General features: G+C 43.3%; 3 protein-coding genes, 1 long non-coding RNA gene and 1 pseudogene across 15 annotated transcripts; 3 read left to right on the forward strand and 2 right to left on the reverse strand.

Annotated features, from left to right (window-relative positions):
• Nucleotides 1–12,445: 12,445 nt before the first annotated feature.
• On the reverse strand, nt 12,446–12,958 carry LOC100341630 (small ribosomal subunit protein uS8 pseudogene; annotated as a pseudogene). The gene has a single exon (XR_016232118.1). The product of XR_016232118.1 is annotated as a small ribosomal subunit protein uS8 pseudogene (transcript).
• A 12,763-nt stretch (nt 12,959–25,721) lies between these two features.
• TM4SF18 (transmembrane 4 L six family member 18) lies at nt 25,722–41,912 on the forward strand. The gene is made up of 6 exons (XM_008266314.5): nt 25,722–26,080; nt 26,164–26,358; nt 29,449–29,538; nt 35,704–35,846; nt 40,563–40,743; nt 41,606–41,912. The coding sequence occupies exons 2-6, from the start codon at nt 26,182–26,184 to the stop codon at nt 41,618–41,620; spliced, it is 606 nt and encodes a 201-aa protein (XP_008264536.2). The 5' UTR covers nt 25,722–26,080; nt 26,164–26,181; the 3' UTR covers nt 41,621–41,912.
• Nucleotides 41,913–70,826: 28,914 nt separating this feature from the next.
• Nucleotides 70,827–80,481, forward strand: LOC138849374 (uncharacterized). Its single transcript, XR_011388151.2, has 2 exons — nt 70,827–70,962; nt 80,327–80,481. It is a non-coding gene; the product is annotated as an uncharacterized LOC138849374 (long non-coding RNA).
• Nucleotides 80,482–92,889: 12,408 nt separating this feature from the next.
• Nucleotides 92,890–167,239, forward strand: CP (ceruloplasmin). Of its 8 annotated transcripts, none has more exons than XM_089332184.1 (20): nt 92,890–93,072; nt 103,427–103,674; nt 106,322–106,534; nt 107,269–107,448; nt 110,434–110,688; nt 118,921–119,092; nt 125,560–125,699; nt 127,164–127,313; nt 128,429–128,643; nt 137,371–137,521; nt 139,078–139,290; nt 142,039–142,246; nt 143,549–143,688; nt 144,812–144,940; nt 147,983–148,089; nt 149,575–149,791; nt 150,209–150,348; nt 151,861–152,035; nt 161,489–161,593; nt 166,333–167,239. In XM_089332184.1, the coding sequence occupies exons 1-19, from the start codon at nt 92,927–92,929 to the stop codon at nt 161,590–161,592; spliced, it is 3,303 nt and encodes a 1,100-aa protein (XP_089188310.1). In that variant the 5' UTR covers nt 92,890–92,926; the 3' UTR covers nt 161,593; nt 166,333–167,239. The 8 variants fall into 8 exon arrangements, with proteins under 8 accessions (XP_089188310.1, XP_017202318.4, XP_069928779.2 ...); XM_017346829.4 differs by having other exon boundaries at nt 166,832–167,239; XM_070072678.2 differs by having other exon boundaries at nt 151,861–152,023.
• On the reverse strand, nt 155,089–203,791 carry HPS3 (HPS3 biogenesis of lysosomal organelles complex 2 subunit 1). Of its 4 annotated transcripts, none has more exons than XR_011388152.2 (17): nt 203,425–203,791; nt 193,474–193,968; nt 192,762–192,933; nt 192,583–192,668; nt 186,555–186,747; nt 179,754–179,835; nt 177,224–177,378; nt 175,671–175,779; nt 171,886–172,067; nt 169,679–169,859; nt 168,177–168,410; nt 166,775–166,960; nt 165,615–165,803; nt 164,624–164,731; nt 160,019–160,225; nt 159,296–159,390; nt 155,089–155,884 (listed from the first exon to the last, which is right to left on the reverse strand). XR_011388152.2 is itself a non-coding variant. In XM_002716594.6 (17 exons), the coding sequence occupies exons 1-17, from the start codon at nt 203,753–203,755 to the stop codon at nt 155,757–155,759; spliced, it is 3,129 nt and encodes a 1,042-aa protein (XP_002716640.4). In that variant the 5' UTR covers nt 203,756–203,790; the 3' UTR covers nt 155,089–155,756. The 4 variants fall into 4 exon arrangements, 2 of the variants coding, with proteins under 2 accessions (XP_002716640.4, XP_089188312.1); XM_002716594.6 differs by having other exon boundaries at nt 159,296–159,386; nt 203,425–203,790; XR_011388153.2 differs by lacking the exon at nt 160,019–160,225.
• Nucleotides 203,792–212,171: the final 8,380 nt, after the last annotated feature.

Below are 212,171 nucleotides of genomic sequence, written 5' to 3' on the forward strand. Positions count from 1 at the left end.
GGCACTAAAAAAATACTAGAGCAGGTTGGGAGTGGGGAACACCATGTAGCCGCAGAAACCCTCTGTAATGGACCACTGGAACACCAGGGCCTCATCCCAAATCTGCAACTCCATGATGACCTTGGGCAAGTCCAAGTTCATCCATCACAGCTTTCCATCCCAGATACTCTGCTGTCATGACACCACAGTGAGTAAAAGTGCGCACAGAGCCCATGTTTCACAAATAACACACACAAATAGGAACAGTCACACACCTCATAGCAATATTTCAGCCAACAACCTCTCACATTAATGATGGTGGGCCCATATCGGCGCCGCGGCTCACTAGGCTCACTAGGCTAATCCTCCGCCTAGCGGCGCCGGCACACCGGGTTCTAGTCCCGGTCGGGGCGCCGGATTCTGTCCTGGTTGCCTCTCTTCCAGGCCAGCTCTCTGCTGTGGCCAGGGAGTGCAGTGGAGGATGGCCCAGGTGCTTGGGCCCTGCACCCCATGGGAGACCTGGAGAAGCACCTGGCTCTGGGCTTTGGATCAGCGCGATGCGCCAGCCGCAGCGCGCTGGCCGCGGTGGCCATTGGAGGGTGAACCAACGGCAAAGGAAGACCTTTCTCTCTGTCTCTCTCTCTCTCTCACTGTCCACTCTGCCTGTCAAAAAAAAAAAAATGATGGTGGGCCCATAAAATGGTAACAAAGTTGAAGAATTTCCATTCCTTGTCACAGCACAGCACAAGGAATTACCCAGGAGTTTGTGTGGATGCTGGTGTAAACAGAGCTACTGTGTTGCCAGTCCCATAGAAGTATAGCACATGCAATTATGTGCAGGACTGGAGACTAACCGACTATGTTACTGGATTTACTGTATTTTTATTACTACTTCGGAGTGGGCTCCTACTTAGATATAAGGAAGTTCTCTGTAGACCTGTATGTTAGGTTACTACAGACATGGCCTCATCTATCTCATGTTTACCTTGTCTCTTGACTGTAGCAGTGGTCACGTGGAGGTGACCAGCCTGTGTCACCAGGTGTGTGTAAGTCACTCTGAGCTGCTCACACAGTGATGAAATCGCCTCCTCCTGCGTTTCTCAGAAGGTGTCCCCATCCTGAAGTGGCACATGACTATAATCACACACTGGATAAAGAGAAACATCCCAGGTGTGCTGCGAGCCGATGGTGGGAGACCTGGGGCAAGGTGGGGGCAGGTGCAGAGAAGGCCCCCTGGGGCTGTAAGGTGGTGGGTTAGGAGAAGGGAGAGGAGGTGGTGGCTGCATTCCCATACTTCTTTCTCTCTGCAGAATGGGTTCTAATGATGAGAACATCCAAGCCCAAAGAGAAGCAGCTTGTTCATTATTTCATGGAGCTCCAGTTACGAGAGCTGGGGAATTTAATGGGATGCAACCGTCACTAACAACACTCTGTGGGTTAGGCTTTGGCACAAGGCATTACAGGGATGCGGGTCTCTGCTCAGAGTGCTGTGACCTCAGTGCAAGACTTCAAGGCTGGGGCAGGGATGGTTGAAGACTCAGGCATTCGTGGGCTGGGACTTCTCTGCTGACTGTTGGCTGGGGGCCTCCACTCCTCTCTGTCTGCACCTCTCCCTGTGGCCCCTCTACCGAGGCTGGTTTGGGGTTCCTTGTGGCATGGTGGTCACTGGGAACCAGGGGTGAGCTTCACACAAGCTAGCTGGGGGGCCTTTCTTGTTGAGTCCTCCTGTAGCAGCAAGGAGCACTTCAGAACTCTACAAAGATGGCAGAGACACAGTCTCTACACTCAAGGAGTCTACATTGTCATCAAGAGATACTGGAGCAGGAACTGTGGCCCAGCAGATTAAGCCTGGCATCAGGTCCTGCCTCAGTTTCCAGTCCAGTTTCCTGCTAATGTGCCTGGGAGGCAGCAGGGGATGGCTCAAATACTTGGATTCCTGCCACCATGCAGGAGATCTGGATGGAGCTCCTAGCTCCTGGCTTTGGATTGGGCAAGCCCCAGCTGTTACAGATATTTGGGAGGTGAACCAGCTAATGGAAGATCCATCTCTCTTTCTCTCTCTCTCTCTCTCTCTCTCTCTGCCTTTCAAATAAAATGAAAATAAATAAATACTTTTTTTTAATTAAAAAAGAGGGGTAGGAAATTGCCATGGTGGTTGAACCGTCTCTTGGGGTCTCTGTATCCCATGTAGAAATGACAGGGTTTGAATGCCAGTTCTGTTTCTGATCCCAGTTTCTGGCTGGTGTGCTCCCTGGGAGGTAGCAGATGATGATTCAAGCATGCAGGTCCCTTCCACTGATGTGGGAGACCCAGCTCCCGCCTTCAGCCTGGCTCAGCCCTATCTGTTGCAGGCATCTGGGGAGTGATCCAGCAAATGGAAGATTTCTGTCTGTCTCTCTTTTTCAATTATTTTTTAAAAAATTAATTAATTTTTAATGCATTTTTTTTACAAATTTTATTTAAGGGATACAAGTTTCATGTATTTCACATACACAGATTTAGGAACATAGTGATACTTCCCACCCCACCCTACCCCGCTCATACTCCAACCCTTCTTCCTCCTCCCTCTCCCATTCCCACTCTTAATTTTTACAAAGATCTACTTTCAGTTTACTTAATGATCCTACAGTTAACCCTATGCTAAGTAAAGAGTTCAACAAATAGTATGAAGGGAAAAAACATCGTTCCTCAAGGGAAGAGACAAGGGCTGTAAACAATCAAGTGCCCCACCGTGTGAAAAAGCATAAAACTCTACTGAAACCCATAACAATAGACTTGAACAATCGGAGAGCATGTTCTTAACTAGGAAGATCCACATCATAAAGTACTTGGGCCCCTGCTCCCCACATGGCTCCTGGCTTCAGCTTGGCCCAGCTCTGGCTTTGGCAGGCATCTGGGGAGTGAACCAGCAGATGGAAGATTCCATTCTCTCTCTCTCTCTCTCTCTCCTCTCTTTCTGCTCCCCACCAGCTTTCAAATAAACAAAATTAATATTTTTTGAAAGAGATGCTAGAATGTTTTCTTTAATTTCACCCCCCGGGCTGCCTTCCCGAGAGGCTGCAGCACCTCCTGCCCCTGCCAGCAGCACACGGCAGTGCTGGGTTTGGAGGAGCCTGAGGAGTCAGTGCAGGAGGCTCCCTGCCAGGACGGCTGCGTGCTCCCTGCTGGGCGACCACGTTCACCGCACACGGGGTCAGTCCTTGCCAGATCGGGTCTCAGATGCAAAGAGCAGGTGTGTTTTATGCTTACAGGGGCAGAGCCTCAGGGGCCCCAGCCTCCCCACTGTCCAGGGCTACTTGCAAGTTGAGGGAGGGAGGGAGGTGGTGAAGGGAGAAGTCAAGGACCCCTGGGCTGGAAGAGCAGAATGCCCAGGAGTGGTTTCCAGGACAAGGTGCCTTATCCAGTGTAACCACAGGGAATGGGTGTCATCGCTACTGTAGTCACAGGGGGGCTGGTTGTGTCTCCCATCCACTCTAAAGCCATCCCAGGGGCCAATTCTTGGCTTGCTCTTGGCGACTTCCTGGGCATCCCTCATGACTCCTCTTGTCACCCTTAGGTGATAAAAAGTACTCCGGTTCTCTTGGTCACACAAGACAGTCCCAGGTCAGGCATAAGCGTGTTCAGTGCAGTGTAATAAACACACTCTGTGTCTACAGGCCTGGTTTCTCCATCCCCTGCCTCACTTCCTGCCTCTGAGGGCAGGGGAAGCTTTTCCTCTCTTCTTCCAGGAGCGCCTCAGCCCCTTCCCATAGCTTATCATCTCTCCCTTCCTCCCTCCCTCCCTCCCTCCTTCCTTCCTTCTTTCACCCCGGTAAAGTTCCTGCTTCATGGCTTCAGCTTGGCCCAGCCCTGGCCATCATGACCATTTGGAGAGTGAACCAGCTGAAGGAATATCTCCTCTCTCTCTCCCTCTCCCCATTTCTCTGCAACTCTGCCTTTCAAATAAATAAAGTAAATCTTTTTAAAAAGATGAAAAAAATCTTAAAAGAATATGCAGTTTGGAAGGTTTTAGCCAGGGTAGTTTGGACCACATGAAATTGTCATTTTATACATCAAAAGCAGCTGGCTATCAGCAGCTCCATATGTTCCATTTCTGATCCAGCTCCCTGCTAAGGGCTTGAAAATGCAGTTGAAGATGGCCCAAGTGTTCGGACCTCTGCCACCTATGGGGCAGGCCTTGAAGAAGCTCCTGGCTCCTGGCTTTAGCCTGGCCCAGCCCCAGCCTTGCAGCCATCTAGGAAGTAAACCAGCAAATGAAAAATCCCTCTCTTTGTTTCTCTTTGTAATTCTGTCTTACAAATAATAGAATAAAAAGTCTTTAAAAATAAATTGATTAAATAAAAATAAAGTCTTCATTAAAAAAAATCACCCAGTAGCTTTCAGAATTCCCAATGTCCAGGCCATACCCAAGATGAGTTAAATCAGGAAAAATAAGGTGTGACCTAGATACCAGCAAGCTTTTAGTACACCCCAGGTAATCCCAAAGAACAGTGGAAGCTAAGAACCGCGGCCTGATGAGTGCTACTCTTAACAGCCATGGATCTCAATTAGAGAAGAATCACCAATTAAATCTGCATTACAGTTAAGTTAGAATTGCCAATTATAGCCACCTGGGTACTTTAAAAACCTGCAGATGACCACTTGCTGAAATTGGCAATTGTTCTGGGGCCATTCCCAAGCACTAGTATTTTTTAAATCCCTCCCCCCCCCCCCGCCCGGCCCCGATGGGGGGCGGGGGAGGGGGGCAGGCATTTGACACAGTGGTGAAGATGCCACTTAGGATGTCTGCATTATGTACTGCAGCTCCCGGGTTTGAGTTCTGACTCCAGCTCAGTTCCCCCTGCCTGCTAATTCACACCCTGCGAGACGGCAGGTGATGGCCCAGGTGCTTAGGTCTCTCATGGGGGAGGCAGGCAGAGTTCTGGGCTCCTGGCTTCAGCCTGGCCTGACCCTGGTCATTGCAGACAGTTGAAGAGTGAATCAGTGGATGGAAGATCTGTCTTTATGCTTCTTAAATGCTTTCTCTTTATGCTTTGCAAATAAATAAAAATAAGTAAAATTTAAAACTTTCTTTAAAGAAGCTCTTCGGAGCATTCTAGTGTACAGACAGGGTTGAGAATCACTGATCTCAAGAATGGTAACCTCCTGGAGCAAGCGCTTCAAACTCTCTAAGTCCTGAACCCACAGCAAACATCACGGATCACCCCCAGAGCTCCTTCCCAGTGAGGCCAGACATGACCTGGGGATGCTTCTCTACTCAGCTGTCAGGCAAACATCAACAACTGATCAGAGTTGCCAGATCCCCCTTGGTACAAGAAGTTAACCCAGGTCTCTCACTGGGTGGGAGAGACGTGAGCACTTGGCCCATCACCTGCTGCCTCGCAGCGTGTGGATCAGCAGGCAGGTGGAATCAAGAGGGGAGCCAGGACTCAAACCCAGGTACTCCAGTGTGGAATGCAGGCAGCCCAGGAGGCATCTCAACCACTGCACAACAGGTCTCCGCACAGGCAGCTTTGTTGTACCTGACTCCCCCGCTCCTGCCTCCATCCCCAGACTTGGAAGGTCTGACATTGTCACTGGAGAGACAGCTGTCGGGCTTTCAGACAATGCTGTGTGCCTTGCCTATAACCTTCAAATCTCAAGTGTTTTCTGCAAACATTAACTCATTTGTTTGAAAAGGTCTGGTGTTATGAGGACTAATGGGGTAATATTTACAGAACGCTCTCTGTTCCCAAGATGCAAGCAAGCTATTCACAAGTAAGGCACATTTAGAGGCCTTTGAAAACTCTCGCTGGCATTAGTGCTCTTTCTTGCTTTGCTGTGAATCTCCTTTAAGTCCAGGGTGCAGGCCACGGCACTGCTTTTTAGAAGTGACATAGGGATGTGGGAAGGGTAGCAGTAGGGCCAGCCTGGTAGAACTCCAGCCTTCGCCACTTTCTAGTTTTGTTGTCAAAAGTGAGTTTCTCAATGCTTGCAGCTTCTCTTCCGTCGTCTCTCCAGTGGGAGCTTTTGGCTCAGGTAAGGAATGAGAGAGGGTTGACAGAGTGACATCGATGGCAGCTCTGCCAAGGGGCTGGGAGCCGATTTGGGCAGAACATCTGCTCTTAAGAAAGGGAGAGCATAGAGCACAGGGCTGCTTAGGAATCCAGAACGGACCCTTTCTTCAGCTAACATTAGGATTAGAGGACTTGTCTCCAGAAAGTTTCCCATGTGTATGTCTAGTTAAATGCAAGATTTATGGGGCCAGCATTGTGGCATAGTGGGTAAAGCTGCTGCCTGTGACATTGACATCACATATGGGTGCCGGTTCTTATCCTGGCTGCTCCACTTCCAATCCAACTCCCTGTTAATGGGCCTGGGAAAAGCAGCAGAGGACGGCCTGTGTGTTTTGGCCCCTGCCACCCATGTGGGAGACCTGGATGAAGCTCCTGGCTCCTGGCTTTGGCCTGGTCCAGCGCAGGCCATTGCGGCCATTTGGGAAGTGAACCAGTAGATGGAAGGTTGATCTCTCTTTCTCTTTCTCTCTCTCTCCTTCTCCCTCTCTGTATATCTCTTTCAAACAAATAAATAAATCTTTTTAAAAAACAAGGTTTATGAAAACAGCTCTGTGGCATTGCAGGTAAAGCCACCGCCTGCAGTGCCAGCATCCCATATGGGCTCCAGTTTGAGTTCTGGCTGCTCCATTTCCAATCCAACTCTCTGCTATGGCCCAGGAAAGCAGTAGAAATGGCCCAAGTCCTTGGGCCCCTGCACCCACGTGGGAGACCCAGAAGAAGCTCCTGGCTCCTGGCTTTGGATAGGTGTGGCTCTGGTCATTGAGGCCAGTTGGGGAGTGAACCAGCAGATGGAAGACCTCTCTCTCTCTGCCTTGCCTTCTCTCTCTGTGTAACTCTGACTTTCAAAATAAATAAAACTTTAAAAAAAAACTAGATTTATGCTGAATCTAGATTTACTCAAAAAGTCACATTCTATCTATCTGAACACTACACATCTCAATTCAAAACAAAACCTCAGTAGATACTATTGGATGGTTACTCCACACCAAGCTGAATAACAAGTACAAAAATTAAAGCTCTTATTTCCCCAGTGCATGACGGGAAATCCCTGTTACAAAACACAAATAATAGGTATCATCAATTCCTTTTTTTTAAAGTATTTTTTATTTGAAAGGTAGAATTGCACAGAGAGGGGGAGACAGAGAGATCTTCCATCTGCTGGTTCACTCCCCAAATGGCTGCAAAGGTTGGTGCTGGGCCAGGCCAAACCCTGAGCCAGGAGCTTCATCTGGTTTCCTATACTGGTGCAAGAGCCCAAGCACTTGGGCCATCTTCCACAGCTTTCCCAGGCACATTAGCAGAAAGCTGGATCGGAAGTGGAGCAGCCGGGACTTGAACTGGTGCCCATACGGGCTGACAGTGCTGCAGGCAGTGGCTTAACCTGCTGCATCGCGCCACTGGCCCCTGTTTCATCAGTTCTAAGTTGCACATTTTTGTTGCTCTTCGGATACAACATTTATGGAGTTGTCAGATAAAAGTAAAAGCAGCACATAGCAGTATTGTTTCTCTTGTTGATTGGTTCAAAGAATACAATGGGGCATCTTGTACTCAAGATTACGCTGAAACCTAAATTCATTGAAAAACAGCAATCCATACCCTCACCACTCCAAAATGTTGCAACTTAAAGAGTGAACTTCTTTTTTGTTCTGACAGTTCCTGAGGGCCAGGAATGCAGGGGCAATTTAGCCCAGGTTCTGCCTCTGGGACTCTCGAGGGGCTGAGCCAAGGTGCCAGCTGGGTCTGCTGCCACCCAAAGCTTGAGGAGTGGAGGACCCACATCCAAGGTCACTCATGGGCTGTTGGCAATGGCTTCCTTTCCTTGTGCTGCAGAGAGAGATAGGCCAAGGTGGAAGCTGCAGTCTTTCATGGCTGATCTTGGAAGTTCCCTTTCATTCCCCCACTGTGTTTTATTAGCCACATGGGTTGGCCCTGATCCAAGATGTGAGGCAGTTATATAAAAGGACTCATTGGGAATCATCTTGGAGACTGACCGCCAGAGGCCCCAACACATGATGAGAACAAGGTAAGAAACAAGTGTTCCTGCCTTCCTGCGTACAGCATTTTTCCCTTTTCATCCCATATGGATGCTACTGGGAGAAACGAAGCCCACAACTGTGCTTGTGCTACCACCGAATGTACCAGCCTCAGTCTGTGCAGCAGGATAGCTGGAGCAGCAACCGGAATGAAGGTGGGAGGATGGGGAAGGGGCTATTTTGTGTTTTACTATCGGTATGGCTGCTGCCAGATGAGAGTTGCCACCTGGCTTGTGTGCAAGTTGGAGGACTTGATGTCACTTCTGACCTCTGTTCTGGCAGACATGCTACAGGAAACTGGTGCAGGCCCTTTCGTGCCATTCCACCTCCTGCCACGTGAGGACACAGCATGGAGACTCTCCCCAGATACCTAACGCTGCCACCTTGACCTTGGACTTCCCCGGTTCCAGAACTGGGAGAAATAAACTTCTAGTTTTACAAGTTACCCAGTCTATGGTATTTGTTACAGCAGCACATATAGACTAACAGGTCCAAGGACCATCTTGCTGTGGTCATGGAGTTGATACACTTTGACTGTCCAGGCATGGACCATGTACCTACTCCAGTGCGTAGGTGAGACAGGCCATCAGGATTGGCACATTCACCTGGATCATGTGGAATCTAGAAGGTAATTCCCCAAAGGAAAGGAAAAAGGGGGTCCAGGAAGCCACAACACTAATACATGGTTGTTAAAAGCAGACTTGGTGGGAACTTCACAAGGGGGTACTTTGTGTGTAGGATGAAGATGGGAACAAGGACATAGCTCCAATTACCAGCTGCCATTTGAACTCAGAGATCAAAGGTGTGTGTGTTCTCTGATAGAATGTGGAAAACCACCCAAATGCTGGAGGAGCTGCTTTGACCATGCACCCACACTCATTTCCGGGTCCCACCCAGCCTAGCTAGGAGTCAGAGCTCTCAGTACCAGGATTAATCCTGGACTGATCAATTTTACTCCCTTCCCAATAAACATGACAATAGACCAAACAATATTTAAGTAGAGTTTGGTAAAAATATGAGTAGGACTAAGGGTAAGGAGAAATGAAAGGACAGAATACCCCAAGAAGGTGGGATATATTAGTAGTCACAAAGATATTATATAACAGGTCTAGAACATAATTAAAAATAAAAATGATGGAATCAAAACATAATTGGTAGGGCTGGTGCTGTGTCACAGTGGGTTAAAGCCCCAACCTGCAGTGCTGGCATCCCATATGGGCAACGATTCAAGTCCTGGCTGGTCCACTTCCAATCCAGCTCTCTGCTATGGCCTGGGAAAGCTGTAGAAGATGGCCCAAGTCCTTGGGCCCCTGCACCCATGTGGTAGACCTGGGAGAAGCTCCTGGCTCCTGGCTTTGGATCAACTCAGCTCTGACTGTTGTGTTCACTTGGGGAATGAACCAGTGGGTGGAAGACCTCTCTCATTCTCTAGCTCTACCGCTCTCTGTAACTCTTTCAAACAAATAAAATAAATCTAAAAAAAAGAACAAAGGTTTCAAAGCTCAAAGGAACTGCACTTTAAAAAAACATAATTGGTATTATTTTATCTTGGGCATGCAAGAGGAGATACCTTCTGTCACTTTTTAGCGAGAGAAAGGGAAGCAACTTTGTCTTATGGGCCAGGATGGAAAAATAGCTTTGTAGACCACTTGGAGTTCTTTCTCAGAAGATACCATTCAAGCCACAGAAACAGGTAGTTAAAGGGTGAGTAGCCTAGACTGTCTAGAGAAAGGCGTGTTAGAGAGGTTCTTTATGCTTGGGAGGTGGAGGCGGGCCTGGTGGTGGAAACAACGCTGCCACCTCTGCCCCCACCCCCCCACCTTGGCTGGAGTTCTATAAATCCCTGGGGACCAGCTCTGTGTGTCCATAATGGACTGAGATAGGCTTAACGGGCTGCCATATTGGGCCTCTTGGCAGAGCTGAGCGTTGAGGAAGCCCACCACCCTCCACAAAGAGCCTCTGTAGTCCCAGCAGGGACTCCCTGTTGGCTCCTCTCAGCATAGAAGAAGGTTTTTAAAGAGAACCAACTGGTCTTCAACACTGACATGGTGTGGCCAAGAGAAGTAAAGACAGCACAGAACTAGCAGTGTCACCCACTTGCATTGAGGAGGCCTGGCCAAGCCTGCACCCCAACAGAACCAATTTGAACAGGTGCACTGTGGGAGAGAGACAGTGATCTTCTAGTTACTAAGACAGGTGGGAGCTATAGCAATTTTGTTCAGTATTGATATGTTGGTTTGTTGGAGCAGTTCATACTGGTTAGCTATATCATTCTAAAATAAATGTTCTAACTAGGCTTGCCTTATATTTCTGAACGTTTGCAACTACATTATATTGACTTTTGCATGTGTGTTACAGCCCTGTGTATCACACCCTAGGCCACTACTATCCTACCCCTTAGAAATTCTCAGCAAGTTTGGAAATTTGTATCAAAATGAAAACGATATAATCTGAGTTCCCAAGGAGATCAATGACTACAGGTTAGTCTTGTTTGTGTGCTTCCTTTGTGGCCACTTCTGTGTTAAGGTCTTTATGTGCCTTATCTCACTTAAATCTCACAACTGTCTACAAAATAGTTTTTTTTTTTTTTGTTTTTTTTTTTTTTTTTTGACAGGCAGAGTGGACAGTGAGAGAGAGAGACAGAGAGAAAGGTCTTCCTTTGCCGTTGGTTCACCCTCCAATGGCCGCCGCGGCCGGCGCGCTGCGGCCGGCGCACCATGCTGATCCGATGGCAGGAGCCAGGTGCTTATCCTGGTCTCCCATGGGATGCAGGGCCCAAGGACTTGGGCCATCCTCCACTGTGCTCCCTGGCCACAGCAGAGAGCTGGCCTGGAAGAGGGGCAACCGGGACAGAATCCGGCACCCCGACCGGGACTAGAACCCGGTGTGCCGGCACCGCAAGGTGGAGGATTAGCCTAGTGAGCCACGGTGCCAGCCACAAAATAGTTTTATTATATCACTGTTTTACAGATTACTTTCAAGTAAATCTGAGCATGAAATACAACCAAAACGGATGCTCCAATAACCACTGAAAACAAAAATTGGCATGGGCATTTAGTGCAGCAGTTAAGATGCGCCTTGTGACAATTGCATCCCATATCAGAGGGCCTGGGTTCGAGTACCAGCTCTGGTTTCTAATTCCAGCTTCTTGCTGATGCACATCCTGGGAGGCAGCAATGATGGCTCCACTGATTGGGCACCTGCCACCCACATGGGAGCCCTGGCTTCAGCCTGGCCCAGCCCTACCTATTGCAGGCATTTGGGGAATAGGGGGATGAACCACCAGATGAAAGATCTCTATCTCTCTCCCTCACTTTCTCTCTCTTTCTCCCTTTGTCTTTCAGATAAATAAAAATATTTTTTAAATGCTCTTAAAAATGCTAAAATAGGTTCACTCCTCTGTCCCTAACGCATTCAGTTTTTAAGAATGCTGAGTGGTCAGGCCTCAGAATCAGCCCTTAAGGCATTTGGATCTGGCTGAAGAGTGCATGAGAATATTTTAGGCATGGAAAGCCAAGACACTCTGGGAAAAAAAAAAAAAAAAACCCTAAATGAAAGATCTCTGCGAGTGAGATCCCAGTGGAAAGAACGGGGCCATCAAAGAAGGAGGTTCCTTTCTCTGAAGGGAGGAGAGAACTTCCACTTTGACTATGACCCTGTTGGAATAAGATCGAAGTCGGTGAATTCAGCAGGCTTCCATAGCCTTGGCAACTCATGACTAGAGCCTAGGGAGATTACTGACGCCATAAACAAGAGTGTCAAATTGTTAAGTCAACAACAGGAGTCACTGTGTACTTACTTCTCATATGGGATCTGTCCTTAGTGTGTTGTCCAATGTGAAGTAATGCTATAACTAGTACTGAAACAGTATTTTACACTTTGTGTTTCTGTGTGGGTGCAAACTGATGAAATCTTTACTTAATATATACTGAATCGATCTTCTGTATATAAAGATAATTGAAAATGAATCTTGATGTGAATGGAATCGGAGAGGGAGCGGGAGATGGGAGGGGTGCAAGTGGGAGGGAAATTATGGGGGGGGGGCGAAGCCATTGTATTCCATAAACTGTACTTTGGAAATTTATATTTACTAAATAAAAGTTAAAAAAAATTAATGAGAAAAAGAAAAGAATGCTGCATGATTCTTAAAGTGCAGTCCCCAGAGCAGCAGTTTCATCGTCATCAGGCACCTCATTAGGAATGTCAGTTCTTAGCCCCCACTCCAGACTCTGATAAGGAACGTGGACATCCCAAGTGGTGTCTGAACTGTTAGGCCAAACGCCTTCCCAGCGGTGACTCAGGATGGTTTCTGTTCTCTGAGTTGGACTTTTTAATATGTGTGTGTGTGTGTCACTGGCAGTGGCCAGTTTGCCTTTTTTTTTTTTTTTTTTTTTTTTTTTTTTGTCCATTGAGCTTTTATTTGTATGCCTGTGTTACATCCCTAGAAAAAGAATCCCAGGATCTTCCCTCCTGTGTGTTTTTGTCCTGCTTCTTCATGGTCCATGATGCCAGCTGAGGTTGTCAGTACAATGAAACCAAACTGGCGGGACGGAAGCAGATTATTCTGCGATTTTTCTAGATCTTTCAACTGCACGTCAAATCTGGGGCTGATCACTCCATACTTGTTTAACCTGCCGCTGAGGTTCACCACGATCTTCCCAGCTCTGTGATCGTCAATGATTTCAAACTCGCCAATGTAACCATGCTTCATCAGCACAGTCAGAAACCTGACGATGACTTTGGAGCACGGCCTGATGAGAACCCGGCGCCTGCCTCTCTTCTCGGCATTGTTGATGCTCTTGAGAACATCGGCCAGGACGATCATGCGCACCATCGCGGCGGCACGGAAAGATGGCGGAAAGAAGACGGGAGGAGCGAGAGCAAGGAGTTATATTGCCTGACTTCTTCTTTGTCAGTGGGATAATGAACTACAGTTTGGTGAGACGGAAGTAGAGGTAATGAAGCTTAGTTTATTAAAGTACATTCCTAGAGAGGAATTGTTCAGTGGCAAGAAAACGTGGCTCCCTCTCTTCCTGGTTTGGGGCTTCTAGCCCTGAAGTAGGAAGGGCATTGACTGGTGTGTGGCCATGACTCTCATACTTAGCGTGATTGCCATCTGGGAGTTGCATACCCTTAGGCTGTCTGTGCCTGTAGCTGCAAACTAGACTTCTCTGGTTTAGCTGAGAGCCTGTTTTATCAGGACACTAACCACAAGTTAAACCACAAAGTGGACAGTCTTGGGTGCCCCCTGCCAGAGAGCAGGGGCCTAGGTTTCACCAGGGAAGAGGGTTTTGTGGCCCTTCCCCCAGCTGCTCGTGTCTAACTCTGGCAGACGTGTGTGTGCACGTCATTTTGTGTTCTTATAGAGCTGTGTGTGTTGTGTAGTGAACTGCTGGTTGTGGGTGTATAGCATGTAGATGGGACCACAGGAGAAACATGCAAGCTGTTCCCTTCAAACCCCACTGTAGAAAAAAGCAAAACTGCCACCCAACCAAAGGAGAAAGGTGCACTGGGAGGCAGCCTTGAGCACACACTCCATCCAGAGCCACACCACCCCACCTGAATCCCAGCTCGATCTGATCAGCTGTGTGACTTCGGGTAAGTGATTTAACCTCTCTGCACCTTAGTTTCCTGTTCCATCAAATGGAGGTAATAATAGTTACTATGAGAATTAAATGAGTTACAATGGTAGCATGCTTAAAACAGTAGCTAGAAGACAGTTACCACCATGTAAATGCTAAATAAAAATATAAAATATATCATCTGTAATTTCCCGCAGGATATATTAGGATACACAGACTATGAATATCTATTATCTCATATACATCTTAGTGGTACAAACCCAGGGGAAGCCTAAGCCTTCGAGGTGGATCCCGAATAGCAAAATGGACTTGAAATTCATAGTGGAGCTGAGCAGAATTTGCTAACTGGATGTTGCACTCGTGGTGTTAATGTTTTGTGCTCCTGAAAAAACACCCCGGGGCCCTTGCCCAAGTGTATTCCTATTTCAAGAGCCCTCAAAAGTCCCATTTTGCCACCAGGACCTGACCGATGAACTGTGATGTTCAGTCAGTTTTTAAAATCAGCCAGTCAGCACTGAGCACTTTCTCACCAGCTTGCGTTCCTCATTGCACAGCAGACAGGAGTGGGAATGGCGGGACTTCTCTATGTAAGGAAGTCCTTCTCTTTGTTCCCTTGCAGCACCCATTAATTTTATTTATTTTATTTTATTTTACCTTAGATTTATTTATTTTACTTGAAAATCACAGTTACACAGAGAGAGAAGGGGAGGCAGAGAGAGAGAGAGAGAGATCTTCCATCCGCTGGTTCACTCCCCAGATAGCTGCAACAGCCGGAGCTGCTCCAGTCTGAAGCCAGGAGCCAGGAGCTTCTTCCGGGTCTCCCACGTGGGTGCAGGGGCCCAAGGACTTGGGCCATCATCTTCTACTGCTTTCCCAGGCCATAGCAGAGAGCTGGTTTGGAGGTGTAGCGGCTGGGACTCGAACTGGCACCCACATGGGCGGCCAAGCACCCATTCATTTTATACCAGAAGCTCCCCAGTTTGCAAACTGCTTCCTAAAAATAAAGTCTCTCTCTTGTCAGCAATACTTTTCTAGTGATTGTTTGTCGACACTGGAGAGAGATTAACACTGAAACGCCCAAGCTGACCATTCATCCAACATTCATTAAGAATCTACCGTATGTCAAGCACCATGAGAGGAAGCGGACAAACATTTGCCCAGAGTGGATGTGACGTCTACCCTTGCGGGGCTCCAAGATGAGACCTCAAGGACAGACGGCGCCCACCCTCCAGGACAGGTGGGAGGAGAGCTCCAGGTGGTGGGGACAGCAGGTACAGGGGAAGTACATGCTCAGTAGGTTTTAGCAACTGATCCAAGCTGGCGTGGCTAGACAGTAGCGGGCAAGAGTCATTGTAAACAGCAGGTGATTCAGGTTTCACTCACCCTCTCCAAGGCACTGGGCCTGGTGACCCTTGAAAGTGGCCCCTTGGATTTCTGTGCCATTTCACCTCCCTCAGTGAATTTTCTCCCATTTTATGAGGACTTGAGAATTGTCCTTCCAAATTTGCGTCTACTTGGAGCTTCAGAATTTGACCGTATTTGGAAATGGGGTCTTTCCAGATATAATTAATTAGGCTGGTTACTGAGATGAGTTAGGGTGGGCCTTGCATCCAATGACTGGTGCTGTTATAAGAAGGCCATGAGAAGACAGAAGCAGAGATGGGAGCAATGCAGCTCAAGCCACGTCAAGGATTCCTGGCAACCACCAACCCACAAGCTAGGCACGGAACAAATGTCCTCTCAGATCTCCAGAAGGCACTAACTCTGCCAGCACCTTAATTTCATATCCCTGAACAACGAGACAATAAGTTCGTGTTGTTTAAGACACCAGCCTGTGCTAATTTGTTATGGCAGCTATAAGCAACTAACACACATCGTCCTCATTCTTCATTTGCAGTCCTCGGCCTTGGTTCCCCTCCCTGGGCATCCACTGGGTGCTGTACAAAGTTCCCATCCTCTCTGCTTCCCTCCCTCACACTCTGCCCTGGCACCTCTCAGCAAACAGCCTTACTTTCCACCCAAGGCATCTTTTCCTTCCACAGTTTCTGAGCTTACATTGATCAATAGCCCTAAAAAGAATGCTAATGTATAACAGCCCATTATGATACAAGTCAAAGCACTTCCGCCTTCAAGCTGTATGAACTGTACTGTAACTGCTGTAAGGGGAGCTTCTTAGTATTCTCAGTGGGAGGCATCCAGAAGAAGATACTGACCATAGACAGGACCATCCCCAGTGTGTGACTGCACCAGAAGACCTCCCCGTGGGACAGGGTGTGCAGCTGGAGGACACTGATATGATGGTATTGCTGATCCCGGCCCTGTGTAGGCCTAGGTTAATGTGTGTATTTGTGTCTTACTTTATAGTCCAAAAGTTTAAAAAGTAAAATAAAAATGATTTTCAATAAAAAGGTTATAGAATAAGTATATAAGCTACACAATGTGTTTCAAGTTAAATGGTATTACAAGAATCAACATTTGGGGCTGGTGTTGTGGCATACGGATTAAGCTGCATCCCATCTGGGTGCCGGTTTAAATCACATCTTTTCCACCTGCAATCCAGCCCCTTGGAAAAGCAACAGAGGATAGCCCAAGCTTCGGCCCTTGATACCCATGTGGGAGACCTGGAGGAAGCTCCAGCCTCCTGTCTTCAGCCTGGCCCAGCCCTGGCTGTTGCAGACATCTGGGGAGTGAACCAGCAGATGGAAGAGCTCTTTGTCTCTATCTCTGTCTCTGTCTCTCTCTCTCTGTAACTCTGACTTTCAAATAAATACTAAATCTTTTTTTAAAAGAATCAAAAAGTTAATAGAAATTAAAATATTTGTAAAAATGTTACTGTGGGGGCCAACACTGTGGTGCCGTGGGTTAAGCAGCAATTTGGGATACCGGCATCCATTATCTGAGTGCTGGTTTGAGTCCTGGATGTTTTGGCTTCTGACCCAGCTCCCTGGTAATGCACCTGGGAAGGCAGCAGATGGGGGCCCAAGTGCTTGGGTCCCTGCCACCCAGGTGGGAGACCCAGATGGGGTTCCAGGCTCCTGATTCTGTCCTGGCTCAGCCCTGGTTGCTGTAACTATCTGGGGAGTGAAGCAGCAGATGGAAGATCCCTGTCTCTCCTCTATCACTCTGCCTTTCAAATACCTAAATAAATACATTTTTTAAAGTTAGTTTACCAAGCTTATTATTAAAAAAAAACCTTCATTTTTCAAAAACTGCAGCATAGCCCATGTGCAGTGTTTATGAAGCCTACACCAGTGTACAGCAAGGACCTAGGCTGCCCCCTGTACTCACCGCTCTCTCACTGACTCACCCAGAGCAGCTCCAGTGCTGCTACCCATTCATGATGGGTGCACCTCACTGCTGCACCTTTTCAAAATCGTTCTCACCTTTCAGATCATGTTTTTACCATATATTTTGTACATTTAAGTGCAAAAATACTTACTGTTGTGACATTCAGTACAGTAACATGATGTACAGGTTTGCAGCCGGGGAGCAATGGGCTCTACCGCGTAGGTGTGTAGTAGGCTTCCGTAAGCACAGTCAGTGATGTTCACCCAACAATGAAGCACCCAAAGACACGTTTCTCAGAACACAGACTTGTTAAGTGGTGCACAGCTACGCATGTGGCCCTTTGCTCCTAATGAGATAAAAGTGTATTAAAACTACAGAGATAGCATTTCTCACCTATCACATTGGCAATAATTTGAATGCTTGACAACACACTCATTACAAGGGAGTGAGGGAGACAAGCACCATCATACAATGCTGACGGGAATGCAAAATGACACAACCCCTGTTGGAGAAATGAGCAAGAGCTAACAATGATGCTTATTTATTTATCTTTTGACCCAGGACATGTACTTCTGGGAAACTACCCTGAAGGTGCCTCCACCAACAGGAAAGAGAGTGTTTACAAGTGCAATGTTTTTCATTACAGTATTATTGTAATAGTAAGACGTTGAAAACAACCACAAAAGCACTACTAACTCAAACTGAGACGAGCCTACACCATGGGGCACTATGTAGCGATAACAAAAAAAAAGAAAGATTTCTATAAATTGGTAGGGCGTGATTGTGAGGATTTATTATTAAGTGAAATAAATGAAGTACCTCCAGTACACTAGAGTGTGAAAAATAAAGGAAAATAAATAAATAAAGGAATAAAAACGGAAAGGATAAATCAGAGACCAATGAAAATACCTCCTTTTGGAGGAGGGAGAGAACGGAATGAGTGGAGACTTTACCGTGTTTGTTTATTCTGAGTATCTGGAGGGCAAATGATGAATGTTCAGGTCCAGCAGCTGTGTAGATGTTCAGAAAGCATTTCAAGAATGACTGACTGACTATGGCTCATCAGTCCCTCACTGTGCAGTCTGGAGAAATAAATGGATTCCAGTAGGCTGGGAGTAGAGGGTGGGTGCACCCATGGTCCAAGAGGACACTCCAAGCACAGCACCCTGCTTGGGAAGCTATGATGGAGAACTGTCTACTCCTTTTCATTTCTCAGTAGGCAAAATGCTAGATGTTTCCCACTAGCCGGCGATAAAACTAGAGTCAGCACTGTGGACATTTTGAGCCTGGTGGTTCTAGAGAAAGAACTGTGAACACATGACTCAGGGAGACTGGATCCAAACGGTCCACTTCCGTTTGCACAGCTGTTCTGTTGCTGCTAAGCAAACATCCACTCCCTATGGGCCCCCAAATTGAACCCGGACCAAGACTTTGCACCCATGGTCGATGAAGGAAATCACAATTTGTCTCCTTTGAACGCACAGGATGAACTTATCTTTGGATATTAGCCTTTTCTGCTGTTCAGCTGTTTTCTTGGTGGCAAACTTTTCTTTTTGAAAAGCTCTTTTCATCTCCTTCCTTCTTCTCTACTTCCCATCACCTGTGAGAATAATTCCAGGATCATACGTGAACTCTGACTCAGCGACTGTGCACCAGAACTATTTTAGGTGGAGCACTTCCTCCCGAGTCCCCATGTCCCCTGGTTGCCTGCATCCTGCGGATTTCCTCGGTTCTGCTGCTGAGAACAGGAAGCCAAGGCCAGAAGCAGCCGATAGGCGCAGTACCCCGGTGACTCTTCCCGGTTCCTGGAGGACCAGTAAGAAAACCCTGATTTAGTAAAAATTCCCTGGCAAGAAAATTAGGAATTTACTGGAGGCAAGTAGCCTCAAGAATGTTATTTATAAGCACATTTTTTTTTTTTTTTTGGAGCCAGGTTAAAAAAGTTTTCTTAGGAATGACATTAAGTAAATTTTTTAGCTATCTGGAAAGACTTCACTAGATTTTTCCACTAATGAGATAACCAAAGACAAGGAAGTGGCTCAACTCCACTTTTTACAATTTTATCACATTTGCCAACCAGTCCCGTCCGCTTCAGCACATCTGTCCCTTAGTGAACAGTCTTCTGAGGGAGAAGCACTTGTGCTCCTCCCCCGAAGTCTTTGTAACCCCCGAGACAGGACATCACCGTTAGAGTGTGGTTAGGGTTTGACCAGGGATGGAGCACACTAGCCATGCACGTTGCCCTTCCATGACCCCATTCCCCAGCAGACATCACTAATCTATCTGGCTTGCATATTCTTCCCCTGAAAACCAGTGTGCCTTCAGAATTACACTACAGGCACTCATGCCATGGAATCAGAATCTCCAGGTCTAAAACCTATTTGTAGGCCAACGCTGCGGCTCAACAGGCTAATCCTCCGCCTTGTGGCGCCAGCACACCAGGTTCTAGTCCCGGTCGGGGTGCCGGATTCTGTCCCGGTTGCCCCTCTTCCAGGCCAGCTCTCTGCTGTGGCCAGGGAGTGCAGTGGAGGATGGCCCAAGTCCTTGGGCCCTGCACCTGCATGGGAGACCAGGAGAAGCACCTGGCTCCTGCCATCGGATCAGTGCGGTGCGCCGGCCGCAGCGCGCCGTCTGCGGCGGCCATTGGAGGGTGAACCAACGGCAAAGGAAGACCTTTCTCTCTCTCTCTCTCTCTCACTGTCCACTCTGCCTGTCAAAATAAATAAATAAATAAAAAATAAAATAAAACCTATTTGTAATAAAGAAGAGAGGCTTAATGCATGAAAATGCACTAGACAAGGGTGAACATGGTGAGATGGTACACAGAGTATGAATGTCTTGGGCTTAAGTTCTAGCTTCAAGCACAGTTTTAAATTGTTTTTTTAGATTTATTCTTTCTGCTCATGCAAAACAAGATGGATAATGCTTTCACTTTAGCATCATTGTGAGAATTAGTTTTTTGCTCTCTTTTGTTTTTAATGCTTCTGAAAGTTTCTATCACAGTGCCTCGCACATATAGGATACACAATAGACGTCAATTTAGCATGATTATTTGAGGGAGACTCTGGATTGCTTGGTAGCAAAAGACCCTCTCCAGAGAGTACCCTTTCCCACTCTTCATTTAGTGCCTGGTAGAACCTCCAGGGGTAGAGGATTCAAGGTGGAGAAAACTAGTACCCAAAGAAAACAATTGCATTTTCTTAAACAACTCTGCATCAAAGTCAAGGAGAGGGTGCGTGGTGACTTTAAAGTTGGTAAATTTCAATGCTGACTGGTCTTTCTGTCACTTCCCTCCTTCGAGGTTATTTCTTTTCATTCTTCAAGGAGTTTGGCATCTAGTTTTCTAAATGTAATCAGGCTGGCGCCGCGGCTCAATAGGCTAATCCTCCGCCTTGCGGTGCCGGCACACCGGGTTCTAGTCCTGGTCGGGGCGCTGGATTCTGTCCCGGTGGCCCCTCTTCCAAGCCAGCTCTCTGCTGTGGCCAGGGAGTGCAGTGGAGGATAGCCCAAGTCCTTGGGCCCTGCACCCTATGGGAGACCAGGATAAGTACCTGGCTCCTGCCATCAGATCAGCGCAGTGCGCCGGCTGCAGCGCGCCAGCCACGGCGGCCATTGGAGGGTGAACCAACGGCAAAAGGAAGGCCTTTCTCTCTGTCTCTCTCTCTCTCACTGTCCACTCTGCCTGTCAAAAATAAAAATAAAAATAAAAATAAAAATAAAAATAAATAAATGTAATCATTCTCTCCAAAACTGTGTTGTCTTAGTTGCTGATTTTAATATTAATTGGGGGGGGGGGTGGGAAATCATTTGGCACATTGCTTACGATGCAGCAGGTGATGGCGTAAATAGTTGGGTCCCTGAAATCCACATGGGAGATCCAGAAGTTGTAGCTTCCTGATTTCAGCCCCATCTGTTGTAGACATTTCAGAAATGAACCCGCAGATGGGAGATCTCTCTCTCTCTCTCTCTCTCTTTCTCTCTCTCTCTGTCTCCCTCTCACTGCTTTTTATAACAAATAAACAAAACTTGAAAAATAAAACCCAAACATTGATTATGACTGATCATTCCAGTCTCCAGCTCTCTCGATTATCTCCTGCGGTCATCTTATCCTCCCATCTGCCTCGGCCCTAGGATCACACCTTGTCTAAGTGTGCTTGTGCTGCCACACAAACTACCACACCCTGGGGGGCCTCAACCACAGCTCTGGAGACCAAAAGTCTTGGTTTGAGGGGTTGGGAGACTTGGTTGCCTTTTCCTGAGCTCTCTCATCTTGGCTTGCAAATGGTTTCTCGCACTGTGCTTGCATGGTCTTCTCTCTGCACACAAGCACCTCCGATCGCTCTCTTCTATTGATAATTATTGTTAAGTCTTTTATCTGAGAGACAGAGGGACACACATACAGACAGAAAGACAAGGAGACCGTCTATCCACTAATTCACTCCTAAGATGCCCACAGAGGCTGGGCAAGGCCAGGCCAAAGCCAGGAGCTAGGAATTCAAGCCACATCTCCCACGTGGGTGGCAGGGACCCAGCCATTTGAATCATCACCTGCTGGCTTCCAGGGTGTGCACCAACAGGAAGCTGTTTTAAGCCAGGACTCAAATCCAAGTACCCAAGAACAATGTGGGGCACAAGCATCCCCACCAGCATCTTAGCTGCTGGAGAACACGTCTGCTTCTGCTATCTCTTTTTGTGTCCAAAAAGACTGAGTTGAGAGAGCTGGAGACAAACTAATGTTTGTGTTTCATTTTTAAATTTTTATTTATTATGAAAGGCAGTGAGAGGGATACAGAGAGTTAGAGAGAGGCAGAGAATGAGAAAGAGAGAAAGATCTTCCATCTGCTGATTCATTTCTGAAATGTCCATTAGACATTAGTTTGGATCAGGGCCCGCCCCACCCACCTCATTTTAACTTAGTCACTTCTTTGACATCCCTATCCCCAAATATAGTCATGTTTGAGGTTATGGGAGTTACAGCTTTAGCATATTAATTTTGATGGAACACTTCTAGACCAATTCCTGAAACATCTCTATAATCTCAACTGCTTAGTCACTGCCTCCTATCTTTCCAGCTCAGTTGCTCTCCTTGCCCCCCAAACTAACAACCCTTCAACTTAGTGGGTTTGAATCCCACATTCCCTCCTGATAATCACCCTTTCCCATAGATATAAAATAGATATTAAGGAATAAAACCCATGGACTCCAACAAACTCCTGCAACTGTTTCCTGCGGAAGGGAGGCAGAGAGACAAACAGAGAGATACTTTTCCTTGATTTATTTAGCCACACTTCCACTACCTGATGTTATATATGCATATATAGATGTAGGTACAGAAATTGTTGTTACTGTCCCCTACACTAGAGTGGAAGCCCCAAGAGGGTTGGGACTGTCTTGTCCATTGATCCCTTCTGTGCTCTTAGAACAATGTCTGGCACACAGGGAAGTGCTCCATAAGCACTCAATCCCGAAAGCTGCCTCTGGAAAAAATATCTAACACCTCGAAGTTGTTGATGCACTTAGATTAAAAACACTAAAGAGAAAAATCACATCCACAAGGGGGTGCCAGAAAACTTCTTTGGAACCTGCCATAGTGTAAGACTAATAGTTCCTTGATTTGTTCTGTTTAAAGTAAAAAGTGTACCAAATATCTTAATTTTCCAAAAAAAGTATAATATAAATATATTAATATAGTAAAATTTTATACTCTTGAATTAAAAGTATATACAACAGGTCCTCAAAAAGTTCATGGAAAATTATGTTATGAAAAACTATGCATGGCTTTCAAAATTTTTTTACACCATAATGAACCTATCTTTTTTAAAGTAACTTTTTTTTTTTTTTTTGACAGGCAGAGTGGACAGTGAGAGAGAGAGACAGAGAGAAAGGTCTTCCTTTGCCGTTGGTTCACCCTCCAATGGCCGCCGCGGCCGGCGCGCTGCGGCCGGCGCACCGCGCTGATCCGATGGCAGGAGCCAGGAGCCAGGTGCTTTTCCTGGTCTCCCATGGGGTGCAGGGCCCAAGCACCTGGGCCATCCTCCACTGCACTCCCTGGCCACAGCAGAGGGCTGGCCTGGAAGAGGGGCAACCGGGACAGAATCCGGCGCCCCGACCGGGACTAGAACCCGGTGTGCCGGCGCCGCTAGGCGGAGGATTAGCCTAGTGAGCCGCGGCGCCGGCCTTAAAGTAACATTTTAACTGATTAACAATTCTTCTGAATATACTATAATTTGCTTAACTTCCTTTTTTAAAATATTACTCATTTTTATCTACTTGAAAGGCAGAGCTGGGGTGGGTGGGGGTAGGGGATGGGGTGTGGAGATCCTCCATCTGCTGTTTCACTCCCCAAATACCTGCAAAAACCAGGGCTGGGCCAGGAACTCCATCCAGTCTCTCGGGTGGGTGGCTGAGATCCATCACCTGCTGCCTCGCAGGTGCATAAGCAGAAAGCTGGACCAGAAGCAGAGTAGTGGGAACTTGAACTAGAGCTCCCATTTGAGATGCAGGCATCCCAAGCAGCGGTTTAACCCACTGTGCCATCACTCACACCCTCAACTTCATTTTTACTTCCACAGTCCCACAAACGTTTTAAAGTATAGAATATTAACAACTTCAAGAGGACAATCACATTAAGTGTTATTTTTTGGATCAAGATTTTAAGACTTCATGATACAGAACGCTGGGCACAGAGGAGAGGAAATGAGTGACGTTCCTTCTGATCTCTGTACCACTTGGAGCATCATCTTCCTGTAACTGCACTATTTATTAATGATGATGGCTCCATTTACTGCCGTCTATCTACTTGTAGCTGACACTGTACTGCATGCAGTTTTATTTATTTCTCACACTTTTTTTTTTCTTTTTTTTTTTTTTTTTTTTTTTTTTTGACAGGCAGAGTGGACAGTGAGAGAGGGAGATAGAGAGAAAGGTCTTCCTTTGCCGTTGGTTCACCCTCCAATGGCCGCCGCGGCCGGCGCGCTGCGGCCGGCGCACCGCGCTGATCCGATGGCAGGAGCCAGGAGCCAGGTGCTTTTCCTGGTCTCCCGTGGGGTGCAGGGCCCAAGTACTTGGGCCATCCTCCACTGCACTCCCTGGCCACAGCAGAGGGCTGGCCTGGAAGAGGGGCAACCGGGACAGAATCCGGCGCCCCGACCGGGACTAGAACCCGGTGTGCCGGCGCCGCAAGGCGGAGGATTAGCCTAGTGAGCCGCGGCGCCGGCCTTAAAGTAACATTTTAACTGATTAACAATTCTTCTGAATATACTATAATTTGCTTAACTTCCTTTTTTAAAATATTACTCATTTTTATCTACTTGAAAGGCAGAGCTGGGGTGGGTGGGGGTAGGGGATGGGGTGTGGAGATCCTCCATCTGCTGTTTCACTCCCCAAATACCTGCAAAAACCAGGGCTGGGCCAGGAACTCCATCCAGTCTCTCGGGTGGGTGGCTGAGATCCATCACCTGCTGCCTCGCAGGTGCATAAGCAGAAAGCTGGACCAGAAGCAGAGTAGTGGGAACTTGAACTAGAGCTCCCATTTGAGATGCAGGCATCCCAAGCAGCGGTTTAACCCACTGTGCCATCACTCACACCCTCAACTTCATTTTTACTTCCACAGTCCCACAAACGTTTTAAAGTATAGAATATTAACAACTTCAAGAGGACAATCACATTAAGTGTTATTTTTTGGATCAAGATTTTAAGACTTCATGATACAGAACGCTGGGCACAGAGGAGAGGAAATGAGTGACGTTCCTTCTGATCTCTGTACCACTTGGAGCATCATCTTCCTGTAACTGCACTATTTATTAATGATGATGGCTCCATTTACTGCCGTCTGTCTACTTGTAGCTGACACTGTACTGCATGCAGTTTTATTTATTTCTCACACTGTCCCTCTGGGGAAGATATGATTTTCTTATTTCCATTTCACAGCTGAGGAAGTTGAGGCTCAACAAAAGGAAACCAATGCTTGAACTCTGTGCCCAGGCGGCCTACATCATCTTGAACAAAGCAGCCCGTGGCTCCCCTCCATAATGCACTCCAAGAGATCGGAGGCTCTTTCCACTGAAGGCAACAACCTGGAAGGGAGAGTTCCTAATCCTTGGTTCACACTCATTGCTCATAAAGTCTTTCTTTTTTAAAGATTAATTTATTTATTTGAAAGTCAGAGTTACACAGAGAGAGAAGGAGAGGCAGAGAGAGAGAGAGGTCTTCCATCCGTTGGTTCACTCCCCAGTTGGCTGCAATGGTTGGAGCTGCACCAATCCAAAGCCAGGAGCCAGGAGCTTCCTCCAGGTCTCCCACAAAGGTGCAGGGGCCCAAGCACTTGGGCCATCTCCTACTGCTTTCCCTGGCCATAACAGAGAGCTGGATTGGAAGTAGAGCAGCCAGGATTCGAACCGGTGCCCATATGGGATGCCGGCACTGCAGGCAGCTGCTTTACCTGCTATGCCACTGCGCTGGCCCCAACTCATAAAGTCTTAACCAAATTATCCACGTTCCTTTACCTCCTTTTTCTTCGAAGTGCGAAAGACTTGCACCGGTGCCTGTTTCTTTTTTCAGAGTGGGAGATGGCAGGTGTGAACCCCAGGAGGGAAAGTTGTGATGCTCTGGTAACAATAAACTCATCAATGTCCCGTCTCCTTCTCCTGTCCTCACCTACCAGTCCCTTTCTTAGTGCTTCTTGTACGCTCTGCGCTCAGTGAATCACGAGTACAATAGAGAATCCTGAGTGAAAACCAGATCTACCAAAAAGCTGTAACTTCAGGATAGTTTAACAAAGCTCTCTTGCTCTGTGATAAAGCTGCTTGGGAGTTTTATCTTCAATCCTCTGACCACCGTTGGATGAAATTTGGCACGCTCACTTCCATTGCCCACCCCGACTTCCTTCTGAAAACATGCTCAGGGCTAGGTCTTTAGTGCTTTAATCCAGAGGAAAATGACTTATTTTAAAAAGCAGTGAAAACACCGCATTCCTTTGGCACAGGATGAAGCCCAGCTCAGCTCTTCAGCCCCGGCTCATTGTCTATTGTTCTCCTAACACTAGACCACTATTTCGCACCGAGACTGTCAAGGCTGCAGTTAGATCCAAGTGCCCGGCTCCTTGTGAATATGAAGTGACGGGCTCTGACCCAGAAAGTGGCAGGTAACTTCAAAACAGGGGGGCATGGGCAGCAGGTAGGGAGAAAAGCCGTCTTATGCGATTCTATGCACTTGGAATCTCTACAGGTTCTACACAGGGCGAAAATGGGCTCCCGGCAGTGTGGAGGCTGCCTAAGCTGCCTGCTGATTCCGCTTGCACTCTGGAGTATCATTGTGAATATTTTATTGTATTTCCCCAATGGGCAAACTTCCTATGCATCCAGCAATAAACTCACCAACTACGTGTGGTACTTTGAAGGCATCTGTTTCTCAGGTGTCATGGTAAGTGTGACTTTGGAAATTTAGGATCATAGAAGAGGGAGCTATTACTGAGAATTGCCTTGCACTTAGTAAGAATAACAAAGAGTGGAAAGACAATGTCAGAAATCTTGGGTTTGGGATTTGGAAGGTTTATAGGGGCGGAGGGGCAGGTAACCCATTAGGATGAGGGCAGTAGCTGTGTTTTTGATGAACTGCACAGCAGTGCAGTGGATTAGCCCTGATGAAAGTTTGTGGAACTTTGACCTGTAAAAAATAATACAGCCTCGTGAATGCCAAGCTGTTTGACCTCTGTTGCAGAAGAGACTTTCTGTCCACACTCGTGATTTCTCTAGCTTGGAGGGGCATTAGGACTGCATGGAGAAGCCAAGACTTGGAGATTTAGAAAAATTGCTTTCATATCTAAGCTCTGCAGTTTCTGTCATGAGAACTCTAGCAAGTTACTCATTATCTTTCAGCCTCAGTGGTCTCATTTGACAAATACAAGTAATGACCCTTGTCTTTCAGGGTCATTGTGGGAATCAAATAACACCAATTTAACATATAGCATGTAACTAGTGACTATTGTAATTACAACTTTTTGTTAAAAGATGGGGTATATTGTCATTAAATATTATTCCATGATATCTCTAATAATGGAGGATGTTCTAGAAAATTTAATTATCAATGGTAAGTATCCACGACTGTTTTCCTGGGGTGTGTTCATTAGGAATAAACAAAGTGATAGTAAATCATGCTGGCAACTCAGAGGAAAAGACACTTTTCCTGATCGTATCATTTCTAAAAACAGCACAGTGTGTACTGTAACCTTCCTAAACAGTCAGTAATGTAAAAGAAAACTCATAATAATCTGTCTTTACATCTCTTTGAGTGTTTTTTATAATATTTGAAAAGCTATGTGGGAAATTGCTTTCATTTAGTTATTGTTCTTGCATATTGAAGTAGTAAATTTGAAAATACTAATAACAAGGTTGTAGAAGTTGCTGTGTAACAGACACAAAACCGATGTTGCTGGTGGCACTAAAGATAAGGGCAAAGCTTTTGGAGAGGAGTTTGGTCTAATATATCAAGCTCCATGAAAACGTTTAAGCCTCTTGACTATATACCTAAATCTCAGTACTCATTCTGAGGAAATAATCCAAAATACGGAAACAGCTGTAGGTACAGATGTTTGTGGCAGCATGATTTATAATAGTAACTAGAAGAAACATCCTAGCAGAAAAGTAGTTACATAAATTCCGGGGGGCAAGCATTTGACCTAGCAGTTGAAATGCCAGTTAAGCTGTCCAGATCCCATTTCAGAGTACCTGGATTAGAGCCCTGCCTCTCCTCCAATTCCAGCTTCCTGCTAATGTGGCCCCGGGAAGCAGCAGGTGGTGACTCAAGTGATTGTGCCCCTGCCACCCACGAGGGAGACCTGGATTGGGTTCCCAGCTCCTGGCTTGGCCTGGCCCAGCCCTGGCTGTTATGAACACTGAGGGAGTGAACCAGCAGATGGGAGGCCCCGTCCTCTTCTCTTCTCTTCTCTTCTCTTCTCTTCTCTTCTCTTCTCTTCTCTTCTCCTCTCCTCTCCTCTCCTCTCCTCTCCTCTCCTCTCCTCTCCCCTCCCCTCCCCTCCCCTCCCTCCCCTTCCCCCTCCCTCCCTCCCTTCCTTCCTTTCTTTTTCTTTCCCTCTCTCTGCCTCTAAAATTAAAAATTCTCAAATTCACTTAAAATAAATAATAAATGTAGATTTCTTTCATATAGCAATGAAAATCAAAGTATGAAGATGTAACAACATGCAAAATGCATATTAATTTTGTGTTAAGTAGAAAAGGTACAACAAAATTGGATAAATTATTATTGGAGTGACATAAAACATATGTGTATGAAGAAACACTGAAATAAATACATTAAATCACATGATGGTGGTGGGATTGTGGGTAATTTTTCTCTACCATGCTCAAGTCCTCAGGATCACATTTATGTTTAAAAACAAGACAAGGAGACAGTTTCTCTTTGCACAGTTGGTGTCTGTAAACCGCTAGTCCAAGGTCCATGTCTAATGCCTTCTACAACATTATAAAGAAGTGTGCCACTGTGTTTCAACTTTATCTTGTCAGTGTCCCCTCCTTAAGTATTTATAGCAAATGGGACAGTTAAAAGGCCTACACAAAAATTTATTACAGTCTAGCATAAAGGGGTTAAGAGGAAGGGGATAGAGGGTATAAATTTAAAAGTGGAAAAAGAAGCTGCTCTCTATTTTTCATTTTCTAGAAATGATTGAGATATATCATGATAACTTCAGCAACTCCTTTTAAGAGAAAGGAGGCAAATATGGATAATAATTAAATGTACAGTTTGGAAACTGGAAATGTTGACTACCGACAGTGAAGTGACAGTGAACTCATTTTCAGAATTCAGCAAAGGACTAAAGGGGGGAGGTGGAGAATTTTCCATCAGCGATTTATGGTCCATACCTGCTCTAGCCAGAAATCATAACTAAAGAAATCCATACACTTTCCAGAGGGCAAGCCTTTTGCCTAGAGATCCCAAGAAAGGGAAATAGAATGCATTGAATTCTCCCAGTTTGTTGGCTCCATACAGGCAAAACACACTGCAAAATTCGAACCTGAGACAGTGTGAATGCATGAGAAAACTGAACTCACTTCAAAGAGATGTCATTTCAGAGAAACCATGCCTCTCCCCTCCATTCCCAGAGAGCAGTGAAAGGGGAGAGGCTGGCAAACCACAAACTGTGGAATGATTTTCCTTCATTCTCTACAGTGGAGTCAGTGGGAAATGCAGGTTTTGCTGCCCATGGTGGTATTTCCCTGTCTATATTAGTGAGTTAGCTTCTGATGATCTCTAATCATGACAATAACAGCTTGTACTTATCAGTTACTTACTATGCATCAAGCAGCTTGCTCAGCAATTTACAGGTTGCCTCCTACAACCCCGTGAGGAGAGTCCTCAATGCTGTTTTGCAAGGAAGGACTCTCTAGTTCACGTAGGTAGAAAGTGGCAGAGCAGGGATTTGAACCCCAGCCTGGTTAAGGGCGTGCATGGAAACCAGCATTCTGTTTCTGACTTCTCCTCTCTTCCCTCCTACAGATGCTTATAGTGGCAGCCATTCTTCTTGTCCTGGAGAATGAAAACAGCTGTAAACGTTGCCACAGTGAAAACTGCAGTGAAAAATACACGGTAGGAGCAGCAGGTTGTGAGGATGGTTGAGTGGGCTCCAACTGTCTTTCCTCTCTGTCAGAAAGACAAAAATATTGATACCGCCAAAGACGCATCCTATCAGTTCAGAAACCGAGAGTTTACTCCAAAAATCCTCTGCATTTGGCTTATACCTTTATTCTGCTGATATTCTTCCAGAAATTGTGGACATAAAGGCACATGAAATTAGGAAACGCCTAACTGGGTTTCCCTAATCAACTTTATCAAGGGCTAATTTACATATAACAAGTGACAACCACTGAAAGTGTACAATTCCATGAGTTTGGGCAGTCGAATATACCCATGAAACCACCATCACAATAAAGATATGGAACATCTCCATTACTCTAACATATTAACTTATTTATTTATTTGGAGAGGGAGAGAAGAAACAGAGCTCCCACCTGCTGGTTCACTCCTCAAATACCCACAAAAGCTGGGATTAGGCCAAGCCTGGGTCAGGTTGACATTGGGAGCCAGGAACTCAGTCTAGGTCTCTGACATAGGTAACAGGGGCCACGATAGTTCAGCTGTCACCCACTGCCTCACAAGGTGTGCATCGGCTGGGAGTAGATGTGAAAAGCAGAAGTGGACTCTGATGTGGGATGTTGGCAACCCAAGCAGCAGATTAACCACTAGGCCACACACCCACCATGAAAAAATTAGCTTTTGATTTTCTCTTTGTCATTACAGATTAGTTTGCATTCTATATAAAAAAGAAGCTTATAATATTTGTTTTTTATCTGCATTATAATTTTTAGGTTCAGTCATCTTGTTGGGTGTATATGAGGTACAATTTTTACAAATCGAAACTTTAAAATTACTTAATCTAAAACCATAGGACATATTAACAACTGAGTTTGCTAAGCCTGGGCTCTGCAAGCAGGCCTGGGCTCCTATATTTCTACCCTTATCCTCTTCCGCCTCCTCATTGTACATTCCTTTCACATTTACCCACTGAGTTGTCATCATTGCTCCTAGTTTATGGATGAGGCACCTGCAGTCCAAAGACAACTCTGATGTATTAACTAGTAGGCTCTTTACCACAAGGTCTGGTGGGCTAGAAGGGGTTCCGCATGTTAGCGGCCCACTGCAACCACCTGGGAGCTTGGAAAAATAGTAATGACTGAATCACTCCCTTGCATTTCCTGACTCTGTTGGTCTGAGGCCCAAACTGGGCGCAGATATTTCTTTAAGTCTCCTCAGGAGATTTTAATGTGTAGCCAATATGGTATGGCGAACTTCCTTTGAGTGATGCCTCTGTAAAATTAAATTAGTTCTTTAATTTAGTGCTGTATCCCTGGTGAATAAGGATAAGAACATTGAAATGCCCTCGTGTGTGTGTGTGTGTGTGTGTGTGTGTTTGCATACATATGCACACCTAACCAACTGACTCAGACATCCTCTGGTAGCTACTTATATTATACTTGTGAAGAGCTTTCAAAGGTACCTAGGTGAAGCAGTGGATCAAGGTGTATCTGTAACTATGGTACTCAGGGAACTTCTAGAAAACAAACATATATGCCATTAAGTTTATAGTAAAAGTCAATGTGTTCATATTGCCTTAACACACTACTAGCATCTTCAGCACAAAAGGATGCTACAAATAGTCTCAACAGGATCTTCTAATTAGCATTGGATGACATGGCTGACATCTCACTGGAAAGAGAAGAAGGAGGGGAGAAAGAAGTCCCCAGATTCCCTGTCTCGCTTTTTCAAAGTAGGTTCTAGAATGGAGTTCCCAGCTCATTTGCCAAATATGTGATGTAAGTTAAAGAATTGAATCTGATAGGCATTAGAGCAAAATTTCCACTTAAGGAGGAGAGGGAATACCACTCAAGTCCAGTGAATTGTTACCATGATAAAATTGGGCAAAGATTTCAGATTTCAGTAGAAAGTAGAAATACCTATTTTTATGTAAAGCTTCCCAATTATAAAATATCTGTGCCCAATATAAAATGTTGGCAATGAAGTCTCATTCGAACAAAATAAAATGCATCTTGGAGGTCAAATTAGAGTCTGCCCCCGTTTATTCCGTCTGCAACTCCAGAAATATAAGTGAGGTCACCCAAGATTCACTTCTTGGTTGCTGTCTGCTGTATCTAAAAGTGTCCCTCCAAAGTTTATGCTGAAACCCACTCCCCATTGTGGTAGGATCAAGAGGTGGGCCACTTGGAAAGGGGATGAGTCACGAGGGCTCTTCCCTCACAAGCAAGTTAGTGTCCTGATAGCAAGCACACTTGGCCTCTTCTACCACCTGATGACAGGTAGAAATTGCCCTGACAGGCCACCAGATCTGTAGGCACCTGACTCTTGAACTTCCAAGCTGCCTAGGCTATGAACAATAAAATTACTTTATTTATAAATTAGCCACGCTAAAGTAATTTTGTGACAGCAACAGGAACACACCAAGGCACTATATGTCCATGGGGTATAGACTTCTGCCAAAATTCTTGGGCAGTTATTCCTGGAGAGCAGATATTGGCTGGAGAAAGACACTTGAAATAATAACTAATATTTTTATTGCATGTTAATTTTTGAAACAGCCCTATTATACAGGCACTATTATCATCTGCAGTTTACAGAAAATGAAGCAATGCCTCAATGTTCCTACATTATTTTGAGGCCCAACTCAATTGCACAATGGTATCCATTCAATAGATTGTAATTTGCATGTGTATGTATGGGAGTATCTTTAAAAAGTTCATGGAAATGCATGCTATGAAAAAACTGTGCATGCATTTCAAGCGTTTTTGGTGTCAAAATGTTTGTCATTTATAAATTTCTCATTTATGAATAAATTCTATTTTTCTATGAAATTTTTCAAGTTTATATATGTATATGTATATATATATATATATATACATCATGTTTGCCAATTTCCCCAAATAAAGAAATTCTTCATTGATCTCCCCAGTGAACAGTTTAAAGATCTGTTAGGTAAACAAGGATCTCGACATTTTCAATACATCCTTATTCCTTTCTCAGAGTTGGTGTTGGAGAATAGGCAAATTTTCCTTATAAACTGTAACTAGCAATAATCTGCTGGTTATATCATCCCACGTGGCACCACCGTCCGAGCAGTCCCGCAAAGGCGCATTCTGGCCGTTTCACTGCTTTGCTCAAAAACCAGTCACAGGATGTGTTAGAAAACGCAGCTATCAGTAGGCACCGTGGCTCAATAGGCTAATCCTCCGCCTGCAGCGCTGGCACACGGGGTTCTAGTCCAGGTCAGGGCGCCGGATTCTGTCCCGGTTGTCCCTCTTCCAGGCCAGCTCTCTGCTGTGACCCCCGAGTGCAGTGGAGGATGGCCCAGGTACTTGGGCCCTGCACCCCATGGGAGACCAGGAGAAGCACCTGGCTCCTGGCTTTGGATCAGCGCAGTGTGCCGGCCGGAGCGGCCATTGGAGGGTGAACCAACGGAAAAGGAAGACCTTTCTCTCTGTCTCTCTCTCACTGTCCACTCTGCCTGTCAAAACAAACAAACAAAAAACAACACAGCTATCGAAGATCTAGAGCAGGATGAGTTGGTAGTGAGCTGGACGCTTTTTGTGCCAGAAAGCAATATATTGGAAGACTAATGGGGGTAGGTCAAAGGGCACAGGAGCTCACTTAGGGGAGTTCTTCCCACAGGCCAAATTTGGAGCATCTGAGCAAATAAAAGAATCATAGCAGTTATGGATTGTAGAACACTGAATTAGAATGTCCGTGAGTCAGAAAGAGAGAGGCAAATGAGAGCAAAATGGGAAACAGTAGTTGTTCCGTGCAGAAAAATGATGTTATAAATACAGAGAAATGACAGTGTTATAAGAGCAGCACATGCAAACCCCATGTTATCATTAGTGGTCAGTGGGTGTGAGACTCATCAGTGGATACTAAATCCATCCCTTGAAATGCTATTAGTAAGCAGAATATGACACTCCCAGAGTATTACCTCGCCAATTGTTTATTAACTGCAAAATGGAAAACATATCTCTTCATAGGAGAGGGCTGATGGGCGTCCTTAACTGAAAGATCAAATTTAGCACCACAAAAACTTGAGAGGTCCATGAGATACACCACATCCACCATGTATTCGTGCCAAAATGTTTGAATCCAGTAGTGAGGAACAACCAGAAAGGCCCAGAATGTGAGGCATTGTACAAGACAATTGGCTGAGATTCTTTTAAAAAAATTATCATGAAAAACAAAAAGAGACTGGTCTATATCAAATGCAGCTAGACAGATATAAACAAACCTTCCTTGGATCCTGCACAAAAAGCTAAAAACAGCTACAAAATCATAGAACATTTTTATCCTAGGAGGAGCAAGCTGATATATTTAGGGAGGAGACACCATAATGTCTTCAACCTACTTTCAAACAATTTACAATGAAAGAATGTGAGGAACTAAATAGTTGTGTTTGTATAGATGTTTGTATAGATATGAGGGTACTTTGAAAGGTTGATGGAAATGGAAATTAATTAAAAGACAAGTTTATTTTTGTGCAAAATATTATGCAATCATGTGTCAGTTTTTCATAATATGTATTTTACCTGAATTTGTTGAATACCCCTCATAGATATATATATATATATATATACACACACACACAGAGAGAGAGAGAGAGAGCAAGACAGAATAAACAATAAAATATGACTTTTAAATTTTTCCTTCATTTATTTGGAAAGCAGTGACAGAGAGAGGGAGAGACACACAGAGAGATCGTCCATCTGATGATTCACCTCCCAAATAGCTAGGACACTAGGGGCAGGCCCAGGCTAAAGCCAGGAGCCAGCAACTCCAATCGGGCCCAGCAGGTGGGTCAGGGGCCCAAATACTTGGGCCACCTCCTGCTGCCTTCTCAGGCACGTTAGCAGGGGCCTGGATTGGAATCAGGGCAGCCAGGACTCCAGTGTGGGATGACAGCATCACAGGTGGTGGTGACTTAACCTGCTGCACCACAACATTGGCCTCAATAATAAATTATTCACAGTAGGTGAGTCTAGAGAAGGGGTATATAAGAGTTTATGGTATGCATTTTCAGTATTTTTTTTTAGATTTGCAATTTTTTTGGTGAACGTTTGTGCAGGAAAAACCCCTTGCCGTGAAGGATAAAGTCCAGGCTCCTTGATGTGGTGTTTAAGGCTGTCTCTGGCTCAGAGATCTACGAAGCTGCAGTCACTTCATGAACTGCTCAAGGGCTGGAGGTGTCCCATCTACCCTGTTTCTCCTGCACTAGCACCACCTCTGGTCCTCAGAAGCTCCTCTGGCCCCTCTGAGCAAACCCCCTCTTGGATCAGACCATCTGCCTGCAGACTCCAGAGACCCACAGAGTGTTACCACTCTGCTCCTGCCAAGCTGCCCTTGAATGTCAATCTTCCTGTACTCACACGAGAGCACCCTCCTTCCCTCATCCCAGCCTCACTCGCCCATGGACTTCTAGCCTAACACCTGGTGTCTTCCATGTGTGAAAATACTAAAATATCATCAGCACAAGAGAAAACCAGGGGCTATGGCTTATAATTCTTAGAGAACCTACCTTACCTAGAAAATAACAAGTCTCAAGGGGCTGGAGCTGTGGCATAGTGGGTTAAACTTTGCCTCTAGTGCCAGCATCCCATATGGGCTCCGGTTCGAGACCTGGCTGCTCCACTTCTGATCTTGGAAAAGCAGTAGAAGATGGCCCAAGTGCTTGGGCCCCTACACCCACATGGGAGACCCAGAAGAAGCTCCTGACTCCTGACTTCAGACCAGCCTAGCTCTGGTCATTGCAGCCATTCTCATCTCTGTAATTCTGCCTTTCAAATAAATAAATAAATCTTAAAAAAAGAAAAAAAATCTCAAATATGGACAGGTTGGTTGGCAACAATGTCGACACCACACTTCTGTGAAAGGTAATCATTATTTTGATATCAAAATTCCAGAAAAAGGGAAAAACTTTAGTAAATGACCCAGTTCCTTTTATGTGATGCCAAACAAAGCATCAGTGCAAAACTTATTTTTAAAATCAAATAGGTTTGGATTAAATTTTCCATTTGGTTGTGGATATTGAGTAGCACACCTAGCAGGCAGGAATTGCTAGTGGACAGTACCTATCAGCCCATTTGTCCACGCTGTCTCCTTGTCTCAGTCAATGGCACTAACTTTCTTTTGTATTTCACTTAGACACTGCTGTCCATCATCTTTTCTGCCCTTGGAGTTGCTTTCTCTGGATATTGCCTGGTCATATCAGTGTTGGGTCTCGTCCAGGGCCCATACTGCCGCACCCTCGACGGCTGGGAGTACGCCTTTGAAGGCACTGGTGGACGGTAAGGAACGAGTCTCCAAACCAACGAGGCCAGAAAGGCAGAAACACCTGGCCTCACACGCATGCACGTTTTTCATGGTCACTTTGGGGCTCCATGTAGTTCCCTTAGTGCCCGATTTCCCCATTAGCTTAGTGATACCCAGATCAACTTGTTCCTGCACAGATCTTGTTCAGACATTTTTTTTCCTCCAGTTTTTTGAATATTATGTGCATTCTGTGTTTTGAGGTTGTCATGGAGATGTCCAAAAGAAAGGTGTGTTTTTTTCCATATTGTAGATTAGGGTTTTAGTTATCATGGTCTGATAACTGTTGGAGTTGGGGACCTGGGTGGTTCTAGCAATGGAGTCTTTGTATGGCCAGGTTGGATGTGTGGTCTGTTCCATGTGTGGAATTCTGGGCTTAGAAACAGGACAGTCTCAGGTGGTTCCACAGGGGGCCACAGCAGTAGAGACGACACAGTGGTAGCAGCAGTTCAGGCTAGCAGGGAATTGCAGTGTGAGGTCCAAGAATGGGGACCAGGCACAGGTGTTTGTGAAAGGAGCCAGGAGCTTTCTTAGCTTGTGTTAAAGAAGGCTCGAGAGAGCTGTCCTTGCTCAGAAAACTGGTTATTTAGTCAGGTGCTAAGCAACCAAATCCTGGCTCTCAGAATGCCTCACGCTGGGCTTTTTGGGATACCTACACCTGCAGAGCCTCCCAGAAGGTAGTGGGGCCCTGAAAGAGAAGCAGCAGAGGTTCATGGATTTGTTCCTGGATCTCATGCTGTGCTCAGAGTCCTAAGGGAATACAGTTAAGGAGTAACTGTACCATTCCCTGGGGAAGCTATGTTTTGTTCTGGATGCCTCATGACCGGAGCTATCGTTAAAGGCCCACATCTCTGAGGTCTCACATGTGCCCCTCGGCGTGCTCAGCAGAGCTGCTCCTGTGCCCATGGCTTTGGCCACGTGCTATGGTCTCTTGGTAAGCAGGGAGCTGTCTCAGGAGAACCTAGACAATGACCTCAGGCCTTCCTGAACAACTGGAAGAGACGCGCATGTGGGACAGAAGGGGCTCTGGAAACAGGACCCTAATGTAAAAATTCCCACTGGGTGAAAAGACCCCTTTTTATACCATCATCTTCTGAGCTTCTTCCCTTCCAATGTGTGAATCTCAGGCCGACCACATGCCTCTGCATTACTCTTTTAAGCTGCCTTTGAGGTCTGTTTTCACCTATATAAAAATGTTTGGAGGCCGATGTTGTGGCCTGGCCAGTTAAGCCGACAACCCGTATGGGCGCCAGTTCATGTCCCAGTGGCTTCACTTCTGATCCATCTCCCTGCTAATGCATTTGTGAAAGCAGCAGAGAATGACCCAAGTGCTTGGGAACCCTGCATCCATGTGGGAGACCAGAATGAAGCTCCTGGCTCCTGACTGGCCTGGTCCAGCCCTGGCCATTGATGCCATTTAAGGAACGAATCAGCAGATGAAGATATCTTTCTCTCTGCCTCTCTCCCCTCTGTCCCCCTCCCCACAACTCTGCCTTTCAAATAAAGAAATCTTTTTTTAAAAAAATGTTTGAAGTTAAAACCTTATTTGGAGGCCATGCAAGGAAGCTAAGAATCTAGTACCCAGGAGAAATTTCCAGGGCTGGTAAATACAGAGAGCAGCAGGTGTTAATACTGACATTGTGCATACCAGCTATTCATGTGAGCATTTATTCACCAAGAATGACTAAGCATGTACTCTGTCGAGGCCTTGGGCCAGGTGCTGAAGAATCAGAGATAAATGGCACAAGTTCCCTCTCCTCTAGGGATTCACATGGACTTGACAGAAGGTTCTACTGGGATGGGCATCTCAGGGTGAGCGCTGCTCTTGGAGCACAGGTCTTTGTGCTTACTGATCCGGATTTAAGTCCCCTGTCTCCTGCTTAGAAGCTGTGTGACCTCAGACAAATACCTGGATGTCTCTGTAAGTTGCAGATACTGATCATCTCTCCCTCACAGCACTGAGCATCACGTGGAAATAATACACGAATTAGATGGAGTAGGTTCTCATGTCATGCCAGATTTTATCACTAACCTTGTTTCCCTGCTCACTCCCTTATTTGTTTGTTTATTTATTTATTTCTTTATTGGACAGAGTTAGAGGGAGAGAGAGACAGAGACAGAGACAGAGAGAAAGGTCTTCCTTCCGTTGGCTCACCCCCCAAATGGCCGCTACGGCCAGCAGGTGCGCTGCACCGATCCAAAGCCAGGAGCCAGGTGCTTCCTCCTGGTCTCCCATGCGGGTGCAGGGCTCAAGGACCTGGGCCATCCTCCACCAGCCTCCCTGGCCACAGCAGAGAGCTGGACTGGAAGAGGAGCAACCAGGACAGAATCTGGTGCCCCAACCAGGACTAGAACCCCAGAGTACCGGCGCCACAGGCGGAGGATTAGCCTAGTGAGCCGCGGCGCCGGCCCTCTCCCTTATTTGATGTGACATTCTTCACCTGCCGGGTGACCAGCCCGTGCAGCCTGCCATCGGTCTGAGTGACCGGTGAGGCACCTGAGTCCTTGTCCTTCAACAAGTCCTTGTGGATCGTTAGAAAGTCTGAGAGCTGGCCATTCAGAGATGAACTGTCACACTCGGCGCTCTCAGAGTTCATGGTCTGATAAGGAAATAGAAACAGATGCTGGTACAGATGTCAGACACAGTGGAAAGGCAGCTGCCGGGGGAATGTGCAGGTGGTGGAGGGAGGGGTTTCAGGCGAGCTTCTCTAGTCCCTTCCCACTCTGCTAGCGAATGGAGGACTCTGTACTTTGTAAGGGCCGTAAACAGGACCAGCGCCCGGGAGGAAAAGAGAACCCCTGCTCATAGTGTTGTTTCCGAGTGGGGGATGATCTGTGCAGAGCAGGCACTGGGGAAGTCTGGATGGATTAGGGATCTGGTGGTTTTGCTTCCCTCGTGGCTGAGACTGAGTTTGGTGAATAGAGGGTGTGAGATGGAAGCTGCAACCCCAAACCACTTCTGTGCTGTGCTTTGCAGATCCCAAAGCACCGAATGTCTTAACCTAACATTCATTTGTCATGACTGCGTGGTTAGGTATTTTTGCCCCAGTGTCCAGATGAGGCTCACAGGCCAGAGCGGATAATGTGCCTTGCTTATGACCCTAGAGACCCAGGGATTCTCCTCCAGACTCAGTGATCTTTATGACCTGAGCCTAAGTCAGGCAAGTTTGTTCAGTGTGGCTTGACGACTGTCTAGCAGGTGCCTTAATTCTCACATTCCTGTGCTAAAACCACACTGCTGGAAACTTTTGTTTTGTTTTTTGTTTTGTTTTGTTTTGTTTTTTGACAGATAGAATTAGACAGTGAGAGAAAGACAGAGAGAAACGTCTTCCTTCCATTGGTTCACACCCCAAATGGCTGCTAAGGCTGGAGCTACGCCGATCAGAAGCCAGGAGCCAGGTGTTTCCTCCTGGTCTCCATGCGGGTGCAGGGCCCAAGCACTTGGGCCATCTTCCACTGCCTTCTTGGGCCACAGCAGAGAGCTGTACTGGAAGAAGAGCAACCGGGACAGAACCTGGAGCCCATATGGTCTGTTCTGTTGCCACGGCTTAATCCGCCTCTTCTCACCGACGGTGGCCCGCAGTGTTCTAAGCAGAGGTTCTCCCAGTATGCTCCGGAGCAGTGGCAGGGTGTCACCTGGGAAGCTGGAAATGCAGACTTGAGCCTCACCCACGTCTGCTGACCCAGAAGCTCTGGGGTGAAGCCCTGCAGTCTGTATTTGAACAAGCCCTCCAGATAATCCCGATGCAGACTCACATTAGGAAACAGCTGTTCAGAGGGCTTTGGGACAGAGTCAAGGAGTTTCTGGCAAAACTCTTTGTTATCTTGCCATATGAGTGTTTTCTGTCCAGCACTAGCTCAATCCATTCCTGGCAGCCCAGTTCAGCTTCAGGGATCCCGGAGAATGGGCTGTCTCTGCCTCTCTTGCTTCGGCCACATGCTGCCCTTCATTGTTATGGAACTCTTTAAGATTTATTTTTATTTCTTTGAAAGTCAGAGTCACAGAGAGAGAGAGATCTTCCATCTACTGGTTCACTCCCCAAATGGCCTCAACAGCTAGGGCTAGACCAAGCCAAAGTGAGGACACAGGCGGTCCTTCTGGATCTCCCATGTGGGTGCAGGTGCACAGGGACTTGGGCCATTCTCCAGGCTCATTAGCAGGGAGCTGGATAGGAAGTGGAGCAGCTGGGACTTAAACTGGCATATGGGATGCTGGCATCATAGGTGGTAGCTTTACTTGCTACTCCACAGTGTCTGCCCCAGTTACTATATATTTTAAACATATTTGTTAAATTCCCAAGCAAAAATATTCCTCCTTGAACCAAGACTTGGCCATGGGTCTTTTTTTTTAATGTTTCTTTTAAAAAATATTTATTATCTATTTGAAAGGCAGAGACAGAGACAGAAAGAGAGAGGATCTTCCACTTTCTGATTCACTTCTCAAATGACCCCAACAGCAAGGGCTTGGCCAAGTTGAAGCCAGGAGCCAGGACCTCAGTCTGGGTCTCCCAGGTGCATGGCAGGGACTCAAGTACTTGAGGCATCACCTGTTGCCTCTCAGGATGCTGATTAACAAGAAGCAGGAAGCAGGAGTGGAGGCAGGACTCAAACCCAGGCACTCTGATACCTTAAGCAGTCCCAGCTGTCCCTCCCTTGCAGTGGGTCTTGTTAACCATTTTCATTCTCTGTCTCAGTTTCCTTACAGATTCCAGCATATGGATTCAGTGCTTGGAACCCACACACGTAGTGGAATGGAACATCATTTTATTTTCCATTCTTATAACCCTCAGTGGGCTGCAAGTGATCATCTGCCTCATAAGAGCAGGCATGCAACTGTCTAAGATACTGTGTGGAACCTACTCGGTCATCATCCAGGTAACAGATCCCCACCGGTGCCTGCACCTTCTCCATGTCATCCCCAAAACCCAGTGGGTCCCGTTCGAAGTCTCTTGAATTCCACCAATTCCGCCCCCTGCCACCAGTACCACTGCCCTCCTCTTTACTCCTGCTGTAATCTCTCAGTTTTTCCCCCTCATTCTCCAATGTGTCTGTTGGTTTCTCTGTAAGGATGGAGTCAACTCAGTAATTGTAAAATCTACATTCCACATTGAATGGTGAAAATAGTGGTGTTTTCAATGAGCAGCATTGCAGTGTTCTATGGAGAGAAAATCCAAAAACACAGAGAACTTTCACCATTTACGAAGAATTTCCCTGTCCATAAGATAACGAAAGGCTCAGAACCTTATCTCACAGGAAGAATTTCTCTTCTTGAATGTTGCTACAGTCGGTGAATAAAGGTTTGAGAAAGAAGGGAAATGTGAGAGGGCTTCAGAAAGCTATTGAGGAAATTAAAGTAAAATAGAAGCTTTTGCAAAAAATTTTGAAAGTCATTCTTAGTTGTTCATAATATACATTTTCTATGAACTTTTAAAAGATTCCCCCATATGTCTTTATCCTACTGAAACCACTTCTATTTCAAATACTAAGATATTCGTACTAATCTAATGATTGTTGAAGCTGCTAAACCTATTTAGCAAGTCCAAAATGAAGAGAAATCATGAATGAGACATTTTTTTGTTTTGTTTAACAGTATGTAATGCATGATACCTTCCCTGGCAGTTTCAACTAGATATTTTCCTGTTCTGTCGAATATTTAATATACATTGAAGTTGCTACATAGATTATTGATTATTAAGCAAGCCAAATTTATTCATGTTGTTTACCCTTTTTTTCACAGCCTGGAATTATTTGAAACAGGACATGTATGCCTGCTATCAAGATATGGACATCAATCTAAGTCATATCCACTGCATAGACTTGAGGACAAATATTCAAATGATGATATTTCCTCCATTTCATGTTTGTTGTGTCCATTTGTACAATATACAGTCTTCAGTGAATGGGCCAATTACACTGTCCTTCCATCTTGAATGTTTTTCAAAGCAACATGTGTTAGAAGCTTCAGAAATATTTCTGCCCTTTATGCAAACAAATCTGTTCCCAGGAATCTATTCTATGGAAATAAATAAGATTACAAGATAAAACTTAATGCAAATGTGTATACTATAACAGTGCTTAATATTCTAGAAAATTAAGAATACCCAAAAAGTCTAAATTTGGGGGGAATAAAATGTGATATATTACTTATAAAATCATAGAGTCATTATAAATAATGTTTTTTTTTAATTTGACAGAGATATAGACAGTGAAAGAGAGAGACAGAGAGAAAGGTCTTCTTTCTGCTGGTTCACTCCCCAAATGACCACTACGGCCGGCACTGAGCTGATCTGAAGCCAGGAGCCAGGTGCTTCTTCCTGGAGCCACTGCCCTCCTGGGCCACAGCAGAGAGCTGGCCTGGAAGAGGAGCAACCGGGACTAGAACCCGGTGCCCATATGGGATGCCAGCGCCACAGGTGGAGGATTAACCAAGTGAGCCATTGCACCAGCCCCTATAAATAATGTTTTAAAGATTATGAGTAACACTATGTTAAAAGTGGGTTACAAATTATGTTTACAGTGTAAGCATAACTATTTATAATTAACAAATCTCTAAATAATAAAAAATTTAGGATAAAAACTAAATCTAGGAGGAAATATACCAAAACATCAACTGTGGTTGATTGGGATCCTGGATGATCTTATTTTTCTATGTTTTCCAAGTTTTCTTATTTTTGTTTTAAATTTTTTAAAAATCATACATTTACTATTTAACATTTTCCCATTTTCCCAACCTTTAAAGGGAATAGTTTTTCCACATTGCCCAATATTAAGGATCTGCAAACATCGTGGAATGATCCTTCAGTCAATGTGTAGCACAAAAAGTAGTGAGACAGATAAGCCAAAAAGAGTTTTAGGTAAATGTGTGCAATCTAACTACACTCCTGGTCTGACTTTCTTGGTGCTGATGGTGAGTGTGGAGGACTAGAAAAAGTAGCCTTGAAGTAAATGACAGCTTGGGGGGCACACTCAAGGGACTCTCGGATACCTGTGTCATGGGGAGTTACCTCTGCTTATATGTATAAAAAAAGAAAAAGAAACAGAACAACATTTGCAGACTTTGCACCACTGCGTACCCTGACTTCCTTGAGGACAGCAGCCTTGTTGTGTATTTTCCCATCACCTGCAGAGCCCAGCACTCCAGGCTGAACATGCATGCCAGACCTTGCTGCTTGCTGTGGCTGCTCTGTAGGCACTGTCTCCATCACAGGTCCACTGGGCCCCAGCACTTCCACCTCCACAATGCCTTGCTCCATACACACTGCCAACACTGCTCCGTGTTGAGCCAGGAAATGGTTTGGAGTTGTGGGGGTAGTGGAGTGTTAGATCTGAAGTGGAGCAGCTGGGACTCAAACCCGTGCCCATCTGGGATGCCAGAGTCGCATGCAGCAGCTTAACACACTGTGTCACAATGCCGACCCCATCAGTGACTCTAAATAGGTTGGGAGGAACGGACTTGTATCTCTAGAGAAACGGGAGGGCCTGACATCCTTAAAGAGCAATGCATCTAGCTCCTGAGCACCCCCTTCTCCCGCTCATCTTCAGCAGGATTCCGGTTCTCTACTTCCAACAGCACGCTGTTTTATATAGGGATATAAAGAAGCATCCATGGTGGCTGGAGTTTATTTAGGCTTCTTTGCTGACCAAAGAGATAAACCCCTGCTGAATGGGCACCATGGAGCTCTCTTGACCTCAGGGAATCCGTATGAATCTATTCTTAAAGAACCTAGAAAAAGAGATCCTAGGAATGGCATTTAGCCCTTGTCCTGGTGCTGTGGTGCAGTGGGTTAAAGCCCCAACCTGAGCGCAGTCATCCCATATGGGTGCCAGTTTGAGTCCCAGCCGCTCCACTTCCTATCCAGCTCTCTGCTATGGTCTAGAAAAGCAGTAGAAGATGGCCCAAGTCCTTGGGCCCCTGCACCCGCGTGGGAGACCTGGAGGAAGCTCCTGGCTCTTGGCTTTGGATCATCTCAGTTCTGTCATGTGGGGAGTAAACCAGCGGATGGAAGACCTCTCTCTCTGCCTTTGCCTTTCTGTAACTCTGCCTTTCAAATAAATACATAATTTTTTTAAAAAAATGCCCATCTCCTGACTCCAGCTTCTTGTTAATGCACACCCAGGGAGGCAGAGGGGATGGCACCAGGAATTGAGTCCCTGCCACCATGTGGGAGAACTGGACTGAGTTCCCTGTTGTTGGCTCTGGCCTTAGCCCAGCCTGACCACTGTGGACATTCAGGGAGTAAACCAGTAAATGGGAGCGCTCTCTCTGCCTTGCTTTGTCTGCCTCTTTTTCTTTCACAAACAAATAATTATTTAAAAGATAACCCTAGAAATGAAGAGCCTGGGAAATTAAGCCCTCTGGAAGCTCCAGCCCGGGGGCAGGATGGGGCACATTGACTGACCCCTACGGCCCTGGGGAGTCCACCTCTTCCCTCCATCAATTCCCCACTCCCTCATTGTGCTTCCTGTGGTCATGTCCTAAATAAACTGGTTGTACCCAGATCCTGTCTTAGGGCCTGCTTTTTCAGAGGATCCAATCTGAGTCTCATCACATCCCCAGGAGAGGCATGCACGGATGCTGAGCGCCTCCTGGTGTGATGCGATGGGAAGTGCACACATTATCTGTGCAGTGTTTTTTCTAAAGAATGTTTAGCCTGGGAGGGTTGCGGGTTGGAGGAACTTTATGGGGGGGAAGCCATTGTAATCCATATTCTGTACTTTGGAAATTTATATTCATTAAATAAAAGTTAAAAAAAAAAGAATGTTTAGCCTAAACCTAGTAATGAGGAAATAATCAAACAAATCAAGATTGTATGACAGTCTATGAAATACTCCATCTGTGCTCTTCAAAAACGTAAATGCAGGAAAAGATTAAAAAGTGAATTAATTGTTCTGGAATCAAGGGCCACTAAATGCTAGCTTGTTCCTTGATTGGATCCTGGATCAGAACAAAAGAAAAAAACCATCTATGAATTAGTATTGAGATGACTGGTGAAACTTCACTATGGACTGTATGTTAGATAAGTCTTCAATACCAACATTAAGTGCATTGAATGTGATGGCCATATGGTGATGATACAGAAGAATGTCCTTATTCTAAGGAATATAATATATTAGGAGTGGCATGCCATAAAGTATTAGGAGCGATGTGTCATTGAATTACTTCTAAATGACTCAGAGAAAAAAGTAAATACAAAGAGAGATAAAGCAAGTGTGATGAGATGTTTATTGTTGAATCTAGATAAAGTATTAATTATATTAACCATATTTTTTTAATTTTTCAGTATGGGGAGGCAAAAGAAAGAGCTTTAAAAAATTAACAGAATGTATGTGAATCAAAAGAATTGGAAATGTGACTTAATATTTCATTTTCAGAAGTACACAACAGCTTGAAATATGATACAACTAGTTTTTTTCATTGACAAACAGTAATTGTACATTTTATGTGGTACAATGTAATATTTCAATACATGCATACTTTTTTTTTTTTTTTGACAGGCAGAGTTAGACAGTGAGAGAGAGAGACAGGGAGAAAGATCTTCCTTTTCCGTTGGTTCACACCCCAAATGGCTGCTACGGCTGGCGCACTGCGCCGATCTGAATCCAGGAGCCAGGTGCTTCCTCCTAGTCTCCCATGCGGGTGCAGGGCCCAAGCACTTGGGCCATCCTCCACTGCCTTCCTGGGCCACAGCAGAGAGCTGGACTGGAAGAGGGGCAACCGGGACTAGTATACCTGGCACCCCAACCGGGACTAGAAACCCGGGGTGCTGGCGCCGCAGGCAGAGGATACATGCATACATTTTAATGATCATATTAAGATAATGAGCATCCATCAGTTCGTATATTCAAGGTTTCTTTGCAGTGTGTATATTGAAGAAAACACTTTTTGAAAGAGTTAATTTTGGAGAAAAATGCTTTTGTGAGCACTTAGGCATTAGGTACAACAAGTTTTAAGCATTATAACACCGAATGGTCATTTCCATTCATGTTTTTCAAAAGAATCAACCATAATAGTCAATTCAGATATCCAACTTGTATATAATTCCTTCAAAAAGTTACTTTCAGAATCACCATGCCCGTGCTTAACTTGCTTTGATCAAAACTTTCCTTTTTAAAAAAATAATGTTTATTTACTTATTTCTATTTATTTAAAAGGCAGAATGTCAGATAGACAGGAGAGAGAGAGAAACAGAGAGAAAGAGAGAGAGGTGTCAATCTTCCACCTGCTGGTTTATTTTTCAGATGCCCATAACAGCCAGGGCCTGGTCCCCCAAATGGATGGCAAGTCTCTCTTTTGAAGAAGGGTCTGGGATTATTTCACAAGACTTATTCTTCTCCTACTGCCAGAGTTATGAGGAGATAGCTCGGATCTGTGCTGTGACAATCTGGTGGGGTTCCTAAAGTCTGTGAAAGTGTGGGCTCCACCTCTCAAGGCTTCAGCCCCAGGAGTTTCTCGCCATCATGCTAGTCCACATGCAACCTCTAAAACTTAATTAAAATTACCTTCTAAGTGTTCCTTCCAAGTTTATGGCTCCAGTGGCTTCTGCTCCAGCTAAGCATGTGTCTTCCAGGACTATCTATTCAAACTTAGGGACGGTGGTTTGCCCTACAAACTCCAGTCTCTGACGGGTTTATTAATAGATATTGATTGACAGTTTATCCAGTTTTTCTTGTAGGGATGGGAGTGACAATGTCAAGTTCTTTACATGTTGGAACTGAAAGTGGAAGCCATGAGATTTAGGACTATTTAGGCACCTTGAATTTTCCTGTTAGTGTCTTGCTACACAAAGTATGCTTCCGACCTTGCACCCTTGGCATCTCCTGAAAGGCAGTGCAGAAATGCAGAATTTCAGACCACATCCCAGAACTAGAGAATCCAGATTTGCATTTTAGAAGATCCTCATGAGGCCTGCATTGTGGCAAGAGGGTTAAGCTGCACCTGCAATGCCATCATCACATATGGGCACCAGTTCAAGACCCGATTGCTCCACTTCTCATCCTGCTCCCTGCTAATGCACCTGGAAAGGCAGCAGAAGATGGCCCAAGTGCTTGGATTCCTGAACCTATGTATGAGAACTGGATGGAACTCCAGGCTTCTGGCTTTGCCCTGGCCATTGCAGCCATTTGGGGAGTATATGAGCAGATTGAAGATCTCTCTCTCTCTCTCTCTCTCTCTAACTCTTTCATATAAATAGAAGAAAAGATCCCCAGATGACTTATCTGTACATTAACATTTGAGAAGTGCTATCTCGAACAACTGAGAGGAGATGTTGAATAAATCATATGCCATACTGGAGTCTGGAGTTAGGAAGTAAGGTCCAAGCTGGAGACCGAATTTTGTGCTGTTGTCAAGTTTGAAGCAGGTTTCCTAAGCCACATCTTAGACTTTAGTGTCAACGCACTCCAACTAACCCACTGGAAGACGCCTGTATTCGGATAGGTTGTATTCATTGCTTTTTGGCACTGACAGAGAGCAAACACGGAGAACTTTGGCCTATGTCAGAAAGAGGGTGTTAGAAAAGATTTAGAGGGTTGAGATATGTGGTAAGTGATTTGGGCAATGTTTAAGGAAGCCAGGCTTTGCTCTGGGTTGGATGCAGTGAGAGGTTGGAGTTGCTTCTTTCATTCGGTATCTTAATAAATAGAATGTAAAAGACAAGAGGAATGAGGGAAGCTAAAGCTGTAATCAGTAAAGAAGCAGCAGTCAGTGAGAGCCAGCATGTGCTTGGTCACTTCTGAGGTCGGGACAATTACCTGAAGCTAACTTTGTTCTAAGGAGACCTCCATCCGTGAGTCTTTACAGAACCAGCTGCACTGTTAGTTCACAAACTACTTAAAGCCTGAGTTTGCTTTTTACAAATAACTTAGTCTTACCCAAGCAGAGCAGCTGCTTCAGTCCACTGCAGGCATCCAGCTGTTCAAACCACGTTCAAGTACGGTAACCAGAGAGCTGTCATCATTCTGCACCTCACTTCTGCTGTCTGCACTTCGCTTTCGTTTTCTGTCTTGGCCCTATTGCACACCTTGGTTTATCTGAACCTGTTCTGAGGGCTGCACAATTCACGAATGATTCTTTATTCAATGAAACTCTACTAAAATTCTTTTGTCTAAGTGTTTTCTCTTGACCAGGACAATATAATTTCAGACATGTTCTAGAATGGCAACACTTGTCTTGATCTATAATGGTCACAGAGTGGTGGTGTCTGATTTTAATGCTCTAAGAGGGGCCGGCACTATGGCACAGCAGGTAAAGCTGCCACATGCAATGCCAGCATCCAATATGGGTGCTGGTTCGAGTCCCAGATGCTCCATTTCCAATCCAGCTCTCTGCTATGGCCTTGGAAAGCAGTAGAAGGTGGCCCAAGTCCTTGGGCTCCTGCACCTGCATGGGAGACCCAGAAGAAGCTCCTAGCTTCTGGCTTCGGATCAGCGCAGCTCCAGCCGTTGTGGCCAACTGGGGAGTGAACCACAGAATGGAAAACCCCTCTCTCTCTCTCTCTCTCTCTCTCTCTCTCCCTCTCTGCCTTTGCCTCTCCTCTCTCTGTGTAACTCTGACTTTCAAAAAAATAAATCTTAAAAAAAAATTCTCTAAGAAACCACATAAATAGGAAACCACCAGGGCCAGGTCAGCTTCTGCTTATCAGGGGCTGCTGTTCTCTTTCTCAGTGACATTGAGTATCAGTAACTTCCCATCATTCCCTTTGTGCCTCGTTTTGTAGTCTCCGGTCCCTCCTGGAGACTACCCCATAATGTGAAACTTTACAATTTACATATCCTTAATATGTAAAGGGCTCAGGGCTCTGACCCAAGTGGACCTAGCTGCCTCAATTACTGGCTACTAATTTAAACTCTTCCCAACTGGTGGATGGCTTTCCACGGAGCCCACAAGGCAGGGCACTCAGTAGCAAGAGCATCTGGCATGGCTTCAAGGCCTGGGTTTAAATTCTAACAACAATACTCAGTTGCTTTAGGAAGCTGTTTAAAACCTCCAAGTCCCAGTTTATTCATCAATAAAAACCATTTTAAGAACTTTCATTACAGGGCTGATGGCACAATTGAAGCTAATGTTTAGGAAGTGACTAAAAAAGAGCTGATTTTCAACAAATGGTGATTTCTGATAGAAGCATTAGAAAGAACAGAAATTGATCTAACAGTTCCTGATGTCTTCTACATGGATTTTAAACTCCCCGTCTTTCTCCTACATCATTGATATTCCATTTTTCTGCCTTGCTGAAAGACACAATTAGAGCTATATATCTGAGCAAATTTTAGCATTTGTTGATAATACAGAGTATGCACATTTAAACAACTGGAGCCAATTAATAAGGTAATATGAAAGGAATGTTGGACTTGGAACGCAACAATTTATACTTTACCCGGGGACCACAACTTGGAAGTATGTATCTTGCAGCAAATGATTTAACCTTCTGAGCTGACGATTTCTCATCCACAAAACAGGTTTAAGGAGTGGGGGACAAAGTGATAGGAAGATTGCATACAGAGCTATTTTTCATTTATAAGGTATTTTATATGTCAGCTTTTTACAAACACAAGATGCTATTATCATCAGGTTCTTATGTACATTTTTATGTGCTGTATTTGTTTCCTAAATTTATTTATAGTCCTGGCATAGAAAAATCAGGAAAGTTAGAATTGCGCCAGGGGATTCCAATACAATCCCATCAAGGTGGCATGTACCAATGCCATCTCACTAGTCCAAGTGATCAATTTCAGTTCACAATTGACCACAATTGATCAAAGGGATCACACAAACAAGACTAGTGTCTGCCAATACTAACTGATAGAGTCAAAAAGGGAGAGAACGATCCATCATGGGAAGCGGGATACACAGCAGACTCATAGAATGGCAGATGTCCTAAATAGCACTCTGGCCTCAGAATCAGCCCTTAAGGCATTCGGATCTGGCTGAAGAGCCCATGAGAGTATTTTAGGCATGGAAAGCCAAAACACTCTGGGAAAAAAAAAAAAAAAAAAAAAAAAAAAGAAGACCTAAATGAAAGATCTCTGCGAGTGAGATCCCAGTGGAAAGAACCGGGCCATCAAAGAAGGTGGTACCTTTCTCTGAAGGGAGGAGAGAACTTCCACTTTGACTATGACCCTGTCGGAATAAGATTGAAGTCGGTGAATTCAACAGGCTTTCATAGCCTTGGCAACTCATGACTAGAGCCTAGGGAGATTACTGATGCCATGAACAAGAGTGTCAAATTGTTAAGTCAACAACAGGAGTCACTGTGTACTTACTCCTTATGTGGGATCTGTCCTTAGTGTGTTGTCCAATGTGAGGTAATGCTATAACTAGTACTGAAACAGTATTTTACACTTTGTGTTTCTGTGTGGGTGCAAACTGATGAAATCTTTACTTAATATATACTAAATCGATCTTCTGTATATAAAGATAATTGAAAATGAATCTTGATGTGAATGGAATGGGAGAGGGAGCGGGAGATGGGAGGGGTACGAGTGGGAGGGAAATTATGGGGGGGGGGGGAGCCATTGTAATCCATAAACTGTACTTTGGAAATTTATATTTACTAAATTAAAAAAAAGAAAAACCAGGAAAGTATCCAAAATTTCACCCAAAGTGTTTGAACTCACACTTTCGGGCCAAATCTCAGCTAAGTAAATTGCCTTATGATCTTGGGCTACAAATTGAGGACAGGACTGCAAACATTGCCTCCATTGTGACAAGCCATAAAATATATCAGTACCTAAGGAAAAGTGCTTGCCTCTCTCCAAGGAAGAAAAAATAGAAGATGATTTTCCTAGTCATCCATTAAAAAGCAAACAAGCAAGGGATATTCATCAAAACTATTTGCATTGTTTTGGGGGGAGGGAAACTAACTTCCTCTGAATGCTGCTCTGTGTCATATGAGAAACTAGATCCGCACAGGAACCCTGAACTTTGCTACTCTCGTGTTGCAGGTAAAAGAACACAGTTCAGAATGATTATGCAACATGCCCCCCAAATAATACAGCTACTAACTGGTAGAGCCAAACCGGGGGAAGTCCTGTTTGATTTTATATCAGTTGGGGTACCTACCAAAGAAGACATGTCAGCTAAGGGATACTCTATTATCCACATTCCAAGGTAAAAGTAATGCTCCTTTGAGGAAGAGGAAGGAAGGCATGGAGTGTAGGAATGATGAGGTGGTTCCTCCTGCAGCTGCGGGCCTAGGTCACAGTGCCAGGTAAGGTTCTAAGCTCTTCTGTACAGGGCTCAATCTGTAGACATTTAGCTCCCATTTTTTCCAGCCTTCTTAGGGCAGATGGCGTCTGGCCAGTGTCAGCTCTCCAACCCTTTCAACTGTTTCCCAGAAGGTGCAAATGTGAATCTCTCCCTCTTGGTTCTTCCCTGGGTGGTTACTCCACACGCCCAGTCCCTCCAGGTCTAGCATTCCTGAATTCCTTCCAATGGCTCCCAGTGACACAAAAATCTGCCAACACAGTGGGCTGTTGACCCACTTCTTCAGATTAACCAAATGATTCCCAGATATGCAAAGTTCTGAGAAATGATGGCCTCCAGTTTTGACCTGTGTAGAATTTAGTAACTTGCTTATAAGGAAGAATTATAGACTCATTATTTTTTACTGAAAAAAAAAGGAAAAAGAATTCTGTAATTTTTTAAATCAAGTAATATATAAATGCATTCTCCTTTCAAAAATATTTAGAATATAATAAATTTCCCTCTCCCTCTCAGAGTGATATTTAATTTGTGACATATACTTTCAGACATTTTCTTAAGTGTATACAGATATCTATGTAAACATACGGGAAAAATACACTTTGATTTTGTGTGTTTTAAGAAATAAACTAGGGCTGGGCATTTGGCATAGTGGTTACGATGCCGGTTTTCCATATCAGAGCCCCTGGGTTTGAATCCTGGCTCCACTTCTGATTCCAGCTTCCTACTAAGGCACTCCCTTGGAAGCAGCAGGTGATTGCTCAAGCAGTTAGGTTTCTGCCACTACGTGGGACACCTGGATTGATTTTCTAGGTCCCAGTTTCTGCCTTGCCACTGCAGGCATTTGGGGAGTAAACAGTGGATGGGAGATTCCCCCCCCCCTCGCCTGTCAAATAAAAAACTAAAACCAGTATAGTACATTTATAATAGGAAAAAACTATGTTGCAATTAAAAAGAAAGAAGTGGACATTTAGGTACTGATGTATAAAGATCTCTGTCACATGCAGTTGAGAAATAGAAGCTGAAGAATTATACATACTGTATGATTGGCTGCATTAATATTTTTAACTGTGTGTTTCTAAACCTTAATCAGAGTACAAATCTAACAAAAGGAGCAGTGCCTTTCAAATCAAAAATTCCTGACAACATCTGATAGTAATAGGTACATGATGATATCAAAACAAATCAGTGGATTATAAAAACTCCTGGTCCTTTCCTTAATTATTCAATGTTGGCCAAGGCACTTTATTTATCTGCTCAAAAAATATTTAACATTTATGTATTGTTATTTCTAAGAGATAGCAAGAAGTAATCCCTAACCTGTAATCTGTAGACATTATAATCTCCTGGAGTAGATGAAACATCACATGAAAATTCAAGCAGCAATACAAAGTGGGGTGTGGTTAATTTGCCAGACTCACGTAATTGGTGAATTCAGAAGGACTGATGTAGTCTTGGAAGACTTCCCTGCGGAGGTGCATTTCAGTTGAGCCCTGAAGAATGGGAAAAGTTTAGCGAAGGCAGGGAGAGAAGAGGCCGAGAGAGGGACTCATGCTGGAAAAGGCGTGTGAGTAAGATGGGGTAAAAGCAGAAAGCATGACCGTGGAGGGATGGAGGGAGAGGAAGGAACACTTGCTTTATGTTGACGATGGGCTTTGTGCACTGGGCTCCTCGTGTGTGCTCCCAAGCTCCTCTACGCCTGTGCTGTTTCACTTAGTTCCACCACTTCCTAACTGGGTAAAGTATCCTTCACATCAACTTCAAATGAGGAAAGTCACTTCCATAATCACACCCCGCTGGTGAGTGCAGGGTTGAGTCAAACACAGAGCTGGCAGGTGCCAGGGCTCATGAATTCTCCCCCATCTCACACTGTGTCCCTCACAAGACAACTCCCCAAGGGGATGGGATCCTAGACATGAATGATGGAGGTAAACTTAGGATGTCAGTTGGGGGACTAGTTTGTGGTTAGTATTAAAATCTGACAATAATTGCAAGTCTTAAATGACAAGTAGTTTAAATTAACATCCAGGGGAATAACTTGACAAGTAGCTCTGAAAGGAGAACCATACAGGAAAAATATAGAGGATGGACTGAAACAACGGGCAAATGGTGCCTGGAGACCAGACAGGACGCTGCTCCTGCTGTTTGAGAGCAGGTAGCAGTTGTCTAGGGATGATGGGCTATCTGAGCCCATCTATCCAGTACCCAAGAAGCCCTACACTGGCAGTGTAGACTGGGCCCAGAACCAGTATTCCCTAGGAGTTGTGCGACATTTCATTGGACACAACAAATGAAAACCAAAGGCCTTTGGAGTGGAAATGACATATATGTGGATGAAGAGAGATGAGCTCTCTGCAATCCTAATCATGGGAATTGACACAAATAAACCAAGCAAGCCTGGATTACAAAAATGAAGGCAAGTCCCATGCAGTGGGCTTCCCCAGGCTCAGAATTTGGACAGGAAGGCCCTTTCTTTTTCTTTTTATTTTTTTTTTAAGATTTTTTACTTATTTATTTGAAAGTCAGAGTTACATAGAGAGAGAAGGAGAGCCAGAGGGAGAGAGAAAGGGAGGAAGGTCTTCCATCCTCTGGTTCACTTCCCAAATGGCTGCAAATGTGCCGATCCGAAGCTAGGAGCCAGGAGCCTGCACATGGGTGCAGGGACCCAAGGACTTGGGCCATCTTCTACTGTTTTCCCAGTCTGTAGCAGAGAGCTGGATTGGAAGTGGAGCAGCCGGGACTTGAACCAATGCCCATATGGGATGATGGCACTGCAGGCAGCAACTTTACCCCACTATGCCACAGCGCTGGCCCCAAGCCCTTTCACCATCAACCTTTCTGTGGTTTACCAGTTTTCCAGGTTGGGCAGCAGGTTTGCTGCTTTGGGTTAGAAATATGCTCAATGGAAAGCCTGTTTCAGCTGATTTCAGCTGATTGGTATGGAATTCCTGTACATTAAAAAGTTGCTGTCACAAACAGAAGCTCATCATTGCTACTCACTGAAAAAAAAAAAAAAAACAACAACATTGATAGAGGCCAGCACTGTCAGTAGGTTAAGCCTGCGCCTGCAGCACTGGTGTCCCAACTGCTCCTCTTCTGATCCAGCTCTGCTACGGTCTGGGAAAGCAGCGGAAGATAATACAAGTCCTTGGGCCCCTGCACCTATGTGGAAGACCTGGCAGAAGCTCCTGGCTCCTGGCTTCAAACTGGCCCAGCTCCAGCTGTTGTGGCCATTTGGGGAGTGAATGAGCCGGTAGAAGACCTTTCTCTCTGTCTCTCCCTCTCTCTGTAACGATACTTCTCAAATAAATAAATAAAATCTTAAAAAAAAAAAAGAAATGGGAAAAACGTTAATGAAGAATTTCTCAAAGGGTACATATGCCATTAGGATCACTTTTCTTGCTTGGTTAGTAAACGTGTGGTGTGGGAAGACAGAGATTAATATAATCAGAAACTGTTCTAGTCTGGGCTTCTCACAGCTCTTGCCCTCTAACACTATTTCACGGATCATCTCCAGTTTCGTGGTTGTCATCAAATGTGTTCATGGTACAAGGCAGCAGGTTCTTTCTAATATGAATGTAGCTGTCTTCTTGAATTTTCTTTTCAGATAATTGAGAGGGGAAAATTAGAGGTTATGAGTGGAGTTCTGACTTACCATGGTTTTGGGGCAAAAGGTCCCAAATTCTATCAACAAATCCATTTAAAGTTGTAAACAATCCAATGTCATGGGACTTGATCTAATGCTTGAAAGCCAAAATAACCTTGAAGTGGGGTTAGAAATCTTTGTGTGGCTCCGACCAAAGACTTTGGTTTGCCTTTGAGCCAAATGCCATGAACATCACTTGCCACTTTTATATTTCGTTTCTTCATTTAATACTTCAATATCCTCCTCACTGGCAATACTTTTTTTAACTTCCTTCACATTTTCTGTAGCATCTGAGTTGTATCATTCCAAATTAGGCCCCAAAGCTTCTTCTAGTTTTAATTTAACTCTTTTCTCTTTTCAGTCGAAATGTATTAAAGTGCACTTCATCTCCCTCTTCCTCTGGCTGGTTATTTTCACAGAGTTTCAGTCCCAAATATATCAACAAGAAGGTCAAGATAGGAATGAACATGCTTATAAAAAATAGGGTTTGTATTTTTAGTATACTGACACCATTTCAAATAATCATTGAAAACCCATCCTGGGTGGGATTTTTAGGTCCAATATTTAAGGAAAAGACTGGAGACCTCATTTATTTACAAGTAAAAAAAAAGCTGTGCCTCAGCACTGTGTTTGGCCTGGGAGTGAAGATGTCTGTGTCCCACATCAGGGTGACAGCGTTCACCACCTGCTCCGCTCCTGACTCCAGCTTCCTGCTAAGGCGCACCCTGGGAGGCAGCAGGGATGACTCCAGTACTTGGGGGCCGAGCCGCGCATGTGAATGTAAGACCTGGATTGAGTTCCTGGCCCTCAACTGGGGCCTCTAGTCCAAAGCCATTGCAGGCATTTAGGGAGTGAATCAGTGATTGGGAGTGCTCTCTTTCTCCCTCTCTGCAGCAAATAAATATTTTAAAAACTAAAGATTTGAAAAAGAAATCACACTTCTATAGCCTACAGTTTACATCTTCACAGAGTCGCCTACACTGAAGAAAGTGAAGGTAGTCAGATCCGCAGGCTTCACTCTCCTGAGCGTCTGTTTATGGGCAAGAGAAGGGGCACAGGGCATCAGGAGTGGTGAGGGCGTCATGACCACATGATCACTGTGAGTGGGGCAGGGAGGGTAATTCAGGGTGGATACAGACTCTTACATCCGATGTCCTCAATGTTTATACCCAAGATAGTCGCTTTTCATTTTCTCATCTTGAATGACTGTTTCTCATCTTGTGCAATTTCTAGGAATGAAAACCCACTTTGCTCTCACTTACAGAACTAAGTTTTGCTTTTGTAGGAGATGCCTGTGAGCTAAACGTTAGGCTGGCCAAAATCCTGTTCTGCCTCAATCTCATTTCCATTTCAAAGTAGATGAGGATCACCCTCTTGGAAAACATCTGTGTCAAGAGAAATCACCACTTTCTAAACAGACCCTATCCAGTCCCGGCTGCAAGACAGTGATAGAGACGAGAAGGGAAGAGAAGGCCAACAAATAAAATTTTGTTGTGGTTTCGGGAGACAACAGGAAAGCTAGGAAAGGAGAGCCTGGGTTTGTCTGTGGGAGATCATAGCTTTTTTTCTTCCAACATTTGACAGATAATTTTCTAAAGGACTGGCATAATTCTTTAGTCCAATTTGACAAGGGAACCACCTGTAGGAGGGGTGCGTCTTTCAGCAGAGGCTCTGCGAGCATACAGGGTGATGGAAATAGTGTATTGATCCCATCCATCCATCATGATCACTTTGCCATATTATATGACCATCTTTCAATGATGAATCTCCTTTAAAATATTACTTATTATAGACATATAATGGGGCAACATATGTGTCAATTAGAGTTGACACTCCAGAAGAACAGAACTCACTGATGGCCTCAGGAAAGCATGAGGAGGAATCTAGGAATTGGCCTTGAGTTAATCCTCTGCACTGAGATGCAGAAGGAAGTGGATCAGGTCCAGAGGTTGCCCCCTCTCTAGGCAGGAAGAGGGAAGAGCAGGCAGCCACTCATGGGCTGTAAATTTCTTCCTGTTCAATGTGGAGCAGAGGATCCAAGATACCGAGCGAATGGGAGGTTGCTCATGTTCCCAAGTCTTTGATCGCATGAAGGAATTGCGTCCATATTCAGCAGTTTCCCAGCCACAAGGGATAGGGATCTGAGGCAAAATTCTCACCAGAGAAAAAGAAAGGGGAGCAAGGTCCCAACTTCAGAGCTGAGACAACAGCTCAGGGTAGCCTAAGCTGTGCTCTGACATGCTCCCCCATGATGCCCTGTGTCTGCATGTGACTGACAGTGAATATGAGTCTGCATATGAAGGGCAACTGAGGAGCCCAGAGGTGCCCCTGGACCTCAGGTCTAGGCACATGGCAGGTACACAGTAACTGTTAGTTAAATTCATCAGTGAGATGGTGATTGCCTATCATCAGTATGCTACCTGGCTCGTTCCAATTTAAAAACTGGCGAAGCTGAGCATTCAGGTGGAAGCCAACTGAGGGGGATTTAGGAAGGCAGAAGGCAGGGAAGAGGCAGGAAGAAATGCACACTCTGTTTTAAAAATGCAAATCAGCATGCATTCATGCTTTAATGAAGAAAGTGTGAGTCTCATTCAAAACCGTGTTGTCGGATTGGTACTGTAACCACGGGGCAGAGTATATTGTCTAGGTGCTGTGTACCCTTCGAACTCCAACTTACAAAAGGAAAATGATTATGCGGCATTAGGGATCAGTATACTTATGTGTGGTTTATGGACGGAAGCCAGGGCAATGCCCAGTGACAGCAACTGCCTGACAAGGACTTTCCACTCCCATGTAGACCCTGTGGCTTCAAGCCCTATCGGACCAATTCAGAGTTGTAAAAGAGGCAACATTTTAAACATCTCATTGTAGTACTCGAATCTACAAGAATGTGTGGGCTCTCCCCTGCTCTCCTAGGGAATTTTGCCATCAAAGGGGTTCCATTTTCCTGACTTGTTAGGAATGGCAACTTGCTATCTGAACTCTGAGCACTGGATGGCGATCGTGAGTACAGCCCTCAGTCCAATAAATAATGTGTTTTGTCGCTAGATGGTAGTCAAACCCAGTCAAGTTTGCTTTAGCCACTCGCACAAAATCACAGCCCGTATCTTCAGGGTGGAAGGAGATAGGAAATGAGAGGCATTTTGCTGTTCTTTGCAAGCTGCTTTCTGTGGGGGTGTAAGATATTACTCATGTTTATGTGTTGAGTTGAATTCATTAGAATCACTACCTTATTTTACAGGGAAAATAATTATCACAAGGAGGAAGTTTCACTGATATGTTTGTAACTTGCAAGAGAATATTCAGGTTTTTTTTTTTTTTTAATATTTATTTATTTGAAAGTCAGAGTTACACAGAGAGAGGAGAGGCAGAGAGAGTGGTCTTCCATCCAATGGTTCACTCCCCAATTGGCCACAACAGCCGGAGCTGCGCTGATCCAAAGCCAGGAGCCAGGAGCTTCTTCCTGGTCTCCCACGCAGGTGCAGGGGCCCAAGGACTTGAGCCATCTTCTACTGCTTTCCCAGGCACATTAGCAGAGAGCTGGATCGGAAGTGGAGCAGCCAGGTCTTGAACCAGGGCCCATGTGGGATGCCGGTGCTTCAGGCTAGGACATAAACCCACTGCGCCACAGCGCTGGCCCTAAAACAAACAATTCTTTATAATAAATATTTTTAAAAGCTTACCTTTATAATTTCATTTTCTACAAACTTTTAAAAATGATTTTTTTTTATTTGAAAGGCACAGTGACAGAGAAAGGGAGACAGACAAAAATCTTCCATCTACCGGTTCACTCCCCCAAATGACTATAACAGCAGGGGCTGGGCCAGGCTGAAGCCAGAAGTCAAGAACTCCATCTGGGTCTTCCACATGAGTAGCAGGGTCCCAAGTACTTGAATGATCTGCTGCTTTCCCAGGAGTATTAGCAGGGAGCTGGAACAGCTGGGACATGAATCAACACTTGGATATGGGATGCCAGGGTCACAGGTGGTGTGTTAACCCACTGTACCACAATGCTGTCCCCTTTAATAAATATTTTAATAATTTAAGTTTCATGGCCGGCGCCGCAGCTCACTAGGCTAATCCTCCACCTTGTGGCACCGGCACACCGGGTTCTAGTCCCGGTCAGGGCGCCAGATTCTGTCCCGGTTGCCCCTCTTCCAGGCCAGCTCTCTTCTGTGGCCAGGGAGTGCAGTGGAGGATGGCCCAAGTACTTGGGCCCTGCACCCGCATGGGAGACCAGGATAAGTACCTGGCTCCTGCCATCGGATCAGCATGGTGCACCGGCCGGAGCGGCCATTGGAGGGTGAACCAACGGAAAAGGAAGACCTTTCTCTCTGTCTCTCTCTCTCACTGTCCACTCTGCCTGTCAAATAAATAAATAAATAAATAGTTTAAGTTTCATATCACAAATATACATAGTGTCAAGGTTAAATATTAGGCTAATTGGGTAAAACTTTTAAGACCAACTTTTGAAGAGCTTGTTGCCCTGTTCAAACTCGCCAGGAACTCAAATGCATGATGATAAGATATAGAATAAGTATATATTTAACTTAAATTTTAGGATTTCTAGTTTATTTCTAATATTTCTTCCTTTTCTCATTAGAGCAATGGGATAATTTAAGGCTTTGCATTCGCGAAGGCATGTATGTGAAGTGCTACCAATAGTTTCTCATGGGACCGGCACTGTGGCGTAGCAGGTAAGGCCTCCGCCCACAGTGCCAGAATCTCATACGGGCACTGGTTCAAGGCCCAGCTGCTTCACTTCCAATCCAGCTCTCCGCTATGACCTGGGAAAGCAATGGAAGATGGCCCAAGTCCTTGGGCCCTTGCACCAGCGTGGGAGACCCTAAGGAGGCTCTTGGCTCCTGGCTTCGGATTGGCACAGCTCCAGCCATTGCTGCTATTTGGGGAGTGAACCAGCAGATGGAAGACCTCTCTCTCTCTCTCTCTCTCTCTCTCTCTACCTCTCCTTCTCTCATTGTGTAAATCTGACTTTCAAGTAAAATAAATAAATCTTTAAAAAAATAGTTCCTCATTTACAGTTATTCTGACTTACGCTCCATAGTTTCAATAGAAGACTGATAGAAAGTATTTGGAGCTGATAATAATTGTATGCTATATTTATATATACTACATAGATTACATTACATTGATATTATAATAACTTTATTCCCAAATTCCAAGGCACTTTTCACTTTTATTCAATCCAAGTTAATCAAAGTGATCTTGTCAGTTCCAGGTCGATTGTTTCCATCTGTGCACTGACGAGTCTAAGCTCTGTAACTTTGGTCCCACCTTCTCTACAGATGGCAGGCCTGACACTTTTTGTCTCTGCTTGATGTTCCATTGCTCCTAAGTCTCATCATACTCCAAAGCTCATCATCTGCTCCAGCCCTGAATCCCCTCTCCCTTCCATGTCCCCTGCTTTAGGGAAGGGACCCTCATCCTCTGGCTAGCCACTGGAGACACAACCCTGGGTTTTATTCTTGATTCCCCTCCCTCATGCCCAGTAAACACTCGACCAATCAAGTCCTGCCCATTGTGCTTCCTACACCTCATTTCATCTTCTCCCTTCTCAGGCCCCCAGAGGAAGGAGGAAGGCAGGCAAAGGTGGGAGAAGTTGACTGCTATGTACAGCAGCCAACTGGAGCAGCCCACGAGAGCTAGTAGTTAAATAAGCCAGCTGATAAATCATTGACAGCTTCAAATTGATCCCAGTGGGAATGTTTACACCAGAATAATTGGCACATAAATCAGATTTTGTGTGCATTTATTTTTGGAGAGCTGATTTAAGAACACAGTTAGTCCAACCCAATCCTACCACCACCCCAGTTCCCCCACAGGAGACAAACCACAGTGACCAATTTGATGCAATTATAAGCTCTTTTACTAAGCTCTTTCACACAATATATTACACAATAAAAATACATATCTATGTATCATGTTTTGTTTAAATAAGCAGATCACAAGGCACTTAATGTTTGTGCAAGCTTTTATCTTATTGAAATCTTGAAGTTTTTTTCCATGACATTCACTATGCATCTAAGTCTTTTTTTTTTTTTTTTTTGACAGGCAGAGTGGACAGTGAGAGAGAGTGACAGAGAGAAAGGTCTTCCTTTTACCGTTGGTTCACCCTCCAATGGCCGCCACGGCCGGTGCGCTGCGGCCGGTGCACCACGCTGATCCGATGACAGGAGCCAGGTACTTATCCTGGTCTCCCATGCGGGTGCAGGGCCCAAGCACTTGGGCCATCCTCCACTGCCTTCCCAGACCACAGCAGAGAGCTGGCCTGGAAGAGGAGCAACTGAGACTAGAACCTGCGCCCCAACTGGCACTAGAATCCCTGGAGTACCGGCGCTGCAGGCGGAGGATTAGCCTAGTGAGCCGCGGCGCCAGCCTCCTTTGCTTGTCTTAATAGCATTCTCTACTTGGGTTTAATGCTTTTCAGAGGGTATGCAAGCATTTTCCAATGTAAGGAGTTTCCAAAATCCTTCAGCAGCTGTTACTAGCACACATGTTACATGCATCATTTGGGGCTGCTGGAGGCTGCTTCTGGAGAAGTTCCATTCGCAGAAAACTTGAGAAAGCCAAGAATATTAATTATACCAAGTGAATATTTTCTCTTCCTGCATTTTAAGATCATCAATATATTATTCAATCTATGCAATGGAAATTTTTTATTAATTCTAGAAGAGTAACTACTTAGAGCAAAAACTTTTGTGATGTTAGTTCTTACTCTCATTTTATATCAACAAAAATAAGACTGTATCAATATAATTTTTTATGTTCCTTGATTTTTCTGGCTATTATATTCTATTTTTTATTAAAATTTTATTTTATTTATTTGAATGGCAGAGTTACAGAGAAAGAGGGAGGGAGGGAGAGGGAGGAAGAAGGGGGAGAGGGAGAGACAGAGAGAGAGAGAGAGATCTGGTTCACTCCCCAAATGGCCACAATGGCCAGGGCTGGGACAGATTGAAGCCAGGGGCCAAAGCTTCTTCTGGGTCTCCCACATCAGTGCAGGGACACAAGCATTTGGGCCATCCTTCATTGCTTTCCCAGGCCATTAACAGGAAGATGGCTTAGAAGTGGAGCAGCTGGAACTCAAACCATTGCCAATATGGGATGCCCATGTTGTAGATGGAGGCTTTACCCACAATGCCACAATGCTGTCCCCAGATATTTCCTCTTTTTAATGCTTATTTATTTATTTACGTCTACTTGAAAGGCAGAGTAACAGAGGCAGAGGGAAAGAGAGAAAGAGCTTCCATTCAGGGTTCATTCCCCAAATGGCCCAACAGCCAGGGCTGAGCCCGACCATAGCTAGAAGCCAGGAACTCCATCCATGTCTCTGACATGGGTAGCAGGAGTCCAAGCACTTGAGCAGTCATCTGCTGCCTTCCAGGAAGTGTATTAGCAGGAAGCTGGATTGGAAGTGGAGTGGCTGGGATTTGAACCGGTACTTCAGTACAGGATGTGGGAGTCCCAAGCAGTGGCCTAAACCCTCTGATGACACACTGCCCATTCCATGGCTATGAAATTCTATGATATCTTAGAAGAGTATGTTAACCCGAGCCAGCATTGTGGCGTAGCAGCCTGTGATGCCAGCAACCCATATGGAAACTAGTTCCTATTACTCCTGTTCCACTTCTGATCCAGCTCCCTGCTAATGGCCTGGGAAAGCAGCAGATAATGGCCCAAGTACCTGGGCCCCTGCCACCCACATGGGAGACCTGGAAGAAGCTCCTAGCTTCGGCCTGGCCTACAGTTAGCCGTTGCAACCACCTAGGAGGTGAACCTGCAGATGGAAGAAGATATCTGTGTCTCTCCCTCTCTCTCTCTGTAACTCTGACTTTCAAAATAAATAAATAAATCTTTTAAAAAAAATGAATGTTACTATGTTACTGTTAGAAAACACCTTTTCTCAGAGGGCCCTTTAAAATTATTGTAATAGAAAAATATAAAAATGATATTCCAATCTTAATCTCATAACATTTCTACAAATAGTTGCTTTAAAAGTGATATTTGGCGTAGACATTTGGCTTGGTAGTTAAGCTGCTGGTTGGAGTGCCTGCATTCCATATCAGAGTGTCTGGATTCCGGTCTTGATTCTGCTCCCAGCTTTGTCTTATTGATAGTGCGCATCCTGGGAGGCAGCAGCCAGAACCGGGATGGCTCAAGTAGTTGAGTCCCTGCAATCCTCATGAGAGGCCTGGAGAGAGTTCTCAGCTTCCAGCTTTGACCTAGCCCAGCCCCAGTCCTTGTCAGAATCTGAGGGATGAACGAGCAAGTGAGAGCTCTCTCTGTTTCTGTCTCCTTGCTCTGTCTCTTTTCTCTCTCTCTCAAATTTAAAAGCAGTCTTTGTTACTATGTGCCTGGAAAAATATCAAATATGATAACTTTTGCATTTTTATTCAAAAAGAAAATTTGCAGAGAAATGACTAGGAATATATACACATAGAATTAAATACACATTATTCAAGTGAGTCAAAATGGCTGTTTAAGATCCTGAATCATATCACCTCTTGTTATTGGATCTGATTCTGATTCATGTCATCATTCCTTTAATTTCTCCCTTTAAAAATCTGACCTGGGGCCAGTGTTGTAGTGCGGGAGGCTAAGCCCCACTTGTGACACCAGAATCCCATATTGAGTGCCAGTTTGAGTCCTGGTAGCTCTGCTAATGCCCCAGCTTCCTGCTAGCGCACCTGGGAAGGCAATGGAAGATGAGCCAAGTGTTTGAGCCCCTGCCAGCTACGTGGGAGACCCAGATGAAGTTCCTTACTCCTGGCTTTGGCCTTACCCATATCTGGTTGTTGTGGCCATTTGGGAAGTAATCCAGCAGATGGAAGATCTCTCTCTCTCTCTCTCGATCTCGCTCTCGCTCTCACGTTCGCTCTCACTCTCTTGTTTTCACTTTCCTTCTTGCTCTCTGTCTGTTGCTCTGCCTTTCAGGTAAATAAATCTAGAAAAAAAAAAAAAAAAAAAAAAAAAAAAACCTTAACCAAGCAGCACAGACTGACAATTACCTGAAATCTGAAAGCAGCTCCCAGCTGGCAGTTTCTAGGCTCTGTCTTTCAGGAAGAGGTTGGATGGATCATCAAGGTCAAGGTCACTTTCTGTAATGAGGCTTCCCTGCCACCCAGCAGAATAGCTGGGACTCAGGCTGACATGCCAGTACGGGAGCCTGCTGTCGCAAGTGGTTAGGAATATGGCACAAAGGGACCCAGTAAAGATTTGCTGAATTAATGAAATAACGAATCTTATTATGCTTCTTGGGCAGGGGGTGTAGCTTATGGATGACTGCACCGAGGACAGATATCTGAATGTAAAGCTTTAAGCTCCTGGCTCCTGGCTTCGGATCTGCCCAGCTCTGCCCGTTTCGGTCATCTGGGGAGTAAACCAGCGGATGGAAGTTCTCTCTCTGTCTCTCTCTGTCTCTCTGCTCTCTCTCTGCCTCTGCTTCTCTGTAACTCTGTCTTTCAAGTAAATGAATAAATATTTAAAAAAGAAAGAAAACAATGTGTGTGTGCCACACACTGAATTGCAAGCTACTTCAGATCTTTCTAAACATCACATGACTTGTGTGTTTTGCTTCTTCTTGCTGCTTTTTACTTCTTGCAGGCTTCCTTCCTGTCTCACCACAGGAATGCTAAGCCCCACTTCCCCTGCATTTAACCTTTGGAATCAATCAGAATGTTCTTTTGTCTTCATTTGTTTCTGTTTCTATTCTGGACACTTCAAATTGAAGACGTTCGTTTTTTCTCTTTTCATAAAATTTGATCCCTTTTCTGGTTTTCTTTCTTGCTATTTATTCATGTATAAAAACTAAAATTTTTTTCTGAACACATGTTTTAAAATACAGAATGAATACCCAACTAGTTACCTAAATCAATCTTTTTTAAAAAGAATTACTTTTGCAAGGAAAACAGTCTAAGTGCAATGTGAGAGATTCCTCTATATGAGTAGGCTGTCTAATTTAATGACTAAATTAACTACTTGGTGGAGTCTTTTCTTAACTCCAATCAAACATGCATTTAGATAGAAATGGACCATACATTGGGTCTAAATGCAAGAATGTTGTCTACCACAAATGTGATAACACTTTTGCAAATCAAACAGAAGGGAGTGAAGACGGAGAGCTTTGATATGCACTGTCTGTGGATCTGTTGTAAGGTTGATTTTCAGGTTTTTCTTGTTTGCAGCCCCTAAAGACTGCTGTACAGAGGACACTGCTAACTCATACCTTGACAGAGGAAGTGCTTAGCAGTTCCAACTCGACTTTGTGTGCTGACAGGCATTTTTACTGGAAAAGAGTTGATTCAGGTATTGTGTTCTGAAAAGTATAAAGAGACTATAGACGATCAATGTGCCCAGTTTCAGATTATCTGACTTCTTGCCCTCCAAATTCAGGACTTCTAGAATTGGAAGGCACTTAGGAGTAGCCATCAGGGATGCTTGCAATGCAATTAGAGCAAAGCTGGGGGCACCCTAGCACAGTGGGGAGGACCTGGTTTACACAAAGAAATTCTTTGTTTACATGTTGTGTCTTCTCTCTTCTTCTATCCAAGAGTGAAGAAAATTACAACGCTTTCTTCCACCCTTAAGAGATGAGCTAGGAAACCTGGAAGTACCTTCAGGCACCTGCATGTAACATTTTAGGAGTCCCATGGTCTTTCCCGAGGTCACATGACATTTCCATAAGCCCAACTCCTGCGCCCCGCTCTCTGTGTGTATATTGGAGGCCATTTTGGGTGAAGGATCCAGAAGTGCATTCACATTCCGGGGAGGGGGATGCTTCACTGCTCTTGACTCCTCGCTGGGCTCTACAGCTTTCCCCCGGTGACTCCTGGAGGGAGGCCTGGGCTGTCCACTTCTTGGTGCTTGTGAGTGGACCCCTATCTTAAGTACCAGCAGGATGTCTGTTTCAATAGGATTCTAGCTGAATGCACAAAAATAAGAAAAACCAATAGGGCATCTGGATTCTATTATTCTTTATGAAAAAGGGAATCCAAACATAGCATCTGGGAAGGTGAGATTGCCACCATGGGCAAGGAGGCCATCTCTTTAGCACCAACCAGACCTCTCCAGGACTCTGATTTGGGTAATTAGAACACAAGTTTGAGGAGAGTTATTGCTGCTTGCTCCTTCTCAAAACCGCCTGTTTGAGGATCGCTCCAGCCACCGATTCAATATGCTTCAAATAGAAAGAAGATTGCAAGCAAATGTTATGCCTGCTATTCTTGGCTTGGGATGGAAGGCAGAGAGGACAATGAAGGCATCTGCTGTCCGCAAGAGAGAAAATCCCACCGGGTTGATAAACAGGCCTCGACGCAGGGGCAGAAGAATAGAAGGCTTAACAGAGAAAAGAAGGAAGAAGAAAAAGAAAGATTCTGCCCCTAAATTGTGTGTCTTCCTAGGCATTGTCTCGTGTTCAGTAAAGGAAGTCTCCTAGAGAAGCGACTTATAAGAATTCCAAATGACTTAAACTCTTTCAGGCAGAAACTTGCGTCTCCTAAATCAGCAGTCATCTGCCTTCTGAATGTGTTTTTGTTTCATTTGGCTGCAAACGGGTAAGAATAAGTCACTGGATAAATACTTAAGGGGACAGATGACTCATAACTTAAAATAAATAAAAATTATGTACAATTTTCCTTTTTATATTCTCTAGAATATCCAACCTAATCAAATACTTAGAATTATCTTTAGAAATAAATCTTTAAAACACTATTCTATCTGTGCTTACAGAGTGCAAACAAACTACCCCACTGTTCCAGCTTGACCAGGTAGCTGCACTGGGAGACAGAAAGTCCCCAAGGCTTTATTTTTTTATTTTATTTTATTATTTTTTTTCTGCAGGACTGTAGGGCTAATGTTCTTTTCTTAAATATGGATGCAGTTCCAGAGGACAAGGCCAATGGACTGTTAAGAAAGACTTGAAAAACAGTGTTTTTTTCTTCATATTATTTGTTGAACTCTTTACTTAGCATAGGGTTAAACTTAAGTTTAAGTATGCTGAAAGTAGATCTTTGTAAAAATTAAGAGTGGGAATGTGAGAGGGAGGAGGAAGAAGGGTTGGAGCATGGGTGGGAGGGAGTATCACTATGTTCCTAAATCTGTACATATGAAATATATGAAACATATAACAAATGAAGTGAAAAAGAAAGAAAGACCTGAAGAAAGTGTCCAGCAAGTTCCTCTTGCAAGTTGAGTTTATGTTCAGTTTGGGACACCACAGGCAAAGCTGTGAAGTGAGGGTTTGGTCTCAGAGCCCACCTCCCCATCTAGTGTTACCTTCCCGCCCCCTCTGGACCTGCCCAGCTTCCAGGTATATTGTTCAGTGCTGTATTAACCCTTGCCAGCTCAAGTGCTAAAGTAGGTGTATAAGATGCAGTGCACACGTGAGGGAGCAGGGGAGACAGATGAACCAGTAAGAGGAGGTGATGAACCCCATGGGTGAACATTTCCATGGTGTCACCAGTATAGAGAATATCATTCCACATCCTCCACTCAGAAGAAAATCCACAATTTTTAATTAAAAACACCCAGAAAGCAGACTCTAACACAGTGATTCATGTGCAGTTAGTGCGCTTGGGATCAATGAATATGAAAAACAAGAGAAAGAAGTAGGATTGAGCAAGGGGTAAGACTGAGCAGAAATGTAGCCTCCACCCAAGTCACAACCCATCCTGCGAAAAGTTCTGAAGCTAAAATGACTCAGTTGTCCTGAGTGGGGGTGAGAGCATGGGGCCTTTAAATTCCTGTCTCAGTCACAGGATGCAGACTTGGCCACAGTGGCTCTCTCAGCCAAGGCTGTCTCTGGAGGAGGCTGACGCTTGCTGGAGCTACAAGTCTTTCATTCTTTAAAGTGGGCATCGGAAAGTCCACCAAAGCAAGTAGTTCTGGGAATGAAGAAAATCAACACAAGAGCCAAGTTCAGCAAGGAAAGATTCGTGATGCAGAGGGACGTCGATGATGAGTGAAACACCCCCTTTTGTTTCCATCAGGGGGTTTGCAAGTCAGCCCCCTCTTCTGACTGGTCAGGAAAGGCTCACTTACAGGCAACCCACAAACCCTTCCGGGTGCCACTGTCTGGCCTCCACGGTACGGTATGCTGGAAGCGAGGGTTAGTGCTAAATGGTTGAAGATTTTGGAAAAGAGGAAGCTGGGGATGGGATTGGTTAGTGGTGGAGGAAGAATGTCACAGGTTCCTGGGAAAATAAAGCCTCTGCATGTGGGAAAGGCAGGATTTGGGCCAGGGAGAAGGGACCGAAACAACTTCACTGCAGGAGTATAGGGTTAAGTTTTAATAGGGCGGAGGCAAACAGCTTTGGGGATGCGTGGGAGAAAGTTCTGACATGAGTTTCAGGACTTTGACATGTTTCACAGCCAAACTTATTTTCACTACAATCAATATCTATTAAACAAATAAATCAGATATTTAATGATTAACATTGTCCAATGGTAGAATCACTGTAAGATCTTGATAACCCTGGGAATATAATGGCCAGCATTAACAGTGACATTGACCTCACCCTGTGGGCCCAGGTAATGGAACAACTTCATTTTTGCAAGGCCCGTATTTTGTAGAATGTTCCATAATCTGCATTAGTCCGACAGGTTCCTCAAAGATTGGATCCATGTGAAAACTTTGGCAAGAACACTACACAGGTGGTGCTGTGTCCATTCCTCACATGATGTCAAGAGGTATAGGAGGGCAATAGGCTCAATACTGGTGAGGCCGAGTCTGACAACTTGATTGAAGTGATGTGTACCATTGCTTCCCATTCTAAAAGCATCCTTTTCTCTTGAGAATCCCTGATCTGAAAATCCAAAACCTGAATGTTTCAAAGTCCAGAATGTCGCTCCCCGTCTTCGTGGAGGAACGACACAGGACCCTGCGCTGTTCTTTTGTCTGCTCGGCCCTCCCCGGGTTTGCTGCTGGTTCTTCCCGGGTTGGCTACCATCCCCCCACCTCCGTGGAGGGGCGGGCCCCCTGCCACTTTCCCCACTTCCGCGGGGGAGTGGCACACCGCCAGCCGGCTCTCTCGGGGGCGGCACAGGTGTTCCTTCAGATAGATGTTCCTGGTGCATGTTGTCTCTCTCCTCCTTTATAGTCCTCTTCCACCAATCCCAACTCTGCTACCCACACGCCGAGTACGCTGCTCTCCTCCAATCAGGAGCAGGTCCTGCAGCTTGTCAAGTTGGTGAGAGGCAGCTGGGTAGAAGCTGTTTCCTCCTCTCCCAGCGCCATATTGTGGGAGAGCAGATGCATAGAATAAGTCTTAATTCCAGTAACTTAGTCTAGTCCGAGTTGCTCCCAGTTGCTCCCCACACAGAACTTTTTGAGCACCAACATGTTGCCATGGGTAGGAAATTCCACACCATAAAATTGTATTTCATGTGTAACACTATTAAAAACGGAGCATAAAATTACCTTTAGTCTAGTGTATATGTTTATATGAAACATAAATGAATTTCATGTTTCAGTTTGGGTGCTAGTCCCAAGATGTCCTATTATATATATGCAAATATTCCAAAACCTGAAAAAACATTCCAAACATTTCTGATCCCAAGCATTTTGCATAAAGTGTATTCAGCCTGTAATAAATAACCCATTAAGTGGTTTTTTAAAACATTGTTTATTCTCCAACGCTATTTTCTCCTTGTAATTTTTAAAGGCATCCATTAATGATCCTTGATAGGATCATTTTTTATAAAGGGAGTTACAAAATGATGACTTTCAGTTCTACCATTTCTTCAACAGTGATTATAAAATAAAAATGTGGGACTCGGTATCATTTTTATAATTTTTGCCAGCCTTTTCTATTTTATGTCATTTCACTTAGTCTCCGCATCTTCTCTCTGAATTACTTCCCCTTGCCCCACCAATCACACTGCCTTATAGTTGCTTTTGTGTAAAAAAGATTTATTGATTTATTTGAAGGTCAGAGTTACATGAAGAAAGAAGGAGAGAGAGAAAGGAGAGAGAGAGAGAGAGAGAGATCGATCTTCCATCTGCTGGTTCACTCCCCAAATGGCCACAATGGCCAGGGCTGGACCAGGCTGAAACCAGGAGCCGGGAGCTTCTTTCAGGTCTCCCGCATGAGTACAGGTGCCCAAGCCCTTGGGCCATCTTCTGCTGATTTTCCCAGGCCGTTAGCAAGGAGCTGAATCAGAAGAAGAGCAGCCAGGACACAAACTGGTGCCCTTATGAGATGCCGGCGTCACAGGTAGCGGCTTTACCCACTACACGGTAACACTGGCCCCTACAATTGCTTTCATAACCACTTTGGATTCATTATTTCTCTAATTTTGTATAGGTGTTTTAAATTTTATCTTTCCACTTTCAGTCTCCTAGTTAGTACAATCTATTTATGTCAGGAGCATTTTTTTAATTTCCTCATTCTAATCCCCTAAGTAAACATCAACGTATAATTTCAAATCAAATCTGCTTGCGTGTGACACCTCAGAAATTTAATCCAACACTTGGCATCGGTACAGCCCATCTTTCTCGTGGAGCTTTCCTGAATTCCAGATGTATTAGCTTCACAGATTCTTTAATGCACAAGGTCTATTGTAGAGGCAAATTAAATGAGCATGCATGACTCAACTTGCACAAAGCCTTACTGGTAAACTTCTTTCTTTCTCATCCTTCAATGAACAAATTTGTTCCCCTTAAACTTTATTTTTGTCATAAGAGCTTTTATTATGGGTAATGTTACAATAGACACAGCAATACAATGGACTCTTCTTACCCTTGACCTAGCTCCAACCACCATGACCTTGCTGCACTTCCATCTGTGCTCCCCATATTTTTCAACCAAAGACTAAGATTTCGGGTTATTATAAAGTTTATAATTGTTTATGGGTTATTATTAAGTTTATAATTGTTTATGATAAAACATTTAAAAATTGAGACAAAGGAGAGATTTAAAAATCTGGTTATACTTTTTTGCAGCATATTTAACACTGTCAAATACACCATGGTTCAGTTCGTTGAATCTCTCCGGAACCATGTTAAGTCCTGTGTGGAGCTGAAAGGAAATTGAAGGCTCGCTATTGCCGGGGAAGGAAATGAACGATTAGGACCTTCCCTGCAGGCAGGAAGTGGTCGAAGTCAGATTTAAACCCCCGGCTCTCACTGCAGAATCTGAACTTCCCTGCTTCCCAGAACGGCCTCCCTTGTGAAGGAGCCTGCTTGTACCACCTGCACTCAATGCCAGCCTCCACACTGCACCCACAGCAGGTGAGCGCATCTCAGCTCCTGCCTCCTCAACTCTTGGGGGCAGCCAGCCCATCCCTGTCACCTCCTGTTCCCTCAGGCGAGGGTCACGGGGGCGAGGTGGGCAGAGCTTCATGAACGTATTTACTGGTGCCTAGGACATCATTGCCAACCTACAGGACCATCAGAGGGAGATTCTCTAGATAAGAAAGGTATTTACTTGGGACCAGCTGAGCATGGCAATGGGAATGTGCACGTCACAGCAAATTACAAGTGTATTCAGAGGGTCTGAAGCCAGGGGAAGCTTTTAAAGGCAAAAATGAGAAGGATTGCATAAATTATTTTTAATCAATAATCCCTGTCCACAAGGAATGACAACAAAGGCGGCGCCAGTGGGAGGATGAGCAAACACCTGTGGGTGGACAGCTTGCAGAAGCACTTCCTGTGTACACAGCTGTGGCTCCGGCAGGGCTTTGTGTGACGTCACTCTCAGGCAATCGTGTGTGCGAACACCTCCATGAATGTCCAGCTTGATTTAGCTACTTTTGTTAGCTTTGACAAGGGATTGCTTTTCAATTCCTACAACTTTTACATTGCTCAGTCATATTTAAAACTTTTTCATACCGTTTTCTACATCCACTGACATCCTAGAAAAGTGTCCTTTGTCACTTAGGGTCTTTTTACCTTAGATGCAAAATTAATCTTTTTTTTTTAAGATTTTATTTGTTTGAGAGGTAGAGTTACAGACAGAGGGAGAGACATTTGAGAGAATTTTCTTCCATCTGCTGGTTCACTCACCAAATGGCCACATCTGAAGCCAAGAGACAGGAGCTTCTTCCAGGTCTCCCATGTGTGTGCAGGGGCCCAAGCACTTGGGCCATCTTCCACTGCTTTCCCAGGTCATAGCAGAGAGCTGGATCAGAAGTGGAGCAGCCGGGACTAGAACTGGCACCCAAATGGAAAGCTGGCACTGCAGGCAGACGTTTAGCCCACTATGCCACAGTGCCAGCCCCAAAATTAATCTTAAAGAACAGTGGCTTGCAAGACACTGTGGCAAAAAATGACTAAATGAAAGATCTCTGTGAGTGAGATCCCAGTGGAAAGAAGGGGCCATCAAAGAAGGAGGTACCTTTCTCTGAAGGGAGGAGAGAACTTCCACTTTGACTATGGCTTTGTCTAAATAAGGTCAGAGTTGGTGAACTCAAGAGGCTTCCATGACCTTGGCGACTCATGACAAGAGCCTCGGGTGATTACTGACGTCATAAATAAGAGTGTCAATTGTTAAATCCACAACAGGAGTGACTGTGCATTTACTCCCCATGTAGGATCTCTGTCCTTAATGTGTTGTACTATGAGAATTAACAGTAAAACTAGTCTTCAAACAGTACTCTATACTTTGTGTGTCTGTGTGAGAGCAAACTGTTGAAATCTTTACTTACTTTATACTAAGTTGATCTTCTGTGTATAAAGATAATTAAAAATGAATCTTAATGAAGAATGGGATGGAAGAGGGGTGTAGGAGGTGAGATGATTTGCAGGTGGGAAGGTAGTTATGGGGGGGAAGACCACCATAGTCCAAAAGTTGTACTTTCAAAATTTGTATCTATTAAATGAAAGTTTTCTATGAAAAAAAAAAAAGAACAGTGGCTTGGATGCTCATTCTGCATTGAGTAGATGACAAACTTCCTTCTGTCTGCTTTTCAGTGTCTGAATGGAGTCTCACAAGCCTAATTTTTTTCCCAATCAGTCCAGGTCCAACTCTCATTTCTGTTCCTATCCCTTGCCTCTCACCTCAGCCGGTTGGCATATATTCATCTCTCTGCACAGTTCAAAAAATGGAACACACTCTGTTGCTTTTGATCCTTTTTCTAAATATTTATTTATTTATTTGAAAGACAGAGTTACAAAGAGAGGTAGAGACAGAGAGAGAGGTTTTCCATCCGCTGGTTCACTCTCCAAATGACTGCAATGGCAAGAGCTGTGCCAATCCGAAGCCAGGAGCCAGGAACTTCTTCCAGTCTCCCACGTGGGTGCAGGGGCCCAAGGACTTGGGCCATCCCCTGCTGCTTTCCCAGGCCATAGCAGAGAGCTGGATCAGAAGAGGAGCAGCCGGGACTTCAGGCCAGGGCTTTAACCTGCTGCACCACAGCGCTGGCCCTGCTTTTGATACTCTTCAGCCATGACAAAAGCAAGCCATTATGAGTCATAGACTGTAGATGAAAGTCTGAGAGTAGGTGAGAATTTTCTTTCTTGTGGTACTGCCCAAGGTCAGCACTTGACGCTAGATGCCTCTGCCCATCACACACCACTGAGGGCCGCTGGCTCCTCCACGTTCTGCTCTTACCCTCAGGACTTACTTCTCCACATTTTTCCTCCAGACTCTTCCAGGGTCTCATTTCTCCTCAAATTATCCTGGACTCCATCTCAAGCTGCACTCCCTAACCTAACCCAAGCCTCAGCCTCCAATTCCCTGGCATGGCGAGTGATTGATTTCCCTCTCACTCTCTCCAACCCATACGGGCCGAGCCCTGGAGTCTCACCCTCAACCTCAGGGCAGCTTATAGAGACAGCGTCCTAAGCAGTTGGTTCAGTGCTTGGGAGAGGTTCTATCTATGAACTACCCTCAGCCCTCAGCTCCAACCCCGAGGGCAGCCTTGGCTGCAGGTGCCAGGGAGCCCCTCTGTCCCTTCCCCAGACCCCCTGCTGCTGTCCCACAACGATGCTGCCTCTGGAGAAATGGCCATACTTCACATCACCAATACCTCTAGTTAGAAATATTTCCATTAAAACCTGGGCATTTGGGAGGCTGGGTGTTCTCTGAAGCCTAGCGCACTCTGCAAGATGAGATGCTACCATGGTGCTAATGGAAGGTGCCCTGGTGGAGTGAGACATTCGCTCTGTGACTTTCTAACTTGAAGTGTCCTGGGACTTACTTCCCTTCCACATCCTCAACTGTACCCAAAGGAGAGAAAAAAATGTCCCTGATGACTGGATCTTTGCAATGGTATAGAATACTTTCTACTGGTCTTCTAAAGGTAGTGAAAAAGTGGAATTAAAACATAAGTTTAGGGGCCAGCACTGTGGCATAGTGAGTAAAGCTGCCGCCTGCAGTGCCGGCATCCCATTTGGGCACCAGTTCGAGTCTCAGCTGCTCCACTTCTGATCCAGCTCTCTGTATGGCCTGGGAAAGCAGTAGAAGATGTCCCCAAGGCCTTGGGGCCCCTGCACCCGTGTGGGAAACCCAGAAGAAGCTCCTGGCTCCTGGCTTTGGATTGGCCCAGCTCCAGCTGTTGCAGCCAATTGGGGAGTGAACCAACAGGTGGAAGACCTCTCTCTCTCTCTCTCTCTCTGCCTCTCCTTCTCTCTGCGTAACTCTTTCAAATAAATAAATAAATATTTTGAAAAAAAGATAAGTTTATTTTGGTGTTAAAAAAAATTGAAATCCAGGCCGGCGCCTCAGCTCACTAGGCTAATCCTCTGCCTTGCGGCGCCGGCACCCTGGGTTCTAGTCCCGGTCGGGGCACTGGATTCTGTCCCAGTTACCCCTCTTCCAGGCCAGCTCTCTGCTATGGCCAGGGAGTGCAGTGGAGGATGGCCCAGGTACTTGGGCCCTGCACCCCATGGGAGACCTGGATAAGTACCTGGCTCCTGCCTTGGGATCAGCGCGGTGCACCAGCCGCAACACGCCAGCTGTAGTGGCCACTTGGGGGGTGAACCAATGGAAAAGGAAGACCTTTCTCTCTCTCTCTCTCTCTCTCTGTCCACTCTGCCTGTCAAAAAATAAAAATAAAAAAAAAATAAATAAAAAATAAAAAAATAAAGAGAATCATTATTAAAAAAAAAATTGAAATCCAGGGGCCAGCGCTGTGGCGCAGTGGGTTAATGCCCTGGCCCGAAGCACTAGCATCACATATGGGCACCAGTTCGAGACCTGGCTGCTCCACTTCCAATCCAGCTCTCTGTTATAGCCTGGGAAAACAGTAGAGGGTGGTCTAAGTGCTTGGGGCCCTGCACCCATGTGGGAGATCCAGAAGAAGCTCCTGGCTCCTGGCTTCAGATCGGCACATTTGTGGCCATTTGGGGAGTTAAGCATCAGATGGAAGACCTCTCTCTCTCTCTCTGCCTCTCTTCTCTCTATGCAACTCTGAATTTCAAATAAATAAATAAATCTAAAAAAAGAGAAAGTCTGCCAAAAATATTTTAAATCCAGGGCAGGGGCCAGTGCTTTGGCATAGTAGGTTGGTCTTCCACCTGTTGGACTGGCATCGCATATCGGCACCAGTTCAAGTCCCTGCTGTTCCACTTCCAATCCAGTTCCCTGCTGATGCACCTGGGAAAGCAGCAAGCAGAAGAAGACCCAAATGCTTGGGCCCCCATGGAAAATTCAGATGAAACTACTGGCTCCTGGCTTCATCCTGGCCCAGCCCTGGATGTTGCAGCCATTTGGGGAGTGAACCAGTAGATAGACAATCTCTCTCTCTCTGTCTCTGTCCTTCTCTCTGTAGCTCTACCTTTCAAATGAATACATAATTTTTTTTTAAAAAATTAAAGCTCACATGTAGTTTTTTTATTTTTATTTTTTTTATTTGACAGGTAGAGTTATAGACAATGAGAGAGAGAGAGACAGAGAGAAAGGTCTTTCTTCCATTGGTTCACTCCCCAAATGGCTACTACAGCCAGCGTGCTGCGCCGATCCAAAGCCAGGAGCCAGGTGCTTCCTCCTGGTCTCCCATGCGGGTGCAGGGCCCAAGCACTTGGGCCATCCTCCACCGCCCTCCCGGGCCACAACAGAGAGTTGGACTGGAAGAGGAGCAACGGGGACTAGAATCCGGTGGCCATGTGGGATGCCGGCGCCACAGGCAGAGGATTAACTAAGTGAGCTGGAAGAAGCTCCTGGCTCCGGGCTTCAGATTGGCACAGTTCTGGCTGTTGCACCAAATGGGGAGTGAATCATTAGATGGAAGACCTCTCTCTCTCTCTCTCTCTCTCTCTCTCTCTCTCCCTCTCCTTCTCTCTCTGTGTAACTCTGACTTTCAAATAAATAAGTCTTTCAAAATAAATAAATAAATAATATACATTTTCATGAACCTTTTGAAGACCTCTTGTGTTAGAATTGAGGAGCTATAGCAAGTATAAGAAGTGCAAATGACTGAGTTTAAAAAAAAAACTGTTTATTCATTTGTAAGTCAGATTTACAGAGAGAGAGGGAGAGATAGAGAGGGAGATCTTCCATCTGCTGTTTCATTTCCCAAGTGGTTGCAATGGCTGTGGCTGAGCCAGGTGGAATCCCACCGGATGCAGGAGCCCAGACATTTGATCTACCTTCCGCTGCTTTCCCCAGGCCATTAGCAGGGGCTGTATCAGAAGTGGAACAGCAGACTCACAAACTGGCACCCGTATGTGATGCCAGCATCGCAAACTGCGACTACCCCCTACTCCACAACACTGGACCCTATGACTGATGTTGCTTATAAGCCATTACATGGTGTTTCATCTGTTTGTTAAGATTAAGGACTAAACTGATTTGAGCTCTGTGACCTTCCTCCTGGGGTAAAACTGTGTGCTGAAGATGCTGGAGCCTGGCTATTTCATTGCTAAGTTAGTGAACACATTGATGCTGGAACGGAAAAACACTGCACTTGGAAGAAAAACTAAGAGCTGTCACTCAAATTAATTACATGTGATCATGTTTAAATAAATGCAGTGTTTATATAAGGATATTTAATGCACTGTACATTTACATTATGTGATATATCATTCATTTGTTCAACAATTAATATTTTAGGGTGAACAAGCTACTCTGGTTTTATTTTTTTACAAACTTAGGGAACAATTTATGATCTGATGAAATGACATCCTAGGCAAATGAAATTTCCAGATTTATGTAACAAATGCTGGGAGAAGTTAGAACAAACAGTTTATGGAAAATAGAGACACATGGCGCTGGTGCTATGGCATAGTGGGTAAAGCCACCACCTGAGTCGCTGGCATCCCGTGAGGATGCTGGTTCATGTCCCAGCTTCTCCACTTCCCATCCAGCCCCCTGTTAATGTACCTGAGAAAGCAGCAGAAGATAACGCAAAACCTTAGGTCCCTGCATCCACATGGGAGTTCCAGAAGAAGTTCCTGACTCCTGGCTTTGGCCTGGCCCAGTTCCTGCCATTGCAATCATTTGGGGAGTGAATCAGTGAATGGAAGATCTCTGTCTCTCTGTCTCTCTCTTTCTCTCTCTCTCTGTCTTCCTCTTTTTGTGTAACTCTTTCAAATAAGTAACTAAATATTTTTTAAAAAGAAGATATAAATATATTTGAAAGCTATAAAAATATTCAGTCACAGAGTGGGCCAGTGACCCAGCAGTTAACACACCTATGTCCAACACTGAAATATGAGGGTATAGTCCCCAGTCCCAGCTCCTGACTCCAGCTTCCTGCTAATTCAGGACCTTGGAGGCAACAGTGATGACATTCCTGCCATCCACATGGAAGACCTGGATTCAGTTTCTAGCTCCTGGTTACAGCCTGCTCCTGTCTTCACTACTGTGGGAATTTGGAAAGTAAAGCACTGGATGGGAGTGCTCTCTCTCTCAAGCTTAGAAAAAATATGACCTTGCAAATAATGAAATATATTTTAAAAATGATAAGAAACTTTTTTGGAATATATGTTTTGGCAAATATTTCTTTTTTTAATGGAAGTATCTGTAACAGTGTGATGGCATACATGCATTGCCTAGACTTGAGTGAGTTGATCTGAGAGAAGTTATCAACAATTCAGAAAAAATTTTTACCATGTTATTTTATGCTAGTGGAAAATTGAATACAGGAAATGGGGGCCAATATGGTGGTGTAGTGGGTCAAGCTGCCACCTGCAGTGCCGGCATCCCATATGTGTGCCCATTCAAGTCACAGCTGCTCCACTTCCCATCCAGCTGACTGTTAATGTGCGTAGGAAAGCAACGTAGTTTGGCCCAAGTTCTTGGGCCCTGCCACCCACATAGGAGACCAGGTAGAAGCCCCTGGCTCCTAGCTCCTAGCCCGGGCTGTTGCAGCCATTTGGGGAGTGAACCAATGTATGGTAGGTCTCTCTCTCTCTCTCTCTCTCTCTCTTTCTCCTTCTCTCTTTGTAACTCTGCCTTTCAAAAAAATAAAATAAACCTTTAAAATAAAAAACAGGAAATTATCTACCATAAATCTCTTACATTTATTATCTGAAGTACTTCCTTACTTAGAAAAATTATGACATAAAATTTTTAATGGGAAGCTACTTATAATTCCATATTGAGTCATAAAAAGCAGTCTATTAAATAGTATCTGAAATATATATGTACATAAATTATATATAATATGAGAGGGAGGTAGAATAAAAACTACTGAAATGTTGATGGAGACTTACCAGGCAGGGAACTGATGAGTGAGGTTTGCTTCCTTTAATGGCTTTCTGTAACTTCCAAGATTCTGTAAAGTTTGAAACACTTTCAAAAATAGGAACACTAGGGCAGACATTTAGCTTAGTGGTTAAAAATGCCTGTGTCTCAGGGCTGGTGCTGTGGCATAGTGGGTAAAGCTACCACTTGTAGTGCCAACATCCCATATGGGCGCCTGTTCAAGTCCCGGCTGTACCATTTTGATCCAGCTCTCTGCTATGGCCTGGGAAAGCAGTAGAAGATGGGCCTCTGTACTTGCATTGGAGACCTGGAAGAAGCTCCTGGATCAGCCCAGCTCTGGCCATTGTGGTCATTTGGGGAGTAAACCAGAGGGTGGAAGAATTCTCTCTCTCTCTCTTTCTCTCTCTCTGCCTCTGCCTTTCAAATAAATAATAAATAAAGCTTTTTTAAAGATTTATTTTATTTATTTGCAAGACAGAATTACAGAGAGAGGTGGAGACAGAGAGAGAGGTCTTCAATTCTCTGGTCCACTCCCCAGATGGCCGCAATGGCCAGAGCTGCACCGATCCGAAGCCAGGAGCCAGGAGCTTCTTCCAGGTCTCCTACGTGGGTGCAGGGGCCCAAGAGCTTGAGCCATCTTTACTGCTATCCCAGGCCATAGCAGAGAGCTGGATCGGAAGTGGAGCTGCTGGGACTAGAACCGGTGCCAATATGGGATGCCGGCGCTTCAGGCCAGGGCTTTAACCTGTTGTGCCACAAAGCCTTCCCCAATAATAAAGAAATCTTTAAAAAAGAATATAAAAGCCACCCATGTCTCACATCAGAGTACCTGAGTTCTGTTCCCAGCTGTGGCTCATATTTCCAACGTCCTGTTAATGTACACTCTGTCACCCATGTGGAGGATCTGGATGGAGTTCCTGGCTCCTGGTCTAGCCTGGCCCAGTCCCAGCTGTTGCGGGTACCTGGAAATGACCCAGTGGATGAGATATCGAGATCTCCCTCCCTCTCTCTCTCTCAAAAAAAAAAAAAAAAAAAAAAAAAAAAAGCTCAGGAAAACTATTGAAAATCTCTGTCATATGTTAGTTGAAATATGGTGTGCAGCTCTCAAGTTCCATTGCTGTTTTCTGCTTGGGGCTGACAGATGGAGCCGCTGAATCAGAGGAAGCAAAGCGATGTAGACAGTGTCTCAGGATGCTCTCCTCTCTCTTTAAAAATGTTTGTGTATTTATTTTCTTCTTATTTGAAAGGCAGAGAGACAGAGATACCTTCCTTCCACTGGTTCACTGGCCAAATGACAGCCACAGACAGGGCTGGGCTGGCTGAAATCAGGAGCCCAGAATTCAATCTGGGTCTCCCACGTGGGTGGCAGGGACACAAGAATTCAAGCCATCACCTGCTTCCTTTCAGGGCGTACATTAACAGGAAGCTGGATTGGAAGTGGAGGCACCGGAACTCAAGGCACTCTGATATGGGGTGTGGGTGTCTCATGTGGTGACTTAACCACTGCACTAAATGCCTACCCCAGAATTTTCTCTTAATATGATCACAATTTTGATGAGCCCAAAATACAATTTTCACCTCCAGTATCTGATAAATGAGAAGACTAATGTCACAATATCAGCGATATTACTAATAGAGTTAGAGAATTATTATTATATTCCTATCATCACTAATGTACATTTTTAGTAAAAGAGACTTGGATGTGCTGATCAAGAAATAAACCCATGTCAACAGCATTTTTTGGGAAACTAGATTATACATTTCAAACAACATAAGGTCAAGCTACAGGCCCTCTGTCTCCATAGGAAGCTGTCAGTGATGTTGCTCTTAATAAGAGAACTTTTTGCAGCAAAAGTGATGGCAGTCATGTTAAAGATTTTCTTAAGACTTACATAAAATTTTCATTTATTCTTCAAATGTTTGCAATCCTGTTAGTTTGATATTCTGGCTTAGAGCTGCATGCTATTATATTTTGTAAGTTAACTTTTGAAACTCTCTTTTCTGCAGCATAAATATCTCCCTGATATTTACTGAGAAGCCCACCAACAAAGATAAACCTGGAGAAAGAACACTCTAGAGAGGCAAGAATCCAGGAGCAGCCCACTGGAATTTCACGACGGCATCCCAGAAGAACTAGTTTGGAATAAATGTTTTCTATGTGTGTTTTGTGTGAGAGTCACTTCTTCTGTAAACAGACACTGGAGTGATGTAGGTACTGTGTCTGAGGTGGTATAACAAGGCTTTCAACAAACGGCAGTGGAGTAGCCAGGATGGACGAAGAGAGCAAGGGCAAACTGAAGTATTGCTTAATTAGGGGGAAAAATACACAACACAGGACTTAAAGCTAGTCTGCAATATTTGCAAACATTTCATAAGGAAATTCTCATAGCCTAGGATACGGCTTGAATGAGCCTTGAAAGTGCAAATCCATATTGTACTGTACTTTAGGAATGGACACTTGCAGGGTATGGAGTGTGTGATTGCCAGTTTGCCAGAAGCCAGAATCGAAAGTCATGCTCTGAGCTGGAACCTGGCACTAGTACCAGCTGGGAGGTGTTCTGCTATAAGTAGCAGAAGACCCAGCCAAGAAGGGATTAGCAATGCTGTTTGTCTCAAGTAACAAGAAAGTCTGGAGGCAGACAGCAAATGGGTGTCACGGGAGCCAGCATCTGACTCCCCGGGCCCTGCCCCCAGAACTGCTGCCTCTTGTTGCTGCAACTCTACATATTACATCCACGCTGAGGACAGAGAAGGTGGGAAAATGGGTGGCCCCAATTGCTCATTTTCCAAGAAAGCAAAAAAGCCTTCTGAGGAGCCCCTAACTCATTTATGCCTAGGTCTTATTGTTCAAACCCGTATCAGGCTACTTCCAACTGCAAGGCAGACCAGGAAGGGATTTTTGTAGCCTCTGTAGTGGAAGGATCAGGAGAAAAGGGTTGGCAACAACTTTATGTTGGCCGACAGCCTCTGCTTTAGACCATCTGTGAGACTATTTGAAAGCAAAAGTTGGCTAAACAAAAGGGTTCAGCATAATTATCAGAACCAAATTAGACTTCTCATTCCTTTTGCTTACTAATGTCTTAGCCATGTAAGTAATACATGAATACCTGGAGTATCACCAAGCAAATCCTGACATGATAGCAGCTCACCACAAAATACTCACATGGGTGTCTCCAGCAGACAAGGGCTTTGAACTGATGTCATCAAGTTATTACAGAACAAGACGTTGGCACAGGCAAAGAGTTCTTGGAAAAGACCCCAGAGGCATAAGCAATCAAGGCCAAAATTAACTAATGGGATTACATCAAATTGAGAAGTTTCTGTACTGAAAAAAAAAAAAAAAAAACAGGCAGGAAAGTGAAGAGACAGCAGAGAAGTGAAGAGACAGGATGGGAAAAATTATTTGCAAACTATGCAACTGATAAAGGGTTAATAACCAGAATATATAAAGAGATTAAGAAACTCAACAACAACAAAACAAACAACTCAGTTAAGAAGTGGGCAAAAGACTTAAACAGACATTTTTCAAAAGAGGAAATCCAGGCTGGCGCCATGGCTCAATAGGCTAATCCTCTGCCTGCGGCGCAGGCACACCGGGTTCTAGTCCTGGTTGCCCCTCTTCCAGTCCAGCTCTCTGCTGTGGCCCAGAAGTGCAGTGGAGGATGGCCCAAGTGCTTGGGCTCTGCACCCGTATCGGAGACCAGGAAAGCACCTGGCTCCTGGCTTCAGATCAGCGCGGTGCGCCGGCCACAGCGGCCATTGGGGGGTGAACCAATGGAAAAGGAAGATCTTTCTCTCTGTCTCTCTCTATCTCACTGTTCACTCTGTCAAAAAAATAAAAAAAAAAAAGAGGAAATCCAAATGGCCAACAGACACATGAAAAAATATTCAGGATCACTAGCTGTCAGGGAAATGAAAATCAAATCAAAACCACAATGAGGTTTCTCCTTACCCTGATTAGAATGGCTTTTTTTCTTTAAGATTTTATTTATTTACTTAAAAGTCAGAGTTAAAAAGAGGCAGATGCAGAGAGAGAGAGAAGTCTTCCATCCACTGGTTCACTCCCCAAATGGCCACAACAGCTGGAGCTGGGTCAATCCAAAGCCAGGAGCTTCTTCCAGGTCTCCTACATGAGTGCAGGGGCCCAAGCACCTAGGCTGTGCTCCACTACCTTCCCAGGCCATAGAAGAGAGCTAGATTGGAAGTGGAGTAGCCAGGACTCAAACTGGCGCCGATATGGGATGCCGGCGCTACAGGCAGCAGCTTTATCCGCTATGCCACAGCACCGGCCCTAGAATGGCTTTTTTACAGAAATCAACAAACAACAAATGCTGTTGAGGATGTGGCAGAAAGGTACCCTAATCCACTATTGATGGGAATGTAAACTGGAAAAGCCACTATGGAAGACAGTATAGGGATACCTCAGAAATCTGAATATAGACCTACCAAAAGACCCAACCATCCCACACCTGGGAATTTACCTAAGGGAAATGAAATCAGCATATGAAAGTTGTCTGTACTCCCATGTTTATTGCAGTTCAATTCATAATAGCTAAGACATGGAATCAACTCAAATGTGCATCAATAAAGAAATTATGGGGGGGCCGGTGCTGTGGCGCAGAGGGTTAAAGCCCTGGCCTGAAGTGCCGGCATCCCATATGGCCGCTGGTTCAAGTCCCAGCTGCTCCTCTTCTGATTCAGCTTTCTGCTACGGCCTAGGATAGCAATAGAAGATGACCCAAGTCCTTGGGCCCCTGCACTTGCATGGGAGAACCAGAAGAAGCTACTGGCTCTTGGCTTCAGATCAGCACAGCTCTGGCCATTGCAGCCATCTGGGGAGTGAACCAGCAGATAGAAGACCTCTCTCTGCCTCTGCCTCTCTCTGTAACTCTGTCTTTCAAATAAATAAAATAAATCTAAAAAGAAGAAATTATGGGATATATATACCATGGAATACTACATAGCAGTAAAAAAATGAATTCTAGTCATTTGCAATAAAATGGATGAATCTGGAAAACATCATACTTAGTGAAATAAGCCAGTCCCAATGGGACAAATACCATATATTCTCCCTGACTTGTGATAACTAATAGCGCCCAAAAGGCAATCTGTAGAAGTGAAATTTACACTTTGAGAAGCAATGACTTGAACAGCCCTTGTCTTGATTTTTTTCATACTATTTACTGAACTCTTTACTTAACACAGAGTTAATCATGTGTGTATAAGTTTAATTGAAAACAGATCTTAGTAAAAAAAAAATTAAGAGTGGGAATAAGAGAAGGAGAAGAAAGAGGGGTGGGAGTATGGATGTGAGGGCAGGCACAGTGGGAAGAATCACCATGTTCCTAAAGTTGTAATTATGAAGCTTATGAAGTTTGTAACTATAAAGCTATATAGTTCTGCATACATTCCTAGGACTTACTTCTAAGGCTACAGTTTAAAAACTTGTCATGGGACCTGAAATCCCCTTAAGCTGGTGGTAAAAATATCATTTTAAATGTTAAAGTGATCATATGGATAGAATTAAGTATTAAAGTGATCATATAGATAGGATTAAGTGTTAGAGTGGTCATATAAATAGGATTAAGTGTCTGATGATAATAATAGATAGAATTATAAAGGAGTGAAGGCTCCAACATGGGAAGCATCCATACAGCAGACTCATAGAATGACAATCACTTTAAGTGGCACTCTGACTTCAGAATCAGCCCTTGAGGCATTCTGGTCTGGCTAAAAAGCCCACAAGAGCATTTCAGGCATGCAAAGCCAAGACACTGGCAAAAAGTGTTCTACATGAAGGACCTCTGTGGGTGAGACTCTAGTGGAAAAAAGTGGTCATCAAAGAAAGAGGTACCTTTCTCTGGAGGGAGGAGAGAACTTCCACTTTGCTTATGGCCTTGTCTAAATACTGATGGAGTTTATGGATTCAAAAGACCTCCATAGCCTAGGAAGTTCATGTCAAGAGCCTCAGGTTATCACTGACATCATACATAAGAGTGTTAATTGTTAAATTAACAGCAGGAGTCACTGTGCACTAACTTCCTATGCAGGATCTCTGTCCTCAAAGAGTTGTATTATGAGAGTTAACAGTAAAACTTGCTATCAAAGACTTATTTCATTTGGGTGTATTAAGTTGAGGATATTCATATGTCTTATAAGTTTTAGTTATGCCTAAGTGTCCAAATCCATTGCTTGTTTTCTTAGGGGCTTCCTTAATTAATGATAAAACTCATTCTCAAGGACCTACTTTCTTTTAATATATTAAGTGGAGGATAGTCTCATGTCTCATAAATTATAGTTATGTCTAAGCGCTCACAGAAGATGTATCATTCTTGGGTGCTTTTTTAAAGTTAAGTTTCTAAAAAAAAAAAAAAGTGAAATTAAGCTCCAGAGGCAATGACTTTGAATAGCCCTTGTCTTGACTGTTGAGAAGGAGTTGTTGTTTTTGTGTGTGCAAATTGTTGAACTCTTTACTTAGTATAGAGTTGATCTTCTGTGTATAAAGTTAATTTAAAATGGATCTTAGTGGAGAATGGGACTGGGAATGGGAGAAGGAGGAGGAGGAGTGTGAGTGTGGGTGGGAGGGAGGGTATGGTGGGAAGAATCACTCACTATATTCCTAAAGTCATACTTATGAAATGCATTAAGTTTGTATTCCTTTAATAAAATATTTCTTTGAGCAAAAATAAATTTAATTTAATTTAAAAAATTAATGTACTAATAATACCATTATAATACTGGACAAAATTAATGGTAATAATTCACTCTTTAATATTAAAACTAACAAGAACCTATAACATATGGATACAGCTACCTCTTCCATAGACATTGCCAAGTGTGAAACTTTTAAAGGGGTTGCTGATAAAAATAGACTATTTTTAAAGATACTGCAAAGAAGTGTTGCCTAAATCCAACCCAGAATAATCTTTTTTTAAGATTTATTTATTTATTTGAAAGGCATAATTACAGAGAGGCAGAGGTGGAGAGAAAGAGAGAGAGGTCTTCTATCTGCTGGTTTACTTCCCAATTGGCCACAACAGCCAGGGCTGGGCCGATCCAAAGCCAGGAGTCAGGAGCTTCTTCTGGGTTTCCCACACTGCTGCAGGGACCCAAGGACTTGGGCCATCTTCTACTGCTTTCCCAGGCCGTTGCAGAGAGCTGGATTGGAAGTGGAGTAGCCGGGTTTCATAAGGGATGCTGACACTGCAAGTGGTAGCTATACCCGCTAAACCATAGCACCAGCCCCAGAATAATCTTTAATTCATTCACTCACCCTTTTGTATGTCAACACAGTCCCATCCTTTGACTTGACAGTTGTGTGAACTGTGACTTAGGTAATGGAGGCAGAGGGCAGAGGAGTGATGTGCACACATTCTTCCCCAGGGGCAGTCACGTGGCTCAGGCGGGTGTGGGCTGTGTCTACTGAACAACTGCTGCCCAGTATTTAGACAGAAATACTATTAGTGCAACAAACAAACAAACTCAAGGAATATGAGCATGAATTTCAGAATCTGTTTCACCAAAATAAAGTTATTTTCTAATTCAATCTTCCAGGAACATTTTGAAGTACCTTCACATGCTTTAAAATATTTTGCTTAAACTCTATAGTTACCAAGAAAACTTTGTTCCACAAACCGATTTCCTGAATAAAGTTATAAATAAGTATGCACCTAAAGTTTATTTAATTATTTAAGAGACAGAAAGAGACAGGGAAAGTTCCCATCTTCTCTTTTGGTTACCAAATGCTCGGAGTAGCTGGGACTGGTTCAAGGCTGAAGCTGGGAGCCTGGAATTCAGTCCCACTATCCCACTCAACTGGATCATCACCACCACCTTCAAGGATCTGCATTACCCAGAAACGAGAGTCAGAAGCTGGAGCCAGGATGTGGGTGTCTTAACCACTAAGCTAAATGCTCACCCCTGCCCCTAAATTTTCATAGGGCCAATAATATAAATTATAGCAATCTTCCTTTACTTTTTAATCAATAAATTATACTGATTTATTCTCCAGGCTATTTTACAATCAATTGGCTCCTCTAAACTCAATCACCTTAGTAAACTGACAAAATGAGATTCTGAGTCTGACAACTAGAGCCCTTGCAAAGTGCAGAGAGACTGGGAATGCCTGGAACCACACTCTAATGCCTTCAGAGCCCCCAAAGCATCTCTGGATTAGCCAGGACTGGGTTTAAATCCCAAATGCTTCATTCACTGGCTTTGTGGTCTTGATGAAGTATAAAACCTTTCCTATCTATAGTTCCCTCATCTGCAAAATGCAGATGATAATAATACTTATTTGTGTTATTCTGCAGGGAGTAACGACCCCTCAAAGACATTCATATCCTAATCCCAGAAACTTTTACTAGGTTGGCTTACTTGGAAAAGGAAATTGAGATTGCAGATGGAATCAAGTTTGCCAGTCAGATGATCTTAAGATAGAGAGGTTATCTAGGATAGTCCTGGGGGGTACAATGGAATCATAAGAAGCCTTCAAAGTGAAAGAGGGAGACAAAAGAAAAGGTCTGAGTGATGGGATGTAAAATCCCAATCTGCAATTGCTGGCTTTAAAGATGGGGAGATGGTCACAAGCCAAGGAACGTGGGTGGCCTCCAAGAAGCTGGAAAAGGTAAGGAATGTGTCCTCCCTTGGAGCTTCCAAAAAGGAAAGCAGCTCTTCTGATACCTTGACATGAGCGCTTTGAAATGCATATGAGATTTTCTGACACACAGAATTACATGATAATAAATATGTGCTATTTTAAGTCACTAGCTCCTTGGCAATTCATTATAGCAGGGATAGAAGACTAATACATTGGGGTCGCTGCTGTGGCCCAGCTCCCTGCTGATGGCCTGAGAAAGTAGGGGAAAATGGTCCAAGTGCTTAGGCTCCTGCACCCATATGGGAGATCTGGAAGAAATTCCTGGCTTCTGGCTTTTGATCAGCCCAGCCCTGGCCTTGTGGCTATTTGGGGAACAAACCAGTGGATGGAGGACCTCTCTCTCTATATATATATAACTCTGTCTCTCAAATAAGTGAAAAATCTTGGAAAAAAAAAGGAAGACTCATACATCTATCTAATAGATTGTTGTAAGGATTAACTGAAGGGGCCAGTGCTATGGCACAGTGGATTAAGCCACCTACAATGCCAACATCCCATCTGGGCCCTGGTTCGAATCCAGGTTGCTCCACTTCTGATCCAGCTCCCTGTTAATGAGCCTAGGAAAGCAGCAGAAGATGGCACAACTACCTGGGCCCCTGCACCCATATGGGAGACCTGGAAGAAGTTTTTGGCTCCTGGCTTTGGCCTGGCATAGCCCTGGTTGTTAGGGGTATTTGGAGAGTGAACCAGCAGATGGAAGCCCTCTTACTCTCTCTCTGTCTCTGTCTCTCTCTCTCCCCTCCTCTTTCTCTGTAATACTGCCTTTCAAATAAAAATAAATAAATAAGTAAATAAATAAAATATTTTTAAAAAAAGGATTAATTGAAATAAAATTTATATTTATTACTTTAATATTTATTAAGCAACGTGTAAAGTACTATGCTAAATGCTAAAGATTCAATAATAAATAATTCATAATCATTCCCCAGTTAAACTGAGGAAATAGTCACATAAGTAGATAATTTTAATAATGATGTACAAGTCATATTTTTCCTTTCTGTGTTTTATGATTCTTTGAAATCTTTGAAGGAGCTTTTTGGCAGCCTAAGAGACTGCCTGCCCCCCAACCCACATCAACAAAGCTAGCTACTGCCTAGAGAGTGGAGTGCAATCCTGAGTCCACACTCCCAACGATGTCTTTATCTAACTCTAATGCATTAAGTAGTGTGTCCCCTGCCTGAAATCAACAGAGGGCCAGGTACTAGAAAATAAGGACAATTCTATGCCCTAAAACCCATGGGAATAGCTCAAATCAGCCAGTCCTAAATTGTTCACCTTGCCCTGCCCTGTCTTTCCCATAGACACTTCAATCAAGGCTATAGTCTGGATTTTCCCCCTGGCTCCTGGCTCCTGGCTCCTGATCTACTCTGGTGCTTCCCAGTGTGGCTCTGCATGGCGGGTCATGCCTCGTGTATCCAGGAGAACTGGAGGTAGCCATAAGCTTCTCTCTTGCTGGCATTGGTGTCTCCATGTCATCACTCAGTCTCCTTGTATAAGCCAATACAGTCACAGCATTAAGAGGTAGACAAAGTGCATTATCCCACCATGGCATAGAAGCAATAGGAAATGGGTCAGGGAATTCACTGGAGAACATGTCAATCATTCACAGATGGAAATGCTATAAAATTAATTCTAATGAATGTTACCTTTTGATCTTTTTCAAAAATTAATTCTATTATTGTGATTCTCTTCCTTTATTCATAAATCACATGCATCGATTTCTGTATCGTTTAAGGTAGTGAGAGAATAAGAGTGAATGAGTAATTGAAATTCTTGCACCTTCATAAAGGAAAGCCCCTCTCCTGTAGTACTGCAGACTTTAAGATCATCAAGTCTCTTGGTAGAGTGTGGACTTTCTCTTGTCTCTTGTCTGTCACTCTTTTGCAAGTCAGGAGCTGATGAACAGGGCCACAAGCCCCTAATGGGCAGCCAGGGGACATGGAGTGACCAGAGACCTGAGAGAAGATCCCTAAAGATCATGGACTGGCTGACAGAGGACAGGTGTCATCAAGGCTCTCACGGTGCCAGGGCAAGTCAGTGTACTCATGATCGACATTCTGTAAGTGACCACACTCCAATAAAATCCCAGAATTGCACAACTTCCAGTGAGAAAGAAAGCAGGGTGGATGCCTTAACTGACCATGGACAAAAGACTCTGATGTCCAGCTTAGGGTCCCCTGCTGTCACAAAGTGCATGCCAGCGGTTCATTTTTTAATAATTTGATTGGCACAGACTAGATGTTAGGAGCCAGTTCTCATGGATCAACAAGAAAGAAATGAGAAGCATATAAACATGAATGAAGGAGGAGTGATTGCCTCCCACAGACAGACAGAAGCTGAGGCAACATTCTGTTAAGGAGGCTGCGTCCTTGATTTTAGCCCCAGAATCTTGATTGCTAAATGCAGATAAGATTCATCCAACCCAGAAGACATTGACAGCAACAACAAATTGTGGGAGATGATTAAACTTCTGCTATTTAACTCTACTCAGGTTGCTAATCCATTAACTTAGATATTAATTGCTTCCAAGGGTACTTCAAAAAGTATATGGAGGGCCTGGTGCTCTGGCATGGTAAGCTAAGCCTCCACCTGTGGCGTCAGCATTCCATATGGGCGTCAGCTCGTGTCCCAGCTGCTCCTCTTCCCATCCAGCTCTCCGCTATGGCCTGGGAAAGCAGTAGAAGATGGCCCAAGGCCTTGGGCCCCTGCACCCACATGGGAGACCAGGAAGAAGCTCCTGGCTTCCAATCAGCACAGGTCCTTGCCGCCATCTGGGGAGTGAACCAGCAGATGGAAGACCTTTCTCTCTGTCTCTTCCTCTCTCTGTCTGTAACTCTACCTCTCAAATAAATAATCCTTTTTTTTTTAAAAAAAAAAAAAAAAAGGATATGGCTGCGGCTCACTAGGCTAATCCTCCACCTGTGGCGCCAGCATCCCGGGTTCTAGTCCTGGTCGGGGCGCCGGATTCTGTCCCAGTTGCTCCTCTTCCAGTCCAGCTCTCTGCTGTGGCCCGGGAAGGCAGTAGAGGATGGCCCAAGTGCTTGGGCCCTGCACCCGCATGGGAGACCAGGAGGAGGCACCTGGCTCCTGGCTTCGGATAGGTGCAGCACGCCGGCTGTAGCAGCCATTTCGGGGGTGAACCTACGGAAGGAAGACCTTTCACTCTGTCTCTCTCTCTCACTGTCTAACTGCCTATATAAAAAAAGTAAAGTCTAGTGGTGCAAGAAAACTTTTAGATCCGTGGATAGATTTTTCATAATATACATTTTCCACAAATTTTTGAAGTCCCCTTGTCTGCATGAATTTCTAACTTTAAATAAATATATATATGTATATGTGTGTGTATATGTATGTGTGTGTGTGTGTATATATATATATATATAGGAAAGTCAGAACCATAGAGAGAGAGGGAGAGATAGAGAAAGAGAAGTCCTCCATCCTTTAGTGACTTAAATGACCACAGCAGAGCCAGGCCAAAGCCAGGATCCAAGAGCTTCCTCTGGGTCTCTTACGTGAATGTCAGGGGCCCAAGCACTGGGCCATCCTCCGCTCCTCCTCCCAGGCCACCAGCAGGGAGTTGGATTGGAAGCAAAGCAGTGAGGCATGAATGGTTGCCATCATGGGCGGTGGCTCCAGCTACACCCCAACTCCCCTACTGTCCTGCAACCTTTTTGTTTACTCCCAAATAAGGTTGTCTTTTAGGTCCATTTCCACAAACCTTTTGAAGTACCCTTGTGTAACAGACTACAGAGGTCTACCCTGGGGTTCTGCAGTGACTCCAGCCAACAGGCAGGTGGTTTGTCCGTCTAGATCCTCTTCTCATCTTGCACTACTCTGAAGTCTGCTCAGTGTCTTCTGGTGCTCTGCTCATCTTGGCTCACTCCAGTCTCTGCTGTTGCAATGCATTGAATGCAGAAAATTCTCAGATTGCAACATTATCCAAAGTTCACTTTCTAGGACCAACTCTGGAGACACTGTAATGAGGTTTGATTCTGCCAATGCCTGGCTGCTTATTGACCTCGATGGGTTTTTCCCGCTTATTTCAATAGTCCTAGGGTTCAGAGAATCCCCACCACTTCCCGTCATGCAGGAGCTACTTATTTTTCAATGGGAAAATCACCACAAAATAAAACAGAAACAAGGACTCCATAATCCTTCATGCGTTGCATTGTAAAAGTTTCACTGGCTCTGGTCAAGGTGTTAACCACATCATTTCAATACCAAGAGGTCTGCTCTAAAGATACATTCTTTAGCCCTCAGCAACACCACAGTAGGTCGGTGATTGGTAGAGTGCTGGAAGAAGTGACTTTAGGACTGGCTTCTATGCTCTGACCACCAGCCTTGCATCCCACAGCGCTGGTGCTGAGTTTGAGCACAGGGTAGAGCATGAGAAGGAAATTGCTTGTTGTAGCTGCTGGCTTCATGCCAATTAGAAAAAAGCCCACATCCCAGGAGAATGAACCACTAAGAGATGCCCTCCCCCGTGTGGGCCACCTGGAGAAAGGAGCCCTCCACGCACCCGTTGTGAAAGGCAGCAGTTTCTTCCAAGGCACAGGGGTTAGCCAGTGGGGCCTGGGCAAGTGCTCAGTCTCCAGTCACCACTCCAGTCCTGTCGGTGGCCATGCGTGCCCATCAATCAGGGCAACTCCAGAAGGACGCCTTGGAGCATCCCGGGCTCTGTGACTCAGTTTCCTCAGCCAGGCTACTTAGTACCAGCTGGAAAGAGGAGCTGCTGCCTTGTGGATGACAGCCCTCCCACTACAGCCCTGCAGCTGAAGCTGAGGTCCCTGAAGTGTCTTAGGGCCGTGGGCCTTAGGGCCGTGAGATAGCATCAGACTTGGGTCTTCTTCCCACACTTCCCCAGCAATCATTATTCTCCTTCCCCGGCCGACTTTTCTCTGTAGCACTTCGCCACTGACGTTGTCCATGTCCTTTTTCATCTCCCTATTGGCGTTTTACCCCAAGCTCCACAAGGGTAGGTGTCTTCACTGCTGGACCCCGAGTGCCCAGAATAGCTCCTGGCACACAGTGCAGGCTCCTTCAACAACGTTTTCTTAATGTTTGAACTACTCAAACATCAGAGGCCTTTCTCCTGTACCAATCTATTTCCACAAAAAAACCCTTGGCAGATACATAATACTTTGAGGGATTCTAGAGAAAAGAACCTCATATAGTCTTTCATGCTAAAATCCATGTCCACTTCAAAGAGAGACATCCCAGGCTAAGAAACCAATATGTTTTCTATTTACTGAGACCAATTCTTGCCTTTTAACACTGATTTATTGATGGCTGATTTCCTTGATGATTAAAACAAAATTATCCACTCCTCTGAGGCTCCCCTGTGCAGATCTTCCATAGTGCAGATCTGATAAAGTTTCCATGCAGTTGTGTTGAGAGCTTACCAAACAGATAAACTCTTCCAAATGAAATTCTTATTTTGGGTGACTTAAATTTGGCATGCCAAATAGCAGGTTTCCTATCTTAAAGTTGCAATTAAGTTTTTGCTTGGCTTCTACAAGTAATCAAGCGCTGCCCGTTTTACATAATCTTTCTCTGGGTTTATTAAAAGTTCACTGTTTGCAGGACACCATACTCTATCCTATTGTTGGATGAACAATGGGAGCATTTAGAGATGTTCTCTGCCCTCCTGGAATTCACATGATGAATGGAAGAAGGCACAGTTATGCTACTCCGGTGTCTCCAACAATAACTGCTGACTTTATTTGTAGTCAGAGAATCCTGGCAACCAGCAACCGGTTTTTTCCCTGGATTTACGAGAACTGCACTGAATTGGAAACTGTTATTTGCTTTAACGAAACAATTTACTCTTGTGCAACATTAAATTGTGTCAATCAAGCAAATAACGGAAGAAAGTCTTGCTTATAAATCTGCCTGCTTCTGATTTTACTTCATTGCTTCTCAGGCTCTCTCTCCAAGAAGGTGGAAAAATGAAGCTTTTGATGTTTGGGGCTTTTTTGTGTTTATGTAATACCCAAGCCCAGGCAGAAGAGAAGCATTATTATATTGGAATTTCTGAAATAGCTTGGAACTACGCCTCCGACCAGGAGGGAAAGACACTTATTTCAGTGGACACGTAAGTCACTGTTTTTATTGCTTACAGGCCAATTTCATAAATTTTCAATTTAAAAATAAAGCCAATAAAGTGAAATAATTATTTGATTTGTTTTATGTAGAAACTGCAAAACGTGGAGTTGAAAGTACAGACACTTTACCCAGTCTCCCCTCTGTCCTGGGGTGCTTATCATTTGAGAGGCTGCTCCTTCTGGTCTCACTGCCTCTCCCATCAGCATTCTCTTTGTGTTTGTTTATGCAGAGGTTCTTTAAGCAATGACTAGTGACTATGTAAAATGCTATGCCTGCCTATTACACCATTGACTGCTTATTCATGGTGAGGATACAATATTTTTTTAATCCTTCAAAATATCATTCATAGAAATAAAGTATAACTTGTATAAATATGATTCTGCCTAATATTTGTTGGATGCCTCTGGACATAATTGAGCTAATCTTTCATCACTTCGGAGTGCTAATCTGTCAAATGTGGATAATTAGCTTACTTTATAGGTTTGCTTAAAGATTGGTTGCAGTAAAACTCTTAGCACAGTGCTTGGAGAGCATCAAATATGCACAGAAATGTCACTGATTACGATGGCCCCCAAACTCCATATAACTTAAATATTTTCATGCTTCAGTTGAAAGCTCCTTATTTCAAGCAATATTCACTATAAAAACCCAAAAACATAGTTGTCCTTCAGGATTTTTATTATGGAAGTTTATCTACATTGGGATCATCACTTATAAAAATGTTCATTAAACATTTACTGCCAAATGGAAATTTGGTTTTAGAAACAGCAGTCATTAAGCCGGCGCCGTGGCTCAATAGGCTAATCCTCCACCTTGCGGCGCCGGCACACCGGGTTCTAGTCCCGGTTGGGGCGCCGGATTCTGTCCCGGTTGCCCCTCTTCCAGGCCAGCTCTCTGCTATGGCCAGGGAGTGCAGTGGAGGATGGCCCAGGTGCTTGGGCCCTGCACCCCATGGGAGACCAGGAAAAGCACCTGGCTCCTGGCTCCTGCCAGGATCAGCGCGGTGCGCCGGCTGCAGCGGCGGCCATTGGAGGGTGAACCAGCGGCAAAGGAAGACCTTTCTCTCTCTGTCTCTCTCTCACTGTCCACTCTGCCTGTCAAAAAAAAAAAAAAAAAAAAAAAAAAAAAAAAAAAAAAAAAAAAAAAAAAAAAAAAAAGAAACAGCAGTCACTACATTAACAAATGTATTTTAACAATGAGTTCAATGACTATCAGCTGCTAAGACTGTACCTTTAAAACACAGCTATGTAAATATTCCAATTTTATAAATACTGACTCTCGTTGATGGGTATATATTATTCTTTTAAATTTTATGTATGGTTGAAATTCCTCACAATATAAAAGTAATACATAGTTGATAATAATAATTATTGTTATTAATTTAGTAATGCATAGTAAGGAAAATTTATGACATAAAGGTAAAAATTAACTTGACATTGGCTTTTTTCTAGCAAAGTTTTGAGACAGTATTCTCTTCTTTGGAATATGATGTATGTTTTACAGCTTCACCAGAAGGATTATTATGTATGAATTCAGTACTTTCCTTGTTAAATATAATGTAAATTACGCATGTTTTTTAAGGAAAAAGTCAGATACATTAAAGGTTAGGAAAAGAGTTTACCTCTCTGATATTAATGCTATGGATGAAAATAAACAGCCTCTGTTAAAAGGTAAATGTAAGGGTTTATTCAGAGCGGAATACGAGTGACCTAGGTCTGGGAGATACAAGCCCAGTGACTTTTCATGAGACTTGGGAAGCATTCCAAAGTCGTCCCATTTTAGAAATTCCATGACAGTAAATTTTCATTCATGAATATACAGTAAACATACATTGGCCTGACTGAAAAAGATGGGTTTTAGGTCAATGAGGGTGTCTTTCTCACAGGTTACAGATCAATTTTTTTAGGACATAATTGGTTACAACAGAGTGTGCCGAAAAGGCTACTGATTAATTTTAAGGAGGACATTTCTGGGAATAGATAAGGAATTTATGAAAAAAAACAAGAGATTGCACAAGGTTACTCCAGAGGGCTAAGATGAAGTAGAACTTACGTGCACATCACAAAGTCAAATTGACCTGTTGGTCTAATAGCTCTGTCCGGACACTCCTCAGATAGTGAGAATTTCTCTTGAAAGCTTTTCAGGCTTTTAGGGGCAGTTTGTTCTCAGAGCTGATAATACTGACTTTGAAGAGGATGAGGTGAAAAGTAACTTCCTTATATTGTACTCACACCTGCCATTTACTTGGGTCAGTGCCTCATCTGTCATTTCAATAAGTCAATAATAAAGAGTATATGATAAAGTTAAATTAAAGATGAATCTTAATAAAGAATGGGATGGTAGAGGGAGTAGGAGATGGGACAGGAGTGGGGGTGAGAGAGTGGGTATGGGGGGAAGAACCATTATATTCCTAAAATTCACATTCATTAAATAAAGGCTTTTTAAAAAAAAGAGTATGTGAGATAGTTCCTGATCCTGTTATTTGTGTTTAAATAAGAATAATATATATATATATATATATAAATTGGTACCCACAATAGAATACTCTGGGTCCTTAATATTGATAAGTTTAATATTTATTGAATTAATAACAAACATAGTAATACTGTTATCTTCAGGTTACTTTTTTTTGTGTTCAGTGACCCCTAGGAAGCTGGAAGTAAGGAGAAAATTCTTTAAGCACAAGAGAATCATCATAAGACCTTTTCACAGTTGACCTCATGAGTTCTCACTCAAGCATGTTGACTTTCTTATTTTTAAAATTTTTTATTTAAGGTATTCAAATTTCATGTATTTCTATATACAAAATCAGGAATATAGTGATACTTCCTACCCTACCCTCCCTCCCACCCATGCCTCTACTCTTCTTCCTCCTCCCTCTCTTATTTCCACTTTTAATTTTTACAATGATCTATTTTCAGTTTATTCCATATTCATACACTCATAAGGTTAACCCTACACTAAGTAAAGAGTTCAACAAATAGTATAAAGGAAAAAAAAAAACTAAACTACTGTTGAGACTAGGGTTGTAAACAATTATCAAACATACAGTTCTTATAAACCTTTTTACCTAGTTTTCCAGATCATTGTAGGTTTAAGAAACAACTGATATAATGAAGATATCATTATAAGCAGCCCTAATGACTAAGAAGAAACAGTATCTCAAATCCTGATCTAAGAAATAAGCAACAAACTAAGATAATTACACCCATTAATAAAATTATTGTTATGATTTTGAGCAATCAGGATGCATTAAGTATGCAATAAATGTTCATCTTCATGGAACTCAAAAAGTAATTTTTCCCCATTATATCATGTCCCCTGTTTAAGAAGTTAGGAAAGAAAACAAAATATTTTTAGAGAAAAAATTTGCATTGAAAGTGTCCATTTTATCCCTGCTAAAAGATAAACTTATGTGGTCAATGCTATAGCATAGTGGGTTAAGACTTCACTTGTGGTGCAGCATCCCATATGAGCACCAGTTCAAGGCCTGGCTGCTCCACTTCCTATCCAGCTCCCTGCTAATGTACCTGGAAAAGCAGCAGAGGATGACCCAAGTGATTGGGCTCCTGCACCCACATGGGGGACCCAAAGAAGCTCTTGGCTCCTGGTTTCTGATCTGCCCAACTCCAGCCCTTGCAGTCATTTGGGGAGTGAACTAACAAATGGAAGACTCTCTCTCTGTCCAAGACACTGCCTCTCAAATACATAGATAAATATTTAAAAAAAGAAAGATAAACTTAGGCACATTAAAATTCTAACAGGATTGTGTGAGCTGTTAGCCATTTATAAATCAAGTAGCACCAGACCACAAGCAGTTCACTGGTGAGTGGGGTTCAAGAAAGGAACCTTCTAGAAGGTGTTTGGTGGAAGTAAGAGTAAGAAAAAAATTAGATTATAAAGTGGAAAGTCTCCAGTAAGAGGTCAAGCGGCGATCACTGTTAAACTTTCTAATTAGAGTCTAGTTCGTGGTTTCTGATTAGTTAAGCTGAAGTTTCATTCTACTGTTTGCTTAAATTGGGTTTGGGTTCGCTTGTATAGGACCCCCAAGGTACTGAAGGCATCTCAGTATGACAGTCTCCCAATTAATTATTTAACAACCCTTCAAAAATGATTTTAAAAATGTTCAGTGATTCTTGGCTGGCACTGTGGCTCACTAGGCTAATCCTCTGCCTTGCGGCGCTGGCACACCGGGTTCTAGTCCCGGTCGGGGCGCCAGATTCTATCCCAATTGCCCCTCTTCCAGGCCAGCTCTCTGCTGTGGCCAGGGAGTGCAGTGGAGGATGGCCCAAGTGCTTGGGCCCTGTACCCCATGGGAGACCAGGAGAAGCACCTGGCTCCTGGCTTTGGATTAGCGCGGCGCGCCGGCCGCAACACGCCAGCTGTAGTGGCCACTTTGGGGGTAAACCAACAGCAAAGGAAGACCTTTCTCTCTGTCTCTCTCTCTCTGTCCACTCTGCCTGTCAAAAAAAAAAAAAAATGTTCAGTGATTCTTAAAGAGATGCAATTATTAGCTAAAATTTTCTGGAAAATTCACTGATAGTAATTCATTCTCTAAGATTACCAAGTAAGCAATAACGGCATGGGATGAACACATCATCCAGGAGACTGTGTACGAAGGGTCTAACTCAGCAGCTGTAACACTGCACAGGCTTCCAGATCTGCAGTGTTGGGTCTCTCTCTCCTGAGAACAGTCGGAAGAAAGTTGACCATTACGTTAGGTACTCATGCCGTTCCAGGGAAATGAAGCTAGCAAGAGCCTACGATTCACTTCCGTCTGTGAAAGGCACACCTAGGCTGAGCGTCTGCCAATGTCTTTCCTGTTTTCCTTATGATTCCATCCTGTGGTGACAGGGTTTTTAAAGAGGCCTCCAAAAGATGCCCAAAGCGCCAGCCCCTGGGGACAGGATGTTCCCACTCCCTGGTTTTACGCTTTGGAACCTAGGAGAAGCTCCAGGCAGCTGAGGGTGTCAGAGCTGCAGGCGATTCCACCCATTGCTGATGACTGAAACAGGTCCCTTGACAAAGCTTGGGAGTGGCCTGAAGGAACTGAGAGAGGCCACTGACAGTCAGCAAACAACAGGGATTTCAACCCTGCGACCTCAGTAAACTGAATTCTGCCAATAGCCTGAATGAACGAGGAAGTGGGTTTTTCCACAGAGCCTTGGACAAGCAATCAGCCCAACCGCCTCTTGATTTCAACACCATGATGCTCTGAGTGGAGCACACCGTCATGCCGTGCCAGACTCCCGACCCATACAACCACCAAATTGAAAATGGAGACGCTTTTAAGCCACTGTGTGGTCATTTGTTACACAGCGACAAAAACAATGTCTAGATTAATGAGGTCAAAAATCTAAGAAACTTTTCACCCTCAAATCTCAAGCTTTAGTAACCACATGTAAACATAAGCCAAGACCGCTCGAGTGAATCATGACTTCATGGGAGGGGACAGCATTTTTATTCTTACTAAGGCAACATAAAATAATTAAGTCCTCTGCCATTAAAAACTCTCTTTTCCATCTGAGTCTACCAGAAATGATAGGTGTTGGCTTTTTAAAACCAGAGGTGAAGCTAAAAAGAGGGAATGTGATTACTGGGAGGAAAACATTTTTGCTAAGAGGAGCAAAACGGAGCCTGTTATAATTGGCAACAGGAAGAACTATTTGTTTGGTTCAAAGGACAACTAGAACAGATTCTTGTAAGTAAATATCAGACTGGCAAACTTCCTGCAAGTTTCCAGAAACTGACCCTTTGTCCCAAAACTGTGCTCTTGAAATTACTAAGTAGACATCCCATAATGACCTTTTTTTCTTTTTTTTAAGATTTAGTTATTTATTTGAAAAGCAGAGTTACACAGAGAGAGGAGAGGCAGAGAGAGAGAAAGAGAGAGAGGTCTTCCATCCATTGGTTCACTCTCCAATTGGCCACAACGGCTGGAGCTGCGCCAATCCAAAGCCAGGAGCCAGGAGCTTCCTCTGGGTCTCCCATGTGGGTGCAGGGGCCCAAGGTCTTGGGCCATCTTCTACTGCCTTCCCAGGCCACAGCAGAGAGCTGGATCGGATGCTGTTGCTTCAGGCCAGGGCGTTAACCCGCTATGCCACAGCGCTGCCCCCCCCATAATGACCTTTTGATATTCCCCTGCAATCAGATCACAAGCAAATAGACCTCCTTCCAAAAATCACACGATATGAGCTATTTCCCTATTTGGTTGAGACAATTTTTCACAATAAAATGCAAGACAGAAAAACCAGTTTGCAGATTGCAATGTACATAAAAGGAATTCCAAGTGTGAGAAATCCTGGATATATTATAGCTTCAGATTGTTGTATTTTTTGAATTTTTATTCATTTTTTTTAGTTATTTGAAAAGCAGAAAGACTGAAACAACTGGAAATCTTCTGATTCACTCCTCAAATGCCCACAACAGATAGGCCTGGGCCAGACCAAAGCTGGGAGCCTAGAACTCCACCCAGGTCTCCCATGCGGGTGGTGGGAACTTAAGAGCTGGAGCCCTCATCACTGCTTCCCAGGCTGCACGTTAGCAGGAAGCTGCAATCAGAAGCAGAGCCAGAACTCAAACCCGGCGCTCCAGTGTGCTCTGCGGTCCTCTGTCCCAAGTGGTGTCTTAACCACTGTGACAAATGCCCGCTCCAATCATTGTAAAGTCATTTTCACACTCTCTCCCCCGAAATCTTGGTGTAGAAAAAGATGAGTCTCAAAGTCTAGGCAATGCTCCTCCTAGTTTAGGAAATGACTAATACGGGGGAATTTCAATGCAATGAGAGTATTTTCACAAAGCCTGCTGTAGTTTATTGAAATGGGATAGGATGTATTTCTAAATGCTGTATCATCACATTCAAAAAACATAAATACATATTTTATTTAAATGAAGTCTTAGGAATTCTCAAGCTGCTGTTTTATTGGCCTATGTAAGATGTGTTAGCGACAGGGCATGGTAGATCACAGAGTAAAATATCTCCAAATATGTCAGGCCAGTCTCCTAGAAATAGGAGTTGTTCAGACCCTGAAGGCAACTAACTCTGGAGCTTAGACAAGCCTTGGAGATGCTTGGGCAAGGGTTCTTTCGAGGGCCCCACAGAGGAGTCACAGGTTTGAAGACTTCGCAGCTGATGCCGTGATCTGGTTGAGCCTCTGCTCCATAACAGACTGGAAATCTCTGCTCTTAATCCAGGTGGTCTTTCTTCAGTAATTAGTCAATTATTTTAGCTGATACTAGAGCATATATGTATTAAGATTCCTCCCATCCTCACCAATGCCATGGCTTAGGGGCAGAGTCCACTCCAATGTCCTGCTTTTTCCATGTTTTCCATGTTCTTGGTGTGTCTCAGAATCTTCCCAAATTATTTTCTGTTTTGTCCTGAAAAAATAGGAAACTGTAATACATAACCAGAAGGTGAGAGCAAATACGAGAAATGTGGCACACCCTTGGTTTCGCTGCTTCTCATCAGGTGCAAAAAAAAAAAAAAAAAGTCACTTGATTTTTCTAACTTCCAGATTGGCCCTCCCACTAGGATGGGGAGGTGAGCAGGCAAACACCAACTTGGTCTTTTTTTGTTTGTTTGTTTTTTGTTTTTTGACAGGCAGAGTGGACAGTGAGAGAGAGAGAGAGAGAGAGAAAGGTCTTCCTTTGCCATTGGTTCACCCTCCAATGGCCGCCGCGGCCGGCGTGCTGTGGCTGGCGCACAGCGCTTATCCGAAGGCAGGAGCCAGGTGATTCTCCTGGTCTCCCATGGGGTGCAGGGCCCAAGCACCTAGGCCATCCTCCACTGCACTCCTGGGCCACAGCAGAGAGCTGGCCTGGAAGAGGGGCAACCGGGACAGAATCCGGCGCCCGGACCGGGACTAGAACCCAGTGTGCCGGCACCGCAAGGCAGAGGATTAGCCTAGTGAGCCGCGGCGTTGGCCCCAACTTGGTCTTTTTTCAGAGAACAATTCTGCCTCCTTCAGGAATGCTGGAGTACATACAACCCAGGGGAAAATGGCATCATAGGAAGATAGTGATGACTATGAGGTGGTCATGGTAGAAGCCCCTGGGTCAGTCCAAGGGGCAGCGGCTCTGTTATTTCCAACACCTGTTCTTTAGCTCAAGCTCCATCACTAGGACTGCTCTGAGCTTCCCTGGTCCCTGGGCTCAGATTTAATCTACACAGCCATTGCCTGCAGAGATCTGCCTGCTGCCAGCAGATGGCCTGGAGACACACTGTCCACATTCCTGAACCACAGTATCAGGGAATCCTCATGCCTGGAACTGAGCAACTCTCTTCACCTTCAGCCTTAGAGCTGCCCTGCCTCAGGTTACCCTTGACCCCAGGGCAGCCTGCTTGCATTAGGACACACCAGCACGTGGCTTACGATCTGAGCCCCGGCCCAGATCCGTGGAGCTGGGCCCAGGAATCTGCATTGCACAAGCTTCTTCAATAGTCTCCTGTGCACGTCAAACCCTAAGAAACATCGGGCCACAGCCCGAGGCTTTTGAGAACCTAGGTTTTTAAATTCTGCAGCATTGAGCCCCTGGAGAGGTGCAGTTCTTGTTTTGAAGAAATGAAGAACAAATATGTCTCACTGTTTCCGATGAGCTCATTGCTGGGGCAACACCACAAAGTGTTCCTCAGTGTGGCTACCCAGCCCCATAAGGACTCAATGGAGAATGATAAGGTGTCAGACATTGCTCAGATGAGAGCAGGCAACACACACACACAGCCACACATACACACGAACAAATACAAGCCCAAGGTCATCATCCTGAGGGTGCGCAGCTTTTATTCCAGTGGAAGACACCTTGATGGGGAGAGGCTTGCTGCAGCCCAGGATGCAAGCAGGTTCCCCTAGAAGGCTGCATGGCACTGCCTAAAAGTAGATCCCACTGGGCTATCTGGAAGCTTCAGTTTAAGTGAATAACGAGAATCAGTTCAAAAGTTCAGTTCAAGAATCAGTTCAAAACTCACCTTTTTTTCTTGTTTTATTGATTACTATTGTCTTTGTGGATATCTTTAGCAAAGTTTTAAGCAATTATTAATCAGCAGAAACCAGAGTATAAACATTCAATGCTAAGAATCAACAGTAGTGAGAAAAAAAAAATTTTTTTTTTTGACAGGCAGAGTGGACAGTGAGAGAGAGAGACAGAGAGAAAGGTCTTCCTTTGCCGTTGGTTCACCCTCCAATGGCCGCCACGGCCGGCGCACCGCGCTGATCCGATGGCAGGAGCCAGGAGCCAGGTGCTTTTCCTGGTCTCCCATGGGGTGCAGGGCCCAAGCACCTGGGCCATCCTCCACTGCACTCCCTGGCCACAGCAGAGAGCTGGACTGGAAGAGGGGCAACTGGGACAGAATCCGGCGCCCCGACCGGGACTAGAACCGGTGTGCCGGCGCCGCAAGGTGGAGGATTAGCCCAGTGAGCCGCGGCGCCGGCCCTTTTTTTTTTTTTTTTTTTTAACAGTAGTGAGAAATCTTAAAAACACAGGGGAGGAGGGTCGGCACTGTGGCAAGGCAGGGAAAGCTGCTGCCTGCAGTGCCAGCATCCCAAATGGGCACCAGTTTGAGTCCCAGCTGCTCCACTTCTGATCCGCTCTCCGCTATGGCCTGGGAAAACAGTAGAAGATGGCCCAAGTCCTTGGGCCCCTGCACCTGAGTGGGAGACCCAGAAAAACTGCTGGTTTCAGCCTGGCCCAGCCCCAGCCATTGAGGTCATTTGGGGAGTGAACTAGTAGATGGAAGATATTTCCTCTCTCTCTCTCTCTCTCTCTGTCTCTCTCTCTCTGCCTTTCAAGTAAATAATCTTTTAACAAAACACAGGGGAGATTTAAATCTAAAGGTAATTTTAAAACCCACATATGTTGCATGCATCAACTTTAGCCTTGATTTAAGACTGCTAAAATACATTAAATTGATATAATTAATCTAGCTTAATTTTACTTTAAGAAAACACACATACACTTGGAAGCCTCATATATCCAGATTGACTGCTTATAAATTTAAATTTTTGCAGTAGCTGAGTGCACTATAGTGCAAAATATCTTAATTGCTTTATCTTAGCAATTGATTTTACTTTTGCATTCTATTCCTTAATGTCTCTGTATTTTCACCTGGAAATCTTGGAGAAAATACTCCGGTAAGATGCACCATATTTTTTAGGATACCTTCATGGGTGGTTCTCTGCCACACACCTGCTAAGGGGATACCTTCCAACTCTCCACTTTGTTTTTGAAGACTTTCCTATCACAGACAAACAGTTAACGTAATGTGGTCATTTATTTCTCTTTAATTATAATGTTGTCACCAGAAATCATGATTCCTGATAGAGCTGTCTTCTTTCCATTTGCAGAGAACACTCCAATAAGTATCTCCAAAATGGCCCAAATAGAATTGGAAGAATCTACAAAAAGGCTCTTTATCTTCAGTACACAGATGGCACCTTTACGACAACGATAGAAAAACCAGTCTGGCTAGGGTTTTTAGGCCCTATTATCAAAGCTGAAATTGGAGACAAAATTTATGTACATTTAAAAAACTTTGCCTCTAGGCCCTATACTTTTCATCCACATGGAATAACATACTATAAGGAACATGAAGGTAAGTTCAGCTCGTGGGACAGCTGCACGGACAGGAGGAAAAGACCTGTCACTATATCTTTAGCTCTAAACTGCAGAACAGCTATTTTGGTTCATCCTAGTAACTATTTATCCAGGTTGTGTGTGTTCGTGTAAGGTGTGAATATGATGGGATTTCTAGGCAGACTTGTTGGTGACAGTCAGTAAGAGCTGGAGCTTCGTCCTCAGTACCCAACCCCTTTCCTGCCATTTCTCTGGAACAAGAGAGACGGACGGACGCAAGCAGCGAAGCCAAGAAGGGACAACAATGCAGTCATTACTCAGGGAGAACTCCGTCCCAGCTGAGGTGGCCTGAGTAGTCTCAGACATCGGTCAAGTGGTACATGTGGCTGGGGTGGCCCCAGGTCACATCTGCTGCACAACAGACCAAAAGGGTTATTTGAATGTAGAACTCAGAAGTCTTAAAAGTGGTACAAGAAGAATAAAGAAAAGGTTTGGTGCCTGTGCTTGATGGTGATAGTGAAATTAATGGGTATTCTGTCATGGTTGAAAACAAAGACTTTGAAATTAATAAGCCAAGGTCTGAGTCAAGTCTCAGCTTTGCCTTTTACCAGTTGAATGATATTGGAGAAGTTACTTAAATTCTCAGCACTTTAGTTTCCCCATTGATAATATAGGGACTATGAAATTATACAGTAACAATTCAATAAATGTCAGCTACTTTCACAAGCAAGAATACTTGAGTTATGACATATTTCATTGAAGTTATAAGGATCAAGCCTGGAAATGAATGTAAAACTAGTTTTGATTAATTATGCAACTTTTTAAAATGAGATATTGTTTTAGAACATGAATGTTTTGAATGTATCTCTTCTTTTTTTAAGCAGATAGATCCTGTTAGTGATTTCTCTCTTTTTTTAAGACTTATTTATTTATTAGAATGTCAGAGTTACAGAGAGGCAGAGGTGGGGAGAGAGAGAGAGAGAGAGAGGTCTTCCTTCCACTGGTTCACTCCCCAAGTGTCCGCAACGGCAGAACTGGGCTGATCCGAAGTCAGGAGACTGGAGCTTCCTCTGGGTCTTCCACGTGGGTGCTGGGTCCAAGGACCTGGGCCATCTTTCACTGCTTTTCTAGGCACATTAGCAGGAAGCTGGATTGGAAGTGGAGCAGCAGAAACTTGAACCAGTGCCCATATGGGATGCTGGCACTGCAGGCAGTGGCTTTACCCACTATGCCATGGCACCAGCCCCGAATGTATCTCTCTTGAGGTTTTTGCTTTGGGCAAATCAATCACATTATAAGCATGAGTGGCTAACTGCTGTCATTTTTTTTTATAATTTTATAATATATTAGGGAATTAGCATTCATTTTAAAGTGTGATAATAGTGTTGTGGTTCTGTTAAAAGGAAAAAAGAAGAGTTCTATTTTCAGAGATACATACTGAAGTATTTATGAATGGAATACAATGTTTGGGATTTTCTTTAAAATAATTCAGTGGAGGCCAGGCTTTTGGACTAGCAATTAAGCTGCCAGTTAGGACACTTGTGTCTAACATCTGAGTATCTAGGTCTAATTTCCAGATATGACTCCTGATTCAAGCTTCCCTCCTGATTCAAGCTTCCCGCCAGTGCAAACCGTGGGGGGCAGAAGTGATGACTCAAGTTCCTGCCACTCACTGAGAGACCTGGATTGAGTTCCTGGCTCCTACCTTTGGCCCCTGACTATTTCAGGCATTTGGGGAATGACTCAGTGGATGAGAGAGGTCTCAAGTAAATAAATAAACATTTTAAAATGAAATAAAATAATTTAATAGTACTGGAAGTAAGAGTGAGTGGGGTACAGATGAAGTAAGATGGGCCATAAGTTGATCATTAATGTTCTGAGTTCATGGGTATATGTTATTCCTTCGATTTTTGCATATATTTGGAAATTTACAAAATTATGAATGAAAAAATTTTTAAAGATTTGTTTACATATTTGAAAGTCAGAATTACAGAGAGAGAGAAAGAGAGAGACATCTTCCATCTGCTGGTTCACTTTCCAGATGCTTGCAATAGCCCAGGATGGGCCAGGCCAAAGCCAGGAGCCAGGAGCTTCATGCAGGTCTCCCACATGGGTGCAGGAGCCCAAGGACTTGGGTTGTCTTCCACTGCTTTCCAAGGCCATTAACAGGGAGCTGGATCAGAAGTGGAGCAGCTGAGCCATGAGCCAGCACCCACGTGGAATGTTGGCACTGTGGACAGCAGCTGTGGCACAGCACCGGCCCCCCAAAATGTTCCATTTCCATGATTATTTCCCAGGCAAAAATTTGATATCATGTAAGAAGTTTCAAATTATCAAGAGCATAGCCATTTTGGACATACTTCCACTCCATGACTCCCAGCTAAAAGTTGTTCTTTCAATCTGCTCCTGACCTATCTATTACCACTTACTTCTTAAAGCCTCAGTCAAGTATAAAAAATAAAAAATAAAAATACCTATGAAGTTTTTAGACACCTTAGCCATAAGCCTCTCATTTCCCTGTGTTCACAAAGGCCATCACTGCACACCCAAGGGTGACAAATTAATGGCCTGAATAAATGTTTGTTGAGTGAATTCACAAATGATCCATCTTCTTGACTGAGTTCAGATATATGCACTCTGTAACTTTGCTGCTTGTTCCTTTCCAGGGGCCATCTACCCCGATAATACCACAGCTGTTCAAAAAGCAGATGACAAAGTGCTTCCGGGAGAGCGGTATACTTACATACTAAATGCCAGTGAAGAACAAAGCCCTGGTGAGGGAGATGGCAATTGTGTGACGAGGATTTACCACTCCCACATCGATGCTCCTAAAGACATTGCCTCGGGACTCATCGGACCTTTAATAATCTGTAAAAAAGGTGCATTCTCTCATTATTGCTCACAAGATTTGACCATAAGCCAGGGGTAAGCCAGTTCTTTAATGCAGGTGAAGTCATCTTGTTGAAATTGAATAAAGTAGAGAGGTGATGCGCCTATTAAAAAGGAAGGGAAGAGCAAGGCAGGAACAGTCTTTGCGCAGGGAAAATGGCAGCAAAGCTAAACTGCATGGGATACGTTGCGTTTGGGGATGAGCTTGCCACATCCAGCTTCAAACAGTAGTCTGGGGAATTACAGCTTTGTCAAATGTGACTTCGCAGTGGCTCTCCATGGCGACAGATTTGTAGATATTTGTACCATATTGGTAAATATAATATCGGAGTATTTATTTCTGACATCATGGGAAAGACAACATAGCTCAAAGCACATGAATTACAGTGCTTACATGAACAACAATTAATAACCTGCAGAGACGTTTTCAGCTTGTGGTTATACACACCGGAAGACATTGACACATCTTCCCACTGGCCACACAGCATTTCAGTCATGTGGTCTGTGGACACCCAGATATGCGAGTGTCTCCCAAGTGTAGGATACTACACACGAAATTCATTATGTGGTTCCACATCTGTAAAACAGGAGGGAGTGGCTGGTCCCTATTTGTGGTTTAGGAGGGGAAATACTAAACATTTCAAAAACTCTCATAACTCATCTGAAAATATAAACCAAAATATATGTTGAAATTTACTTCTACTGAAATAATTTTTCACTTCAGATTCTCTGGATAAGGAAAAAGAAAAAGAAAAAAATATTGATCAAGAATTTGTGGTGATGTTTTCTGTGGTGGATGAGAATCTCAGCTGGTACTTAGGAGACAACATTAAGACCTACTGCTCTGACCCAGAGGGAGTCGACGAAGATGACGAAGAGTTCCAGGAGAGTAACAGAATGTACTGTAAGATCACAGAAGACTGCTAACGCTCTTATTTCTTGATGTGTTTAATTCTGCTAAGCCTATTCACTCACTGAATAAAAAGTGTTTTTCTAGCTTAGTGTATGGTAGTGAAGCATATCAGACATCCGAGTTGATACTCAGCTAAATAGGTCAAAATCAAAACTCTGTAAGCTGGATAAAGCTGAATACATCAAAATTGCTCCTAACGGATAAGGATAAAATAACATCAGTTATGGTGTAATGCATGTGTATGTTACATTTGCATATTTACTTATCCTCCAAGACATTTAAAAAATTATTTAAGGCACTCTAAAACCATTAAACTAAAATTATACACGTATTGCAAAATACCAAGTTATTTTTATTACTATGTTATTATTATATTTTTTATTATATATATTAAGAAAATAGTTGGGACCACTGGTTCCAAATGGTCTATTTCCTTTACATACCATATTGCCCTCACTGGGCCACTCATTTTACATCAGTCTTTGCTGTATTTTGGCTTACTTTGTTTTGTCTAGAAATGCCTTTTTTACTGCCTAATCTTTTTATTTATTTATTTATTTATTTTTTTTGACAGGCAGAGTGGACAGAGAGAGAGACAGAGAGAAAGGTCTTCCTTTTGCTGTTGGTTCACTCTCCAACAGCCGCCGAGGCCGGCGCGCTGCGGCCGGCGCACCACGCTGATCCGATGGCAGGAGTGAGGTGCTTCTCCTGGTCTCCCATGGGGTGCAGGGCCCAAGCACTTGGGCCATCCTCCACTGCACTCCCTGGCCACAGCAGAAAGCTGGCCTGGAAGAGGGGCAACCAGGACAGAATCCCGTGCCCCGACCGGGACTAGAACCCAGTGTGCCGGCACCACAAGGCGGAGGATTAGCCTATTGAGCCGCAGCGCCGGCCCTAATCTTTTTCTTAATTCTCAGACACAAATGCTAGACTTAGTAAGACTACTGAGCCCTCAGAATTTGTATGAGAAATCCAGTACCTTTACACCAACCACACCAGCACATGTAGATGTTTATGTTCATCTTGTGCTAGATAACCTGAACTCAGAAACTGAGACCCCAAAGATAACCGCACTGCCAACACAGAAAAATAAACTACTCAATAAAGTAATTATTTTATTTCTGTTAGCAACTCCTATTTTTATCTGCCTGTCAGGTCCCCTTTCCATACTTTAATCCTGCCTCTGCTATATATTAACAACAGCAACAACAACAACAACAAAATCCATTTAGGAAAAGATATTTCTATTTGGAAAGGTTTGGTTTGGTACTGCTAGCAAATCAATGTCTTTGCTAGAACTAGTTTCTACCCAGGAAATTCTGGGACCATCCAGTTTTTGAATTTTTTAAAATATTTATTTTTATGTATTTGAAATACAGAGTTACAGAAGAGGTAGATAGGCCGGCGCTGTGGCTCAACAGGCTAATCCTCCGCCTTGCGGCGCCAGCACACTGGGTTCTAGTCCCGGTCAGGGCGCCGGATTCTGTCCCGGTTGCCCCTCTTCTAGGCCAGCTCTCTGCTGTGAACAGGGAGTGCAGTGGAGGATGGCCCAGGTGCTTGGGCCCTGCACCCCATGGAAGACCAGGAGAAGCACCTGGCTCCTGCCTTCGGATCAGCGCAATGCGCCGGGCCGCAGCACGCCGGCCGCGGCGGCCATTGGAGGGTGAACCAACGGCAAAGGAAGACCTTTTTCTCTGTCTCTCTCTCTCACTGTCCACTCTGCCTGTAAAAAAAAAAAAAAAAAAAAAAAAAAGAAGAGGTAGATAGATATATATAGAGAGAGGTCTTCCATGTCTTCCATCCACTGGCTCATTCCCCAAATGGCCACCACAGCGGTAACTGGGCCAATCCAAAGCCAGGTCTCCCACACGGGTACAGGGGCCCAAGCACTTGGGCCATCTTCTACTGCTTTCCTAGGCCATAGTAGAGAGCTGGATCGGAAGAAGAGCAGCTGGGACTTGAACTAGAACCCGCGTGGGATGCTGGTGCTTCAGGCTGGAGCTTTAACCTGATGCGCCACAGCGCCGGCCCCCAGTTTTTGGATTTTTGGATCTTGAGACTCTCTTCCCTGGCTCCTGCTGTCCTTCCTCTGAATTTCTTTTTTTCTTCCTTAATTTTTTTTTTTCAATTTTGTCTTCCAATCTGAAAAAAACAAGAATAGGGTCAGCACTGTGGTGCAGGGGCCAGCATCCCATAAGGGTACTGATTTAAATCCCAGCCGCTCCACTTCTGATCCAGCTCCGGCTATGGCCTGGGAAAGCAGCTGAAGATGGCCCAAGTCCTTGGGCTCCTGCACCCATGTGGGAGACCCAGAGGAAGCTCCTGGCTCCTAGCTTCCACCTGGCCCAGCTCCAGTTGTTTCAGCCATTTTGGGAGTGAACCAGCGAATGGAAGATTCTCTCTCTGTCTCTCTTTCTCTCTCTGTAACTCTGCTTTTCAAACTTTCAGATAAATAAATAAATCTTTTAAAAAGAGGAAACAAAACTTGCCCTATCTTCTTACTATAAGAGAAATCTTCACTATAAAATTGGAAGTTTTGATATACAATAAGAAAAATTAAAACACCCATACTACTACTGCCGACATGATTAGTAACCCATTGATTACTAAATAACCTTTAATCTTTTTAAAATTACTTTGTGTTTGTTTTGTGTAAATGTATATATATATGCACACATCTGTACTTGCAAACACATATACAACCAACATTACAATTTATAACAAAGCAAATAGTTTCATCTCTAGTATTGTGTTCATCTGCTACTGTGGTGTTGAAAAGAACCCTCAGGCTGAATTCAGGTCCAAAATGAAAGAGTGCTGTGCTCGATTAGCAATGTCTGACATGGTACAGGAGGACAGAACATTAGGGTGTGTGCCAGGCATTTTCCATCCCAGATTGATAGTGTTTCTGTAGCAGTAACTACCACTATCAGGCACCAATGTCTACTATTCACAAACTCTGCACTTGACTTACAGCTGTGAATGGATACACGTTTGGAAGTCTCCCAGGACTCTCCATGTGTGCAGAAGACAGAGTGAAGTGGTATCTTTTTGGTATGGGTAATGAAGTTGATGTGCACGCAGCTTTCTTTCATGGGCAAGCGTTAACGAACAAGAACTACCGCATCGATACGATCAACCTCTTTCCTGCTACTCTTTTTGATGCTTTCATGGTGGCCCAGAACCCTGGAGAATGGATGCTTAGCTGTCAGAATCTGAACCATCTGAAAGGTAGGGCATCTTTACCTGACGTCAGCTATCAGCTAGAAAAAAGAGGCAGGTTTCAGTTATACTGCTAATGGGGAGATGACTGAGAATGACAGTCGAAAGCTGAATTGCCTTTGTAATGATGTGACATTGGATTGGTGTCTTAGTTTTATTCTATACTGGCACGTATCATAAAGTAATAAAAAGGCCTTAAATACTAGAATATAAAGTATTGAAATCTGAAAATACATACATTTGTAGAAAAGAATTGGCTTAGAGAGTACAATTCCTCCTTGATAGTACTATAAATAGTTTCTCAATCTTGTAAGATATCCAATATTATAAAACCAGACTTGAATATTACACTAAAAAGAGTGGCCTGGTTTTTTTTTTTCATGTGTTTCTTTCAAGTGTAGCCACATATGTTCATTGAGTCTGGCTATTCCTCAGTTTAATTTGATAAATCTCTCCTCTGTCTCTTTAATGCAATGTGATGAAAATATTTAATATTATTGAAAAATTATTAGTTTGTCATGTTTGTCTCTTAAAGAAATTAGGTTTAATCTAGGTCTTTGGGTATGCTAATTTGACCTGCAGACACTACTGCATTGATTACATACAAGGGTAATTCAAAAAGTTCATGAAAAATGGAACTAAAAGGTAAGCTTATATTAGTACAAAAAACTTGGAATCCATGCATAGCTTTTTCATAATATATATTTTCCATGAAATTCTTTTTTTTAAGATTCTTATTTATTTATTTATTTTAAAGAGTTACACAGAGAGAGGAGAGGCAGGGTGGGTGGTCTTCCAAACACTGGCTCACTCCCCAATTGGCCGCAATGGCTGGAGCTGTGCCGATCCGAAGCCAGGAGCCAGGAGCTTCTTCTGGGTCTCCCATGCGGGTGCAGGGGCCCAAGCACTTGGGCCATCTTCTGCTTTCTCAGGCCACAGCAGAAAGCTGGATTGGAAGTGGAGCAGCCACAATGCAAACTGGAGACCATATGGGATGCCGGCGCTTCAGGCCAGGGTGTTAACCCACTGTGCCACACCACCGGCCCCCATGAAATTCTTTTTTTTTTAACTTTGATTTAGTAAATATAATTTTCCAAAGTACAGTTTATGGATTACAATGGCTTTTCCCCACCCATAACTTCCCTCCCACCTGCACTCCTCCCATCTCCCGCTCCCTCTCCCATTCTATTCACATCAAGATTCATTTTCAATTATCTTTATATGCAGAAGATCGATTCAGTATATATTAAGTAAAGATTTCATCAGTTTGCACTCACACAGAACATAAAGTGTAAAATAGTGTTTGAGTACTAGTTATAGCATTACTTCACATTGGACAACACATTAAGGACAGAGATCCCACATGAGAAGTAAGTACACAGTGACTCCTGTTGTTGGCTTAACAATTTGACACTCTTGTTTATGGCATCAGTAATCTCCCTAGGCTCTAGTCATGAGTTGCCAAGGCTATGGAAGCCTCTTGAGTTCGCTGACTTTGATCTTATTTAGACAAGGTCATAGTCAAAGTGGAAGTTCTCTCCTCCCTTAAGAGAAAGGTACCTCCTTCTTTGATGGCCCGTTCTTTCTACTGGGATCTCACGTGCAGAGATCTTTCATTTAGGTTTCTGGGTTTGTTTTGTTTTGTTTTGTTTTGCCAGAGTGTCTTGGCTTTCCATGCCTAAAATACTCTCATGGGCGCTTCAGCCAGATCCGAGGGCTGATTCTGAGGCCAGAGTGCTGTTTAGGACATCTGCCATTCTATGAGTCTGCTGTGTATCCCACTTCCCATGTTGGATCATTCTCTCCCTTTTTTATTCTATCAGTTAGTATTAGCAGACACTAGCCTTGTTTGTGTGATCCCTTTGACTCTTAGACCTATCAGTGTGATCAATTGTGAACTGAAACTGATCACTTGGACTAGTGAGATGGCATTGGTACATGCCACCTTGATGGGATTGAATTGGAATCCCCTGGCACATTTCTAACTAACCATTTGGGGAAAGTCAGCTTGAGCATGTCCCAAATTGTACATCTCTTCCCTCTCTTATTCCCACGCTTATATTTAACAGAGATCACTTTTCAGTTAAATTTCAACACCTAAGAATAAATGTGTGTTAATTACAGAGTTCAACCAATAGTATTAATTAGAACAAAAGAAAAATACTAAAAGGGATAAACTATTAAATTGTACATCAACAGTCAGGACAAGGGCTGATCAAGTCACTGTTAATCCATGAAATTCTTAAAAATGATTTTTAAAAAGTTTTTTTAAGGTAAACAAATTTCATATATACAGATTTAGGAGCATAGTGATACTTCCCACCCTACCTTCCCTCCTCCCCACGCTCTCACTCTCCTTCCTTTCTTATTCTTTCTTTTAATTTGTACAATGATCTATTTTCAGTTTATTTTATACTCATCAGATTAACCCTACACTAAGTAAAGAATTCAACAAATAGTCAGGGCTGCTGCTGTGGTGTAGTGGGTAAAGCTGCTGCCTGCAGCATTGCCATCCCATATGGGATCAGCTCAAGTCCAAGTTGCTCCCTTTCTGATCCAGTTCCCTGCTAATGCATCCGATAAAGCAGTGGAAGATGACCTGGCCCCCTGACCTGGGCCCCTCAACCTAAGTGGGAGACATGGAAGAAACTCCTGGCTTCTGGCTTTGGTCTGGCCCAGCTCCAGCCATTGCTGCCATTTGGGGAGTGAATCAGCAGATGAAACACCTCTCTCTCTCCTCCCCCATCCGGCACCCCATAATTCTGCCTTTCAAGTAAAAAAAAAGAATTCAACAAATAGTAAGAAGAAAAAAACAATATTCTTCAACAGTAGAGACAAGGGCTATAAACAATCATCGAATCTCAAAATGTCAACTTTGCTTATATATAATATATTTTGTACTCTATTAGTTACAACAGATCGGGGAAAATGTATGGTATTTTTTTAAGACTTAAAAGCAAGATTTATTTAAGTCAGAGACCTCCAGCCAGAGTGGCATGGAGGGGGCTCCAAGAGAGGCAAAATCTGAAGGGGTTGGTGGTAGTGGGGTTTTCAAGCACAATTTTGGGGAAGAAAAAAACTTATCAACTTGACATTAAGTTACAAGAAAAGGACAAAACCCATCAAAAGACCTGATCCATAATCTTATTTACCAAGGGGTGGGATAGGTAACTTGTTTTGGTGAGCTCAGAGGGATGGAATCCCCACTCCCTTGCTATTCTTATGGTAAAATTGGAAGTTTCCTTGGGGAAGGTGTCCTGTGGACTTCCATTGCCTTGCTGCCCTGAGGGAGAGCTGGCCTGAATAGAAGACAGGTGGCATCTCTGGAAGGAGGTTTACAGTTCTGCCTGCAGTGTCGCTGTCCCTAATTGGCTGTTCCCTCAACAGTGGTGGTTACTTTGGAAGCTGAGCCAAGTGAAGGGCTTTTTTCAGCTTAAGGCCAACAGGGTCTGTGGCTCTGACCCAGGAGTCCTTCAACCCCTAGGAAGTTCTGTTTCCAGTGACCCAGCTCTTGGCTGGCAGAGCTGCCAGGGCTCTTCAAAAGCTGACTTTTGTGTCCATCCAAGACCCTGGCTTTCCAGATCAAAAACCAATGCCAGTGGACTGGCCTGTTGGGTCTCCTTGGTGGCAGATCACTGTGTAAAGCAGCCATTAATTGACCTGCCACCTGTCTTTACATTGCTTCTGCTGCCTAGCTTCCTCTTCCTCCAGGTTTCTGGTAAAGTAGACCAGAGGAAATCTTTAAGAGATGCAAGTCAAGGGGGTGCTCAGTCCCATTCCTAATCTCTGGTGGCCAAAGCTAGAACTCTATAGTCACATGTTTTGACAGTGGTCTTTCTGTGAGGTAGACAATGCCCATGAGGAAAGCTATGTCCTCGCTTTAACATCAGGCATGATGACCACCTTATCTATAAAATTTGAAGTCATTAGTAAAACTTTCTCTCCCTTCCTTTGGTTTGAAAAGGGAGGTTTTGCATGTTTACTGTGCCCATGGCAAAGTGAATCTAGCTGTGAAATCATAATTTAAGCTCTCATTTTGCCTATGTTATTTAGTCTTCTATGTGGCCAGGCTATTATTACAGAAAAATGTTATCCATCCCTTTTATAAAGTCTAAAGATCAAACTGTACATCACAGTGGAGAGGCCGTCAGAATAGAATCAGTTTCTTATCTTGAAGAGATTAGAGAAATGAGGAAACAAGTCAGGCTTCCCAGATTGCTTACTCTTAGTAACTTAATAGCAAAACTTAGCAGACAATTTTAATTGTTAAATGATAACTTACAAAAACATTTATCAAACGGTGCAATACCTTCTATAAATTTCAGACAAGAGTACATGTCTTTGGAAACATAGTTTATATATCTAACACAAATGTAACTTGTTTGACCAGCAAACCCAAGTACAAACATGTCAATGACTTAAACATTTTTAGTTTCTTCCTACTAACAAATATAAAACATCTGGTACAGGGATTTATTTTAGGTTACGTGAACCAAAAAGGATATCATCAATTAATTTAGCGGTTTAAATTTATGAGCAATATTTTTATCTATGAGCCAATTAAAACAGAACTGTTAATAAGTAAATTTTCCCTTGTAGATATAGAAAATCTACACATGTATACATACAATATAGAACAATAAAGCAGTTTCAATAATAGCTTCTTAAAATCCTTAGCTTTTTTTTAATTATCATCAATTGATTAGAATTACTTCCTGCTCTTAGTAATCTGAATTAACCATACTTTTTCTCAGATGGAACTTGTAGTCCATTACTGACTTTATGTGCTTATAGAACTGTCCTTGAAGTACTAAATAAAATAGAGGTCAGTGAAAAAGAAGTCCTTTGGAATCTAAAAGAGGATACGCTTTAAACATAGAGCCAACAATGTTTTAACTTGATGAGCAGTAAATCTGATTTTTAGTGTTTGGAGAATTCAAAACTATGGATGACAAAAGACTTCAAATAGCCTTGTTTAAAATTATAAACTCATTAACCAACAAGAGGCACTTGCTTTTTCCACAAAGTATTTCTGAAAGCACCTGTAGGATTTTATAAAACATCCCTTTCATGTCTCTGGGCCTTTCTCATTAAGATAACCATCATGTCTGATAACACAACAAGATCATTAGACTTTTGTAACTTTTGGACATTTGTATCAGTAGCATTTTACATCATCATAGCTTAAAATTTAGCACCACTTCACATCTTGACAGTACCTTTAATATAATCCAAATAGCCTTATTAGTTGGTGTCTCTGCAGGATGACACATATATCCTTTGAAATTTCCAGGAGCCCAGCTGGAAATATCAAAGTCCAAAGAATGTGGAACTGTGATTTTTTTGAATGCCTGTCAAAGATACCAAGAAGGCTTAAAATATCTGGTTAAAATAGGATCTCTTAACATCATGATATAATGTAGACCAGATTTGATCATTGTTACAAAATGATTACTCAAATGCTTTAGAATGAATAACTATTAATAAAAAAATAATTGTTTTTAAACAATCAGAACTTAACAGAGACATTAAGAAAACACAATAAGTTACTTCGACAGAACACAAAAGTTCTGTCTCTTTGTCATCCCAAGAATCAGAAATAAAACCTTAAATATAAGAAGCAGCACATGGAATTATCCCATAATTTGGAACAATTTCAACATAGTCAGAACCAGAGATAAGAAAATAACTTACTAGAGCTGGCTAGAAAACACAGAGTAGGAAAGACCTGACAGAGGGGCCCAATAGAGGGGGCTTGAGAAGGAAGTTGGGGATAGCAGAGATATACTGAGACGTCTAAACAAGTTTGAGTCATGTGGGGACTTAATAGGAGTCTAGATCAAAAAACTGCCTGTCTGCAAAAGGGATAATTAAACTTTAACCCAGAGCTAACAAACGAGATAGCTAGGAAATACCCACAAATGAGACCAGGAATTCAAGTTTGTAGGAATTGAGAAGACCTGGTGAGATATGGAAAGCATTTGGAGGAGGAGGAGGAGGAGGAAGAGGAAGAGGAGGAAGAGGAGGAGAGAGAGAGATAGAGATCTTCTTGGGATCTGGGGTAAATGAAAAATTCGTTCAGGCATGGAGCCCAGAGCCCATGGCCTTGCTCCAAACTGCACCTAGTCTCACCAACAAACTAACCTCCGAGGAAGGAAGAATAGGGTGGAGTTTTCAGACGACATCCTAACAGGCTATCAGGGTCTGGTGTCCCGTCAGGGAGCCCTAAAAAAACACTAGAGAGTGGCCCTTGCCTGAATTTCAAAGTTATTCCAAGCCCTTCTCTCAGTCCCACGCGATGGGCCTATTCCTGTAAAAGGAGGCCGAGTCAGACCAGACCAACATTCTAGAGCTGAGATGAGACGTATGAAGAGTGGAGCCTCTGGCTTTACAGCTCGTGAGGACTCCAAAGAGCAGGGGACTCACTCCCTGCTGAAAAGTGCGTTTCCTGGCCCAACACCATTTGGGTTGTTGAGGTCTGGTGTCCGGTCAAGAGACCTTCTGGAAGCCCTGGGGTATGGCCCCAGCCAGCGTCCATCATTCTCAAGGCCTATCCTCCACAATGGCCGCCCAGTTTACATTCTCACCAACAATGGATTAGGGCATCTTTTTCCCCACATGCTTGCAGCATTAGTAAATTTTTTTATTTGTAAATTTTTTATTTCTATATGACAGCCATTCTAACTGGGGTGAGGTGAAACCTCACTGTGGTTTTTTTTGCATTTACCTGATGGCTAGTGACCCTGAACAATTTTTTTTCATGTGTTTGTAGTCCATCAAAGAGACTTTTACAATTTATTTATTTAAGAGACACAAAGAGAAAAACAAAGAGATAGAATTCCCATCCACTGTGTCGCTCCTCAAAAGTCCACAAGGGTTGGTGCTGGGACGGGCTTGGAGCTTGGTCCAGGAGCTTGGAGCCACTTATGTAGCAGACACCCAAGTACTTGTGCCATCATCCACTGTTTTCCAAGATGCACATTAGCAGAAAGCTGGGAGGGGAGGAGCCAGGACCCGACTCCAGCCACTTGATATGGAATGAAGATGAGCCAGTTGCCATCTTAACTTCTAAGCCAAAGGCCCTCCCCTTCATGAACTTTTTGAATGACCCTTGAATGACCTGGACCACAGGCGGCCCCCTCACAGCAGGTGCCAGTCATTTTGTGTGTAAGAACATAATACATGCTCATTGTATTCCTCCTCACCCACCCTATCTACCCCTTAAAATAGCACTGCTCCAGGCCGGCGCCGCGGCTCACTAGGCTAATCCTCCACCTTGCGGCGCCGGCACACCGGGTTCTAGTCCCGGTCGGGGCGCCGGATTCTGTCCTGGTTGCCCCTCTTCCAGGCCAGCTCTCTGCTGTGGCCAGGGAGTACAGTGGAGGATGGCCCAAGTGCTTGGGCCCTGCACCCATGGGGAGACCAGGAGAAGCACCTGGCTCCTGCCATTGGATCAGCGCGATGCGCCGGCCGCAGCGCACCGGCCACGTCGGCCATTGGAGGGTGAACCAACGGCAAAGGAAGACCTTTCTCTCTGTCTCTCTCCCTGTCCACGCTGCCTGTCAAAAAAAAAAAAAAAAAAAAACTGCCCCTTTCTGCTTATCTAGAAATCTGTCCTTTTCTTCTCATCAAAAGTACTACCAAGTGACACACCACAGAAATTGGCACATTTTTTTATTTTAATTTTATTTTTATTTTTTTGACAGGCAGAGTGAACAGTGAGAGAGAGACAGAGAGAAAGGTCTTCCTTTGCCGTTGGTTCACCCTCCAATGGCTGCTGCGGTCAGCGCACCGTGCTGATCCGAAGGCAGGAGCCAGGTGCTTCTCCTGGTCTCCCATGGGGTGCAGGGCCCAAGCACCTGGGCCATCCTCCACTGCCTTCCCGGGCCACAGCAGAGAGCTGGCCTGGAAGAGGGGCAACCGGGACAGAATCCGGTGCCCCGACCGGGACTAGAACCCGGTGTACCAGCGCTGCAGGTGGAGGATTAGCCTATTGAGCCGTGGCGCCAGCCAGAAATTGGCACATTTTAAAACATAGCTTTAACATCTTTTTGCTATGTTGTATGCACATAAAAAGGTATATCTTTTTTAAAACTTGAATTTTTCCTTTAGTAATTCATCGATAGGCATTTACCTTAGTTGATAATGGTGCTTCTGTCTGCTTGTTTCTTCAGTTTCCATGATGAAAACAAGCGATGAACACCGCTGCATTAACCAGTCCCCCCTCCCGTGTTCTTTCAGCCGGGCTGCAGGCCTTCTTCCAGGTGCAGGACTGCCACAAGTCTCCGGCAGAGGATGGCATCCACGGGAAGCAAATCAGGCACTACTACATAGCTGCTGAGGAAACCATCTGGGACTACGCTCCCTCTGGTGTAGACACGTTCACCCACGAAAATCTAACAGCACCTGGAAGGTACTTCACAGAAATGCTGCTGTTTCAAAAATACTCTCCCCTCGCCACCCAAAATGCTGCTTCAGCAGTTCAGCTTCTCACTGGTATCTGAAACTGGGTAAATATACGTTAAATATTTATTGAGGTGTTTGGTACAAGTCTGACTTTGAGAACAATGACTGAATCTGTGAGAAAAGGTGAGTTCAAATGTTATCAAATGTCCAACTCAGTCATAAGAAAATACTGAATACAACTAGAGGGATCAGTTATTTATTTTCCATTTCTGCAAATATAGCAAACAACAGCATCAAGGACATGCACAAGTTATACAACCATCACCACTATCCGTTTCCAGAACCTTGGCATCATCCCCAGTAGAAACTCTGTACCCTTAAACAATAACCTTCAATTCTATTCTCTCATACCCTGAGAGCCTCAATGCTACTTTCTCTTTTTTTTTTTTTTAAGATTTATTTATTAGAAAGGCAGAGTTACAGACAGGCAGAGGCAGGGAGAGAGAGAGAGAGAGTGAGAGAGAGAGAGAGAGAGAGAGAGAGAGAAGTCTTCCATCCGCAGGTCCACTCCCCAAATGGCTGCAATGGCCGGAGTTGGGCCAGTCCAAAGCCAGGAGCCCAGAGCCTTCTCTGGGTCTCCCATGGGAGTGCAGGGGCCCAAGGACTTGGGCTATCTTCTACTGCTTTCCCAGGCCATAGCAGAGAGCTGGATCAGAAGTGGAGTTGCTGGGACTCGAACAGGTGTCCAGATGGTATGCTGGCATTGCAGGCAGTGGCTTTACCTGCTATGCCACAGTGCCGGCCCCATCAATGCTACTTTCTATCTTTATGAGTTTGCAGATTTTCAGCAATTCATCCAAGTGGAATATTTGTCCTTTTATGTGTAATTATTTCACTTAACATGCCTTCAAGGTTTGTCAGTGTTGTAGTGTGTCTCAGAATTTTTAATTCCTCTTTAAAGTAGAATAATTCTCTATTAACTGTATAAGCCACATTTTGTTTACTCACTTGTTGATGAACATTTGGACTGCTTCACCTTTTGGCTAATGCAAATAATGCTGCCATGGATATTGGTGTAAAAATATCTGATCAAGTCCTTTCTTTCAATTCTTTTGGGTTTCCATCAAGCAGTGGAATTGCTGTGTTGCATGGTATGAAAATTCTATTTTTAGCTCTTCAAGGAACTTCTAAATTTCCCGTAGTGGCTGCACCATGTTTACACACCCACCAGCCATGCACAGAGTTCCAATTTCTCCACATCCTCCCTGGAACTGAATGTTTTTTTAATATATAAATTAGCCATCTTAGTGGGTGTGAGGTGATATTTTGTAGTAGTTTTGATTTGCATTGCCTTAATGATTAATGATGTTGAGCATCTTTTCATATGCTTATTAGTCATTTATCATGTATTCATGTCCCTTGCCCTCTTTTGAAAGGGGTTTGGTTTTGTGTTGTTATTGTTGAGTTGTAGGAGTTCTTTGTATGTTCTGGATTTTAATCCCTAATCAAATCTTTGCAAATATTTTCTCCCATTCTGCAGGTTGTCTTTCACCCTCTTGAAAATGTCCCTTGATGCACATAAGCTACTCTTGGCACAGGTCTGCATGATTTCCATGGCCTCCCTGCCGTTCTTCCTGCTCAGTCTTCCTTTATTTCTTTTTTTAATAATATCTTTTTTAATTTTTATATAAGGTATATAAATTCATACATACAGATTTGAGAGTGTAGTGAAAACAGCATCTTTTTCTTTTTTTTTTTTTTTTTTTTTTTTGTGACAGGCAGAGTGGACAGTGAGAGAGAGAGACAGAGAGAGAAAGGTCTTCCTTTTTCCATTGGTTCACCCCCCCAATGGCCTTTGTGGCAGGCGCACCGCGCTGATCCGAAGCCAGGAACCAGGTGCTTCTCCTGGTCTCCCATGGGGTGCAGGGCCCAAGCACTTGGGCCATCCTCCACTGCCTTCCCAGGTCACAGCAGAGAGCTGGACTGGAGGAGGGGCAACCAGGACAGAATCCCGTGCCCCGACCGGGACTAGAACCCAGTGTGCCAGCACCACAAGGCAGAGGATTAGCCTATTGAGCCGGGGCGCCGGCCTGTCTTCCTTTATTTCTGTCCATTTCCCACAAAGCACCCATGGTGACCTTTCAGAAACATCAGTGAGATTAGGCCACTTCTCTGCCCCAATTCTCTGCTCATCCATCACTATCTCAGAGAAACCCTGTTTTCCACTCATCTTAAAAATCCCTACTTGGAAAATTTAAGTATTTACCAACGTGGCTGGCATGTGGTGTGGTGGGTTGGGCCACTGCCTGCAGCACCAGCATCCCATATGGGCACTGGTTCAAGTTCTGGCTGCTCTGCTTCCAATCCAGCTCCCTGCTGATGAGCCTGGGAGGTCAGTGGAAGATGCCCAGGTGCTTGGGTCCCTGCACTGTTGAGGGAGACCTGGGAGAGGCTCATGGTTCCAGGCTTTGACCTGGCCCAGCCCTGGTTGTTGTGGCTATTTGAGAGTGAACCAGCAGATGGAAGACTTCTCTCTATGTTTTTCCCTCTCTTTCTCTCTGTGGCTCTACCTTTCAAGAAGATAAAAATAAATCTTTTTAAAGTCCTGAAACAAATGTTTAAGTCCCAGACTACACAGACAGCCAAATGTGATGACTCATAGAACTACATCTCCAACCCAGAAAGCCCTAGTAAAGTTCAGATTTGCACTTTTGAACTTCTTAATGACAGTCCCACTGGGATGGGACTCCTTCAACTCCTTATGTCTAAACTTGAACGCACTATCTCCTCTGCAAATCTGAGTTCTCTTGCTCAAAACACTATTTGGCCATTCACCCATCCAAGTACCCAAGTGCAAAGCCCAATCACCATTCTTGACTCAGCCTCTTGATACCAGTCATGATTAGGCCCAGGCTGCCTGCTGCTGCATAGTCAGCTCACCAGGGAAGAGTTAATTCGAGGAAACATGCCTATTCAAGAAGCTAGCATTCTTGGCATAAGAGCAGATCCTTTCATTCCAAAAGTGCTGTCTCCCAATTTGCAAGTTATCACAAGAACGTTTAAAAGGGGGAAAGGGGAGGTAGAGGAAGAATCAAGAGCAAAGGGAACAGAGAGTAGTGCCAGCTGCACACTGGCCCCTAGCCAAGCCTTAAGAGGCTTGTTGGAGTCACAGTGGTTACTCTCATCCCATGCTTACATAAATCTCTTGTTGTACTGACTGGGGTAGGCCAGATTCCTCTGTGGGTTCATCCAGCCTTCTCAAGGCCAATTTCTGGAATGCGCAAGCAAGCATTATTTTTTTTTTTATTTAATGAGCATAAATTTCCAAAGTACAGCTTATGGATTACAATAGCTTCCTCCCCCCTGTAACTTCCCTGCCACCCACAACGCTCCCCTCTCCCACTCCCTCTCCCCTTCCCTTCACATCAAGATTAATTTTCAATTATCTTTATATACAGAAGATCAATTTAGCGTATATTAAGTAAAGATTTCCACATTTTGCTCCCACACAGAAACACAAAGTATAAAATACTATTTGAGTACTAGTTATAGCATTAATTAAACACCTAAGAGTAATTGTGTATTAATTACAGAGTTCATCCAATAGTTTTAAGTAGAATATAAAATGCAACTTTTGTATTGTTGTGGCTTCCCCCCCTCCCGAACTTCCCTCCTTTCCGTGGCCCTCCCCTCTCCCACTCCCTCTCCCATCCCGCCCTTCATCACGTTTCATTTTCAATTACCTTCATATACTGAAGATCAACTTAGTATATACTGAGAAGGGATTTCAACAGGCTGCACTCACACAACCACACAAGGTATAGGGTATTGTTCGACTAGTAGTGTTGTTTTTGAGTTTCATAGTTAAACACTTTAAGGACAGAGATCCTACGTGGGCAGCATGAACCCAGTGATTCCCGTTGTTGATTTAACAATTGGCACTCTTATTTATGATGTCAGCAATCACCCGAGACTCTTGCTATGAGCTGTCTAGGCTATGGAAGCCCCTTGAGTTCACCAACTCTGAATTTGTTTAGTCAAGGCCGTATCACAGTGGAGGCTCCTTCCTCCCTTCAGAGAAAGGTGCCTCTCTCCTTGATGGCCTGATCCTTCTGCTGGGGTCTTGTTCACCAGGATCTTTCATTTAGATTGTTTTTTGCCACTGTGTCATGGCTTTCCATGCCTGTGAGACTCTCATGGACCTTTTAGTCGGATCCGAATGTCCCAAGGGTTGATTCTGAGGCAGGAGTGCTGTTTTGGGCATTTGCCATTCTATGAGTCTGCTGTGTGTCCTGCTTCCCCCGCAGGATCATTCTCTCCCTTTTGATTCTATCCTTCATTATTTGCTTACACTGGTCTTATTTGTGTAATCTCTTCGACACTTACCCTATCTTTTGGATCGGTTGTGTATTTATACTTATCACTTCACCAAGTGTGCTGGCATTGGTACCTGCCTCCTTGGTAAGGTTGAGTTGAAATCCCCTGGCACATTTCTAGTTCCACCATTGGAGGTAGGTCTGAGTGAGTATGTGCCGTCCTATATATCTCCTCCCTCTCTTATTCCCACTCCTATGTTTCACAGAGATCAATTTTCTGTTAATTTTTAAACGTCAAGCAAGCACTATTTATCTGTCAAATGGAACAGACTCTCCAGTCACAAGATCAGCAGTTAGCTTTGGTTAATCAGAACATGGAAAAGGGAAGGAAGATGTGTTCATTATGGATACTCCTCCTCCTCCTCCTGTCCTCATCAAGTCCTGACTCCTGACATCCTAAACATCCCTGCACACTGCCTCGCCCTCTGCATTCTCCTGGCGCTACCTCTGGAGCCATCATGGTCTTTCACTGGGATTATAAAAACAAGCCCTTGACTGATCTTCCTCCTGCAGTTTTGCCTTTCTCAGCATGTTGTCCAAGCAGCCACTGGAGAGATTCTCCTAAAACACTAATCTTAAATACTCCCATCTTTCAAAGGCTTACATCTTTCAGTACTACCCTAAAATGGAGCGCTGAAGCCTGAACAAGGCCTCCCTCCACTTCCCCCATCTCTCTTCCCTCTCCTTCCCCCATTCCTCTCTCCTCTGTCCTACCCAACATGCTAAGCCTCCGCTGTGCCTCCCTGCCATGCTCACTCCTCTGGAATCTTTCTCCTGTAACCCCCTGGCCCATTCTCCTATCACCCTCACCTGATGTCACTAACTCTTCTCCTCTAGATAGGATTCAAGATCACTTCCTCTTGGCCACTTCCCACCACCCCCAGGAAAATACTCCCAACAGCCTGTGCTTCTTTCATTTTAGACCACGGCTGGGATCAGTCTGTCTTCTCTGATAGAAGTGAAGCCCACGTGGACAGGGATGAGAGCTGGCTTATGATTGTGTCATCAACACAGAGCAGGGCTCCTGGCCACGACAGGGGTTCCACACATTTGTCAAGTGAAATCAGACATGAATGTGATGGCTTTGTACAAATCAAATACTTTTCTGAAATTTAACTTCTTTATTTATAAAATGGGGAGAATAATACCAACTTTATTGCCTCATCCTGGGAGTTTCAACTTACAAAGGAAAGTCCCTGAGCACCTGGCTGGTGCTAAAACATAATAAACAGTAGCTACTATTAAACACCCTATTACAGAACACTTTCTTAAACTTTGGGGGTCGTGGAACCTCTTCTATGGTCCTGTACTCTTTAACCCTCTACAAGTCTGAGTGGCCTAGAATTGTCTGCTTCTGTGTGAGAAACTGGCATTGTCACCGGAGAAAAGACCATGGAAGCAAGAAAAGAATGCAGGCATGAGACAGAGAGTAAAGTGATAAGGCTTTACTGGGGACAGGGCATCTGTCAGAAGGAAGGCACAGAGAGAGAGAGTGCCCAGTCGCTCAGACTGGGGCGAGAGCGAGGTTGAATGGAGAGAATACACCTGGGCAGGCTCAGCAGAGAGGCAGAGGGCTGAGCACACAGTCTGTTTGCACTCCCTAGGTTTGTAGGGGAGTCTGTTTACCCACCTCCCCTTTTCCTCCAGGACAAAGGATGGGGAGTCCTAGCAGAAGGGTTTGTTGAGTGAAAATTAGCAAATTCCTCCCCAGATTTGCTGGCACTCTTAGGGCGTCTGTGAAGGTTTTATTGCCCCATGTTATCAGGTCAGGTAGCCCATCTGGTTCTGAGGAAAGAATTCTCCTGGGAGCTTTCTTTGGGGGAAGGGCTGGTACCAGCTGGAAGGTACCAGGATCTGGGCAGGACTTCGAAGTGCAAAATGCTGGGCTTCTGGAGCTTCCCCAGTAGGTGCTGGTCTTCAGGCCTGTCTCACACACTCATAGGCTCAATTTCTGACTTCCTACCTAAAAGTATGGATTGCCATTAACCAAGGAAAAGATTCACTCCTAAGCACCGGCCAGCATTTTCTGCCTTCATTAGTGCTCCATGTGAACACCTGCTTTGTGTCTGCATCAAACCCATCCGTTGTCTTTTGGCAGTGCCTCAGAGGTGTTTTTCGAACAAGGACCTACAAGAATTGGAGGCTCTTATAAAAAGCTAGTTTATCGCGAGTACACAGATGCCTCCTTCACTGACCGAAAGGAGCGAGGCCCTGAAGAGGAACACCTTGGCCTGCTGGGTGAGTCTGAGCAGGACACAGGAGCGCGTCGTCGTTACACTCTCCCCCAGGAGCCACCAACCTCAGAAAGAACAGAAAAGCCAGGCCCTGCAGCGTGATTTCTACACGCAAGCTAGACGCAGGGAGCAGGGAACATCAATCAAACGCTGCAAATGACTTTCCCAGATGTAGATTCCCAATGCTGAATCTTAATCATTAAAAGCCATGCTGACTTCAAATGATTATTTTTGTTGTTGCTGTTCAAAGAGATAAAAGGAACTTGTGTGCTATGTGACTTGGTTTAAATATGTAACCAGGCCGTTAACTTCTGCTCCCAGCTGAAAGTACATTGCCTCAGAAAGAAAAGGCAGGCTACAGATGAGGAAGGCTGGATCTGTCCCAGGGCCCTGTGAGGGCGGGCCTGGGGCACAGCCCAGAGGCAGGCTCTCCCCCAATGCTCAGGCTGAACAGCAGAGCTGGGGAGCCCCGTCTGGATTCAGCAGAGGTCTGGATCCAGACGGTCCTTACTGCTCACCTACCATCTGTGTGACAGCTGACACTCAACTGCCTGTGGCTGTTCCCCTTCTGTACAATGGGAAGAATAATGGTTTTTGTCTCATCAAACTAGACAAGGATTAGATTTGTTAATACACATGAACACTCAGAACAGATAGGAAGCTCTCAGTAAGTGAACTATGTAAGTACTGCATATTTATGTTTTTATTCAATAATTGGTAATAACATTGATTGTGTGGTGGGAAATCTGAAAGTGTTACCCTTCACTTCCAAGACAATTGAACTTGCCTGCTTTAGGTGGTACAACTTTGTAGCACCCTCTGACCTGAGGATAAAGGCACACATCTAGAAGACTAGGGTGAGGAGAGTGTAGACTTGCTGAAAAGCTTTTTGTAGCTGTCTATAGTTTATTAACTGTCTTAGACAAAAATGACAACCAACTTCATTAATTTGAAGTTGGGTCAAAAAGTTCTTACTTCTTTCCAACCTTACCACGTCAGATTAAATATGGATTTATTATTTTTTGAAGATTTATTTTATTTATTTGGAGGTCAGAGTTACATGCAGAGAGAGGTCTTCCATTTGCTAGCTCACTCCCCAAATGGCCGCAATGGCTGGGGCTAGGCCAGGCTGAAGCCAGGAGCCAGGAGTTTCTTTCAGGTCTCCCACATGGGTGCAGGGCCCAGGCACTTGAGCCGTCTTCTGCTGCTTTCTCAGGTGCATTAGCACGGAGCTGGATTGGAAGTTATGCCCATATGGAATGCCAGTGCCACAGACAACAGCTTTAGCCATCATGTCACAATGCCAGCCTCAATAACAGACTTAGTAAAAATCAGACTTTCCACCTGCCACAAATAAGCATGTTTCTCCCAGTGGTGCTTGCCAGAGGGCACAAACAGAGAAAATAACTGTTTTGTATACTCCGTGTGTTATACAGCAAGGAAGGATAATATTTCTCTTTGTCCCTAGGTCCTGTCATTTGGGCAGAGGTGGGAGACACCATCAAGGTCACCTTCAAAAACAAAGGACCGTTTCCCCTCAGTATTGAGCCAACTGGGGTGAGGTTCAGTAAGGACAATGAGGGCACATTCTATGCCTCACATTCCAGCTCGAGTGGGGGTGAGTACAGCCCTCTGTAGCCGGCCATAGTGTTGACTAACCCACTGTTAGTGTCCTGCAAAAGCTGAAGGGAGCAACTGCTCACGTATTGTCTTCATGCCAAAAAGCAAACAGACCTTTGCTCCTACCATTTTCAATTGGTTTGTGGGATTTTGTCCTGCCCTAATTTGATGAGTATTGATAATGCTGATAGTAATTTAGTTGGGTTATAACAAGTCGGAATTTCTGAAAGACTATTTGGGTGATTTTCAATTTTAAAAATGTGATTGTAGAGGTTAGAGGCTTAAGAATATTTGAAAAACATAAAAAGTTACAGCCAAAAACATCAATTACCAATAGTTCTATGAACAACCATGACCACTATTATATTTTGATGTAATTCTTCAACTTTCATTTGTGCACATAAATATATATTTTAAATATGGTACAGATCATGAATTAAATATACAAGTGGCCTTCACATCACCATTTAATTCCATTTTCCAAGAACTTTTTGAAATACCTTTGTATATTTATACTTGTATACACAGAGTTTGTTCTCCTAGTTAGCACTGTAGGCATTTACAAATATAACTTTAATGTAACAAAACATTCTATTATGTGAAGGGGTTTGAGTATATTTATATATGAAGGCTGACCAGTGAAGCCTCTGTGTTACCACATCCAGTCTGACTATGGGAGGTAATTCAGTCCTTCTGGCCTCAGTGTCCTCAAGTGTAAATCTGAGCTATATGAGCAGGATCATTTGCAAAGTTCCTGTCAGTTCTATGGTTATTGTCAAGTTCAGTTTTGTTCAGCACAACCTGCGTGGCCTACTCCCTTGCCAGGCACTGCTGCAGGTGATGCAGAGAGAGAAAAGCAAAGCAAAATTCTGTTTGGGAGAGAAACACACACAATAAAGATGAAAAGTTCTAGGGATGTTTTAGGGGTGTTTGGGTACAAAGAGGGGCACCTGGGGCTATCACCCTTGTTACCTGACACAGGAGCACCCATGGATTCCATTCTAACTCATGCAGAGGTGGGTTTTCAGCCTACATTCAACCCTATCGACGTTGTGGTTAGAATGGCCACGTTAGAAAGCACACTTAACCTTAAGCAGTGCGACCTTCTCACAGGTGGGCCTCGTCCTTCAGCCTCCCATGTGGCTCCCAAAGAAACCTTCACCTATGAATGGACTGTTCCCAAGGAAGTGGGACCTACTTATGCCGACCCAGTGTGTCTGTCTAAGATGTATTATTCTGCTGTGGACCCCACCAAGGATATATTCACTGGGCTTATTGGGCCAATGAAAATATGCAAGAAAGGAAGTTTACATGCAAATGGAAAACAGGTGAGACTAATCATGGAAAATGAAAGTGAATTGCCTGTGTCTTTGAATTATAATTGTCATAGGAAGTTTCTGAGTTTTGAGGCAGTGAAGATTCTATGCATAATACTTTTTATAAATTTTTCAGGTTTATAAAATCTGTACTGTGTCAAGATCTTCTGGCTAACATAATTGTTCCAAGACGAGCTGGAAACAAAATTTTTCCATGAGATTCAAGATCTTTTATAATAAAATTAAACTCTAACACACACATTTTATTTATTTATTTATTTATTTATTTATTTATTTATTTATTTTTAAAAGATTTTTATTTATAGGCCAGCACCGCGGCTCACTTGGCTAATCCTCTGCCTGCGGCACCGGCACTCTGGGTTCTAGTCCCGGTTGGGGCGCCGGTTCTGTCCCGTTTGCTCCTCTTCCAGTCTAGCCCTCTGCTGTGGCCCGGGAGTGCAGTGGAGGATGGCCCAAGTGCTTGGGCCCTGCACCCCATGGGAGACCAGGAGGAGGCATCTGGCTCCTGGCTTTGGATTTGCGCAGCGTGCTAGCCGCAGTGCACTGGCCGTAGCGGTCACTTGGGGGGTGAACCAGTGGAAAAAGGAAGACCTTTCTCTCTCTCTCTCTCTCACTGTCTAACTCTGCCTGTCAAAAAAAAAAAAAAAAGATTTTTATTTTTTATTTGACAGAGTTACAGACAGTGAAAGAGAGAGAGAGAGAGAGAGAGAGAGAGAGAGGGAGAGAGAGAGAGAGAAAGGTCTTCCTTCTGTTGGTTCACTCCCCAAATGGCCACAATGGCCGGAGCTATGCCAATCCGAAGCCAAGAGCCAGGTGCCTCCTCCTGGTCTCCCATGCGGGTGCAGGGCCCAAGCACTTGAGTCATCCTCCACTGCCTTCCCAGGCCACAGCAGAGAGCTGGACTGGAAGAAGAGCAACAGGGACTAGAACCTGGCGCCCATATGAAATGCCGGCACCACAGGTGGAGGATTAACCTAGTGTGCCACGGCGCCAGGCCCTAACACACACATTTTAAAAACCACTCATTAATGATATTGATTCAATTAACACTGAGGGAAATATTGCCTAAAATATCTTTTAGAAATGAGGAAAATAACTCTTTTACTATATAAACGGGAACACCTCTCCCAATCATTGTTTTTAGTTCTAAAATAAATACCTTAGTATATACCTTCAAATATGGATTCCTTTAAAATGTCCAAAATGTAATTATTATATCCAAGAATAATTACATATCATAACAACTCCTTAATATCATCAAATATTTAATGCTTACATTTCCCCAATTGTATTATAATTGTTTTACATTTTTGTTTCAATCGATATTCAAATAATTGCACACATTACAATCCACTGATGTTTCTTGAGATTATTTTCTTGCACTGTTTCTATTGTAAGTGTCATCAATCCTGTGGCAATTTCCCATGTCTGGATCTCCTTATTGATAATGATCCTGCGCTATCATTTAACATATTTCTTTCTCTCCCCTTCCATTCCTCATAAAGCAATGGCTAGGTCTAAAGGTTTAATATGACTCATTAGGTATTTTTTTTTCTTGCAAGATTACTTCAATGTGATCCTGGGGTTCTTCTATCAGGGAATACATAATGTATGATTGTCTCACCACTAGGGATCTTATCAGCTGCTGATGACCACTGCCTACACCTTTGCACTAATCAGAGGTGACCGGATGCTAGTGTTCTAACCCAATCATTCTTTCTTAATTGGCTGAAGCAGAAGCTTCACTTAATGGGTCATTTGGCTACTCCGAGGTACTTATTATATAGAAAGGCAATGACAGATACTTGATCCTGTTTCCTGTGCTTACAAGTCTTCAGGTTAGTAGTGCTTTTCCAGTATACTTCAAAACTTCTGAATAGTTTCTGATCATTTGAAGCAGCATTGTGAATTCATGGATTTAGGTATTACTTGGTGTGTTTCAATTCAGTACCACCATCCTTGATGGTCAAAGAATGCTTTGACACTGGGGGGCTTATTGCCTTCATTTTTATGTGACCTTCTTTGCTTTCTAACATAAGGTATTTCAAGCTCATCTTGAACATTTCTCTCTCTCTCTCTCTCTCTCTCTCTCACACACACACACACACACACACACACACACATTGAGACTCAGAGATAGACAGAGCTCCCATCTACTGGTCTACTCCCTATAAGCCCAGAAGCCAGAAACTCATTCCAGATCTCCCACATGCATGGCAGGTAACCAACTACTTCAGCAGTTCCTTGCTGCCTCCTAGTGTCTGCATGAACAGGAAGCTGGAATCAGGAGCAGAGCTGGGTATGAACTCAGGCACTGATACTGCATGCAGGCATCTTAACCATTAGGCCAGACCCTTGCACCCCAATGTCTCCTACTATGAACACTGCTGTATTTAACATGTTTTTTCTTTTATTTTTTCATTTTTGACAGGCAGAGTGGACAGTGAGAGAGAGACAGAGAGAAAGGTCTTCCTTTGCTGTTGGTTCACCCTCAATGGCCAAGGCAGGAGCCAGGTGCTTCTCCTGGTCTCCCATGGGGTACAGGGCCCAAGCACTTGGGCCATCCTCCACTGCACTCCCTGGCCACAGCAGAGAGCTGGCCTGGAAGAGGGGCAGCCGGGACAGAATCCGGCACCCCGACTGGGACTAGAACCCAGTGTGCCGGCGCCGCAAGGCGGAGGATTAGCCTAGTGAGCCGCGGCACCGGCCAACATGTTGTTTTTTGTTTTAGCTAAACCTTAGAACATGTCTATGTTTTTTTCATTGGAACAAATCCTGGAAGTTGACTTTCTAGGTCACAGATGAGACACAACTTTAAATGTTAACTGCTTTCCATAAAGTAGCATTTTTCAAACCGCAGATCATAAGTCATTTAGTGGGTTACCACTAGTGACTAGAATTTTTAATAGTATCCACCTTTAAAATATCAGAGTATACCACAAGTAATAAAGACAAGCATAGTTAAGAGTTTAATGAAATTTCTTATTTGATTAGTGAGTGTGTGTTTGTGTTTAGGCTCACAATGTGAAATGTATCTTAGGTGGCTGTAATTGAAAACTTTGAAGTCACTCTCCTAAAGTCCATGAGAGTGGCTGTTCGCCACTCTCTTACCAAGACTGAGTATACTTTTAATTATTACAAACTTCACAGGTGAAATTCAGTACTTCATTCTCATTTAAATTTGTAATTTGATTACTGTATTAGGTTTATTGACATTTGTACTTCTTTTGTCAATTTCCTGATGGCAGTCTTCTATTTTTAGTTGTTTATGTCTTCATACAATACTTGTAATTAAGCCATATAATGTGTATATATGTGTATATGTACATATTATCTTTTTCATGTACAATGCAGATTTTCTTTTTCTGTTCATGTTTTGTGCTTTCTAATTTTTTCATAATTGGTTAGGATTGGTGTTTTGTATTTTTTATTTTGTTTGTTGGTCTGTGATGATGTAGCTGTTTTCAACTTTACACAGCCAAATTACCAATACCTTTCTTGATGAATTTTTGCCTTTTGTATCATGCTTAGAAAGTTATTTCCCATTCTATAAGTCTATAAATATTAAGTTATATTTTAATTCCCTAAAAGTGGTACTTGTAACTAGTTGCGTTTGTTGAGTAGAACTCTAAATTTTTGTTATTTATTTATTTGAAAGGCAGAATGATAGAGAGGAGAGGAGAGAGAGAAAAGAGAGGGAAGAGAGAGAGCAAGAAAGATTTTTCCATCCACTGGTTCACTCCCAAATGCCTTTAACAGCCAAACGAAAAGCAGGAGCCAGGAACTTCACCTGGTTTCCCACATGGGTGGCAGAAATGCAAGTGCTTGAGCCATCATCTGATGCCTTCTAGGAGCATTAGCAGGAAGCTGGATCAGAAGCAGAGTCAGGACTCTCTCCCAGGCATGCAAAATGGGATGTGGTCATCCCAAACAGTGGCTTAACCAATTTTTTTTAAACAGCTATATGAACAAATCTGTTTTTTATCTATTGGCTTAAAGTGTCACCTTAATCATATCCTATATTCTACATATATCTGGATCATTCTTCTAGGTTTGCTAGGTTTACGTGATCTCTATGTCCCAATACCAGTGACATATTGTACTGTTGCAGCTTAGTGTTCAACAAATGATAGAGTATGTTCCTCCTTGACTTCAAAGGGAAGGTTTTTTCTTCTCTTTTAGATTGTTCTTAATTACCCTCACACATGCATTCTTCAGACTGACTTTAAAATAATTTTGTCAAGCCCAAAGCTGTCATGATGTGGTTTTTTTGGAATTTAAGTGTCTCACTTTAGTTGGAGAAAATGCATCTAACTGCATTTAGCCTTTTACTTAGGACCATTTATTTCAAGTTGTCTTTTTGATTATTCAGTAAGTTTTTCTAGTTTTTTTTCATATCAGTGCTGAATATTGGTTTCTAAATTGACTTGTCATAGAAACAAGCTATGATTTGCTTAACATTCATTTTGTAACTGGACATTTAAAATTGGCATTTTTAAATTCAAATAATTGCCTGCTGATTCATATAGGTTCTATAATATCTACAGATAATGCTAATTATCTTCTCTTTGCCAGTATTTCATCTTGTGCTACTTTATTGCCTTATTGTAATGGGCAGAACATTTAAAAATATGTGGTAACAACTGCTGGCTTGATTTTGTGTCAGATCTTAATGAGAACATCTCTATTATTTTACCACTAAGAATAAGATGACTACTCCTCGTTCTTTATGCTATTTCTAGATTACTATGAATGTTCTTCTATTTAAAAAACAAATCACTTGAGCCACTCCATTAGCATCCTGTACTAGGCACAGAACTCATTGGTAAATAGGACTAGTCAGTTTCCTGGTCTAACAGGGTTTATTTGCTAGTGCTTTGGGTGGCAGTAAAGGGAGGAAATAAGCAAGCATTAAAATTAAAAAAAAAAAAAAAACTTCAGAAAGTTCCAAGAGCTTTAAAACACAAAGTACAATAATAAAATCGTGAACAGAAATCCTAATTTCAGATAAGGTAGAAATAATAGTTAAGGTGATAGCTAAATTTCAAAGAGGCAGCCTTACAAAGATCTGGGGAAAAAGCAAAGCTAGTGTCAGATTGGGACATTTCATAAAAATTTCTTTTTAGCTTTCCTTAAAATTGTTACATAGTTTTGCTCATTGGATCTATAAACTTGACCAACATTAACAATTTCCTAATGTTAAACTATTCTCGTACTTCTGGGAAAAAAAAACATTACTGAGTATGATGTTTTTATTTAGACTTTCTCAACTAACCTTATAAATGAGAAACTGCTTTTTCTGATATTTACATCATTAATATATTAAAATAGTTACACTATCTTCATTAAGTAAATTGAGAAGATTTCCATTTAAAAGTATTGTGATAAAGTTTAAATAGTAGGAAATAATCTGATTATAGATTTAAAAGAAATGGCCTGTGAAATTATGTTTGACTTTGTAGGAGTGTTTGGCTTAGCAGTTAAGGTGCTGGTTACGATGTCTGCTTCCCATATTAGAGTGCCTGGATTTGAATTCCAGCTCTGGCTCCTGATTCCAGGTTCCTGTTAATGTAGACTCTGGGAGGCAACAGGGATGACTCAAGTAATTGGGTTCCTGCAACCCATGTTGGGGACATGAATTGAGTTTCTGGTTCACAGTTTTGGCCTTGGTCTAGCCTTGGCCATGGCAGGCATTTTGGGAGTGAACCAACAGATGGGAGCTCTATATATCTGTCTCCATCTCTCTCTGTCTCTCTGCCTCTCAAAAAAAAAAAAAAAAAAAAAAAAAAAGTTAAAGAAATCAAGAGGAATTTTATTGTTTATGTTTCTAGCCACCATTTTTATTTCATCCATGAATATTGTTCTATTCAGACCCTCTTCCTAAGTCGGTGCATTGATCACATTTATTGTGCATAATCATTTTCACTTTTCCTCCCCTGTATAGGTACTTATATTCCTTTTTCATTCCAAATATGATATATTTTGGTTATTTCCATTTTTATAAAGATTTATTTATTTAAAAGGCAGAGGTACAGAGAGAAAGTGGGAGAGAAAAAGAGAGAGAAATTTTCCATCACTTGGCTCACTCCCCAAATTGCTAGAACAGCCATTGCTGGGCCAGACCAAAGCCAGGAGCCAGGAGCTTCTTCCAGGTCTCCCACGTGGGTGAAGGGGCCCAAGCACTTAAGCCATTTTCCGCTGTTTTCACAGGCACATTAGCAGGGATCTGGATAGCAAGTAGAACAGCTGAGATTTCAACTGGTATACATATGGGATGCCAGTGTCACAGGTGGCAGCTTAACCTGCCACAATGCCAGCCCCATCATTTTTAATTATATTTCCAGCTTTATGTATTTCATTGGTTTTCTCAACTAATACATTCTTTAGGCTGAGATTTTTGTGTTCTAATTTATTACTCTCTACTTTAGTCTTTATTATTTTCCTCTTAACTTTATAAAATTTTCAAATATTACATTACTTTTATTTAATTTTGCTTAAAATAAAAAGCATTTCAGATTCTGTTTTTATTCCAAACATTTTGTAGTGTTCTCAAGGATATTACTTATGGAATACCTAGTAATTCATTTTTATTTCCACTTTGATCTAAGAGCTATTTAGATCAAATATGGTACTCTTAAATTTTTAAAACATTTTGTCCTTAGGACAAATTTTTAGTTTCGTTGCATTATAATTAGAAAATAAATTTTTCATTGAAGTTTTCTCTGTTCAGTATGTAAGTGATTGTGATGGTTCCTGTTGGCATCATCCTTTTACATTTGAAAATACATGTTGTTGTCCTTCACCCAGTGTTGAATTTTTGTATCACAATCTTTTCTCAAAAAAGGGAAATGACAATCTGATTTCTCCAATTTATGGGAACATTTAAAAACATGGATTAATTTCTATCTCTGAAATTCAAAACTGTTACCAGGATATTTTTAGGTATTGCATTATATTTTTATCTATTACTAATTTTGTCTTATTTTCAGTGAAACTTTTTAAAAATATATATTTATTTGAGAGGCAGAGAGAAAGATCCAGTCTCCTGGCTCACTCTTCAACTGGCTCCAAGCCAGCAATGGTGATGTTGACCCAGGGTTCTTTAGGTCACCTGCAAATAAAAATTGACAAAATGTCAATGTTCAACCCAGACAAGGTTTAATGGGGGCTTATGCACAAGCACCAGGGTGTCAGCAATGAGGAACAAGTTCCTCATTGGTTTGATCGTGGTGGGAAGGCATGGCCACACCATCTTGGTCTCTGGCTTCTCCCTAGACACAAGGAACTTGTATTTGTACCCAGCTTGGTGTTCTGGGCAGGCGCAATTGCTTCTTTTGCATGATATGCTCAAAACAGTATTGTTGCTCATAACTACCTTCCCAGGAAAGTCCTATAAAACTCATAGTGGGCTATTCTGGGCATGTGCATGGATTGTTGAAAGTCCCTACACAGGCAGTGAAGGGCTTTTGTGGTTAGGTTCTGGATGCTGCTTGCTCCTGATTGGTTTGGAGCGAGATGAATATATCTTCGAGTCAGGAGATGGATATGTTTTGGGTCAGGAGGGCTTGATCTTGTGAGTCCTGTTTATATGCTGCTTCAAAGGGAATTCAATCCAAGTCTCTCTCATGGGTGGGAAGTACATATCATCTCTGCCTCCCAGGATCTGCACCAGAAAGCTGGAGGTATAAGCCAGAGCCGGGCACTGAGTCCAGGCATTTGATATGGAATGTGAGCATCCTCACTGCTGGGCCATACAACTGCCCCGCAGTGAAACACTTGAATCTGAATACCCTGGTTTGTTTTTTTTTTTTTTTTTTTTCCTTTAATGGTGATGAACACTTTCACCATTCTTCAAGATTGTGTCTCCCCTTTTCCTTCTTTTTTCCTAAATTTGTTACTGCAAGCGTATTTTTCCTCTTGAATCCTTTCCTCTGACTTCCAGCTTTCTTTAGATCACTTTAGAGAACAGTTGATCCAGTTCTCTGCCTGTTGTATATTTTCAATCGGATAATCATGTTTTTCACCTGAAAAATGCTCTCAAGGAAGATCATGCAATACTCTCTAAAGTTTTCTCCCCTTTATGGGAGTAACACTCTCACGGGCTCATATGATTTGAATCCTTCTTCCCCGTGACTGGATCATTGCACAGACCAGACAGCATGCCCGCTTCCTTCCTTTTCACTGGGAGTTGGGGAAGAGGGTAAGAATGTTTGTCCAGCTGCATGGAGATTGTGGGAATCCCTGTACCAGTTCACTGGCAGGTTATTTCTTCACTTCCGATGACTAGGTCCTCAAACTTCTTCCACCCTGCTCTTACAGGAATTCTTTGAGTTTTCGTGAATGTGGATGTCAAATTCCCTTTTTCCAGCAGACACTCAGATCCCATCTCTACTCACACCCCCCCCCCCCCATTTTAACTATTTTTTTAATGGTTTCGATTGGTATGGGCAACCTGGGCAGCAAGACAGGAAGAATCAGAACTTGCAGATACAGAGAGAGGCTCAGATTACCGTACTTAACCATAAATCCAATCAACAAATTAATGGAAACTTCAGTGGGTCAACTGAAATGTTTTAGGAGCCAAGCCCTAGTTCAAAGAAGAAAAAGAAATTTGTTTTCATTTTTTCCTTTAGCCTTTGTGTGCATAAATACTATTGTGTCCATGTAAATCTTCAGCATTACTTATTCTGTCTTCACCTCATTGTTCTTGATTGACAGAAAGATGTAGACAAGGAGTTCTATTTGTTTCCCACAGTATTTGATGAGAATGAGAGTTTATTCCTGGATGATAACATTAAAATGTTTACAACTGCACCTGATCAGGTGGACAAGGACAATGCTGATTTTCAGGAATCTAATAAGATGCACTGTAAGTATGGCACCATTCACCAATCTATGAAGTTATTTCAGTATTGCATATGTAGTGCTTTCTGTTAAAACAAACTGCAAACAGCTTTGCTCACTGGTTAATTTTCACTAACGATTAAGTGCAATGGTGCTCTAAGGGAAATACCACAGGTTATTTAATGTGTTGGCCAATTACTCAACATTTCACTTACCTGGGAGTCATCAGACAAAGTATGTTAGATGAATGATCCTTAAGGTGTGGTCCCTGGATCAGTCGCCCCAGCATCGTATGGAGACTTGTTAGAAATGGAAATTCTTGGGCCCCAACCCTGAATCAGAAAGAGATATGGGTTCTTGCAATGTGATTCTGATAAATGCTCAAGTTGGAGAGCTACTGGATTGGAGGCTCTTCTCATCTGTAGCTCAATGACAGGCTCATCTGATGACTTAAAGTGTAGAAAGATATGAGCTCTGCCTTACCATTGCCCAGGACAGTCTCCAGGGAGTTTTATTTCACTGGAAGCTAGCAGCAAATTTACTTTTAGTTCCCAAAGTGATATTAAAAAGTTGTTTAGAGACAGTGAGCTAATTGTTCAAAAGGCCCACAGAATTCATGGACAACATAGAAATTACTGTGGCTAGTAGAAGAAAAAGTGTAAAATTGTATTACAAATAGATGTTTTTCTCAGCTGGACTGACACTAGTCACATTGTCCCTAATCTATAAAATAGGTATTTTTTTTCTGCATTTTTGCATTTGGAAACTGTCAAAAATATTGCCCACTGGGACAGATATGTGAAGTAACAGTTAAAGTGCTGATTGAGATGCCCATAGTCCACACTGCAGTGCCTGGAGTCAAGATCCAGCGCCACTCCTGACTCCAGCTTCCTGCTACTATGCTCCCTAGAAGGCAGCATGCGACTCCAAATGGATCCTTGCACCCAAGTGGGAGAGCAGGATTGAGTTCTTGACTCCTTCCTTCCTTCCTAGAACCAGGCACTCAGCTCTGCTCCCTTTCAACCAGGGCTGCTCTGCAGATGCTTGGGACAGTCGGGGATTTGAAGTGACTGACACTCCTGACACAAAAAAGGATGGGAGGCCTGAATGGGTCTTTTTTTTTTTTTTTTTTTTTTTTTTTTTTTTTTTTTTTTGATAGGCAGAGTGGACAGTGAAAGAGAGAGGCAGAGAGAAAGGTCCTCCTTCTTCCGTTGGTTCACCCTCCAATGGCCGCCACTGGCCGGCGCACCACGCTGATCCGATGGCAGGAGCCAGGTGTTTTCTCCTGGTCTCCCATGGGGTGCAGGGCCCAAGCACTTGGGCCATCCTCCACTGCACTCCCTGGCCACAGCAGAGAGCTGGCCTGGAAGAGGGGCAACTGGGGCAGAATCTGGCACCCTGACTGGGACTAGAACCTAGTGTGCCAGTGCTGCAAAGCAGATGATTAGCCTAGTGAGCTGCGGCGCCAGCCTGAATGGGTCTTTTAAAAGTGACAAAAACAAGGTTGGCTTTGGAAAGTCTGGGAACTTGTCGTAGAGTAGGACTCAAATCACTTTCCAATGTTGTTTCCCACGTTCACAGCCATGAATGGATTTATGTATGGGAATCAGCCTGGTCTCAGCATGTGCCAGGGAGATTCAGTCTCGTGGTACTTGTTCAGTGCTGGAAATGAGGCCGATGTACATGGAATATACTTCTCAGGAAACACCTATCAGTCAAGAGGAGAAGTGAAAGACACCGCGAACCTCTTCCCTCAGACAAGTCTTACGCTGCTCATGAGGCCTGACACAGAAGGTACAGTTCCTTAACGCTAGGAAAAGTCTCTAGTGCACCAATCGGTGTGGCTTTTTGAAATCCTACAGAACATGATGAGTGAGCTCATCCCTTCCCCGAGCCTCCCAAGTGCCTTTTCTTCCCTTGAAAGAGGCAGTCTGGGGGCCAGCGCTGTGGCATAGTGGGTAAAGCCTCTGCCTGCAGTGCCGGCATCCCATACGGATGCTGTTTCGAGCCCTGGCTGCTCCACTTCTGATCCAGCTCTCTGCTATGGCCTGGGAAAGCAGCAGAAGGTGGCCCAAGTCCTTGGGTCCCTGCCTCCATGTGGGAGACCTGAAAGAAGCTCCTGGCTTCAGATTGGCGCAGCTCCGGCCATTACAACCAATTCGGGAGTGAACCAGCAGATGGAAGACTGACTCTCTCTCTCTCTCTCTCTTTCTCGCTCTTTCCACTTCTCCTTCTCTCTGCGTAACTCTGACTTTCAAATAAATAAATAAATCTAAAAAAAAGGGGGGGGCAGTCTGGACCACTGTGGCCTGACACACACGTGGGCTAGGTCTGTTTCCTTTTTATTGGGAAATGGGGAGCAAGAAGAGTGGGTGATGGTTTCCTCCATTTCCACATAGAATTCTCAAGGTGATCCCTTTTAATTATGGCTCTTTTAAAGGTGCAGACTACAGGGGAAATGACTCCCACAGACTCCACATCTAAACTTTTAAAAATAGTTATTTATTTATTTGAGTGTTAAAGTTCTAGAGGGAGGGAGAGACAGAGAGACAGACCTTCCATCCACTGGTTCACTCCCCAAATGGCTGCAATAGCCAGAGCTGAGCCCATCCGAAGCCAGGAACCAGGAGCTTCTTCCAGATCTCCCACATGGGTGCAGGGGCCCAAGGACCTGGACCATCTTCCACTGCTTTCCCAGGCCATGGCAGGAATCTGGATTAGAAAATGAGCAGATGGGACACGAACTGGTGCTCATATTGATGCCAGCGCCACAGGTGGAGGCTTAACCTACTGCACCACAGCACCGGACCCTGCATCTAAACTTTGAATCACATCTCTACAGCCTAGGTATAGTGTTGGCCTGTTGGTTGCTTGCAAATGAATTATTCTATATTAGAACTATTGCCATGTAAATTCAGAAACACCTACAGATCTAGCTCTGAAAGAGTAAAACAAACTAAAAAAAAAGAAAGAATTTTAATCAGAATGTGAAAAATATGCTTTTATTCGGTTCATTATTCGCCATTAAAATATAAGACAGATCCAATGTCATCATTTCCTTCATTTGTCTGACAACGTAAATACAACCATGAACAAAAAAGATGAATCAATGTACAAAAGTGTCTCATGGAGCTGAAATTCTAATGCAGGGAAAAAGACACAAAAAAGTAGATAGATAGATAGATAGATAGATAGATATGTAAAGCACTTATTAGTACATGAAGAAAAATAAGGCAGCAGAAAGAATGGTGATCTATAGGAGGAGGTATCAAGAGTCTCTCAACAGGAGACAAGGGCTATAAAAAATCATTGAATCTCAAGATGTCTATTTCACTCCAGTACATTAGATTTCAGGTACTCTGTTACTTAGAATCAGGAAAAACAGATGATATCTGTCTTCTTGGGACTGGCTTATTTCACTAAGTATAATGGTTTCCAGTGCTTTTGTTTGTTTTTCTCTTCATACTATTTGTTGAACTCTTTCACTTAGTGTAGGGTTAACCTTATGATCATTAAGTAAATTAAATATAGATCTTTGTAAAAATTAAGAGTGGGAATAGGAGAGGGAGGAGGAAGAGGGTTGGAGTTTGGGTGGGAGGGAGGTTGGGTGGGAAGTAACACTATGTCCCCAAATCTGTATATATGAAATACATGAAACTTATATAACTTAAATAAAATTAAAAAAGATTATCTCAGTGGGTGATAGTAGGCATAATGGATTAAGCTGCTACTTGGGGCACCTAAATGGCTACTCTGCTTCCAATCCAGCTTCCCACCAATGTATCTTGGTAAACTCAAGTGCTTGGGCCCCTGCCCAAGTTCCTAGCTCCTGGCTTAGACTTGACCCGGATTTGGCTGTCGTGGGCATTTGAGAATGTGGGGAGCAATCCGGACTAGACTAAGTTACTCGAATTAGGACTTATTCTATGCATCTGCTCTCCCACAATATGGCGCTGGGAGAGAAGTAAACAGCTTCCGCACAGCTGCCTCCAGTTCAACCAATTAACTGTAGGACTTGCTCCTGATTGGAGAGCAGCGTACTCAGCCGAGTTGGGATTGGCGGAGGAGGACTATAAAGGAGGAGAGAGACGGCATGCACCAGGAACATCTATGGGGAACATCTAAGGGAACCCGTGCAGCCCCCGAGAGAGCCGGCCGGCGGTGTGCCACTCCCCTGCGGAAGTGGGGAATGCGGCCAGGGGGAACTGCCCTTCCACGGAGGTGGAAGGGATAGTAGCCAACCCGGGAAGAACCAGCAGCAAACCCGGGGAGGGCCGAGCAGACGAAAGAACAGCTCAGGGTCCTGTGTCGTTCCTCCACAAAGAGGGGGAGCGACAGAGAAGTAAACAAGCAGATGGAAAATTGCTCTCTCTCTCTCTCTTCCCTCCTCCCTCCCTGTCTCTCTGGCTTTGCCATGTAAGGTCACCATAAGGATTTTGGTGTCGACTCTGAGAGAGGCCGGGACGGGGAGTGTAGGTGTTGGAGGGGAGCAGAGAGGGGATTGAGCAAAGGACTGACCTGCTTTCTTATTTATTGCTCCAGGAACTTTTGAGGTTGAGTGCCTTACCACCGATCATTACACAGGCGGCATGAAGCAAAAATACACCGTGAACCAATGCGGGCGGCGGGCTGAGGGCTCCACCCTCTACCAGGGAGAAAGGACCTACTACATTGCAGCAGTGGAGGTGGAATGGGATTACTCCCCGAGCAGGACATGGGAAAAGGAGCTGCATCATTTACAAGAGCAAAAGTAATCATCCGGACTCTGCTCCCCAGTGTGTTCAGCTTAATGTTAAGTTTCCCTTTCAGAGAAGAAAGAATTCTGCTAAATATTAGAAAAACCAGCAGCTGCATTAAACAGTTAGAACAACAACAACAAAATACTTCCCAGGACCCCATCCTCACTCCTTTCTGCCCCTCTCAGTATTCCCACAGGAAAACTCCACCGATTTTCTTTGATTCTTTGCAATCACCCATCTTACTTTCTTTCCTTTATATCTTCTCACATTCATGTGCTCTTTCCTGGTCATTTATTTTCAAATTTAACCAAACAATGCCTAAATTTAGAGCTGAAATACAATTCCCTTTACCAACCACTTGCTGCTTATCTTAACCTTTCCTCCGGAGAGTTCACTATTAGCCAAACACTGAGCCATTTCACATTCTTAAATCTATTATGTACAAAACAGTGTTTAAATGTTTGAGGGCAGTATAGCAGATGTGGTCTCTGCACTCTGAGACCTTACAGGAAAATATGGTTCAAATCCACCAGTAACGTGTATTTTACAGAAGAGGAAAAAGTCAATTCAATTGGAATAAATGTAAGTAGAGGTAGTTGCGGAGCTTCTGAAACACGAGAGTAGTGTCACCCCCACTTCAGGTCACCCCTTTCATACTTTCCAAGCATTTTCTCCTCTGTCACCTCACTTCTGCCACACACTGACTGAGCCTGTGGACACGACTGGAAGGATTGGATGGGCAGGTGTTGGGATCCGGGGCCCATGGCATGACCTGAGACCTGTGGTGAGGCAGTGGTTAGCTGTGCTGGTGGGGCTGGCCTGCAGTATAAAAGATAAAGGTTATTTCAGTAGTCGTGGTAAAGTGGTTGAAAGGCTGCAGGAGACATCAGGGACAAGTTTAGGAAAAAGGAATGACTGAAAATAAGTGTTATTTCCATTTCTCCGGACCAGAAATATGCAGGAACACAAGATCACATCACTGGTACAATCTAGATGCATAAAAATGCCCAAGCTCTTAAGAAACCTCCAATGTGATCTGATTGAATACCTCATTTTAGGGCTGAAGAAAACTGAGGCTCCAACAGGCAGTGGCTAGCTGGGGGCCACTGCAGCTAGTGGTGGTCAGGGCCAGGACGCAGGTAGCGCCACTCAGGTCATGTGTGCTTTCTTCTTACTCTGTCTTACTGGGATGGGAAAGGGATCATTACAAACTACCACAGTTACTTCCATAAAACCGTGTCATTATTTGAAATTTAAACTTAACTTCCACTTTCATTAAGACACATACTAATCTTCATTTTTTTTCCTTCAAGTGTTTCAAATCCATTTTTAGATAAGGAAGAGTTCTACATAGGCTCAAAGTATAAGAAAGCTGTGTACCGTCAATACACTGACAGCACGTTCACAGTTCCAGTGATGAGAAAACCCGAAGAGGAACATCTAGGAATTCTAGGTGGGTTGCCAGCTCCTGTAGTTGAGCGTGGGTTAAGCATGGGCTGCATGTGCAGAGACATCCATCCACGTCCTTGGGTTTCATTTTCCCCTTCATATTTCAATGTAATTTAAATAAAAAATGTTATTCAATAAACATGACAAGCCCATATTTACTAAAGAATGTGTATGAGAAAACCTACTTATTTCTGTCAGAAATAACATATTATACTATACCCTGAAGAAATTGTATATATGTTGTGCTTAACAAATTGATGCCTACAGCTTTGATGGTTCCTAGACACTACTTACTAATGGAATTTATATCCAGATTTGCCCCCATTAGCTCACCTACCAACACACAACAGCTGTTTACTTTTTAAATTAAGAAGTAGATGATTAATTACAAAAATTACAGACAAGGAAATCAAGAAAGGAAAAAGTGTTATTGTCACATCGCAGGGGAGAGTTACCTTCAGTTTTTCAGGAATCACTTTAAGACAGTGTCTAAGGACTTGGCTGACACTGGCTTTGGGAATCTTCTTGAAAATCATCAAGGGCAGGAGACATTCTGCCTCTCCCTACCGCTTCACACACAGGCACTATGTTCCCATGCTCTCAGAGTTCCCAGAGACTTGGTTATCCTCAGCCCTTGGAGCCCCCACAGGGAACAGACATTGTTGCAGCATGATAGCAGTTCTCTCAGGCGGGAGACAGGCTAAGACAGACTAGGTGTTAGAAATGTGCGGGGCAGCCCCACCCTTCCAAACACTACTTCCCACCTGCATTCTGATGAACATCTGGAAGTCCAAAGGATGAGAAATGACAGCGAGCCCTGCAGCACAACTCTGTGCCCGGGACCCAACCCACCATGACTTTGCAGGGACGTTAGGCCAACGCTTCCCTAAGCATCTCTGATTAGGGATGCACCAGGGTCTCCATCCTTAGAGGTAGCCTTTTTGTAGTTTTTATCCCAAGTCCTCCTGCACCAGGTATAAATTCAAGAGGATTACAGCACAAAGCCCCAGGGAAAAAGAAACCGATCCCAGTCTTAGGCTGAGAAAGTCACCTGAGCTCTGTTGTTATTACTAAGTTAGAACTTTCAATCTGACAAATAAGCCACTCTTCTTTTCCATTTCTTCCAGGTCCACAGCTTCATGCAGATGTTGGGGACAAAGTTAAAATTATTTTTAAAAACATGGCCACAAGGCCTTACTCTATACACGCCCACGGGGTAAAAACCGAGAGTTCTACAGTTACTCCAACGTTACCAGGTACTCATGGGAGGGAGATGCATTTTAAGACTTTACAGGCTTTCTACAAATGACCACTGCTATAGCGATATCCTTCCAAAGAGTGGGACTTGGGGAAGTGAGGAGGCTGTTGGTGAGAGGGGATACAGGGAGGTGAGGCTGTGTGTGTGGAAGTGTGTGTGCACATGTGCATACCTAAAAAATCCACAATAGAGCTCAATGGAAAAACCTTGAAGGTACTAGAGGTCTACAAATACTCAAATGTGAATCAGGGAGATGCTCCCTCCAAGCTCAGCTCTCAGCCAGAACACACATCAGATGGCATCTGCCACAGTGCATGCGGCTAAATGTTCCCACTCCTGCCTCCCACACACGGGATCGGAAGGGCAATAGGCTGCCATTTGGAATTCTAAATCCACACACACACACACACACACACACACACACACACGTCTAGTCCAGTTATCTGGCAAGACCTATGAGTTCAACAAATGTTTCTTTAAACAACATAGAGGAAAAGATGAGATAGATTATAAACTTAAGTGTGTTTTTATTTAATGAGAACGAGAACTGTATTTTCCTTCTGTTAGATCTAAAATTGGCTTCTATGAAAAGTCCATTTCTCAATAACTTAGCAGTTCTCAAATAAAATGAGAAAACATAAATCTATCTATCAAGCAACTCTTATAAAACTAGGGGGCTAGAAATAAAAATCCCTGCCCTCATAGTCCGCACATTCTCCCAAGGGAGATACCACAAGTTATGTCAATGAGTGAAAAATGCTGGGAGCAAGACGCAGCCTGGCAAGAGACCATAGCAGGAGAGGTGGTTTAGGTGGGGTGGTCAGCAGGGCTTCCCTGAGGTGATACTGGACATCTCAGTCATGAGAGGTAGTGAAATGCAGGTGTCTGTGGCAAAGAGTGTCTAGGCCCAAGATGGGAGTGTATGTCTTATTGACGTGTCTGAGGAGCAGCAAGGGGACCAGAGGTGAGAACAGAGCAAACAAGGGACAGATGAGACAGAGGGAGAGCAGGGGCTGGATGAGTAGAGAGTACTACAGAGGCCATGATGCTGAGGTGAGAGTTTATTCTCAATACCCATATGAGGTGATGAGATGATAAGAGCCCCCCTCCTTTTTTTTAAGGCTGTTCTGGCTGATGTGTGGATAAGTGACTGTTGGGGTGGCAAGGGCTGCATCAGGGGTCCATTTGGGGTCTTTTGCAATAATTTGGGTAAAAAAAATTGTCAACATTGGGAACAGGGTAGAAGCTCTTGAAGTGGTAGGAAGTTAGCATGTTCTGGTTCTATTTCAAAGGTAGAGCTTTTTTTAAAAAAATATTTGTTTTTTTATTTAGTAAATATAAATTTCCAAAGTACAGTTTATGGATTACAATGGCTCCCCCCCATAATTTCCCTCCCACTTGCACCCCTCCCATCTCCCGCTCCCTCTCCCATTCCATTCACATCAAGATTCATTTTCAATTATCTTTATATACAGAAGATTGATTCAGTATATATTAAGTAAAGATTTCATCAGTTTGCACCCACACAGAACATAAAGTATAAAATAGTGTTTGAGTACTAGTTATAGCATTATTTCACATTGGACAACACATTAAAGACAGAGATCCCACATGAGGAGTAAGTACACAGTGACTCCTGTTGTTGACTTAACAACTTGACACTCTTGTTTATGGCGTCAGTAATCTCCCTAGGCTCTAGTCATGAGTTGCCAAGACTATGGAAGCCTTTTGAGTTTGCCAACTTCGATCTTATTCTAACAGGGTCATAGTCAAAGTGGAAGTTCTCTCCTCCCATCAGAGAAAGGTACCTCCTTCTTTGATGGCCCCGTTCTTTCCACTGGGATCTCACTCGCAGAGATCTTTCATTTAGGATTTAGGTGTTTTTTTTTTGTTTTGTTTTGTTTTTTTTTTCCCCAGAGTGTCTTGGCTTTCCATGCCTAAAATACTCTCATGGGCTCTTCAGGGTAGAGCTTTTTAAAAGAACTCGCTGAAACTTAGGCATTAGGGGGAATCAGGGAAGAAGACCCAAAGGACAACCCCAGGGTTTTGGCTATGAGCCCCTGGTGGGAAAGCAGTCTGGGAAGGGGGGTGGAGGAGAAGGAAATGCTGTTTTTCAGCTTATGATAATCAGTGAAAGTAGACTTGGGGAGACAGTAAAATGTTCAAGTGATAAATCTACATTTTATATTCTCAGTGAAATTTTCTTGTCAGACTCTGGCAAATTAGTTTGACAGCAAGGTCTACATAAGTAAAGTGGACTATCACTGTTGCCACGATTCGGGGCTGGGCTTGGCAAAAAATCAAGGTCTCTGAATGGTTATATGGGAAGCCCCAAGGTGACTGGAAATGGAGAAGAGGCTGGAGCCCATGGGAACAGGATAAGAGCCCTGGCAAGGTGGGAGAGTTGAGCAACTGACAAGCCTCAAAGGGTCAAGGTCCAGGGTCTTGTTATGACACAGTAGTGCACATGACATAGTAGTGACAAACTCGACGGGTGAGAGAGGTAGACAAAATTGAGGTAAGTCAGTGACCTATGAGATCAAGAGGTCTAACGGCTTCTTGTGAGCTGAGGATGGCTGTGAGAAAGGAGGAAGGCTGCCATGGTGAACTGAGGGAAGGACACAGGACAGGTCAGACATACAGACAGCCAGTGGGAGGGCAGGGTGCTAGCCAGTGGGGGAAAACCACCTGGTATATGAAGAGAAAAAAGCATGCTGGGAAAACATACTTCAAGCTGTGAAAAGATTGGCTGCCACGTTTCTTCAGATTGTGACACTGGAATTGCCACCTCCTAGCTTCACGGCATGGCACGTATGTCGTGGTGACTCCATCACTGGCAAAACTGAGTCAAAATTATTGACCTAAAAGTCTTACAGTTTATCTGAAAACTAACTTCCTAAAAATAATTTGAGGGTCACAATTTTGAAAAACTAACTACCCTGCCCTTTTCAGTTCTTTGGTCATTGGCTATCAAGGCTTGGGTGTGTAAGTCAAATAGAAACCAAATATAACCAAACACATGAACACTTGATTACTTTAGGTGAAACTCGCACTTACATATGGCAAATCCCAGAAAGATCTGGAGCTGGAACAGAGGATCTGCCTTGTATTCCATGGGCTTACTATTCAACTGTGGATCAAGTGAAGGTAAACTCTAAATCATTGTGTTTTGTGACAATTCCCAAAATAGACACACAATCGAAGGAAGATGAGGTTACAGTTTTCCTGTGGTACAATTCTAAAATTCCAGGAAGTAAGTTGCTTTGCTATCTAGTTTTTTTTTCTTTTTTCTTTTTCTTTTTTTCAGAGATAGACAACTCCCCCATGATTAACTTATAGAAATTAAACACTGATATTGTACTTTCTTTCCCTTTTGATGTAAAAATACATTAAAGATGGGGGGTATATGGTTTCAGAGCTCTATTATTTCATGATAATCAAAAAGCTGATCTTAGCAGTCAGCCACAGCTAAAGCTGTTGTCTGATGAAATATTCAAAGCCAAAAAACACTAACAACCAGATTAGAAGAAGCACCAGAACTGTTTTGTAAATTTTAACATTTAGTGCAAATCTCCACATTCCCACTGTCCCAACGCTTGCCTGTAGACACCTTCACCAACAGCTCTCACAGGCATTTCAAATCCAGCATCTCTTAAACGGACACTGAGCTCCTCCTCCACCTCCTCTGTATTTCCCTTTGTAATAAAGAGCGACATAAGCACCACATCTTCTCAGTTGTTCAAGCCAGAAATCCGAATTAGCAAGCACCTTCTTCTCCCTGGCTCCCCCAGGCAAGTCACCTACCTCCATACAGCTTAAACCATTCCTTCTCTTCTTTTCTAGAGTTTAAGCCCTTGAATTTCACCTCAACTCCTGAAGAGACCCCCAAGCCTCCACTTTCCCCTTCCCCCAATCTTCCTTTGCTCCACTAGGAAGACTAGTTTGAAACACAGATATGCTGCCATTCTCTGTCCAATTTGTCAATGGCTACTTTTGACACAAACACAAAACTTCCTACATTTGGTCTGAGCCAAAGCTGAGGAACAATTAAAATTCCCTAAAATGATACAGCACAAACTCTTTAAGACCTCATCTGCCATTACTGATGCCAAGCCCAATGAAACTTCTCACAGATTTAAGAGCCAAGCGTGGTCTTCCTCCTCTGTGCCCATCAGCACCCTAAATTCCTCCATTTGAGCAGTTACTGCCATTTCTCCCACTCCTCTATCTTCCCTCCTATACAAGGAGCAGTGAAGCTTTGTTTGACTCATATCTGGGGATGCTGTGAGCAGCACATTGCTTGACTCATGCGAATACGTTCTTGTGCTTATGGAATAAACAAACCAACAGTGTCCATCTGGGGCTCTTTTAACTTGCTGTTCATTAGCTGAGCCAATCTTTGGCCTCAGCACACACCTCTGTTACCTAGCATGAACTACCTTCTATTCCCTTTGTTCCGACTTAGCTGCTTCAAAAAGAAAGTTACTGAGTGTGGGCAGTACCACGATGGGCACAGACTACTTAAATCTGTCCCTCCAAAACTGCTGAGGTTGGGGTGTGACGAGGTCGCAAGTCTCCGGTATCTCTCTGACCTACATCGCGAGGATGACTGAGGTTTTGGCTTGTTTTCAGGATCTCTACAGTGGATTAATTGGCCCGCTGATTGTCTGTCGGAGACACTACATTAAAGTATTCAATCCCATAAAGAAACTGGAATTTAGCCTTCTGTTTCTAGTGTTTGATGAGAATGAATCTTGGTACTTGGATGACAACATCCAAACCTACTCTGAACATCCTGAGAAAGTAAACAAAGACAATGATGAATTTATGGAAAGCAATAAAATGCACGGTATGATCAATTATTCTAAAATCATTTTTACTCCTTTTCACCTTTTTCCTCTCTCAAATAAAATTACTTTGGAGACTATTCATTAGATAAACCACTTCTCTCCCACGTTGAGGCAGAATTCTGTTCAAAACAGAAAGGTGACTGTGTTCAAAGATCATCTAATCTCTCTCCCAATTCCAAATCCTCATTTCCTTTTAAATAAGTCCACAATTGAGATGAAGATCTTCGGTATAATATGACTAGAAAAGCAGAGCGTGACACTATTAACCTTATAGCATTCATTTCCTTTGTTATTGTAACAAGCTGTCACACACACACACATACACACCCTTCAATTAACCTAATCATATGTTCTATGGAATGTGCTATTGGTTTAAAATATCCTGAAAGGTAATACAAAGTCATCTGCTTTCCCAGCTATCAATGGAAGGATGTTTGGAAACCTGCATGGCCTCACAATGCACGCGGGGGATGAAGTCAACTGGTATCTGATGGGGATGGGCAATGAAATAGACTTGCACACGGTACATTTTCACGGCCACAGCTTCCGGTACAAGGTAAGAGCCACATGTGGCAGTTGCTCTCGTTCTTGCTCTACTTGAAAATATTCTGCAACAAAGAGAGTATTTCCTCAGAGATCTGTGAAAAATTAAGAGCTTCCAAGAGTAGAGGGCAAAGCCTGACACACCAGTCTTTGTTACATCTTGGGCTCTTCCTCAAATTTGCAGTTTTTAACTGGATTTTCATGGAGTTCTGACACACACTCCCAAGTAAGGCATCTGAGTGGAACTGCCAGCAGAGAGAGTAAGAGTATTCATGTAATGATGGAAACAGCAGAGACCAGTGAGCATTTGTTATAATCTTTGCCCTATGACAAGTTGTGTATCTTTTTAAGAAAAAAATTATCTGCTTGTTGAAAGGCAGAGATACAGAGAGAGAGAGAGAGAGAGAGAGGAGGAGGGGGGGAGAGAGAGAGAGAGAGAGAGAGAGAGAGATTGGGCTAATCCAAAGCCAGGAGCTTCTTCCCAGTCTCCCATGTGAGTGCAGGGGCCCAAATACTTGAGCCATCTTCTGGTGCTTTTCCAGGCATGTAGCAGGGAGCTGGATTGGTAGTGGAACAGCTGGGACTCCAACTGGTGCCTATATTGGGTGTGGTGGCTTTACCTGCTAAGCCACAATGCCAGCCCCCAAACTGTATATCTTAAATGGCAAGCAAGGTCACCGGTCAAGTGTCAGGTACCAAACTGTCCCTAGATCCCAATCCTCCTCCTATTCCTTACCCAATGCTGATTTTATCAGGAACCAATTGGTCCATCTGAAGTCCTTTTTTTCTGATGTTTAAGTTGATAGAGAAAATGCAGAAGCTACTGAAAAATACATTGCATAAAGCTCATTTTATTACCTCTACACTTTGTTTTACACAGATATATTATATAAGAGTACTTTGAAATAGCTTGTTGAAAAATGAATAAAAAAATAAGTTTATCTTGGTGCAAAAATATCTGAAATGCATCCCTAGACTTCTTCATAATATGCACTGTGAGCCTTCTGAGGAGCCCTTGTACTCTTAGTGGACTTTCAATTCTGTCCTCGCAGAAGCACACCCACCACTGTGTCCAGCTGAGACTGTGCTTGAAATGCCCCGTCTTGTGGCTTTGCCATTGGCCCCCTTTTCTGCTCCCTTTATTGCTCTTCCTGCCTTCAGGTTTACAGACAAGCCAGTCTAGGATAGGTTTAGGAAAAGGGAGTTTAGGAACCACAGCTAAGTTCCTTTGTGTAGCACAAGTTCTCTGACAAAGAGTCAAATCAGGGTAGAGGCATGGAAGGTTGAGGGTGGGCCTGGTGGATGAATCACTCATCACATCTTCTTTCCTTCCCGCCCACTCAGTGGCCCATGGCCAACATCCTCCTATCTCCCTGTTTGTATTAAATACAGAAATGTGCAGGGATTCGTTTTTAAAACAGATTTATTAAGTTCTCTAATATTCCTGAGCTGGTCAGTGAAAAATTATTTGAGTTTCATCTCACATATACTGATACATATTTGTCATTTTTCATTTGTCATTAAGCACAGGGGTATTTATAGTTCTGATGTCTTTGACATTTTTCCTGGAACATACCAAACCATAGAGATGTTTCCAGAAACACCTGGAATCTGGTTACTCCACTGCCATGTGACCGACCACGTACATGCTGGAATGGAAACTACTTACACTGTTCTACCTAATGAAGGTGAATATCCAGGTATTAATGCTAGAAGTCGCAGGTCATGAATTTGTAACAATGATGCAGTACCTTGCCTACATACCTCCCCAAATATGGAACACTTGTGAATCTACTGCTCGTTTCTTGCTTCTGTACCTACAAAGAGGAATTTTTACTGCTAAATGATGTAGGATACTGCTCACTTCCTGACAGTCAGTACTTAAAAAGGCACTAGAGCCTTCTAAGTTAATACAAATTGATACTAACCTGGTGCAGTGTAATTAAAACTAAAGCAGATATGATGGAGTAGTCATGATGGCTACTAGCCAGCTTATAAAACACACATTTAGAATTCAATTTCTTTCATAAAACTAAGTTTTTTCCTAAGTAATACTTCAGACATAAGAGAAGCTGAAGACTCCCCTCCCCCCAAAAAAATCAATATAATTCCAGTCAACCAGGCAGGGCAGTGTCTTTGTGTGCATCCAAGGGAATGGGAGGCATTACTGACTACTAACTGAAAGAACAGCAAAGAAATTTACATTCCCTGCTCCCCAACCACTGCAACTCCTCTCCCCATACACATTTTTTAAGATTTATTTTATTTATTTGAAAAAGTTACAGAAAGAGGTAGAAACAGAGAGAGAAAGAGAAAGAGAGAGAAAGAGATTGCCCATCTGCTAGTTCATGCCCCAAATGGCCACAACGGCTAGAGCTGCATCGATCCGAAACCAGGAACCAGGAGCTTCTTCTGGGTCTCCCATGTGGGTATAGGGACCCAAGGACTTGGGCTATCCTCTGCTGCTTTCCCAGGTGCATTAGCAGGGAGCTACACTGGAAGTGGAGCAGCTGGGACTCAAACTGGCACCCATATGGGATGCCAGCGCTGCAGACCAGGGCTTTTAACCTGCTGAGCCACAGTGCTGGCCCCTCCATACACATTTTTTTTTTTTTTTTTTTTGACAGGCAGAGTGGACAGTGAGAGAGAGAGACAGAGAGAAAGGTCTTCCTTTGCCGTTGGTTCACCCTCCAATAGCCACCGCGGCCGGCGCGCTGCGGCCGGCGCACTGCGCTGATCTGATCCGATGGCAGGAGCCAGGAGCCAGGTGCTTTTCCTGGTCTCCCATGGGGTGCAGGGCCCAAGCACCTGGGCCATCCTCCACTGCACTCCCTGGCCACAGCAGAGAGCTGGCCTGGAAGAGGGGCAACCGGGACAGAATCCGGCGCCCCAATCGGGACTAGAACCCGGTGTGCCGGCGCCGCTAGGCGGAGGATTAGCCTAGTAAGCAGCGGCGCCGGCCATACACATTTTTTTTTAAGATTTTTATTTATTTATTTGCAAGGCAGAGACAGACAGAGAGAAGGAGAAACAGAGAAAGAGGTCTTCCATCCACTGGTTTACTCCCTAAATGGCCACAATGGCCAGAGCTGAGCCCATCCAAAGCCAAGAGCCAGGAGCTTCTTCCAGGTCTCCCACATGGATGCAGGGGCCCAAGCACTTGGGCCATTTTTCACAGCTTTCCTAGGCCATAAGCAGAAAGCTGGATGGGAAGAGGAACAGGTGAGACACAAACCAGCACTCCTATAGGATGCTGGCCCCACAGGTGGAGGCTTAATCTACTACACCAAAGTGCCACTCCTCCCCCATACACACTTAAGCACACACACATATACCCACGCACATAAATACAGCAAAACAATAACATTTTTGTGGATACATACCAACAGTATGTTTGAAGAATGAAATGTGGTTGTAGGCTTTGGTGATTTTCTAAGTCTTCTGAGTTCAGAATTGTTAGAACTGGAAATGGCAAGCCCAGTGGGAAAATAATGCAAAGGAAGCATTTATCCTCCAAATGGGCATAAAAGGGAACATATAAAAGGCTATGTAGACTCTTCTTTAATTCAGATTTGTCCCATGTGTCCTCATGAAAATTCAGGTTATGTGTTGTTAGCAAGACCACTACAAAAGCGATGCTGTTTTTCTCATTCCCCAGGAGCCACAAGCTATTGATTGTTCCATTACTACTGAGGTTAAGATGGTATTGGCAGGGTTTCTCCACTATAGTTCTATTTTTCCTCTTTAAAATTAATCAAAATGTTGTAGGGAAGAAAGTACTTTTTCATTGAAATAGTAGCATAATGAGAGATTTTAAAACAAAAGAAAAATAGAAAAATAGAAATGAATTAAGAATGATTAAACAAAGGAACATTAAAAAATAATCTATTTAAAGTACTGTCTATTAATTTTTAACCACATAATATGTAGGATTTTAAATAATAGTCTTAAAATTTCTTTTTCTATAGAGACCAAGTCTGGCTGAAAGAAATAAATTGGTGATAAGTGGGGAAAAAAAAGGAAAAAAAATCTATGATTTATGACAATGGATGTGAAAGTGTCGACTAGAATAAAAAATTTTGGAATATTAAATATTAAAAAAAAATTTAAAAAAGATTGAGAACCCAACTCTGTGCATTTGTGGGGGAGATAGGTTTCCCTGTTGCAGATGAAAGAATCAGAGTGTGTTATGATACATGGTTGGCACTTGTACATGAGGTTATAGAGTTGATTCATACGGGGCACTCACACCACCACAATTAAAGCTTTACAAAACTGCTCTCCAAAAAGGAAAATACATGACCAGATGATGACCTGGGTGGTCCTCCAGGGATCACAGTTAAGGTTCAATGAAATGCTTCTGGCCACGGCTTTCTCATCAATCCCTGTCCCATCATGCTGACATCATTCCTAATGAAGCAGTGGACAAAGGGGCACAAAGCGTGGAGGAAGGAAAAAAAATCAAATAAAAAGATGCATGTCTGAGATGTGCTAGATCCTGGAAGAAATGGTCAAAAAGACATTATCTGGAACCGGAGCGAAGTGGAGTTGAAGACCGGTTCTTAGAATAAATCCTGGTAAAGATGACTATTGCCATCAGGAGAAAAGTTCAAAATAAATATCGTGTGGCAGATACCTGCTAGGCAGAATTTTTTGCCCAGCCTTAACTGGATTTAAAGGACTCTAATGGTAAGCTGAATTTGGACTTGAAATACTTTAATGAGGTTAAAAAAGACAGTTATGAACACCATGCTATATGAATATTTCTTTATTTTCATGCTTTTACTCTTCAAAGAGCAAGAGGACACATCAACAAAAAAAAAAAAAAAAAGAAAGGGAAGAAGGCTTTGGCTAAAAACTATACACTCAACAAATCATGTTAAGAGCTAGAAAAGAAGCTATCCTTGTCTACTTCATTTGATTCACAGTTCTGAGTTAATAAGAAAATAAGGGTTGAAATCATTTACTGTGGTAAAACATTAACATCTTTTTGAAAGAGTTTTTTTAAAGGTAGTCCAGTAGAGAAATATGGGAAGTTCAAGAAGATAAAATTTTGTAATTTACAAAATGTTTCCTTAAAATGTTCCTGGGATGAAAAAAGATTGTCATTTCTCCAACAAGTGAATTGTTGCTGTTTCTTAGAATAAAAGTCAATCTCCACCTTTAAAAATACATGGCTTCTTTGAAGAATTCTTCTGTCTTGAAGCTTTTTTTTACATTATGGACAATTAGGTGAATTCAGGTCATAAATTAAGAAACTAATGGTTACCATTGCATTCTGAGGCTTACCTTAGCTTAAAAGTATCCATAATACATACATTTGTAAAGTACAAAAAATTCTTAGCTTGTGTTTTTACCTGGCATTCAGTTTTTTTAAATTCAGTTTCACATACTACTGTGTTGGTTTTTCAAATGATACCTTCAACTCAATGACTTTTTTCGACTACAGTAAAGAAGATACGGCAAGAAAAATGCTGCAGTGCCATCTTCTGGGAGAACATTCAAGAAATCCCTTAGTTCCAGTTCCACAGCAACAATTGACAATGTTTCTGTTTGTGGAAAGAATATCAGTGTTAGAAAGGAGAGGGTCTTTCATCTGATTCTCTCTTAATCACTCAACCAATCAGAAGTTAGTTTGGGTAATACAGTTTGGCAAGTACAAAGAAAAAAGTGGTCTCTTAAATCCACAAAATACTTTACGATTTTAACAATGTCTTAATGTATCCTTTCTAGAATCTTTTGATTTTACATTAGCTCCATGCAATTTGGATTTACTATCTCATTGCTGGGTTACTACAATATTTATTTTTCAATATATTTTTACTATTTTCTAAAGAAAAACACAGCTATCTGAATGCTGTGTTAATGTTAGTAATATACTACAGCTAATACACAGATTGTCTAATAGGACAGGAAATACCATTAACATTTTCCTAAATCAGCTGTTGTCTGAGATTTTTCATGTTATTAGCACAAATCCACTTTCATGACCATGGATCTTTGTTTATAAACTGCAAAATTAGTGCTCCAATGAGCAACTTCAACATTAAGGCACTTATTTTTGTAATGATAACTACACAATTTTATGAGCTATTGCTTCTTACCTGACACATGCTGCCCTCTCCTAGGAAAAGGGAGCAGTGTTACTGAAACATCCACGTATAGTCTTAGAGCTATCCTTGCACACCCGCCACCTACTCTACCTGCAAAGTCAGTGAAATAGAAAATCCATCCACAGGCATCTATCCAATAGTCAGCAGCCTAAATTATCCTTTACACAAAGGAATGACCTTCCCTGCTGCTAAAACATTAACGAATGGATTAGCCGTGATGAATAGGAAAGATCCCGACAGACATGGGAAAGGTTCAGACTCTTCCACCTACTGCTTGCTGAGTGACTTCAGGAAAGTCCAGTGTCCTCATCTATAATCATCTGCTGGCTTCCAGTTTCTATGAGAATTAAATTAAAATACAACGATGCACCTTGGATATTTAATAGGGCCTTAATAAACAGCAATTACTAACTAATGTGAACATGAATTATTGAAGTTTTCCTACCAAATCAATTTATTTACCCAAATATGGAGCCTATAAGTAGTATCCCTGATACAAAAAAATTGAGTTGGGCATGGGGGTGAGGCTAGTGTTGAACAGTTAGAGCCAACCAAAATTCATTCCATCACTGCATAATTCTCTTCTTCTCCCAATCACTGAAACACTAGTATCAGTCATAACTCCAAGACCTTAAATCCACTGAGGGCTTTAGAAGTTGATCCAGTGTTTTCAGCTATAACTTCTCATTTAATTCCTTCCAGAGTCCTGTGAGATTCTTATTAATTCAAGCCCAACCCCAAAGAGAATATGATATTCTAGCGGGCACTACGTCTGATTTTATAGTTGGGAAAATTATGGTTAAGAAAAGATTAAAGTAACTTGCTTTACTCTACTAACTAGCCATTCAAATCTACAAGTTGTCCAGAAATAATCTATCTAAATGTAAACCCACATACTTAAGATCCTCAAGCTGTCTAAAAAATACTCACTAAATGTTGAAATAGTTATTTTGGCCAGTGGGACTTTAAATGACCTTTTAAATTTTTATTTTTGGAATTTACTAAAATATTAAAATTTTTTAAAAAAGCACAGTTCATTATTGAAAAACAGTAATAAACACTTCCTCCAAGGGAGCAAGCCATCCACCACATCCAGTTTCACTGGCTTTGCATCATACAGTACAATTTTATCTTCTAGAGCACACCTGCTGACGTCTGGAAATATTTTTGTTTCTCCAACTACAACAGTGCCACTGGCACCTAGTAGGTAGAGGCTAAGAATGCCCTTTAACAATCTAAAATAGACAAAGGAAATCCCGATGCACACAGAGAATTTTCTGGCCTCCAAAGTGCCAAGGTTGGGAAACACTGCACTAGAGAGCTAAGACATCCAAGCTCCATACAGATTACATAAGTCTCTGAGCTCCATCTCCAATCTTACCCTCTTGCCTTTTGCCTACTGTTTTACTCTGGAGTTAGTACTGAACTTCTCATTAGTCCCACCACTCTCACTTAAGACTGGCTTGCTCCAGGTCACCCAGTGAAAGAGGCAGAACTGGAACTCAGTTCCAATTCTCCAGACTCCAATTCTGGGCTGTTCTTAACATACTACAGCTGCCAACAGAAATATCTCCCAAGAAGTACATCTGAAATTCTTCAAGTGTCTCCCCTACCAATCAGTAAACAGTCACAAAATGCCTCGTACGAGAGATGTTCACACTGCTGGTGAGGGTGCAACATGAAAAATCAGTAAAACCATATCACCTCTTGAGGAATTTCAGTCTATTAAAGGTAAACCACACACAGCTCCTAGTGCCATCTGCAACACTCATGGGTCCCATGTGCATACATGTGTGCAAATACACAAACATATTTTAAAGATATAGAAAAATGGGACCCTCAGAACAATGATTATGGGTCAATTCAGGAGTGAGGGACTGGATCAGAAAAGGATGAAGGAGTCTACTGACTGACGTAATGACACTGTGGAGGTGTGACCACGTGGGACAGCTGCACTGGGAAGTGAACCACCAACACAACTATCAGTGATAAGCTATCTGATGGATTTGATGCCAGTGGGGCAAAGCAATTAAACACCTGACACTCCCCCCCCAAAAAAACAAAAGAAAACTAAAAGAATTCAGGGGGATAGGACAAGTCACCTCCTCCTCTTCCCAGTCACAAACATCTAACTTTAATTAAATGGAGATCTTCAGAAAAAACAACCTGCATGGCCACTGGCTCTGCTTACCATTAAAAAAATCAATTATCTCTGTTGAAAAACATAATTCCAATGTCAATTTCTCATTTATGAGCAATGCAATCAAAGTGATCATATACTCTGCAATCCACTCAATAAAAAACAAGTGATATTAACATACAATAGTATATAAACTCGTAACCATATATTTCTCAAGATTTATACATGACTATTTATGAATTATAATAATTCAAATAACTATGTCTGAGTTATTTAGACACAAAAACCTTTAATCCTTAAGGAACTTGTCATTCCTCAATATTTACTTACATTATTGTTTAATAATAACCTCAATTTCCTACACCAAGGCAGTCAAGTACCCAGGCTATTGGTAAAAAGTAGAATTGTCTCAATGGCTACTCAGATTTTTTAAACAGATGTTGGTGCTGGGGGTTTCTGTGACTGATAATCCGATGGGTGTTTAAAAAGATGAAGTAAAAAGAGCATCCACTCTGTGATGAGACAAGACAGACAAACGTGAACTATGATGGGGAAGGGGCACGTGAGTGCTGAAACAATCTCTCAAGATGACTGTCAGATCCTCTTCACCTCCCTGGAGAACCACACGAGCACACTGGAGGGAGCAAGGCTTTTTACATTTAAAACTGCAACTCTTATCATTCCTAATCAAGCCAAAAAGCTGTTACCTTTTAATGATGACAGGTGAAGTTGGTATTTCTCTCCACCACATTTTATTCTCTGACAAAGTTCAGGCAGCAATTTTTTCCACCATAAAGTCTATCTTGGGAAAAAAAATGCATAAATTTTAGTTTGGTAGAGGCAGAATAAGATTGTACAGGAAGGCAGAGGGCAGACATGTGATTTTGGTTTATGGCACCCAACTTTGTTAAAACAAAAGTTGTATCAGCAGTCATCCTTCTGCTTAAATCGTAATATAAAAGTCAGCTTTGTAACTTGAAAAATCCAGTAATATGTGTACTGCACATATGTACATGGCTGTTTTCAGGAAGCAGAATGCACATGTCCTATAATCATCTCTTAGGTGGCAAAAAAGGGAGGGAATGAGGAGCAGCACTGAAGTCTAAAGCTCTTCTGATTTCTAAACTAAAGACTATAAAGCACAGAGAAGATTTTCCCATCATGCAGCATCCTTCCCCAGTGTTGAGGTAATCAATCACCTACTTCACCTCCAAATGAGGAAGTTTTGTAATGGCAACATTAACCATCATCGTACATTTGAAAATCATCTAACAGTACTCAAAACACCGAACATATTAAACATACAAGCTCAGGGGCCCACACAGCGCTGTGAGGTTGGACTGGCATAAACTGTCCCCATTTTACAGATAAGACGACCAGATCTTTAGCTCTGCTTATCACTGATCAAGCTGCAAACATGAAAGGCATACCCGGTTCTCTTCTTTCAGCTCGTGATTAGCATATGGGATGACAGCCTCTGGGCATCTCTCTAACAGTGTGTCTATGCACTGCTCATACTCTTTCAGGCGTGTACGACACAGAACATGGACACTGAGGCCAGCAAGAGTGTCTTCTGACAGTGGCTCCAAGAATGGTATCACGGAAGCTATGTCAAATGAAGGACCACATATAAGAGACTATGAACAGAAAAGTGAAATGTTATGGAATGAGGAACCCAAAAAACAAACACAACAGACACAATACAATTTTTAAAAGAAATTAAAACATTAACAGACAGAATATATATATGTGTGTGTGTATATATATATATATAAGATTTATTTACTTACTTGAAAGTCAGTTACACAGAGAGAGGAGAGGCAGAGAGAGAGAGTCTTCCATCCGATGGTTTTAAAAATAACTTTACTAGTGTCGGACAGACTGCAAACTAAAACTAAGCAGGAGGGGCTGGCGCTGTGGTATAGCAGGTTAAAGCCACAGCCTGCAGTGTGGGCATTCCAGGCATCCCCTATGGGCACTAGTTCAAGTCCTGGCAGCTCCACTTCCTATCCAGCTCCCTGCTAACATGCCTGGGAAAGCAGTGGAGGATGGACAAAGTGCTTGGGCTGCTGCACCCAAGTGGCAGACCAGGAAGAAACTCCTGGCTTTGGCCTGGCCCACTGCCAGTCCTTGCAGCCATTTGGGGAGTGAACCAGTAGATGGAAGATCTCTCTGTATCTGTCTCTCCTTCTCTCTGCCTTTCAGATAAATAAATAAATAAATAAATAAATCTTAAAACAGGAAAAAAAAAAACTAATCGGAATTCTTTAGGATTCTATCCCAAGGAAATAATCAACATATAACACTGAAGAATTAGAGGAAATCTAAATGTTCAATAGGGATATGTAAAAAAATGGAATATTATTTAGCCATTAAAATTATCTTTTTAAAAGCTAGTGAATGAAAAAATGTTCATGATAAAATGAGTAAAAACATTCAATACAAAATTATATTCAGAGCACAATCAGTTTTGTAAAATTCACATAGGTAAATGCAAATATAGAAATCTCTTTGGAAAAGCATCACTATTTGAAACAGATTTATTCACTGAATGAGAGGATAGAGCCTGATTTTTGTTTTCTTTTAACACTTCTTTGTATTTTCCAAATTTTCTCTGATGAACATGTATTACATATATAAACAAAAATGAAATTTCATATTTAAAAAATCAAAGCAAATGTTTAGAACTGCATCATTTGTATTGATAATATCTTTTGGCACAAGTTGAATGACACAGAGCAGGTATTATTTCAGTATTCAGAACTTTATCAATATTCATCTATTTAAACTATATACCCTCCTTTTGAGTCTGTTACCAAAATAATCTCCTTTCCCTTTCTCTTGGATGAAGATGAGGTGGTCATGTCCTGATTTCTTCTCCCTGTATCTTTTTGCTACAGCATCATCTCAGATTCATAGGAGGATATGGAACATGAACTATCCATTCACAGCGAGCATGATTTTTTTATTCCAAATATTTATCAAGGAATTATTAGCAGAATAAGGTTAGTGCCTTTTCTTTCCTCAACTTTAATAAATTATTCATCTCAATAATTTCCTGACAATATGATGGCAAAATGAAAATAAGGTGATAAATTTCTCACTCCTGGAATTTCTCAACACAGAAGAAAACAAACACAGACTGTTTCTCTATCATATCCTGATTAATCCATGGTTAAATGAAACAAGCCAAAACTTGGTACAAATGGATAACCTATGAACTTTTACTTATTTTTAAATGTCTTGATGATATGGGTAAAACTAAGTATAACAGTTAAGAAACACTAAAGAAAAAAACATATATCATTGGACAAAAAAAGTTCCAAAGATTATCATTTAAAATACTGTTGTTATCTACTTCTTAGCTGAGTATTAATTTTTTTTCAATATTGGAAATGGACTTCTCTCCACCCTCAACACAAGCATTATTTAATTATCTCCTTCTCCAATTAAAATCTCTCACCATCAGCCCTGACTCAGCAGGCCTGGGAATTCAGACTTCTGTCTTCACTTAGTCAACCACAGTGTGGTTCTAAGGGTGGCTGGTAAGGAGGTAGGGGCAGGACAGCAGGGCAACACTGGCAAAGGCAGGACACTGACTGGATATTATGTCATCCCAAACAGTGGTTTTCTGACACACAGGTGATTTATTGATGGTTTTTAATTGTTGCACAAATATACCACTGCAGCGATTAAGGACAACAGGCAGAAACTCACATCTAATTTGTGGGGAGAGGGGAGTCACATGGTGGAAAAGCTCTATGGGTAATTTTTTTAAAGATGTATTTATTTATTTGAAAGGCAGAGTTAAAGAGAGGCAGAGGCAAAAAGAGAGAAAGAGAGAAAGAGAGAGGGGGAGGGAGAGGGAGAGAGAGATCTTCTATCCTCTGGTTCACTCCCCAAATGGCCGCAACAGCCAGAGCTGTGCCAATCCAAAGCCAGGAGCCAGGAGCTTCTTCTGAGTCTTCCATGTGGGTACAGGAGCCCAAGAACTTGGGCCACTTTCCACTGCTCTCCCAGGCCATAGCAGAGAGCTGGATGGGAAGTGGAGCAGCTGGGACTTGAACTGGTGCCCTCTATGGGTAATTTTGAACCTTCCCCATCCCTCTAAGAAAGAAATAATGAAATTGTTTCTTGATGGTAATAGTTTTTCTTAATGACTAAGACTAGTTGACCCACAGATAATCTAGAAAGTTATAATTAGGAAAAGGATTTAGACAAGTCTAGACAGACTTCATTTTTATCCTTTAATAGCAAAGAATCCCAGGGAGAATATACTTTTAGGTACTTTAGAATAGATTTTAAGAGATCAGTGATTATAAATGTTCTGAAACTTTACTGGGGGAAATGCAACAGAACTTATTATAATTAGGATTTCAAAGATGAGTGTATAAGCTGTGGGAGGGCAAGGTCCCGCCTGTTTTTCCAACGTTGTCTATCACATATACAGAACATGTCAAGCAATATTTGTGAAAGGAATGAACATGAGACTGAGCCCTCAGAAGCCACTGCATCAAAAGGTTCCTAGACACTAAAGAGACAACAGGAAACTTGCTTGGTGATTTTTAAAGAACTAAGTAATGGGACTGGTGCTGTGGCGTAGAAGGATAAGCCTCTGCCTACAGTGCTGGCATCCCACATGGGCACTGGTTCAAGTCCCGGCTGCTCCACTTCCAATCCAGCTCCCTGCTAATGTGCCTGGGAAAGCAGTGAAACATGGCCCAACTCCTTGGGCCCCTGCACCCATGTGGGAGAGATCCAGATGAAGCTCCCTCAGCCCTGGCCGTTGTGGCCATCTGGGAAGCGAATCAGTGAATGGAAGATCTTTCTCCCTCTCTCTTCTCTATTTCAAATAAATAAGTCTTTATTAAAAAAAAAAGAAGAAAAATAATTCCATTCCATTTCTGGGGACAACACACTCCTATGTGGACACTAACTAGGTCTAAGCATTATGGCCTCCTGAGCATCCCTCTCTAACCACCGTCCCCAACTTACATTGTGATTGATAAGTAATAACCACATCTGCATCTGTTTCCAGAGTGTAAATCAGGGATTGCAAACTATAAGGCCGAAAGGGGCCAAACACATAATGAAAATGCAGGAAGGCAGCTGAGTATAACAAGATTCTCAGCACCAGGACTCAGAAGACAGTAAGGTGACAGTAACACAGACAGAAGAGCATTAATACTCTCACAGAGGGAAACCACTAGCCAGCTCTAACCCTCAGGCCTCAGAAGCAATGGAGGGACAGTCAAGCAGAACCAACAGTGCAGGACTTTCCAAGAGGAACTTGAAACTCAGGATTCTTAATTTTTCATATGTGGGCAGCAAAACTGCACTGACCAAAAACACACATGGGGATCATAGCTGGTTCTTGGGTCACTGAAGTCCCATGCACATATACCCCTAGGCTGATGCACCTAGTGCAGGGGTGGGGAATGGTCCGGCCCACAGCCCATATAAGGCCTGCGAAATCATTTGGTCTGGCCCTGCCAAGACAATCATAGGTGGGATGTGAAATTCAATACATCTATATTGAAAGCTAATTTTTAGATTAATAATTTTGTATGACCTTCCCATGATGCTATAAATATCCTCCAAATACTCTCTGACTCCTGACCTACTCAAATGTGGACTTTATTTCTCATTTCCCTCGAAAACACTGTCATGGTCAGAATTCTTGCAGAATTCTGGCCACTTGATCTCTTTCTTATAACACAGGTAGGGCTAGAGGCCTAAAATGTAGTAACAATAAAAATTAAGAAAAGATTACATCAATAAAAACAGCACTAAACAGATGCCACAGTGCCATTTCACAAAATGTTTTCAAGCTCATGCTGAAAATGAGGATGACAGTTGTGGTTTGGCGAAGTGCACTGGTCTCTCAGCACACACGCCTCACCCATCGGCAGCTCTAGGCAAGGAAGAAATCTGATACATTCCCAATTAGCAGGACACCTGAGGTCTTACCAAATTTAAACTTTACACCGTATCTTCATATGCATATTCACAAGAGAAGAGGTGCTTTTACTTACCTGTAATTTTGAAAGGTCTTCTGTATAATTTTTATCAGCTAAGGGATCAGATGATATTAAGATGTGAACCCATGGGTAAATTAAGCCATAATGACTACAAGCATTTATCTAAAACATAAAAGAAATGTATCATAAACAAAATATCACAACAAGCAAAACGCTTTCTTCATTAATTCCACAACAAGAAAGCAATCATCAGTCTCCTGCCATGTCATGGAATTAGGTCAACACTTTCCAGAGAATGGGAAGGAAAGTCTTTTAGAATGTATTCCCTTGGAAAATGTTGCAGTCTTGATGCTTCCATGCTAAATAATTGTCACTAAATACCTCCTTAAATTTAATAATTTAAAATATTCCAAGGAAGTACTTTTTGCCAAAAAGAGCAATACTGCTTTTAAGCTAATGTCACTCAAAAGGAGTTAACAGTAATACTGAAGTAAATCTTAACCTGTACTACTTTTTTGGGGAGGCAAAATATCTTCCATAGGTTCTCAGGACAATCCTCATGAAGCTCCCTTTATTCTAGAAGTTGGGGGCTTTCCCAGTCAACCCACATTACATGGCAAGCCCAAGGACAGGAAGGGCGGAGAAAGGATAGAGCTGCTGTGGCTACCCTGAATGCTACTGAAAGGCTGCTGTGCACGGAGCTGATGGATGGGAAGTGGGGGCCCAGTCAGATGTCTCCCTCCCACAAGCCTTCTGCAGTCCCTCTCCATCAGGGGGCTCTGCACATGTCTCTCCCCTCATATCCTACTTAAAGAACCTCTGCTGAAGACATGGAGATGGAGTGACATTCTCGGGAAAGCACTACTGAGGTACGACTGCAAGGAAGCCATTTAAAATGTGGGCAACTTCAGTCATGGACAAGTTTTAAGTGTATTGTTAAGTCTTGCTTAAAAAAGATACCTGGTAATAGAAAACTGGGTCTAAGTCACTAAAAATCAGAAGGGCCGTTACCGTGATCCGCAGTGTAAGGGTCTAAGGTACTCACCAGGTCCTCTGCTGTTCGCAAGGGTGTGGTGTCGGGAGGCTGTCTCTGAGATAATCTCCAGATGTACTGTGACATGAGCTTGTAAAAGAGTTCTGGAAGTGCCGAATCAGGGAGACATGCCACTAGCTGAGCTTCCCAGAAGTCCACCAAGAGCTGAGGGATGGTATCTTCATCCTTACCACAAAGCACCTGGAAAACAGCGAAACAGCCTCTGGACCTCAGATACATATAGCAATAAGTGATAAGTTACAGGTGGACCGAATATCACATCACCATGTGGGCTGTGCAGGTAATAACTTACCATTAGCATCAGTGCCATGGCATCAGACATTTAACACATAAAACAGATTCCAGTGGCAAACATTGTGGCAGAGTGGGGTAAACCACTGCTTGGGATGCCCACATCCCACACTGTAGTCCCCAGGATTGATTCCTGCCTCTTCTGATCCAGCTTCCTACACCTAACAGGCAGATGATGCTGGCTCAAGTAATTGGGTCCCTACCTCTCATATGGGAGACCCCAGTGGAGTTCCTAGCTGTCGTGGGCACGTGGGGAGTAACCAGCAGATGGAAGATCTCTCTCCTTCTCGGACTCTCTCACTCTGCCTTTCAAATATATCAATCTTTAAAACAAATCAGATCCTTTACTGCATGAAGTTTCTTCAGATACATCCTTTTAATTTGAACTTTTATAAATTAGTATTTTTTTTTTTTACAGGCAGAGTTAGACAGTGAGAGAGAGAGAGAGAGAGAAAGGTCTTCCCTCCGTTGGTTCACCTCCCAAATGGTCGCTACAGCCTGCGCTGCGCCGATCCAAAGCCAGGAGCCAGGCGCTTCCTCCTGGTCTCCCATGGGGTGCAGGGCCCAAGCACTTGAGCCATCCCCCACTGCCTTCCCGGGCCACAGCAGAGAGCTGGACTGGAAAAGGAGCAACCGGGACAGAATCCAGCGCCCCAACCAGGACTAGAACCCAGGGTACCGGCGCCACAGGCTGAGGATTAGCCAAGTGAGCCACGGTGCCAGCCTATAAATTAGTATTATTTGTAAGTCTGTCTTTGTCAGTAAACAAATAAATGAAAAACTCATTTCTCTTATTCTACTTCCATCTATGCTGATCTTATCAGATCAGGAAGAAAAATTGCATTTTTAATATAACAAACCTTAAAGAAAGAATCTGCTTCTTCAATCCCAATTTTGCTGTTCTTCTGCAATCCCAGGACTGAAGCCACCAGCAATCCTGGCTGAGTCTCCTTCAAGTGAGTCGCAAGCTCAGTTGGAACAATCTGTCCCTTCCTGTGTTGAATCAACAGGCGTGGTTCCAAAATGAAGCCACACACCAACTTCATCTTCAGATAAAACAGAAATTCAGGAATAAAATGTGCAGTTCTTTCAGATGATCCATCTTGGATATGTATGCTAGTGCATTCAAGACTCATGGTTATGTTATTAATAATTAAACACAATTTCCTCCTTAACTATAAAACTAATTCTTACCCTAAGAAGGATATTATTAACTGCTTTATGTAAGTTGTTAATATTTAAGTATCAGGATAGCTCATTTTTGTAGAGATTTTTATATTCAGATCTGCTTGTTTTGAAAATAAATATCTTAAGTTTTTTCAAAATCATGGAAAGAAATTTTATTCTAGCATTTGCTTTTCAAAGTATAAGGCAAGGGAGTACTGACTTGCTTTCCTCATCATAACACAGCACTTCATTTGTACGGTAATAAAGCACTTCTGCTCTGGTTTTAGAAGCCAAAGTCACAGTGTGAGAATTTGACCACAGGAAGGCCACAAAAATCACAGTACTACAGGAGCACAGGTGCTGAAGTCAGGTGTCGGATTACTCCGGCTCTGCCACTCATCAACAGTGTGATCTTGAGCATGTTATTTACTCTGTGTGTGTCTGAGTTCTCTCATCTGTATAATGGCTGTAACAGAACCTACCAACATGAAAAAAGGGCTTGGAATAGGCCTGGGACATAACCAGTGTTTGATTAATACAAGCTCCAATATTTTCTCCTAAATGATTAATATCTTTGGTTCACGTCCCTAAATGACCTCTTTTCCAAGGAAAATGACTTCTCTTCCTTTGATATGACACTCAAATGTTCAGTCTTCCATAAAGTCGTCTGCAATTTTTCCCTCGGAGGCTATTTCTGTAGAATTCTGAGGCTCATGGTCAACATGCCCCTTGGCAGTACTTACATACACATCACTCAGTTCTATTCTCAGTGCATATGCTATATCTATCCCTCATGCCAGATCAGATTGTCTGCTTGGGTTAGAGCCTGCATACTCTTCAGTACCAAGCATGGTGCTCCCAACATACTTGACACCAAGTTGGAAGATCTTTGGACACCCACTGCTGCCATTATCAGCCTTACTTCTTTTTCATATGCCAGATTCAAAGTCCCACTCAGATCACTCTCCTAACATTGAGTCTATTGTCCATTATGACTAGAAAATCTGAGCTAGAAAAAAAGTCAGAAGAACGCTAAACACCTCAAGCTACCAGTTCTATTTCGGCCTGCTATTCACACCAGGCAGGGCACCATACCTCTGGATGGCTTTTCATTTCATTTCTGTACACGTCAAGATCTCCCATTTTCAGTGCCACTGCTGCCTTGCTCAGTGTCACTAAGATGGATGAAAACCCAGAAGTATCCATCTTCTTTAGGTAGCGCATGGCAGTTAAAGGGTTAATATTCTTCATGGAAGGGCTACAAAGAATATGGGGCAGCTGCTTTGGTTCGGTCACATGAAACATCTTTACAACTTTTGCTGCTAATTCCTTCAGTGAGCATGAACAAAGAAGAAAAGGACAGTCAGCCATCAGACAGCAACAAAAACAGCTCCCCTTGCACACGCAAAAAAACAAATGTGCCCATACACACACATGCAACACTCCCAACCCTGCCAAATATCCCTTATCCAAAATTCTTACAACTCAAAGGGCTGCAGATTTTGGAGTTTTTTCCCCAGATTTTGGAATATTTACCTACAATGAGGTATTTTGAGGATGGGACCAAAGTCTAAACATGAAATGCATTTATTTTCCTTATACAACTTATACATGTAGTGTGAGGATAATTTTGTAAGTAGGTACAAGAAACAAGGTGTAGAATTTTCCACTTATGGTATTATATTTATTTACACTTAAAATGTTTTCGGTTTTATGGTATCATGTTTATACTTAAAATGCTTTGGATTTTAAAGCATTTTGGATTTTGGATTTACAGAGTAGGGACGCCCAATGTGTATATACAAAGCTAAGATACAAACACTGCAATCAACATAAAATTATACTATCATGTTTTGATTAAAAAAAAAGAGTTTATGCTGATATGTGGGAGACCTAAACATGACCCAAAGTGATCTCTTTGCTGAGTTACAATGAAGAAAAAGCAATGAAAGTATGTACACATTATAATCAACATTTCTAATTTTAAAAGGAATATGGAAAAAGAAAAGTATTTCATTAAATTACATTTAAATGTCCACCATAAAAAACTACAATTAGTTCAAAACATACCCTTGGAAGTAATTCATATGAGAAAATGTCATTTCTCTTAAAATCTTAAAGCATCTGGAATCATAATTTCCAACCCAGCATTCAGCTATGTTTAAAACACATGAGGGGCTAAAAACAATTCGTAATAATGTATTAAGGTCACTGGGCAGGGGTTTGAAAACAAAGTTTTGGACACTTGTAGAATAGGGCTGCTAGGGTTGGGGGAACGACTACAGATGAGAATTACGAATGCCAGGCCCACACTGTGTCATAAGGACATGCTTCTGTCACTGGGCAGGTCACTCAACTACAGTGGACCAAATCTCCCTGTGTATAAAATGAAAGCATATGAGATGGTTCATAGATTCTTTTCCAAGCTACAATTCCATAATTATTAATGAAGAAAAGGGTACATTACTTTTTAAGAAAAAGAATATCAAAGAAGAGAAAAATTTGGAACTTGACTTCTAAATAGTATTATATAAAATAAATTATTAAAATACAAAGCTAGACATGTTAGATATAACTAAATAGAAAACTATATTCACTTCACTTAATTCTTCATCCAGGTTCTCATAAAGTGAATGATTAATATAAAAGATTAACCCCCTCTCATATTTCTGCGATTCATCCTCTCCTGTCCAATCCACACGGGCCAACACTTCAGCCATAGACAAACCAGACATCTTATAGTATGGTAAGGCAAGGTGGGAATGCTGGGTGTCAAGCCTAAAAGGAAGGAAATAAAAAAACCTCAAATCTGCAATGTTTAAACCTAGATATGTTCATATGTTCAATAATAAAACAGATCACGCTTTCCTGAAGATGTAAGTCTTAAGAATACTTTTCTACTGCCATCAGTCATTGAAAAAGACTCTTAAATTTTCTTTCACAAAGTCGTCACTCTAATTAAAGTAGTTTCTTTTTGCCTGCTCATAATAAAAATACAAAATAATCAATTCATTAAGTGAGTTTTAATATTTATAGTGTGGCACTACAATAATGCTGTTTGTTGGTTGGAAAAATCTTTCAACTTATATTATTCATATGGATCCAGTGAATATCTGAAACAATCACATACAAAAAAATTTGTAAGCATAATTCTCAAAAATGTTGATCAGCCCTCACCCTGACTGTTGATGAGCAACTTGATATGTTATCCCTCTTAGTATTTTTTTTGTTTGTTCTACTTAATACTTTTGGTTGAATACAGTAATCAATACACAATTCTTCTTAAGTGCTGAAACTTAACTGAAAAGTGATCGCTGTTAAATATAAGAGTGGGAATAAGAGAGGGAAGAGATGTGCAATTTGGGACATGCTCAAGCTGACTTACCTCAAACGGTAGAGTTAGAAACATACCAGGGGATTCCAATTCAATCCCATCAAGGTGGCATGTACCAATGCCATCTCACTAGTCCCAGTGATCAATTTTCTGTTCACAATTGATCATAATGATAGGACTAAGAACCAAAGGGATCACATAAACAAGAATAGTGTCTGCAAATACTAGCTGATAGAATCAAAAAGGGAGAGAATGATCCAACATGGGAATTGAGATACACAGCAGACCCATAGAATGGCAGATGTCCTAAACAGCACTCTGGCCTCAGAATCAGCCCTAAAGGCATGCAGATCTGGCTGAAAAGCCCATGAGAGTATTTCAGGCATGGAAAGCCAAGACACTCAGAAAAAAAAAAAACCTAAATGAAAGATCTCCGCGAGTGAGATCCCAGTGGAAAGAACGGGTCATCAAAGAAGGAGGTACCTTTCTCTGAAGGGAGGAGAGAACTTCCACTTTGACCATGGCCTTGTCTAAATATTATCAGAGTCAGTGAACTCAGGGGGCTTCCATAGCCTTGGCAACTCATGACAAGAGCCTAGGGTGATTACTGATGCCATAAACAAGAGTGTCAATTTGTTAAGTCAACAACAGGAGTCACTGTGCACTTACTCCTCATGTAGGATCTTTGTCCTTAGTGTGCTGTACATTGAGATTTAATGCTATAACTATACTCAAACAGTATTTTTCACTTTATGTTTCTGTGTGGGAGCAAACTGTTGAAATCTTTACTTAATGTATGCTAAACTGATCTTCTGTATATAAGGAGAATCGAAAATGAATCTTGATGCGAATGGAAGGGGAGAGGGAGTAGGAAAGGGGAGGGTTGTGGGTGGGAGGGACGTTATGGGGGGGAAGCCATTGTAATCCATAAGCTGTACTTTGGAAATTTATATTCATTAAATAAAAGTTTAAAAAAAAAAAAAGAAAATCACCATTCATCCTAGTGTCCCTAACAACATAAAAGCATTGACTATTGAGATTAAAATAACTGATGGTCCAACTAACACATCTCCCTTATATTAACAGTAAGTCTATCTTGGGGATTTTCACTGGTCAAGGTTCAGGTCCTTTAAAACCTGAAAAAAAAAATCTTCAAATTCCTAAGTGAAGTGGTGAGAGACTCACAAACTTGAGACTTACTGATCATTCCATGAACTTGGAATTCATTGAAAGAAGGGAATGGGTCACGTTCATTTTTTATCTCTAAACCTAGAAGATGACCCATAAATCCACTCACTGGACACAGAATGCATTCAATAAATCCATGTGGCATAAGTGAATAAATGAACCACCTCCCTTCATGCATTCCTCCAATTATCTGGTAACCAACCACTGGAGATGGAAAAGCTACTAAATACACACGACATTCAAGATGGCTTCTGTAACAAGGTCCCAAGAGGTGTCACCAACCTGCTGTAACAGTCTCCAAGGTGTCCACAGCTTTCTTTAAATGCTGCTACAAGCTCTTCTTTCTCTTCGGGTTCCAGCTGACTGGCATCCATCAGGGCAGCTCTCACTAACAGATGAGCCTCACTGAGAAGGTGGATGCAGTTCTGGGTTTTTACAGTCTTGTACGTGTTACTATAGTCTACCTAAAACAAGACAAACAGCAAACGTTACTGGGAAAAACACTCCTAAAAGTTCCCCATTTCCTAAGAACATCTATACATTTTGCTAGTGAAGTTAATATCTGGACATATTAAGTCCTAAAAGTAATTGAGAATGGCTACTTGGAAACTTAGATGCAGTGTGTCTTCCCCCAACAATCTACGAGCCAGTCAAACAGTACGATACTAAACAGTTAAAAAAATACTGTAAAGCTAATAAAACTGTTAACTCAGCAATGGTTTCACTCTTCTTTGATAAGGCTAGTAAAAATATTTGAAATGGTTAACTTAAAAAAAAAAAAGCTCTATGATAACTCTCTTAAATTCAGACTGAGTAACCCTCCTCAAATGGTGAGTTTTAGGTTCTGTTATATCTACTTATGTAATCCACAATGGGGTCATAAAAATTATCATTAGTTAATCTGACTCAATCAGTACATTCAGACTCCAAGAGTCAAATCACCTAGCTGAAGTCAAAGACTTTCAATTAAGCAAGATTAAAAAGTTAGGATAAAGATGATATAATTATCAGCATAAAATGCCAGGGACAAATCGGACAACACCTTGACCTGATGGTCAAAATTTACATCCCCAGTCAGGGGCAAATGGACATCATGTGCCTCCAAATGTGGTATCATTAAAAAACACACACATACAATAGTGGGGCAAGGTATTGTGGCACTATATGTTAAGCTACTGCTTGGGATACCAGCATCGCATATTGGAGTGCTGGTTCGAGTCCCAGTTTTCAAACCAGCTGCCATATAATGCTCCTGGGAAGCAGCAGATGATGGCTCAAGTATGAGGGCCACTGCCACCCAATGTGGGAGACCTAGATGAAGATTGTGGCTCCTGGCTGTTGCAGGCATTTGGGGAATCATCCATGGCATAGATCTGTCTCTTTCAACAATATCACCAAAGCAATATTCTGGTTCAAAACCTATAGCCTAAATCTACTCATGGGAGAAGAAAAAAAGAAAACAACAACAGGGGTCAGAACTGTGTTGAAGGGGGTAAAGCCACCACCATCCCAAGCTAGAGCGCCAGTTGGAGTCCCGCAGCTCCACTTGCAATCTAGCTCCCCATTAATGCTTCTGGGGAAGCAGAGGAAGATGGCCCAAGTACTTGAGTTGCTGCCACCCACATGGAAGACCAGAATGGAGTTCCAGGTTCCTGGCTTTGGCTTGGTCCAGGTCCAGCCATTGTGGCCATTAGGGGAGAGAATCAGAGGATGGAACATCTCTTGTTAGTGCTCTTTATCACTCTAACATTCAAATAAATAAAACTTAAAAAAAAAAAAAAGAAAAAAAATCAAACTCAAAATTATGAATACTTTCTTCAAAGAGACACAAAATCAGATAAAGGGGAAAATTACATTTTTAAAAAAATACCACAGTCACAAAGTAAAAGAAAGGCTGTAGAACTACTCCAGATTCAAGGGGCTAAAGAGACAAGGTCAGTAAATACACTGCTTGTCATCCTAGACTAGATCCTGAACTGAAGGGGTAGAAATACTGTTAAGTGGTTATTGGGTCAACCATCAAAAATGGACATGAACTGTGTACTAGACATTCTGTCAACGCTAAATTTACTGAAGCATATGGCTGTAATATAGTTGTGTGGAAAATGTTCAGATTCTTTTTTTTTTTTTTTTTTTTTTTTTTTAAATTAATTTTTATTAATTTAGGTTTAAATTTTTTTTTTTTTTTTTTTTTTTTTTTTTTTATTTTTTGACAGGCAGAGTGGACAGTGAGAGAGAGAGACAGAGAGAGAAAGGTCTTCCCTTGCCGTTGGTTCACCCTCCAATGGCCGCCGCGGCCAGCGCGCTGCGGCCGGCACACCGCGCTGATCCGATGGCAGGAGCCAGGAGCCAGGTGCTTTTCCTGGTCTCCCATGGGGTGCAGGGCCCAAGCACCTGGGCCATCCTCCACTGCACTCCCTGGCCACAGCAGAGGGCTGGCCTGGAAGAGGGGCAACCGGGACAGAATCCGGCGCCCCAACCGGGACTAGAACCCGGTGTGCCGGCGCCGCTAGGCGGAGGATTAGCCTAGTGAGCCGCGGCGCCGGCCAAATGTTCAGATTCTTAGAAAACATACAAAAATACATGGGGGTCAAAGGCCCCATGTTCACAATTTGTTTTCCAATGGATCAGGGAAAAAAAAAAGTGAGTGTGTGTGTGTGTGTGTGTTTAGAAAGCATAAAAGTGTAGAAAATAAAAAGACAAAAGCAAATAGGGACAAAATGTTGGCTGTAGATGAATATACTGATTTTCTTGTACAACTGTTCCTTGTGAAAATTTTCTGAAGTTTGAACTTATTTCAAAATAAGAGTTAAAGGGCAGGCAGCATGGCACAGTAGGTTAATCCTCCGTCTGTGGTGCCACCCATATGGGTGCCGGTTCGAGTCCCGGCTGTTCCTCTTCCAATCCAGCTCTCTACTGTGGCCTGGGATAGCAGAAGTTGGCCCAAATGCTTGAGCCCCAGTACCCATGTGGGAGACCAGGAAGAGGCACCTGGCTCCTGGCTTCAGACCGGCGCTGCTCCGGCCATTGCGGCCATTTGGGGAGTGAACCAACAGAAGGAAGACCTTTCTTTCTCTCTCTCTCACTGTCTATAACTCTACCTCTCAAATAAATAAAATAAAATCTTTAAAAAAAAAAAGAGTTAAAATAATTGCCAGGGATGAATAGGAAGTTGTCACTCAGAATACAAATAAGGAAAGGCCAGCATTGTGGTATAGTGGGTAAAGCTGCAGCCTGCAACACTGGCATCCCATATGGGCATCAGTTGTATCCTGGCTTCTCTACTTCCCATCCAGCTCTCTGCTAATGCACCTGGGAAAGCAGTGGGAAAGATGGCCCAAGTGCTTGGGCCCTTGCCATTCATGTAGGAGACCCATACAAAGCTCCTGGCTCCTGGCTTCGGACTTGCTCAGCCCAGCGGATGTGGCCATCTGGGGAGTGAACCAACAGATGGAAAATCAATCTCTCTCTCTCTCTCTCTGTCTCTTCCTCTCTCTGTGTAACTCCTTCAAATAAATAAGTAAGTCTAAAAAACAAAAAAAAGGATTCAAATAAAGATGCCCATGTTGGAGCCATACCCACAGAATAATCTGTTAATATGTGGATATTTAAAAATATGCAGAAAACAGAGTTTATTTGGGTGAAAAAAATCTTGAAACCCATTTGACGTTTTTTCATAATACAGTGCTATAAAGTTTTTGAGGATTCTTAGTCTTTCAAAAAAAGAAGAGTGAAATAGAGGTAAATACTCCTAGATTTCTTTTAGCTCCATTTCATACTTCTCTTTGCTAGAGTCCTTTCTAAGTCAAGATCAAGGACTATTTATGTTTACATTGGCTCATCAACCTCTTAAAATGAGTCTATGAATAAGGGAATCTAATTTTAGGGAAGGAGATTTCTACTGGCTCCACTAATGTCAGAAACTGTGAGAAAATACATGCACTTCTCTGTCAGAGCCTAGAAGCTGGCTGGCTGTGGCACCCTGAATATGATAATTAGAACCAATTTCTGGTCATCAATTTCACTCAGATTTCTACAAATAAAAATGAGAAGCCGGAAGAGAGTACCATTTCTTTGTATAGTTGCATTGGTGAGATTGTATTCACGATATACAAATTCCACCCAGTCTCAGCTACAGGAGGTATTTTCATCTTAACACTGGTATCTCTTCTAGAACTGAAAGTAAAACAAAGGACAAGAATTCTAAGATAAGGCATATTATTAATAAATAGAAATTTTAAATGGTAAATAACAGCATGAAAATAACTCTGAAATCTGAAATCACCTTTATTTAGTATTTGCTTCCACAAATAACTGTACAGTTGACTTTTATAAACCATCATTTCACAGTATTATAAAGGCCTACAGAATTGAATATTCTATAACTATCATGTATTGATAAACCAATCACTTTCACTTCACTCTACAAGTATTCTCAAATGAGCAATGAGCTCAAAAGACAGGAAAGACCGCTTAAAAGAAGGCTTGCTGTGAAAGCCCCTGTACCGAGCCTCTCTCCTGCACGTGGCCTTTGTGAGTCCAGCACGCCCTAGGTGACAAATCTAAGCCGAGGTTAACATTTGAAACCCTCCTGGCTGCTGGAGGGCTTTTATGTGCAGAACACATAAAAAAGCGTAAATACGAATAAAACACTATCTTTTGTTTCTACTTTGGGATGAATTTTCTTTAGCATAAAATCTTTTAAAATTTTAATCAAACAGATTTTCAAGTAAGAATTAAAAAAAAAAACACACTTAAAATGTGATATTTTTAAAATGTTGATATGCAAGGTTAAAAACTGATTTTCCTCTTGCCAGAGAGCTTTTAGGATCAGTCTCAGAAACCACCCTGTGTATTCTCTACGTGACCAGGTACTCAAGTCACCCTCTGCTTGCTGTGGGTAGAACTCAGAAAGCAAACACGTGGGTAAAACATCAAAACCTTTGTTGGACTTGAAACGTGCCATATGCTCTCCCCCAAACAGATCATCTTGACGGACTTTTCCTCAAGGGAATGTTCAGGTTAGTGCATTCCGTTTCACTAAGTTCACAGTGTAGAAAACAACAAATCAAAGCATAACTCATCAGAAATCAAGCATTTTATTCTAAAAATGTAAAAGCAGAAACCTAAAGATTAACCAGAAGTTATCAAAATTCAATTTTATTTTAAGGAAGAGCAGCTATCTATAGATCATGAATATGCTTTAAGGTAAGAAATTATTAACTTCTTTTGTAATACCAGCAAGAAAGAAAAACATTGAAAATAAAAAACAAACTCTTATAGTTTGGATTAACATTACAGGCTGTTACAGGCTGTGTCTTTGTCATTAATTAAACAGAAAGTTACATCCTTTAACTTATCAAAATACCACTGATTTTTACTGAGACTATTTTATTATTCATTTTCTTCTAATAAGCCCCAAATTCAATTATTATTATTATTCAATTGATTCTTAGAATTTTATTTTCTGTCTCTGCAAAAAGAACAGCATGGAAAAGCCATCTGATTATTCCAAGTTTTGACTTTATAAAAAAAGGTAAACTAAGACACACAGGACATAGACCAATTATAATGCATTCCAGAAAAGTAGGCACAGCGTCTGGGGCAAGGAGATGCTTACAGAAGCCTCTTGGGTGACTCTCTTCTCTCTGGGATGGCCCCTGTGTCCGCCTTGGTCAACAGTACAATGTGGTTCCTGAAGTGGCAGAGCGCTCTCAAGCCTATGAACAGCTGGATTCTTAAAGCGCAGACGTCCATACTGACAGGCGGGCAAGCCTAGTAGGAGAAAAGTCACAGATTTAACCAAGGGAAAAGCACATGAACTTGAATCTTCAAAATTGAGCCTGTTTATCTGATAAAGTCCCCCCTGCTTCCTCTTCTCCAACTACCTCCCCTCCCTACAAAAGCACTCCAAAGCCCTGTTCTCAACAGAATCAGGTTATCTAAACCTAAGAAGCCATCTATTTTACAGAGCCACTCAGTCAACAAATTCAGCATTGGTTAACTGAATAAACACAGAAAGTGGTCTCACAGCTGCAGGAGCTCCTGCATGTGTCCTACAGAGTGGCTTTGGCAGATCTCTCTGGAAGAGTAGGCCTGGGCTCGCAGCCTATCACCCCCAGAAGTGGGCTGGCTTGAGGGTATGCCCAGGTGGGGTATCCAGACAAAATCAGACACGATGGATGAAGCGACAAGCCACCGCATATGGAGTACGTAAAATGGTTTCTGAGTGGGAGACTTGTGCAAAAAATGCTTGTATGTTCACGGCCCCTGACTGCCAGCCCACTGAGTGCAAACAGTCGGGACGTGTCAGGCAACTGGTAGAGCCAGGCTCCTGTTCCTGGCAGGCACCACTACCAAGTGGAGTGGAAAAGAACGATAACGGAAGAGTTCCTTCTGGGAACTACAAAATGCTGCTGCCAGGGCCCTGCTCTCTGCCCGTTAACACTGTTTTGATCCCGAGGTTGTTTTCACCATCTCTTTGGATAAAGTGATTATGGCAACGCCTCTGTCCACACTTAACTATTTCTAAAAATTGTTAAGTTGGCCTTGGCTACTGCTGAGGAGCCGGAATTTCAGAAGAAAGGGAGACAGAGACCACATACATGTTAAGCCAAATTCAGGGGTTGTGAAATCTTTCACAGACACCACAGTTCCCAAAGCCTAAGTCAGCAACTGGGCTAAAGTGACAGTGTGCTTCTTCAGGGGGCATCTAGGGTCTCAGAACTGGTGAGGTCACAGGGAAAGGGGGAGTCACAAGGTGAGATCATTGTTGTCCTACTTTCCCACCTCCACTGGCCTCAGGGCAACAACTCATGCCACCTGTTGGCTCCTCCTACTCCCTCCCCTGGGTCTCTTGCTACTTCCCTCTGGTTTTAGGAGACTGTCTTCAGTGAAATTATGATTTGCTTTCCAAATGTAAGTTTGATCTTATTTCATTGTAATTATGTACCCCAAGGTGCTCCATCACCCTTATGTCTTTCTGAGGTTTAAAAATAGCAAAGTGGGGGAAAAGAGAGGAACAAAGAATGGTAATTTTATCAATCTGTCACCTTTCCATTTTTACTATGGAAATAACTCTTATTTTTAAAATAATATCCTGAAAGGAATGGAGAATCTGTGATTCTGGCTTCTTTCCCAGAAACAGACTGTAGGCAGAAACAAAACAAGCAAAGAGTCACTGAGAACTCAGAGAGCATGCTTTCCCAAAGATACTACTGCTTCTCACAAACCACGCAAACCTCAGGCACTACAAGGCAGGCAGGCTTATTAACATAACTGTAATTACTGAGCACTTATTTTTCTAGAAAAAAAATGCACTCTAGGTTCCAGGTAGATATAAACCAACTTTTGAAATATGGGCCACCATAATTTGGGGGTTTCTTGCAGCATGCATTTTTATGGGAAATACCCATTCAAATAGCTTACACTTCAGAGATAAAAGAGCACAGATGAATATCATGCAAATAAGCAGTATATTTCTCAGGTGAATATCAAGCAAATGAGCAGTATATTTCTCAGGTCAGAATTCAAGGTCAGATGATTCAGAATTTCATCATAAATTTGTCCACATTTATTTTATGGTCAAGAGCTTTTCAGACAAAGTACATTACTTCTCAGTGAAAATGTGGTTATTGATCTAGCAAATCCATTAACTCTTGGAATGATTACACAGGGTGGTTGAAGGCTTAGAAAATGACAAAAAGAAACATAGGCATATCTTATAATTGTATAAATAAATCATTTTAATGCACTGTATTCAATTTGTGCTCTTGAGTATATTGATTTCTATAGTTTTGTTAATAGCTCTATATAGTTGCCACCAACATTTCCATTTAAAAAAAGTAGGATATTATAGTCATGAACTGCTCTCTCTGAAGTTACACTACAAGACTTTACCAAACTTTAAAAACTATATGCTAAACCAATTCTAAATGAAATGTTTTCAAAGCAATCTTAAAAATTTTTAACTAAACTATGAGTCACAAAATGCTTACTACTTTGCATCCAAATATTCTATCTAATTCAATAAATAAACGAACATTAAGGCTTTTAGTCCTGGCCAAGCTGAGGCCCAAAAGCAAATCTGCAATCACATGCGTCTATTACATGACCTTAAGGTCTCACTGTCATCATCAGCCAGTTCTAACCTTCAGGGTGGTGTCCATGTACGGGTCCTCCTCCCGAGCCACTGCAGCACTGCATCGCACTGTGAAACACTGCAGGTTGTTACTAAGGAAGAGGAGAGAACCTGCTGAGCGAAGCGAAGACTGATGACCCACACACCCACCACATGGAGGTTTCACAGGCAATCAGAGCAAGGGCAGGGTGAGAGAAGACTCAGGTATCTGTCAAATGTTCACATGGTAGGCTACTTCTCAACCAGGAGAGTCTCAGAATCCCTATGGAGTGTCTTCAAAAACATGTAACTGGTCCACCTCACCCCTGCTGAGTCAGAATCTCTAGGCGTTGAACCCAGACATGTCTATTTCTACAGAGCTCCATGCACGACTCTGATGTATACCCTAGTTAAGAACCATAGGTCTGGACTGATGTCTTCATTCTACAGACAAAACGATGTCCATGGGATCTGTCTCATGGACAAATGACTGACTGTCAAAGCCAAGACAGAACCTGTTTCCTGACTATTCCACCTGACCCATTTCAGGATGAAACTGCCTAGATTATGCTGGGCAGCACACTTAGACTACACAAGTCAATGGTAGAACTGAAAATGAGAGTTGTCTGATATTTTCAGAATGACCTAGTCTGTCAAACATCAGAACATGGAAGGATCTGGCCTGGTCCAAGGCCTCTCTGGACAGTACAGGCCTGTTAGATACCTGGCTCCTAAGTCCAAACACTCCTCTCTTTCCACAGCACCCAGCTGCTTCTGCACAGGAGTGCACAACAGATGCCTGGTTGTCATCTGCTGTCATCTAAGTCAACACTCTACTATTGGCATTAAAAACAGTTAACAGTCAGCTTGGGAACTGCTACAAAGCCTGTCTTGCAGTGGGTCCATAAAAATGATTGCTAAAAACACATCAGAATGGAAAAAAGTAAAAATGAAATCTTTGAAATAAAAAAAAGGACTAAAGCAAACCTAACAGGATACATTAAAGAAGACAAAATACTTGAATAAGAAAGCACTCTGACAATCTCACAGTGAGAATCTTGGGCCCAGCATAGGTAGAAGGCAGTTAGGCCTCTCTCCATCTGAGGGGCTTCCACTCCAGCCTCAGCCCATTGCCATCTCTGTCCACTCCAATGAAGTGAGAGGAAATGACCTTTGACAGCCATCACCAATTAAAAATCTGCAGTATAATTAGCAACCTCGGGAAATAAACTGAGAGAGAAGGGAACAAGAAAGGCACCAGCAGTAGGATCAGAATGACAGCTAAAAGTTAACTATGACTGCAAAGAGAAATGACTTTTAGCTTTCACAGAATCCTCTGCCTCACCTCCACCTACAGTAATTCAGCTTGTTGGCTATGGTTGAAATACAAAACAGAAGTGTAAGGAAAGAATAAAGTGAACTGAAATGTGCCCGCATAGAAAGATGTCCAACATATGCTACTAGCAGTGACAGCTCAAGTAATTGGGTCCCTGGCATCCATGTGAGACCTGGGTTGAGTTCTTGGCTCCACCTGGCTCCAGCTGGGCCAGCCCACCTTTCACCGGCATTTGGGGAGTTAACCATTGGATAGATCTCTGTCACTATCTGCTTCTTAAATTAAAAAAAGAAAGAAAGAAAAAAGATACCTGCTAAATAAAACAGCAAATCGCTGAACAATGGACACAGTATGATCCATTTCTGTAAAAAATAAGTCATAGTTGGGGCAGATGTCCAGTCTGGTGATTAAGACACTGGTTAAGATACCTGCATCCCATATTGGAGTACCCGGATTTAATTCTCAGCTCTGGCTCCTGACTCTGGTTTCTTGCTAATGCTGACCTAGGAGGCAATGGTGATAGCTCACATATATGGGTTCTTGCCATATACACTGGATACCTGGACTGTGTTTCTGCTCCAGGCTTCAGCCCTGGCCCAGCCCTGGCCATTGTGGGCATTTCAGGAGTGAAGCAACAGATGGGAGACCTCTCTCTGTCCGTCTTTCAAATAATAACTTAAAAATATTTATAAGAGATGCTGAAGTTGTGGTGCAACAGGTTAACCTGCAACCTGCAATGCCTGCATCCCATATGGGTGCCAGTTCGAGTCCCAGCTGCTCCACTTCTGATCCAGTGCCCTGTTAATATACCTGGGAAAGCAGCAGCAGAAGGCCCAAGTCCGTGGGCCCATACACCCACGTAGGAGACCTGGATGAAGCTCCTGGCTCCTGGCTTCAGTCTTTCCCAGCCCTGGCTGTTGCAGCCATTTTGGGAGTGAACCACCAGATGGAAGACCTCTCTATCTCTCCATCTGTCTCTCTGTAACTCAGCCTTTCAAGTAAATAAAATAAATATTGAAAAAAAAAATGTATGAGGGCACTTCAAAATGTTCATGGAAAACAGAATTAAAAGATAAGTTTTTTAAAAAGAAGATTTATTGATTTATTTATTTGAAAGGCAAAGAGAGAGACAAGGAGAGACAGAGACAGATCTTCCATCTGCTAGTTCATTCCCTAAGTGGCTGCAGCAGCCAAGTCCGGGTCGGGCTGAAGCCAGGAGCCAAGAATTCCATCCTGGTCGCCCACGTGGGTGGCAGGGGCTCAAGTACTTGGGCCATCTTTTGCTGCCTTCCAAGATGCATTATCAGGGAGCTGGAAAGGAAGCAGAGTAGTTAGGACTTGAACTGGCATTCTGATGTAAGATGCAGGCATCGTAAGCGGCAGCTTAACCCACTGCACTACAATGCCAGCCTCAAGGTAAATTTATTTTGGTGCAAAAAAATCTTTAAACCCATGCATAGCTTTTTCATAATACACACTTTCCATGAACTTATTTAAGACCTCACATATGCATGAATTTCAAAATATTTTGCACCAAAATAAACATCTTTAATTTTTCCATGAACTTTAAAAAATATTCTTATATCTATTGAGTAAAATTTAAATTATACACATTCAACAATAGAGGATGTAGAAACAGGATTAGGATGGGGCAGGTATTGTGGTGTAGCAGGTAAAGCCACCGCCTGTGGTGCCTGCATCCCATATGAGCTCCGGTTTAAGTCCCAGCTGCTCCACTTCCAATCCAGCTCTCTGTGATGACCTGGGAAAGAAGTAGAAAATGGGCCCCTGCACCCACATGAGAGACCTGGAAGAAGCTCCTGGCTCCTGGCTTCAGATTGGCTCAGCTCTGGCCATTGTGGTCATTTGGGGAGTGAACCAGAGGATGGAAGACCTTTCTTTGTCACTATCTCTCTCTGTTTATAACTCCACCTCTCAAATAAAATAAATAAATCTTTAAAAAAAAAAAAGGAAAACTCTAGTAATTTTCTACCTGAAGACAGTGAAAATTCACAAATTTTAATTCCCACCAAATCCTCAAAATGCAAATTGAACATTCCAAATCTGAAAATTCAAAATCTGAAATGCTCCAAAATTTGAAACTTTTTGAGTGCTGACAGTGACATAACAGGAAAATTCCACATCTGATCTTATGTGACAGGTCACAGTCAAAATGCAGATACACTAAAAAAAAATTGTATAAAATTTTTTTCAGGCTACATTTGTAGGATATAAGAAAGGTGAAAAAATTTTGTTTTATTGTATTTTAATATTTTTAAAAAGATTTATTTATTTATTTGAAAGTCAGAGTTACAGAGAGAGAGAGGGAGACAGAGAGAGAGATGTTTACCTGTTTGTTCACTCCCTAGATGGTTGCAACGAACAGGGTTGGGTCAGGCCAAAGCCAGGAGCCAGGAGCTTCTTCCAGGTCTTCCATGTATGCAGCAGGGGCCCGACACTTAGGCCATCTTTTTCTGCTTTTCCCAGACCATTAGCAGGGGGCTGGATTGGAAGTAGAGCAGCTGGGACAGAAACCAGCGCCCATATGGGATGCCAGCATCAACACCAGCATCACAGGCATGCAGGTGATGGTTTGAACTGCTGCCCCACAACACTGACCCCGAATTTTGTTTTTAGACTTGGGTCTCAACCCGAAAATGGTACAATATGTATATGCAAATATTCCAAAATCCATAATTCCACAAGATTTCTGTTCCCAAGCATTTCATATAAGAGATGCTCAACCTGTTTTCATGACTCTGTATCCTAAACTAGTTCATGACTTATACAAAAGACAGAGAAGAACAAATGCACTGGGCCCACTAAATTCTCAGTGTCCTCAGATAGTTAAAATGATGACTAGTTAAAAGATGGATAGTCTTTGCATCTTTACTTTGACCAAAATTAATATTTTGATTCCTCCTCCTTCCTCTTCTTTTCCTTGGTTTCTCAGATATTACAGTTTTGTAGGTTCTTCATCCTTAAAGATCCTTCTCTTCCTCTTCTTGCTTACTAAACATGATCACCACCAGAGTTAAGTTCTCCAATGATTCTTCTCTGTCTACACATTCTTGGAGCCATGCTTGCCACTTTGATAGTCAGCTTTTGTTTGATGGTAATAAAATGCTTTCCTCTCTAATCTGTGTGTCCAAAACCCACTAGGCATTCATGCTTGATCTTCCAGAAGCATCTTAATTTCAAATGCCTAAGCCACCTTTTTATCCCCACCTTACACCAGCTTTCATTCTTCCATAGTATGCTGGTAGGTTTTCAAGGCTCCTCCAGTCTTGCCATGTCACCAAGCACTGTAATTTTCCACGGAAGCCTCTCCCATCTATCCTTTCTTTTCCTCTCACTGTCACTGGTCCACCTCTCTATAGCCCCTTATTATTCCTTCCTGAACCATTCCAATAGCTTGGCTATTCATGTTCAATCCATCCTCTATAACGGCTACCACTCATTTTCCTAAAGCAATACTGTGACACTGTGATTACATCACTTTCTGTAGCCAATACCTTGAAAAATTCCTTAATTTCCAAAGCCTTAAGCTATTTCACAAGCATTATTACCACTTCTCTGTTTTTTAGCTTCTCCATTTTAAAAAAAATACCACTACACATACTTTTAGGGAAGTAGATTTTTTTTTTCAAAAAAAAAAAAAAAAAATAGCTATCTCCACACTGCTCATATAAGAAACACATTCCTATCAGTAACATTTCTGCTTATACTGCAAATCAAGAGGAAAGAGTAGCACTCCCACTAGGAGCAGGTATCAGAATCTTCAGGTGGGTTCTATGCAGTTTGAATCCAGCACCTGCTGGAGATTCTGATACTACCACGCAGTTGGGAAAAAGAAAGAAAAGAAAATTGCTGTCCTGTGCAACTGACTATTGAATATTTTTAAAAAATCTGGATATAACTTTTGTTTATAGTCTTCCCACTACCTGTAATGCCCATGTCTTCTAATCGCCATCTGTCAAAATTCTAACTAGTTTTCAAATACAGGTTTTTCAAATACAATCACCTGTATGAAACTTCTCCACATGACTCAGGCAGAATTTACCTTCTCCTTATATCTATGCCAATTTCATGAAATCTTAACATACTTTTGAAAGATTTATTTGAATGGCGGGGTTGGAGGAGAAGAGAGATATCTTCCGTTTGCTGGCTCACTCCCCAAATGGCTGCAACAGCCAGGTCTCCAGCCAAGCCAAAACCAGGGGCCAGGAACTCCATCCTGCTCTCCCACAGAGGTGCCAGATGCACATTAGCAGAAAGCTGGATTGGACGTAGAGTAGCCAAGACTCAATCTGGCATTCTAATAGGCACCACAACACTGGCTCCAAAATCTTAACAGATTTTCAGGAGCCTCAAAGTGTCTGTTCCTCTAGTGGGTGTCTCTGGCCTTCCATTTTTGCATTAGAAAGCAGCTGGTGTACCTTAGTCACAGGTGCTTGATCAGAGGGCCCAAGGCAATGCTTTGAATATAATCTAAGTTCAAAAAAACAGGAAATAGAACTAAATGCATCAGTGAGATGAAAGGAAATGAGATCAAACCCCAGTTAGGGGCCGGCGCCGTGGCTCACTAGGCTAATCCTCCGCCTAGCGGCGCTGGCACACCGGGTTCTAGTCCCGGTTGGGGCGCCGGATTCTGTCCCGGTTGCCCCTCTTCCAGGCCGGCTCTCTGCTGTGGCCCGGGAGTGCAGTGGAGGATGGCCCAGGTGCTTGGGCCCTGCACCCCATGGGAGACCAGGAGAAGCACCTGGCTCCTGGCTCCTGCCATCGGATCAGCGCAGTGCGCCGGCCGCAGCGCGCCGGCCGCGGCGGCCATTGGAGGGTGAACCAACGGCAAAGGAAGACCTTTCTCTCTGTCTCTCTCTCTCTCACTGTCCACTCTGCCTGTCAAAAAAAAATAAAATAAAATAAAAATTTAAAAAAATTTAAACCCCAGTTAGGATCCTACTAGGGTAAGGGAACTCAGAAGATACCTGTCACTAAGCAGCCACATGACTCTGGCTAATCCTTCCACTCTCTCTGTCATTACTTCCCCACCAGTACTAATGAGGACGATGGAATCAGGTCATCTTTCCAGCACTTCATAGTTCTGAACAACTGGAAATAACTCATACTGAAAGAACAGGCAGAGAGAGAAAAAAGTTTAGGCAATCTAAAAAGGAATCTAAAGAGACACTCTGATTGGTGCCACTAACTGTTTATTAGAATTCCTTATGAAAATCTTCCTTTAGGAAGAACCTGAGATTTCCCCACCCAGTCTAAGGAAACGAACAAAGACAAGAACAGAGCCTGAATCTTTATTATTCAAAATGCAGGTACTGGCCACCAAAAGACAGATCTGAAAAGACAGATGTAATTCAGTAATTTATGATGATCTCCATCAACTCTGATAATTCTCAGTTCAAGATTCAGGGTGAGCACTTCAAGAATTTATGGAAAAATAAGTGACTTCAAGGCCAACAAGTGACTGTGTCACAGTACCTTGTGATGACATGCAGAAACTGTGGTGTGAGCACTGCCTGCTGAGCCTTCTCTGAGTACTGGTAGATGGACATTAACTCAACAGACTTGACAATCATGTAGAGATAGCCCACGTGAGGTAATGAGAAAAAACAGAAGAGACTCAGCAACTCCTTTTCCTGAGACAAGGTTTTTCCATCCGATGTAAGAGAACCTGCACACAAAAATCAAAGAAATAAATACCAGCAAATAAAAAGAATCAATATTTGGACTTTTCTAGGTAGACTTCATCAGTGAGTAACCCGAGTTGCTACGGGGAAGTTACTCTTTATAGAAGAATGCCAGTTCCACAGGAGTGATATAATTAGAATAGCATCATTTTGCAAGCCCTATTAAGTTAACAAATTTAGTTAATAACCTTCAGTGGCTGTGAACATCCCCAAAAGGGTTACCCAGATACCACATGTTTTCCAGCACAGCTCAACATACTATATTACCAAAAAGTAACAGTAATATTTGTCTAATTCTGAGTCTATATCAGCACTGTCATTATAAATTCAATGAGAGCCAGATCTATAAAGTTCTCTAGTAATCACATTTAAAAAATAAAAATAGGGAGTCAGTACTGTGACTCAGTAGGTTAAGCTACCTCCTGCAGTGCCAGCATCCCATATGGGTGCCTGTTCGAGTCCCAGATGCTCTATTTCCTATCCAGCTCCCTGCTAATGTGCCTGGGAAACCACCAGAAGATGGTCCAAGTACTTGAGCCCCTGCACCCACATGGGGGACCCAGAAGAAGCTCCCGGCTTTGGCCTGGCCCAGCCCTGGCCATTGTGGCCATTTCAGGAGTGAAGCAGCAAATGGAAGACCTCTCTCTCTGTAGCTAACTATAACTCTTTTGAATAAATAAAATAAATGCAAATAAATAAAATAGCTGAAATTTTAATATTGTTTGACTCCAACATATCAAAAACATCATTTCAACAAGCAATAAACAAAAAAGAAATATTTTATATTTTATATATTTTTTTACTAAGTATTCGAAATCTAGTGTGTATTTTATATTTCTGCATAGCTCTAAACTGAGATATGCTGGTCACATTTCAGGAACTCAATAGCAAGCTACAGCTAGGCTGCTATACTAGTCAGGGGGCAGTTATTTCTAAGTGCCAACTTGCATGCAAATACAGCAGATACAGGAGCATGCCAAATGACACTGTGAAGAGTCAATCTGTAAAATTTAGACTGTAGGAAATTTTAGGGTAAGAATTCAATTTCTGGGTGGGCACTGTGAAGCCAGCATCCCATATGGGCACTGGTTTATGTCCCAGCTGCTCCTCTTCCAATCCAACTCTCTGCTAAAGGCCTGGGAAAGCAGTGGAAGATGGTCCAAGTGCTTGGGGCCCTGCCACCCACACAGGAGACCTGGGGGAAGCTCCTGGCTCCTGGCTTCAGATCAGCTCAGCTCCGGCCATTGTGGTCATTTGGGGAGTATTCCAGAGGATGAAAGACCTTCCTCTCTATCTCTCTCTATACGTATCGGTAACTCTACCTCTCAAATAATTTTTTTTTTTTTTTGACAGGCAGAGTGGACAGTGAGAGAGAGAGAGAGAGAGAAAGGTCTTCCTTTTGCCGTTGGTTCATCCTCCAATGGCCGCCGCGGCTGGGCGCTGCGGCTGGCGCACCGCGCTGATCCGAAGGCAGGAGCCAGGTACTTATCCTGGTCTCCCATGGGGTGCAGGGCCCAAGCACTTGGGCCATCCTCCACTGCACTCCCTGGCCACAGCAGAGAACTGGCCTGGAAGAGGGGCAACCGGGACAGAATCCGGCGCCCCAACCGGGACTAGAACCCGGTGTGCCAGTGCAGCAAGGCAGAGGATTAGCCTAGTGAGCCGCGGCGCCGGCCTCAAATAACTTTGAAAAATTTTTTAAAATCCAATTTCTTGCAAAATATGCTGCAATGAAAAGAGAAAAAGAAAGGAAGGGAGAGCCTACCTGAGGAGTCTTCAAAAGGTCCATGACAAAACACATATTATAAAAAAAAAAAAAAAAAAAAAAAAACTATGCAAGGATTTCAAAGTTTTTGTGCACCAAAATAAACTTGTTTTAATTCTACTGCTCCATGAACTTTTTGAAGCCCCTTGTATATTTTTTCTTTTTTTTTTTTTTCCCTTGTATGTTAAGAAACTCAAAAGAAAGAGCAATTGGCCCGCGCTGCGGCTCACTAGGCTAATCCTCCGCCTTGTGGCGCCGGCACACCGGGTTCTAGTCCCGGTCGGGGCACCGGATTCTGTTCCAGTCGCTCCTCTTCCAGGCCAGCTCTCTGCTGTGGCCAGGGAGTGCAGGGGAGGATGGCCCAAGTGCTTGGGCCCTGCACCCCATGGGAGACCAGGAGAAGCACCTGGCTCCTGCCTTCGGATCAGCACAGTGCGCTGGCCACAGCGTGCTGGCCGCAGCGGCCATTGGGGGGCGAACCAATGGAAAAAGGAAGACCTTTCTCTCTGTCTCTCTCTCTCTCACTGTCCACTCTGCTTGTCAAAAATAAATAAATAAATAAATAAATAAGTAAATAAAAAGAATTGGTGTGAGCCATAAAAACCTTCAAAAAAAAAAAAGATATAACAACCAATGGCAATATATGAACCTTACTATTTGGAATCTGATTTAAACAAATGAATTATAGAAAAAAAATTTTTAGACAATCTGAGAAATCTGAACACTGATTAGACATTTTGATGAAATCAAGGAATTTTTGTGAAAATGTGAAATGGTGTTTTTGGTTTAAATAAAACAATTTCTTTCTTTTAGAGATATGTGTTGAAATATTTATGGATAAAATGGTATGAACGCTGAGATTTATATCAAAGTAACCTGGCACGGCTCAGGAACAGTCACGAGCAACACTGCTGAAGCTGTGAACAGCTAGAAGGGAGTTTACTGTACTAGTTTCTCTGTATAGGTGACTGCAAGTTTAAATTATCACGATTTTTTTTAACAAGTACTCCTTTGGGAGTCACCACTTATAACACCTGCATCCCACATGGGCACCAGTTCAAGTCCTGGCTGTTCTACCTCCAGTCCAGCTCCCCACTAGTGCGCCTGGGAAAGCAGCTGAAGATGGTTCCCTGCCACCCAAGTAGGTGACCTGGATGACACTCCTGGCTCCTGGCTCTGGCCTGGCCCAACCCTGGCCATTGAGGGTATTTGGGGAATGAACCAGCACTGGAAAATCTCTCTCCCTATGTCTCCCCTCTCCCTCCCTGTAATTCTGCCTTTCAACTAAAATAATCTTTAAATAATAAATACCCAGGTGCTTCACTTTGAATCCAGCACCCTGCAAATGTGCCAGGAAAGCAATGGAAAATGGCTCAAGTGCTTGGGCCCCTGAACCCGCACGGGACCTCAAAGAAGCTCCGGCCTCCTTGGCTTTGACCTGGCACAGCCCTGGCTGTTGTAGTTATTTGGAGCGTGAACCAGCAGATAAAGAGCTCTTGATCTTTCTTTCTTCCTCTCCCTCCTCTTAACTCTGCCTTTCAAATACATAAAATAAATATTTAAAAATAAATAAAAAATACTCCTCTGATTGACCTCTTTCAAGGACACTCATTAGTATGAGAAATCCAATTCTGTACCCTCCACAACTGGCCCAAAGTCAACCATCTTCTTTCCTGCACACATGGGTGCTCCAGACAAATAATTGCTCACTGATCTCCAAACACACATGATTACCTTATACCTTGCACATGCTGGTTCCCCCGTGTAGTATCTTATGAAAAATCTCCATCTTCTAAAACTTCTATTCATCTATAATAGCCAGCTCAAATACAAATACACCCATCTATTCATTTGTCTATCATTAGGCACCTAGTGGAAGTCTGTTTCTAGGGATATATAAAATAGCGCACAAGATGAGGCAACTACTTTCACAAAGCCTTCATTCTAGTGATGGGAACTGGGATGGAGAATAAACAAGTGAATCCCACAGTGTGTGAAGATATTTTAAATTAGCGATCAGGAGCCGGTGCCACGGCTCAACAGGCTAATCCTCCGCCTTGCAGCGCCAGCACACCGGGTTCCAGTCCCGGTTGGGGCACCGGATTCTGTACCGGTTGCCCCTCTTCCAGGCCAGCTCTCTGCTATGGCCCGGGAGTGCAGTGGAGGATGACCCAAGTCCTTGGGCCCTGCACCCCATGGGAGACCAGGAGAAGCACCTGGCTCCTGCCTTTGGATCAGCGTGGTGCGCTGACCGCAGCGCGCCAGCCGCGGCGGCCATTGGAGGGTGAACCAACGGCAAAGGAAGACCTTTCTCTCTGTCTCTCTCTCTCACTGTCCACTCTGCCTGTCAAAAAAAAAAAAAAAAAAAAAAATTAGAGATCAGGGTAGTCCTCCATGATGAGGTTATATATATTTATATATATATATTAAAGATTTATTTATTGGAAAAGCAGAGTGACAGAGAAAGAGAGAGATCGAGTGAGAGACCTTCCATCCACTGGTTGACTCCCCAAATACCCTCCATAGCCAGGGTAGGCCAGGCAGAAACCAGGACCCAGGAATTTCATCCAGGTCTCCCATTTGGGCTGCAGGAACCCAAGAACTTGGGCCATCATCTGCAAAAGCAGGAAGCTGGATTCAAGGCCTGACCCTGGCACTATGATATGGGATGCAGATGTCCCAAGTGGTGGTTTAAGCTGCTATGCCACAACACCCACTTCAAGGTTACATTTGAGTTGTGAATTAAATGACCCTAAATGCACAAGTCATGCACCATAAGAGGGAAGTACTTCTAGGCCTATAAAAGGCAAATAAGGGGTCTTAGACCACAGTGTATTTGGCCTGTCTGAGAAAGAGAGGAAGGCCACTCCAGATGGAGAACAGGAAACAGGGGTGAGCTCGGGTGAAGGCCATGTAGACCACAGGAATGGACTGGAGTTTTATTCCAAGGGCAACTGGACGAACAGCTTACGGGGTGACTGGTCCTGTCTGGTGTCCAGCCATGTCTTACACCCACCTCCTTTGCTCTACTCACTCAGTTTTGCTTTTCTCAGTTCTCAAACATAAAATCCTCCCCTCACCATACAGCCTGGCTGCCTCCTCCACCAAGAATGGCCTCTCCTCTCCTCTGTACCAACTCCTACTCCCAAGCCAGCCCAATGCACCCATCAGGAGGTCCTCTTCTCAGGGGCCCTTCCCTGACTGCAGGACAAAGTCAGGATATTTTGTTACAGGCTCTCACATAGCGTTCATTTTGGTGTAAGTGTGGCTATTATTCAATTAATGGCTGCCTACTGCCATTAAGACAGTTAGCTCCATAAGTGCAGGGACTTTGCCTGCTTTTGCTCATTGCTGGTTCCCCAGTATTCAGTGCGATTCTCAACACCGTAAGTAATCAATAAATGTTTACTGAAAGGATAAAAATGAAAGCTATAAAGGCATCTAATCAGAATAATATTTATATTTTTTCTAGAAGCCATCTAAAAGTGTTCAACTGGCCAGAGCTACGTGTATAGCAATTGGTGATTCTCAAACTATTGCACACTAGACTCCTAGAGAGCTTTAAAAAAAAATACATATGCTCAGGCCCCACAAATGACCAGTGATGTCGGAATCAGCAGCCTACAGGGCTTCAGCATCAGTATTTTTTTAAATAATCATGTAAGTGTAACATGCAGCAGTGTTGTAAACCATACTCCAAAGGAGTCTCCATTCCATCCACATTCTCCCTCTTAATCACAAGGCTGTCATCAGAAGTTTTGTCAAACAATCAGCTGGCACTTAGATAAGCCTCAGCTCTCACTGGGCTCTGATTTCCCTTTTTGAGCCTGGAGACCATTTCAAAAAGGGAAATCAGTTTTGTCTGTCACATCCTCTCCAAGCTTTCACTTCTCCTAGAAAACATAACTTCTCTTTTGGGGCTCATGGTGTTTGCTAAGAAATGTGTCCAGCAACTTAAGCAGACACAGTAGAAGAATCAAATCTACTATCCACACTGGTCCCCCTCCCAGCCCAGAGCTCTTCATCTCCTGTCCTGCAGCACTGCCGTACTCACCCGTTTGGTAAATAGGTAGCAGCTGAAGGGAATGCAACTTAATGTCATCCGTTAAGACATAGAAGGAAATATCAGGTGCAAAACGTCTGCAGGTTTAAAAGAGAGAGGGATAAATCTAATTTCCATGTGCTTTAAGCGGGGACACATTAAATACTGATGAATAAAAAGCTTTCTCGTACCTATAAAACAGATGCTGAACATGGGAATATTTTATTTTTTCATCAGATAATCCTGTAGACTCCAGTGTAACAGATATTCCAGACTGTTCACTTTGTTCACCAAGAAGCTCCATGGGCTTTTGGCAGATAACAAAGTCATCCGACTCTAGCTGTGAGGTTTCATTACTAGTATCTTAAAAAATAAAATATTCAGAATTTAACAACTTTTAAGTACTACTGCTTGCTTGAAGGAAAGTAAGACTGCACAATGTTGTCTCACTAGTGACACAGAAATATAATAAATTTTATTTATGTGTTCACTTGTTCTACACATTTATGAGGTACTGTGGTTTCTGAGGCCTTAGCACTTGAACATTTATTCCTCACAACAAATGATAAAGTTCAACAGGCCAGATATTATAATTCCCATTTATAAGCAAGGAAATTGAAACTAACAGATGGTGTTACTAACCCAAGATTACTGAACTAATAAATAGAAGATCAAGGACTAAAAGTCCCTCTTCTGGCAGTGGCTGTTCCATTACTTCTACTAACAAGTACACACAGACATACATGTACAGGCTTCAGAACAAGATATGAACAGCAAAGTCATAAAGGGACCAGGAATAACTAAACCCATAAAGAATGCTGCACAGCACCATTGAGACTAGAGCCCTCAGCTGAAGGTCTTCCCTATGCCCAAATAAGAAAGCAAATGAAATCCATCATTTACCTTCTTCTGTCTGTCTCAGTGCATTCTTGGGCTTCTGGGGATGGTGGTTAACTCTCTCTCCAGTTTTAGTGCCTGACTCCAGTTTTAGGATTAAGACTTCTAAGTCTGACATGACAGCGATATAGCCAACACAAAAAGAAATTTCAACAGGAGTGATCCTATCTATGTGCACAATTAAAGAACGCTCAAAGTCCAATATTGAGAATTCCTCATTCACGGTCTGATACTTCAAACTAAATAAGACTAACTTATTTGCACAGCCAACAAGAAGGTCTCCTTTCACGGGGCAGCAGGAAATGCACAAGGGGGCCTCAGAGAGCGGCATTTCAACTATGGACATCTGGTCCCGGAAGCTCTCGCTGACAGGCATCTCCACATGGTGCCCAAGCATCCGGATACACACACGAGAGTTTTCAGTCCTTTTGCTTCTCCAGTTCACATAAGCACGCAGAAATGTATCTTTGTTTTTCTCTTCAATTGCTACCAAATAGTCTCCTAAAAAGGAAATAAGATTACAGTGAGAACTTGTAATTAAAACACCACCACTTACTTTGCTGGCATGAAATGAAACTATCAGTGAATCCTACCATGAATGGTTGGATTCAAGACTGAGTAGAACAAAACCCTAAGTAATGAAATCTTAGATCTGTTTTTAGCTGACATGAGGCACTGAGGTTCTGAAATAGAAGTTCTTCCCATTTTAACCTTAACCTATCAATTATTCATCCAATATACTAAAATTCTATATTTTATTCCCTATTTTAATTCTGTTTACTTAGAAATCTATAAGCCTAACAAAGCTCTCCTGATACAGTATTACTGTGACCTAATTTGCACTTCAACCTCTACACTTCCCACAAGTCACAACTCTGAAAAACAAGAAAAAGCACGTATTTGTTGTAAGAAGTCAAAACAGTAAAATAGTAAAGATTCAGAAAATGAAAAAGTGTAATGATAATGATCTCCCCCTTAGTACTATTCCTGGGAAGCCCATGTTAACATGCAGCGTAGTGTGTGCCCTTCAATACTTTTTTTTTTTTTTTTTTTTTTGACAGGCAGAGTGGACAGTGAGAGAGAGAGAGAGAGAGAGAGAGAGAGAGAGAAAGGTCTTCCTTTTTTGCCATTGGTTCACCCTCCAATGGCCGCCGCCGCCGGCCGGCGCATCGTGCTGATCCAAAGCCAGGAGCAAGGTGCTCCTCCTGGTCTCCCATGCAGGTGCAGGGCCCAAGCACTTGGGCCATCCTCCACTGCAACTCCCGGGCCATAGCAGAGAGCTGGCCTGGAAGAGGGGCAACCGGGACAGAATCCAGCACCCCAACCGGGACTAGAACCCGGTGTGCCGGCGCCGCAAGGCGGAGGATTAGCCTAGTGAGCCAAGGCGCCGGCCTGCTTTTTTCATACAAGCTGTAAACATTGATCACCGTGTGGTACTGCATTTTTAAAAAAGATTTATTTATTTGAAAGGCAAAGTTACACAGAGAGAGAAGGAGAGCAGAGAGACAGAGAGAGAGAGGTCTTCTATCTTCTGGTTCACTCCCCAATTGGCTGCAATGGCCAGAGCTGCGCCAATCTGAAGCCAGGAGCCAGGAGCCTCTTCCAGGTCTCCCACGAGGGTGTAGGGGCCCAAGCACTTGGGTCATCTTCCACTGCTTCCCCAGGCCATAGCAGAGAGCTGGATCAGAAGTGGAGCAGCCAGGTCTCGAACTGGTGCCCATTTGGGATGCCTGCACTGCAGGTGGTGGCTTAACCAGCTACACCACAGTGCTGGCCCAGTATTGCATTTTTTAACCAAAATATAAACACACTAAATATATTTTAAAATCTTGAACTTCAGAAAATTATCAATAAATCTCTCTCCAACTCAGCACATGGTTATCAATCTACCCTTTCTGATATTTGTCAAATATTCTACATATACAAGTGCTATAATTTATTCAACAACTCTCCTGCTGATATATATTCATGAATTTCCAGTCTTTTGCCACTCTGCTTCACATTGTGGTAAACAGGCCTATACCTATATATTCACTTACTGGAAGGTTTATTTTAATTGCCTACACTGCCAAAGGTGAGAATATTGGAGACAATGTGTACTGTTTTATTTTTTACTTATTTGAAAAGCAAAGCGGCAGAGATCTTCCATCAGCTGGTTCATCTCCCAAATGGCCACAACAGCTGGAACTGGTCAAGGCTGAAGCCAGGAGCCCAGAACTCAATATGGATCTCCCACATGGGTTACAGGGACCCAGTATTTCAGCGTTACCAGCTGTCTCTCAGGATACATATAGCAGGAAGCTGGAACTGGAAGTGGAGCCAGGACTTGAACCAAGCACTCAAATATGGGATGTAGGTATCCTAAGCATCATCTTTTATTTTTTAAAACATTTATTTTATTTATTTGAAAGAATTACAGAGAGAGGGAGAGAAAGAGTGAGCGAAACAGAGAGAGAGGGAGAGAGAGGTCTTTCATCCACTGGTTCATTCCCCAAATGGCCACAATGGATGAAACTGGGTCAATCCAAAGCTAGAAGCTTCTTCTGAGTCTCCCACATGGGTGCAGGGACACAAGCACTTGGGCCATCTTCTACTGCTTTCCAAGGCCATTAACAGAGAGCCGGAATGGAAATGGAGCAGCCAGGACTCAAACAGGCACCCATATTGAATGCTGGCGCTGCAGGTGAAGGCTTAACCTACTATGCCACAGCACCAGTCCCTTATTTAAATTTTTAATCTTTAGAATTTTATGGGTGGGGTATGTAGACGCAGTAACTTCAGTTCTTCCAAATGCATAACTTACTCTATCAATACTCAAGTAAATCAGCCCTTTGCCAATGAACTGAAATCGAAATGCTGCTGTTTAGTGACTTCTCCCATGCAAATGCAGCGAACTGGCAGCCGTATCCACTTTCTCCAGACAGGCACTGAGCTGCCCATGCTCTCCTCTTCTCCACAATGATGCAGCCTTCAAGAGGAGAGCAGCTTTCTCCTGACGCCAGTTCCTTTTGATGCCACAGAATGGAGTCTGAACCTATTCTTCCTCTGGAGACCTTGGCAGAATGCGTAAATACTCAAGATAATTTACAGGGGCCATCAGTTTGCTCATTTTGCTCCATAGGTAGGATGGAGCTAGGGTCCACAGAATGCTTTGAGCAGTGAATGTTTGGTAAAGCAGTTAAGCTGTCGCTTGGGACACCTACCTTCCCTACCAGAGTACTTGGGTTCCAGTCCCAGCTCTGACCTGGATTCCAGCTTCCTGTTAACGCACACCCTGGAAGGCAGTGGTATTGGCTCAAGTACGTGGGTCCCTGCCATCCACCTAGACACTGAGATTGAGTTCCCAGCTCCCGGCTTCCACCTGGTCCAGCCCCAGCTGTCGTGGGCTTTTGGGAAGTGAACCAGAGGTGGGAAATCTCTTTCCCCTACTTCCTCTCTGGCTCTCTGCCTTTCAAATATAAATTAAAATGTGGGAGAAAAAAATGTTTTGAGGCCCCCATCTTCCTAAAATTTCCTCAGTAAATGATTTTTTAAATTCTTTTTATTGTGGTCACAGATATACAACATGCAGGCTGATATTGTGGCATAGCAGTTAAGGCCACCTCCTGCGATGCTGGTATCCCTTGTGGGCTCTGGTTCAAGTTCCAGCTGCTTCATTTCTTATCCACCTCCCTACTAATGGCCTGGGAAAAGCGGAAGAAGATGGCCAAGTGTTTGGGCCCCTGCCACCCATGTGGGAGATCCAGGTGAGGCTCCTGGCTCTCGGCTTCAGCATGGCTCAGCCCTAGCTGTTGTGGTCATTTGGGGAGTGAACCAGTGGAGACAAGATTTCTCTCTTTCTCTGTAATTCTAACTTCAAATGAATAAATAACTCTTTTAAAAAAAAAAAAAGACATACAACATAAAATTTACTACTTTCACTGTTTCCAGGCCTGTGGCTCAGTGGCATTGATTCCATTCACATGGCTGTGCAGCCACCACTATCATCCATCTCCAGAACTTTTGCATCTTTATAAAAACTCTGTATTCATTAAACATATCTCTTCATTTCTTCCTCTTCCCAGGCCTTGGCAACCAACACTCTACTTTCGATTTTCTATCAAAGATGGAGATGACTACTTTTGGTGCCTCACTTAAGTTGAGCCATACAGCATTTGTCCTTTCGTGACTGGTTTATTTCACTTAGCAGAATGTCTTCAAGGTTCACCCAAGCTGCAGCATGTGTCAGAATTTCATTCCTTCTGATGGCTGGGCAACAACCTAGTTTATGTATATACATTTTATTTATCGGTGCACCTGTAGAAAGCCTTTGGACTCTTCCATCTTTTGGTTCTTGTTGCTATGAACACTGAAACATAAATATCAAGTCCTTGTTTTCAGTTATTGTGCATATTTACCCAGAAGTGGAATTACTAGATTGTATGATAATTCTGTATTTAATTGTTTTGAGGAACCACCATACAACTTTCCATAATGACTATAATATTTTACATTCCTAGCAGCAATGCACAAGGGTTCCAATTTTTCCACATCTTCTCCAACACTTCTCTCTCTCTCCTTTTTTTTTTTTTACAATAATCATCCCCATGGGTGTGAGGCAATACCTTATTCTGGTTTTGATCTGAATTCCCTAATGATTAGTGAAGTTCAGCCCCTCTGGCCTGAGTGTTTAGCCATTTTCATATTTTCTTTGGAAAAAGTCTACTCAAGTCCTTTGCCAATTTTTTAGTCAAAGTGGTTTTTTTTAGTTGTAGTAGTTCTTAATATAATCTGGATATTAATCCTTATAATATATGATTGGCAAAATTTTTTCCCATTTCATGAATTGATTTTTCAATCTACTGAAATCTACTCTCCTTTGATTCACAAAAATCTTTCATCTTCACCAAGTCCAATTTATCTGTTCTTCTTTTGTTGTCTATACTTTTGGTATCATATTCAAGTTGGTTAAAGAATTTTAAAACGGCTGGCACTGTGGCACAGCAGGTAAAGCCACCGCCTACACTGCCGGCATCCCATATGGGCGCCAGTTCAAGTCCTGGTTGCTCCACTTCCAATCTAGCTCTCTGCTATGGCCTGGGAAAACAGTGGAAGACGGCCAAGTCCTTGGGCCCCTGCATCTGCATGGGAGACCTGGAAAAAGTTCCTGGCTTCAGATTTGCCCAGCTCCGGTGTTGTGGCTGGGGAGTGAACCAGCAGATGGAAGACTTTTTTCTCTCTCTCCCCCGCCACCCTCTCTGCCTCTCCTTCTCCGTGTAATTTTTTCAAATAAATAAATCTTTAAAAAAAAGAATTTTAAAACTAAGAATATTCCATTACAATCAAATCTTTTAATTCAGGTATCTATAAATATATGCCTATTACAACTGGTAAAGTCCATATATCAACTAATGTTAACAGCAAATTATAGATGGTGCTCATGTTGCGTTGCATATTTTCAGATTATTTACTAAGTAAGTGATGAGTTAGCATTTGCTAAGCACGTCTATCTGACAAGGCTATGACAAAAGCTTTAGTTCCCGCAGCTAATCCTCACAACAGCCTTTCAGGATCTGGATCTCCCTCCCCTCCCATGTTGTGGGTCAGAAATCTAAGACTAAGTAACTTGCCTATAGCACAGAGCCAACAGAGCCGAAACGACGGAGCTGGAACTTACCATCTGGATCCATCTGGATCTGGCTAGTTCCAGAGCCAACACTTATTCTCCCATAATGCTCTCTCAAACGGCTGGAGAGGGGACATAAATCTACAGGATTCTGTAGAGTTTATAATCTTTTATAAGAAAAAGAAAATAAATTTTTATTGCTTGGCCAAGTCTGGGCCAAGCAAACGCCTGCAGCCAGGAACTCTACCCTGACCTCTCACATGGGTGGCAAGGGCCCCAGTAGAATGTCTTCCTCTGCTTTTTCCCACGCACATTAGAAGGGAGCTGGATCAAAGTGGAGCAGCCAGGACTTGAACCAGCGGTCTGATATGGGACACTGGTGTCATTTAACTCTGTGCCACTGCCAGCCACAGAACCAAAAATTTTAAAATATTTTGTGTCTAGTGCTTTATTTTATTTCTTACAATAGCTTCTGTCTTCATTAATTAAAAAAATCATTAAGTGGGGCCGGCACTGTGGCATAGTGGGTAAAGCCACCACCTGCAGTGCCGGCATCCCACATGGGTGCCAGTTCAAGTCCTGGCTGCTCCACTTCCAATCCAGCTCTGTTCTATGGCCTGGGAAAACAGAAGATGGCCCAAGTCCTTGGGCCCCTGCACCCACGTGGGAGACCCGGAGGAGGCTCCTGGCTCCTGATCAGCACGTTCCAGCCGTTGCGGCCAATTGGGGGAGTGAACCCATGGACGGAAGAGCTCACTCTCTCTCTCTCTCTCTTTCTCTATTTCTCTCCCTTCCTCCCTCTCTCCCCTTCTCTCTCTGTTCAACTCTTTCAAATAAATAAATATTTTTTTTAAATCATTAGGCATTGACATTGTGGCATAGGAGGCTAAACTCCCACTTGGGGATGCCAACATCCCATACTGGAATGCTTGTTCAAGTCCCGGCCGCTCCATTTCTGGTCCAGCTTCCCTGCTAATGTGCCTGGGAAGGCAGAGGAAGGTGGCTCAAATATTTGGGCTCTGCCACCCACTTGGGAGACCAGGATGGAGTTCCTGGCTCCTGGCCTCAGCATGGTCCAGCACCTGTAATTGCAGTTACTTGGGGAGCAAACCAGCAGATGAAAGATCTCTGTCTCTCCCTCTCTCATATAAGTATTTGTAAAAAATCAGAATCATTTTGACTCTGAGGTTGAGAGTTATTGATTTTTTAAATAAACTTTCACTTTTTAAAAAAAGATTTATTTATTTATTTGAAAGGCAGAGCTACAGAGAGGCAGAGGCAGACAGAGAAAGAGTTGGGGGTGGCGGGTCTTCCATCTGCTAGTTCACTCCCCAAATGGCCACAGCTGAGCCGATCCGAAGCCAGGAGCCAGAAGCTTCTTCCGGGTCTTCCACGATGCTGCAGGGACCCAAGGACTTAGGCCATCTTCTACTGCTTTCCCAGGACATAGCAGAGAGCTGGATCGGTAGTGGAGCAGCCAGGACTCAAACTGATGCCCATATGGGATGCTGGCACTGTAGGCAGCAACTTTATCCACTACGTCACAGCGCTGGCCCCAAAACATTCCACTCTTATGATAAAATTGACATCACTGGCAGATAGAATATACAAAGCATCAAAATATATCTTATGATTTCATAAAAGCTGCGAGGGGGCCAGTGCTGTGGTGCAATGGATTAAGGAGTCACCTGCAATGCTGGCATCCTATATGGGCGCTGGTTCAAGGCTCAAGTCCTTGGGCTTCTGTATCCATGTGGGAGACCCAAATGAAGCTCCTGGCTCCTGGCTTCAGCCTGGTCCAGCCCCAGCCATTGTAGCAATTTGGGGAATAAACCAGTGGATGGAAGATTCTCTCTAATTATATAATCGTCTCTAATATATAATTGTCATATAAATAAAATAAACCTTTAAAAAAAAGTTGAGGGAAAGTAGGGCTTGGGAGGGGGGCAGAGGGGCTAGTAATGGTTTAATAACATTTGTGCTCAAGACAGGCAAAAAGAACCATGTGGTCATGTTTGACCATCTGCCCCACCAACCAAGCGCCCTACTAAACAGATGTCCACCACCAGAGCTGCGCACACTTGATCTTGGCCATAAGGTCTTCCTCAGGAGCAATGAGTTCTCAGTCACCTGGTTCTTCCCTTCACATACACATCCCTTACTGACAATCTATTCAAAAACGTTACCTGTTTTCTCTCTAATGCCCCCAATTTTATAAAAGATTAGCTTTTAGCTAATATAGAGATTTTTTTAAAAAGAAAACAAACTTCAAAATGTTTTCTGCTTGGGTAAGAGACCTGAAAGCATTTACAGTCAATACAAATGACTGTTGTAATATTCTTTCCAGTTTTGACATGGGGAGATTTGCTACAGAGGATGACCACTGGGCACTGACAGCAGGAATCCCATGTCCTTGTTACTGTGATCAGGAGAAAGGAGCCAACAGGAAAAGGCAGAGAAGTGGAAGGCAAGTTATCTGGATGTTTGCAGAGCCAGGAGCCAGCCCTGTTGATGTTCAGTTATGCGTCAGTTAATAGGATCTGAACCCAGGGGCTGAAATTCAAGCTGTGCACTGAAAGTTATCCCTGAGCTATATGACCTATGATGCTAATGACATCCTCCATGACTCCTGATCTTTCTTTAAGGCAGCCAAATACATTATAAAAACCTCTTTGTTCTCTAATGCCTCATTCATGAGTTGGTCACGCCGCTCACGGCTTCCTGTGGCCAGTGGGGCTCAAAGTCAGCGGCTGCACATTAGACTCACCCCAAGGCTGATCTCACCCCAGAGAAACAAACACCGCATCTCTGAGGAGTGGCCTAGGCATCTGACTTTTTGGGAGCTCCTCAGGTAATTCTTATGCATATATAGTGGGCATCCAAAGATCCTAGAAAACACCACAGAGAGACAAGAAAGCTAGAGGTTTTACATAATGCCTGCTACTTCAAATTATAGAATAAGGGACCATTTGGAAGAATGGAGCAAATCATGCAGATGCGCTATGGGTTCATGTATCTGCCTGTGGGCCTCTTTTACACACATGCTAAAGTTGGAACTGGTGAGCTTGTCACACCGCAGAACTCTTGCAGGTGAAAAGGGAAACTACCAACACTATCAAAGGTTCAACAAGAATAGATTTCATAAGAACTACCCAAATCTGAAAGGTAACTTACAGAGCTCATGAGTGATTTTCAAATAGCCCTGTGGCCCAGTGCAGGCTTCGGTTGACGTTATCAGTCAAAACAAGGAAAAAAAAAAAAATGACAGCATGGCAAGCTGGTCACAATATTCAAAGGATCCAATGTTTGGTGCTAGGTATTTTTTTATTTTATAAATAATGATGACCATAAACACAAGTAGGGCGTTTCATTTTAAAATATGCATCTTAATATATTATACACACATACACACACACATACATCTTGACAAAATGAACAGTTAGATATTATATATGGTAACCCCATAGTTTTTATCTAGAAATCACTGATCTAATAAATCAACTTACTTTAAAACAGAGATTCAGCATTCACACAGAACTAACTGCTGAGCAGGGATTATGGAGAGCTCTCCAATTCTCCAGGCTGGCTCTCTCCACTTCATTAGTACCCAGCCAGGGGATTTTGCACCATAAACACTGAACTTTCCACCTCTCTTGAACGGAAGGAATCAAAGTTTAAACGTATTAGGCGGCTGAAAGAATCCTAGAGAGAATCCTTTGGTAATCTGAAAAGGCATTCTCCCAAACGGGGGATGTACCCACATATTACCCCCTTGGTTTCGCTCCACATTTCTGGTGGAAAAGTGTAATCGATGCTCCCACAGCTCTTTAAGACAGCAGAGCGGGCAATCTAGGACCACGTTCCATTTACACACACTTAAAAATCAGCACACAAGGTGAGTTTCACCAACGGACAGGATTGGAATAGATGCGAAAGATCTGGCCCCGAGCTGGGGTAACTGTTGGAGCTGGGAATACCTGGAGACGTCGGATGTTATTCTCTCTATGCCTACTCTCGTATGTGTTTGAAATTCTCTGCACTGACGGGTTTGTGTGCGTGGGGGATGCATGGGACCCAGCCACGGGCTTTTCCGGCGCGGCCACCAGATGCAGAGAGGCAGTCAAGTGTCCCCGCCCCTCCCACCCCTCCGAAGCTGGCTCACTTTGACGGTTGCCACAACAACCACACAGCGCGGAGCACCTTTGGCCACATCAACCACCAGACTCGCCGACACCACCCCGGCAAGTTCCGGGAAGGATCACGTCCCTTCCCCACCCAGAGCTGCCGCCCCGGACGCTCGACGCGCTTGGGAGGCGCCCTCTCCCCAGCCCCCCGGCCCCGCCGCGACTCACCTGCCTCGCTGTAGGCCAGGCGCAGCACCCGGCCCAGCGTTGAGAAGGCGCACCTCGGCTGGCACAGCTCCTGGCCTGCCACGGCGAACGCCTCCACCTTGCAGCCCGCCGCCACGAACAGCGCGTCGCGCCCCCCGCCGCAGAACCGCTCGGGCTCCAGCTTGCAGGGCACCACCTGCTGCGACCCGAACGGGTGCAGGTTGTACAGCTGCACCATCCCGGCGCCGGCTGCGGGTTGGCCCGGCCTGCCCGGCCCGCGGGCACCCGGAGCCCCCGCGCCGGCCGCCGAGGTAGGGCCACTTCCGGGAGCGAGCCCCGGGCGCCGGGTCATGTGAGCGCCAGCCGGCCGCAGCCGGCGGCTCAGCTTCGTAAAGACGCCGCAGCGGGGCGGAGCGAGGGCGTGGCGGGAGCCGGGCGGGAGGTGCGGCCCTCCTCACGTGCTTTTGGCCAGGAGGACTGATTTGGTTTTGGAGTACGCTTTCAAGTCCTGGTTCATCCGCTCTTTTGTACCCCTTTGTTCTCACTTCAGGGGTGTTACCCTTGTTCCCACAGCAGCCCGGAAGTTTCTGGAGGATGAGACTACAAACACTGAGTGGGGTGCACATACCTCAGCCCGGGACTAAACACACACCGAAGAGTCGCTAAGAAATGCTGGAACTAATACAACGGCTTAGTTCAAAGGGGCAATTCAGTTGCTGAATTAAAGAGCCCTGGGCTTTATTGTGGTCATTTGACAGAAGAACGAGACCCAGAAGATAGAAGGACGAGGAGAGACCCTCCCTGGCTCTGGGTCCACTGCTCTTAGGACAGCCCTGCAACCTAAACACTGTGTATGACCTTGGTCTGGAACCTGTGTGCTGTTGTATTGCAAATAGCACTCACGACTTCCGGAGGAAAGGCACAGTTTATTATTGTCCCTCCCGAACAAGCAGGAGGGAGTCTGTAACATTCCCTCCTCTGGGGCGCTTTTAGAATCCTCTAGAAGTTTCATCTTCTAGGGGCTAGTCCTCTAGTAGCCGGTACTCAGTGAGTAGTTGGAGCTTTACTTTGGCAATCGGCGGGTTAATCAAACAAGTAACCAGCCTATCAATAACAGAACCAGCGGCCCAACACTGAAACCTGCCAGATACCTTAACAACCTGGAACTCGCGAACCCATCCAGATGTGTAGTACTGGGTCCATTTCTAGGGCTGAGTGGTGGTGGGCCGGCCACAGAAGTAGATGTCAGCCAGGCGGTAATTAGTGTGTCTCAGCAGGAGCAGCAGCCGGCTGTTATCTTTGGCAAAATCTAGGAGTGCACACCCATCGAAAGTGAGGCCAATGGACTGTTGACCCTGCGACCACGTGGCTGAAGCGGTAGGATTTATCAGATCGTGGGAGAGTAACTCAAAAACCCGTGTGCCTTGGAGAGTAACTGGACCATGCACTCTGGAACTTAGAGAAACAAAAGGTTTTTTCCTAATAGACTTACTACTCGTGTGTAGAGCATGGCTAAAGCAACTCTCTGCGGCCAGCTCCAGTCCTTTTGGGTGACCTCAGCTAAACCTAGAGACAGCAGTAAAATCAACATCATTATCAGCCCCTACAGAATAGAGTGACACCGTGACCCTAATTACTCTAATTCTCAGATGTCCCTTGTTAAGTTTTCCAGGTTTTCGCAATGCATTAACAATTTGGTCCCCAGGTTCACTGGAGTGAAGGCTGTAGATTCCTCAAGCTTCCACCATGTGTAGACTAACCAGCCTCCAGTGTGTGGTCAGGGCAGGGTGTCGGTGTGTTGAGTCGCATGGACTTCCCAGAGGGGATGGCTCTTGTGGTCACTTGTTGGGGATCCTTAAACAAGCAGAGCTTCAGTGGCTCCCCAGGATCCAGGTTAGACAACCAGGTGTGGAGCTGGCTTAACCTGAGTGTGATGAATGCAAGGGGATCAAACCTGTAACTGTGAGAACAGAGTGGGTAACAAGCACAACAGAGTATGATCCTTGATATATACCAGAAGAGGCATCATAAGGGAGGTGCGACCCTCCTTAGGGAAGGCACTCTGTTGACTTCCATTACCTAACTGGCTTTGGAGGAAAGCTGGCCTGAATAGACAGTAGGTGGCATGTCTAAATGGAAATTTACAATTCTACTTGCTGTGTTACTGACCCTACACCATCTCCTCAACAGCAGTAGTTACTTTGGAGGCTGGGAAGGGTGCAGGGCTTTTCAGCTTAGAGCCAACAAGGTCTGTGGTTCTGACCTGGGCATCCTTCAACCCCAGGGCAGTTCCATTTCCAGTGACCCAGCTCTTGACTGGCAGAGCTGACAGGGCTCTTCAGAGGCCAAAGCCCTCCTCGCTTTCCACATCGATAACCAATGTCCTTTGGGGTGGGCTGGCTTGTTGGGTCTCCTTGATGACAGATCACTGTAAAGCTATTAGTTGGCTGCCACCTGTCCCTACATTGCTCCTGCCGCCTAGCTTGCTCCTCTCCCTCCTTGTCTCTGTTAAAGTAAAGCACAGAGGAAGCCTTTAAGAGGATGCAAGCTAGAGAGGTGCTCAACCCCATCCCTAGTCTTTGGTGGCCTCAGAAATCGGTGGCCACAGGCGTGTTCAGACAGCGTTCTTCCTGTGAGAGAAGATGCCCTTGAGGAGAGCTATGTCCTTACCTTAGGATCAAACATGATGACCACTTTATCTATAAATTTTGGAGATATTAGTAAAACTTTTTAATCTCTCCCTTAGTTTGGTTTGAAATAGGGAGGTTTCGCTTGTTTCCTGTGCCCATGGCCAAGTAAATCTGGCTGTGAAATTGTAACTTAAACTCTCCTTTAGGCTATGCTATTTGGTCTTCTATATGTAGATTCCCAAGCTTCCACCATGTGTAGACTAACCAGCCCCCAGTGTGTGGTAAGGGCAGAAAAATGTAAGCCATCCTTGTATAAGGTCTAAGGACCACACTGTACATCCCAATGGAGAGTCCTTCAGAATAGAATCAGTTTCCCATCTTGAATAGAGAAACGAGGAAACAACTCAGGCTCTGGGGCTGGCGCCCTGGCTCACTTGGTTAATCCTCCGCCTGCGGCGCTGGCATCCCATATGGGCGCCGGGTTCTAGTCCCGGTTGCTCCTCTTCCAGTCCAGCTCAATGTTGTGGCCCGGGAAGGCAGTGGAGGATGGCCCAAGTGCTTGGGTCCTGCACCCACATGGGAGACCAGGGGGAAGTGCCTGGCTCCTGGCTTCGGATCGGCGCAGCGCGCCAGCCATAGCAGCCATTTGAGGGGTGAACCAACGGAAGGAAGACCTTTCTCTCTGTCTCTCTCTCTCACTGTCTAACTCTGCCTGTCAAAAAAAAAATTGCTAAGTTTTCAATTGATGTTAAGTTATTGACAGTAAATGACCTGGGAAGCCTGGCTTTATTATTATTATTATTATTATTTACTTGACAGAGTTTAGACAGTGAGAGAGACAGGTCTTCCTTCCGTTGGTTCACCCCCCAAATGGCTGCTACAACCGGCATGCTGCACCTATCCGAAGCCAGGAGCCAGGCGCTTCCCCCTGGTCTCTCATGCGGGTGCAGGGCCTAAGCACTTGGGCCACCCTCCACTGCCTTCCCGGGCCACAGCAGAGAGCTGGACTGGAAGAGGAGCAACCGGGACAGAATCCGGAGCCCCAACAGGGACTAGAACCCAGGGTGCTGTCGCAGCAGGTGGAGGATTAGCCAAGTGAGCTGCGACGCTGGCCTAGAAAACAATTTTAACTGTCAAATAAATCAACTTAGGAAAACACTTACCAAAAGGTCGAATGCCTTTTATAAATTTTAAGACAAGAATATGTGCATTTGGCAGCATTTCTTAAATATCTAACACAAGTGTAACTTGCTTGACCAGCAAACCCAAGCACAAATATGTCAATGAGACACAGTAATTTCTTTCTACCAACAAATTTAAAACGTCTGATATAGAAATTTATCTAGGTCACATGAACCCAAATGTATTTTGGGTTAATTTAGCAGTTTAAATTTATATGAGCAATATTTTATCTATAGTCCAATTAAAACAGAGTTCTTAATAAATTTTTTCACATAGACATACAATATGTACACATATGTAACACATACATTATAGGATAGAACAATAAAGCAATTTCAGTAACAGCTTCTTAAAATCTTTAACTTTTTTAAAATTACTAATTGATTAGAATTACTTCCTGCTCTTAGTAACCTGAATTAACCATACTTTGTCTCAATTGGAGCTGTATTCCATTATTGTTTTATGTGCTTACAGAACTATCCCAAAGTACTGAACACAACAGAGGTCAGGGAAAAAGAAGTCCTTTGGAACCTAAAAGAGGACACATTTAAACTCAGAACCAACAATGGTCTATCTTCCATGAGGAGTAAATCTGATATTTAATGTTTGAGGAATACAAAACCATGGGTGACAAAAGACTTTAAATAGCCATGTTTAAAACTATAAACCTATTAACCAACAAGAAGGGGCATTTGCTTACTCCACACTATTTTTTAAAGCACCTGTAGGATTTTATAGAACATTTATCCCTTTTAGGACTCTGAGCCTTTCTCATTAAGATAACCATCATGTCTGATAACAACACAACATGATAATTAGACTTTTGTAACTTTAGGACATTTGTATCAGTAGCAATTTTCATGATCATAACTTAAAATTTAGCACCACTTCACATCTTGACAGTACCTTTAATATGATTTTTTGAATGCCTTTCAAAGATGCCAAGAAGGTTTAATATATCTGGTAGAAATAGGATCCCTTAACATCATGACATATTATGGACCAGGTTTGATCATGGCTATAAAGTGATCACCCAAATGGTTTAAAATAAGCATATATTCAAATAAAACATAATTCTTTTAATAAAGACTCAGCTGTTTTTAAACAATCAAACTTAACAGAGACAGTAGAGAACACAATAGATTCGACAGAATTCAAAATCTACGTCTTTTTGGTCTGTCACCAAAATGAGAAATTAAAACCTGAACTTAACAGTTAGCACATAGAATCATCCCAGAACCTGAAACACTTTCAATGAAGTCAGAACTATGGAAGAGAAGAGAGCTTACTGTAGTGGGCTAGGAAACTGACAGAGCCACCAATTAAAAACTATGAAAAGGAGATGCTGCTGTTTTGAAACAGAATTTTAAGACAATTTCAAAATATTCACTAACGTACATATTGCAAAAACCTCATTGCTTTAACAGAGGATCAGATTCTATGTCAAAAAAAATAGATTAATAGTTTTTGTTTCCAAAAATTTCTTTCATAACTTTCTGTGACTTCCTCACACCCTCTATAGTAAACTAGGCATTATGTTAAAGTAATTCTTACAAATCATGTCTTTTCTTCATTCAAAAATGTCCTTTCTTCATTCTTAATCTTCCTTACTAAGAACACATTTTTTATACTTGTGACCTTTTTCCATCTGCTAATTCCCTTAATTTACACTGAACCAATCCTTTAAAAATCTCTAAATCAAGATATTTTCACATTTTAACATTAGTTACTTTCAAGTAGTCTTGAATTATTTTTCATATGAAAAATGAAAACATATTTGTTAACAAACCCAAAGCTTTTGCACAGAATTTAGGGTGCTAAGAGCACTTAAGTTTACTTTTAGACACATTTATCTAATTTACCCTTACCCAGCTTACGTTTAGCAGTTACACCTAGATGACTTAAGATGCTGACATTTTTTATACCTTTATCTGAACTAAAGTCAAAATTACATTTATATGGAATTCTACTCCTGTTTATGAAAATTATAGCTGGAATCAGTGACATAAGCCAGAGATTGCAAAATTCACCTTAAGGGCTATAACAAGCACTCATTATCCATTGTTATCTCATTGGAAACCTGTTAAACCAGAAATTTCTTTAAACCCAATGTCCAGTTACAGTTGAATCAAATTCTCATGCATGAGACTGTTATTTATCAAGTATGTCTCTTTAGGTTTTAGATTGAAATTGAACCTAGTCTTTTACCTAACAAGGGCCTTAGGCCAACACCTCGTCAATAGCCAGATACCCGCGACTGTCTCTGAAATAAATGTATGTTCAGGCAGCAGCAAGGCAGGTCCCAAGGGTGACTGTGGGCCTGGCTGGTGTATCCCAAGTGAGAACCCCACTAGAGACTGCCAACCTACATTCAGCAGACTTTTAAGTATCACTGTTCCAGGCTGAGAGACAGGAGACCTTTCTCCTTCTCTCTCCCTCTTTCTCTTTTTCCCAAAGAAAACTACAGGAAGAGAGGAGGGGAGGGGAGTTTAATCCTTTAGGCCATTATAGGAGCACAACAGAAGTTTGGCTTTATAATCTTAGATTATGAAAAATGATGCCAATTTCATGCCATGTTTGAGTTTCATCATTTAAGAGTTCTAGGGATCCAGCTGGCAGTCCCAAGGTCAGAGACTCAGCTCATAATTAAGACAATCCTTTTAACATTCTAGAGCATAATTTTCTTAAGGCCCTATTCTCCTAGTGTCTTCCTAGGTTGATATTTAGATCAAGGTCTGAGTGTGAAAGGAATTCCCAGTGTCCTGAAGGCCCGCTTTGGGTGCCTTTTTCTTACTGAAAATGTCATTCAAGCCCTGGGCTATGGGTGCCTTGCATTACTGAGCTCACAGTGGGGGTAGGAGTGCTTTCCTATGTTCAGCCACCACCACCCGCACTGTGTCCCTGGGATGCCTTGACCCTGCTGAAGAGACAGAATTCCAGCAAGGCAAGGCAGAATGTGGAGGGAGTGTTGCCCATTTACCAGACTAGAAGGACCAGCTCTAGGTGTTTCCAAAGTTTCCTTCTAGCCTACTCATGATAAAAATAAAAAAATAAAAAACATCAAAGGGATGGGGATTGGTAACATTGTGTAGCCTATTCTCATGTCACCTGTGATGCTGGCACTCTGTATGGGCACCAGTTTAAGACTCTGCAGCTCCACTTCCAATTGCTCCACTTGCTTATGTGCTTGAAAAGCAGTAAAGGATGGCCCAAGTGCTTGGGCCCCTGTACCCACGTGGGAGACCGGAAGAAGCTCTAGGCTGCTGGCTTCAGCCTAGTCCAGCCCCAGCCTGGCCCCCTGGATACCTTTTAAAGATAATCTCTTCTCCCTTACTACAGTCCTTGCCCCTGAGTCATCTAACATTGTTTAGGAAGAGACACTCTTGCCATGGGGAGGTAGGGGACACATCTGGTTTCCATGTCTGTCAGGAGCTGTGAGGAGGAACTGCCCACTTGTGTCCTTGTTAGAGATACAGGGGCAACAGTGCCACACCATTATTTCCAATGGGAGGCTATCGTGGTTTGCAAGGGCTGTCCTAACAAAATGCCGCAGACAGGGTAACTGAAACAATAGACAGGTTATTTTCACAGTTCTGGAGACAGGACTTCCAAGACCAAGGTGTCAGCATGTCTGGTTTCTCCTGAGACCTCTCTGCTTGGCTTACACACGGCTGCCTTCTTAGTGGATTCTTATAAGGTCTTTGCTCTGTGTTGCAGGCATCTTTTTGTCTCTTCCACTTCTTATAAAGACACCATTCATATTAGAATATGCTCGCCTATCTGACCTCATTTAACTTTAATGATCTCTTTTTTTTTTTAATAAAGATTTGTTTATTCATTTGAAAAACAGAGTTACAGAAACACAGAGAGGTCTTCGTTCTGCTGGTTCATTCCCCAAATGGGATCTGAAGCCAGGAGCCTGGAACTTTTTCTGGGTTTCCCACATGGGTGTTGGTGCTCAAGGACTTGGGCCACTTTCCGCTGCTTTCCCAGGCACATTAGCAGGAAGCTGGATCAGAAGTGGGACTCCAACCAGCTCACATATGGGATGCCGGCACTGCAAGTGGTGGCTTTAACCTCTATGTCACAGTGCTGGTCCCACCTTAATTACTTCTTTTTTAAAATTTTTTAAATATTTTATTTATTTATTTGAGAGGTAGAGTTACAGTGAGAGGAAGAGACAGACAGAAAGGTCTTCCTTCCGCTGGTTTACTCCCCAAATGGCCGCAACGGCTGGAGCTGCGCCAATCTGAAACCAGGAGCCAGGAGCTTCTTCCGGGTCTCCCACGTGGGTGCAGGGGCCCAAGGACTTGGACCATCTTCCACTGCTTTCCCAGGCCATAACAGAGAGCTGGATTGGGAAAGGAGAAGCCAGGACTAGAACCAGCACCCATAAAGGATGCTGGCACCACAGGCGGAGGATTAACCTACTGTGCCATGGCTCCAGCCATTTAATTACTTCTTAAAAGCCCTAGCTCCACAGGCAGTCACAGTCTGAGGTGCTGGGGAAGCAGGTGAGGAGGTCAAGGAGGAACAATTTGTTCCATAATATAGGCATTTAAGCGCTGGCACTCTGGAAAAAGTTGGAGGACTTCCTCTTTTTATTTATTTATTTATTTTATTTGAAAGGCAGAGTTAGAGAGAGGCAGAGGCAGAGAGAGAGAGAGAGGTCTTCCATCAGCTGGTTCACTCCCCAGATGGCCAAGGCGGCTGGACATGAACTGATTCAAAGCCAGGAGCCAGGAGCTTCCTCCAGGTCTCCCACATGGGTACAGGGGCCCAAGGACCTGAGCCATCTTCTACTGCTTTTCCAGGCCATAGCAGAGAGCTGGATCAGAAGTGGAGCATCCAGGACTCGAACTGGCACCCATGGAGGACTTCGTTAAATTGTAGTTGCTGGGGAGGCCTTAGCGGAGGTGGGAAATCTTTTTTCTGCCAAGGGCCATTTGGATATTT

This window comes from Oryctolagus cuniculus, chromosome 4 (genome assembly GCF_051225735.1).
Source record: "Oryctolagus cuniculus isolate XC-2025 breed Fujian yellow rabbit chromosome 4, ASM5122573v1, whole genome shotgun sequence".
Lineage (NCBI taxonomy): Eukaryota > Metazoa > Chordata > Mammalia > Lagomorpha > Leporidae > Oryctolagus > Oryctolagus cuniculus.

Excerpts from the sequence above, each read along its gene's own strand:
- CP (XM_089332184.1), top strand. The coding sequence starts at position 92,927 with ATGAAGCTTTTGATGTTTGGGGCTTTTTTGTGTTTATGTAATACCCAA. Across the intron at positions 125,700-127,163 it reads GGAACACCTTGGCCTGCTGG|GTCCTGTCATTTGGGCAGAG; the intron begins GTGAGTCTGAGC and ends CTTTGTCCCTAG. Across the intron at positions 143,689-144,811 it reads GGAACATCTAGGAATTCTAG|GTCCACAGCTTCATGCAGAT; the intron begins GTGGGTTGCCAG and ends CATTTCTTCCAG.
- TM4SF18 (XM_008266314.5), top strand. The coding sequence starts at position 26,182 with ATGGGCTCCCGGCAGTGTGGAGGCTGCCTAAGCTGCCTGCTGATTCCG. Across the intron at positions 26,359-29,448 it reads TCTGTTTCTCAGGTGTCATG|ATGCTTATAGTGGCAGCCAT; the intron begins GTAAGTGTGACT and ends TCCCTCCTACAG. Across the intron at positions 35,847-40,562 it reads TTTGAAGGCACTGGTGGACG|TTTCCTTACAGATTCCAGCA; the intron begins GTAAGGAACGAG and ends TCTCTGTCTCAG.
- HPS3 (XM_002716594.6), bottom strand. The coding sequence starts at position 203,755 with ATGACCCGGCGCCCGGGGCTCGCTCCCGGAAGTGGCCCTACCTCGGCG. Across the intron at positions 192,934-193,473 it reads ACTGAGACAGACAGAAGAAG|ATACTAGTAATGAAACCTCA; the intron begins GTAAATGATGGA and ends TTATTTTTTAAG. Across the intron at positions 179,836-186,554 it reads TTTCTGCATGTCATCACAAG|TAACAACCTGCAGTGTTTCA; the intron begins GTACTGTGACAC and ends CCTCTTCCTTAG.